This window comes from Chrysemys picta, chromosome 1 (assembly GCF_011386835.1).
Source record: "Chrysemys picta bellii isolate R12L10 chromosome 1, ASM1138683v2, whole genome shotgun sequence".
Classification (NCBI taxonomy): domain Eukaryota; kingdom Metazoa; phylum Chordata; order Testudines; family Emydidae; genus Chrysemys; species Chrysemys picta.
Window position 1 is genome coordinate 73222798 of NC_088791.1, and position 288358 is coordinate 73511155.

At 41.0% G+C, this 288358-nt stretch overlaps 3 protein-coding genes across 19 annotated transcripts; 1 reads left to right on the forward strand and 2 right to left on the reverse strand.

Annotated features, from left to right (window-relative positions):
- Positions 1-4083: 4083 nt before the first annotated feature.
- PPP1R12A (protein phosphatase 1 regulatory subunit 12A) lies at positions 4084-211921 on the reverse strand. 16 transcript variants are annotated; one of them, XM_042850742.2, is made up of 27 exons: positions 211485-211874; positions 130006-130136; positions 99434-99552; positions 86142-86301; positions 84894-85038; positions 76421-76495; positions 75924-76012; positions 75618-75775; positions 70743-70870; positions 64847-64963; positions 64252-64467; positions 63192-63286; positions 61217-61339; positions 57431-57598; positions 56816-56992; positions 46949-47039; positions 44375-44572; positions 44008-44179; positions 42642-42760; positions 39831-39896; positions 27911-27927; positions 26107-26248; positions 24769-24873; positions 23445-23492; positions 13701-13751; positions 12086-12195; positions 4084-6520 (listed from the first exon to the last, which is right to left on the reverse strand). In XM_042850742.2, the coding sequence occupies exons 1-27, from the start codon at positions 211719-211721 to the stop codon at positions 6505-6507; spliced, it is 3273 nt and encodes a 1090-aa protein (XP_042706676.2). In that variant the 5' UTR covers positions 211722-211874; the 3' UTR covers positions 4084-6504. The 16 variants fall into 16 exon arrangements, 11 of the variants coding, with proteins under 11 accessions (XP_042706676.2, XP_042706679.2, XP_005308553.2 ...); XM_042850745.2 differs by lacking the exon at positions 12086-12195 and adding an exon at positions 14478-14508; XM_065559530.1 differs by lacking the exon at positions 4084-6520 and adding an exon at positions 14478-14508 and having other exon boundaries at positions 12177-12195.
- Positions 211922-212083: 162 nt separating this feature from the next.
- Positions 212084-218874, forward strand: LOC135973990 (uncharacterized). 2 transcript variants are annotated; one of them, XM_065559690.1, is made up of 2 exons: positions 212084-217242; positions 218300-218874. In XM_065559690.1, the coding sequence occupies exons 1-2, from the start codon at positions 216702-216704 to the stop codon at positions 218845-218847; spliced, it is 1089 nt and encodes a 362-aa protein (XP_065415762.1). In that variant the 5' UTR covers positions 212084-216701; the 3' UTR covers positions 218848-218874. The 2 variants fall into 2 exon arrangements, with proteins under 2 accessions (XP_065415762.1, XP_065415763.1); XM_065559691.1 differs by having other exon boundaries at positions 218303-218874.
- A 23805-nt stretch (positions 218875-242679) lies between these two features.
- LOC135974008 (myb/SANT-like DNA-binding domain-containing protein 1) lies at positions 242680-244999 on the reverse strand. Its single transcript, XM_065559758.1, has 2 exons — positions 244251-244999; positions 242680-243256 (listed from the first exon to the last, which is right to left on the reverse strand). Exons 1-2 carry the CDS (start codon positions 244825-244827, stop codon positions 242781-242783), a joined length of 1053 nt encoding a protein of 350 aa, XP_065415830.1. The 5' UTR covers positions 244828-244999; the 3' UTR covers positions 242680-242780.
- Positions 245000-288358: the final 43359 nt, after the last annotated feature.

Consider the following 288358-nt stretch of genomic DNA (forward strand, 5'->3'; position numbering starts at 1 on the left):
CCAGCTAAGTAAGGAGGATTGAAATAATTACAAAGTTGGAATGTGAGGCTCTGGTCCCTGCTATAATTATCCATAGATAGAAACTTTAGACATCCAACAGGTGACCGCACTTAAAAACCCCTCAAATCATAGTTTTCTCTTTTTTTCTGAAGATTAGATACGGAAAGTATGTAATCCGTAATAGCAGCAAAAAGGGGAGGCGCTGACATAAGCAAGAATAGCACAGGATTTAATCAGCATGGCAGCAGTTTTGTTTGTGTGTGTAAGTGATTCATTAGGAATGTTTTTAAATCCTATCGTGTATGCACCTTTGGGGCTGCTGTACATGACTACTCTAAACTAAAACAGAAATCAGTCTAATTTTGAGCAGGATACAGCTGCAGCTATTTGCTACCAAATACCAGCTACTGCTCAAGCAAGCAAGACAAATGCGAAAGACATCTGCTTAATAAAGCTGACTGGAAATTTTCCAGCAAAACATTTTTGCATTAGAAAGTGCCCATTCATCAAAACCGAGATGTTTTGTGGAAACGGGTAGATTTCGACGAATCTTCCAACAGAACATTAGAAGATTTTGAAACCCGCCTGGTTTCCTATCAATTTGACTGCCCAGCTGAAGGACTGCCTTGGAGTGGGGACCCCAGGCCTTCCAGACTCTTATGCCAGTTGGCTCCATGGACTGCCTGACTTCCACAGCCTGGGAGCTAGCTCCCCTGAGAGTTTGGCAGTTGCTGGGGTCAGGTAGCCCTAGGGTTCCTGACTCTAAAGCAGGCAGCATGGTGGGGCTGCCCAGAAACCAACAACACTGAAAGCCCAAGAAGCTGCTGACTGAAATTGACACAATGCTGATCAGTTTCATGACTGCCCACTACTGAACTACAGCTATGAAACTGATCAAACTGGCCAGTTAGCAAAGACAAAAGAACCACAGGAGCTAGTTTTGGTGTTTTAAAATGAAATATTGCAGGATTTAAGTTCCATGAAAAATTGAGTTTTTGGCCTTGTTCAGATATGGAAAAAGTTTTTCTTCCAAAAACTCTATTATGGGACAAAAAAATCTGTTTCCTGGCCAATTCTAGTGCTTAACAATAATACTTTCCCCTGCTATCTGTGGTTTTTGACTTAAGGTGAACAGAATCTCTCAAACTAGATGTTAAAACTCAGTATATGTGAGCATCCCCCCCTCTTAAAAAAAAACCAAACTACTTAAGATAGTGCATGCATCCAAAGAAGTGGGTATTCACCCACGAAAGCTCATGCTCCAATATGTCTGTTAGTCTATAAGGTGCCACAGGACTCTTTGCTGCTTTTACAGATCCAGACTAACACAGCTACCCCTCTGATACTTAAAATAGGTGAATGTCATCCCTGTCCCCCCAAAAGTAGTCTAGGTATTCTCATATGAAAATGTCTGATAAATGTCAGATGCAACTAAGAGTTCTACAGAATTTCACTTTATTTAGTTTTTTTAAAAAACAAGGTAATTCTTATAGGATTTTTTTAAAAATAGCAGGAGTATTCTACTGAGTTATAAAAATTATAGAAAAGTTTTATGGACTTTTTCCAGTATAATTTAACTTAGAACTGAAGAATGTCTTTTTCTTAAGCCACACACAAAGGAAGTATCGCTAGATGTTCTGGAAGTAACATTCGTGTCTCTCAAGTAGTATTATGTACTGATGAGAAGAAACCCCAAAAAGGCAGTTGCAGACCTTATGTTCTTAGAGTATTGGTCCCACCCTATTTAGTGGAGTCCCAGCCTTATACAACATTCCATAATACACACATTCAGTTTTGTAGTGGCTGGGTACTTACATCTGGTCCAACAGTGAATCGCATCTTTAGTTTGGTGCAACAGAAAAGCTGCCTTTCCTACTTAACTTCAAAGAGATATAATTTGAAATTAAAATTGTTGCATAACTTCTGGTTTTGCAAGTGGATAAACAGGTAATAAAAGAACCAAGTTTACTATCTTCATGCTGCATCATGAAGTCATGTATGTAGAAGCCCCAACTGAAAGAGAGGGAAATTATTCAATCCAGTAAAAATGTAGGTACCTTTTAAAGTGGCTCTCCCCTTTTCATTCAGAAGTGAATAACCTCATCGTTCATCAGACCAAAGTGTCAGCTAAGTATGACAAAATCAACAAGATAAAATGTATGCCATTACTAGCCTTAGGCCAAGGACACACAATACGGGGCAGGGAACTCCACATTTGAACTGCTTCTAGTTCTGATAGATGGGTTTGCTGCCTCTCCCTATACAGAACAGGCATAGGGGTTTAGCATACTGGCCTAGCAGATCCTGAGGACACTGCCAGAAGCCTCTCTATCAAGATTCTCAACTTCTAAGACGGTGTGACAGCTGCTCCCTGCCATTTCATTCCTCTCACAACACTGGAGATTTCCTATGTATGATTATGCTGACCCTGTTGGAAATTAAGTAGTGTCCTCTCTATTGAATGAAAGCCTCCTGATCAAGGCTATGATAGAGACAGCAGCTCTCCCATTTGGTGGAGCCAGATTCCTGTAGTAGACATGCAGAAGACTTCTGTAGGAACAAAGTAAAAAGGAAGATCCCACGCAGTTAGCTCTCTCCTTCCTTACACCCAAAGAGAGACTGGGATGAGTGGATTTACATTTGGAATTCCTGCTTGAGGGGAGACACCCTTGCTAGCCCTGAGTGAGCTAGTGTGCTAAAAGCAGAGTAGCTGGGGCGGAGCAAGGCCTTCCCACCAAGTACATACCTGTGGGTCTCAGACAGGATCATATGCAGGGCAACTAGCCCCTCCTGCAGCTACACTTTTTAGCACACTATCTCAACCAGAGGGAGCACAGCACAGTATGTCTCAAGCTAGAATTTACATCTCCAGCTTGAAAGGTAGACATACCCGAAGCTCGGTATCCTCTGGTCACAGACATATGAATGCAGGGGTCAATTGATCCCCCTCCCCATGTTTAAAGTGGTGATTTGACCCAAATACTTCTCCAATTTATAAACTGAAAACAAATAAATGCTTACCCCTTGTCTCCAAATACGAGTACATTTGCTTTGCTTTGATCCAAACACGTTCGTGTCCCTTTTCTTTAAAAAGCAGCTGCTGCACAATGAGGTGGAATAGGGAATAAGACGACCCAGCTAGGTCTGCAATGTGGATAGAACAGATCTGGCTTTACACTCTAGAGCACAAAGCGGAGTTTTGCAGGGAAGTTTGCAGCTCAGACAATGTCAATGGAGAGAAGCCCTCAGTGAGATAGGAATGGATGATTTTTTGATTTGATGTAGGTGAAAGAAATGGAAACAGAAAAGCAGGGTGCGCAAAGACAGAAGGGAAAACGAATGGTGGTTAGCTGAAAACTTACCTCAGTCTTTTTTGGGTACGGGGAGGAAGTGGCAGAAGGCTGCATGGTGTGTGCACGGTGGGGATTGGGGAAAAGCACAAAGGGTTGTTTGGGGAGGGGAACTAGAATCCAAGAGTTCCAACTTGCAGTCCTCTAGCCAAATGCCAGAGTCAGGGATTGAATCAAGAAACTGACACCCAGTCTCTCACAAGCCCAGACCTCCCTCCTGGCCCCTCAATTCCCTCCAATTGTGTGTTATTTATCTAGTCTGTATCCTCATACATGGTCACTCCTTCTAAGACTCTGGTTCCATCCTTGCTGGGTGTTATGGCCACATGAATTGGTGCCGTGGATTGTATGTGCTGCCCTACTCCTGCGCTGCTTTAAATCTCAAGCACCAGCTGTTTCCATGCATGTTCACTATTAACTCTGGCACAGCTCTGTCCCCACCCTGGAACACGTCCATTGAAAATACAAGTTACTGTTTTGAGCCAAATGAGCAAGCAGACCTCCAAAGCAGAATTCTGTTCTAAGTTCTGTCATTTGCAAGTTGGGATGTGGTGTTCTGGTTCAAGTTCAGCTTTGGGGGTTTGTCTATCTACAGTAAAGTTTAGTTAGCAAAACATTTATGGGGAAATGAATTGGTGCTACAGAATAATCAATTCAATTCATCAGCTGCTCTAATAGATTCAGGGTTGTATTTTACTGTGGTAATAGCACAAAAAACTGGTTCTCAATTAAGTTCTGCATACAGACAGGTTTATGTAAAATATATAAACATTTGTCCAAGTTGTTACAGATTGCATAAATATGGCATTTTTACGGGTGCATTTACATATGTGCATGTACAATGATGTGCAAATAATCACAATTTGATTACAATCTTTGAAAAGCACTTGAACTTTGCATCCAAGTAAAGCAATGAATGAAAAAATGCCCACTGAATAATTTAAATACCAAACTCATAACATGGTTTAAAATATTCTCAGTAAAACTTTCACACATTTAAAATAGTTTTTATTCATTTTATTTGTATATGTCAAAATACATTTTTTCCAAAAGAGTGGGTTTTGCAACTAGTTTCATGCAGATACAAGGTCTGCTCAGTACTACCAATAAAATCAATATAGCACAGTAGCCGTTCGGTTTTTAGATAAAGAATAAATAACCTAAATATAAAACACTAAAATATTAGAAACACGTATTTACTCATTCACAGGCACCCAAACTTTACCAAATATAATCCAGAATATGCCTAAGTGTCTCATAAGAGAACTGAACATGTTGCATCCATTCAAACTGATCAATTCTCTGCCTTTTATGTTAGCGTAAGACAATGGTGGTTCCCTATATTCAGACCCATCTCTCATACAGATCAATTATAACAAGATATCTCAAAAACTATCCTTGTACCTTTAAAATCAAGAATCCTGAGCTTGGTAGTAAGAGCATAACCTTGCATCTTCAAAAAACCAAACAGAAAGAACATGTTCCCCTTACCAAAAAAACAAAACAAAACAAAAATAAAACAAAAAAAAACAAAAACACACAAAAAAACCCTCCCCACCCCAATTAAACAAAACCCCTCCCCAAGAAGTAGGCAGTAGAACACAATGACCTTTTTAAATGAAGGGGTACAAATTCACATTTAATATAGTATACAATAACCAAGAATACAATAGCTACTACAAGCTTTACAATGTACAATTTATTTTAATGGCTGAACTGTTCAGTGGTATTAGGCAATAGTCTATGTGCCAATAAGATGTCATCTTGTATAGTTTAGTGAAAATATAAAAGCTGTTTGTTTCTAACAAAAGCAATCTTCACTTAAGTACTTTTTTAAAAAAAGGCCACTGAAATGTATAAAATGGTCTGAACATGATGGTGGTATCAACTCAGATGCCTTTTCACATGGCAATAACAGTGCATATAAACATTGTGAGTGTAATGGGTTAGGTTTTTCAAATGATTTAGTAACTTTACTTTGGCTAGCACAACAGTTTTGGACAGCACTCAGATAAATACAGGTATGTGAAATGTAGTGAAGCAGTTATATTTATGCAACTTTTATTATGGTGAACACTACCAAATGAAAAAATGGGAGGAAGAAGGTAATAAAAGTATTTTATAGTTCAAACCTTTTGTCAAGATAGGGCTCCGTACAATGTGTAAATTCATTATACCATAAAAATCAATGAACTTTGTTAAACACACTATTCTGGAGTAGCCTAATTTGCATTAACAGACATTTGCAATAGGGAAGATATTCAAGCATGCCACGTGGTGGTCTGAAAATCAAAACAGTACACATTTATATATACAGCATCACTCAGTACCTGCTAAAATGAATGTGAAGATTACAGGATCTAACACGTTTCACTACAAACTTTTTTTTTTTTTTTAAAGTGACCAATAAAGGCAGAAAACAGGACTTGTAAAATAATTCTAGTTTCAACTGACTTTAAAGCATTGTGTATAGGAAATAAATGCATATTGCACAAACAGTGAAAGCAAATGTTCCACCAAACATTTCAGTTCCAGGTGGTTGGACAATACAATTCTAGTTAGCAACACAAAGATGTATTTTAAAGGGTTGTGTGGTCTCTGCAAATGATAAAGCCGTGAAAACACTGTACAAGAAAAAAACTGGTACATGAATAATTAAAAGGGAAAACACAAATCCAAATGTAGATGTAAAGGAAAAACTGAGTATAGAAAAACTATGAACTGTGGCACAACATGAGTAACTGTCTTCTGTGAGAGCTGAAAGCTTTTGTTGATGCAAAAAGTGTTTATGTACAACTAAGGCTTTACTGGTTAAATATCTGAGGCATATCTGGCCTTGAACACTTTCCTTATTTGCTGTAGCTGTAAACAAGATTTCTCAGTCATTTTATCTTCTCAGCAGCTGCACTTTAACATGAAACAATGATCCTGATAAAAAGAACACAGGTAAGAGGGCATTTGGCAGGATATCTGAAAATGACAGTCTCCAAGGAATCTTCCCAAGCTTCCAGTGACTGCCACATCATGGTCCACTGGAGTTACTAGATATGTGCAATACCATTTTGCTGCTGTAGTAAACCTTTTTATTTGGAAAGTTTGCTTATAACTCTGATCAAGGCCCCATTTTCATCTTTTAGCCTCTGGTTGTCTGCCTTCAAGTCTGGTAGCATCTATCAAAAAATGGAAGCACAATGGTTATTTTGCTGGTATAACCTAAAACAAAGGCAACAAAACTAGACAAGGCAGTCATCAGAAATAGAACCCTTATTCATAGAAGTTGTTTTAGTTCTTTCAGTAATAAACTGGTTTTAGGGTTACCATATTTAAAAAAACAAAAAACGAGGACACTCCACAGGCCCTGGCCCCGCCCCTTTCCCACCCCGGCTCCGCCCCTTCCCCAAAGTCCCCGCCCTAACTCCCCCTCCTCCCTCCCAGCCACGCGAAAAGGGCTGCCTGAGCGCTACCGGCTTCACGGTTTGCTGGGCCGCCCCCAGACCCTGCGCCCCGGGCCGGCGCTTCCCCAGTGGGGAAGCTTCCCAGAGGGGAAGCACCCAGCCGTGGGCGCAGGGTCTGGAGGCTGCCCGGCAAACCGTGAAGCCGGTAGTGCTTGGACTTCGGGCAGCCCCCATGCCTCCGGACCCTGCGCCCCCGGCCGGGCACTTCCCCTCCTGGGCTCCGGCGGCTGCTGTGCTCCCATAACTCCTGGGCTCTGTAAGTGCCAAGCTGCCCAAGCGCTACCGGCTTTGGGCAGCCCCCATGCCTAGGGACCCTGCGCCCCCGGAGCCTGGGAGGGGAAGTGCCCGGCCGGCGGCTCAGAGTCCGGAGGCAAGGGAGCTGCCCGAAGCCAGTAGGGCTCGGGCAGCTCGGCTTTAAACAGAGCCGAAGAGTCAGGGGAGGAGCACAGCAGCCGCGGGAGGGGAACTGCCCGGCCGGCGGTATTTTCCCGGACACGTTCGGCTTTTTGGCAATTCCCCCCGGACGGGGGTTTGATTACCAAAAAGCCGGACATATCCGGGAAAAAACGGACGTATGGTAACCCTACTGGTTTAGAGCACTTGGCCTTCTGGCATGAAACAATTAGGCTGTGGAATATAAGTTCTCCTTTGCTAGCACTGGATGCAGTAAAATTCAGTAGCTGCAAAAAATGGCCTCATCCTGCTCTAGGTGCTTTTGTGCAAAGTAAATGTTGATTAAATTGTTTTAAAGGTTTTAATTACTTACAAGTGCACAACCGATGTTTGTGATCAATTGATTCGTACTATTCAAGAGGCCCATCTACACTAGCAGTCTGCATTATTTCATCAAGATTTAATATTAAAGCTAAGCATTTCTAGTTCTGTTTGTTCCTGCATTGGTTCCAGCTTTCCGCAATACCCAGCCTGATCAACATAAAATGCTTCAGCATGTCTACCTATAGCATTACCTTCAACCTATGCTTTGGAGCACCCATCCCAAGTAGCAGAGTGTACATACACCCAAGAAAACTACATTAAAAGAACATTAAGGTTGCAAAGTCAAACATTCAAAAGTTAGAAAATGCCAGAATTAAAGTTACCTGGAAGGCTAGGAAATGCATAGGCACAGAGAGTTAGGAACCAACGGACGGGGGAGGGAGGGTGGAGAGGCAGAGAGAGGGAGGGGGGCAGGAGCTGGGATGATAGTTGGACAGGATCAGAGAGGGAGGATGGGCTAGGATCACAAGGATCTATAACTACTACAGAGAACACTCCCCTACAGAAATTACTCTCCACATTCACCTGCTGTCAGAAAATATCTGTGAAAACACTTGGCAAACTGTGTGTCCTCACCCGACACGAAAGATAACAGCCTATTTCTGCAAACAGTTACCTCAAGCATCAGAGCTCTGTGCTTTGGATCTAAATGTCCAAACCCTGCTGATGACCCATTCAACACAATTCCAACGTGATTTTTTTTGTTTGTTTAAAAAAAGTTAGCGAAGTGCACACACAACAACCCCATATGTTAGAAGAACATTAAGGCCGCAAAATCAAGCATTCAAAAGTTAGGCTGCCCACACAACGTAATTCTCCCCTCTCCCCCAGTGTATATGTATTATGATACAGACTGACTACATGATCACATTCCCTGCCCCCATAATACCCGTCTCTTCAGTGCACAGGACAGACCTGCCCAGGGAATGAATCACAGCTGTGTAGTGAGTTACGGTGTCTCATTTGCAGAAAAGTGAAGGTGCGTGGTGAGTGTAGCAGGACATTGCAGGAAGAGGAAAGATGGTCTCATCATGATTAAGGAACTTGAATGCCACCTGGAGAACTAGAGTCTATCCTTGCCTCTGCCACAGCGTTCCTGTCTGAAGCTAAGCACACTTAAAACCAGACTTTTCACAGATGCCCACTAATTGTGTGTGCCTCATTTTCTGGGGGTCCAAATTTTTGACCGTGGGGTCTGATGTCAGAAGCGCTCAGCACTCACAGCTTCAACTGAAGTCAATGGGAGCTGAGCTTCGATCATATAAACAGCTATAAAATGCTATGGACTTTGAAAAATCAAGCCCTGTCTCTCTCCACTTGGGCACCCAAAATTAGCAGGCACTTTACTATTCTGACCTTAATCTCTCTGAGCTTCAGTTCCCCAGCTGTAAAATGGGGAGAATACCCCTCATCTCAGGGGTGTGATTAATGTTTGTGAAGCACTCTCATGCTATGGTCAGAGAACCATAGAAACACCCACGAGGATATTAATAATTCTATCTTCAGATCAGGGTTTGAATGGTATGTGTTAAATCAGGCATGGGGCTGACCACTGAACAAAGGAGAAGATAAAACTTCATGGAATGAGGCAGGGGCTTTTGAGCACTTGACTTTGCAACGTTAACTCTTAATGTCTCTTTTTTTAATGCAATATTATCTCTAGTTTACTGTGGTGTATGTATTACGTGTATGGACATATCTCTGCACCATGTAATATGGTTTGTTCCGGTGTTTGTCCTATCTGGGGACCAGTGTACAGTGAAATATAGATGAAATGGCCAAAGACTACCATACTCCTACCTTTTCTGCTGCTCAGTTTGCTCTGGGCTTCTAGACCCAGAATCCTATGGAACCTCAGTGCCCTCTGAGTGTCTGTGCTTGCGGAGGTAAGAGACTTGGTTTTATTCTTCGTATATTTGTAAAAAGAAAATTATTTTGTTTTACATAGTATTGTTTTTGCTGGATTCTTGTTTTGAAGCTAAACAGTTTTCTCTTTAGGATCTAGAGAGCAGAAAAATGCAAGCTCAGGTGTGGAGTGAGAACGTCTCTCTGACCTATCCATGAGGCTTAGTCAATTCCGCCATGTTCCCAAATGTACTAGTCAGTCCTCAAGGCAAATTCGGGGGAGTGTGGTATGGCAGGCTGACCAGAAGGCACTAGTGCACGTGAAGGAGATAAGTACCCTAGAGAACTGAGTGTTACTGGTGTGTGTATGGGGCGGGGGGAGCTTGGTCTATTTTCACAAATGGTTATTTTTTTATTTTCTGTATAAATGTTTGGTGTGTGGGAGATGTGCCTCCAGCTCCACAGTCCTGTGTCAACTCACTCCTTAATGAGGGAGCTACAGTTATGTATGTGAGCACACACGAGCTTTAGCTTTTTCCCCCCTAGTGAATTTCCATCCAGATGAAAAGAACACTGTTCAAACATAGGGCTTTATCTAAATACAGTCTATTTGGTATGCAGTTACATAGTTGCCAAAAACTGTCCTTAGTAGCTTTTATTCTGATGAAGCTATTTGTGCATTACTACTCAAGGGAGGAAGGAGTAATGGGTAGAGAATATATCAGCCAAATACCGAACGGGGGAGTTGACAGCACCAGTATTCTCGATTACTGCAGTAGTAGATATGGGTATTATGGGATTGATCTGGGAGGACAAACTGAAATAGATTAGCTGCAACTCTGTGCTCCTTATGTATATGAATGCTAAAATGGTTCAACGTGAACCAGCAGAAGCAGAACAACTGACCAACATTTGCTTGCAGCTAGTGCAATCTTACTGGATTTAGAAGTTCTGGCGGTATGTCCACGTACCAGTTTCAATACAAAGGGGCAGATCCTCAGCTGGTATAAGTAATGAAGCTCTGACAAGTTACACCAGCGGAGGATCTGCCCCCAAACTGTTCACTAGCATTTCAGGTGCTTGAATAGGTGGTGTAAGTGCCAAAATTCTCTAGTGTAGCTGAGCCTTTAGTTAACCCTTAACTATATATGTAAAGCTTCAATTCCAGTTTACTTTTCCCTGAAAAACAAGAGCATCTTTCTGTGGTCTCTTAAATAAGCAAGACCATAACATACACTATTTATGTCTTGTTATATTATTGTGGGTAATTTTGCATAGGTCTAGTTGATGCAAAATGTCATTCAATAGTCACTAAGCACGTCTTTTAGTAGCCAAACCCAGATTTTTACAAAACCAAACCCACAAATGATTAACAGTTTTGCATAAACAAAGGTTTCAACAGACCGTGCTCATGAGCATGTGTGGCCTCCTACCCCAACCTCCCAATGGAAAATTCTGAGGCCTGAGGCATGTAGGCAGAATAAAAAAAAAAAAGCATACGTCCCTCTTCTCTCCTCTGGGGGAGAGAGAGAGAGAGAGAGAGAGAGAGAGAGAGAGAGAGAGAGAGAGAGAGAGTGTGTGTGTGTGTGTGTAAAAATGATGATGGTGTGAGAGCCATTATCCATTAAAAATATTCTGTTTTTAAAGATATTTTCATCTGGCCCAGATCCACAGGGCTCAGAGCTTCAGCCGTGCACAGTTTTTCTATCAAGGACAAAGGGCTAGTGGGCTGAAAGATTTGGCATGTGGAGAAGGGGCAGGGGAATGGGTCAAATTTTGTTTTCTCAAAGGTAGCCACCAAATGGATTTTTCACAGATGTCCCCTGTAATTGGATTTCACACAGGTATAACATGTGTAATCTTCAAATCAACACTCAGATTTCCTTTGGTTTACAGTTACAGATTTTCAAGCCTATTCTAAATCTGGTTGGATAAAAAGAATATTAGCACAACTGAGCCAGACCTGAACTAAACAAAGTATTTGAACAAATACATAATAAGGCTTGAAATTCAAATATATTCTTGAAGAAAAGAGGACTTTTTTGCATACCAAAACTCTACATACTGGAATGTAAAAACTAGAATAGCTGATGCAAACAATCAAGTCCATAATCCTGAAATCATTATTCAGATATTCACTAGTACAATTTTGATTTGGGTCAGTCTTATAAAAGTTAACTATAGTGGAGAGAGGAAATCTTGGAAATATATTGGAAATCTTGAGATCAGTCAATTTTCAAACTGCATCTTGTACAAAAGTCAAAACAAAGGAAACCTAATGCTAGTTCAAGTCCTGTGTGAATAGCCATGCCTTTTGGGGCACCACAACTTTACATAACCTATAAATAAACTACAATCAAAAATCTTGTACAAGCCAAGACAGACCTATTTCTTGAACTGTCCTCTGATTCGTCTTTGAATGCAAAATGAGAAGATATGATGCTAGTAAGGATAATATCAAATCCTACCAATGTGTCTGTAATAAGGAACAGTAGCTGGGACACTGGACATCATGCACAAGCCAAACTTCTGTAATCAAGCAATAAGTAAATCTTCGGACACACAAGCATTAATAGTCAAGTGCTGCCAAAGCACTAGCTAAAATTCAACACCTGCCAAGCTACTCAAAGGAGAAAAAATGAAGAAAGAAGAAATTACAAGTCCACAGAACGTAGTTGCCTACAGGACCCTGAGAGCTTTGTAACCACTCTGGTCAAGGCCCTATTCTCAGCCAGCAGTCGCTCATTTAAATGTCTCAAAGATTGAATCTGCAGGAATCAAAGAAACAGGAGTGAAAACAAGAGAAAACCAAGTATAGTATGTTTAAAAAAACCACAGACGAGGAGAACTGAAAGAAAACTTAAATCAAAAGAGACAGTCATGTTAAAAGCAGATAACTAGCTGTGAACGGAAAGGATCAAAAAGTGGCACATTCTTGAAATGTAATCTAAGAACAGCCAGTGATTAGTCACAGCTTTCCAGAACAATTCAGGATGCATTAACAATGAGAGTTATTCCTGGAATTCTTTACTTAAAATTCTAATTACATGGACTAAATTTCCTATTCAGCAATCTGCAAATAATCATGTGCTTAACACTACATGACACTTACGTGACACTACAGCAAACAATAGGATGAGAGTTAATCTTCTAATTAAAAACATTAATGTGTGGCTGCAAATAAAGAACTTTGTAAAACTGGTAATATATCATTAGAAGAATGATAATTTTTCCCATGCTGTAGTTTGCTTTCTGTCCCAAATATTATTTTGTCCTCCATTAAGGCACAGGTACTTGGCTCTAAATCTAATGCAGCTAAAACAACATGGTTGTCTTTTGTATACTTCTCTGCTTCTCATCATCCATTATGTCAGCAAGAACTCATGTATACATTTAAAAGAACAGTATCTGGAAGTAAGTGCTGTTGCAGAGCAGCAGAGAGAACTCAAAAATGTGTTTTAGAAGAAACCCTTTAGCAACAGAATAGTGAATACTGGCTGTCAATAGACTGGTGGTGTCTCTCTAAAACTATGGCATCCAAAGATGTTTCCTAGTTCACCACATTCGAACTGCTTCCTTGGTATAATTTAATTTTATCATCAGTTTGGTTGGCTCACTTCTGGAGTTTTGTCCATGGATATAATGAAAAATGTATATACGGTCAACTCCCTGGATTAACCTTATTTAGCTCAAATCATATCACTCAGAACCTAAACTGGGTAAACTTTGGAGGGAGAAAAACTGTGCATGCAACCATATCATGACTTAAGAAAACAAATCACAGAAATTAACTCAAACTACAAGGTTAAAGTCATATTTAAAAAAAAAATTTTTGCATAGGCCAATCCTCTGTTTCGCACTACTGTAAGAAGTTAGTGAAAACCATACAATACCATCTCAGCCTCTAAAAGTGATTCACTTTTCCTCTTGGTTTAAGTTAAAATAAAAAAAAGACTACCGTAGAAACGTTTGACTTTTCTCCCTGGTCACCACCCTAAACTTGTAAATCTCAGCCAATTTCTTTAAAAAATATATATATATATTTTTTTTAAAAAAATGACCCTTTGCTATTATATCCTTTGCAAACAGAAAAGCAATGGAATTGCAGATTACTGCACAAGAGATCCTGTTGTGTTGGAAACTCAGGGAAATGATGTATTTGCCTATTCTCCAGTGAGATTGCCAACAGCTGGAAAACTTCCACCTTACAAATAATGTTAACAACCAATGCACACTTTTACAGAATTAGTCACAAATGGCGTGACACACTTACTTTGAGTTCCTCTTCCATTTCAGATATCCGTCTTTCTAGAGCTCTTCGTTCCTAGATCAAAGGAGTGGCGTTAATGGTAAGCAATGCAAATTGCATTTTTAATACTTCTTGTAAATATGGTGAACATTGTGATACATGTCAAGTTTCAAAGACCAAACAACTAGAAGCACAGAGCGTACAGGAGACTTGTGATGCCAGTGATGTGTAGAAAATTCATTCACATTAAAATTTAAAAATTTAGATGGAAGAGAGATTAAGATATTCATTAACATTTTCATCTCTTCCTATATATTAATTTGGACAGGGTATAAGTTTATAAATATCCTTTGTTCAGATTTATTCCCTCAGGTAGACTTTTGTGATAATTTAACATACAAGAAATGCAGAAAATGATCAGAAACAAACAAGTATATTAAAAGAAACAAAAGCACAAAAAGCATAAGCTTTCATTGACAAGCAAATATAGCTGAAATGTTTGTCTCCTCTCAGAATCTTCCCAAGACATTTTTTTTAAAATTCATTCCCATAATATATTCTAGCTTAACAATGCAGGCAATAGACTTGATATCATGATTGCTTTCTTTATGTAAGACAATGCAGTGGGTCTTATTTAAAAGCAGTTGCCATAGTCAATATTTTACAGTCCAATTTTTCAAAGAGTGAAAGGCAAAAGCAACAGATTATTGCAAAGTGTACATTTATATCTGCATACAATGGTGTTATGCAAAACAGCAAGCAGCATTAACTGAGGTGTGTAAAACTTTGGTTAGATCATACCGCCCAGTAGATATTGACTCTTGCCGGTCACCTTTCAGATACAAACCATTTGAATTTAGTTTAATCATAGTGAAGTTATTTCCCAGACATATTTCCCCATTTTAGCAAATAACTTTAAAGGTTTAGCAAAGTAATCATTTACTGCAGTTGTTAGTATCCTTAGTTTATTCTACTTAATTCTTTTGAGTTGAGAATTGTGTTTTGACAAGATGAGACTGACAGATAATAATGGGCATAGTTATGAGTACCAGTGAGTTAACTGCAGTAAGCAAGTGAACAACAAAAACAAAATAACAAAGCCAAATAAAATAATTCCAAGAAAGTAGTAAACCAAAGTTACCAAGAGTTACATCAGTTACCTATTACACGTCTACCCCGATATAACGTTGTCCTTCGGAGCCAAAAAATCATACCGCGTTATAGGTGAAACCATGTTATATCGAACTTGCTTTGATCCGCCACAGCGTGCAGCCCCTCCACCCCGGAGCACTGCTTTACCGCGTTATATCCAAATTCGTGTTATATTGGGGCAGAGGTGTATTAGTTTTTAAGGGTAGCATTTATTACCAGAGCTCTTAGAAACTAGCGGTCAATTAAATACAGTCAGACTTCATTAAGTTTTTACAGTTCAAGCCAGGGTAGATTGATTCAAATCAAAGCAATTTAAACAACCAATTTCAATCATGATTTAAATCAGCAAGCAGGAAACACTGCTTTAAAATAATTTCAATTGTGTTTCGCAGTTGTACTTCATTATTTTTTTCTAAAGAAAGGTTGATTTTCATTGGTTGGTAACCAATTAAAATGTTGATTTACAACTAAATGTAGCCTTTACACTAGATTTGGTGCTTAATTTTGCTAACCAGGAGGATATGCTATATCTATACATTTATTTAAGATTTACTTAAAACAGCTTATTCACATTCTTAACATGTTTATGTTAGAAAATGGTGATTATCTAAAAGTTTATAAAAACATGTTTTGCATTTAAAACTGATTTATTAAACAAAGGAAGTGTTATGCCTAATTAATGAATTGAACTGACTGTTTCTGGTCATAATCAGAGTTTAATGTCAAAAGGGACTACCAGATCATGTAGTCTGACCTCCTGAATATCTACTGCCACTAAGCACCCGCATACTAAACCCAACCAAAATGTTGCAGCCCATAGGAAACTAGACTATTGTGTGTCACAGGCAGAGAATAGGAGGGAGTGAGGTGCACCAGTGCCCGAGTCCCGCAATTGCGGGGAAATAATTAAGTAGTGTATACCCTGATAATCCTGGCAAATGACCCACACTCACATGTAGTGGAAGGCAAACCCCCAAAGGTCACAGCCAATCTGACCTGGGGGAAAATTCCTGCCTGATCCCACATATGGTGATCAGTTAGACCCTGAGCATGTGAACAAGAACCAGCCAACCAAACACCTGCATGAAAGAATGCTTGGGGCGACCTCAGAACACTAGCCCTCCCCATCCGGTGTCCATGGTCATCATATCCTTCAAAATTTTAGAACTAGCAGATCTCATGCTTTCTCACCTAATTTGTATTCATAGTTTAGAAGAGGAAATCAAGCTTTCCTGCTTTTTTAGCTCCCTATTGGTGTTTCAACTTGGAATGAACTAGTCATTGAACTGAACAAGTTGAATAAACTGAAATGAAGAAAATATTCTCTCTGCACCTACAGAAGAGGCTACTGCTGTGAAAGCTAGTTTAGCACGTCAACAAATTCTGGTTCCAGGTGTTTTGCCAGTGACTTCCAAGAGTTCAGTGGTATGTCTTTCTTTAAAATTTGGCAAACGTACTATTTGGTATTTAAATGATTTTAATAGATTATAGTAAGTTTAGGCCTTAAAATAGATTGTCTATTTCAAATTTTAATTTGAAATAGATTTTTTAAAAACAAACCGGTTTTTAATTTGAATAAAACAATCCAATTTAAATAAAAAAAAGTTTTAAAAAAAATAGAATTGCTTTTTATCTACACTAGTCCAAGCTACACAAGAGGGACTTTTAATTGGCTGACCTAGTAAATTGTTTGGTATGCAAATAGCAGAATTCTGATTAATAAGTGTCCGGAAAATGAAAGTTGTTTCTATGATACAGAAGCGTCCCTAAAAACAAGCTTCTTACTGTAGTGGGAGCACATTTTATAAAACAAAACCACAGTTACAGCTACGTGTCACTATTTTCTCATGGAGAAAAAAAACAAACCCTGGATTCCCTGTACCACAACTTACAGAAGTAACATTTAAACAGCAATTTTAGCAGCTTTCACTAGTTAATAGAAATACTGACCAGTTATTAGTAGGGCTGTCAAGTGATTAAAAAAATTTATCACAATTAATCGCACTGTTAAATAATAGAATACCATTTATTTAAATATTTTTGGACGTTTTCTACATTTTCAAATATATTGATTTCAATTACGACACAGAATACAAAGTTTACAATGATCACTTTATATTTATTTTTGATTACAAATATTTGCACTGTAAAAAACAAAAGAAATAGTATTTTTCAATTCACCTCATACAAGTACTGTAGTGCAATCTCTTTATAATGAAAGTTGAACTTACAAATGTAGAATTATGTACAAAAAATAACTGCATTCAAAAACAAAACAATTTAAAACTTTAGAACCTACAAGTCCAATCAGTTGTACTTCAGCCAATCGCTCACACAAACAAGTTTGGTTACAATTTGCAGGAGATAATGTTGTCCATGTCTTGTTTACAATGTCACCTGAAAGTGAGAATAAACGTTTGCAATGCACTATTGTAGCCGACATTGCAAGATATTTATGTGCCAGATGCACGAAAGAGACATATATCCCTTCATGTTTCAACCACCATTCCAGAAGACATGCATCCATGACGGGTTCTACTCGATAATGATCCAAAGCAGAGTGGACCGACATGTTCATTTTCATCATGAGTCAGATGCCACCAGCAGAAGGTTAAATTTTCTATTTTGGTGGTTCAGGTTCTGTAGTTTCCGCATCGGAGTGTTGCACTTTTAAGACATCTGAAAGCACTCTCCACATCTCATCTCTCTGATTTTGGAAGGCACTTCAGATTCTTAAACCCTGGTCGAGTGCTGTATCTATCCTTAGAAATCTCACATTGGTACATTCTCTGCGTTTTGTCAAATCTGCTGTGAAAGTATTCTTAAAACGAACATGTGCTGGGTCATCATCCGAGACTGCTAGAACATGAAATATATGGCAGAATGCAGGTAAAATAGAACAGGAGACATACAATTCTCCCCCAAGGAGTTCAGTCACAAATTTAATTAACACATATTTTTAATGAGCATGATCAGCATGGAAGCATGTCCTCTGGAATGGTGGCCGAAGCATGAAAGGACATATGAATGTTTAGCACATCTGGCATGTAAATACCTTGCAACCCTGGCTAAAAAAGTGCCATGCAAATGCCTGTTCTCACTTTCAGGTAACATTGTAAATAAGAAGCAGACAGCATTATCTCCCGTAAATGTAAACAGACTTGTTTGTCTTAGCAATTGGCTGAACAAGAAGTAGGACTGAGCGGACTTGTAGGCTCTAAAGTTTTAAATGGTTTTGTTTTTGAGTGCAGTTATGTGACAAAAAAAATCTACATTAGTAAGTTACAGTTTCATGATAAAGAGATTGTACTACAGTACTTGTATGAGGTGAATTGAAAAGTACTATTTCTTTTATCATTTTTACAGTGCAAATATTTGTAATAAAAACTAATATAAAGTGAGCACTGTACACTTTGTATTCTGTGTTGTAATAGAAATCAATATATTTGATAATGTAGAAAAACTTCCAAAAATATTTAATAAATTTCAATTGGTATTCTATTATTTAACACTGATTAATCAAGATTAATTTTTTTGAGTTAATCATGTGAGTTAACTGCGATTAATCGACAGCCCTAGTTACTAGCCATATTTTTCAGGAAGTTGTTCTTTTTAAAATTTCCATGTCTGTTGGACTAATTTTAAGTTACAGGATTAAAGTCAAATCATTATTTGTGCATCCCATAAAAACAACAAAAACCTTTCCTCACTTCTCCGTGAAGATTTAGTCCAGAGATGTATTGCAGTCTCATAATGCTAAGACTTCATTCTCTGTTGTATACTTGATTTTTAACCCTGTGTTTGTTTGCTTGCCAATTGCAAAAATCTTCTGTTAATTACAGTGCATTAGTGCTATTCAACTCTATTTAATCTAATCGTTTTATTTATGAAGTGTCCTCCCCAGGTGCCACTGAAAAAGTAAGTTTCCCTCAGAAACAAAAGGTCTGATTTAAAAAAGAAGTAAATAGCAGTTATAAAAAACCAAAGCCATACTATTGTTCAAAAAAAGCCAGAACCATCATTCAAGGTCAACATTGCATGCATTTTCCCCTTCCCCAAAGTAATAGATGTGTCTTTTGACATAGTAATGTTCGGATCATGTAACACATCAGCTCTCTCACATTTCAATTAGAGTTTTGCTTTTATCTAATTCTCTAATCCTACCTAAAAAAAATCTCAGTCAGAGCACAAAAATTAGCTTTACTAATCCCTCACTATATGCTTGTTTGTCAATTATGAAGTTTCTGATTCAGCTAACTGCAGTATGCAAATCCTGTATTCTGAATAAGGGCCATGGATACTTCTCCTGGCTACTCTCTATCCACATGCTAACGAACACAGGCACCACAACTTCTGACGCTCTCCCCAACCGCTTCAAAATTAAATACCATTAAATTTAAAAAAGAATTACTTTTAGCAGGAGAGGGCCAAAGGGGTTTGCCAAAATAATGAGATGTCTGGGGTTTCGTAAGGTGACAGGCTATAGCCAAGCACTATTGAAGAATTAACAGTAATCAGAATGCAGGTGTGAGAAGAAGTACTTCAGTATAAAAATGAACAACCTGAGGATATTCTCTATTACATCAGTAGCAATCATATTCTGAGTTTATAAACACCTCAACCTTTCACCTCAAAGAGTTGGTTTATCCCAGTACACAGTTATTGCCTCCAAACAAGAAGCATCCTTGGGTTATATGGATTATGTTCAATAACTAAGGTAGAGATGTCCCCAATCCAAATACTCATATCTGAGCAGCCCCACACTTTGGGGAGACTTCAGGATGAGGTTTGAAGTCCTGATCAAGATCCATATTTTGCAGTTTTGGCTCATCTATTCTGTGATGGTAAACAACTTTCACTGTACTACATGGAATGCCCAAAAGCATGCCTAACCTACATTACCAAGTTAAGGGCTATAAATGGAACCCTTAATCCTGTTCTGCCTAAATATTGCCGGGATTTCCTAGCAGTGATGAGACATGTGCCACCCATCCCAATCTTCATAGGACTGGCCCAGTTCCTACAACATTGTAACTAATCTCAAATAACTATGTTGACAATGAATCATCAGTTTATGGCATAGAAACCTTTTTTTTTTTTAGGGCTGGCAGGAGTATTAGTCAGAATCAACTTCTAGAATAATTGTTAGGCTAGTACTATAAAACAGTTTTAATAAGTTTATTTATCATTAGTGAAGAAAGGTACATCTCATCTTGAAAATGGGTCATAACCCAAACGATTCTATTAGCTTTTCCTTATGATAACACCTACCTCCTCTCAACCCTGCATCTCTTCCAGCCCCTCCCACTATTTCATTTTTTTCCGGTTCTGTTTTTATATGTATATATCCTCAAGTTTTGATTTTATGTAAAATATGTGTCTCATACTTGGCAAAGTAGAACATGAGTTTTAGCTTACTGCTTCATTTATGTATAGGCTTGTGCTGCATGTGAAAAACTACCTTTAAAAATTCTCAAAATGATACACAAAAAAATTCTACTAAATAAAGGTGTCTAGTATATTTCTGGATAGCCAATCTTTATTTACTGCTAACAGTTAAAAAGTAATTGAAGTGGGATTTTTATTAATAAACTAAATTCTAGAGTACAACGTTATTTTGAAAGGGAAGCTAATTAGAGATAATTCTATCCTCATACCACTTTCTTATTATGAAGAATATTTGAATGAAAAAAAGTATTTAGTATTTCATTGGCTATTGCTGTCGATTCAGCTGCTGAACTCATTCCTCTGTGACATTGCTGTTGGGAAAGAATTGATGTCACACACAACTACTTCTTCAGATAAAGAATAAGTATTAAAGGTGGATTTTTTTTAAAACTACTCTCAAAATGGTATCTGAGCACCAGATGAAATAACTAATATTTAAAGTACAGACGCTCCCCGGGTTATGCAAACCCAACTTACACAAATCCGCACTTATGGAAAAAGTTCCGCAAGTTCCATAAGCTAGAAAGTTTTTTTTTTAATTTTATTTTTTTTAATGGTCGGGTATACGTTCCTGACTTACGCAAAATTTGAGTTACGCAAGGCGTTTCGCAATGGGACACTTGCGTAAGTCGGGGAGCGTCCGTAAAAGAAAGCAGGGAAATGGAAAAGGAGAAAATGTATAATCAAAGATAAATTCTTTTTAAAAAAAATGTTCCTCATATATCCGAGTTATGTTTGAGTTGGTAAAATCAAAAGAACAACTCCATTCCTTGAGCCAACTAGGTTTCAACTACTTAGTAATGCTATCACAACCTTTATTCCTCCCTTGACCCGCTATGTGTTTTATGTAATAAATTTGGTAAAAGAGTAACATTTCTACAGTGAAACTGACTGGATAAAAAGTCTCCTCCATGGAAAACAAACAGTTTCATAGGGTATGTCTACATTACCCACCGGACTGGCGGGCAGTGATCAATCCAGCAGGGGTCGATTTATCACATCTAGTCTAGACGCGATAAATTGACACCCAAGCGCTCTCCCATTAACTCCTGTACTCCACCGCCGTGAGAGGCGTAGGCAGAGTTGATGGGGGAGCGGCAGCAGTCGACTCATCGCAGTGAAAACACCGTGGTGAGTAGGTCTAAGTATGTCGACTTCAGCTACATTATTCACGTAGCTGAAGTTGCGTAACTTAGATCGATCCCCCCCACCCCCCAGTGTAGACCAGGCCATAGTGTCACTAAGTTTCTTAATACAATGGCCTATTTTAGAAACTGAGAGCAAAGCAGGAATTTTGCTACTGAAATACAAGAGTATCATGTATTACACATGTAAATAAATTGCAACGCCTATTAAAAAATGGGCACCATTACACCTATGATATACATAATTAAAAGCAATAAATTCCACTTGTGTGACCACAGTGGCAAAGGAAATGCCCGTTAAAGCAGGTGATTCTCACTACCCAGAGAAAAAGATGAGAGCTACCTTAGGGGTCAAAAGAATTGAGGGACAGAAGGTGCAGACAAACTGTTAGAGCTATCTGGAGAGGAAGCAGTAATGAATGAATGCAACAGTAAGGAAAGCCGTCTTCATCTCTGCATGCTTTCAGGAGCCTTATTTTCCTTATGCATTATTCATTCACTAAATTACCATAGTGGAATTTCAGTCAGTTAGTGCTGCTGAGCATTTCTGCACCTCCCTGGTTCCCCACCATAACTAACAAGTACATTTTTATTTTATCATTGGTAAGATTTGTAGAACTAGAAGTGGCTTCTTAATCTGCAATAATTCCTGTTAAACTTCTAGATCTAGTACTCCTGTATACTATTAAAACTATATATAGCGCAGGGTTGGCTTGGGGTTTTTTTGGTCTGGTTTTTGTTTAGGTGGCAGAGGGCAAAAGGGAAGTTTAAGGGATTCATATAATATTCCAATATAAATAATTTACTTTAACAATAACGAAACTAACACTACAAAAAATCCTCCCCTCACTACTCTTCTTTTTATACCTTAAAAACAGCTTAAAAACCATTTACATGAATTTGGCGTTTTTAAAAAAAAAAGTTGCTCGAGAAGAGCCAAACTTTTGTTCAAAGGAAATTTTTACAGCTAAGTTATTAGCTTTGAAAAAATGAGTCTATAATGGAAATGCAGACACAAAATTAAAAGTTTATGTCATACATAAAGTTCAGTATGACCATAATTTTAAACCCTGTGTCTTATTGCTTACATATACATTTGTTTACAAATATACATATTATCTCTCACAGAATGTGAGTGATCTGTATTTTCAACAACCTCATCTTCACTCTGCCTACCAATCCATCTCCTTTAGGACTACTAAAATTCCCAGCCTTTGCACAGCTTCAAACAGATCCTCTCTGCCAGTTTAAAAAAAAACAAAAAATACCCCCATCAATTTTCTTCTTCTCCCCTCCCCCAAAGTGGTATCAGCATTATTACTGATGATAAAAGGAGATTCCAATGAGACACCCCGTACTTGCTTTTCACCCTGGAAAGTTCCAAGACATCAGATCCTAAGTAAACGAGGAGAAAGTTTTAAGATTTTTTTTTTTTTTTAATGAAGCTGTTTGAAGCCGCTTAGAGATATGGAATGTTAGACATAATTCTGGGGAAAACTGTTTAACAAGCAGAGTACAGAAGTGGAAGTCAATGGTGCAACTTACTACATCACCACCACATGTGTGGTTATATTACATATAATTAACTTAGAGTATTGTATGCAGTGTTATTGCAGCCATGTTGGTTCCAGAATATGAGAGAGAAAAGGTGGGTGGGGTAATAGCTTTTAATGGACCAACTTTGGTTGGTGAAAGACAGACTTTTGAGCCACACAGAGCCCTTCTTCAGGTCTGGGAAAGATACTCTGAGCATCACAGTTAAATACAAGGTAGAACAGAGCTGTGATACACACACACACAGCTCACCCACCTTGTCTCTCTAATATAATTGACAGTTTGAGGACAACTTATTAAAAGAAGTATTACTGCCTATAATGCTACCTTACATTTATTGCCACTTTGCATCCTACAAACCGAACATCTAAATCATAAGAATCAGTTCAATAAAATACATCCACCCTGGGGTTTGGAAAACAAAACGAAACAAACTAAAGTATCCACTAGATCTTTTGCAGAAACTTACCCTTTTTTCCATTTCCAAGAGTGACCTGTCAGCAAATCTCTCTTGTCTCTGAAATACAATGTTAATAATTAAATTTGGGATTTATGGTGGAAAAACAATATAAAATATAGGAGGCAAACAATAAAAAAAATAAAAATCAATATTTTAACTCTTCATGGTCTTAACAGTCAAAGAAAAGTCAAAAGTCAAAGAATTAAATAAAAGCTTTTTTGTATTCCTGAAATCAAATCATACAATTTTACATAGTATTTAATCTCATGCCCAGGAAACTCTTTAATACCTATATTCTGAGAGACAGTGTTGTAGTTAAGGTTCTGGAATGGTATAAAAGTGAACGGAGTTTGTTCCTGGCTCAGTCACAGATGTCCTCTGTGACCTTGGAAAAGTAAGTTAATACATCCTTACCATTAAGGGTGTTACATCAATGATTTCATTGATGTTTTTGAGATGCTTAGGGCTAGTCTATGCTACTGCGCTACATTGGCGCAGCTGCTGTAGTGCTGAAGACATGCTATGCTTACGGGAGAGCACTCTCCCGTCGGCTTAATTACTCCATCGCAATCAGAGGCGGAAGCTATGTTGCCAGGAGAGCGTCTCCTGCCAACATAACAGTGGTATGGACACCGCTTTAAGTCAATGCAACTTCCATCGCTCGGGGGAAGAGGGGGAAATTTTTCACACTCCTGTGCGAGGTAAGTTACATCAACTTAAGCAGTAGTGTAGACAAGCCCTTAGATACTACAGTGATGTATACTGGGTACAGATATTTATTTATCAATTCTTTCTACAATAGTTTTTAACAAGAAACCTACTATTAATCTACAGATGTGATATCACCATATGCCACATTGTTATTTGAGAGCAGTTATCTGCACCTATTTAGAGTTGCACTATTTGCTCTTTAACCACAAGACAGGATGTCTAATCAGCCAGTGACAGCATGGCAGTCTGTAAACCTGCCATCAAGTTTATAAGTCAATCAGTTCATAAGTTAAACATTGATACTTTGAACATAAACATAATTCAACAATGTGGACTCATTTTCTCTGTTTTTACGCCTTCCTCCCTGCAGTGAAATTAGTTAGATATATGCCGGCAAGAATCATTGATTCCTTAACAATTAACACTTGCATTAGGCGACCAGACCCATCTGGCCTTCCCTCATCTCCAGCAACAAGGGCAGTTGCAGTACTTAACCCCATTCTTTTAGAAAAAGAGAAGGTAAAGCCAACACCTGAAAAAAATGTGAATTCTATTTCCAGGATTTTCTGGTTTGTTACCCATTTTACCAGCCAGAGACTTTGCTTTGTGTGTGAATACAAACCTGAGTGGCCTTTTCCAACTGTAGTTTAAGATCCGTCAGCTCCATGTTGGTATCATGTAACTGTGCTTTCAGCTTTTCATTTTCAGTTAGAATCTGTTCGTAAAGCTAAGAGAAAATTTAGACAGGTTTAAGAAATATGCATCTCTTTTGGTTGCATTACTTAATGTATAAGGGGCTACATTCTTCTAAAACTTGATTTAATTGTATGAAAAGAACGAATAAATTTATACTCAGAGGTTCTATAGAACAGAACAGTACTTTTCGGTGTGTGTTCTGAACCAACTTAATAGAGAACTATATTCCCACCACTGAATGGCTCAAACACACCTGCAGAAACAATATCATTTCAACTAGTTTTTAGGGCATTTTCTTAAGAATATTACTAGCTTATCCCTTATTGAATTATACAGTACAATTTCATAAGGGTGACAAAAGTATTGTAAGTAGTAGTATTTGAAAATTCTAGCTTCCACACGTAAAATGTTTAAATTCCCTGAAAGGAGAAACTTTTGTCTTTTATATTACAGACAAAACGAAATGTGTGATAATTTTACCTTATAGTTCCATAATACAGAAAACAATTGGAAACATTTTTCTTCTGAAAAAAAATCTCTCATTGACAATAAGTTGAACAGTTGCTCATTTCTTCACAAGTTTCTTCTAGTTTTCAACAAGACTCGATTTTACATTGTACTAGCAAGTGCACCAAATAAAAGGCTCCATTATAGATGTCAAGCAATTCTAACAACACAAGGACCAAGGTAGTGGTATGTGGTGTCATTCAAACAGCATTTGGCTCCCCTGGACCTTCCTCTTCTCTTGCAGAGGTGAATGCAAGGGCCAGAAGCTACTATATAGCCAGGGAAGTGGATACGATTCTTCCCCTTTGCCTCTGTGGAGTTCCAAGTTGAGTTACTTAGGGTACGTCTACACTTACTGGGGATCACCGCTGCGGCGATTGATGCACTGGGGGTCGATTTAGTGGGTCTAGTGAAGACCCCCTAAATCGCCTGCTGATCACTCTCCTGTCGACTCTGGTACTCCACTGGAATGAGAAGCGTAAGGAAGTCGAAGGGAGAGTTTCTCCCGTCAACCCAGTGCGGTGTAGACACCGCAGTAAATCGACCTAAGCTATGTCAACCCCAGCTATGTTATTCACGTAGCTGGAGTTGCGTAACTTAGGTCGACTTACCCCAGTAGTATAGACCAGGCCTTAGACTGAGGCAAGATTTGGGACTTAATGCAAGTAATCCGATTACTTCAGGACAGAATTTGGGGGGGGGGGGGGAGACCGCACATAATAGTTTATTTTAATATCAGAACTACTGGCCCAGATACCTTTTTAAAGTCAGTTGCATCTTCTTTTTCTAGCCTACTACAATATGGTTTTCGTTCTTCAAAGTAACTCTGTGACCCAGACCGCCCCAGCAGTGAATCATAACGATCGCCTGATGATGTGCTGATTGATCCTGTATCGTATCTTTAAAAGAAGAAAAGTTTATTATTTTCATAACATTGCTAACCTGGTGCAGTGTATCAAGCATACTTAGTTTTTTCAAACCATTATCTCCTATCCCCTCTCTAACTGGTGGAAACAGTTTTTAAAGTTTTCTTTCTTCCACTCAACACTAAGATTTATTTAAAATGAAAACAGGTTTTCTGACTGTCAAGTACGGCTTAGGGAGTGCAAACATTAGCCTTCTATGTCAACATTTCTTTTGAATTAAAATACATTCCTTCAAGACATTGTTGCATGATTCTGAAGACTACCTTGTCAAGATTTTTTAAAAGAACTTTTCTTTGCTTATGCATCTTTTATAAGCACTGAATTATTTTTTCGGTTTTATTTTTAACCTCAAAAAGATCTGCCAAGTCGAGTCTGGTCTTCCCAGTTTTACTGGAGGACTTCAGGGAATTCTCCAGGATATTATTTGTGAGCTCAGCTACCTATCCAGAAGCAGCATGGCTCCTTTAACAAAGGCTTCTTTTAGTCAATATTAGTCACTGAAGTAAAATAGATATTAACACCCACACAAAAATCCAAACGGCTTTAAACAATCTGACCAAAAATCTGTTCCCCTTCCCATTGCTCAACTTGCATGGTTCAGCTGTTGTAACGTCCTCATTTAACACAGAGGTTTCTAGCACAGACAGGACCTGACTTCTTAATGTTTTTAAAAAAAGTAGATTGTTTTTGTCTATTTATTTTTAAAGAAGTTTTTCAGGCCATTTATCAAAGCTGTTACAATGAGTACACACCCATTTTTTCCTTTGCAGGTTTCTTTTAAAAGAGTTAACTGCAAATAAAAGACTTAATAGTTCAGGATTTTTGTAATATTACTTCTTTAAGATTAAATCCTCCAAATGAATGAGTTAAGTGGCATTTTCAGCCTATTTCTAATGTTCAATGACTTTGCATTTCAGGTCTACTGAATGCAGCCTACTTTGCTTCCCCATTGAGCGTGACACCGCAGAATGCTCCATATTCAGTATCAACCCACCGATCAAGAGCAATGGCACTAGCTTGCCAAAAGCCAAGTCATATTCGCATACATTTATTGTTACTTAAGAAATGTTTTTGTACATAAGGAACATCTAGAAATGCACATTATTAGGAGTAAGGAATGCAGGATTTGTTTCTCTCTGACAGGTAAACATCTTGAGAAAACTTCAAGAAGCCTGATTTTCAGAGGAGGCAGCACTTTCTGAACGTGAAGCCCCTTATAGGGTCTCAAACTGGGTATCCAAAAATTGAGACAGTTTATGAAAATCTTAGCTTTGCATTGTAAACTGCATGGGACACAGTCTGGATCGATTATGTTCTGTGAAGTACCTAGCATATTTTAGGTGCAGTATAAATAAATACTTCAGCACATAACCAAAACAACATTTTGGACATATCTTCGGGTCACCTCTAATCTCCCACCTGCCTGAATGTGTAAAAAGTCAATCCTATGGCTTCATTACTATATTCTATATAAAACATACTAAACCTTTACAGCATTAACATTTTTTCAGAGCTTAACCTAACCAACTACTGAGAGCAAAGCAGGATTTGTAAATTAAGAACTTAAAAAATAGAATATGAGTCAAAAAGGTTTCTGTTTTATAAATAAATGATTTGTTTAAATCAAACACATACCGTGAAAGACTATCACTCTGGAAAAGAGAAGGAAAAAAACCATTAGGACAAATTGATATTTGTACATTCATTAAATATAATATTCAACATATCCGCGAATAAATGTAGCGTGGCAGAGTTGCGTTAAAACACAGGAGAAAGCTGAATGCTATTCAACCATTCGTTATCTGAACACCATGTACAGCTTCATTTTGTTATGGCTATCAACAAAGAGGAAACGTGTTAGAAAGTATTTGCCAGAAAAATGTTTTGCAAACAAGTTAGTACAAACTTATTAGAAGGCTTAGATTTTAGTATTATCTGAAACGTTAGAATAGTTTTAGAAGTATGTATTCTTCAGTTTCCTCAGTTTCTCTGCCATTTGGCAAAGTTATTAAATAAGAGACAAGGATTGTGTCCACCTCCAATCCTCTTCCTCCTACCCTTTTTTATTTTTTAATTGGAGAGCAGTATTTTAAGAGCTCAACTGTCCGAGTCACTACATACCATCCTGAACAACATTCAGTGGCAAGCTAGAAAAATATTGGCATTACTGTTAAACAGGATTAAACTGGGTGGGGAATCTGAACTGCTGCCCCAACAATATGTAGCAAAATGAAACCTTTTGTACACAGCTACTCAATTTAAGATCATATACAAAAGAGTAATTAACTCCCAAATTACAGAGGAGTTTGCAGACACAGGAAAGTCTCACATGTTGGGTCAAGAACCAAATTTAATTAAAATTAATTATAGAATTGTATGTGCGGGAATGCACTTAAACACTATAGAACTTGTAGTTCTCCATTATTTTTCCTTTGAATGATCAATATAATTGTATTGTTTTATGAATGCAGGCTCTTTCTCATGACTATAATGCTACCTGCACATTCCCAGCTATGTTTATCTACTAGGCTGCTTAAGACTTGATTTTGTTTCCTTTTTTACAGCTTTATGACGTATGAGGGAATTTCTGAAAGGGCTGGATTGTTTGTTGTCCTGTAAGGAGCAAAACAAAAAAAATCCAAATACCTCATGTTTCCTCTTCCCCTCTGGGATATTCAACAGTGCTAGCATTGACCTAACTCTACTCCCACTAAATTCAATAGTAATACTCCCATTAGTTTCAGTGGGAGTGAAGTTAGGCTAACGCTGGGCTCTTCTGAAGACTCCACTCTGTTTCTAAGTCAGAGATTTTAAACCCTTCTGCATGAGAGACACACTGGAATGGATTTTAAGCAATAGGCTGCAACTTTATTAACATTGGTTGGAGGTGGAACATGACCACCCACCTCAAAAACCAGGGTTCAGTGTAGAGTTGCAGTTCTCCCTACATAACCAATAACCCAGGGCAGACCCTGCAGCCTAATGCCAGGACTCAGGGAGCTATAAAGGGTACCAAGGGTGATGGGGGGGAAGAGGGGAGAGGAGAGAAAAGCTTGGTCTGCAAAGAATTCTGGCCTTCCCATCTCCTTACAAGCACATGGTCTGGGAGCTGGTCCTTTTAGCTTTTATCTGCATTGGCCTCATTTGCAACAAACTACCCATACCCATATTATCTCTTAATATTAGAATTCCAAATTCTATTTGTTATCCCAACTGCATCTCCACAGTGCTGCGAGGAAAGCAAATAACGCATCTGACCCGTGTCTAATTTGGCCCAATAAGAAAAAATTTCTTCCTGATCCCAAAACCCAGGTGATCAGTAAGACCCACTGCATCCTGGAAACAGTCCCCTATCTAGAACTACAGGTAGGAGTAGGGCAGCTGGAGAGACAAGGGAGTCTTGAAGCCTGGGGGAAAAGTTTCAATTGTTTGGGGAGGAAAAATCAGCTCCTACTCTTTCTCCCCAGTCTACCAACAGGATGCAAGAACCCAAGGAAAAGGAGTGGCATCTAGCATCTTTGGGAATGCACATTCTACCATCACCCCCCGGGGGAAGAGCATCCTTTTTTCTGATCCAGCTAACATCCCACCTGCTCACCCACAGTGGAGGAAGCATTTCTCAGGCATGCCCTCTTCTCCCTCCTCCTCACTGCTGGGGCAGTGCACTCCCCATGCAGTTTGACCAAACATTGCCCTCCATCCCCAACCAGGAAAGGATTGTTGTTGTTGCTACCTTTATATTAACATTCCTTATTATTTTCGCCTCTTGCTCCCTTTCAAAGTTTTTCCGCCTCAACCAAAAATATTCTGCATTTAATAAATACTTCTAGAAGATCGTATTAACCCCCTGAACACTGGCATTTTAGGACTAGAAGGGAAATGGGAGCTCAGGAAGAAACACCTGCAGCATTCAGAAGGTTTTTCAAAGAATTCTGCATAAAGCGAGTTTTGGTGAGAAGTTTCCAACACAGGTATCTGAGAACATTCACATCACACACGAGACTGCTTGAATGCCGTAGCAAATTTTCAGTTGTCAGTCTGTGTTCCTAATGCATTCACAAAACTGAACAGAGTCTGGTGCCTAATTTTATCCATAAATTTTCCATTATTGTTTGTGCATTGTTAGTTACACTGCTTCATTTTTTCCCATCTATGCAAGTAACAATAATGCTTATCTCTAAACACCATTCACACTACTGGGGCTATATAAATAAATACACACACACACACACACACACACACACACACACACACAATCCTATGAAAACATGTATTGAGTCACCATAGAAGTCTTGTTGACCCTTAGGACAACTATCAGTAAAGAAAATAAAATGGGAACATATGTGCATTAATCATATCCTGAGTCGCTGTTGTTACTGAGCAGTTTTTATAAAACTGCCACACACACGATTTGAAAGCTGAAAAGCACGACTGGAGTGCAGTATTAAATCAAAGTCACTTGTGTCAATCTTTGGTGTCTGCCCAGGTGGAATTTAAATATCCAGTGACATTTGTTATCCTAATATTGGCAACCTCAAGCTTCCAAAAGTTACGACTCAGTACTCAAAAAACAACATTCTATTCTATTTTAATTCTTATACTTTATTCATTACTGTGGTGTTGGCTTAACCATCACAAGACTTTAAAAATAAATTACATCTGCGTTTTGCCTGTCTGGAGATTTTTGAGCATACGATGGCATGTGGCCCATCAGCAACTGCCAATAGCAAAAATCCCCAACTGCTGAAGATGGGACACTAGATGGGGAGGGCTCTGAGTTAATACAGAGAATTCTTTCCCAGGTGTCTAGCTGTTGGGTCTTGCCCACATGCTCAGGGTCTAACTGATCATCATATTTGGGGTTGGGAAGGAATTTTCCCCCAAGTCAGATTGGCTGAGACCCTGGGGGAGTTTTCAGTTTCCTCTGCAGCATGGGGCACGGGTCACTTGCAGGTTTAAACTAGTGTAAATGGTGGATTCTCTGTAACTTGGAGTCTTTAAATCATGATTTGAGGACTTCAGTAACTCAGTCAGAGGTTAGGGGTCTATTTGAGGAGTTGGTAAGGTTCTGTGGCCTGCAGGAGATCAGATGATGATCATGATTGTCCCTTCTGACCTTTCAGTCTATGAATACCCTTATATCCAATTTGCATGTGAAAATACAAAAACAGAAGGGCAAGCCTCCCTCTGACTGCTAGGTGGTGATCGATCTGTCATTCCCTCATAATTAAGGCTAAGATTTTGTCACAGTTATTTTTATTAAATATCAGACAGGTCACAGGCAATAACCAAAAATTCACAGAAGTCCCTGATCTGTCACTGACTTTTATTAAAAATAACTATGACAAAATGGGAAGGGAGGAGGGTCCAGCATCCACTGCTGCTAGGGGCTCCAGGGTACCCCACACCCACAGTGGCTGAGAGCGCGGGGTCCCCACTGCTGCCAGCAGCATCTTAGAGTGTGGGGGTGTCCCCGCAGCCCAGGAGCTCCAGGCCGCCCAGGAGCTCCAGGCCACCCCCTAGCGCCCCCGCTGGCTGACAGCTCTTGCCCCACAGCCCTGAAGCTGAAGCAGGATTCCGTGACAAAATTTTAGCCTCTCTGAGGTGGGAGATCTGTCTTTCTTTCCTTCTCTGTCTGTCTTCCATATCTCCCTCTCAAAGCTTTCACCACTCTCCCATTCTCCATGCCTGCTCTTGCCATCTTCTATCCTCCACATTGAACTCTGCCCCTTACATAATCCATGCCTGCCCTCCAATATTACCTTGTTCCTGTTACCCTTTCTCACAGTCTGTCCTCCAGCATTCCCTTGATCCCTCTTAATTATTCCCATCACCACCATCCTTATATCGCCTGTTCCCTCACTGTCTCCTTCCTGTTCCATACATAATGAGAATGAGGGCTGGTCAATTGAAATAATAGTAGCCTCATTTCAATGTGCAAAAACCTAGGGAAACACTGGTCATCTGAATGATGGCAACCTGGCTTCAATTCTATTGAAAGTAATGAAAGTGTGACAACAGTTTGTGAAATGAAAACTTTTAAATAACACCTAACATCAGACTTGCAATATTATCATGAGAGTTGGCAGTTCTGTGAGGCCTTTAATCTTTGTCAAGTGTCCTGGCCAACATTCCAGTTCTATCAAATCAGGTTCTAACATTCCAATTTTTGAGCATTATTTTTGCTAAAAAGCCAAATAGCTATCCCAAAATAATAAGACGAAGACATGGTTTGCAATTTACAAGACCAAATTAAATTCTGAAGTACAATCTAATTAGTAAAAAGATAGAGAACAGACTAATTGCTGAAGATTACCTGAGCACAATGAAACAACACATCGCTAAAGTAAATGCCTCCTCTACAGCAACCAGCAACGAACCATGTCATTCAGGCATGTCTGGAGGCAACAGTGTGAGCTGTTCGGTGGTATTGCTCTGGAATGCACATTTTAAAATTAGTGCTTATGGCAACTTAACTACTGAAGTAACTTCTAGTAGTTAAATTATTTTGTCACCTTCCTCCTTGAAATTCATCCTAGTTGTGAAAAGATTTCATTGCTAGTGATATGACAAATGATCAATTTGGACAAAATTTTGCAATCTTTCCTTGGTTTTTATTCACACAAACCAGATCTGATTCACCAGTGCAGAAAATGGATGTGCGTATTTTCAGTGAGCCCTGTCTTACAAGCAGTACTGCTTCCTAACCCCTCTCTCAATCCCTACTCAGAATTCAAACCAACTTAAGATAAGGGTTTCTAGAACCTGACATTTAGAAGAATAGAAACTATTGGTAATCAACCTGTAGCATTTCTCTAGCACAATGCTACATCGATGGAATGCATTGGTCTGGAAGACAATTCATCTTGAAATTGAGACTACAAAGGGATACCAATTCAGGAAGTGAGTAGAGAGAGCAGTGAACAGTACTGGTATATTGTAATTAAATATAGGGCTTCAATGAAAGACCTTTAATTTTTCAGAATGGAGGTATTGCAGAACCATTTGCAGACAAGTTTCCCTCACTCCCCCCCAGTTTACTTAACAATTTATCTTTATTTCTTGAGTGGGTCTAAGTTTATCTTCCTTGTGAGAGCACAGATTTCCGATAAGTAGCAAGGTATTTTGAATTTGGATTGGGAAATCCTTGCTCTTGGCACAAAACAGCTGAAGTAAAATTATATTATGATGACCTTCAAGTTATAAACGGTTACTGCTGTTTGACTTCTTTTCTTTTTTAAAAAAAATAGGGATGAATGATCAGCTAACTAGTGAAAATGCAGTTCTGTACAGGGAACATCAAAGCATAGACTGAAGACTTATTATAAACAACTTTTCAAAGACCTCTGATGTTGGAAAATATTTAACTCATTTGTCAGGTTCCTTACAGATTTCATGCCAGAAACCATTCTGTCTATTTCAACTTTCTTTGTGGCATCTGCAAGACTTGTTCTTGACCTCTTCCCTTCAGTTTAAATTTTTGAGTTACCGCCAAGGCTGTCAGAACTTTTTAGCTGCTATCTTCTATCTCTGGCTTGTAACTTCACTAGGCAATGAAAGCAACAGCAGCACCACTTAAGGGAGTAACAGAGAACTTCATTATCTCAAATGATTTTTATTTTCTGACCAATATGTAAAATAAGCAGCAAAAATCAATACATTATTCCAAACTGTATTTAAATATTTTCAAAAACATGTTATGAATTTTTATTTGCCCCATAACCTGTATGAGTTATTGGGGCTGGTGGTTTGGGTATGCAGAAGTGAGCAAAAAATCAGTTTTTCCAATATTAATCATCACAGTAAATGGTGGGCAAGTAAATTTTGTGCTTGGGACAGTAGGTATTCACAACAATTGTGCACAGGTGCCTTGGAGGCAGGAGTTTTTCAGTTTCTCTCTAAGAACCACACACAACAGAGAGTTTACGATTATTTCACAGAATGTGCAGTACTTAGAACCATTTGAAAGGAAGCTGAGATTTCACTTCTTGTCATGGAATTTAGGAGTAGACTGCATATCAATCAAAAGTCAGTATTCAAAACATTTTCTAATCTCATTTCTTTAGAGATGGCCAAAAATCATCACAAAATATTTAGTTACTAGTTTAAGATTTCAGATTCAAATATGAGAAATTATTGTTAATAGAATGGTTGCTATTTAACTGGAGGAACAAGAGACTTGAAATCTGCTTAGCCTTACAATGGAACTGAATTGTAAAAGACTGTCAGAACTCTAGGCCCACATCAGCATTGGAAATCCTGGGAACGGAGGTAAGAAAGAAGCAGCAGAATTTTCACAATATTTTGAAACACAAATATAAAATGTGGAGTTAATGTTTTGAACAAGATGCAAACTAAAAGCACTTTCACAAGTTCAAAGCAATTACACCCCAAACCCAATGTATTCTCTGGTAAAATGGACCTGAATTCTACAGAACTCTGGCTGCATCAGGCACATTAGCTTCAATTATATTTGAAAATATTTGAAAATATTTGAAAATGTAGATTTTTAATAGCCCTGTATTATTTATTTTGATATTAAACCCATTTTCATGCTGTCCCCATATTTTCTGATTATGATATACCAGATGTTTGTATAAACAAAGCATAACTGTAAACTGGAGGTACAGCTGTTGGAGAAGAGAACTCACACATTTTCAGAGCTATTATTTTAAGCGGTCTGCAAACTCAGTAATATGACAGTGCAAAAATTTATAACTGGTTAATATTTTCAAGGTGTTCTCCACAACCATAAGAGATAGAAACAATTTTTAAAAAATGAAAGACTGGACACTGGAGCCCATTTCTGTGACAGGCCATGGAATATGCAGCAAATTCTGTGGCTACAGAATTACAGAATACATGAATGGAGCCCCATTTACTCCTTTGGCTTCTAGTCTATTCATACAAAAAACACGTGTTAATGGTAAGATTGAGAAATCAAGCAATCATATGCCAGGAAATGAGAGGTAAGCTTCAAAATCAACCTTAACTCTGCCTCCAACTCTCATGCATATGTCTTAAACTATTATCTTTGCCATTACATAAATTATTAATAAAAATACAGTTTGTAGTAATACCAGCTAGAATTTCTTATACAACCCTACCTACAACTCAGTACTCAACATTCAGACAAGTCATGTTTGAAGAAAATAGTTTAAATAACTTTGAAGTTATGAACATTCAAAGTTAAATGACCCAGAACTGGAGACTGAAACAGCATTTTAAGAAGCTCTAATGGCAAATGATAAGTCTCAGTGTGATAGCTTCATATGTTTAAAGCTTTACAACTACTAAAGTGATTACACCTCTGCCTCAAATATCAGTGTTATGTACAGAACAAATATGAACAAAACCACATTCATTCATTTCCCCCCCCAAAAGGTGCAAGTATAAGCTTTCTGAATAGAATGCAAAAAGCTTTTTCATTCATCCACACCAGTTGTACTCAAGTTTTCCAAAACAATGCAATTCCTAGCTAAGAAGCTGCAGGGAAATTCCCAGCCTACAAGGCATTAAAGTGGTCAAGCTATCAACAAATCTAAAAAGAGAGTAATGAAGCATGTTGGCGTTCTATACTATAGTTTATGCTATGGTGAACATTTTCCTCCCTTCAGCAAGGCGGCTCAGTTTTCAACTAGTTCTCCTGCAACTCTGATACTGGAATCTGCTTTTCTGAAGGAAGCATTTCATGCCTGCATCTGACAAGTAATATAGTTTCTAGCCTGATTAGCTTTTCCCCCCACCCCCTTCTTCTGGCTCGTTGTATCAAATATTCCTTTTGCTTTCTTAAAAATTATTATTCCCACCCCTTGTCGGGATTTGCTTTACGCAGGTATCTGTTTCTCAACTTGCGTACACTACCTGGCTACTGTATTGTGCGCAATGCTGAAGTGGTTCAGCTGGAGGCAGCATCATTTGGAAAAGCAAGAACTCAGCCCACCACTACTTCTTTAATGGACAAGGAGCATGGTATTCAGCTAGTCCAATCCCATGTAAAAATTAGGTTCTGGACAACATTTAGTAGTGGTAGAGTGTGTAGCTTTATTTGAGAAGTTCATTAATGAAATCCCTCAAGTTAGCATCCACATAGCTTTGCATGTGTCAAAGGACTTACAATAGTAAATCAAGCCCAAATTTATATATTGCTTTGGCTCTACATTCCCATAACTCCTTCAAAATTACCATAATCACATATCAGACTACAATTCCACAGAAAGAAATAAGGAAGAAGTAATGCAATGCTCAATGTAGCAACATGAAAGAATAATGACAGATCCGAGGGCAACAAAGAATCTGCACTGGAGACTGATGAAGGAGAAAGGAAATATGAACACACAATCCATTAGGCTTATAGAAAAGACACAAAAGCAGCAAGAGAGAGTAAACATGTGAACAGAGGACGATGCTGCGGCTCTACAGATGTCCTGGAGAGGTATGTTTGCCAGGAAGGCCATCGAAGATGCCTGCACCCTTGTCGAGTGGGCTCTGACAATCAGCAGCGTGGAACCCCCGCCAGGTCATAACAGGTGCTTATGCACTAGGTAATCCAATTGGAAATCCTCTGTAAGGAAACTGGGTGAGTTGAGTCGATTTTTGGAAAGGCTTGGTACATTCTAAGTAAAAAGCCAAGGCCCTCCGGACGTCCAGGGCATGAAGACGCCTCTCTTCATTGGTCTTGTGTGGTTTGGGACAGAACACTGTGAGGAAGATGTCCTGGTTCATATGGAAGGTGGAGACCACCTTTGGTAGGAAGGCTAGGTGGGGCCGCAACTGAACCTTAGACGACCGTGTATGGAGGTTCTGAGGTCAAGACTTTAATTTCAGAGACCCGTCTTGCCGACGTCACCACCACCAGGAACGCGACCTTCTATGACAGATGGGAAAGGGAACAGGAACCCAGCGGCTCAAACGGCAGGCCGGTGAGCCTAGAGAGGACCAAGTTAAGATCCCACTGTGGGACAGGAGTCCGTACCTATGGGAAGAGTCTCTCGAGCCCTCCCAAGAATCTGACCATCATGTCATGGGAAAACACCGTCTGTCCGTGGATCGGCGGGTGAAAAGCGGAGATGTCCGCTAGATGCTCTCTAATGGAAGAGTGTGCCAGGCCCTGGTTCCTCAAATGGAGCAGGTAGTCCAGGACAGCCTATATGGAAGAATGCAAGGGAAAGAAGCCACGCTCTGACACCCAGCGGGAAAACCTCGTCCACTTGGCCAGGTAAGTCAGTCTGGTTGAGGGCTTCCTACTCCCCAGGAGGACCTGTTGGACTCCTTCTGTACAGGTCTGTTCCTCCGGGTTCAAACACGCAGTATCCACGCCAAGAGGTGGAGGGACTCGAGGTTGGGGCTCTAGGAGCTGGCCATGGTCCTGTGACAGCAGGTCCGGGTGGTTGGGCAGGGGCCAGGGAGGGGCCTTCTTACAGAGCTGACGAGCACACTCCACCTTGCCTGTTGATGTAGAATGTCGAGGCTGTGTGGTCCCATCAGGACTCGTACCATCTTGCCTGACAGGTGGGGCAGGAAGACTCCTCATGCCAGCTGGACTGCTCGGAGCTCTTTGACGTTTATGTGTAACCGCGCATCCTCCAGGGACTACATCTCCCATGTCTGGAGGTCGCCGATATGTGCACCCCAGCCGAGGTCTGAGGCATCCGACACCATCTCAATGGAGTGAGGGGGCTGTCAAACGGAATCCCCTCCAGGACTGTCCTGCGGTTGGTCCACCATCGTAGCAAGGTAAGAATTGCCTGGGGAATGGTAACCATCTTTTCCAGAGGGTCTCTGGACTGGGACTAGATCATCCCCAGCCATTGTTGCAGGGAATCTGCGTCGGATACCCGGCCATCCATGCCTCATGCTAATCGACCGGGACCTACTATGAGCCGGTTGCCAGGAGGATCATCCTGAGAAGGGCGACCTTCCTTTTTGGAGACCGGCGATGATGGCCCAATGATCTGTGGTCTCTTGTGCCTGATCCATCCTGGGCCCCTGAAGATGGTCGGGGCCGATCCCGGAGTTCTTGCCAGGCGGTGTGTGCCTCAAAGGGTCTGCACCAATCTACCAGCGAGGTAAGCCTCGAGTCCCTCGATCAGTGACCCCGGTGCGGGGACTGAAGAGGCTCTGCTGAGCCTGCCTCTCCCGTCCTGAGGCATGTCAGCTGCAGGCGAGCGAATGTTGTTGGAACGCCCCTCTTATGGGGAATGGTACCGCTGAGGCAGGGAGGGGACACACACATAGGCTCCAATGCGGGTTTTCCCCAAGACCGGGGTACCACAGAAGCTGGTGAGGGCGGCACCAGGAGTGTCAGGATCTCCTGAGCTGCTTGAAGAGCTTTGTGCATCGACGGCACCTGAAGCTGGTCGGGGCCTACACCGCTATCCAGAGTCACAGGCAAGGCATGGGATGGGCTGCACAGCTCAACTTTAGACTTCCCGAGGGGGATGTAGAGATGCCCAGCATGAGTCTTGGCTTGCTCCCTGACCTCTCCTTTCCCTTGCGGGAGGTGGGAGATCTTCTCCTCACAGTCTTTTTCAGCTTCTTGACCTGAGCCATGGAGGGATACCGGTGCCAGCTCGTGGATGGCGCCAAGGGAGCACTGCACACGGAGGCCACGGTGCGGAGTCGGACCGCTGCTCCGGTGCTGGAGTGAGTGTGACTCCATTAGGAGCACTTTCAAATGGATATCATGCTCCCTCCTCATCCTAGGTTTGAAGGGCTTGCAGATATAGCACTTGTCACTTATGTGTCCCTTGCCTAAGCACCTTAGGCAGCTGGTCTGTGGGTCACTGACAGGCATAGGCCGTTTGCAGCGATCGCAGGGCTTAAAGCCTGGGTACCGGGGCATGCCCCGACCCCTGGCTGGGTCCCGTTTGGGACTAACGAAGAGTTTGAGAACTACTACTAAGGATAACTAAGAAAACTACTATGTATAACTATTTTATAGAATTTCTAAATTTGCAAGAACAGAGAAGGAATCAATGCTAGCCGAAGCAGCAGATGTTCCAGCACCATCACTGGTGGCAAGAAGGAACTGAGGGTGAGGGGAGCTGGTGGCGCACCTTATACCACGCCATGCGGGCACCACTCCAGAGGGCGCCAGAGCCAGTCCAGTCCTGATAATGCTGAGGGGAAAACTTCCGGTACCGGTGCATGTGGCGAGCACACACACCTAATATGGAATGGACATGACCAAGCACTCAAAGAAGAACTAAGAATTCCCTCAAGTACCAGCCTAAGTATCAGTTAGAAATAATATCAACATTTACAACAAATTCTACTTATCTATACTTAGAATGCAAGGAAGGGGGAGGTAATACTCAAACAACCACTATTAAAATATATTAAAAATGATCATTAAAGCCTGTAGTTCATTTATAAGCTAGAAGACATCTTTCACATACAAAACTGCAAAGGAACTGGTATTGAAACATGCCATGATTCAAAAGATACCCCATCAGATGTGTTCTTATAACCAAATCTAATTGCAATGAAAGAAAATTAAAACACAAAATCTGTCTCAAGAGATCACAACTGAATTAAAAATACCCAACATTACCTGGGTTTCTTTCTTATTTGTTCCTTCTTCTGAATCAGACTGGTGTTCCTGTTCATTTTCATCACTCTGGAGAAAATAATAGTAATAAAAATAGTAAACTTTTGAAATGCTATTGAGAGTTTTTAAACATTTTATATTTCTAAGGTCAAAATTCAAGACAGAGGGCTGATCTACATTACAGCTTAAGTTGATGTAACTTACATTCCTCAGGGGTGTGAAAAAGACACCCCTCTGAGAGGCACAAGTTACAGCAGCCTAAGCACTGTCCACACCAGTGCTATGTCGGCGGGAGATGCTCTTCCACCGACATAGCTTCTGCCTCTTGCAGAGGTGGAGTAATTATGCCGATGGGAGAGTGCTCTCCTGTCGGTGTACGTCTTCCCTAAATGTGCTACAATGGTGCAGTTGCATCGGTACAGCTGTGCCAATGTAACTCTGTAGTGTAGATTTGTCCAGAGTTTATTTGAATTAAATCTATTTTGTATAAGAGCAACAGAAGCAAACAGAAGGACAAGAATTTCTCCAAAAGTACCCCATAACATTCCTGGATGGCTTTGTTCTGTTTAACAAAACAAAATGGCAGAAACATTGAACAAGTAGATATTTTCAGTACTAGACTACTATATAATGGAAGAAAGTGGGATTATACAGTTAGCATAAGGAAACACTTTCCAACAGTGACATTTAAACACTTATTTTTAGAAGTAAAAGGAAAAGGCAACCAATCCCACCATTGGGAGTATAGGCCTTCTTGTTAATTTGCTCTGAATTCACTTATCTTAATTACTTTCAATTATAAATACACAGTAATTTGCAGAGTACAGGATAATGGATCTACTTCTCACAAATTAAGTATGTGAACTAAGAAGAGGGAGGAAATTTTGTTCTCAATTGATCATCATTGCTTATGTTTCTCAACTGTGAAACTACTCATGTTAGCATTATCTGGCACCAGAACAGCTGGCTATAAGAGATATCTATTCTTGCCCATTAGACACTTGTTCAACTGCACTTGAAGGATCATGAACTTTTTTTTTTATGGTGTAAGTATCAATCTAAAATGACAATACTTTAGGTCAGAAGAGTTTTAAACACATCACAAACAACTCTGGGACAGTGGCTAAGGTCAGGGCTCTCTTCTCTGGACTATCTTAATAGGCTGGACAGGGAAGGTATTTGTTTTATATACCAGTTCTACACGCTTCTTCAAAAGGAGTGAGGGGCCTTGTTTTAAAATCAAGGTAGGAAATCCAGGAGAGAATGGGCCTATCAGGCTCTTCTGAATTTTATCCTCAATTACTTTTCTCTCTTATTTTCAAAACCCATGCTATGTATGCAATCCAGAAGGCATATTATTATTTGTATTACAGTAACATTTGGTGCCTCAACTCATTGTGCTAGACACTGTACAAATAGAGTAAGTGAAAGTAATTATTTGTTTTTTACCTATTGATCCTACCCAGATTCCTAGGAGCACTTTATGTTAACCATTTGACATGTTGAATATCGACCATTTATTCCAACACTTCGTTTCTGAGCCAGTTTCTAAACTATGTCAATACTTTACCTCTTATACCATGACTTAGTTTTCTTAAATGCTTCTTGTGACAGACCGACTTTGTCAAAGGCTTAAAAAAAGTACAAATGTGTTGTCAGCTGGTTTTCTTTAATCTACTATTTGCTCAAAGAATTCTAGTAGATTAAAGTTAAATTATTCTGGTTAATGAAAGCTGTTCTGGTTTGTCCCTATCGTATCATAATCATCTATGTGTTTTAGAATTCTTTTTCATTATAATAATTTGATATGCGCACTGCGTGGAAATGTTACTATCCCTTCAAAATAAGGTGTTTTCTAAATGAATGATCAATACACCCCAATTTAGATGTGTTTAAATCTGAACCCAAGTTACTGCTGCTCTCATTGTTTATCTGCACTTTACAAGTAGACTCCGTTAGCTTGTAGACCTATACAGAACAACTATATCTGAGCACATCAGCAAAAGTCACTTTAAGCATGATAGGCCTACAGGTTTAACAACTGGTGTGGCCACACTCATGCAAAAGGAATGACTATCTATACATTGGTCATCTCATTCTATGTATTACTAATTTAAATGGCCTGGGAAGAAATCCCAGACAATATAGACCTCAACAATCCATGCTACTCCAACATGCTAACACATTTTATATAGAGAAAAACATGTTACAAGCAAGTTTGCAATTATTTTTGGAAGAACCCACTAGTATGGGCATAGTTGAATCCATCTCATGATGTTGCATTTCCTATGTTTTCCAGAAAATCATATTAAATCATAACTCAGTGGTTTTCAAACTTTGGCAAGCCGAGGACCCCCATTTTTATTTAAAATTTTTCATGGACCCCAAGTTCTCTGCTCAGCCCCACGGCCCTGCCCCCACTCCACTCTTCCCCACAAGGCCCCCCCCCCCCCGTCACCCCACCTCTTCCTGTTCCCGGACAACCCCTGCCCCTCCTCTTCCCCACCCCCTCCCCCAAGCATGTCCCATCCCCGCTCCTCCCCCTCCCTCCCAGCACCTACTGCACGTTGCTGAACAGCTGTTCCCCAGTGCGAAGGAGGTGCTGGGAGGAAGGGAGGAGTTGAGAGAGGGAGGGGGAGAAGTTGATCAACGGGGCCCACAGACCCCCTGGAGTACCTGGCGGTCTACGGACCCCAGTTTGAGAAACACTGATTAAAATAATAGGATATAGCTTAGAGTTTTATGTGATAATTTTACATGAATTCTAAATGCTGTGAAATAGACATGTTTTAGTTGTTTTAAGCAGTTTCTCACATCTTGAGTCCAAAAGGAAACTCCTGTAGATCTTCGTTTTTCTCTTGGTCGCCGCCTGTCTCTTATTGATTTTGACTGTGATTTATCTTCTTCCTTCTCTTCTTCTTTTTTCCGGCCTTCTGTTAATAACAACATTTTTTAAATATGACACAGAAATCATGTGATCTTCTGTAATATACAACTTACATGTTAATCTGAGAGGTGCTGGAACAAGAAGCTCAGTAGCCAGTTTTAGAAATTATGTGGTAACACACATCTGCTCAGAACACAGATGTGAAATATTGTTGTAAATACCATTAAAGTGGTCTGGCAAGTATTTTGTATTTCCCAATTGCTTTCTGTAGCATTCTACTTCAGCCGCTTAACCAAAATATTTCAATATAATACTAATACTGCTGACAACAATCTAGAAGTTGGTTCCAATATTCAAGCTTTAAAACTTCTGCCTACTTTATTATGGGGGCATCTGACTCAAGAGAAACAAGCATAAAAGAATACCAGGTCACACTTCCTCACATAAATATTTCCTTAGTTATAGCATCAAGAATTCAGTGCAATCGACGTATGTTCATTTAAGCTTTCTTTGCAAAAAATCTCTTTTCAGACAATGTACTGAAATTTCCTGGATTTCATTAAGTTTGTGCTACGGGTTTCCGTCTTCCTTAATGGAAATTTAGTTTCAGTTCAGCATTGGCGTTACTGACAAACTCTCTCACTTTTGAGTTCTGATTTTCCATCTCTCACATGCTTTCAGCAAAATAAGTATTATTCACGGTTGCACAAACAAAACATTTACTTCCTTTAATGTATTTTTAACTATTTATTTACCCTTCTATTAATACAACAAATCATACACAGCCAGCAGGCACTGTAGTAAGCACTACAGTGACTTATTTATTTCAGTACTTCCAATCTTCATGGTTTTAAAATGAACCTGTTAAAAGATGAACCAAGGATGAGATAGAAGGAAAGAAATAAAACATTCAAGGTGAAAGCATCCCTTTGCTTTGATTTTGGCTTCCTTGAACAGCATTCTTTTCCTATCACCAAACTCATAGAATAATAAACAAATACATAAATAATAAATAATTAATTATTATTATTATTAGAATTGCAACATAGTATTATGGAAATCTGACCCAAATTCAGGATCACTTCACGATAGAGGGAAATAAAGTATTATATATTGGGAGGCACCACTTGAAGACAATTGCTTCAGAAGATAATGATCCCAGGGAGGCAGCGATGCTTAAAGTGGCATTAAGAAATCCCTTACCTCATAACACATGCAGTTTAAGACCCTCTGTAGAGACAAAAGATCCTCTAATAAATAAGGAAAGAAAAAAGTCAAAACATATAGTCTTACCTCTCTCATTTTCTTTTGTTCCACTCCTGGGATAAACAGAAGTTATACCTATAAGGCTGTTTGGTCTGTTTACTTGACTTGAAGTAGAAAGAGAACTAGTGGAGGTGGAAAGCGAAGAGGATGACGACGTAGTTGGAGTTGTAGTTGAAACTGGCCTATAGCGATGATAGGGCTGTTCAGCAGAAAAAAGTAAATATTAATTTCCAAAGATTAAAAGGACACAGATAAAAATACCCATCATACAGGATATTAACATAAGACATATAAATAAGTAAAGAAAACTTAAGCCTACTATAATTTTAGTACCACCAAACAAAAATTAAGATTTATACCAATTACACCACTTAAAAGGAAGAGTCTGAGATACCTCCTCAAGAGTTCTGGAATATCTTTGTCTAAAGTCATCTTCTTTAGTTTCTGATTCCTTCTTGTCCTCCTGTTTTTCTTTGTCTTGTTTTTCCTTCTCCTCCTTCTCCTTTTCTTCATTCTCTTGTTCTCTGGTTCGTGTAGGACGACTTCTTCCTATAGTTTTTTCAGCTTCTTGAAGATCAGTCAGTGTTACACCCTGTGGAAAAAAACAGAAGCAAAAAACAACATTTCAATAGGTGTCACTTACAGTTTTTACTATTACTGATGGCCAGTCTATAAACTCCTAAAATAGATTTAAAGTTTTTAACTCTGGAGTGTTTCTTGCATTTTGCAATTAACAAAACTTACTCTTCATTCTGTACCCTCAACACGTGCCTGCTAAACTGTAGATCAACAATGGCTGCTTCTTCTGTGATATGATTTTCAATGGGATATTACACTCCTAAATCATGTAGGCACTTTTGAAAATTCCACCCTAGATCTTTTTCACTATATTATAAGCACTATTAATACTTTAGAGAGAAAGTTTATGAAAATACAACAGTATTCACGCGTTAGACGGCTAAATTTAAGAGGCGTTGAGCCTTCAGACATTCCACTGACTACAACTGGAGTTGTGGGTACTCAGCACAGATGAAAAAAAATCATGCCTGCAGCATTAATACCTTTACATTTCCTCACAGTGGTTTCTGCTTACCTGAATAGGCTGACATTTATCCTTAAGAATTTTCATGTTACTTTGAAGATAAAATTATCTGAGCCAGAGTAAGCTGTCTACTGCTATGGAAACAGAACATCTCCAGGAAATGCCAGGTCTTTTCTTCTCGGGTTTCAGCCAGTGTGACTTACTGAAATTCTGATGATGCCACCTGCGAGGTGGGACTAGGACTAGCTTATGTGAGCTGGACCTATTGTGTCCAGCATTGATGGAGACTGCCAACGTTTCCCTACAGAAGACATTGTGTCAGCTGTTCTTAAAGAAACTGTTGTGTGGCCTCTTTTCATGAAGCCAGCTCTTGAAAAAAGATCATCTTGCTGTCAACTCTCTCTTTTCCAGGGAAGGGCATGGACAGGCTTGTGGTAGGGTAGCTCCAATAGTTTCTTCAATTTACAGATTCTCTTGACTTTAGTCAATCTGATTATAGGTTTGGTTTTAGATTATAAAGTGCAATGATTATATTATTTGATTATTTCTTCCTAGCCCTGGACTAAGTTAAAGCAACCTTGCTGAATCATTTCAATCTGTCAGCAGACTAACAGGGGTGGATCGAGTCACTTTTTGGTGTTTCTGCTGCTATCTTTTTGAATGGACTCAAATGGTAATTGTGGACAATTGTTCCTCTGCCTTTAGGGCATTCATGTGGGAGTACCAAAGCTGTCTTTTTGGTCTTCCTCTGTGTTTTATGTGTATTTGAGGATACTGGAAGAGTTAGCGGAAGGATGTGGGCTGCAACATATTCAATATACTGAGGACTCCCAGATCTGTGTCTCTTTCACATTTGGTATGGGCTGGTGAATTGGAACACGTACACTAGGGACTATATGATTTTTAGGGATTAGAGGAGTTGCAACTGGCTACCAGTCAATCCAGATAAGATGATGATACGGTTTGTTGTTGGCTTGGGAGAAATAGCTGAAAGATTGTATCAGTGCCCGAAATCAGAGTGCCCAACTATTACACCTCTACCTCGATATAACACGACCCGATATAACACGGTAAAGCAGTGCTCCGGGGGGAGTGGGGCTGCGCACTGTGGTGGATCAAAGCAAGTTTGATATAACGCGGTTTCACCTATAACACAGTAAGATTTTTTGGCTCCCGAGGACAGCATTATATCGAGGTGTATTTGGAAAAGACATACACAAAACTACAGTGTTCTTAGATCTTGGGTTAGTCCTAGATGTTCAAAGAGCACTTCTCTCCCTCCCGCCTCCAATCTACATCTAGGCATACTAGCTTGAATTTTTCTCTGATGTGGAACACGCCACAGATCCAGGTTTGTCACTTCAACCAAGGGACCATTCAGAAACTGAAGCAAATATAATATGCCAGGCCTGCTTCTTAAATAGAGTTTCAAGCCTGGAGCACATTGCACTGTGTTTCAGACAATGTAATGGCTACCAGTAAGTTTCCTCGTGGAATTCAAAGTGTTGGTTTTAAAGGTCTAAATAACTTGGGATCCAATTATCCAGGCATTTCATATTGTCACAGCTGAAATCAATAAAGATGTTCAACTGGAGCCAATTTGCTATATAACAGGAAGAGGCTTTCAGGAATACACTCTGTGGGGAAACCTCTGCTTGCTTCCCTCCAGTCTGCAGTCTGGATCGGTTAACCTTAAGGGCACACTGGAAGGCCCATCTTTTCTCCCAAACATTTTGAGAGGAAGAGCTTTAAAATTTGGAGAGGTGTTGTTGTTTGCAGTGTGGATTATTTTATCTGATGGTATGTACTGAGTTTACACTGGGGAGAACGGTCACTGTATTTGAAGTTTTACTGTGAAAATTATGAGGCTATTGCAGAGTTTGGCATTTATGTGTTTATAAATGAAAAAAACAAAAAAACCAGTACCTGTGTGGATCTTCTGGACTGTCTTGCTTGCCTGGATCTAGCTTTTCTTTGGGACTCAGACTCTTCATCCCGAACAGGAGTGAGGTATGATCTAAAGAGTAAAATTAAAATAATATTTAATAACCACTAATTTTTGCACAATGCATTAAATGGTTAAAGAAATGAACATTTGCAATGTGATATGATTGAAAATCAATGCAATATAAGAAACCCCAAAACTAAATTCTACATAATGTAACTAGATACCTAAATCTGTCTTTGAAAATGCAAGACATACAGAACTGTATTTTGAATAAATCTCAGCATATTTATAGCCAGTTAATCTTTAAGTGTTATATGAGAATTATATCACCAAAATGCACCACTGATCTAGACAATATCCTAACCAGTCAATTTTCTTATTTACAATAAACTCATTTTGCCATTTTCTCCCAATACCACTTACTTAAACTATTTTGGTATTCTACCAGTCTGCTAAAACAAGGGTGGAGTATCTCCGATATACAGTGTGTAGGTATATATGAGTGACTGAAGCTTTAACGAGCATTTTATATGCCTATTGTAAAGAATATGGCTATTACAGGAAAGCCCTACTATGCCATCTATTGTCTCATAGTATTAAAAACGCAGAGTACATGATTGCTCAGTAAATAAATTTGGAAAACTTCAGAAACAAACCATATTTAGCACTGATTAGGTAGCATTGTTACCAAGCAAATCTATTTCATATATGACTTTGCTATTCCCCTAACTTTAGTCTACTCTGAATATAGCTATAGGTTAGTGAAATATTGTCTTTTTTCAGTATTACAGGTTTGTAGTCATTTTATAAAAGCAAAGATCATACGAACATCTAGAACAACGGCCTCTAAGTAATAGATTTTTAGCCATGTTGCCAAGCAAAACAAAACATTAAAACATAAACACTTGGCCTCACGACTAATCAACCTCCCCAAAAATCCATGGCAGTTAAAACTCCCAAGTAGTCTTACAAGACACAAGATCTAAAACTAGCACTCCTCTCTAACTCTGGGGGAAAGAGAACAAAGTTTTCTGAATCATTTGCATGAGAGATTCTGTTTCATATATAAATTTGAGTGCTCTGTCCTAAAGCCATTAAATGAATTTCTGCTTTTGAGGCTTCAACTTTCTCAGATTTGAATGGCATGCCCTTTCATGCCCTGCAAAGGAGGACAGGACAATTTGTATAGACGCAGATCCTCAAATCCTACCCCTTCATTTCCCTTAGCCTGTACATGTACAGCCCACTGTGCATTACCATACAGGGACCCCTGCACATAGGGGGGACCCAATTTATGGATGCTCCACGGCTCCTTTACACTAGCTCTGATTGCGTAAAAGAGTGCTGAAACCATCACAAGGGCCCCAAAAGAATATCTCCTATGTACAGGGAGACTTCTCTGCAGGTGTACACTACGCCAACCCTTGACCGCTTCTATCAGAAGCCCGTGGGGCAGGTGGCTTGCTTGGGTGCTCTCACAACCCTGCTATTCCAGCTGCTTTAATAGCCCACAGAATCTGTTGGCAGTTCACTACAAATTAGTCCAGGCAGCTCAGCACAAATTAATCCAGCCCTCAAAGATGCTCTCACTTGTGGTAGAGGCTGGCCAAAGCCTCCACAATCACAGCACAGGGGCGGTGCCAAAATATGTGAAGCCATTTCCTCCCTGAACTTTCTGGGTCCTCATGCCGAGCTACGTTCTGACACATGGATCAGCTGGGCCCAGAGTTTATGCTCCCTGCATCCCCCTCTCCCACAAGCATCTTCCTACCTCCTTTGTGCAGCAGAACAGCATCGGTTCAACTACAAGTGAGGCCTCCTCAGCTGTGGACACAGGATTTGCCCCTTACTGAATTATCTATAAAACTATAACGATCCCATTAAAAATCTTAATGGAACTGCTGATTTTCTATTACAGGATAATAAATCAGTGCTAGACCTATTAATAATCAGTTCTTTGCTGTGTAAAACTGATAGTTATTTAAAAGTATCAAGTATATTTTAGCATTTTTAGAGTAACAAAGTTGGAAAAAAAAGCTGAGATGCAACCAAAAATGAAGGCCTTGAAACAAAGTTCTATTCACAAATGATATATCCTGCATTCCAAGTTTGAGGACAACAAACTGTGCAGCCTTGAACCATTCTGGGTCCCAAAACTGGTCAGTTTATCCATCTTTCACAATAACGACTTAGCTACTATCACATTTTCTGATGTTGTATACAAAACGGTTGGTTATGTTTTATTAGCTTTTTTATAAAGAACATATTTGTTAATGTTGGAAACATTCCTTTACTTTTGGGAGACCACTCGCTACAAACATCATTAAGATCAGCTCTTTAAATTAATGAGATGACGGCCAATTTGAAAATACTAAAATTATTTAACATTTTTGAGAGGATGTTCCATCTTTAAAAAAAACAACAAATAATTGCACAAACTAATATTGGATTATCACCCATGTTCTACCTCTACTTTACCAACAGACAGATTAAAAACAAAGACAAATTTGCCCTAATATATACAAAAATAGCTATTTCTACAAGTGCCCTCTGTCCTGCTATGTAACATCTATAAAATACTATCCTTAAGAATGTTCATTTCCCATCCTTCTCTCACCATCCATGTAGTATTTTTGGTAGCTCTTCTCCTTTGCTAGATAGCGAGGCCTAGTCTAGATTAGGAAAAAAGGTGTTTTGTTTATTAAAAACTGGGCTAGCTAACGTGTTTGGAAATACCACTTACCACTGTGGAAGCAAAGACTAGACCTTGCCTTCATCAGGAAAACCACATATTTTTAGCTTATTAGGTAACAAACATGTTAAAATTCTAATGTAGAAGAGACTAACCCCTGCTGGCAGCCCTGGGGATGGGGCCACTACTTTACCACTCCCTCCCCCACCCCCATCAGCACCTAGGAGGCTGTGGCCACACTAAAAGTCCCTAGGGTTTACCTTGGTTGGCTAACACATGTTAAAACACAAACTGCCATGTCTACACTAGGATTTTAACATGGTAGTTAACATTTTTAAAAACATACACACACACACACACACCCCAAACGTGTTTTATATCACCTTAAAAATTGTCTTAGCTGGCCAGGCTCTACTCTGGGCTTCCCCCGATTAGACCAATAAGCTAACAAGATTTTAAAGGTGTTAAACTGCTTCTTCACTAGATGCTAAGTAGTGTTTCAAATTGTGGACTGGTTTACACTAGAAAATTAGACCGAGCTACGTTGCTCTGGGGTGCAAAAACTCGACAACCTTGAGCAACGTAGTTAAGCCAACCTAAGTCTCTGTGTAGACAGTGCTGGGTCGATGGAAGAATTCTTTCATTGACCTAGATACCATCTCTCTGGGAAGGTGGATTACCTATGCCAACAGAAGAACCCTTCCCATAAGCATAGGTAGTGTCTATGCTGAAGTGCCACAGTGGCACAGCTACAGTTGTGCCTCTGTAGCATATCAAGTGCAGACAAGTCCCATGTTAGCAATCTTGAATTAGCGATGCACAAGTGCTAATGTTCATCGGATTACCCACCAGGACCCTCAAAATCTTTTTCAGTCACTACTTCCCAAGACAGAGTACTCCATCCTGCAAGTATGGCCTACACTCTTTATTCTTAGATGTATGACTTTAGTGAAATGCATATTGTTTGCCTACGCCCAGCTTACCAAGCAATCCAGATACCTCTGTATCAGTGACCTGTCCTCTTCATTATTTACCACTTCCCCAATCTGTGTCATCTGCAAACTTTATCAGTTATGATATTACGTTTTCTTTATTGATGAAAATGTTAAATAGCATTGGGCTATGAATGGATCCCTGTGGAATCTCTCTAAAAACACACCATTTGTTTCCCTTTTACAAATATATTTTGAGACCTAACAGTTAGCCTATTTTTAATTCATTTAATATGGGCCATGTTGATTTTGCATCTTTCTAAGTTCTTAATCAAAACGTCATACGGTTCCAAGTAAAGTGCCCTACAGAAGGCTAAGTGTACTATATCAACCAAATTTGTATTCTCATAAAAAAAGTGATATGAAGTTTGACTTCCATAAACCCATGCGGACAGGCATTAATTACATTACCTTCCTCTAATTCTTTAAGTTCCATATCAGCCATCCATTATTTTGCCCAGAAGAGATGACAGACTGGCAGGCTTACAATTACTCAGGTTATCCTGTTTACTCTGTTATAATATTGGTACAACATTAGCTTTCTTCTGGTCCTCTGGAACTTCCCCAGTATTGCAATAGTTACTGAAAGTCAACATTAACAGTCCAGAGAGCTCGCTGGACAACTCTTTTAGAGCACTTGGAAGCAAGTCATCCCACCTGGTGATTTAAAAATATCTAACTTTGCTAGCTTCTGTTTAACATCTTCCTGAGTTACTGTTGGAATGGAAAGTATTTCATCATGATATAAATACCTCATTTGGCTTTTTTCTAAATACATATCAAAAATATCTATCGAACATTTCTGACTTTTATTACTGACAATTCTACCATTTCCATCTAGTAAAGTACTACTGTTAGGATTCTTTTTGTTCCTAATATAATTAAATAACTCCTTATTGTCCTTAACTCTGCTAGCCATAGATTTATTTGTCCTTTTTCTTTCCTTATCTATTTTCTAAAATTCCTAGGTTCCTGTTCACATTAATTGCCCTCAGCTTTTCCTTCCTTCCATTCTCACTCTCACTCTCTCACACATGAGATATCTTCTTTCAGACCTCATTTCCAAGTCAGGTTGGTGTTATGTTGTGGCTGTTTTTATTTTTAAACAAGCGTAGCCTTTTTTCACAATTGCAGATTTTTGGTCATCTAGTAAAATGTTATCAAACAATTGCCAGTTATCATTGACTTTTTTGTTTAAATTTTCTCCCAGCTATTCTGACTCAACTGTTTTTAGATTTGTGAAATTGCTCCTTTAGGCATCACTTACATATATATTACTGGTTTGGACCTGAATCTCTTTGCACATCACAAACAATCAAACCATCATCATTTTGCACCTTCGTTTAGTCCCTTTGAATATGGTTTAAACTAAACCAGAAAAAAGCCACTCTTACACCTGATCAAGAGTTCAGACAGGGAGTTACACTGGTATAATTATACTGGTGTAACTTCCCAGGTAGATAAACCTCTAGTCTAGAGAAAGCCCTAGAGCCTGCAATTACTATACTAGTATTTGTTACTGCTAATATACCTATAATAGAAAAGCTCCCATACCACTAGAATCCTTTTTATAGGCTTATAATTCTGTGTGCAAAAATGTGTGACAGATTATCAGATATGCAATTTTAGAGTATTTTTGTCCCACTCTTCCCTATTTTGTTCCCAATTTTTTTTAAAAATTAGTTACAGATGAACACTTTCACTACTTTAATTTGCCCCAAAATGCACTGTTTGTTTAGGCACTAGAATAGCTTTGAATGGGTTTACTTTTCAAGTAAGATTTTGCAGACATTTTGTGTAGTAAATTTGGACTAAGTCACTATATATTTTTTTAATTTAGCAAGCTATGCACTACACATTCAATCAACACTTTTCATTTAAAACAGTTTTACATTGCACCAAATCTTTTGGCCAGTATATAATTAAAAATCAAAGAAATTCAGTCCACTTGCAGAAATCTAACAGTGGATATTGTGATCTTATGTAATATATGTGCAATACCTAGACACACTAGTAAGAGTGAATGACAGAGTGACAGCCTTAACTCTGAATTTCCTTGTTTTTTTTCAGTCCATAACAAACTTTCAGTGGTTACAGTTTAAAATTCAAACTGTTGTGATAGAAGGTTTTCTTTACTGGGAGTGATACTTCCACTAATTTTACATTGATTGCATTTATTTATATGAATTTTATGTGACATTTTGCCTGCAGCAACCATGCTACTTTATGAAAAAATACATATGCGAAGTAGTGCTTACTACAAACTGGCTTGTGAGCCACATCATTCCCCCCCAGATGCCGCCAATGTCAAAGTGGGGAAGACAGATTAAAAATTGTCCTAAGTTTAAATCACAAAATTAGCATGTCTGCCATGTGGTATCTTCTGGTGTAGTAAACCAGAAGGCTCTAGGTTTCTCCTGCCAGTTTTCCACCTGTTGTGAATGCTAAACATCAATTACATTACATTTGCAACTAGAGAGCTTGATTTCTGAATTTCCTTAGACCTTTTATTTTCCAAAGAGAAAGTAGTATGTGATTACATATTGAAGATAAATACTTAGGGCTTGTCTACACTACAGGTTATGTCGGTATAATTTATGTTGCTCACGGGTGCGAATAAGCCATCCCCCAAGCAACGCAAGTTACACTAACCTAAGCACCAGTGTAGACAGTGCTATGTCTCCCACCAACATAGCTACTGCTTCTTGAGGAGATGGTTTTATTATGCCAATGGGAGAACTCTCTCCCGTCAGCAGACAACATCTTCACCAGATGTGCTACAGCAATGCAACTGCATCAGTGCTGCTGTAGCGCTTCTAGTGTAGACTAGCCCTCAAGGTATTTCTATGCAGCCTACAGCAGCAAGCCTCCCAGGTCAACAGACTTTGGCTCGCAAACTTGTGCTACCATGAAACCTAGAGAAGGGTGTGGACTTCAGAGCCCAAGCTGCAACTTTAAAGCACTGTCTAACGCAGCTATTTTTAGCACAGTACCGCAAGCCCAACTTTGTTGATCTGGGCTGGTAGGCTTGATTCTGCGTGAGGTATAGACATAACAAAGAATGTTTGGTTCAATGTTCTGTATCTCTATGCGATCAGACATACACACTAATAACTGAAATAAATACTACACAATGCCTTCTTATTTCAGTGTATGATTATTGAGATAATTCTAATATTGTTAATCTTTCCAGCTATACTCTTAGCCCAGCAGAAGAGTCTGTCCTATATTGGGGCCTCTCCTTTTGTCCCTCCAGACCCACGAACATGATACAGTTCTCCGGTGACCTAGAATCCTACTTTCGACGTCTCCGACTCAAAGAATATTTCCAACATACCTCTGAACAGCATACTAACCCACAGAATCCCCCCTACCAGCACTACAGAAAAAAAAGGATTCTGCGTGGACTCCTCTGGACGGTCGAAACAACAGACTGGACTTCTACATAGATTGCTTCCGTCAACGTGCAAAGGCTGAAATTGTGGAAAAGCAACATCACTTGCCCCATAACCTCAGCCATGCTGAACACAACGCCATCTACAGCCTCAGAAACAACTCTGACATCATAATCAAAAAGGCTGACAAAGGAGGTGCTGTCGTCATCATGAATAAATTGGAATATGACCAAGAGGCTGCTAGACAGCTCTCTAACACCACATTCTACAGGCCATTATCCTCTGATCCCACTGCGGATTACCTAAAGAAACTACACCATCTGCTAAAAAAATTCCCTGACAAAGCACAGGAACAAATCTATACAGACACATGCCTAGAACCCCGACCAGGGGTATTCTATTTGCTACCCAAGATCCATAAACCTGGAAATCCTGGACGTCCCATCATCTCAGGCATTGGCACCCTAACATCAGGCTTGTCTGGTTATGTGGACTCTCTCCTCAGGCCCTACGCTACCAGCACTCCCAGCTATCTTCGAGATACCACTGACTTCCTGAGGAAACTACAATCTATCGATGATCTTCCAGAAAACACCATCCTGGCCACTATGGACATAGAAGCCCTCTACACCAATATTCCACACAAAGATGGACTACAAGCTATCAGGAACAGTATCCCCGATAATGTCACAGCTAACCTGGTGGCTGAACTTTGTGACTTTGTCCTCACCCACAACTATTTCACATTTGGGGACAATATATACCTTCAAGTCAGCGGCACTGCTATGGGTATCTGCATGGCCCCACAGTATGCCAACATTTTTATGGCTGACTTAGAACAACGCTTCCTTAGCTCTCGTCCCCTAACGGCCCTACTCTACTTGCGCTACATTGATGACATCTTCATCATCTGGACCCATGGAAAAGAAGCCCTTGAGGAATTCCACCATGATTTCAATAATTTCCATCCCACCATCAACCTCAGCCTAGATCAATCCACACAAGCGGTCCATTTCCTGGACACTACTGTGCTAATAAGCGATGGTCACATAAATACCACCCTATACCGGAAACCTACTGACCGCTACACTTACCTACATGCCTCCAGCTTCCATCCAGGACACACCACATGATCCATTGTCTACAGCCAAGCTCTAAGGTATAACCGCATTTGCTCCAATCCCTCAGACAGAGACAAGTACCTACAAGATCTCTATCAAGCATTCTTAAAACTACAATACCCACCTGCTGAAGTGAAAAAACAGACTGACAGAGCCAGATGAGTACCCAGAAGTCACCTCCTACAAGACAGGCTCAACAAAGAAAACAACAGAACACCACTAGCTGTCACCTTCAGCCCCCAACTAAAACCTCTCCAGTGCATCATCAAAGATCTACAACCTATCCTGAAAGATGATCCCTCACTCTCACAAATCTTGGGAGACAGACCTGTCCTCGCTTACAGACAACCCCCCAACCTAAAGCAAATACTCACCAGCAACCACATATCACTGAACAAAAACACTGACCCAGGAACCCATCCTTGTAACAAAGCCCGATGCCAACACTGTCCACATATCTATTCAAGTGACATCATCATAGGACCTAATCACATCAGCCAGCTCGTTCACCTGCACATCTACCAATGTTATATATGCCATCATGTGCCAGCAATGCCCCTCTGCCATGTACATTGGCCAAACCGGACAGTCTCTACGCAAAAGAATTAATGGACACAAATCTGACATCAGGAATCATAATACTCAAAAACCAGTGGGAGAACACTTTAACCTGTCTGGTCATTCAATGACAGACCTGCGGGTGGCTATTTTACAACAGAAAAAATTCAAAAACAGTTTGATATGCAAACTAGATAAAGTCAATTTAGGATTGAATAAGGCCTGGGAATGGCTGAGCCATTACAAACATTGAATCTATCTCCCCTTGTAAGTATTCTCACACTTCTTATCAAACTGTCTGTACTGGGCTATCTTGATTATCACTTCAAAAGATTTTTTTCCTCTTACTTAATTGGCCTTTCAGAGTTGGTAAGACAACTCCCACCTGTTCATGCTCTCTGTATGTGTGTATATATATCTTCTCAATATATGTTCCATTCTATATGCATCCAAAGTGGGCTGTAGCCCACGAAAGCTTATGCTCTAATAAATTTGTTAGTCTCTAAGGTGCCACAAGTACTCCTGTTCTTTTTGCGTATACAGACTAACATGGCTGCTACTCTGAAACCTGAGATACTTCTATATTTATATTAGTAAGGGTAATTACTTACTACAAAGTTCATTGTGCTATTTTAATCACTTCAGTTGTCAACCAGTTTCTTCCCTCCCTACCCCCCCATACAGAAATCTTTTCAGTGTGTTACTATAGGTATTTGGGATTTTTTTTTTTAGGTGAACCGTTAAGCAAAGAACAGATATATAAACCTGAAAGTAACCTATGCCAAAAATCTACATTATTATTCAAGGGCAAAACAAAGTAGAAATAACATGAAAGAGCATAACTCACAATGTTATCTTTAGTTTAAGATATTTTGTGAGATTCTTTGGAAGTTTCTCTCAAAACAGTTTTTGGAAGGTTAATGAAATCTGTATCATGTTGATAGCTGTTTCAGTACAGTTAGTAAACAGACAAGTATTGTTTCACTTATGGTACTAGCTGATTTACAATTAACTACTGCACTTTTTTATAAATAAGAAAATGATCATTTTGTGTAATAGCACCATTACTCGCAGGACCTTTACACACCTCCGTCTCTCCCTGACCTCTGACGTGGAGGACACAGTGCCAGAAGTAGTTGTAGTCATGGTTGTGGTAGTAGCTGTAGCATTTACAACAGATGGCGCAACAGGAACGGTCACTGCTGTAGGAACATTGTCCTTTTCTTTCTCAGTACTATCCTCAGCCCACAAACGATTTGAGGTACTATCGCATCACAAGCAGCAACACAAAAAAGAGAAAAGGAAACGCTAAACAATGAAAGCACTTTACTAAACAGCAGATAACATGTAAGTTGAGGGATGGATTTTTTTAAAAGAACAAATGGAGAAATGTCTCTGCTATGAAATATGAAGCTCACCTGGAGCCATTAAATTAGATAAATTCAAAGTTAAACAGTTCACACTGCTTGAACTTTATTATTCTTTACCCTTCTAGCACTCAATTTATTCTTTTACAGACATGCATAGCTGCCACTTAATAGCGAAAGCCATCCACAATTATTTTTGAGCCAAATTGTATATGTTTAAACAAATTTAACAGGAAAATGAAAAAATCCAGAGCCCCATGACCTACTAAACAAAAAAAGCATGCACATACATAAGCACACAGTTGATCTGACACACAGCGTGTTGATGCCCTTACCTGCTTTGTACACCTGCTGAAGTAGAACCCGTTGTAATCTTTGTAGTAGTGTTTGTGCTGGAAAGCAGACTTTTCTGAAGACCAGCTGAAGAGGTAACTGTTGGTGCTGACGTAGTACTTGGAACATGAGAACTAATCAAGTCATCTTGTCTTCTACCAAAGGAGCCACTGAGGGCGAGAGGCATTTATATAGGTTGTGTTTGTATCATTTATATTTGCACATAAAGACGTCATCAAGCTACGAAGTGACTAATTAAAACACATGACCTCATCTCAGACACATTTTTTGGGCAAAAGGAACACATTTCCAAATTGGAATTCCATTCCTATTTCCCTTTACTCAGCCCCTCTTTCAGCCTGCGATGCTGTAACCTGAGAGTCATCCTTAATCCTGGACTTTTCTTCTGCTACTCAGGCAGATTTGGAGACAGAATATCACCACCCCATCGGCTTACATATATGTAGTTGTGTTTCAATTGCCTCTGCCGAAGTCCTCATCATCTTCACTGCCTCATTCTTCGACTACTGCATCACTCATCTCAATGGATTCTCCAATATCCATACACACAGATGCCAGCAAAATTCTCAGTTATTCATATCTGCTACCTCTCTTTTCAAGCTCTCTGTGGATTTGCTCCATCGTTGCTCAGAAATATTACGCCACTCTATTTCTAACTCTCTTTCTAACACTCCCCCTTTCATCTCAATATTTCAAGGGGTAGAGAGGAAAAAGAGGTCAGGAGGAAGAAAAGAACACAAAGGTTCCCACACAACTGTCCCTGAACTTCTCATTCTGCATAGCAGAGTTGAAAGCACTGTGATCAGATATGCTTTTTCTGTGCCTGAACTTAGTAGCTCCATTCCTCATGGGCTCTACAGACTGTCACACTACTGCAACACAATAGTATGAGTACTGTCAGTTTGCCATCACTACTCTGGATTTTTTATTCTTCTACAGCTGTTAAATTTGCATACAAAGAAACCTATGATAAAAGAACATAAAAGTTGTACATTAAGAACACAGGAATTACCAACTTAAAGAATCTGAACTCTACCCCTTGTGCAGATGGAATATAATACAGTCTTCAGCTGCATGATCTCATGCTATTTCTCAAGCAATAGCAATATAGGTGTCACATTCTGATTTGTTTACTGGCCCCTTTGGGCTGCCTGAATTACACGAAAGGGGCCAGAAAGCAGCTGCAGCTGCCCATTTTAGAATGCTGCTAGTGTGGGGAGCTCTCAAATGGTACCAAGCTGGCACACTAAGCCCCCACTCAGTCCTGGTGTGGGAACCCTGTGGGATCACAGCAGGAAGGCAGAAGCTGGAGCAGCAACCAGGCTACTTTAAATTATGCTGAGTCTCAAAGCAAGCAGATCCTCCCTGAGATTCAGTGAGCTGTAACCATAACCAGCTCCTTGAGAGAGCCCACTGCAGCAGAGAATCTAAGCCACAATACAGAAGCTTTTTCAACAACTTAAAATATACATGTGCAGCATCATGCTGTATTCTATGTTTGCCAAAGAACCAGCCTCTATTATTTTTATCCCCTCCCTTCAGCCCTTCTCCCACTGGAACACTCGCTCCAGCATACATTTTTTTTTAAGCCAGCAACAGTATCAAAATATGCACACAATGAATTTAAGCAAGCACATAATATTATTGCAACTTAATTCACCACACCTACCCCCCAACTGTTTGCTACTCCAACTAGTTGTACTAAGTTTAAAATTTAATTATAAGTGTTCTTGGGTGAGGAACTTCGTCTTACTTATTCTCTCAAGAATTTACTATACTTTAGGCACTGGATAGATTAATAAATACTATTACTAGTAATATATAGTTAGCCACTTTTAAACATACTACAGATAACTGTAATAGTGAACAAACTGAAAATTTGCTGGTGTAGATGTAATAGGATACCTAAGTCTGAAGTTAAATAAGATTCACAGTTAGCGGTCTTACCACTGAATTGCCCCAAAGGAAGGCTGAGCTGTTACATTAATAAAGTATGCCTAAAAGAGAGGACAACTAAACATTTAAGTATTCAATGATATACCAGACTGGGTAAAATTTTCAAGAGTGCCTAAATGACTTAGGAAGGTCAAGTTTGGTTTTCAAAAGTGAGTTAGGCTCTTTGGAGCCTAAGCCTGACTGAAAGTCAATGGCGCTTAAACCATTGTTGAAAACAGGACTTAGGATAACATTTTCAAAAGCATCTATGATAATAAAAACAGTGCAAGTAAAAAAGAAAGAATGAAAAGATATTAGAAAGTGCTACATGAATAGGTCAGATATAGAAAAAGCTGATTGCATATGAGAAATAGCATTAAAACTATACAATAATGCATATGCACAAAAGGTTGCTCCTACAACCCTAACTTTGACATTTTCCAACTGCTAAGATTATGCAGCCTTTGTCTTAAATTCCATTTAAAAAAATTAAAGGTTTTTCTTTTCTTTTAAAGAAAAACATGAAAGATATACTCTATAATATGGAACAATTCAGCTACACTATTGGAATCACTGATTTGCATCTTAGTGACAAAGAAAAAGGCTCTGAAGGAGTACACCTCACCACCTTTTGCACCATTAGCATAAAATAAATAAATTAAATAAATTTAATAAATAAATAAAATGGCGATATCCTCTCTCCTAGAACTGAAAGGGACCGTGAAAGGTCATTGAGTCCAGCCCCCTGCCTTCATTAGCAGGACCAAGTACTGATTTTGCCCCAGATCCGTAAGTGGCCCCCTCAAGGACTGAACTCACAACCCTCGGTTTAGCAGGCCAATGCTCAAACCACTGAGCTATCCCTCCCCCCAAATATATAGAGATATACCTATCTCATAGAACTGGAAGGGACCCTGAAAGGTCATTGAGTCCAACCCCCGACCTTCATTCATGTTTCAGCGTGCAGTTAGTTATCCATACATCCATGGGTAGCACAGCCTTTTCTAATCTATAAACGTTACATGCTTATGGCCCAATCATACAAACACTTACCGACGTGAGTAACTTTACTCACATGAGTAGTCCCATCAGTGGAATTACTCAACTGAGTAAAGTTATTAATGTGTATGTTTTCAGGACTTGGCCCTTTGCGAGAAAACTCTCTGCAATGTATACTGTGCATGCATGGATAGTTATTTTCAATGGAATCAAATCTCATTCATATCAAGAACCTTCTTTAAAAAAAAAAAAAAAAAAAAAAAATCACAATTTTTCTACCCCACCATCCTCAAACTTACAAGAAGAGGCTGAACCATTTTATTCAAATATTTAAAAAATAGTCATCTCGTATTAGGATAATTAGTTACCAAATCTGGAATTTTCAAACAAACAGGATGGCAGAATGGAAAAATTTATGCAACTGTAAATATAGTAGTTACTGCTATTCCTACTTCACATGCACAACTCTAAGCTGGTTTGTAAAACCATGTTTAGAAAAAATAATTGTTTGTGAAACAAGTAATTGGAGGTGTGTGTGTGTGTGTGTGTGTGTGTGTGTGTGTGTGTGTGTGTGTGTGTGTGTGTGTGTAGAATAAACTTACGCCACAAGGACTAACTTCTCTTCCTTTTGGGAGTCTCTCTTGGCATTATTTTGGAATTAATTTTTGTTTCATGATAAAAAAGGGTGACATCTTTACGGTGGCAACGTTTAATTGAAAACTGTCCTTGTAGGGTAAAAAATGCATTAATCATTTAATAGTTTTTCTTAAACACAAGCTAACAATTTGTTCACTTATTTTGCTGAAAGCAATACACATGGTCACAGCCCTTACCTTTTTTGATAACTTGTATTTAGTGACGTAGGTCCTTCATTCAAGTTGTTTTTCTTGACATCTTCCTCCCATTTTCTTCTTGTGTAAGAACCACTACTACGTATTGAGCTAGCAGATGAATCCCTGTAAAAGGATTGTATTTGTGTAAGGCTTGTATTAGTGATAGTTTTGTTTGTTTCTTTAAAGGGGATTGCAGAAGAGAGGAAAAAACTACAGGATTGGGACTTGCGAAAGTAAGCATACCTGTGCAGACAGCAATAAAATTACCTTTTAGTGAGCAAATTTCAAAGCTCCTATAGATAAATTATTATATCTAGTCATGTTAATACTGATAGACATATAAAAGAAAACACATGGATGAAAGGAGGCTATGGAAGAGAAGGCAAACCAGAAATATCAAATTAATAGTCATATTTTACATGTTGACATCATTGTTTTTTTCTTCTTATGTCAGGGGCAAGAGTCTAATGCTACTAGGACACCATAATCCAGTCAAGGGAAAACTACTTACCTGTAATTTTGCTTCTCCAAGCCAGTCTCCCAGGATTTCTCATTCTTTGGAGTATCTCCCCTAGTTCAAAAGCTGTTTTGCCCTTTGAGTCACTGGTAATGTGGGCTAGTGGGCAATATGGCCTACAATGTCCACCATCCAGTGGACTACCATGTGACATTACCTATCACCACCTAAGTCCCTAGGAATTTCCATCCAAATCTTGCAGTACATAGGAAGCACAAGCTCCCCCAAAACAAATCAATTAGAAACTTTACCATGAAAATTAATAAACAAATCAGTTTGTTTTTGTGTTTAAAAACTTTTCATAATTGAAAGTTTGAATAAAAGTCCAGGGAAAAGAAAAGCACTGACTGGTAAAAGGGCATCAGTAGGGTCTCATGTACTAGCTAGCCTTCACTTCCTCCGAGTCGAAAGCTCTTGAATTAAAGGAATTCAGCCCTGTCTTCTACTGGAAGCCTGAGATCAGAGAGTGAAAATCCTGTGCAAGAAGTTTCTTTAAATAATGTTTTTCCATTTTGATGGAAAGAAGGCAGTGATGCATGTGTAGGCTGTATCATGAACAAAGTAAAAAGAATTGGCCGGAGGGTAGGGGGTTTGAAAACTATGATTTATCACTTTGTACAGTGTAATTTCGGCATTCTCTCTCCAAAAAGAAAAGATGCCCAATCAGAGATCCTTCTAAACTGCTATATTCTCAAAACTGTTAAGACTTTTGCAGGGCAGTTTAGGAGAATCTCTGGTTAATCTACTGATCTATAAGAGACTAGATGAGCAACCAGTCTTCCCACTTCAACCCTCCACTCCAACAGGTCTACACCAGAACTTTTGCTTTTCTCACCTCATGTATGTTTTCCTAGACAAGAGCAAAGCTCAGAGAGAGGGAGAAGTGAAAAGAGTCTTCTAAGGCTTTATACAGCTATAGTGTTAGATCAATCGGCTTCCATGGGTCTAACTGCAGGCAAGGAAATCCAACAAACTTTTTTTTTTTTTTTTAAATAAGGTCAGCGTCTAGCTAGATAGAAATTCTACAACTCCTACAGCCACATATGAAATGGCTAACACAAGTACAGAACACAAGTCCCCCTTGGAAAATATATTTGCCTCTACAAAATAAAGAAAGCCTACAACACACCACAAATTTTATATTGGAAGAAAAATGTTAGCGGCAACCTAAAATGGTAACATTACATGTGATTCAAGCAAAAGAGAAAGAGGATGCACTTGTAACAGAAATGTAAATATGTAGAAAATGATTATTGTATATGAAAGGCCTTAAATAGCTACTACTACCATCTTAGTACAGGAAAACAGTTAACAACCTATTAAAATATTCTGGAGGCATGACATCATTAAAGACAACTCAACTTTTCTTTTGGAAGTCCAGAGGCTAGTTTCCAAGAGATTCTGATATCAAATAATTGTGTGTATAGTTAAAAAGCAAGTTACAGCTTCAAGAGTCACCTGTTTTCTTTCTCATCAACGTCAGATGTACTGGCCAGTCGTCTTGGTATTGTAGGTGCAACATATGCAAGTCTAGTTCCTTTATTATCCTTCTCCTTTAAGACAAAAAATTTTTTAGAAGTCAAGAATAGCTTTGTATGATAGTCATAAGTTATATTAAAAGCTATTCAAATGTCCCTAGTTGCACTCCTGTCAAAGTTACAAAATTATCTATGCCTATTCCAAGTTAATTTGCACAATTAGCATCAGGCAGAAGTTAAGAACAACAAGCATCATACTGGGAACGGCAAACTGCTCAAAGGACCCAACTGTCTTAATTTTATGTCCTTTTGTTTTTCTATTAATATGTCTCCAAAGGTTCAGTTTAAAATAACAGCCAATTGTAACTACCGTTTAAAGTGTTTTAGTGTTTTCCTAAAATCTGCAAACATATTTAATCAGGACTACGTGCACAAAGACATTAGAACTTGAAAAAAGGAATTACATTACTTTGTAACAAGCAAAACCATGAAGTATTTTTGCTCAAATATCTATGCCAAATTAGTAACAGTTTTCATTAATGCTTAATTTAGAAAGATAAAAGATTAATCTTTGTCCACACAATACGTGAATGAAGGGGTATAAGGAGCCTTTTTTGGTCCTCATCCCCAGCACTCTGCAGCAAGGGACAGAAACTATCACAATCTTTGCACTCCCTTCACTGCACAAGACTTTGCACAACTAGTGGTGCAAGTCGTCCCAAAGGTGGCAAGGCCCTGCACATACACTCTTGCACCAGCTAATGAAGCTGCTCTGTGTGGAGAGAGAGGCCTGCTACATTTTTCAAAAGATGGCACGACAGCTGCATTTCTTCTAGGGCAGCTCTACTGCCTATCAAGACCATAATGCCACAATTTAACAGCTGACTTTTAGTAAAACTTCGTAAGAGCATTATGTACTCGTATAGATAGCTACATTGTAGTGGAGTTTATATGACATTCACTTTAAATCATAACTAATATTTATACTAAGTTAACTGGCCAGAATTTAAAATGTTGTTTTATATTCTGAAAATGGTTACCTTTTCTTTGTTGTCTAATGAAGAAGAGAGTCTGGGACTTGAAGCCGAACGCATAACACCTGTAGAGTCCTTTTCTTTCTGAGCTTCTTTGGAAGCTGTAATCTCTGCAAGTGCCCCATAGCTGCCAGTTTTTCGAAGACCTAACCTCCAAGAGGCAGGAGATTCATCTTTTCTCTCTTCCTCTTTGGGAGAAACCTTGGTTGTTGAAGTTGGAAACTGTAAACAAAGACATCATTAAGTTAAAAGTCATTAACGTACACTAACTCTGGTATTTCATGCTTCTTAGGGATATTTCAAAATACTTAGCTACTTCCAGTTATCATATTGGATTTTTTTTTTTGGTGGAGGAAGGGGCAACCAATACATGTTCATTTCCTGGGTAGGTTAATGACATAAGAAACAAATGGATCAAAAAGGAAAACAACTTTTCTAAAAGTTAGCTTGAAAACCCTCTACACTTCATAATACACACGGTGATAAAGAGATGCAAACAAAAATTTACACACGATTGAAAACCATGCAACTCTGGTATCAACACTGATTAAATATGTTACTTTGCAACCTGAAACAAATCCTGTACACACCAAAGCCTCACCATAGACTTTTCACCCTTATTGGGCACAAGAACAATGCCAGTTTTGCGCAAGCCCTGCCTCCATGATGCAGGATGTACTGACTCCGCCACAGGCATGATAGGAGGAATGAAATCATACTAGAGCCAATTAAGACAAGACACAAAGATGAAGAGTGAAAGAATGGAAATAGAGAAAAAGAAGCTTTTGTTTTAAATCCACACACTCAATTCCTTATTCATGTACACTGCTCTTCTTTGAAGCACAAAATATCTAAAAGCAACAAGACATTTCTAATACTTTGGTAAAAAGTTCCTATTAAATACACTAGACCATGTTGTGAAGTGATACATTTTGATACAAAAATGCATGTAGTTTCCACATACAAAAGGCAATGAAGCTTTCATTTACAACAAAGATAATTACATCATTCTGATATTTTACATTTTGAGAAAGTTTATCTGCTGTACTTTTCACATGGTAGACCCAAACATAAAACGTACCATATATAACGGTATAGAATAAGCTAAATGACCAATGCATTCCAGTTTTTAATCATTTGTTCAATATATACTGTCAACTTGAAGTTATATTTAAAATGTTTTCCCTTTTAAGTTATAAAAATACTTTAGATACCTGAAATCCAAGAATTCTGTGGAAGATGGAGGTCATACAGCTCAGATAGTTGTGTAATCATTAGGGACAATTTTAACAGAAACTAGAAGTCAGAGAAGCTGGAATGGTTACCAGACAAAGAAAGACTGGATATGTCCAAGGAGAAGGAGGCTTGAGATGATGGAAAGCATGGAGCAGCCTGAGTGCAGAGGTGATGGGATGGGGAATGAAGGCTGGACAAAGAGCAAATCAATCAAATTGCCACATTACAAACAATACACACATCACTGTGTGGACTGAAAATCCATCTAACAGCCTATCCAATCCACTGGTTGGTGAAGTTCACATCAACTGTTTGTTCTTACCGCAGTTGAGCACAGCTATGAAACTAGCAATTACTGTTGGGCAATGGGTAGTATCCTCTTCACCTACTGAAAAGCCTATATTTCACTGTGCCAGATCCTTCCCCCTTAGTCAATACTGACCCATTTTTTGCTCTTTGCATCTCTCTACATTTCAGAGATCAAAAGTGCCATGTCTTTCCAACTCCACAGGGCACACAAATGATGTACAACTCTATTCATCAGCCAGCAGCACACACTTTGCAAATGTGTGTCATCTCATTGAATCTAGCCTTCATCAACTAAAGGAATAAGATACCAAAGGCTGTTAATGATCATGGGTCCCTGACTGCAGCACAAGAAAGAGCATTAAGCAAGAGTGACACTGCATCTGACTGTGACCTTTCATTGATACCTTTGGTCAGGACATATATATACACACATCCAAAGATGCTCTCATCTCCACACAGTATATTGGCCATTATCATTAGCGACCTACAACTATTTTTAACTCTAGTGTATTTTTTATTTCCTTTCTCCCCCTCTCATAACAGAAGAGTGTACTATACTGCACATGTTGCTATGAAGGAAGATGATACAAGCAGTTGATGGGGTCTTCAGAAATAAAACTAGACCACCACCTTTCACATAACCACTCCACTTTAGAAGCAGAACCATTCCTCTCCAAACCTTGGACGTTTAACTCTACTACAGTGCAATATATAGCACTATCAGTTTGGTCATCCACTAGTTCAAATTTACTTTTATCCAAGCACTGATGGAATCTCAAAGGCTAAGCTAATTTCTATTACCTACCATAAGATAACATTGCATGAGGAACTGTGGCAATTTATAGGATTCTCTTCTATTTGAGCAGGTCTGAGGCTAGAACATACATTGCAAGTTGAATTACTGCACAAAATGGGATGTATTATGCCTAAAGCACAGCCCTCAGGACCTCTAGGGAGCACAAACATCATGCTCCCTTCAAGAAGAGTCAGTGCCTGCCCATAAAGCCTAACCTCTTCTTCAAATGTTCTCTGGTGACCCACTTCTACCATTACACCTACAGGAAAACACCAACTGATATTGACTAGGTAGATAGCTCATAGGGATCCTTGATATCCAGTTTGTTTATTCATAGCCTCTAATTCTAACTTATTAAGAACCTTCTGGCTGTGCATATAACTTTATAGCCATGGCTTGCATGTTATACTATACTACATAATCACAGGTTTCCCACATTTTTTTAGCCTCACGATCCCTCCCCCTCTTTCTTTAGATTGTGTGATATATCCACTTGTTGCATTTTTTTTTTAAATTAGAACTAATTTAAGTTCTTTGGGTAGGAACTGCCTTTCATGATGTGTTTGTACAGCCTAAATCAAAGGCACCCCTTATTTTCTCCTCCTGGCCATACTGCAATACGAACATTATACTCATCCACTTCGAAAAGGCTACTGCAGCACTAGTTCCTCATAGTCCTTGAAAGAGGTGCTGAGCTCAAGGCTCCTTGTGCACTTCCCCCTTCCCTCCCCCCAATCCTGAGCATTCTCTTGGATATTATGTCCAGAGTATCTCAACTCTTGATATGCTTTGAGACACTAGCCTGAAGATGCATCACTACCTTAATACAATGGTTGAAGCCTCCTAGAGTTCTGGCCATTATGTTTTGAGAAACCAAACTCACAGAGGCTCCGAAAGAGAGCTAACAACCCACAGAAATTGGCTTCTCCTCCCATACGGTGGAGGGCCCTCTTGCAACTAGTATGAGCCTGATGTGCAGAAGTTGCCTACCCCACACACGCCATGGCGCTCAATGGTGTCTTCCTGAGAAGGACTGCAGAATAAGGATTTGAAAGTGGGGCAGAAATGGTGTATCCACAAGTAATTTCCCCATCAATGCGGTCAGTGTACAAGCGGTGCAAAGCCTGAGGGTAGAATTCTTCCTTCGTTTAAGTCCTGGAAAATCTCTCCGGCATATGACCCAACTACACTGGGGTCAGGATTGGGGCCACAGCAGTTTATACTTCCTGTTTCAGGCTTCTCTTTTCAACTCCCATGGATTAAAGCTAGTGGAATCCTTCCAAGCACTCCCTTGAGACTAATCCAGTCAAGACTGCTTCTATCTTTCCTTGAAGAGCACAAGACACACTGGAAAGAAGCCTGAAAATAAGAGTCTTCTTAAAAAATAAATAAATAAATAAATATTGAAACAGACACAGCTTTAGAGTTTAACACACTCAAATACCAGCAGGGATAGACTCTTTAGAAATCTATCATTACTATCTTTAGATGAACTTCTCTGGTTTTGCTAGTGAGAAAAATGGTGGCCAAAACACTAGTCCAGACATCCACACAAACTGTGAACATAGGCCAGAGGAAGTCAATTCCATATGCCACAAAAACCCTTGATACAGTCACATTGAAAATATCATCCTTCAGATAATTAAGGCAAATGATCATACTTAAATTCCTTTTCAAGGCTCTCTTCTATCATGCCTACTGTTAATCTAGCTGACCTATACTAATATGCATACACGTATATAGTTAAATTTAACCTTTTTGCTAGCTGTGACCAAGTCATGGCCACTCTACCAATAGGTATTACTCCTTCCCCTCTAACATCTATCTTGTTATATGCCTGTCTTTATACTGTGAGCTCCTTGTGGCAAGAGCAGTACATTCTTTTCTGTCTGGAAAATGTCTGGCACACTGAACATGCTCTCGAACTACTAATGCTAACGCTAGATGCCATCCTCAGCTGCACAAGAAACGTAGCATTTATGCTAAAATTACCGGTACCTAACTATTGATGTTTAAGACAATCTTGCTCTGGTAAATCTAATACAGGATTTCAGGTAAGTTACAACACTCTTACATATTACTTCCATATATGCAAAGCGAATTAAGCAAATAGCTGGCCAGGGTAGCCTGTTGATGTATAATACAGAAACATGATTGTAGACTGACAAATGAACACCTTGGAATGTTCTATTTTGTTTAAAATTCACTTAAGAATTTAAAACAGAAAATTCCCCAAGTTAGTGCTGCTGTGTATTCTCCTACCAGGACAGGGCCCCAGGGAGAGATGGGATTCTCAATCCTTGTTTCAATAGACATTTAAAAAAAATAAGAAAAACTTTTAAAATAAAATGTTGAAAGTCATATCCCTACCATTTCAATGCAGAGTTCTTACCTGTACTTGTTTTTAAAATTAATGAATAAATAACATTCACTTCTCATGTCTATCACTCCCAAAGGACCAATGAGAGGGAACCACATATACACATATGTATTGGAGGACAAAGTTCTGACCAGCTCATATTGCTGCAAATATAATTTTACACAAGTTCTGAGAGAGCAGGGAAAGGTTTGGGTCCTTTGTGGGCCATCACATTATATTTTAAAAGTTTATGAGAGGTCTCCTCTACTGCTTGAGCCATTTTCACAGAACTCCCAGAGTTCAAATGTTCAACACATCCTTTCTGCTTTATAAATCTGTTATTTTTGTAACTGGTGGGGTTTGGTGATAAACATAACCAAGACTGGCCAAGATTGAAAATGTAGTTATTTAAAAAGCTGCTTCACCATTTCAAAACATTGTGACTAGAAAAAGAAATATCCTTCATTTTATTTCAAATTCTTCTGTACTTGTCTGATATTTGCAACCTCAGATTTGCACAAAGAGGAGGCAGAAGCAGCAGAGATATTTTGAGGCTTTCACTTCAGCTGCATGACTTTAGAACTGATGAACACTGTGGAACTGGTATAGAAAACACAGGAGAAGCTGAAGAACCAAGCACAGATCAGTCGTTAAGATTAAAAAAAATACTACATGGGAGTCCTCCCTCAACTATAGAGCAGTACTGACAGGAGACTGAAAGCTGCATGACAGAGGACCTGAGCAGATTTCTTCTCTCAAGTCCCTCCTCCAACAAGTCTAAAAATGCAGCTTGTATGTCTAAAACAAAAAGTCAATTTCAAACACAATTTCCATTCTACCCATCTATCCAGGTTTATGAGTAGCTTAATTGATTCCAACACGCAACACCCTGGATCTATCAACAATGAACACATATGGTCCCAATATGTATATACATTAAACAATAAGTTACATTATTTGAAAAAGTGTTTTCAATTAGATTACATATATAGAACATCAGTTTAAAATTCCTGTCCTCTATTGGTTTGTGATCATGTGTTAGTTTTTTATTAAAATTGCTACTTGTCATTTCCTGTGTTTCAGAAGAGTCCAAGTGTTCAGGAACACAAGTACTTCCTTTTCTACACAACTATATACACCTCTACCCCAATATAATGCGACCCGATATAACACGAATTCGGATAAAACGCGGTAAAGCAGCGCTCCAGGGGGGGAGGGAGCGGAAAGGGGGAGTGGGGCAGCGCATTCTGGCAGATTGAAGCAAGTTCGATATAACGCGGTTTCACCTATAATGCGGTACGATTTTTTTGGCTCCCGAGGACAGCGTTATATCGGGGTAGAGGTGTATACAGTATGTTAAGTTACATTCTTGAGGTTCTTGTTTACAATCTGCTTTGTTTAGATTTAAATAGAACAAGTCCCCCCACTCTCCATAAAAAGTAGAGTGGGTTTATAAATAAAAGATTTTTTAACAGAGGTGCTTTTTCTTGGACAATTTTTTTTGTTAAACAACTACTATCCTTCAGGTATGTAACATACATGTAGAAGTCTTAGTAAAACATGATGAAACTCAATTTTGAAAATACTTAAAGCCGTACGTTTTATAAAAGTTGAAAGCAAATATTCTAAAGAAGAATATAGAATACTTCAATATTCTTGGTGTATAATCTAAAACTCATTCGGTCAAGCCAATTCACATTTTTACACTGGACTCAACACATAGTACTTAGTGTTCTATTGTTTTAGAATAAATTCTATCTAGAAACACATACATAAAGAAATTTTGTTTTGTTTTACCTTCTTAATGGGTGATGTAGGTGTCACTTGACCAGTGGTTATGGAAGATGCTGTCACAGCTACAGAAGCTGGTTGTGCACTGATGTTATTTGTATTATTAGTTACAGATGGCAAAGGTTTGGTTTTGTCTGCAAATAAAACATTTAAGATATGTCATTTGTAAATTTCTTGATTTCATATTTTATAGAAATCACATTTCTTCAGAATAGCTTAAAACCCTAGTTAAGCCTTCCCAAGTAATATACTGTTAGTCATGCCATTTTCTAGTCTTCAACATTTACTCCTGCCCCCACCCATTTTAATTGTCTCTTGGTCAAAAACAACAAGACCTTTCCCCATAGTCATTAGGCATACAGCATTCCCATTCACATTAGTCAGAATTACATGCTCTTAAGGGTTGCAGCTTCAGACCCTAGTCATTTGCTGATGCCCCTCAAAAAAGTTAAGTTCTCAGATGCATGAAGGAAAAAAAAAAATCAGCCTACTTAGTTTTGGACAGTGTGGATAACGTAATCCTTGTTAGGTCTGGACTGCTTGCCTTCGGAAGGATTGTAACTGTTTTTTCCTAAATTACAACATTCTTCTCTCTCTTTATTAACAAAGGCCTCAATTCAGCAACGTACTCATCTATGTGTTTAACTTTAAGCCTCTAATTAGTCCCATTGGGACACCTTGTGCTTAAAATTACACATGTGGTTAAGTATCTTGTACTGAGTAATATACTGCAATTCAGCAAATAAACACAGATTCGGATCCAAAACTGATTCGGAGTTTTCAAAGATAATACAAGACTATTTACAAAGTGCAATGAATGTACATTGCACTACAGTAAAACAGGTCCTTGCTTTGAAGAGGTCATAGTCTAAAGACAAAACAGGTATAATACAGTACAGCATAAAACACAATGGAAAGATATTAATGTGTGGTTCTGCTGTGAAAAGTAACTAATTAAATAATTGGCACCTCCTTACTCCAACAATCTGCTCCCCATACAAATTCAGTCATATATGTTATTCACTAAGTTTAAACTACTTTTAACTTATATAAGCACCGAAGAGCCAACACAGACCTGGGAGAGCAATTAATCAGTGAATAAAATTATTAGTTTGAGGTGCAATTGCAGAATCTTTATTGCTGGTGAAGCATGTGGCAAAGTACCTGGCTTGGCTTCAGGTCAAATTTGCAAGCCTGGTACTTAGTAAAAACACATTTTAACTGGTAAAGTGAGCACATCTACAGGTTGGAGGGGTCTTGGTGTATGTGATATGGTGTGTATTTCATAAAAAGCTCCTTGCACACACAGGGAAAACATAAAAAGGCAAAAACTCTGTATTCACTTGACAAAAAGATAAATTAGACTAGAAATGTGGATTGTCCATGTGAACTGACAGAAGTATGAAGACAGATATAGGTGCAGTAGTTAAAGAGATTTATAAGTGAGGAGTACAGTCTTGAATCTAATGTGGAAGAAAAGAAGTAGCAGCATAAGAATTCAAGTATGTGGGAAGAGGTGCGAGATGGGAAGGAAAAGATAGAGCAACATGACAACTTTTGAAATGATCTGAGGGAATGGCAGGCCAGCAAATAAAACTATACATTAATTATATGAGTTAGTATACATACTAAATTCAAAAATCAGGAGTCAAGCTACCCCAAAAATCATGAAACTTAAAAAATGAATAAACATTAGGTTTTTATTTACTTTCTGGTTGGTTAGCCTTCAGAGGATGAGTTCACATATTTAAGCTTTTCTACACCCCCAGCCCTTACGGATAGAAACTTATCTTAAAAAAAAAAAAAGGGGGGGGGGGAGATTCTCACATAATCCATAGCCTCCGGGAGCTGAGGTTTTATGAAAACACACCAACTATCACATTACTTGTAATAAAAGTCACAGGAGTTTGCAACACTACATTTGTGTGGAAAAGCGCTTTACATTATCCAATTGGAATCATCAAATTTCTGAGATTTTTCACGGTAAAGCTACATTAAGAGGAATAATGGGAAAAAAGGGAAAGTGCAGCTGAAATTTAGAGATGCAGCTCTTCAGGGAAAAGCCTAACTTCTCTTGCTTGCCAAATAAAGTATGATAAAAGCCTTGTTTATATTAAAGAAAGTCCAAAGTTTACATGAAAATTAATTCTTGTGTCACAGTCAAATTTTCCTGGCACAAAACCATCTACTAGTAATCAAAAGAACACAGTTAGAAAAGTCATGGAGTTCAGGAAACATTACAGCTAGCGCAGTGACTGAGGCACCACTGCATGATGTATCAAAGGTGACTTAAGTTTAACAAACCTCAACCTCTCTAGATGAGGGATGCAGGAATACCAAAGTGATGTTTGACTCTCTAAGTCTAAGAGTGATTTTGCAGTATAGCATTAAACATTTATAGGAGACGATGGTCTAATTAAAATCTAAGAACTATGAAAATCTAGTGAGAATTTAGTTCTGGAGCTTACCCCATCCCACAATTTCATTTATGGAAAATATTTATCGCATTTTTATTGGTCCAGTGCTGAAATGTAGCTCAGGTGGATGAACTATATGAAGGCAGAATATTTTAAGATGAGCAGAGATGGCTGACAAGGATATTTTAATTATTTAAAAATGTTCAAGTCACTATGTCCAAGAGAGTTTTATTGACTGTATATGAGTATCATTGCACTATAATGCTAATAGTTTTAACAAAGATTTAACAAGATTATGACAAAACAACTTAGAAACATTAAACTGATCCAAATATACTGTCTGATTTGGAAGAATTTTCTTCTTCACTGTAGGAATGTCAATCTGATAAACTGTCACAATCTTCTAACAGAATTTTCAAAGGTGAGGTAGCAAAGGCCTGATGCAAAACAGCAACTTGACAGAGAAGAGAGCTATATAAAGTGTCTTTAAAAAAGAAAGAGGATCTTTCTGAGGGTAATCAGGGGAACCCTGTATGAGAACCAGAGAGGGTAAGGGGAAGCCTAAAAAATGCAGACAGTTTCTCTCATATGGATGCTTATTATGGGCCTTTTGTAGTTCACCAGAGACCCAGTTCATGAAGTGGCAAATCAAACCAGAAAGGAGAGTAAGGAAAGCTAAAGTTCTGCTTTACTGTTTTTCAAGTTTTTTTGGTTCCAATGAAAATTTATTAAATGAATCCAATCTTTCAATTTATATAATCTACAGTATTCTTGAAAATTAGGGTTAAAATGGTAATAGTGTAAAAATAAAAAACTAAGTAGTGAAACTATATATTAAGCATTTCTCTAGATATTTTGATGCATGCCTCTAAATTAGGTACAAAATAATTTAACCCTCTGCAAATTTCTTTCCAAATACTATGTGATTTCTTTTCCATTAGGCATTTGTTCTTTAGAATATAACGTACGTACATTTCTCGGTTGTTTTACATATTAAAAACATTGCTATATTAGTAATAGCGGTCTATCACTGCCTAGCATATTTTACAATCACACAGAACACAAGTTTAAGCAATGTATTTACACATTCACCTAACACCACATGCAAGCATAAGACCCAGTCCCAGATATACGTGGAGGCCCAGGTGGTAATTTAAGTACCACTGCTTCTGTTTGGTGACAGAGAAAAGCTCCTCATTTGATCTGCCTGCAGGGGGAAAGGGGCAGTTGGGAAAGCAGCTGGTAACTCCTCTGAAATTGTTTGATCACCCACATAGACTAACCAACTTCTCCTCTCCCCAACTCAAGGGGCAGTCCCTAGAGCAGCCACATGCAGATGGGTAGGCAGTTATCCAAACAGGCAACAGCAGCATTGTTTTTCCAACTATCAACATACCTAGACAGAGACACAGGAGAGGAAAGTTGTAAGGAGATAAGACCTACTATGCAATGTGGTGGGAGCATGAGAAGAGGTGGCAAATTTTGATAGACATTTGGGATGGACTGGGTTTAGGAAGAAGATGCTAGAAAACACTGTACCTCCCAATTCCCCCCAATCCGCCCCCTGATTACCACACAAATATAGTGTGTTAGACTCTTTTAAATATTGTTACAGCCCTGTGTACATGTACACAACATACACACACATGTGCACAAAATGCTGAACATTTTCTCCAAATCTAGGAGTGCACAGAGAAGTCTGAACAATGGCATCCAACTTAGATTTTTAAACAAGACTGCTATAGTGCCAGTTTCTCTACAAATGAATCTAAGCTCTTTTGAGGTACTATTAATCTTGAGCTGAAGTTGCATGAGAAGCAGATGTTGAGCTACTACCAAAAATAATACTTTTTAAACCACATTTATTCCAGTATATAATAATTAATCGGAAACACAGGTCTCTCTAATTTGTCAATATCTGAGCCAGAATTATCCACTGCATTTGCCAGTCTGTTTCAAGATGACAGAACACATGAGGCTGTTTTCTTTTCCAATGCTCCATGATGTAAGGCATTAGGCTGGTGAGCAAAGAACTCTACCCATAGAGGTCTTATTTCTATCTTTTCCTTTGTCTCCTCCCTGTTCCAAATCCTTTTTAGGTATGTTATTTGAAGTCTCTGCTACCTTGTATTATTCTCTGATTATCTGATTAAAAATACTGATTATAAATAGCTAATCAAATTACTGAATTAAGAGTTTCAATTCCAATCACTGCCATAAATACAAGAATATAGCTCATTGCAAAAGTCTTCATATGAATTACATTTTGTGTTTATAAATGGGGATTTAAACTTGTTTAAAAACTATTAAAATATTTATTGAAACTAGAAAGTGGCCATCAGTAAATGAAATGAAAAGTGGAATCAAGAAGCTACAATGATTAATTCTCATCATATAAGCCCAGTATAATGAGTTTAACTGAAGCAACATCCTAAACCAAAGATACCTCTCCAAAATTATTTACCTGTTTCAGCTTCAGATTCTGAGTCTTCTTCCTCATCCTCTTCACTTGAACAACTGGATTCATCCTTCTTTCCCTCTTCTTCCTCATCTGCTTTCTCTTGCTCCAGAGACTCAATACTAGATGCATTCTTTTCTTGCTCAATAATCAAAGTTTCTTTACTGGAACCAAAAACATTAATTTCAAATAAAAAATATAGAATATCTAATCTTAACTTCAGTAAAACCAACCAGCCAAACAAGTACTTAGTATTTGTGTAAGTTTGTGAAGTTATTTTCCTCACCAGGAACATCTTAATGATTTACTTACTTTTTAAATGGCTTTTGTGACTGATTATTATCCATGTTGGCTGTAGATTCAATTAAGGGAGATTTCTTTTCCCGTTTTTCACTATGAAGCTTAAAGAGATATAAAATGATGCAATTAAAATGATAGTATGGTATAAATTGCACATATTTAAAAAAAATATTTTTAAAAGATACCGTCTTCTGCAGAATATTTACAACACATATAACTTAACACCCCCAAACAAGCATATGCCAAATAACTGTATATAGCATTTGCCTTGGGTAGTTAAATACAGTGAAAGCTTTGCCTAAAAAACATCACTTTTCCTTTGAAGATTTTCAGATCAACTTCACTGACCAAACAGAACAAGGAAGAGTGGCACAGAAGGACAGTTAAGCACCTCACGTCAAACCCGAAGGTTAATTCCATATACTAATCTGAATTAGTTATAGCTTGCATATAAACACACATGCACCATAATACTTAGAGAGAGAGAGAGAGATCTCTAAAAAGCCTACCAGATTTTGCTTCTTTTGTAATTCTTCTAAATATCCTAGAATATCTTCATCTGCTACATCAAACGCTGTCTGACCCTGGTGTGGAAGGGAAAAATGTAATACATCATAATTATAAAGAAGGATTTAAAAAATAGATAACTAGTCACATGAGCATGTAATAAGACACACAACCGTAAGTATGAGCTAGATGTCATCACAAAATTGGTAGCATTCCACCTGTCTAGCAGTGATTCAACAGAATTTTGCAAATCCACTTCTACCTGAAGCTGAAATGAGCAGGAAAATATACATGCTCAGAAAAGCATTTCTCCATGGGGAAAAAAAGATTTTATTGTAGTAGAATTTTAAATTCCATAATGCCATGAACCCAGCTTTAAAAAAAAAAGTGTTTGAAAGACACTTATCTTACTCTGAGCCTCAATGGGTTTTAAACAGCTAAGAGAGTCATCCTAATAGCTGCTTGTTATATGGTGCTCAGAAAAGGTTGGGGGTGAGTAGGATGATCAGCTTAGATCAGTGATATATGGGAAATGGATGCCAATTTCATTTAGCTGGAGACATCTGCAACTTTCTATTTCTCACAGGTCCATGGATCAGAACAAAGTTAAAAAAATTAACTTGCACCATGTAAACAGATAAAAGCAGTGCAGGTAACATTGCCTATAATTAAGGTTGTCTGACACTTTCCCTTATTAGAAACAGTTTTCAGTTGCCTATGAGTTTACCATCTTTAACCATTTCGACTGAAATTTACTGTGTTTATCATAAGCTGAATACTTTTGAAGAATTTCAGCATTTAACTGCTCAGCTATTTCTTCAAACAAGATTAAGGGAAAACATGTTTAGCGATGTTAACAAGTTTCTTGCAAACTGTTTAAATGAGAAACTAGTGCATAAATGCTTTGGAACAAGGATTTGACATTTGACATGGGGATCACTGGGTTTCAGGCATGTGCTGTTTGCTGTCCCCATAAAAATTCACCCAAATTTGGCCAAGCTCTGAGCCTCTGAAAAACTCAATTCACATATGCTGAGTAGACAATTTTTAGAATTTGGCAGCTAAATTCTCTGAAGATTCTGTCTAATGAGCAGGTTTTCTGTCCAGGGCCACGGGGCTGAGAATTTCCCTACAATAGCTCCTGGTATCCTTCATTCTGATGTTTCCTAACTTTTGAGTGCTTGACTTTGCAACCTTAACATTCTTTAATGTATTTTTTATGTAATACTATTAACAATGTTATTTGAATTATCAGGTTACTTTATTTTATTGTATTTGGTCAACTGTTTCCCCAATCTTCCCCAAGGCTGGCTGAAAAGATGCTGAGAGGGAAAGGATTTTTTTTTCTGTTGTTCATAATCTAAAACGCTCCTTTTACTTTAAAATGAATAATTTTTCTTAAAATAGTTACTGTAAGTCTTTAATATTAACCGATAAGGGGGATTTTGGTAAAAATAACCTTACCTAAATTTCTTAATATTAAATGTTCTCTCATATCTGATGTTGTCCTTTTGAATTAATGGTTTTCAAACTACAGTAATATACTTTAAGGGTATTATGGATTAATGATGCTCTTTTAGTTTCATGCTTCACAACCATCAAGGCATGTCATTAGATTGTAAGACACACCCTTAGTCACTGTATATAACCTTGCAGGGGCACCTTCTTTTTATTAAGGGCATAGCTCAAGGTAATATTTACATCAAGTGAATCATTTTTAAATGGTTAGGTAATAAGCAATTTTAATAAAAATACAAGATCTATGAAGCATTTTTTCTCTCCAGATAATCTGTATTTCAAACTGAGACATGTTCTGACTCATCTAGTCTAAAAAAACAGTTAAAATTAACACCTGTCGGTCAGTAGTTGTTCACTGCAGAAAAGGAATTTTTCCAGAGAGAAATTGACCAAACATAGTAATGATGCCTTGATCAGCTCTGCCAGGAGCCTCTCTGGTACAAATTTCCAGAATGCCAAAAGCTCGTTCTTTAGGAAGACATTCTCTGTAACAGTAATGTGCTGCAAGTCAATCAAAGCCAGCTCTGCTTATGCTCTACGTAGCTGCAGAGCTATAGTCTTTTAGATGTAACACAGACTATTTAATATTGTGAACAGTTCACGATCCTGCCATCCTATAGTGAAATAAACAGTTGTCCCAGTATGAATAGTAGTAGTTGAGGAAACTGGATTTAACTATTATTCTGATTTTGCAGCAGCTATTTTTTCAAATGAAAACCCATTTCCCCCCTCTAACCTAAAACCAAAACATTCATTACTATTAGAGTTTCTCCCTACCTACTGTGACTTTAGTAGTTCCTAACTACTCTGTTTCAATTTTGCCAGCTGTAAAATAGTGGTAGTAATACTTACCTACCTCATAGCAATGTTGTATGCAATTTTATGTTGAAAACTACTATATCAAATAAACAAAGCTGAACTAGCCAGTGCTAACTGCTAAGATCTAAAACAGGCCACTGCTGTCACTGATTACAGTGGATTCAAAAACTGAAGGAGGTTTCTTTTTGCCCACCCACTTGTCTACCTGGTGCAACAAAAAGGTCCTAAAATCCGATTTGCTAGGAGTGGAGTTCTGATATTTTAAATATACACAACTAACTTCCCTTCAAATCAAAAGCTTTGTTAACTTTATTTTAAAGTTTCTTCTCTATGAAGTGACTATGATAGGGTGACGAGATGTCCCAATTTTATAAGGACAGTCCTGATAGTTGGGGCTTTGTCTTATATAGGTGCCAATTACCCCCCATCCCATCCCAATTTTTCACCCTTGCTATCTGGTCACCTTAGACTATAAATAAATAACCATTTCTGACTCAACAAATCTGTTCCCTATATGTATTCAAAAATCACATAACTTTAATGACTAAAGAAAGCTTTTACTACTGCTTTTCATTCCAGTTAGCCTTGAAGAACCAACACAGCTAAGAGGGTGGAGGTGGCGGCAGGGAGAGAGAGAGATTCATTCCTCCTTGTGCCTCAACAATCTTTTTTTACAATAAGGACCAATTTATGCAAATATCTGAAAGGTAGGAGAGCTGTTCAGGTGCTGTGGAGCATATTAATTTAGCTGGCACAACACTGATCATTTATAAAGAAGAAATAATAAAGTCTGAACTTGCAGCGTACATTGCAGGAAAAAAGGATGTTTTGACTTGTAAACTGAACACAGACATGTAACAGAGAAACTGCCATACTGGATCAGACCACTGTTCCACCTAATCCAGTATCCTGCCTTTGACAGTGACCAGTACCAGCTACTTCAGAGAAAATGCGAGAACCACTGAAGTAGGGATAATCTGCCCCTAGAGAAAATTTCTATCTAAACCTCAACAGTTAGAGGCTGTCATATCCTCTGAGGCCTGGAGATTGTTCGCTCTTCCAAAATTATCCTTTTTAATATTTGTTGTTATAACTCTGGATAGTCTTATCCAGAGGCATCAAATCATTTTTTTAATATTGTTACCCCAAATATCAGGTGACAGTGTTCACAGGCTAATTGTACATTCATAACAGGAAACAGTTTCAGTTTTAAATTTGATCCTGTTCAGTTTCATTGAGTGCCTTGTTCTTGAATTATGAGAAAAAGAGAAGACTAGCAGTATCCTTATCTTCTTAATATTATCGTTATTTCAGGTACGTTTACAATGTATCTCCAGTTGTTATTCTCCTAAGATTAGAGAGTCCCAGTCTCTACACGGAAAAACCACCATCTAACCAAAAATCGAACCATTCTTATCACCCATCTTTGAACTGCTAACTCCTTTTTGAAAAGAGATAACCAGAACTGAATACAATATTCCACATGAGGGCATACCACTGATTTATATAATAGCAGTATTTTCTTTGTTCTCCATCTCATTCTGTATACATGTTAATATTTTGTTTGCTTTTCTGACACTGCTGTGCACTGGAGTACAGGTCTTTACTGAGCTGTCCATTATTAAGCATGGGGTGAAATCCTGCCCCCACTGAAGTTAATGTGAGTTTTGTCATTCAAGGTGTCCTGGATTTCATTCCAGGTCTTTCTTTCTTTGATATAGTCCATTTAGAACCCATTACTTTGCATTTGTCAATAGCAGATTTTGTTTATTATTTATTCAAAAACAGACTCCAAAGAGAGACTGCTGAACTTGAATTAATATGCAAATTAGATACAATTAACTTAGGTTTGAACAGAGACTGGGAATGGTTGGGTCATTACACTAATTGAATCTATTTCCCCACGTTAAAATATCCTCACACCTTCTATGGGTCATCTTGATTATCACTTCAAAGGTTTTTTTCCCCTCTTTCCTGCTGATGATAGCTCATCTCAATTGACTGGCCTCTTACAGTTGGTATGGCTACTCCCACCTTTTCATGTTTTCTGTATGTATAAATATCTTCTGTGTGTTCCATTCTATGCATCCAATGAAGTGGGCTGTAGCCCACGAAAGCTTATGCTCAAATAAATTTGTTAGTCTCCAAGGTGCCACAAGTACTCCTGTTCTTTTTGTGGATACAGACTAACACGGCTGGTACTCTGAAACCAGATTTTATTGTGTTGCACATTTATCGCATTTATCCATTTTGCTGGAAGAAGTTTTATAAAAAAAAACCATATGCCCTATAAATCACCTACAAAGCACACCACAGGCAACCAACACTTATTAGCTGATAGCCCTGTATTCTTTTTTCACATTAGTTTTTAAAGATCAGAAATAATAAATTGTTTGGTTGTCCGCCCCAACCAAGAGAATATTTAAATATATTCAGTTTTAAAACTCACAGTCTGATTCCTATAGAATATGCATTCATACAAACAAATTATGAATAAACAAATAGACAAATATGCAGATTTAAGCCTGTCTTCACTAAGTAAATCTGTTGGTTGGTTGGAATGCCATCATCTTGAATCCACACAAAACAGTCATTGCAACTATTGGTTGCATCAGGTAGTTGCAATGCATGAGATTCCATCTTCAGATCTGGCTAAACTGGTGGTGACTTCAACAATTCCCTTTCTCCAGCCCACAGGAACAGCTGAAAGGCACTAATACACACTGTCCTACTCTATTAGTCCCATTATACAGTGATTTATATTTGGAAGCTTTTATTTGGAACCAAAGGCCCGTTTCCAACAACAGTGCTGTGAAACTACATGAAGTCCCAGATGCACTGGTAGAAATCACAGCAAGCTGGGCAGATACAGCAAAACTATGTCAAAAACAGTATAGTTGCACATGCACTTAAGTGTGGCAAGGATAAGGACAATGACTAAGTCCTTCAAGCAAACATTGTCTGGCCAACTGTTTCCTCCTTGCTTGGCGTAAACACATCCTGTTTGTACTGGACAAATGACCCAAATTATGTTTTGGTACAAAAATCAGCAATGAAAAAAAATCAGCAGTGTTGGCATTTAAAAATGATCATAATGAGCTGTTAAATCTGAAGCTGTTAAGATAAAGGAGAGGAGTTCATACTTGTCTTTATTGTTTCAATCAGACTGATAGCCAAATAAAGACAACCATGCACCCACTTACATTGCAACGGCTATTTTAAGCAAACCCAGGACTGGAAAAGGTTCTCTCTCGTTGATTCAGCTTAGATGTGTTCTGCACAATGGTAAGCCAGGCAACATGTGGTCCCCTATGCTTCCTACAACCCAGTTATGGTCTTTCATTTTCTGTGGAATCTTTTGAGTGTGCGCCTGCAGCCTCCAAGCAGCGCCAGTTTATAGACAAAAAGCCTGAAATAGTCACTTTCAGAGGTGTAAACTGCCTCATTTATCTCAATAACTCTGAAACTGAACCATTTATATATTAGAACTGTAAACACACTTCTTGCTGATCATTTTAGCAAAAATATCCAGCATAGCTAAATATCAAACTTTAAAGATGCAGAAGACCTATTAGTTTGTGTGTACAATCCATGTCCCCCAGCTGCTCTGTAATGGCAAGAATGGATTCTGGGTGGCTCCAACGAGAAGGGAAAGGGGAGTGCATCTAAACAGATTATCTAGTATATTCAGTAGAGGCTGACTAGGGAAGTTTGTGAGAGTTCATTCTGCAGCTTACTCATTTCAGCAGCTGACAAATAATTTCAGATTCTCAAAAATGTTCAGCATACCACGTGGATTTAAAGGTGTGCGTGTGCACGCGTGTAAGAAACGTAGGGTATCGTCTCAACCTGCAGCCACAAGCCTCTATATGGAAAACTTCAAAGAAAAGACCTCCACCTTTTAAAAAGAAGTGTCCAAGGAGGGGGAAAAAAGTGACTCCCGATACTGAATGAAACGAGACAACTTCAAGAATCATCTTAAAAACAGGTCAGAGATTTTGAGGGGGGGGGGAAAACCTGTTCATACTATCTGCAAACTCTTTTTTCACAGGATCCTGATAAAGCTTAGATCAAATTCAACTACATTTGATTGACTCATCTGTTCTGTGAAGGAAATTTAAAGCTTGACAAGTGCCCATAAGTAACAAGACTACAGTATTTGTGAAAATCTCTATGGAAGTTCTTACACAAAGCTATTCCATCAGGAGTGTGTTGAGAGATAACAGGTTGATCTGGGTCACAATTTGCTTGACCACTTCAAAGATAAAAGCACTCCCTCACCTGGAACCATCATCTGTGGGCTCTACACTTATCGTACTCTACAAATAGAATATTTTAGCGATAATGGAAAACTTATGTACATTTATATGCACAGTAAGGCCAATGTTTTCAAGCCTGTCTGCCTAATGTAAAACACCTAAGTAAATGTTTTATTTTCAAGAGCTATTGATATAGGTTTATTTTCCTTAGGTAAAATGACTTTGTAATAAAAGTATTTGTTGAAATGCCTTCAATCCACACACAGCTAGGCACCTAAATAAAAGTGTCTTGGTTCTCAGGAGCTGCTCAGCACCCACAACTCAGATTAATTTCAATTGAGTTGTGGGTACTCAGCATCTCTGAAAGCCAAGCCACTGATTGGGTATTTTGCAAAGTTACAGATGGAATATCTCAGCTGCACAGGTCTCCAGCCACCACTGCTCAGCTTCTCTTGTCTGCCTCTCCTCTGTCCTTTCTTGCCTCAGTTTGACTGAAGATATCCAAGTTTTCTCTGGGGCAGTTCTCCAGAATACCACCATCACCACCACCTGCACCTCCAGGCCACAAAAAAGTCTAAGGACCCACTTGGTAAATGAACTAAGTTTCAGGGCAGATTTAAGAACAAAGATTAATAGAGCTCAGTTAAATCACTTTCTGATGCAACTGAAATATGTTGTCTGAGTACAGTGTTATCTTCTGGTTTTCAGTGGTTCTGTGTGCATTAATACAGGACCAGAAAGTTGTTTAAAAGACAAGTTCACCTTTTTTTAATGTTTTGACTCTCTAAGTCTAACCTAAACTTTTAGGCATAATGTTTGATTTTCAAGATAAATTACAATATTAACCTTAAGTGGTTTCCTCATTATATCAATGATCGATATTTACAAACTTATTTCCAGTTTAAGTTTTTACACCTAAAAACTTTTTTTTTTTTTTAAATAAACATTTAAGAAGGGCTTAGTGAATGAATCCCCATACACCTTAAAAGGTGTGCAAGAAAATTCACATGCACTACAGGCACTGAAGAGTGGAAGTGGTTCAGGGTCCAGGTGAAACAAGGGAAGCTACCAGAGCCTCAGCCCCTATTGGCCTGCAAAAACAATTTCAGTCCTTGTGAAGCTTATAAACATCATAGGAATGTTTGGATTTTGGGGTAAGCAGGTCCGCTGCAGAGTTAAGGAAGTCCACAGCTCTTAAGCTCTGCCCCAGGGAAGAGCTGAGACCCTGCAGCAAGAAAACATGAAGCTACACATTGATATATCATTTAGTAAGCCCAAAGCTGTCTGCTATGTTTTCCAAGTACACAAAAGCAGCAGACAGTGTTAACACTTTAGTGCACATAATACAAGAAGAAATTGCTTTTAATAGTTAATTTTGCCATCCTGCATTCAAAGACACCAGCATTCACCTAGGTGAAACATATTAAACCCAATCTGGGGTTCAAGCAAAGCTACCGAGTTATGATGAGCCAAAAAAGTTAAGAAAATGTCCCGGAAGTAAGAAACTGAGTAACATTAGAAATCAAAAATTGAAAGGCCTTATTTTATTTAACCCTAAACATTCAGAAAAATTCTACCACAGCATAAGTTCTCACTAGTTTTATTTCAAATTTAATTTTCAAAGAAAAATAGCAAAATATATGGGCAATTGTTGAAAACTCAGTACAAAGTGAGTCAGCCATCTACAAGTCATTTTAGAAAACAAAAAATTTAAAACAAAATCTGAACACACAAACATGCTGGTTCTCGCAAAACATGCATTACAGAAAGTGCCATGTACAGGAATGGCACATTATTACTACTGTTCTTACCCTGGCTTCTAAAGTCACTTTAGAGACCAGAACTTTGCATCTTGACAAGGATTACATAAAAATCCTACCACTTTGTTGACAGTCTCCGTATCACACAGGTTTTCCACTAAAATTCGACATGCTTCTTCTTTACCCCAGTGAGCAGCAGCATGAAGTGGTGTCCAGCCATCATAATCTTTAATATTTACATCATAGCCAGCCTGTATTAAAAGCCTAAAGGAATTAGAAGAATTAGATCTAGTATACCACTGACAGTAATAATTAAACTGCCACTAAGTGATAAATTATTTTAAACGGTTTTAATTTTTCTTGCCTTCATTTCACTTCTCACACACAGGGGTAACAGTAAATCTATGTTAAAAGGAACACTCAATTAAAAAACAACAACAAAAATATACCTTCCCAAGAAATATTTTCAATCTTAACACAATTCCCAAGATTACTACAACAAAAATTCAGAAGTTTGTTTTTCCAGTCTGTTTTGTCCACATGCACTCAACATTTTATGTACTCTCACAAAGAGTTCTCCCTCCTTGTGAGAGTCTTTTTACAGGAACAGGGGACATAGTAAATAGGCAATATTGTACATAGAAAACCCATCTAAATATACACAAAACAAGATGAACTTAAAATATAAATCCATGCAGGTGACTTTAAATCTTAAAATATGTAGAATCTGTTTGGCCAATACAAATGTGCTTAGATTTATGTGACCATCCTGTATAATAAGGCTGGGCACCACTGAATTAGAGGATAAGAGAAGTCTGAAGGTTTGCCCAGGGAAAAAATTGAGTTATCTTGATAAGGATACATCTTTTAAAGCCCTTCCCTAAGTAATCCTTCAAATTTTGGAATAAAATTACTCATTTTCTTCTCTCAAACCTGGATAACTTTAGTCTGGACTACTTTTACTGCACAAAAACAGCACAGTAAATGATGGTTGTAAACCAGGTGTTTTATCCCAAAGATAACAACTAGCATTAAAGAAAGGTATCCTTTTTCCTTAATATATTAAGTTAAAACATACTTCAGAAATATGGATATTTTTGCCATAGTGATATTGAGGATTCAAATTCAATATGTACAATACTGTCAAGTTTTGAATAACTTAAGTAAAGTCGTGACACTGTTTAAAGTTTCAACATTAATTGAAAACAGGAAACATAACTGTGAGAAATAGGTAATTCTAAAGATCACAAGTTTCCAGGATGTAATCCAAAAAGTTGCAATAATATTAACGCCAAGTTATTTTACACTAACATCTGGACAAGCTTGGAGACATGGAAAAAAATCTACCATTTAGAAATAATACTTACTTTAAAACTTCTGTATACCCTTTAGCAGCAGCGACATGAAGTGCTGTACCACCAGATTTTGCATGCCTGACATCATTTATACGGCCACTGTTAAGCCACTGTCTTGCATCTCTAAGCATTATCCGTTCTTCTTCTTTTCGAGCTGCCGCTATATCAACCCCTAATTGAAAAAAAGAGAATAGTTTCATTTCAAACATAAGCTCATCATTAACTGATAATTCCTGAACATTCCTTGCATGTGGCAATAAAAACACTGGCTAAACAATATCATTAATGTATTGGGGCAAACGTTAAACGGATCTTTTAAAATAAACTCTGAGAAAGTGTGGGCACATCCATTTTGTATGCACAAATTCATATTTTTACATGCAAATCCTCTAGGATCATTTTCAAAGACCTACTAAAAACTGGCCTTTTAATTTTAAACTTTTATGGTCAAGACAATACTACTACTACAGTGGTCACTATTAAACAAAAAAAGATGGATTAATTTTTGTCAAGCTATCATACTATTACATCTCAAATAATGTAATGTTATTTCCTAAATAATGCAGCTTGTGATAATGTTGAAAAAACAAGGTGAGGGGGTGGCAAAGGGGTTCCGATTGTGTGCAATGGCTGCTGAAAATTGTGTTTCCCACAATTAAGACATTTTTAGAGTTATTGCTGTTTTCTAAAGAACCTTTCGTAAAAAGTAGTTTCTAGCTTCTCTTTTTGAGATAATGATTTTCACCCTGGTAATCTAGCCTTGGAAAAAAGCTTGCAGCATAAATAGCAACAGTATATCATAAACTTTTACCTCAGAAATCTCAGAATACAAGTTTTAGCAAAGCATCTCTCATAGAAAACAGTTTGGGGTACTTTATAAGAAAGGGCAGAATAGAAAGATCACTAAAAGTTCAACAAAGCAATTTAAGTAGCGTGTTTAAAGTCTATAAAGTTGATAAAAGGATGCTGAACTGTTAAAGTGAGAATGTACCAATTTCTTCTACAGCATTTTTCACAAATAGATGTCAAAGCACTTTACAAAGGAGGGGAGTATCATACTCCCCTATGTGAGTAGGAAGCACACAGCACAAACATTTTAATTGACTAGCTACAGTAAGAGGAGTATAGAAAACTATAATTAACAGAAAACAGGAAAGAGATGGGGGCTGTAGCTAAGCAAGAGTCTGCTATTTATGCTGAATGGGAGAACTGGACTCAAGGATACACAGGGGAAAACAGCTCTAGGAAGTGTGGTTATCAAAAGCTCAAATCAAAATTGGTTGACCTGTAATAGAGAATTTGGGCTGTTTGAGCTAAAACAGTATACAATAATAAAAAACAGAAAAAGAATACTACTCCACGTCTAAATCCAAACTGCACAAGGATTTTAGATGGATTGAATGTAATTACCCAAATAATAATTTGCCTAGGACACCAAAGTTAAACATCTGTTTTTCGCAAAAATCACCATGTGGCTTTTAATGAGCACAAGTGAACAACATGGTAATTTGTTTTATGATAGTATATATGGCAACATGCTGTTTTCTTGTCTGTAACATCAATTTAATTTTCTATTTCTCCTTCTCTAATAATCTACAATGTGTTTCAAAAAGCATTTCAGCAATACAGTTTTCTCTTTGCCTTCATTCTGCAGTAAAGTTATTATGCTAAATTTGATATTTCTGTTAGAACGGCCGTACTGGGTCAGACCAAAGGTCCATCTAGCCCAGTATCCTGTCTACCAACAGTGGCCAATGTCAGGTGCCCCAGAGGAAATGAACCTAACAGGTAATGATCAAGTGATCTTTCTCCTGCCATCCATCGCCACCCTCTGACAAACAGAGGGTAGGGACACCATTACCCTTACCCATCCTGGCTAATAATAGCCTTTAATGGACTTAACCTCCATGAATTTATCCAGTTCTCTTTTAAACGCTGTTATAGTCCTAGCCTTCACAACTGCCTTAGGTAAGGAGTTCCACAAGTTGACTGTGCGCTGTGTAAAGAAGAACTTCCTTTTATTTGTTTTAAACCTGCTGCCTATTAAATTTCATTTGATGACCCATATTTCTTGTATTATGGGAATAAGTAAATAACTTTTCCTTATCTACTTTCTCCACATCACTCATAATTTTATATACCTCTATCATATTCCCCCTTAGTCTCCTCTTTTCCAAGCTGAAAAGTCCTAGCCTCTTTAATCTCTCCTCATATGGGACCCTCTCCAAACCCCTTGTTCCATGGCAACAAATACGGAAATCAAGTTTTAACTTAATTGCAGAATCATGTAGAAAGAGATACTGGGTTGAAAGATTTCTCATTCAAACAAGAAGCTATGATGACAATATTAAGAGTATTTTTATTAATACTTTATAAAAGGTTAATAAATTACAGATGTTGCTGACAGGAATAGTGTGTGTTATAAATTATTATAAACACATCAGTAGAAAGTATTATAGATAATTTATAAGCAGCCTACTGAACTTTTGGACATAATTAATTGATTAAAATACCAAAGATTTATGAATCCTTTATAAAAGTATGCTAAACAAAGTCTGGTCAAAACCACAATAATACATGACTCTAAAGGTTCACAGAAAACCTACTTAGCCAGGAGGCTAAAATTTACAAGCTATGTGTACATACAAGAGACGGTGCCGTTGTGAAAAGTTTAGAATGCCTCCAAAGGAAATAAAGGACATCCTGTATATACCACCAGACCCAAGGTTGACTGATTTAAAAAAAAAAAAAAAAATTTAAATCAGCCAACAAAACATTGGTTTAAATCATCAATTTTAATCATATTTTGCATTTGTACTTTTTAGTTGTCCTTAAAAAAGGCTTATTCTCACTGGTTGGAAGCCATTTACACACGTTGATTTGCAACTAAATATAGCCCTTTTATGGTATTTCCTTTTGCTAACTAAGAGGATACTCTATGGACATGTCTACACATACAGCACTGCAGCTGCATGAATTACCCCTAGGGAATTCTGCACCACTGCGTGTGTGCAGAATTTATGTCTCCCACAGATTTCTTTGCTTCTCCACAGAAAAATGACTTTCTGACAGGGATGCAATGGGAAGCTGCAAGAGCAGTAACCACTCCCTAGCAGCGCAGGTACAACGTTTCAGGGACCCAGAGCAGACAGTGGAGAGGTAAATCACCACGGGGCTGGAGACACCTCAGCCAGTGGCTACTACCTTGAGCCAGGATCAGCTGCTACTCCCGGCTGGGCTGGAGGCAGGAGAGGACGGGACCTTCCTCTTCCCCTGCAAGGAATGGCTGGGGCTGTGTCAGACCCACTGCCAGAAACCTCCCCCAGCTGCAGGAAGCTCAGCATCCTCCCCTGCTTCCTGCCCCCATCACTCCTCAGCTGTGGGGGAAAGGATCACTGTACATAGAGCTGCTCCCCCATCCACCCAACCCCTGTGCACCTGGACCTCCCATGCCAAGACACCTCTGCCAAGCTTCACCCGGTACATCCAGAACCCCCCTAGCCCTCCATATCCGAACCCCACCACACTGAACCTCAACCCCTGCATCTAGAGCCTCTTGCGCCGAGACCCCCCCCCCCACTGAGCTCCCTGCATTCAACCCCCACACCCTGATGCACCACCCCCTGCACCACCCTGAGCCCCCACATGCTACTGACCACCAACTAGCTCCACCCAGACCCCCCCACCAAGCCCCACTTCCCCAGCACCCAGACCCCTTTGCTGAGCCCCAACAACCTTCACCTGGAAGCCCCTGCAGAGTCCCATTGCCCCTGTACCTGGAACCCCGCACTGAGCCTGTGCATCCAAATCCCCCCCCACCTAGACCCCCCACTGAGCTGCCTGCACCCAGATTGTCCCACACAGAATTCCTCTCACCCAACACCTGGTTCCTTTCCACCCCCCCACTTGGATCCTGCCTGGTTGAGCCTATCTGCCCCACACCTGGTGCACCTGGCACAGAGGGGCATGGTCTGAGGGTGTTTCTGGGGCAGACCCAAGGCTTGTGTTGTGTCAGGGTCGGGTGCAGCCTCTTCGCTGAGTCCGTGTCCTGCGGGGTGAGGGGGGCTGCAGGGTGATCTTCCACCTTCATGCAGTCAGTGACCTGTGTTTCCCCACTGCCATGCTGGAGCTTCTGCATTGAGTTACTGACAAAACTCACAGAATTTTAAAATATTGTGTGCAGAATTTGTAATGCCCTCAGGAGTAATCAATGCAGCTGCACTGTTGCAGTGCACCTGGTGAAGATGCTCTACATCAACGGGAAAGAGCTCTCCTGTCATAATAAAACCACCTCCACAAGCGACACTATGTCACTAGGAGAAGCTGACCACACTGACATAAGCGCCGATGTAACTTATGTTGCTCAGGGGGTGGCTTATTCACACCTCTTAGTGAAATAAATTCTGCCAACACAGAGGCTATGTCTACACTACATTTTATCTATACACATTTATTTAAGCAATTATATAAATTTAACTTTTTACTAAATTAAATTATTATTTGTGACAAGCTCTAGTTGGATGGCAATTCAAATTCAATTTCAAATGCACAAAGAGCATTGTAATCTTGTTATTATATAAAGCTACCTTAAATGTGCCGGATACTTAAGAAAAAAGTTTATCAAAACATGTTTTACATTTAAAACTAATGGATTTATTAAACAAAGGAAATAGTATCTGCAGTTAGAGAACTGAACTGATTGTTTCTGGTCACCATGTCCTTCAAGATTTTAGAACTAGTTCATCTACCAGAAAAGACTACTGCTTTCAAAAGCTGGTCTAGTATTGCAGCCAACTCTGGTTCCAAGTGCCTAAGAAATGACTTCTAAGACCTTCTTTAAAACTCAGCAGCAAACATGTACTTCTTAACATTCTTAAAATCATTTAAATTAAATACATGAAAATAGATTATAAATAAGTTTAGGTCTTAACATAGCTTGCCAATTTCAATTTGAATGTAAAAAGAATTAAAAAAAAATACAAGTCTGTATTTAAACAAACCCAATATAAATAAAAAAATCCATATTTATTTATTTGTAAATCATTTATTTTTATCCACCTCACCCCAAACCCTGTCAAAATCTTCTGGTTCTCCTCCACCTGCAGCAGCAGCTTTATCTAGGTAGCTCTTGGTGAATACTGAGCTTCTCCTCTCACACCCCATCCCCATGAAGAGGCTCCCCATATTCACTTCTCTTCCTGCTAGGAAGGGGAGCCGAAGTTGGTCAGTTATCGTCTCTCCCAACTTAAGGGTGAGGTGTAATCCTTGCACAGCTCCTTGCTCTACCCAAAACACATAGGTGCTTTGCTCACTGCCTAACTTCTTAGTTTAAGCCATTTGTTTGCTGCCTCTGCTTTCCACATATGTATATTGTTTTCATTCAAATTTCCTTCCTTTGCCTTCACAGCATCTTTCATTGAAAAGTTATCCTAATGTTTTTTCCAGGACAGCACCTCATCTTTCTTGCCATTTTTCTTGCTTCTTCAACACTTCCAGTATGTTTCTCATTTTGTCTTGCCCCAGACTTATCTTGATCAATTTCAATATTTGGGTGGGGTAGAGCCAAGGTCTCCCAGTTAGGTGCACTAAGCAGGTAAGTTCCAGAGTACCTAGATCGTGGGTGGGGGCTTAATGGAACATTCTGAATACTGCTCTTCAATTTTTGCCAAAGTTGGGGCATGGAGGCAAAGATTCAGAAAGGAAAAGAAGAAAAGAGAAGGGACAATGACTGAGTTGGTGAATCTAGAAACAAAGGGATTATGGGGGAGAAGGGTAGGGACAATGGTAAAAAAAAAATCAGCAGAAATTTAAAATATCTGAGTTTTAAGCTGTAAAATGCATAGTGTGATGGTATCACTGGACTGTGTAGGGGTTGTGAAGGTGTGCTACTATACCCAGTTCATACTGGGCCAAATATCTATATTCCCAAGGCAGATTCCACCCTGGGAGGTCCTCCAATGCCTCTTAGAGCCTATGTGGCGGAGGAACAGGCTCAAGAACATCAGGTCTGTAGCCAGTAAAATTCTGCAAAAAGAAGAACAGGAGGACTTGTGGCACCTTAGAGACCAACAAATTTATTAGAGCATAAGCTTTCGTGGACTACAGCCCACTTCTTCGGATGCATGCATCCGAAGAAGTGGGCTGTAGTCCACGAAAGCTTATGCTCTAATAAATTTGTTGGTCTCTAAGGTGCCACAAGTCCTCCTGTTCTTCTTTTTGCGGATACAGACTAACATGGCTGCTACTCTGATACAGATTTAAAATACCTGCAAGAAAGATGCTTTCACAATTCTCCCTTCACTAAACCATTAAATATATTATCTGTTTTTATTGAGTGTTTACTATTAACTCCAAGTCTGAAAGAAAGTCAAACACAAAAAAAGGATTTGTAGTTTGTAATAGTCTATGTGTAAAGTCCTTGGTAATCTTCTGGAGGAGGGGCACAATATTATTATATTATTGATCTGAGGTTCCTGTTCTTGCCTTACAATTATTAGACTAGTAAAATTTATTCTCTGTACAGATTTATAGTCATGTGAACACTAACATGACTAGTCCTGTGGGACAGGAACCACTTCTGCAGGACCACTCCCCAAACCAACCCCTCCTCTCAACCCTCCTCTGCATCCGGCCAGGAGAAATGTATGTTTGCCTTGGCCAGGGCCCAGTGATGGGCTAATCCAGCCCTGGATGTGGCAGCCCATTTGGAACCTTCCCATGACCCAATGGAGGTCAGGATCCACTGTTTGGAAACTGACCAAAAGCAGTTAAGGCAAAAGCCTCTTTCATGACAGACACAAAGTCATGACATTTGGAAAAGTATAAATACCACCATTAGTTTAAATGTAAAGACTGAAAATAATATAGATACTTAATGCACTACATGACATTGTAATATTTATGAAGCTTGAGTTGACTTTAAAAGACAAAGATGTTTTCCCATTGGTTCTCAAAATAATTTAAAAAGTTGTACCCTCATTAAAATAGGAGGAGTGCTCACGGATGCAACACATTTTATTTATTTAAATTATTTAAACAGATTATAGTAAATTTAGGATTTAACATGTTGTCATAATTTCAAATTTAATTTTAAACAGTTTTAAAAGAAATTTATTTAATTCAAATAAAACATTTAAATAAAAACATTTTTTTTAAATTATTAATTTGTATTTACTTTGCCTTCAGCGTATGATACAATGCATACATTTTTTGTTTAACTCTTAATCTATGTGCTTGTTTTTCCACCTTTTTTTTATTTTACTCTTGACCATTTGGTTGTTAATATTCTTTTGGCAGCAACAGTTGTAATCCTTTTAGTATTACCTATGGTAGGCAGCTTATGATATTTGAGTCCTTATTTTGGCACTAGGAATTATTTTTAAAAACCTTAAAGAACAGTGCTAATATCTGGTGAGTTTTACATTGTTTTGTTTACAAAGAAAAATACACATACAAATAATTTATCCTCGTATCTGGAAAAGACTTGCCTAACTAAGCTTCTGTTTACATTACATTTTCTTTCCTGGTGATAATACTATTGCAGACATGGTACTTAAGTTTCATTATTCATTGCACACTTGCCCCTTTTACAACTACATGCCAAAGCCCTTATCCTGCAAACACTTATGCACAAGATAAACTTTTTGTACTGAGTAGTCCGTGTATAAAGTGAGTTCACCTGTGTGTAAAGTTACTCATTCGTGTTTGCTAGATAGGAGCCCAAGACCTCTTCCAATCAACGAAAACAGAAGGGTACCAATGACAGTGAGGGAGGAACTTCATAATTAAAAAGAAAAAACTCCCCATAAAGGCCTATGTTTGTACTTCTCAAGGTTAGTCTTATATACATGGAGATCAAATTTCCACTGTCAAACAAGAAAAGTGTGAGTCAGAAAAAGATGTGCCAATTTATATAAAACATCCTGTGTTACAACTGGCACCAAAATGGGAGATGAACTTTTCACATCCTAGAGCAGGAAGAAGATATACTTAGAGATACTTCAAATACATGTCCCCAGTATTTGTACAGAAAGTAAAATGTAAACATGTTTTAGATTACCTTAAATGGAATTTCCTCTTTGCTTTTGTTTTCAAAACTCAATATTGAGGGCAGAGGAGGTAAAACAAACAAAATCAAACACACTGCTTCTCAGACATGTAAAATACTTTCTCCAAGTGGCCCATAGATGGTGATGTGGTGCCTCTCAGCTCAACAATATTTGACAATTTACAAATGCTTGTAAACTTTACCTCAGGTAGGCTAACAATTCAAAAACTGTTAATACAAAGGACAGATTCATAAATTATTGGCTAAATGCTTTAAAAACTTTGTTCAGAAAAAAGTTTTATATAGTAATTTTTAAGGAGACAAAATATTATGCTGCTCAGCGAGCATTTTATAAAAACAATATTGAAATGCTGAATCACTGTTTCAGCGCACACTAGCAATATAAAGACATGTTTATGTGTATACTATGTAAAAAATCAACCCACTTTTTATTTCATGTAATAAATGTTTCTATATATAAACATAGTAGTCATATGCATTTGTATGCATATAAACAAAGTTGAGTCAAACACTGCATTTAACTGATCCACGCCTATAATTATTGTTTACATTGAAAGATAACTATACACCCTCCGTCAAATAGAGATGATGATCTCACTATTATATATTGCAGAATCATGGTGGTAATAGGGCACCTTTGACCACCTACCTCATCTGGCCTCTGTCCACCAATTCATCTCCACAGCACTTTAACATTCCAAAACTCATGAGCCGCTTCAAGCAGCATGATTATTTTTATTTTAACTGCAGATCCTTGAAGCGGCTCATGAGTTTTTGGAATGTTACAGTAAGTGCTGTGGAGATGAATTGGTGGGCAGAGACCAGATGAGGTAGGTGGTCAAAGATGCCTTATTACCACCATGATTCTGCAATATATAATAGCGAGATCATCTTTATTTGACAGAGGAGTGTATAGTTGTCTTTCAATGTAAATAATAATGATAGGTATGTATATATTCTATGTATTTCTTCTCTCCAACAAAATATGGAGGTTTTGTCTCGCACAGTTACTCCTGCCCAAGGGCCCAGGAATAGGCAAGATTTGGTCCTGGTCAGTGACAGACAGCTTTTCTGTATGCGAATGTCAGTCACAATTCAGGGCAACTGCACCTGTATTCCCCCTCCGTGGTCCAGCAGAGTACCAAAGTTTTAGGTTTCGGGCTCCTAAGTTGTCATCTCTCTTTGGCGGAGAATCATGCCTATCTCCCTCTTGAATGTGGTTTTCTAGGCTGCACAGTTCCCTAACTGCATGAAGAGATCCCTCAGCAAGTAAGACTGTCTAAAGCAGGCCTGCTTTGTAAAGAAAATTAAGGAAACAAAATTATCCCATTCTTTTTCAAATTCATGTCCAATGACGCTCACAATGGGATCTGTACATCAAGAAAATTTGGATCACTATGAAAATCTCCTTTGTGAACATATACTTGGGCTAGATGTGGATTTTTAGCTTTAAATGCTAGAAGGAATACATTTCCTTAGTCACATTTTTAGATTCTTTTTTTTGTTCTGGGCTCAAATTTTATCTTTTTATTTGGGATTGGTCTTGTTGGGTAAGTAATAGAAAAGTTCCACAGCATCTGAGAATTACTCAGATTTTTCTTGGGTGGTTCTAATTTTTTAACATAGTTGAAATCAACTCAGATTTCCACTGATACTGCAACAGTAGTGCAACCAGCCTATAATCGGTCATGTATATATGAAACATACTTCTATCCCACAATTTACCTTTGTGAACTTAGTGCCTCTCTGTCAAGTCCCTTTTTGTGTGTAAGATGTGTGCTGTGTTTTGATCAAAGTCCCCAGCACAAGTTTCAATATACTTATAGGAATTGAACACAAATGTAGACACACAAAATAGTAGTCTGGGGAAAGCTGATTAGTTACATGACGCAAACTCTTTCCTGGTCTATCACTGGTTCTGCTGTGGTTCACTGCAGATAGGAGCATGGAGTCTTGCACAAGTAGCTGGAAAAAAAGGAGGATGTGCCAACCTGTTAACTGTACTAGACAATCAAGAGTCAATTAAGGCAGGAATCAAGAATCAAGACCCTTGGCTAGGAAGAAGCCCATATATCCACCAAATCTGGATCCAAGGGAATGACTCAGAGAAAATTGAAGTCTGTAATGCAGTGCTTAAAGTGTGCCAGTCGCAGATCCAGGAAAAACACCAGTATATCAGTTCACATCCAGAAGTTTCCTTACCACCATAAGGATTAGAAACTTTGTTGTTGTTTTTTTTAAATTAAAGTTTAAATTCTCAAGAAAGTGATAAGGCAATCAGAGAGGTGCCAATCAGGAATCCCAGAAACACAGGATCTAATGTCCCTTAATTGTGTATGAAAAAAAATTACAACACTTCCGGGATAGAAATGAATAATTACACCATAACATTCAAAAGCAATGACCATAGCAGAAACTAGTAATCTTTCTTATCTTCTGTTTAATATACAAGATCTAGATGAAGAACTAATGTTCTTGGTCTCCAACAAAAAGAGATGTTTAAAAGTTATGTTAACTATGATGTTATGTCACTGTCATATGTTTTGCTATTACTAGCATGGGTCTCCAAGAGTTAACGTCATGCATTCGAACAAAGAGCCTTGTCCTACCATATAAAAGCTAGTGGAGAGGTGATTTATCAAATAGCACTGGGGGTTATGTCAATGACAAGAGAAGGCTGGTTTTATTCTACAATTTAATAAATAATATTATAACGTATACCTGCCTCAGCACAGGTTGGGGAGGGGGAGGAGACACAGAATCAGACTAGATGTCCCTAGAGGTACCTTCCAGCCCAATATTTCTATTATTTCTTTTTAATATTTTTTAAATTAGGTACGTATTATGTTTCCTTGCTCAGCTGGGGGTGAGGGACCATCAAAAGTTAAGGCATGTGGATGGGGAGATTCTCCTCCAACAGGAATGCAGGTTTACACAGAAGGGCATCCTTCATGGGTCGAGCTTATTCGAGGCACCCCATAGCTACCTATTTCTGTTATTGCTGCCAGGGGCTAGTGAATGGATCAACTACACATTTTTAATAGGAAGAGTCTGAAATTGGGCTCTCTCTATGGCAGTCAATTTCATATTTTGTGTTAAAATATAAACAAACTACCCTCACTGTTCCACCTCCGCCCCCTCCCCCCCAGCAATAGCCATTATTTGTTGGCTCCCTAAAGGATCAATAAATGTATATGCTTCCCTGTCTTGTGAAGCTGGATGCCTCAGAAAGATATGAAAGGTATTGAAAGCTAAGATAAATATAGTGTAAATGTTTTGTGTTTATGAATACAGAATGTATATTAAAATTTTCACTAATCTGTGTTATTACAAGTTATTAAACCGTAAAATTAGTATCAAACTAACTATAATGTTAATGAGAACTAATATTTACTAAGACAAAGCTGAGAACTGTAAAATATGTAGTACAAATGTGTAAGAGAGCTTGTATAAGAAACTCCAAAAGATAAAATAAGAAACCATTTTATTTTAATTTGGGTATTTTCCAAATTGAGTATGATTATTCACATTTCAGTGTAGTATCAAGGACAACTAGGATGGCATTTTAGTGAAGTCAAATGTATCAGAAAATAGCTTCACAAAACAGTTATGAAGAGGCATAAACTGAAGACAACACTTCATATCTCCTGCAAGACTTTTTCTTTAAAAAACTGTGTTCTACCAAATTAAGTGAAAGAGATAGGGGTTTTGTACAATATGCCAGCAAACTATCAATTTACTTTGGTGTCCCTTTACACGCTAACCAGAGTCCAAATCCTATAGTTAACATTTGGTTACTACAAAATGTTTGATCCAAGATTCTAGAAATATGGGTCTCCAAGAGCTAACGTCATACTAGTACCTAGATGACATCTTCCTTTCGATGTCATGTGATCCTATTGACCAATAAATGACAGTACCTGGTTTAGACAATAGGCAGATTCAACCATAACCATTTAATCCTGACAGAACTTGGGTCACTGCATAGTTTACTGTTACTTGAGATTATTTAGATAACACCTTGAAGCTAAAGGTATATAATCTCCCCTAGGTAGGCATGTATAATTCAGTGTTATGGAGAACTGTACACTAGAATGAGAGAAAGTACCCTTTAAAAACAAAAAGGAAGAAACTGCCTGTGACTGTTTGGGGCAGGGAGAGACTCTGTATGTGTCCCCAGTCTGATTTTGTGGGGAAAAATGTGTATTTCAGCCTCCATTTTGAGTGTCACCTTGATTACGTACTTCACTGTAACTGTCAGGTTAGACTGCATCATTCCTCATGTTTTATTTTTTTAGGGGGGCGGGGCTGGCACCTAGGTATCTGATCCTTAGAGGGTCATCGACTATTGAGTAGCCTTATCCTAACTTAACAACCCTCTGCCAGCAATTCCACTCCAGGGCTGACACATCGAAAATCCTAGCATAAGAAGAGAAAGAGAAGAAAGATGTCATAACCAGCTTTTAAAAGGGACAGGCTCTCTACCAAAAAGACACCTTCCAGAATGAGAAAGCTAAGCAGGAGGAGTGAGAGAGCAGAAATGGCACTGACCACCTGAAGGACACTGACCAAAATCCAGAAGACACTCAGCAGTGGTGAGACCACTGGAGGGAGAAGTCTGCATTCAGGTGTGTGTTAGTTTGTCATATATCAATAAACCTCTGACGCTTTTCTATGAATAAAATGTTTGTGTTTAAGAAGATCCTTTCCAAAAAGCCTGTGTGTTCTTTACATTAACTACAATAATGGATCCCAAAAGAGTTAAATGGTAAACTGGCATGCCCATGCTAGTGGATCTTTGGGGAGAACATGCGTAGGTATACTGGGAAAACTGGAGAGGTTGAACATTGGTCTTGGGACCTACAGCAGTTGCCTAACAGGGCCCATATGCCAAAAAATGGTATCAGAATGGAAGTCTATGCCCCAGGACTGTGCCTGAGAGGTCAGAACAAGCAACAATGTCTGGACACTGCTCAAAGCCATTTGGACACTCAGAAGCATATGGGATAAAAAGACTGGATCCAGTACAGCAGCCTGTATTGGCTCCACAAGGGGGAACTTAGACAGGGCTGTAACAATGCCTTGGAGGTAATGTTTAGTAGTATATATGGTTCGCTGTAATTCTTTTAAATATAAAAATTACTAAAGATGACTTTCAAACATTTTTTTAAAATACATTCCTATAACGTATACTTGGGTTCAAAAGATAATACTAGATTTCCACATTCAACATTACCTTGTCTATTTACTTCATTTTGAAGCAGCTCTTCCATTGCCTCTTCCTCAGCAATATCTAATGGAGTGTCTCCTTCACTATTCACAGCTCCTACATGTGCTCCTTGACTAATTAAATACCTGTAAAAGAAGGGGGGAAAAAGAGTTGGAAGCTAAATAAAACATAAGGTGAGCATCAGGTTAATAAAGTTGGGTACAGTGAAAGAGTAACAAAAGCTGTTAGAACCTGGGACCACACACTGCAACTAAATATTTTATATTACACACACATACATATACTGTAAGAATAAGACCACAGTTTACCTACAAGTGTTAGCTATTTAGGGCAGCATTTCAGATAAGATGTATCTTATTAATATATGGTGCCAATCTCTGTAGTTAGCCTCTGAAAAAATTCACAGTCATAGATCTCTTCAGGGCTTGGAGGCACAAAAAGAGACAGTCTAATGGTAAATGAAAGGTTTCCCTGAAGGACATAGGGGCCTGAGACATCAATAATTGCAGGATTTAAGTTTTCAAATTAAGAAAGTTGACATTCCTAGTACTTATGATTGCAAAGGTAACATTTGGAAGGTTGATACATTATTCTTTGCAGATTTGGGAAGAATAATAACTCCAGTGCCTTCAATTCTGCTCCTAACTTAGCCAAGAAGTAGAAAAGTTAACCAGACTGCTTAGTTTCACTCTCACTATTCATAATTCTTTAAGTAGCGATGAAACTTAATCACCTCAATTTCACAGTGCAAATGCTGATGAGGAAAAGCTATGAATAACAGAAGAAGGGAGGGAAAACAACTACTGAAGACCTCTTTTCTAGTCCCTTCACCCTTCAGCTACCAAGAGGATGCCACAGGAATAGCATACTGAAGCAGCAACCACACAGCTCTGGCAGCAGTAAAAATATTCTGTTTCCATTACAACATCTAGAGGGAGTGAGGCTTCAAATTTAGAGACATACTAGCCAAAGTTGCATATTAGAGATGGCACCGCAAGCAAAGTACAGATTCACATACTGGCAAAAATCCGAGCACCTTCCTGTGCAGCAGCACAAGTGGAAGAAGTTATTGCGCATTTCACCAGAGGGCTGATCCAGTTCTTGCTAGCAGGGCCCTTTACATCATCATTAGATATATATGCGCGTGCAAGCCCACACACCATTGTCTAGGTAGGTTGAGCATTCCAGCTGTTTGGTGTCTAATATGTTTCAATATGTAAAATGTTTTATTTTAAAACTAGGGTAGGCACTGAGACCTGGAGTCGACAATCCAGATCAGGAGGAATTTATTTCTGGTTCTGGAATATCAGATAAATAGGTTCCAACAAGGAGCCATAAGAAAGAAATTTTAACAGTTAGAACTTGATTAACTCCCTTATCTCTATTAAACTAGAAGTCTATGAAGTCTTTGGAACCTAGCAGCCAAACGTATATTCTACTGATGTCAAAGTACCCAATTGATAGTGACTGAAGCATCAGCACCACTCTAGATTGCAGTCTTACAAATTTCTGACCATGAGGTTACTACCTCTTTTATGGATTTACTTTGTTACAGTCTTATTCAGGGGTCCAAATCAGCACCCCATTGCACTAGAACACAAAGACGGTTCTTGCCTCAAAGAGCTTACAATTTAACCACTCAGTGACAGACTTGAAGGTGGCAATTTTGCATCAACAAAAAAAACTTCAAAAACAGACTCTAAAGAGAGACTGCTGAATTAATATGCAAATTAGATACAATTAACTTGGGTCTAAACAGAGACTGGGAATGATTCATTATACTAATTGAATCTATTTCCCCATGTTAAGTATCCTCGCCTTCTATAGGTCATCTCGATTATCACTTCAAAGGTTTTTTTCCTCCTGCTGATGATAGCTCATCTCAATTGATTGACCTCTTACAGTTGGTATGGCTACTTCCACCTTTTCATGTTCTCTGTATGTATAAGTATCTTCTGTGTGTTTCATTCTAAGCATCTGATGAAGTGGGCTGTAGCCCACGAAAGCTTATGCTCAAATAAATTTGTTAGTCTCTAAGGTGCCACAAGTACTGCTGTTCTTTTTGCGGATACAGACTAACACGGCTGCTACTCTGAAACCGGTCATTAATTTAAGTTGGCTTTTGAAGGTATTGTGCAAGTGTCTTTGGAGGACAAGGATTGCGAGATCCAGTGTGGAATGATTGCTTTATGAAAAATGTTCACCCACGGGTGATATGGTGTTTTGTTTTGTTTTTTAAAACAATTTTATGTGAGAATTCATTCAAAAGCATAGTGATTGATTTCACCCACATAAGTGTTGCTCGGGCATCTGATGCACACCACATGTTGTTGATAGGCAGTAAGACCCATGGATCTTGAAAGCTGTGTGTGTAGTTTGGAGGGACGGGGGAGGGGTGGTGAGAGGAAGTGATCATTGTAGCAGTGGTGCCATGTCCACAGATATTTTCACAAAGTGATCACTCCATATCTCATCTTTCAGTCCTCATCCTCAAGAGTGCCAGCACAAAACTTAAAAAGATGAGCCCAGGAACTTAAATTCATAACTCTGCTGGACACTGAAACATGGACTTAGACACACTGGTATTATGGCTTATTTCAAAAAGTTCTAACACCTTACTGCCTGCTAACACTTAATTGCCCACTTCATTTTAAGTGGTCTCCTACAGCTTGTGAAAGACCCTTATACTTAATCTGTCCCTCTTTAAATTTAGCTTAGACACTCTGGTTACCTTCTCCAGACCTGAAAAAGAGCTCCGTGAAGCTAGAAAGCTTGTCCCTTGGCCCAATAAGATTACCTCATCTACCTTGTTTCAGTACATACTGTATACAGAAATACATTTTGTAAAAATAAAATATTACTATGAGAACACCTATAAGCATTTTTGCTCTAACATCTTTGCTGAGAAGTGTGGAAATCACTATTGTTCTATAAATTATGACGTGTAGAATAGTGAGACTTTGCTTTAAGTATAATGGCACAATTTAAAGTTTGCATTTCTATGCAAATTATTTGTCACAAGTGCAATGGTATTTACTGAAAAGTACATTCCATTTGTGAAAGTTACTGGAGTAGAAGCTCTAGAAAGTACTCCACAAATCTATACCACTATATGTATGTAAAAGTTCTCACTTCCAACTTATTTTCCAAGCTTAAAAAAATGCTGTGAGGATTAGATAAATTTTAATTTTTGACACTGCAAAAACAGATAACATTTGTTACTTCAATATATCTTTCTTAAGGGATAGAAATGACATCTGGAATCATCTGGGTAGGGTCTGGCAGTTTATAAAAAAGTCAAAGATGGCACATGCCAAGTGACTTTGTTATGTTACTTCCAAAAGTTCAAAAGTTACTGGAAAGGAAGAGAGATTTAACCATAAGTAGGTATACAAATTTTAACTTTTATTCTTTTTAAATCTAGTTAATCCAACATTGTGAAAGTATTTGGGGAAAGGAAACCACCACTGTACAGTGCCAATAAAATAACAGGAACCTTTGATACCACATCCAAGCAGTTTCTTTTCAGCAAGGCAAGCTCTGAGGCAGTGGAAAAGTAAACATTCAATATACAGTGGACTCAAACTATTACAAGCAAGTCTTTTCAGATTTTTAAACTCCTTCAAAGCTTTTGGACAAAGCACTCAAAACAAGTTAATTTTTTTAATCTCCAAACTTATCATGGGATTGGACAAACTGGCTATGCACTGCACTGTATTTCATTTTTAAGTGTTATTAAGCAGAGTACCCTCTACAGATATAAAGGTTACATTCTGGGAGATCTGCACATTCCATTAGAGATTTCTCTAGAGATATATGTTTAAAAAAAGTTAAAAAAAAAAAAAAGACAGAAACAGCAGTCTGGTCACTGCCAAGGCTATCTTTGGACCAAGAGGTTTCAAGTTTGGAGACTTCAGGTTTGAAAATCATTCTTAAATGCACAACTATGTGGACTCAAAATTGTGAGTGCAAAGAATTGAAGGTGCAATACTATGGATACAGGGAAAGGCATGCCCTCCGCCCTCTCAAAAAAAAATCAGACCCTCTCTTGTCCAGATGTTTCTAAACATTACTGTAACCTGACCTTAGATTATGTATTAGTTATACTGATTACTTAAGAATCCCCAGTTATCACTTTGAGGGTTGACAGGTTCTTGCCCAAAGATCAGGCCCAGTATTATTTAAATTATTATATAGTTGGGAACCCTGATGTGCACAGTTGCAACACTTGCAATATAGGAAATCTTGTATTTACAAATATAGTTCATTAATACATTTAGCACAGTCACAAACACCCCAACTTAGTAAAATAGATATACTACAGAATGTACATCTACACACCCATATACTCACACCATCCCTTGTAGAACAACTTGAAATGTTAGCCATCATCTTCCTCATCACTATCAGCTTCCCCATCATCACCAGTGGCCATCATTCTGGTAGCTCCCAAGGGCTACATCTCTCTCTCCTACTGCCTCTTTTAGAATATGTTACACTGACACCATTATGTTTAATGCATATTCAGGAGGGGATTTTTCCCTTCTCCTTATTTGTATTTCTTCACCTCACTAATGGAGTGTCTTTTTCCTATAGGTTAGTATATCAATGAGCTCAATTTATTATATTTCTCAATTCGTTACTATGGCCCTTTTGTGGTTAGATATCACATTTGTTATTTCTGCCCTAACTGGTTATTTCAGTTATTTCCAAGTTCTAAGTTGTGGTGGACCTGTTAAGTTTAAAAGGGGATGAACTTAGGAAAGCCCCTGTGCCAACCTGCTTTAATGCATCCTCTATGTTAAAGGTCACAGCCATACCTGGACCTTATGCTTTAGCTCCATTTATTTAGCTGAAAGGTCCAAGACATATGTATGCTAACTTGCTGAAGCTAATGTCTTGCTGGATAAAGGCCTGTAGGTTTCTTGCATTACTGCTGAATGCAAAGCAGTAAAGATAATGAAGGCAAGCTAGCCCACTGAGCTACAATAGCAGTGACAATAATAAAGCAAACTAGGCCACTGGACTATACTACATGGCTTGGCCGATATTGGAGAAAGAAGTTTGCCTTGAAATCCCATTCTTCTGGGGAGGTAAAACTTTGTTTGTGGCCCGTATATTTTAGGAACCCTACTCGATATATATCCTTCAACAGCTCTTACATGCAGAATTTAGACTAAAGTTTGCAGGTCCTATCTTGAAAAATAAGAAAGCAACTCTCCCCTTACATTACTATTTAGAAACCCCTGACACACTTTCACCCATTTATGGGAAATGCATTAAAAAACCTTTCCTAATAAAAACATGGAATTTCAATAATTCAGAGTCAAAGATCAAATCTCGTATAAGATAAATGCCACATTTTGTCTACTCGAAGTCTCAGTTTCAACAGGTCTGAAGGCCAATATTTTCTCTCAGGGCTTGGCTTAAAAGCTCTGCCTCAAGATCTTCATGTGATGCAGCGAAAACTATTGCAAAATTCTATTAATATTAAGCTAATCTCTACAGTATACTGGGACATGGTTTGTGACCAGAGAGGGAGGGGGCTTCCTTTGAAACACAGATAACTGAAATAGGGAATTAAAGGGTTTAGAGAGAGACTGCTTCAGAATCTGGCACAATGCTCAAGCTCTAATCTACTTTAGGCATAAAGAATTACTTTGTTGTACAGGACTTCTAGACATCATGATTTAAGATTTAATCACTATTACTTAAAAGGATGGTAGTAGAAAGATGGGCACATATCTTCATTGTGGTTCTGCTAGAATACTTAGTTTCTGGAACCAGGTTTGCAAGGTCAGTAGGGAGATAACTGGATGGTTGATACTGCTGGATCTGATATTTATTAGTATGGAGACTGAAAGAAAGTGTCACCAAGTGGGAGAAGTGGCCAGACAAATTGTTCTTAAATTCAGAAAAGACCTCTCCTAGAAGTCTGGACCAAGATTTAACAAGTAAAAAATAAGAGGACTACCAAAAGTCAGCGTTCTGTAACTATAGTGAAGTCCAAGTGGAGGATGCCTCCTGGAAGGTGTCTTGTTATACAAACCCATGAGCATCCCTCAGGATGCAAATTTAGGATATGCATTTTTGTTTGGTTATTTAAAGTAACCAATGTGTGGGGCCAATGTGTCATTTTCAGCCAGTTATAGGCGATGTTATTTTTGAACCAAGTTTCTTTAAGAAGTTATCAAGCCTATGTAACAAGCTTAATATTGAAAACTATATTATTCCAGTGCAATAAGTCTTTTTAAATAAGGGTAACATACTTTTCTAAGCATACTCAAGAAGAGATGCACCATTTTAACACTTCCTTACATATTTCTCTTTGTGGTAGAGACTACACACAAGAAATCTGAGCTCAAAATCAATTTTGTGGAAAAAATTACTGGGAGTCTATAATAAGTTAAGACTGGAAAAATCTATCTTCATGACAGCTGTGACGTCAGTTACTGGCAGAGGAACCAAGAAGTATAGTGTGCTGCTTAGTTTTCAGGATTTAAGAGTAAATGATGGTTTCAAATCTGTGTCTATATGCCACTAACTATGTTTTTAAACAGCTTTTAGAATCATACAAGTTCTATGGTTTTGTTTAAATAAAACCTCTACAGTTCACCTTTAAAGTATACTTTGCAAATCCATTCATTTATTAACACAGGACACCAAGGGGAATTCTGCTAAAATATCTGTCTACACAATTAAGTTTCTTTTTATTACATTTAAAAAACTGAGTTTGAGAGAGTGCTTAATATATTAAGAGGTCAGAGTATTCTAAAACATTATAATAGCTTATCAAATGACCCTTTTACTGTTCACTTTTCCTGGAGTTCACACTTTTAGAAAAAGATAGGAGTCACCACAACAGGATTTTAATGAACATAAAACTAACATTCAATGGGAATTCTGCCATTGATTAAACTGGAAAAAGGATTGAGTCCAAAAAAACCTTAGTTTTAAATTAAAGGGAAAAACTATTAGGAATTCAGGAAGGCAGGCAAATCTGTAACTAAGTGAAAAGTATCAAGAAACATGGTATACACTTTTTTAATTAAAGTTAATATTTGTACTTTTATATAATACTTTTCATCCACAAATCTCAAAGCACTAAAGCATTAAATAAAAGACCTAGCATTTTCATACTTATCCACAATATTTTTAAAAATTAAACTCACATTTTTAAAAAAGTGAATATTTTATATCAACAGACAATACAGTGCCAAATTCTATCCTGGGGTGTACCTTTTTACTTTGTATAACCCCAATGAAGTTAATGGACTTTCGCAGGGTTTAAGGCAAAGAATTTAGTCCCTTGGGCAGCAAAGAACCGAAAACAACCTCACCTACCCAAAAAAATACGAAGCCAAAAAAGTTGTACCATATTAATCTAATCTCAAAGTACTCTAAGCAATTTTTTCTAAATAACTTTTATTCTAAGATTATTTCTTGGCTTTCAGTGCTATAAAATTAAATGATAAACATACACCCAGTGAAACACAGATTTTTAGGCTTCTTTTAAGAAGGCGCCTCTGAAAAAGTCAGTTTTAAAATAGCAATCCAATTACTTTTACCTATAATATCAAATCAATAAATTTGAAACTTAATTTTTAATTCATGCCAATAATGAAACAACAGGTATATTTCACAACAATGATGTCACTACACATCACAAATCTATTTCATTCTAAATATATATCTGTCAATGTCACAATATATTCTTTAGGTTTATAGAAATAAAATCAATTCTTTAAAAAACATCTGTATTCATGTGGGAGGGATTTTTTTGTTGTTTTTTGTTTTGTTTTGTTTTTTAATTATTATTCCCTTTAATTGTATTTCACCATACAGGAAAATGAATGAGGATTTTGCAGTAAGTTGCTCAAGAATACCTAGTCTTTTAAAGAAAACTTTCATACAGAGGAAAATTTCTATGAAACCTTACTTCTAGTATAGCTTGTCTGCAGTATAAATACACTGTTTCAGAGAGTAAGGCCAGGTCTACACTACCCCCCTAATTCGAACTAAGGTACGCAACTTCAGCTACGTGAATAACGTACCTGAAGTTCGAAGTACCTTAGTTCGAACTTACCTTGGTCCACACTCGGCAGGCAGGCTCCCCCGTCGACTCCGCGGTACTCCTCTCGCCGAGCTGGAGTACCGCAGTCGACGGCGAGCACTTCCGGGTTCGACTTATCGCGTCCAGACTAGATGCGATAAGTCGAACCTAGAAGTTCGATTGCCAGCCGCCGAACTAGCGGGTAAGTGTAGCCAAGGCCTTAGACAGCTTCCACCAGCCTCACCTATGTGGATCAGGAAAGTGATTAATAGATCTAATGCAGAATGGCAAAATTCCATTAGCCTAGGAAAAGTAAAATTGACAGGTCCTGAGCTGCTGCTGGGCAACATGAAGACAACTGTGAGGGAGCGCTACCTGCTCTGCTTAAGTTCTGTAGCAGAATCTGCTTATTACAGGAGTTGTAGCTAAAACTCCTTTGCTTCAGGCTTCCCTCCCTTCTGTGGGGGGAGGTAGAATAGCAGAAACCTACACCTCTTACAGCAGTTAGAGAACAGGATTAGAGAGAAAAAAAACAGAAAAAAAAATTGCAGGAAAAGATATACAGTACCATGATCCATTTACAGGAAAGAAAAAAGGAAATAAAGCTAGATAACACCACGATGGGTATGGTGTAAGAATCCAAACAGAACAGAAATAGGAAGGGAAAGAAAGTGATTTTTACACTGTATATTTGATTTTATTATAAATAATTACAGTACACAAACCGTGCACAATTGTTTTATTCCTTTACACTGCATGGATTAGGGATGTGGAACAGCTTCCAAATGAGGAGAGATTAAAAAGATTGAGACTGTTCATCTTAGCAAAGAGACAATTAAAGGGGACATGACAGAGGTCTGTCAAATCATGAATGGTATGGAGAGTGTGAATAAGATGTGTCATTTACCCTTTCACATAGCACAAGAGCCAGAGGTCACCCAATGAAGTTAAAAGGCAGCAGGTTTAAAACAAACATAAGGACGCACTGTCAACCTGTGGAATTCATTGCCAGGGGACGTTAAGACCAAAAGCATAACTGGGTTCAAAAAAGCGTTAGGTAAGTTCATGGAGGATAGCTCTATCAATGGCTATTAGCCAAGTTGGTGAGGGACAAAACCCTGTGCTCTTCCAGCTGCTAGAAGCTGGGACTGGACAACAGGACGGATCACAACACTTGACCCGTTCTGTTCCTCCTCTCTGAAGCATCTGGCACTGAACACTATCGGAAGACAAGATACTGGGCTAGACAGATCACTGATCTGACCCAGTATGGCCATTCTCATGTTCTTAGCTATGGCCCTAACACAGCATGGTGGCACAGGTACTTTTCACCATGTCTAGGTTGGTATCTTGTATGTTTTTAAATCCCTGGCATATAACAGTGTCCTGCTTCTCTCCCCAAAATGAACAACAGTTACAAGAAAAAGGGAGGTGTTAGTCCTCACTGAGGATGGATGAACAAAATAAACGTGGAGTTTCTAGACCGGACTATTTTTGAGGTAGGACATTCTTCAAAAGTGCTAGAAAACTAAGAAATGAAACTTCATTTTTTTATAAATCTCATACAACTAAACAAGTCTCACATTCAAATTCCAACTCTGACTAGAGAGCAGCAAAAGTTTCAGATAGACCACACTGCATCCACCAAATCCCAAATTCTAAACCCAAAACCCAGTGTTGACATTGTCAATATCAAACTTATATATATAGATATAGATAGATATAGGAACTTGTAACAGGTTTACAAATAATTGCCACAAACATCAGAAATAATACATTAATCATTACAACATTAAACATATCTTTTTGTTTAGAGGAACATTATGTGGTAATATAATCAACAGGTCTCTATATTTAGCAGAGTGTTTCCATATTACAGTATGAAACTTTTACACTACCCAGGACATACCAAACTCATGATCATTTAGATGAATGGGGCAGTTCACACTATGGAGCTTCTACTTCGGCATATTTCACCAATCTAATACACCCTTCAAGTTCTCCTGGAAACCCATTTCTTCCAAGAGAAACCCTAGCACTCCGCTCAACCCATTATTTATTAAGTAACAACATATGGAACCATCACATTGCCTGCCTAACAATTCCTTTTAATCTCAGATTTGTCATCCTCCTACCAACATCACATTCCCACTCAGTCTATATTTTCTAAGGGCCTATCTAAACAGCAAGCACAACCATATCACATAGAATTTATCGTGGGTCAGCTTATGGTGCCTATACACAGCACATTAACTGTATTTACATGGATTTGGGGGGAATCTGAGCAGCTTTCTTTACCACTTCAGCAAAGAACTGGAAGGCTAAACACAATAGTAAATATACTTTGGAGTGTCCTACTGAACTGGGAGCTGACAAGAAGGAAGACTGGATACACAGACTACATGGACATGGTAAGAAGGTCCAGTGTACACTGCAAAAGTGTGCCAAATCCATTACAGGAAGAAAACCACAAGACAGCTTGAGAGAGATGAAAAGTGAGACACACACAACATCCAATGCTTCCAAATGAATATTAACCATGTGGGGTTTGGACAATGACCATGTTTGTAACCAGCCATGTCACTATCTACATTAGTTACAAACTCAGTTAAAAATTGTAAACACAGACTGAAAGCGTTTCAGAGAAGGGACCAAGTACACTCTGCAGTTGCTACAATATAAGTGCTCTAAACTGTGGAATACAGTGTTTTGCTTCACATTCAGACTTCACAAGGATCAGCACTAGAACTGAAAATAACAAAAGTATGCCAGATCCCCTCAAAGGAATAGTTACCATCTCTGCCAATTTGTGCTCTTTCCCCTAATCTATCAACAGTATCTTATCTGTGTGCTTCCACTAGTTGGTTCTCATCCAAGTCTCAATCACACCTACACATAGGGAAAGTTGATCAACTGCACAGGCAGAGTCTGATGAGAGACTGAATTCAGCACCCTCAACAAACTAATCTTTCCTAGGAGATTCATGTTCATATAAGAAGTAGTTATAATGGTATCCTGCAGTACCATAAAGACCTCAGGACAGATGAACTATCAACGAATGCTAACCTCTGAATCATCTCATAAAAAGAATGGAGCCTCTCAAATACAACTCAGTTTTAGCTTTACAAGGATCTTCAAGAATGAAAAGTGAAGGTGGTCAAAAATAGTAAACAGATGCTAGATAATAAAGAATCTGCAGCATCATTTGATAATTTTTAACCAAAAGTAGACCAACCAATTAAACTACTGTAGTGTTTTCTTTACCATGCCTAAACCTAAAATATGTCTCCCATGGTCAATGAGTCTAGACATTTCAGGTTGCCTCATCGCCTTTTTTATAACTTTCCCTCAACAAAATAAAAAAGAGGGAGGTTAGGAATGGGATAATTAGTTACACTGTCCACTTTGAACATGAGTCGCCAAAGCATCCGGGGACATCTTCATGACTAAGTCCCAAGGTCAATACTCCATCCCCAATGATGACAAGAACAGTTGAAAGAACAGGAGTACTTGTGGCACCTTAGAGACTAACAAATTTATGTGAGCATAAGCTTTCGTGGACTAAAACCCACTTCATTGGATGCATGCAGTGGAAAATGGGTTTTAGCCCAACTGTTCTTGTCATCATTGAGGATGGAGTATTGACCTTGGGACTTAGTCATGAAGATGTCACTGGATGTACTCCTGTTCTTTTTGCAGATACAGACTAACACGGCTGCTACTCTGAACAGTTGAGAAGTCAGTCACCCCCTCCTTGAAATACTATCCTTCCTTGGCTCTAAAATCTCCCCTCTTCTGCTTCTCTTTCTACTTTCCGACACTCCCCTTCAACGTCTGTGTCAGGAGTTGTCCTATCCCCCATTCTCTGAGGGGATCTCACAGGGGTTCAACCATGTCAATTTCCTCTTTAAAAAACAAACACACACTGTTTCTCTGATGATCATTGCTTTCAGTGTTTCAAAAAAACATCTTAAATTCTGATTAACCTTGAAGCTTCTCTCTCCATTCAATCCCGTATCTCAGCTTCTGAGATCTCAACACTCTAACATTAATCTGAACTTGACAAAACTGAACTTCTGATCATTCTCTGATCATTCTTTACACTCCCAATTCTGTTACTAATACCACCTTTCCCCCTGTAACTCAGGCCTGTAATTGGGATCCAGACTGTGAGGGGAGCTGCTTGTAATATTTTATATATATGTTCCATCTAGCTGTTACTGTGCTGTTTGCTATATGATTATAAAGGGTTAATTCAAACAGGGTTTAATTGTACTTAAGCAGGAAAACAGTTTATAGCTTCAGACAGCCCAATTACCAATACTTAAATGACAATGCAGAAAACCAATTACTTTGAAGTCTACCCTGGACAGTATGGAGAGCAGGCTAAAACCAGTCTGACCAGACTAAAGGGGCAGAGCAGACGACAAAGGACTTGGCACGTTTTATGAAGGGATGCATTCCTGAAAGACAAAAGACAGAGAGGGGCAAAGACTGCTGCTGGGGAGCAGACTGAACCTCGGTCCCCACAGATGGCATGTCTGGGGTAAGCTAGGCCTACCTAGATTTTAGGTAAAGAAAGATGTGTGTGCAGACCTTTTATTGTATTAAAAAAATCTTCTCTCTTGCTCCTACTGATGTGATTCAACAATATTTAGCTTTGAAAGGCTGCTTGGATCACTATATTCACTACTGATCACAGCTCCTAAAGGAAGGCTCACAGGACCCAAACTCAGATGGGCCTGCTGAGTAATCACAATTAATACTCAGGGTGCTGTAGCCTTCAGACCTGGTCTAAAGGGTGGAAGAATCACAGGATCCTCCACAGCACTGGTTCTCAACCAGGAGTACGCATACCCTTGGGAGTACACAGAGGTCTTCCAACAAGTACATCAACTCATCTAGATATTTGCCTAGTTTTACATCAGGCTACACAAAAAGCATTAGCAAAATCAATACAAACTAAAATTTCATACAAACAAACAATTACTTGTTTATCCCACTCTATATACTATACACTGAAATGTAAGTACAATATTTATATTCCAATTGATTTATTTTATAATTACACCTCTACCCCGATATAACGTGACCAGATATAATACGGCAAAGCAGTGCTCGGGGGTTGGGGGGGGGGGGGGTGGCTGCGCACTCCAGCGGATCAAAGCAAGTTCAATATAATGCGATTTCACCTATAATACGGCAAGATTTTCTGGCTCCCGAGGACAGTGTTATATTGGGGTAGAGATGTATAAGGTTAAAATGAGAAAGTAAGCGCTTTTTCAATAATAGCATGCTGTGACTTTTGTATTTTTAGGTCTGATTTTGTAAGCAAGTAGTTTTTAAGAGAGGTGAAACTTGGAGGTACACAAGATAAATCAGACTCGTGAAAGGGCTACAGTAGTTTTGAAAGGTTGAGAGCTATTGCTCCACTGGACAGGTGAAAGCAAGAAGCTTAACAGAGAGATGTAGGGTTGAGCACTAGACCCATCCAAAAATAACTGGTTAACTGACTGGTCAAACATAGGTCAAAAGCAAAAATGGTCAAATATTTTAAAGCACTAATTTATTAGAACAGTAACAGCAGCAACAAAAAAAGAGTAAGACTTTATGATTGCCAAGAGGTTTAGCCTTAGATAGATGCTTATGCCTAATTCCAAAAATAAGTTACTTGAGTTATTTTAACTTGGAAAAATAGAAAACACAATTGAGAGAGAGAGAGAGAAGGGGGGAAGTTATGAAGGGATTTTTTGTTGAGAAGGAAGGAGTGGGGGGATTATTTACATGGGCATTTAATGTGGGCTATTTGCTTTGTTGAGGATGCACCATACAGATTTGTTGTTGGGCACCTTTAATAGTTGTGATACTTTTGTTTTAAGGGAGAAGCTTGATGGCTTTGCATCTTTTCTCTGTGTTGAGTGAGGAGGTTTAATAACTGTGGACCCTCCTCTCCTTCCCCCAAAGTTAATTTCTACGTTTTTGTCTAGTCAGTCTAGGTTATAAGCTCGTAGGGCAGAGACCATTCCTTAACTTGTTTAATGTGCTTTCTAAACTGCCATGTACAATTGATGGGATGGTATACAAATAAAAATATATCAGCAGATATACAATGTTTGTTCTAGAAGATCCAGCCAATCAAGATGTTCAACTTTCAATTAATTCACCTTTTTCACAACAGATGGCATCAACATATAACTAGGCTTGCTAACAGGCGGTAACATGATGTAATCGAAAAGGTAAACCAACACTACTTTTTTGCGCCACACATCTAGGCTGATGCAATCTTGACTTTCTGTCCAGATCGTTAAAATTCATCCACTGCAACCTCCTCTTCTCTGGTCTCCCCAGTATGTAGGTCACTAGACCCTCCCATTCATACAAAAGCATAGCTGTTGAGATCCTCTTCCTCCCTAGTAACTCTGACCATATCTCTGATTACCTCCACTGGCTCCTGCTATTTTAATTTACTTGTCCCCTTCAAGTACTTTTATAATTTTAACTCTCCTTCTTAAATTTTGTCTAAGTATGCCTGCCTTCACACTCCACCAAAATTGCCAGCCTTGGCTATCTATTTGTCCACTTCTCCCACAATCACTGCCCAACAGTACTTAAGAAAGCTTAAGGAATAGCTGACATTTAGTTTAAAAGCTTGACCTATATTTACAAATATATGATATTATTCCTGTCCTCCATGCTTCACCTATTGTATATCATCTTAGACTACGTTCCTCAGACCAAGCACTGTAACCTGTGTGCACTAAAAAAAACTTCACATACAATGAGAGACCAATCTTAATAGGTCCTTTGCATGTAGCTATAATACAAGTTAATTTTAGGTAGTATGTTGTAGAATCAACACTATTTTTCCTTCTCCACCTAGTCATTCTTCCTTCTTTTTCTTGTGCATCAATCCCTTTCAAATGTAACTTAAATGGAATGTTAACCTAATTAATGGTTTTATCGTGTTGTTCTTTTTGGAAATGGCTTTCAGGGCGGCATACATATCTTCTACTTTGGTGGGTACAGGAGAATGCTTAAGTATTATTAAAATTAATGTTCTAGCCTTTAAATGCTTGAAAACAAGTAGTTTAATTCAAATCAATTACACATTGACAATTATGCATGGTACCAGATCAGACCATGAGAAAGTCTATTTTTAGCAAACACTAATTTTTGCAGTTCAAGAGAAGTTACTGCCATTTCATGAAGTTTATTTTACATCAGTCTTAGTACTATATATAAAGCACAGAAAAACACACATAGTATAAACATTTTAAAATTGCTACTATTAAATGCCATCTCGTGCTATTTCTCCTATTCGCTAGACTGCAATTTAAGATGCATAAGAAAGAAGAATTTGCTAGTTGCAAAAAAGTCCCTAGATTTTTCAAGTACCGTATATACTCGTTCATAAGCCAAATATTTTTGATAAAAAAGTGACACGTCAAAGAATGGGGGGGGGGGGGTGTCAGCCTATAAACAGGTCTACACCAAAATTTGATGATTTTAAACTCTATGGAATCATTGAATTGAATATCTAATACACTGTCGTTTTGTTTACCTGGATCATCTGCAGGCATGGAGCCCCTCAGCGCGCCACTTCCCACAGCTCCCATTGGCTAGGAACGCAAACCGCGGACACTGGGAGCTGAGGGGCTCCGTGCCTGTGAACACTCCAGGTAAACAAAATGTCCAGGCCCGCTAGTGGCTTACCCTAAGGGGCCAGGAGCCAAAGTTTGCCAACCCCTGAAATATAGGGTCACCTTATGAAAGGGTCATACAGTTTTTGCTATTGTTACCTAACCATCTTGGGGGGTCAGCTTATAAACGAACGGGCTAATGAAAGAGTATATACAGTAGATCTTTTAAAGTGTTCAGCAGTTTAAAATTATCACACGCACCAGACAAAAATTTGTTGATACCTACATAATTGGTTTTGTTGGATTTGTTACTGTTGTTTTAGAAAAAGGTAAATTTAAAGTTTTATCCATTATGCACCTTTAAAATAAAGGCTACATATAGTTATGCACAAAAAGCTTCGTTAAAGTTACCACAAAATGTAACTGGACAAAATTAAGGAAATAAAAAAAGTTAAGCGACATAATTATATTCTCCCTTCCTTAACCCCACCACACCCACACACCTTACTACCATCATGAAAACTACAAACCACAGAACACGCACCTCAGACTTAACTGCAACCAGAGAGATGCCAACCTTCCAGCACCCCCTTATTTGACATATGCCATCCAAACATACCAAATATTGACATATCAGTGAAGTCAGAATAATTTGGTAATGGAGTAGTGCAAAATAGAGGGCCTTCATGTTTTTTTATCCTCTTTCCATACCTCTAATACATTTTTTCATCCATCTCTGTGAACCCATTTCTGCTAAATGTCCCCCGTTCCCCTCTGCAATATAGTTTCCTATTTTCACAGGTCTGAAACTTTTCAAAACATATGGAGGTTAAAATTTCTAATATCTGATTTTTAATTCAGTGTGAATTTGAATTTGAGTTAAAAGGATGGAAAACACACTCTCCAGTTTAAAGAACTGGAAAGCATGTGAAACAGGGGGAAATAATTCACAGATTCCAGGTCAGAAAGGACCGTTGTGATCTTGTCTGACTTGTATAACATAGGCCATAGAATTTCCCCAAAATATAGTGCATCTTTTAGAAAAATATCCAATCTTGATTTAAAACCAGTAAGTGTTGGACTATCCACCATTACCCTGGATAAATTGTTTCAATGATTAAACTTTTCCTACTGTTAAGGCATACATTTTTAATTTCAGTCTGAATTTGTCTAGCTTGAACTTTCAGCCATTGACTCAAGTTATATCTTTGCCTGCAAGACTGAAGAGACAATTATCAAATGTATTGTCAGTAGATACAGACTGATCAAGTCATACCTTAACCATCTCCTTGTTAAACTAAACAAACAGAGCTCCTTCAATCTGCCATTGTAAGGCAGGTTTTCTAATCCTTTAATCATCCTCATGGCTCTTCTCTGAACCACATCCAATTTATCAACATCATTCTTGAATCGTGGACACCACAACTAGCCACAGTATTCCAGCAATGGCTGCAGAAGGGGTAAACAAAGGGATAAAAATAACTTCTCTACTCCTACTCAAGATTCTACTGTTTCTGCATCCAAGGATCACATTAGCCTTTTTGGCCTCAGTGTAGCACTGGGAGCTCATGTTCAGTTGATTATCCACCATGAGCTCCAAATCTTTTTCAGATTCATTGCTTCCCAGGATCCTGTAAGTACAGCCTACATTCTCGGTTCCTACAGACGTATTCATTTACATTGAGCCATATTAAAACAAATATTGTTGGCTTGTGCCCAGCTTACCAGGCACAGGGATTGGAGGGTGAACACTGAAGAGAAGCCCACAAGTCCCAGCAGGAAAAGGGGAGGGAAACACACCAGGACATAACAGGGCTTCTCCAGGAGCAAACACAGATTCTGCAGACTCTTGTGGATCTAAAAGTTGAACAATCAAGGACCTGCCTCATTTTAAAGTGGCATGAAGAACTCCACTAGAGCACCTTCCAACCCCCTCAACATTCCACATGTTATCAGGGGCTACATACCCACTCCTACCATTCCACCCTGTGTGATATTCAGGACAACCACATCTTCTCATACAGCAACTGTGGTTTTCACAGCAGTGTATATGTAGGTAAAATACTCATGAATGTTCTTTCCCCTTAAGTTCTGTTCCATTACGTTTTTAGGTATTTGCTTTTAAATTGCACAGATTTTTCAGCGCACTGGTTTTGTTACTGAATAAAATTCTATTATTTGGAAAAGAATTCATCTTTTACAACATATGCAGCAGAATGCCTAATAATTCTGAATGCATCTACTTACTTGTCACTGTACAGTAACAACTCAGGATCAGTGACAAACAGAATATTCATAAATGTACAGCAAGCATCGCAAAATTAGTAGGTGCACTGACAGCATTATATTAATAAATATACACCAAACACCACACAACTCCTAGCAGGCTCCAAAACAGCACAGCCAGTTACAGCACAGCTTACTGTGGTTCACTGTTAAAATGCTCTTTCAAAGCCCCGCTGAACCATACAGCTTTGCGCTGAGCTCTTCCAATAGCCCTTGTATCTGGCTGTTCAAACTCAGCAAGCAGACAGACACGCCACCTCTGCCCTGATGGCAACTTCTCCTCCTTTGCTTTACAGACATTATGCAGGACACAACAGCTATAACTATTGTGATTTTTTTTCTCTGAGATCCAATCCTGTGAGTAAACAACGCCTATGTCCCTTCAATCTACCAAAAGCATGTTCAATCATCATTCTGCATCTGCTGAACCGTTAGCACCTTCTTGGTGCTATTGAGGTGGCTAATGTGTGGCTTCATGAGCCAAGAGAGAAAGGATTAGGCTAGGTTCCCCAGGATCACTATTGGCATTGCAACATCGCCAGCAGTAATCTGCAGTACCTTTCTGAAAAGTTTGGTGTTCTTAAAGATGCGAGTGTCATGCACCTTCCCTGACCATCCAACACTGATGTTGGTCAAGCATCTCTGGTGATCCATCAATGCTTGCATAACCATAGAAAAGTAGCCCTTTCTGTTGACGTACTCTGTGGTAAGGTGGTCTGGTGCCAAAATGGGATTTTGGCCATCTCTCTCCAATACAGCTTGGGAACTGCATTGCTGCAAATTCATCCACTAGGACCTGCACATTGCCAAAAGTCACAGTCCTGCATAGCAGAAGATGATTAATGGCCCTGCACATCTGCATGACAACAGCCCCCGCAGTGGGTTTTCCACTAACCAGCAGCAATCTGACATTGCAAGTTTCAACAGTGTGAATGACACTCACTTCTCCACTGTCAATGCAGCTCTCATTTTGTTGTGCCTGCACTGGAATGAGCTCAGCACACAGACCTAGGAATGTGCCTTTATGCTGCATTATGATGCAATTCCACTAGTCAGTGCACATTTCTTGGGCACAGAAGCAGTGTTCCATCTGCAGCTGCTCCATGAATGCCACCAACAACCTTGAACTGGTTCTTGCTATGTCCCACAGCAAATCTGTCTTCCAAGAAATCATGTTCCTGCTGATCCAGTTCTTCTCATCGCTCCGCAAATACCGAGGATTGTACATCCTGTGCTTGCAATACTTAAGAGAACAGTGAAGGGTTGTGCAGCTCCAGGGTTCTGTCAGAGATGACTGACAGAGAGACGGGCCACATGGGTTCATGGGATTTTTTTAAAATGGTGTGAAAATTATAGTATATAGATGACATTATGAGTTGGAGACAGCTACATGCTGGGAAGTTGACCTATTGCTCCCAGTTACTAGTTTCTGCCCCACTATGCATTGTCAAAACTTCCCAAAAGACGGTGCGGTGGATGGTGGCAGGCTGCATACCAGGATATCTACCCACAGCACACCACACTGTGCATCAACACAAGCACTGCTGGTGAGTATGCGACGCGCCAGAGCAAGGTGCCAAGTACGCAAAGTGCACAACAGATTTACTAATTACAGTGGCTTTATGCTGATGTAACTTGCATCGAAGTCTGCAGTGCAGATGTGGCCTTAGAATGTGACAGATGCTTGTTTGAAAAGCTAATTAAAGCTGTATAGTACTTACTAGTAATTAAATATCAGAAATACCTACCAACACTCAAGCAGCTAAACATTTGAACAAAGATTTGTGTGTACATTAGCCATAAGGAATAGTATTTACCAGCAAATCTGAAGAATTTTCATTTAAACCCCCCCCCCCCCACAAATACTATGAACATTTGAGATTAATTCAGGATGCAGCCATACATCCACCTGCAAGCAGCAATCTTAAAGCATACAGCTATGTAATGAAATGCCCTGTCATCTGAGCCAAACTAAACATGTAAAGGCTTCAAAAGCTGCAAGAACATAAGAACAGCCATACTAGGTGACACCAAAGATCCATCTAGCCCAGTATCCTGTCATCCGACAGCAGCCAATGCCAGGTGCCCCAGAGGGAATGAACAGAACAGGTGATCAAGTGATCCATCCCATCACTCATTCCCGCCTTCTAGCAAACAGAGGCTAGGGACACCATCCCTACCAAAAGCCAACGATGGGCCTATCCTCCATGAATTTATCTAGTTCTTTTTTGAACCTTGTTATAGTCTTGGCCTTCACAACATTCTCTGCCAAAGAGTTCCACAGGTTGACTATGCGCTGTGTGAAGAACTGCTTCCTTTTGTTTGTTTTAAATCTATTAATTTCATTTGGTGGCCCGTAGTTCTTGTGTTATGAGGAGGAATAAATAACACTTCCTTATTTACTTTCTCCACACCACTCATGATTTTATAGACCTCAATCATATCCCCCCCTTAATCAATTTATTAATCTCTCCTCATACGGAAGCCGTTCCATACCCCTAATCCATTTTTGTGCCATTTTCTGAACCTTTTCCAATTCCCATATATCTTTTTGGAGATGGGGTGACCACATCTGCACGCAGTATTCAAGATGTGGGCGTACCATGGATTTATATAGAGGAAATATGGTATTTTCTGCCTTATTATCTATCCCTTTCTTAAGGATTCCCAAAATTCTGTTTGCTTTTTTGACTGCTGCTGCACAATGAGTGGATGTTTTCAGAGAGCTATCCACAATGACTGGAAAACTCTTTCTTGAGTGGCAACAGCTAATTTAGACCCCATCATTTTATATGTATAGGGATTATGTTTTCCAATTTGCGTTACTTTGCGTTTATCAACATTGAATTTCACCTGCCATTTTGTTGCTCAGTCACCTAGCTTTGAGAGATCCTTTTGTAGCTCTTCGCAGTCTGCCTGGCACTTAACCATCTTGAGTAGTTTTGTATCATCTGCAAATTTTGCCACCTCACTGTTTACCCCTTTTTCCAGATCATTTATGAATACATTGAATAGGACTGGTCTCAGTACAGACCCCTGGGGAACACCACTATTTACTTCTCTCCATTCTGAAAACTGACCATTTATTCCTACCCTTTGTTTCCTATCTTTTAACCAGTTACCAATCCATGAGAGGACCTTCCCTCTTATCCCATGACAGCTTACTTTGCATCAGAGCCTTTGATGAGGGACCTTGTCAAAAGCTTTCTGAAAATCTAAGTACATTATATCCATTGGATCCCCCATCACCACGTGCTTGTTGACCCCCTGAAAGAATTCTAGTAGACTGGTGAGCCGTGATTTCCCTTTACAAAAACCATGTTGACTTTGCCCGAACAAATTATGTTAATCTATGTGTCTGACCATTTTGTTCTTTACTATAGTTTCAACCAGTTTGCCCGGTACTGAAGTCAGGCTTACCAGTCTGTAGTTGCCTGGATCACCTCTGGAGCCCTTTTTAAAAATTGGCATCACATTAGCTATCCTCCCGTCATTTGGTACAGAAGCGGATTTAAATGTTAAAAGGTTACAGACTACAGTTAGTAGTTCTGCAATTTCACATTTGAGTTCCTTCAAAACTCTTGGGTGAATACCATCTGGTCCTGGTGACTTATAACTGTTTAGTTTATCAATTTGTTCCAAAACCTCCTCTAATGACACCTCAATCTGGGACAGTTCCTCAGATTTGTCACCTAAGAAGAATGGCTCAGGTTTGGGAATCTCCCTGAAATCCTCAGCCGTGAAGACTGACACGAAGAATTCATTTAGCTTCTCCGCAATGGCCCTATCATCCTTGACTTCTCCTTTAGCATCTCGATCATCCAGTGGTTGTTTAGCAGGCTTCCTGCTTCTGATGTACTTAAATATATTTTGCTGTTGCTTTTTGAGTCTTTGGCTAGCTGTTCTTCAAATTCTTTTTTGGCCTTCCTAATTATATTTTTACACTTTGTTTGCCAGAGTTTATGCTCCTTTCTATTTTCCTCATTAGAATTTAACCTGGCATTAACACGGCAAATTACATGGATTAAAACTGGTTAACTGATAGGTCTCAAAATGTAACTGTAAATGGGGTATTATCACTGAGCAGGTGCGTTTCCAGTTGGGTCCCGCAGGTATCCGTTCTTGGCCCTACACTATTTAACATTTTTTCAATGACCTGGAAGAAAACATAAGACTACACCTCTACCCCGATATAAGGGGAGGGCAAGGCTGCGCACTCCGGCAGATCAAAGCAAGTTCGATATAACACGGTTTCACCTATAACACGGTAAGATTTTTTGGCTCCCGAGGACAGCATTATATCGAGGTAGAGGTGTACTAAGTTTGCAAATGAGACAAAAATTGGGGGAGTGTTAATGAGGAGGACAAGTCACTGATATAGAGCAATCTGGATCGCTTGGTAAACTAGGTGCAAATCAATGCGTGTTTTAATATGGCTAAATGTAAATGTATACATCATTGAGGAACAAAGAGTGTAGCCCATATTTATAGGATAAGGGACGCTAACCTGGGAAGCAGTTACTCTGAAAAAAGGTTTGGGGGTCATAATAGATAATCAGCTGAACATAAGTTCTAGTGTGACTCTGTGGCCAAAGTTCTAATGTGATCCTGGGGTGCATACTACAGAGGAATCTCAAGTAGGAGTGGAGAGGTTATTTTATCCTTGTATTTACCCCATCTGAGAACGCTGTTAGAATACTGTGCCTAGTTCTGGTGCCTAACATTCAAGAAAGATGTTGATAAACTCGAGAGGATTCAGAGAAGAGCCACATATGTTTTCTAATCCTTTCATAATTTGTCTTAGAGTGACAGACTTAATAAGCTCAATCTATTTAGCTTAATAAAGAGAAGGTTATGGGGTGACATGTTCCCAAGGATCATGTTGGAGTCTCCATCACTGAATTTTTAAATCAAGATTTGATGTTTTTCTAAAAAACATGAGCTAAGAATTATTTTGGGGAATTTCAATGGCCTGTGTTATACAGGAGGTCAGACTAGATTATCACAATGGTCTCTTCTGGCCTTGGAATCTATGAATACCTTATTTATACTTCAGTGCATTCTCATGTGGTGTTTTCTGTGGCAGGGGATTGCAAGCAGGCAAAAGAAGATGCTCCTCCTGCAGCTCTGGGGCCTTATGCCCCTCTCTGTCACTGCAAAGCCCAAAAGAGATTTAAGTGACAGAAGGAAATAAACCAGAAGGAACCAACAATAGTTTTCAGGTAGGAAGTTGCTGGCACAGTCATAGGTGAGGAGAAGAAGGGAGTGGCTGAATTATTTTTGTTCCCTCCTTCCCGCTTCTTAAAGACGTGTTGCCCAACTGTTTCTCTTTCTCCCCCTCCCACCCCCCCTGTTCAAAAACAGCTCCTGAGCAGCTTCTCTCTTTCCCTCCCAGGTCTCTCAACTGCAACATCTGGGAGTCACTGAGCAGCAGTAGCCACCACTGCCATCCTCTAAAAAGGGAAGTAGTCACCCCAATGAGGGTATAGAATAGAGAGTTCCTGCATTAATTGTGTGCGTTTAAGGGGGTGAGATTTTCCTGAAACATTGCATGGGGTGGGAGGTTGGCATTAACTTTGGCATGATGCACTGCATTCATTGAAGGTGTGGTGTCCTGAAGACTCTGTTGGAATGGCAAGCTACTTCTTTAACGGTGTGTGTGGGAGGGAGGGGCAGCAGCAGGGGTTCTGGTCCTGCTTGCAGGGCAGGGGGCTCTGTAGTGAGGCATGCGATCTGGGAGCAACCGTTAGGTTGTAGAAAGCAAGCCTAGAGTAAGGTGGGGTGAGCTGTACCTCTTGGTTTTAAGGAGAAGCCTGCTTTGTCTCTCTGTTTTGGGGTTCTTTGATGTAATCGTTCTGAATTCTAAGAACGAAAGTAGAATTAGGTTGCAACTTTCCAGCAAGAATATCTTTTTATCTAACTTCTGTGTATATGTCATGAACATAAGATTTGTTTTTTGGAAGTGGATCAGTTAAACTACAGGGGGACTGCATTAACTGAACTTTGGGGCATAAAACCATAAACCACCTTCCCTCTGAGTCCACACAAGAAGGCGGAGCAAGGACTTTTCTTCAGACACTGTCCCCACACAACAATCCCCATCCCCTTGGGCTCCCAATAAGCAAAAGGTAGAATACACATGTTTTACTGAGCATCACAGCCTAAGCAACAGATAACAGTTTATGTATAAAAGCGGTTTTTAATCTGTTACAGATTAACTTGCGGAAGAGAAGCAGCCACAGCTGGGGCCACGCCCCAGTCGGGCCTCAGCTGGCCCTATAAAAGGGCTGTGACCCAGGAGCTGGAAGAGTCTCTCTCCAGCCTTGGAGGAAGAAGGACCTGGCTGCCTGGGAGCTCAGGGTACAGGAAATGGAGCAGAGCTGAAGAAAGGCAAGAGGAGCTGGGGAGCTCTGGCCTGGCAACTCCCCAGGTTGCAGGCCTTGGGAAAAGGCCAAAACAGCTACTGGGGTTGCAGAGGCTGCAGCCCAGGCTTAGGAAGAGGCAGCTGGTCCGAACCCTTTGCCAATGATGAATGGCCTTTACAGACTGCAGTCTGCCCCAATGAGCGGGGGCTATATGATGACTAGCAGTAGCCAGAGGCAAGGTGGGTTGAGAGGGTTGGGGGTTCCTCTGGGAGGGGAGATCCAGAGTGTGGTGAGGTACTGCTGAGGCAGAACCCCGAGGTAAAGGGCACTGGGGTCCAGCGGCAGGTGAGACATTAGCTAGCAGAGGGCACTCCAGAGCTGGGAAAGAGCTAATTCCCAGGATGACCAGCAGGAGGCACCGCACCAATCTGGTTCAGATGGAATTCTGAGATGACTTTAGAAGTTAATTTAGGGTATAATCTCCAGGAAAGTTTATCCTTATGAAAGGCTATATAGAGAGGGTCAGACATAAGGACATCCAACGCACTCTTCTAGCATAGGTGACTGCAATCAGAAATGCAACCTTCATAAAGAAATGTATTAATCAACAGGAGGCTACAGGTTAGAATGGGGTATTCAGCTGTGTTGATAGGACAAGACTGAGGTCCCATATATGGGTAGATTCAGCACTGGAGGAAAGGTTTGGATCAGTCCTTTCAGACATCTCACTATAATATGAGCAAAGACAGTCCACTGGAGGGTGAAAAGTGCTAACAGCTGCCAAGTGGGCTCATAAGGAGCTGATGGATAGCACTGTCATTTTTAGAGATAACCCACAATAGTAGGGATGTCATACATTTTCAGGGGAATCTAATGATGCTGGCATCAGGTATGGAAATCTTTTCCATTTTGCTATATAGCATTTTCTCATGGAATCTTTCCTACTCTTGCTAAGGATAGATTGTATCACCTCTGAACATTACTTTTCTAGGTCTGTCAGCCATCCAACACCACTCTTTTTGATAGAGGGCTGCTGGGCTGGGGTGTCTGATCTTGCCTGTGTCCTAAGTTAGTAGGTCTGGGAAGAGGGGAATATGGATACATGGATGTGAGGAGTTCTGAAAAATACTCTGGAATCAGAAGTGCTTGGGCTACTGGGGAGCAATGAGGAGAACCAATGCTCCAGCTTGTTTAATCTTCTTCTTCAGGACTCAGCTCTGGAGTTGTGGCCCTAAACTGCTCTGGAGCAGGTGGTCAGCCACTTCTTGCATCTCAGGAGAACAAAGAGATCCCACAATAGAAATCTCCACTTCCAACAGCTGTCTGTGGCACCAAGTTGTATAGCTCCTACTCGCGGTCTTTGGAGAACTTTCTGCTAAGGCTGTCTGCCAGTGTGTATTGCATTTCTAGAAAGTCCGCAGTGGAAGGGGACGACATAGTGGTGAATGCAACACTTCCGTAGATTGACCACTTCTATGAAAAGAAGGGTGGACTTTGCTCCCCCCACTTTGTTTGTTGATATAGTAAGCCTGACACATTGTCTGACATGACCCAGATTTGAAGGGTCCAACTAAAGACTTCAGAAGGTTTATGTGCAAGTGGGATTCTTGGGGGGGGGTCCAAGTACCCCATGCCACATGTTCGTGGAGGTGGGCAAATAACCCTATGATAAGGCTCTGTACTTCCTAATCGGATTTCTCTGTGGGCAGTCATCTAAGTAGGAGAACTCTGACAACATAGGTGAGCTACCACTACAACTAACACCTTTGTAAATACTCTTGGTGTTGTTGAGAAATGAAGGGGAGCACTCTGTATCGGTAATGGCCTGGGCCCACGGTAAATCTCTGGAATATCATACGTGCAGGGGAGATGTCTATTTAGAAATAAGTCTCAAATTGAGAGCTATGAACCAGATGCTCGTATTAGGAGATTATTGAAGCCCTCGCTAAACATCTACCGTCTGAACCACAGATGAAGATGTTCAGTTGAGATCTAGTATGGGCCTCTAGCCTCCTTCCCTTTTGGGGCTGAGGAAATATCTTGGGTAAAATACTCTTCTATGCTGAAGAGGTACTAGTTCTATAGCTCCCACACAGAACAGGGACTCTACTTCTTGTCTGAGCATCCACTCATGAGAGGGGTCCCTGAAGAGGGAAGCGAAGGGGAAGAGAGAGCAACTCTATCAGATAACCCAGTGATAGACAGCATATGGCCCATCAGGGTAAGCTGATTGCGGGCTGCGAGACATTTTGCAGATGTCCCTGTGGCCCGCCGTCTCCCACAGCTCCCATTGGTGGGGAAAGGCGAATCATGGCTACTGGGAGCTGCGGAGGGCCGTGCCTGGGAACGGTCAATGTCCGCAAAATGTCTCGTGGCCTGCAATCCGTTTATTCTGATGGGCCGCATGAAGCCCGCAGGCCACAGGCTGCCCACCACTGATATAACCAGTGGTGATAGTTTCCAGAACCCATCTATCTGATGTTATATGGTACTAAGCCTGGGAAAAATTAGCTAGGCAGTCAGCAAATGGAGTATAAGAATCCTGAACATATAAGTGTGGCAGGTGGACTAAACTAAAGCTCTCTCGAAAGTCCTGTCAAAAGGTTTTTATGGTGGGAGGCTGAGGCTGGAAGTAGAATAAAGGGATGACATTGTTTACACTTTACTTCATCCTCTAGCATTTCTTAGGCAGTTCATATGCCCACTCTCTGATTGTAGAATGGTTGTCACTTGTAGGGTTTAGACTTGGGATATTTCCTGTACGACTGATACTCAGTGAGTAAAGGATTGCTCGAGTCTTTGAGGGAATGTAATGATTCCTTTTTTTGCCCGCAAAAGCCAGATCATGATGGATTGAATTTCTCTGGAAAATCTGGAGCCACACAGCCATATTCATGAAGTTCCCATCAAGTGAGAGACTGTATCCACAGAGGCCTGGAGGGCCAAGATAGCTAGCAATTTATCTTCATTGATAATTGATTGGAAATTAAGTCTATCTTCTTGAACGAGTGTTGTTGGTGTACTCATAACTCATTGCAATTAATAAAATCCTCTTTCAACATCAATGCTTGGTAGTTTCCTATGCGGAACTGCAAGCTCACTGAAGTGAAGTTCTTCCTTACAAAGAGGTCTAAATTTGTGGCCTCCTTATCAGTGGGTGCAGATCTCAGATGGTGTTGCTTATTCCTTGGGTTACAGCTTGCCTCAGAATAGGGTGCAAGAATAAGTATGCTGTCCCCTTAGATGGCACAAAGTATTTCTTCTTCTCTTTGGACTGGGAGCACAACTGGCTGGACAGGCCGGTTCCAAGATGGCCTCATTAATTGGCAGCATATCTAGCCCTTCATGCTGGAGAATGGAGAGGCCTTCTGTCCTTTGGTGGCACTAGTAGTGCTGGCTTCGAACAGGCCAGATCCTTTGGTACTAACAATTCCTCTCTCAGTATCAGTATAGTCGGTGTAGGAGGCATCTTCTGCCTTCTTTCCCTCGCCAGTACCATATTCCTTGGCAGCTCGTGATACTCCTGTACTAGGGCACAGAATCTTGCCTGACTTAGAGGGCCTCCTCTCTGACATCCTCATTTCTGATAAGAACCTGGAGGGGAGGTCCTTCTGATAAGGATCTCTCACATTTCTTGTGAGAGTGGTTGCTCTTACCCTCCTCATGTCTGTTTCAAAGAGTCGCTAGTGGAGTCTTTAGCCCTGTTCTGGTTATCCTCAGAGCTGGATACTACCATGCTTGGAGAGGCACTTCTTAGTACCTCTACCTGAGTTACAGGACGTCTGATGTGCCAGGATTGGACTCAGGCCTCATTGCATGGTCCATTAGGAATCTTCTAAGGCTGAACTCACAGGATCGACAGGTTTGGCGAGGGAAAAGCTGATAGATATTGCACTTCCAGGGAGTATGAGTTTTCCCTAGGCAACAGAGGCATGTGCAGTGGTCATCGCTGACCACCCCTTTCCCGCCTCAATTTGGAGCACGTGGAGAAGAATGTAGGTGCAAACCAATAGACAGTGCCAGGAAAATCTTCCTGTCTGAGGCACATTGAAATCATGCACACCTCAAGTGGAATACATGTAAGGACCATCACTCAAAGAAGAACAAACTTTCTGGATCAAGTTATGAATAGACGAAACTGCATCCAACCTGAGATTCTGCAAGAAAGTTTGCGTTCTCTCACAGGAGCAGATGTGAAGGCTATACCCAGTGCCCCATATATATAGTGGGAAACAGAACAAAACTCCAAATTCTGCAGTAATTCGCTTGCTCCCCCAACTACCTTCAAACCACACAATTTTAGTTCACAGTTGAAAACACCTGCTAATGTAAATTGTATCTATTTTGGAGGATGCACTCCCTCCCTCTTCTGTTGTCCATAGCTCAGCTCCACTAGTCTCAAAAGTTGTGATGTGGCCCACTGAGTCCTGCTCAGGACCTTTTCCCCTTCCACTATATGTGGAAATGCTTGTAATTAGCTTCAGCAGCTCATCTTCACAGAGCTTTGGGCCTTAACTGTGCAGTTATCCAAGCAGCCCACCTGGTGATCCTGCTGCATCGCCTGCTGTATCCTCTGCTCCCTGTCTGCAAATTGGATTCCCAAACTCCTACTCACTGGTCCCATGGAAAAAATGCAGGGAGAATGTACCGTAATCCAATAACCTCCTCTTTGTGGGAAAAGCTAGAGACCACTGAAGACAAGTCCTGGCAAGGCAGGAAGAGATGATAAAATGTCAGGTGCCTGGCTTCTGCAAAATGGTACATTTCACAGAGAACTACTCAAGAGTTGAAGGAGCATGTTTTTCCATGGGTATGGGAAACAACACTTTTCTTTGAGCTTGGAGTCTGCTTGCCCACAGCAAATTGGAATGCTCAATCAACATTTTGATTTTAGCACCCTTTTTGGGAGGAAAGCAGGGGGCTTTACTGCTTTTAATGCTCTAGAAATGGCAAGAATCCAGAAAGAACTTCCCTATTGACTTAAATAACTATCACATTGTGAAAAGGTATATATTTTCAATACATACTCAAAATACGTGAAACCATTACAAATACTTTCACAACATCTAAAGGCAGAACACAAGTTACAGAGGCTGTGCATCCATTGGCCACAATATGTCCCATCTTTTGCAAAAGGATGAAAACAGTCTCCTCTCTTTAAAAAACTTGAAATTCTTGGCTGTAAAACTGGTACACAAGACAGGCTTCAGATTTTTCACTCATCTTTTATCCATGTAGCCACTACATTGATTATAAATGCTTCCCAACCTTTCATGGCCAGGATGGCAATTTTCTTACCCCCTGAATTTACAATTTCAGTCCTTTGTCATAGGAATTATTACCAGGGTAGCTATATATTCAAAAAACAGCCTATGTTTCCTCCAGGTGTAATGCTGGATCAGACAGTACCCTCAATACAGCAGAACTAATGGAATTTGCCTTAACCCAAAGAGACAAGAGACAGACAATGGCCTTTTTATGGCAAAAACAGCATGGTGGCCAACACTTGGAAATCTACATGAAGAGGGGTCAGAATAATATATATCTATCAAAGTAAGTTTATTGAAACGGATCGTTCCTTCCACTGGAGACAATGATCTCAGAGCAACTGGAGAAATTTGGTTATTTATCATGTCATCTTCAGAAGCACTCAGCAGCCTTTTGAAGAAAAAGAGGCCTCTTCCTGGACTCTGTGGGTGTCTGACCAATTATGTCGATAACTGACCCTTAACGCTGACCCTAACAGTCTGTTCTAATTTACACCACCAAAAGAACCAGGAGAGGAAGTTACACAAATCACATGACTGAAAAATTAAAGCATCAAAATTGCAAATACAACCAAGAATGGGACCTATTATGAACTGATACTAACCTTAGACATGGCTTCAACCTGCTTATAGGATACAAATAAAAAAATTAAGTCCCAACTGTACTACAAGGAAAAGAGCTTTGAAACTGTCACTTGATTGTTGAGACTTATTTGGATGGGCCCTATGAAAACTGATTGGATAAGGAATCTAAAAAGGAAAATAAGCAACTTTAAGATGTCCAATAGGTATGTATTAAAAGAATAGACAGCTACAAAATATAATATACAAAATGTCTCAGAGAGCTCCGCAATTTAAAGTTAAAAACACTTGTTTATGAATGCCATCTGCTCCTGATAGTTTATCAGCAAAACAGTAATATATATACACACACAAATATTTTTAATATAGGAGAAAGAGTCCTTACTCTGCTATATCAAGATATCCACAGGATGAAGCCGCATGTAGAGGTATCCAACCTTCATTATCTGGTTGATTAATGTTTGCTCCATTTTCCACCAGAAATTTCACCATATCTACGTTATCATCTATGCAAGCCTAGAAAGAAAGAAACAATAAAAAATTCACATTAAAGTCTTGCTTCAAATTAATTTTTCTCTGGGAAAAAACCTTCAGAAAAGAGAACACTGAAGTTTTAGTTCTTTATCATCAAAAAGAAAATTCCCAAACAGAACAAACAGGAAAAACAGCTCAACAAATCTAAAACAAATATCTATCAAGTCCTCAAATGGATTTGTTCTAACTAAAGCCTATTTTTTTTATAAATAAGTCCCTATTTGAATCACGGGATGATGTTCAAATAATTGCAGCAAAGTTGCACACAAGACATAGAAAAATCACGGAAAAGCAATATTGTAATGGACCTTTGTTGACAGCGGTAATTTGGAAAAGCCAGACTAGACCTATTCATTTAAGAAAAATTTGCTGGAACAATATAAACCCTCTGCTATGAGGCTACCCTCTACATTATGCAGTCTATTTTTTTTTTTAAATAACCAGATATTTTGCTACAGCTATATTATATTCATTAAAAAAAAGTGACCGGTACAATAGAAAATTCAGAGGACTAAAAGTCTTAACCAACTAATGCAGAAATCAAGTCCAGTTATGTTCGTCTTTTACATTTTTACAGGCACTGAATATTCGTGCAGTACAGTACTAACTGTATACTCAAAATGCATGCAAAATTTTGGACTATGGAAAGTAAGCTAATTAAAATCAAAATTGCAGTGGAAAGCTAATATTGCAGGATCTGCAACATTACAAATTAAGTAGGGCCTTTCCTATAAAGCTTTGTTTACAACTATAACTATGCTGGGGAACCTGGTTACAACATGGTTCCATTTAATATTGCATAAGGGACCCAATCTGTTCCCCAAGCTATGCTACTTCTTAAAAGTAAGTTAACTCGTGTTGGTACTTCAGCACTGTTTAGAAAGCCAGTTAAGGTTCTATCTATATCATAAAATCATATTGTTTTAACTGGGACAGAGGACTACAGTTTTAACTGATGCCCCACTATGGTTTTGGTTTTTAGCTATAGTGCAGATTGGGCATAAAAGTACGGAATGAAAAGTAATATTGCATTTCTACAACTTCATGGAGTTTCCACTGCAAATGACATTCCATGCCACGTTTTTATTCTTTAAACTACTACAGGGGTGGGCATAGGGTGACCAGATGTCCCGATTTTATAGGGACAGTCCCGATTTTTGGGTCTTTTTCTTATATAGGCTCCTATTACCCCCCACACTCTGTCCTGATTTTTCACATTTGCTGTCTGGTCACCCTAGGTGGGCAAACTTTTTGGCCCAGGGGCCATATCTGGGTATAAAAATTGCATGGCAGGCCATAAATGCTCACGAAATTGGGGTTGGGGTGCAGGAGGGGGTGAAGGGTCTGGCTGGGGGTGCGGGTTCCAGGGTAGGGCCAGAAATGAGGAATTCAGGGTGCGGGTTGGGGGAGGGCCTCCGGGCTGGGGATAGGATGCGGGGGAAGGGTTACGGCTGGGGCTGCGGGATCTGGGGTGGGGCTGGGGATGAGGGCTTTGGGGTGTAGGAAGGTGCTCCGCTGGAACCGAGGGGTTCAGAGGGCAGGAGAGGGATCAGGGCTGGGGCATGGGGGCGTGGCTCAGGGGTGCAGGCTCCGGGCAGTGTTTACCTCAAGCTGCTCCGGAAGCAGCGGCATGTCCACCCTCTAGCTCCTACATGGAGGTGCAGCCAGGCGGCTCCGCTGCATGCTGCCCCTTCCGCAGGAGTCACCCCCTGCAGCTCCCATTGGCCGTGGTTCCCAGCCAATGTGAACTGCAGAGGCGGCGCTTGAGGCCAGGGCAGCGTATGGAGCAGAGCCCCCTGGCTGCCTCTACATGTAGGAGCCGGAGGGGGGACATGCCACTGCTGCCAGAAGCCACGCAGAGCAGCCCCTGACCCTGCTCCCTGGCTGGAGCATCAGAACAGGGCAAGCCCCAGACCCTGCTTCCAAGTGGGAGCTCAAGGGCCGGATTAAAATGGCTGGTGGGCCGAATATGGCCCACGGGGCTTAGTTTGCCCACCCCTGAGCTACTATATATCTTTTGGTTCCCTATGAATTTGTACCTTTAAAAGGCACATGTATCAATTTCAGTGTATTGAGAGAGATAATCCACATGTTTTCTAGGGACAGCCCTGTGTATTCTGCTTGTTATACAGCTGCATGAATTACCACATATTCATCTTTGTTGGTGCTGCATAAATATACAAGAACAGACGTTTTCTAGTTCCTCAACTTGACCACCTGCTGTTCTGCTTTCCTCCTCCATGTTAGAGTATTTTTCCTCACAAGGGGGTATTACAGTAGGTTTCCCTGCCAACTGTCATACTGCTGCCCTTAAAAGGGCAGAGCAGAATGCAGAGAAAAGGCCCTTTTTGATTCAGGACAGCAAGGACTCAAGCAGCCAGATGCACAGGACCTTTCCTCAGAGTTTAACCTACTAAACTATGCCACAATATGCCTGCCCCCCACCTCCCACTCCAACAAGCCACGAGATTGAAAGAAGCACCTCTACTGAAGAGGTCCTAAACCCCTCAGAAGTATTATTCTTCAGATACAATGCAAATAACGTGACCATTTATAATATACTTTCACTCTGATATAATTTTCTACCAATTTGCCATACTACTACTTAAAGTTAATGATTTAATATTACTCCAAAAAACCCTTCTACCTTCTTTGTACAGGACAGATCATATTATCATTCAAAGAAAAGAAAATTAAATGCAGTAAGTTGTTAATGCAACTATGTTAATATTTCACTGAAGAATAAAAACAAAAGTTGAGTATAAACAGTAAAGTTAACTTGGCTACAATGCACATATACAATATTTTCTAGTCGTTTTTCTGGTTAAAAATTCATAGACTAATGCCAATCATCAAGAGTATACTGCATGGCAGGGGTAGTCAACATGCGGACCAGGGGCCAAATCCGGACCACCAGGTGCTTTTGAACTGACACCGAAATCTATTTACTTTTTTTTATTATTATTTTCTCTGGAGTCTGGAACTTGACTAGACTTTCCCCAAGAAATTTGGACCTTGACAAAAAAAATTGACTACGCCAGCTCTACGATGTACAGCAGGCTTCGGCAACGTTTGGCACACAACTCGCCAGGGTAAGCACCCTGGCGGGCCGGGACAGTTTATTTACCTGCTGATGCGGCAGGTTCGGCCAATCGCGGCCCCCACTGGCCGCGGTTCGCCATCCCAGGCCAATGGGGGCAGTGGGAAGCCACAGCCAGCACATCCCTCGCCCGCGCCGCTTCTCGCCACCCCCATTGGCCCGGGACAGCGAACCGCGGCCAGTGGGGGCCACGATCGGCCCAACCTGCCGTGTCAGCAGGTAAATAAACTGGCCCGGCCCGCCAGGGTGCTTACCCTGGCGAGCCGCGTGCCAAACGTTGCCAACCCCTGGTGTACAGGATAAATAACGTGGTTAAATTAACGTTAATTTTGGAATTTAACCTTTGCATTTCCTGACTGATTTTAACTATGCAGCTTTCAATGTTGCAATAATTGGTATTGCACTTAATAGAGGTGGCAACCTCTCTTTCAAAAGCATTATCTGGAAGAAGAAAAAAAAGGGGTGGGGGGTATTTAAAGTGTATTCGTTCTGCATGGCAAAATAAACAGCCCTTTTGCTTGTGGCACTAATTGTCCACAGAACAATCCTCTTGTACATTTTTAAAGTATACATAAGAGAAAACTGCCAACACATAAAAATATTGTTGCTAAGAGAATCAAAAGCTTACACATGCAGCACATTTAAAGACATATGACTAACTGGCTTAAAATATTTGACCAAATTTGGTCAGTTTATTGTGCCATATATGGCAAGAATCAGGAAAGCTTAAATATACTTCGAAAGTCTTATCAGAGATTGTTTTTCTTAGCTTCGCAGGAATGTGTAACCAGCATGATTTTCTATAATAAGAGACTGGATGAAGACACTTGTCATTTACTTCCCAGGTGCATATGGGTTTAAGATGACTTTACTGCCTATTATAGTTCTTAACTGATTCAAGAAACTGGTTCTTCAAAACACAAACAAACAACTGGTTAAGTCTGAAGAAACTGAGCAACTGTTAAAACAAAGTTGTGCTGATTTTGTTACTTATTTTAAAGGACAAGCTGAATTGACCAAGAAACTGAAGACTGTAAGAGGGAAGATAGTTGTACGCTTGAGTACTGTACAGACTTCAGCCTTTTTTTTGGTGGGGTGGGGGTGGGAGGGGTATTTTCAAAGACAAGACATGTTTTTTATAGGAGCTCCTTTGTACAATGAATACTAAAACAGGATTAGAAGTGTGCTATAGTTACTGTAAGTAAACAGAAAAAGAAAAAGCACCTGCAGTTATCACGCAAGACAACTTGAGATTTTTTTTAAACTTATTTTAAAGGCTTTATAGAAATCCTCACTGCACACAGATGGTAACAATCTACGTGGACATGTATAAAAATGTAAATGTGTTTACATGTTCATGTCAAATCTGAACATGCTAGACTGAGTTTCATCAAAGAAAACTCTAGACAGTTTGTATAGGTTTTTCCCTAAATTAAAAAAATAAATACATATTTATTGATTTCAGCAGCACCTCAGGTGATTTGGCTGAGTATTCTCTATACTGTTTCTGCCACTTTCTCTAGAAAAGAAAACTTGGGTATTAGCAAGCGCTTACTATCAGACTATCGAGACAAATTTAGTAAAATTAATTTTTATCTTTTCCTCTTTTCTTTTTTACTTCCTCTATTGAAGTAAGGGTGATAAGAGGCCCTCTATTGTAGGGCCTCTTATCACCCTATTCACTTTTAAAAGTGATTTATTACTGAATGTCAGCATTGCCTCTATTGTTAGCCACCGAAGTTTTAGCCCAAAAAGGAAAGCTTTGTATAGTTGTAAGCTGAACTGAAAGACGCAGCTTCAGAACAGATTTTTCTTCTCAACCTTAACATGCAATAGTCTGAAAGCTTTAATAAAAGGAAAGAAAAGCATGCAACATAGAAGATTATAGGATGCAAGTACAAAATACCATGCACCATTACTACAGTGCAAAATAAATATGCCAGGCAGAAGCGAACCAGAGCAAAATCAGGTAATACAATGGCTGGTTACATTTTCTGGTAATGGACATAGGGACAGAATCCTGAAGAGCAATAAAGGGGAATGTATTTAAGACAGAAAAAAAAGTTGTGTTCCACTCCCACCATTAATCTTAACTCTAGGACTGATGAGTTCAGCACATAGCACCAGCAATCCTGTTCCCATGTAAATTCCAAGACAGACCTGTGTTTTGGAAAATAACAGTCTACACTAAATAGTGAAGACATGTTTAAAAAATTTCAAACAGAATCCTGACTATCCTTAAGTGATTGTGGTCCAGTCTGCACACAGTCCTGCTAGTCATGTTGGATTCCAGATTCTTAAAGTTATTCAAAATAACTTCAGACTCCAGTAACAACAGGAACGTGTAAGATAACTGCCTCTTGTAAAGGAGACCAGGGCATTTGGGAAGAATTGACTGAAGACTATGATGAAGAATAACTAACCTATTTCTAGGTGAAGTAGTTTCTCTCTCTCTCTCTCAGGTGTTTATAAAGGTCACTATCCCTGAAGTACTTAAGCTCTCTGGGGGGGAATTCTGTTCATAAGCACCCCTAAAAATACAAAAACTCAAAACAGTTAAGCCAGTTCTCAACCAGGGATACGTATACCCCTAGGGGGATGCAGAGGTCTTCCCAGGGGGTGCATCAACTCAGCTAGATATTTGCCTAGTTTTACAAAAGGCTACATAACGAGCACTAGCAAAGTCAGTACAAACTAAAATGTCATACAAACAATGACTTGTTTATTCCACTCTATATACACTATACACTGGAATGCAAGTGCAATATTTATATTCCAATTGATTTATTTTATAATTAAATGATAAAAATGAGAAAGTAAGCAATTTTTTGGTAATAGCATGCTGTGACACTTATTTTTAGGTCTGATTTTGTAAGCAAATAGTTTTTAAGTGAGTGAAACTTGGGGTACAAAAAACAAATCAGATTCCTGAAAGGTATTCTGGAAAGGATGAGAGCCACTGAGTTAAGCTATTTAGACAGTTTAGTTCCTCAAAAGACAATAATTTTGCTTAAAGAATTCAGTACACATTGCTCCTTTCTGTAAAAGAAGAAAAATAAATTTACATTATAATAGTATTAATTTAAAAATTCAGAATGCTGGTAAGGAAAAAGCTTGTTGCAGTTATTTAAATACTGCACCACAGAGAGCAGAGTTGTGCTGTATTACTGAATATATCCTATCTTGGTATACAATCTTTAATATTTGTTTTATTTTTACTTTTCATCAATCAAGTACACATTATAGAACCTTCTGTTCAGTTTTTATATTTTAAATAGTACTAGATTTCTCAGCCTAATATTTCACTAACACTTTCTAAAGAAAGTAGCACAAGAATACATCTTAAACTGTCATCTGATTAGTACCTCCCTATGAGCTATCAACTAATTTTAGATTATTTTCTGCCTATAAAGGAGTAAGGAAAACAAACCCTATTGTAGTAACTTGTCAAACCATCTACTATCACCAAACTTTATTTTGCCTTATTTGCCCTCAGTACAACGCTGAGATATATATTTAAAAAGTACGTAACATGCAATAATGTGGATATAAGGCAACATATTACAAGTTACAAGGCTGAAAGATTTATTGTATGCTCTGGGACAACAACATTTACTTTTATAATAAAATATCTAAGATACAGATTATCTGTCATGCTCTCTTTCTGTTTTAGTCTCCTCAAGAGTGCACCCAAAAATCTGGTTTTAGGGCTAATGGACTGGACTGGACGTTGCAAGATCTGGGTTCTATTCCAGCTGGGTCACAATCTGTATGACCTAAGGCAAGTCACTCTCTCTGCTTCAGTTTTCCCATGTGTAAAATGAGGAATAATGTTACAACCCTCATGTTATACATTAGCTTAGTTTATATTAAAATATTATATCCGTTAGAAGGCATGATAAAATATGTACGTCCTACTGTCTCATGCGGCTGCAGGCACTATGATCTTCAATTTAAAACTTTCAGCAACTAGCATATTAGAAAGCAGTAGAAATGCTAGTTGCAAGAAAAGAGCCAGCCTGTAGTGTGCATGCAGGGGTTCTGAGGGAAAAAACAGTACAACACTGTGTAATTAAAATCTGTATTAAAACGCACTCACACAAGTTTAGGTTGCAAGGACAACCTTATTTCCTAACCGCTGAGTGCCTGCATTTACAAAATTAACATTCTTTTAGTGTACTTTTTTGGACATAATTTTCTAGGTTTTTTTTAAAAAAAGCAAACTAAAGCAAACAAGTTCTATCATATGGAACCATATTGACAGCCACATGACTCATCAGCAGGGTTAGAACCTGTAGATCCATAACAAACCTCTGCTATTTGAGCTAACAGAGTAACTAACAGCAGTAGTAGGTTGCCATCTTCTCTAATCCAGCCACTAATGGGAGATGAGATAGCTGTGAAACCTGTTGGCAAAGTGTATTTGCTGACAGCAGAGGAAATGGTTAGATTCAAAATCCATAATCGAATCGATGGGAAGTGTACTCTAATGGAGATAGATAGATCAATCAATAAAATAATTAATTTTATTTATTTATTTATGACCCTCTTGCCCCACCCCCTACTCATGATCCCTCCAAGCTGTCCTGGTACCAACCCTCCTCCCTGCAGACACACATCCAAGTTCTGTTTCTTCCCCCCCCTCCCCCATACCTCCTGCCCAAGTTCCAGTCCTATACCTTCTCCCTCTTGTCCCAGTCTCCTCTCTCATCATCCCAAGGGCCCAGCTCCACAACCCCATTCCAGAGGAGGCCCCTTCCTCTTCCTCACTGCCTGAGAACCAGCAGGGTGAGCAATGAAAGCACAAGACAGTCTCTCTGCTCTGAGTTTCAATGCCCAGCGCCACAATAGCACCTAGCTGCCAGAAGTCGCAATTGTAGGGAAAAGTCCTGCTTGGTCCCTGTAGCCCTAAGCGTGAGAATACCCAATGCAGATGGAATCTCTGGAGAATGTAGCTATCAGCAGGGTGAATAAAAATCAATGATTTTTTTTTTAAATAAAAAATCTTTTTTTTATTTAAAATCGATTTTTTTGATAAAATGCTTTTTGAGGAAAAAACCTATGTAAAGATAGTTTTAATTAAGATACATTATAGCTCAAAGATTCCAATTCTATAATATGATAATATATTCAAGTAATGTTTAAGAAAAGTTTTGTAAATGAGTTCCAATCGTTCATGGATTAGGGACCCAATCTTATGGGGTCCCAGGGGCTTCTATACAGATTTAGGTTAATCTTTTTATCTACCCAATGGGATTCAGTGCTCAGTCTAGAAGATACCATCAGAGAAGCTTAGTTTTGCAGTTCTCAAACTGTGGATTTGTGTCTCCAGAGATAACATTTGTTAACAGCAAAAATGTTGGTAAATAAATAAATAATAGAGAGGTGGGAAATAACAGACCTCAAACCTATTGTCTTCTGCAAATTTGTGTACACAGTCAATCCCTTACCTCTCTCTAAAAGTGCAGAGTTTCAAAAAGTTCAATGAATAGAAAATAGTTGGGGGAAGAATAGATCTGGACAAGGAGAAGAAGTCTGGAGATAAATGTGAGAAGAGAGGGACAGGCAATAGAAATAAACGTGAAACTGTTTGACCAGAATATTCCAGAAGTCTTGAGGTCTTTCTGAGTGTAGCCTTCATTGATTTGAGATCTACCATACGATTCTCTCACTAGAAGGGAAAACCTATAATGGCAGCAAGCCGTAAAAGAGACCCAGTTAGGGAATATTTTAATGAAGTTCCTCTACCTGTGGGTAAGACAGCCATGCATGCAAAATGCAAACAGTGCAACAAAGAAATGCAAGGCCTGGATGCCCGAATGAAACATCATCATGAGAAGTGTTCCTTCTCAGGAGGAAACTGCATTGAAGATGTTCATTTCATCATGTCTGAACATGCAGGATCTTCAGGTTAGTAAAACTTTTTATTTCATACTTCTTTCTTAAGGACTGTCTGTCTTCCTTCTGGACTATTCTTGAATTCTCAAGTTTGAGCAAAAAATATAGTTGTTACTCTATGGTACAGATGCAGTTCTGATAAAAAAATAAATAGCTAAAATAGGCAGATCTTCCTTTTACAATTTCACCTTTAAAGTAGTACTGAGTGTCAGTGAATGCAATGAGTAATACTAAACGAGCAGTATGGTAGTAACTAAATAACTGAATTGACTTATTTTGTTTAGGAGAATCCATCCTCAACATACAGGATTCTGAAGACTATCCACATTCAAGATCACCATCATTTTCTCTAGTTTCAGAGTTATCTGCCAATGATAGTGTTTCAGTCACATCACGTATGTCACATAGCCACAGTATATCACCTGTAGCAAAAAGAAAACAAAACAAAACTTCATCATCCAGAAACAACCATAGATAAATTTGTGATAAGAACTGGCGATTACAAAAAGAGGCAACTGATGAAAAAATTGCCTGGTTTGTTTATGCAACCAATTCTCCTTTCCGTATGATTGAGAACCCACACTTCATTAACATGGTTTAGTCATTAAGACCAGGATATAGTCCACCCAACAGAGCAGATGTCGCAGGCAAATTGCTGGATAAAGTGTATGAAAGAGAAATTGAGCAGTGTGCAAAAGGTCTAGAGGGTGAAATTGTTAACCCGAGTCTTGATGGGTGGAGCAATATCCACAATGATCCTGCTGTATGTCCTTATGTGACAACGGAAGAAGGGAATGTCTTCCTTACAGAAAGAATTGATACATCAGGAAATGCAAACACAGCAGAATACTTAAAAGAAGTAGCAGTAAAAGCGATAAACTGTGAAAAAAAATTCAAATGTCTAGTACGCAGCTTGGTCACACAGACAATGCTGCAAATTTACCCAAGATAAGAAATTATTTAGAAGAGCCTGAAGAGAGTCCCAAGCTAACAACATATGGTTGGTTGCAGTGCTCATTTCATTAGGGTTACCATATTCTGAGTGTCCAAATAGAGGACACTCCACAGGGCCCCGCCCCCGCTCCCAGCCCCGCCCCAAACTCCACCCCTTTCCCAAAGTCCCCGCCCCAACTCCGCCCCCTCCCCTGCTTCCCACGAACATTTGATTCATGGGAAGCCTGAAGCAGGCAGCAGGTAAGCTGGGGGGAGGCGCAGCCCAGTCTGGCCCCCCAAACCGAGCGGCTCCCTCCGGCGGCCGGCCCCGGCCCCAGCGTCTCCATCCTGGCTCGGCTCCTGGGGTGCCGGCCCCGGGCCAGCCCCCGCACCGCCGGGCACAGCGCCCCCGGCCCCGCACCCCCGGGCCAGCACCGCCGGCCCCAGCCCGGCCCCGCACCCAGCAGCGCCGGCCCCTCCCTATTTTCCCGGACATGTTCGGCTTTTTGGGATTTCCCCCCGGACGGGGATTTGAGGCCCAAAAAGCCGGACATGTCCAGGAAAATCCGGACGTATGGTAACCCTAATTTCATGCACCTCTTAGCCAAAGACTTCAGTGTTCCACAAATAAAGGCTAATGTTGTTGAAATTGCAAAATATTTCCGTAACAACCACTTTGCAGCAGCTGCTCTGAAAAAAGTGGGAGGAACCAAGTTAATTCTCCCACAAGACGTGCGATGGAACTCAGTAGTGAGCTGTTTTGAGCACTATCAAGAACTGGTCTAATCTGATGGCGGTTTGTGAACAAAATCTTGAAAAAATAGATGGCACTATCACAGCCAAAGTTCTCAACATTGGCCTTAAGAGAAGTACCCTGAAGCCTATTTCTGTAGCCTTGAACAAAATGCAGGGAAATAGCTGTTTTATTGCTGATGCTGTTGACATTTGGAAGGAACTGAGCGAGATCTTATAAAGAGAAATATGCAATGACAGAGTTAAATTACAAGCATTAAAAAACACTATCTCCAGCTCATTTTCTTGATTATTCTCATTCATACTTTTCCCCAACTTCATTGTAAAAAACAAATTAACCGTTTTCCCTGAAATTTTAAATAAAATAAAATAAACCTGCAACAGCCACCCAGCATGGAAAATTTCAGCTGAAATGGTTAATTTTTTGGCAAAGTTGTAAGTAACTGAAAACGGTCTATTAATGGAAAGTGTCAGGTGACCTTAATTATAGGCATCATAACCTGTGCCTCCTATAATAAATAGTATGTGCATGCCACAGTTCCTTGGTATCTGCAGCTGAATCCCACTCTTCCCACACCATTATGCTCCAGAATTTAAGCTTTCATTAAAAAGACCCTCAAAGTATTTACCTCATATGACTGATGAAAACCTTATAAATCTGAACCATATGTATACTGATGCAGTGACGTCTGCTTGAATCTGCAAACCCTAAACAGCTGAAGTATGTCCATTCATCTTAATGCAGTAGTAACTCTGCAACCTAATGACACTTTAAATCTCAATATTAAACTACTTCACTGCTGATTGCTGTAGCAGAAACATCCAACTAAGATGCTTTTCCCAAAATCAAAGTCCTTCACTATTTTCCACATACCAAGAGTCCCAAATACCTCCTCTATTTGTCAAAGCCTTCACCGTTTTCTCAGCAACTTCCACAATACAGATATGTTTTCATTACAAACTTCTATAGCACACTAAAAGTGGTATTTACAAGCAGCATATCATTTTAGTCACTGAGACAAATACAAAGCCTCACAACGATATTCAAACAGTGTAACTTTGCAGAGATGAACTATACTTTGAGATACTGAAGGAAGTCCTGAGTGCAGATTTCAAGTTAAGTGATACTCTGTATTATTAAAAAAAAAAAAAAAAAAACAACAAAAACAACCAACCAACCACCATTTCAGGGTTGTCTCACCTTGTACCCTCATTCCTTCCAGAGTAATTGAAATCTACTCCAATCTGGAAAAATATCAAAGGTTTGATTAAACGAAACACACACACACACACACACACACACACAATTTACTTTGCATCATAAACAGCTATCCCTTAAACCAGGGGTCAGCAGCCTTTGGCACACGGCCCATCAGGGTAATCCGCTGGCGGGCCACAAGACATTTTGGTTATGTTGACTGTCCGCAGCCACGGCCCCCTACAGATCCCAGTGGCTGCAGTTTGCCATTCCCGGCCAATGGGAGCTGCGGATAGTGGCAGCCAGCACGTCACTTCGCACACCGTCCGAGGGTTGAGAATGCGTTCTGGCACCTTCACCTTCAGGCTATTGCGCCCCGGGCGGTAGGCAGACGCGAGCCATGGGTTGCAAGGGTCTGAGCCTCAGTCTGGCATGCCAGATCACACAAGTGCAGGCTGACATGTGGCCCAGGAGACTCAGGCATCCCCTTGCAGTAATGATCGGGTACCACCTGAGGTCTTGAATAATATTTGACATGACTTGGAATCAGGTTTCTGGTAAAAACACCCTTGCCTGTACCAAGTCTAGCACCGCTCCGATGAACTCTATTCTTTGGGTTGGTGATAAGGTTGACTTGTTCACGTTGCGGAGGAGGCCCAGTCTTTTGAAAGTGAATCTGACTAAACTGACCTAAGATTCTACCTGCTCCCAGGTGCGCCCCCTGATCAGCCAGTTGTCTAGGTAGGTGTATACACCTGCCTCCTCCGGAGGAAAGCTACTATGACCAACATGCACTTGGTGAACACTTGGGGAGCTGTTGATCGACCAAATGGGAGAACCGTGAACTAATGTTTGTGGCTGACCACAAACCATAGGAATCGTCTGTGCACAGACCTAATGGCTATGTGAAAAATATGCGTCTTTCATGTCGATGGTGGCGTACCAGTCTCCCAGATCCAGGGAAGGGATAATTGTGTTCAGGGAAACCAAACTTCAACTTCACCATGAATTCGTTGAGTCCTCACAAGTCTAAAAGGGGTCTGAGACCCCCCCCTTTGCCTTGGGGATTAGGAAAGAGTGGGAATAGAATCTCTTGTCCCTTAGCGCCTGAGAAACCTCCCCCACAACTCCTATGGCGAGGACCGCCCGCACCTCTGGATAAGGAGTTGCTCATGAGAAGGGTCCCTGAAGAGGGACGGGTAAGGGGGGGGAGTGAAAGGGAGGGGAGGAGCAGAATTGGAGAGAATATCCCACTTCTACCATGCGAAGAACCCAGCAGTCTAATGTTATTTGGAACCAAGCACAGTAGAAGTGGGATAGACAATTCATAAAACAAAGGGTAAGGATCCAGTGTCGTGGTGGGTGTGCCATCCTCGGGCACACCCTCAAAAGGCCTTAGAGCCTGAACGTTTGGTTGGGCCTTGGCCATGTCCAGAAGGGGAATTGGACAGTTTACACCTGCTGTTCCTATAAAAATCCTGCCTCGGCCAAGGAGGATATAGGAGTTGCTGCTGCAGTTGGGACAGGCAGCTGAGTCTAATGAAACCGGCAAAGAGGTCCACGCCACTGCCTTCCCTTCATCAATAATGGCAGAGAACTCTACTCTGGTGGAATTAGCTTCTTAAACTTCAACACGGAGTCCCATGAGTTGAGGTTAGCTATCCTCAGCTGCAGGCCACCAGTTGTGTAAACCTTCCTGCTGAAAATGTCAATCTTTTTTGAGACTGTTGATTTAGGGGCCCACCCCTGCTGCCCATCTCTTTCTCATTAACCATCAACCCTACTAGAGAGCATGGTTGTGTGTGAGGAACAGATACTCGTACCCCTTAGAGGGGACGAAGTACTTGCGCTCAACACCCCTGGCGGTAGGTGGGACTGAAGCAGGGGTCTGCAACACAGGCTTAATATTACTCTGGATTGTTTTTATTAGTGGCAGAGCTACACGGTGTGACGAACTGGGACCGTTCTTAATGTGGTCTTTGAATGCTGAAACAGGACTCCCCCTCCAATTAGGTGCATCTTGGGGTCGCAGGGCACCACAGCCCCCTTGGGAGTCAGAGCCCCGTCTGCCTCCCAGCCATTCCACCAGCCAGCTCCTGCAACTCTCTCCCCCCAGCATCTCCTCCTCCAGCCTTTGTTCAGTTTCCCGGGCAAAGGTGTCATCTGACCTCTAACCCCTTCCTGGGTTCTCATGTTACCTGCTCAGGTATTCTCCCTCGGCCAGTCTCCCATCCCCCAATGCAGACCATCTTAGCCCAACTCCCCTCTCAGCATTCAAAGACCACATTAAGAACAGTCCCAGTTCGTCACACACGGGATGGCCCTTCTGGTGCAAGGATGTTGACCATGGGGTCCACGGGTTCGACCACTTCCTCTGCCTGTAACCCCATGCTGAGGACAATCCTCCAGAGAAGGTCCTGGTGGACCCTGTGGTCAACTGGAGGAGGGTCTGAGGTTGAAGCTCCTGCCACCGCCTCTTCCGGGGACAAAGATGAGGGGGCCAGAAGCAGCATGGGGTTCTCCCTAGCCCTCCAGCTCCCTGACCTCCACTGGGGTCAGAGTCTGGGGCCTCTGTGGTGACCATAGCCATGGTGATGATAGCCTGGCCTTGCAATGGGTCTTGGAGTCAACTCAGCTGTGACCTGGGCCGGCAGTGAGGCTTGTGCCAAAGTCGCCTCGGATCCCCGGAGCGTAGGCTGGTCCTTGGCTGGCTGTAGTGGTTGGTGCTCAGAGGCCACTGAGTGGGAGCCCCTGGAGAAAGAGCCCTGGGCCTGATGGTAAGCCCCGGGGTCCAAAATGGCCATTGTGCCAGAGGCTGCCACTGGGGGTGCCATGCCGTTGGTGTCCCTCCGTCACCTGTCAGATCTGTGTCGGCTGCGATGGGAATAGAAGGAATCACCATCCGAGTCCAATGAGACACGGTGGAGCTGAAGGGTACCATGCTGGGGACTAGTGCTGAGCTGATGGTGCAGAGGGACCCGTGTCGAGGCACCCGTGTCGGGGACCAGAGGAGGGAATCCAGTGTCAGGGATCAGTGACTGTCCTCTCTCTGAGCTGGGGATCAGTGCTGCTCCATCTTCGGTGTTGGGGAAGGGGAGTGACGTCCTGCTGATGTTGGGAAACCCTGCACAGAATCCGGAGCGCAGTACCTTGGCGATAGCGATCTGGAACGGTGAGAGGAGAGGGTGACTGCTGCATCATGGTCGGCTCGTCTCTAGACAGCGCCAGTCGCTGTGATGCTGGATGATTATCTCTAACTGCTGGGGGCTGAGGAGCCATCATGGCAGTTAAATCTCTGGCGGCTTCAAAAGTGTCCGGGGTGAGTAACTCCGCCTGGCATTGCCCATCCAGGGAGTCACTGGGCACTGGACTCAATGGTCCCCTCAGGGGAACCGAAGTCAACAGCGCCGATTCTTGCTGCTTGGGTGCCAGGTACTCCTTCAAGGGATGCACCAATGCAGCCCCTGCTGGTCCCACTGCTTTCGGCACCCTGGTTGGCTTTTCTATGTCGCTTGATGATATCAGTGAATGTAAGGCCTGGTCCCCATTACCCCCCCACTTCGGACTAAGGTACGCAAATTCAACTACGTTAATAACGTAGCTGAATTCGAAGTACCTTAGTCCGAACTTACCGCGGGTCCAGACGTGGCAGGGAGGCTCCCCCGTCGATGCTGCGTACTCCTCTCGCCGAGCTGGAGTACCGGCGTCGATGGCGAGCACTTCCGGGATTGATTTATCGCGTCTAAACCAGACGCGATAAATCGATCCCAGAACATCAATTGCCTGCCGCCAGACCCGGAGGTAAGTGTAGACGTACCCTAAGCAGTGCCGGATTGTCTCCTCAGCATGCGGGGCCGAAGAGCGCGGTGCCGAGGGTCTCTCATACTAGAGTCCTTGCTCAGCACCATGTCATGTACCGGTGCCAGGGCACTCCATATGGACGTGCTTGGTGCAGGGTCCTGGTGATCCGCAGCCGACTGGGAACAGAGCGAATTCCATGAGCAGTTGCTTAAGTCAGAAACGTCTCTCCTTTTTTGTCTTGGGTTGGAAAGCTCTGCAGATCTTGCACCTTTCTGTCTGGTGCATCTCCCCCAGAAATTTCAGACACAAGTCGGGGGGGAAGGAGGTCCCTCGTTGGCATAGGCTTACTGCAGGTTCTGCAGGGTTTAAAGTCTGGGGCTCACGGCATGCCCGGAGCCCAAGGGGGTGGGGAGCTAGGGACTGGGGAAACCCTGCTCCCAAACCTTACTATATATATATATATATATACACACACACACACACACACACACACTATCTAGTAACAATAACTATAACTATAACTAAACTAACTATGTAAGAACGCTGAGGGAAGAACATGATAGGCAAGCGATCACAGTTCCGCCGACCATCACTGGCAGCAAAAAGGAACCGAGGAGGCACGGGGTCCTATATGCAGCGCCATGAAGGCGTCACTCCAGAGGGCTCCACAGCCGACCAGAAGGGAGCTGCTAAGGGAAAACTTTCCGACGACTGTGCACGCACCGTGCACGCACATCTGATTGGAATTGACATGAACAAGCACTCGAATAAGAGCAGCATTTTCCGACAGAAAAACAAGGTCAGAAAAATATGCCCACAGCTCTAGGTACAACCTCCAAGTAAATTTGTTCTGGTGACAAGTTACAAGTTGGTTTAAATAGCAATTTTTTGCCTAGTCTTTATTTCACAGCATTGATCTTGACACACCTTTAAATAGAACAGATTTATGTTTTAATTCTACAAAAATTCATAATATTAAAAATTTAGACAACTGATTGCGCAGTTCTAAAATGAAACCTAGCCAGCAGGTTGAAAAGGAAATCAAACAAACAATCCACACTAATCAACTAGTATGACTTACTAAACATTTGCAAAATATTTTCATGATCTTCTAGTGGGCCAAGAGCAATAAAAAATAGGTACACTTAAGATAAGACTGCCTCACTGTCTACAGCATTTACTTTTACAGTGGTTCCTTAAATAGTCAACATACACTTCGTTTTCACTGAAAGCTTTTTTAAATATAGTGTACAGTTGTATTTTGGGATGGGGAGTGACTGTTGTAAGTTTTCAAACTGTTACCAGACAATATTAGCAAGGCAAGTTATTTTGCTGATGTGGATTTCTATGAAATAGGGCAAATATCTCCTGCAATAATAGAATTAAATCTATTTTAAAGTAAAGCTCGCCCTTTCTAATGCTCATTTTGCCAATCCACAAATAATTTTTTTTGAAGAAATACCCAGTCCCCTGAAAAATTTAAGAACACAGTCATAGGATGCCAATGCAAAACATAATCACTTTCATAAAACAGTACATTAACTAGTATGCTATAAAGTAAAGTATATTTTATTTTAGCACATTAATTTTTGATGCAGGAGTCTTGTTTGTTTTTGCACGTGTGCTAGTTCGCAAAATGTTGCCATATACAGTGGGCCTCTCGCATTGTAAAACAACAAGGATTGAATGTAGTATAACCAATTCTAAAACAAATTTCAGGGGCTATGATCTCCAGTTCTCTGTCCAGAGGATAAACTGTTGATTTAAAATTCCAGGAGGATTGGTTTTTTAACTCAATAGTTGAAATATAACTGTCCTATTAAACAAATGTCAAATTAATAAGAATTGTCAAACGTCTCCTTGCTTCTATTACCGGCTACCTTCTACTCTTGAAATTCATGAGAAGCATTTCTTCTGGTCTAAAAGTAAGTAAAGAACCCAAGCTTTTAAAAAACTTTGGGCCAAATTTGAAATGAGAGTGCATTTAAGAAACATAACAGAAAAACTGGTGTACACACTTTCCTTTCCACAGCATTACTGAGTGGTACCTGTAGCTGATGTAATCTTTCATGTTTGTTCAAGTCTTATGGAGAAGGCCTGCAGAGCTGATCAGTACAAAGCACTTACTGGTTACACTGGTCTACAATTTTTGAGAAGTCGTCTGCTTCAGAGATAAAATGTGCTATTTATTATGTATTTTGATGTGCTGAATTCAAATATGACAATTAAAACAACGGATTGGCTACTGTTTCTAAGATATTTAAATTTTTACATTTTATGTCTATGTATATTGTGTAGATAGAGTTTTAATCATAAATTGTAAACCTAGGTCTTTTCAGGTGTTTATGGTTGCTTTACATGATAATATTTCACCTGTCCTGTTCATGTAACACTTTAAAAATCAGCAAAAGGGTTATAGAAATAAAATTTATTATGAAACAAAAAGGCAAAAAACTATTATGTACATGGTTTAGTCCTATTCAGTGTCTACTCGGCGCTCCTTGGCTTGTCTCTTGTATTCATTAAATGGAGCATCTCTTGTCACTGTCCAGCAATAGTCTGCAAGCATTGATGGGCTCCATTTGCCCTGATAGCGTTTCTCCATTGTTGCAATGTCCTGGTGAAATCGCTCGCTGTGCTCATCGCTCACTGCTCCGCAGTTCGGTGGGAAAAAATCTAGATGAGAGTGCAAAAAAAAAAAATGCATCTTTAGTGACATGTTGCAACCAAGGCTTTTGTGTGCCTTGAGGAGATTTTCCACCAACAACCTGTAGTTGTCTGCCTTGTTGTTTCCGAGAAAATTTATTGCCACTAACTGGAAGGCTTTCCATGCCGTCTTTTCCTTGCCACGCAGTGCATGGTCAAATGCATCATCTCAAAGAAGTTCACGAATCTGAGGACCAACAAAGACACCTTCCTTTATCTTAGCTTCACTTAACCTTGGAAATTTTCCACAGAGATACTTGAAAGCTGCCTGTGTTTTGTCAATGGCCTTGACAAAGTTCTTCATCAGACCCAGCTTGATGTGTAAAGGTGGTAACAAAATTTTCCTTGATTCAACAAGTGGTGGATGCTGAACACTTTTCCTCCCAGGCTCCAATGACTGTCGGAGTGGCCAATCTTTCTTGATGTAGTGGGACTCTCTTGCACGACTATCCCATTCGCAGAGAAAACAGCAGTACTTTGTGTATCCAGTCTGCAGACCAAGCAAGAGAGCAACAACCTTCAAATCGCCACAAAGCTGCCACTGATGTTGGTCATAGTTTATGCACCTCAAAAGTTGTTTCATGTTGTCATAGGTTTCCTTCATATGGACTGCATGACCAACTAGAATTGATGGCAAAACATTGCCATTATGCAGTAAAACAGCTTTAAGACTAGTCTTCGATGAATCAACGAACAGTCTCCACTCATCGGGATCGTGAACGACGTTGAGGGCTGCCATCACAGCATCGATGTTGTTGCAGGCTACAAGATCACCTTCCATGAAGAAGAATGGGACAAGATCCTTTTGACGGTCACAGAACATGGAAACCCTAAAATCACCTGCCAGGAGATTCCACTGCTATAGTCTGGAGCCCAACAGCTCTGCCTTACTCTTGGGTAGTTCCAAATCCCTGACAAGGTCATTCAATTCACCTTGTGTTATGAGGTGTGGTTCAGAGGAGAAGGATGGGAGAAAATGTGGGTCCTGTGACATTGATGGTTCAGGACCAGAAGTTTCATCCTCTTCCTCGTCTGACTCAAGTGAGAATGATTCTGGTGCATCAGGAACTGGCAGTCCTCCTCCGTACGGTACTGGGCGTATAGCTGATGAAAAGTTTGGATAATGCACAGTCCACTTTTTCTTCTTTGACACACCTTTCCCAACTGGAGGCACCATGCAGAAGTAACAATTGCTGGTATGATCTGTTGGCTCTCTCCAAATCATTGGCACTGCAAAACGCATAGATTTTCTTTTCCTGTTCTACCACTGGCGAAGATTTGTTGCACAAGTGTTGCAGCATATGTGTGGGGCCCACCTCTTGTCCTGATCTCCAATTTTGCAGCCAAAATAAAGGTGATAGGCTTTCTTAACCATAGTGCTTATACTGCGCTTTTGTGATGCAAAAGTCACTTCACCACAAACATAGCAGAAGTTATCTGCACTGTTCACACAAGTACGAGGCATCTCTGCTCACTTTGGCTAAACAGAAATGTGTCCCTTTGCAAAAATCAAACACTGACAAATAAGAGAGCACGACACTGTATGATTTCTAGAGCTGATATAGGGCAATTTGTTCAGCAGAGTGATGTAAGCTTCGTTATGATTGCATCATCCATGACTTCTAGGAATAACATGATGCAATTCATATCATGTATGATGCAATACCAGCTTCAGATTGCATCATTCATTGTTTTGCCTAAAAAGCAAGTACTGTCCAAACCCAGTCATAGATTTATTCATAGAGACAGTCAAAGATGTATTTTAGTCATTTCTGGTTTAAATGGAGATCCCTTCCCTTTATAACTCACTTATCCTCCGCCATTCCCAAGTCAAGGGTCATATATACTGACAATAGCATATCTTGAAAACTAGAGCCAATCAACAAATTTAAGCATCATTTTCATTTTACCAGAATTAGTAAAGTTTGACTACATTTATTTCAGAAGCATTTTGGCTGTAGAGCAGTGTTATCACTAGTTATACAGCAATTAGTTTAACAGTCCTATTTTAATAAATTGGTAGACAACACCCACAAACTTCTCTAAAAAGGTTTCCCTTCCTGCACCACATCTGTAGTCACAAAAAATGCATCATTATGTAAAATTTAATTCATAATCTTTTTCTAAAGCTAAGGAGAGAGACAGGCAAACTGACATTAAACATCTGAATTTCTTTTGTATGACAACTTGAAAAGCAACATTAAAGGTTGATGGCCATATTTGTCATGCACTCTATGGCTTCTGGTGGCATGGAATGAATCACGGCTGTCCCACTGGAGAAGGTCAGCTGCTCACTAGATGTGCCATGGTCTGGAAGCGTCAAGTGCTTCTGCACGATCAATGCCATCAACGTGGCAACCTATCAAAACTCTGGCAGTCTGAAAAGCAACTCAGGCTACAATCTCAATATTTGAACTAAATTGTTAAGTGCATAATGCTACAGATAGTTTACAGGAAGGAAAAATCCAAATTTAAGCTATTTGATGTCAAAAAGCTACACTAAATAGAACATGAAAGAATTTAAAAAGTCAAGATATTCCAAATAATTGTTTTTATTTATTTTTATATATATATATATACACACACACACTTGGAATATCTTGACTTTTTAAATATAAAGTTTAAACTTTATAATATAAACTTTGCCCTACTGACATGCAGCATTAGGAAATAATTTTCATGTATTATAGTTTTAGATTTGCAGTACGTAATGTTATAGTTAAGATTGCAACTTAATTTCTACATGTGCGCAATGTGGTAAGATGCTATGACAGCTGTAACTTTAATATTAGAGATATATTTAGTGTTTGGCAGGCTTTTTTATTTACTGTAATCTCATATGTAAATTAAGTATGTAGATTTACCACAATTTTAATCTGAGGGGTAGATATTTTGTCACAAGTGTGCATAATTGAAAGTCTGCATGTTTCAGTCTTGTTACAAGCTTATACAGGGTAAAATTCTTTGTTCCTTGCACACCAAAACACCCACTGAAGTCAATAAGTGGGCAAGGAAAGCAGGATCAGGTCTCTAGTATGACTCAAAATCTGGTTTCTTCTTCCCTTATTAAAAAAAAATCATTAAAAACAATGTGTATTATGTATAAGTCAATCCAAAGCTGCCCAATCAAAATATGTAAGACAAGAAAGAAGTTTGCAAGTGTTTCAAAACCTCCCACAAAGTATTTAGATTTCCCCACTTTTAACACTTTCAAGTAAGCCGCAGGTGTGTTAGAAATTTTTTACTAGATGAAATCATATTAAAAGTTTTCAGATAAGTAACGGTCATTCACTTTGGACCAAACCCCCCCCCCCAGAAGAAATCTAAAAGATGTGATGTTAAAAGGGTTAGCCCCCACAAAATGATTTAATCCACCATAGAAAGAAAGGAAATAAATCATTTAGAAAAATCAGCATTCCTAGATTGAAAGATAGATATGGGGATAACACCCAATTACAAGCAAGGTGTTTTAGACTAGGATGTACAAGACCAATTAAATTACCTATTCTCCCTTGTCTCAAGTCTGGGATCTACCCTTAAAAATTTAGGTTGACATAACTACTTTGCGCAGGGGTGTGAAAAATCCCCACCCCTGAGTAATGTATCTATGTTGACCTAAGCCCTAGTGTAGATGCAGGTAAGCCAATGGAAGAATGCTTCCACTGACCTAGCTACTGCCTCTTGGAGAGGTGATGTTCCCTTTAGCAACAAAAAAAAAAAAAAAATCCCCCTTCCATCACTGTAGGCTGCATCTACACTATGGGGTTATCCCAGCATAGCTACGGTGCTGTAACTACACTGCTATAGCCCCCATTGTGTAGACAATGCCTCAGTAACTTGAGCTAAGTATGTTGGAAACAAGGATGCTACTAAGCAGCTCTCACCAGGGCTCTCAATAGAGCGGGTCAACCTCAAACCTATGAAACTAAATCCCTTAGGAGTACTGTGTTTGTAGATTTTGCAGGAGCCTTATTATTTCATATTAAAACAAGACCTGTACATTCTGAGAGAGTAAAGTAAGCAGTTTTACCATCTAAAACAAGGCATTCAGGGATAGCTTGGTCACAATGCCAGTGTGCCTAGGAACTTGAGCTCACTGTAAGACATACCAGAGATTGTGGCCTAACCAATGTATGGTTCTGACAGCATACTAAAACAGACTAATTGAAATCCATGGATTGCTTTGTTCCCCAAAGACTTTTGTGTATATGTAGATTAGATATGACAAGTTTTGGTTCTAGTTTTACACTTTGTTGAAAATGGTTATCCTGTTTTGGCACCCATTCTACCAGTGTTAAACCACATCCCAATATTTAGGCATTGTAATCTCAGAGGTAGTTTCACTGTTATTCTGGCCTGTGTCCAAGTAGCAGCGATGATGGATCATATACTAAGCTCAGTACAGATGTACAACTGTCCACATTCTTCACCCGAAATGTGTAGGGATATGATCGACATACAGGATGGATTACTAGATTGTGACTGGTTAAACAGAGAAATTTAATTTTATTGAATAACTATAAAAGTGATTAAGCAGTGCAATCTAGTGACATAAGGAACCGTGTCTTGACTCTCACCGCTATTATATTAATGTGTCCACAAATACTGATTAGTTCTCATGATAAAATAAGGATGTCCAATCCACAACATTTTAAATTTTGAGGTGGGAAGCTTGAGTTGACATAAAAATGTGCTCAGGCCCAGGGGTCTAACCTCAGGATAGGCTAAGTAAACTACTCCATCAGAAGTTAGCCATACTTAATTCATTCAATTTTTTGGTACGCATACATACACAGTCCTACTTTTGGGAGAGCTACAGTCAACAAAACAGGTTCACAAACCAAAGATGCTCATCTGTCAAACTACAAATGTTGGTATCCTGAAGCATACACACGGCTGACTTATGAATCTTAAACCACATTAATCATTCATCTACAGAACACACTGATAGCGTCAGAAAGAAGTCACCACAGAGTACCAAGTATTAAGAAAAGTGTCTGCGTAGATCAGAGGTATAATTTTCTGACACTTGTCAAGATTCTTGTCACTTCTTCCCCATCTCAGCCCCTCTGCCTATCATCTCCAAACAGGCTGAAAGCTCTTCTGCAAAGAATCCTGCACTTCCCTTGAAGTACAGGATAGAAACAAAGTAAAATTGACTACAATTGTCAGATCATTTTGTAACATGCAGGGAGCATACTAGTAGTCCCTAGTCAACAGTAGGAGAATCTCTTATCCCAGTAGGTAGTGACATTTGCAACCCTCTCCAGCAACTCTCCCTAGCCAACTGAAGCAGCAAGTCTCTCACTGTGATGGGAGAAGTATCTCCATAAGGTAAAATCAGGAGGTAGGGGAAGTGTGTGATTCCAAAAGACACCCCACGTGCATATTGCCTAGATACAATTGAATAGCCCCCTATACCCAACATAGGAAAGCGTGCTCACCAGATACCAACACACTGCTCTTACCTACAGAAATTTATTCAAGAATAAACAAGAAAGCAGAATCAAGTGTACAAAAAACAGTAGAGATAAAGAAAATCAACAAACACTGCTTTGGGAAAATGCATATCTAGGTATGTCCACCATCACCACCACACCATCTAAGTATCCACCAAATAGATTGAGATAAATTTATCCTTAACACCCCATTGGGGTAGAGAAGTAAAGGCAGAGTTCTAGTGACTTGTCTAAAGCCTGCCATAGATTGTGGAATCAAGAAGTGAAACCATATCTCCCAATCTCAGGCCAGTGCCTTGCCATAATATCACTTTCCTCTTGAGTTGTATGTACCACAACAGTTAATTCTGGAATTTGAAGCAACATTAGAATGTTGAAGAGGCTAGAGTCAAATTGATTCTTGTTGTTTGGCATATGTCCTGGGGACAGACTAGATAGAATAGTCAGGAAAACTTTAAACTAATAACACAAGGGGAGGATAAAAAGATGACAGGAGCACTCATTTAGCACAGAATCAAGCTATTGAGAACAAAAATTAAGACGACACAGGACATGAGAAGGAGGCTGGGTAACAAACAAGAGGAATTGGAATTGCTCGTTATGATTTTAACTTTAATCTAGCTGGTATTACTGAAACCTGGTGGGATGATCCCTATGACTGGAATGTCAAAATCAACAGTTATAACCTATTTAGGAAGGACTGATTGGGCAAAATGGGTAGAAGAGTAGCACTCTGTCAAAAATGGCAGATTCCAAGTCACTGTTCCAAGTCACTGATAACTTGCAAGAAAATTATCTGGAATGCTTATGGATCAATGCCTTAACAGCTAAAGCACAAGATGGGTATTAGTGTCTGTTACAGATCACAAAAGAAAAAAAAAAAAAATCACACTAGGGAACAGCATAACCACCAGCTCCTTAAGCTGCATCATGTGAAACTTCAACTGGAGTGACATCTGCGGTAGGTCTCATGCTGTCAGTACTAAAACATCCTTGGAATTTCAAATTCTAGATGATAAACTTCCGAACTCAAAAATCTAACAATGGGAAATTCTATATTAGACTGATCTTGACACACAAAGTGGAACTGATCACCTAGCTGGTAGCTTAGGTACAAGAGATCATGACTTGATCACATTTACAATGTGCAAACAGAATAAAGTCCAAACCAGTAATATATGTGCGGTGCTTTAAAAAGGCCAATTTGACAAACCTGGAAGAATTTAATAAAGATGTGAATGATAATTAGGAATTGTTTAAGAACTATTTAGACACCCAGCAGTCCACTATTGAGGAAGACGATCATATTGGAAAAAAACAATCTAGTTTACAGGGGAAGTGAAGGCAACTATAAAAAATTAAAATATATATAACAAATGGAAAGGGGAATATTATATTAATGAATATAAATCAGAAGTTAAGAATTGCAGAAAACTGATCAGGGAAGCAAAGGGACACAAGGAAAAAATATCTAAGACCAGCAGAGATAAAGACAATAAGGAGTTAAGTATATTAGGAGCAAAAAGAATCCAGACAATGGTATTGGACCATTACTAGATGGAAGTGACCGAATTATCAATAATGCAGTATTTGGGGAAAAACAGATGTAGTTAGATGATGATGTTGATAATACTCTTTCCATTCCACTAGTGTCTCAGGAGGATCTAAGCAGATCCATATCCAAGAATTTTAAGAACTGGCTGAAGACCTTGTCAGATCATCCATGTTGATTTTCAACAAGTCTTGAAACACTGGGGAAATTCGAGAAGACTGGAAATAAGCTAATGTTGTGTCAGTATTTAAAAAGGGTAAATGGGAAGATTTGGTAATTATAGGCCTATCAGTCTGACACAAACCTTGGTGAGATAATGATGTGGCTAATATGGGACTCAAAGGATAATATGATTAATGCCACTGGACATGGGTTTATGGAAAACAGATCCTGTCAAACTAACAACACTTTTTTATTGTGATTAAAAGTTTGGTTGATAAAGGTAATAATGCTGATGTGTCACACTTGGACCACTGTAAGGTGCTGACTTTGTACTGCATGATATTCTGATTAAAAATCCAGAATGATAAAATTAATATGGCACAAATTAAATGGATTAAGAGCTGGGTAACTGATAGGTCTCAAAATGTAATTGTAAATGGGGAATCACCATCGAGAAGCTATTTTTCTAGTAGGGTCCTGCAGGGATAGGTTCTTGGCCCTACACGCTAACGTTTTTTGCGTTTTTTTTTTTAAATCATCCAGAAGAAAAGAAAATCACTGATAACATTTGTAGATGAAAAACTCGGCAAGTGATTAACAATGAAGAGGACAGGACACTAATACAGAAAGATCTGGATTGCTTGGGCATAAGCAAAGAGTGTGCATTCTAATAAAGCTAAATGTAAATATATACATCAGGAACAATTAATATAGGCCATACGTACAGGACAGGGGACTATCTTAGGAAGCAGTAACTCTGAAAAAGATTTTTGGGTCATGGTGGATAATCAGCTAAATGTGAGCTCCTGTGCAATACTGTGGCCGAAAGGGCTAATATAATCCTTGGCTGGATAAACTGGGGAATCTCAAGTAGGAATACAGAGGTTATTTTACCTCTGTATTTGGCATGCATGCAACTGCTGCTGGAATACTGTGTCCACAATTCAAGAAGGATGTTGATAAATTGGAGAGGGTTCAGCGAAGAACCACGAGAGTGATTAATGGATAAAAAACCTGCATTATAGTGATAGACACAAAGAGCTAAATCTACTTAATTTAACAAAGAGAAGGTTAAGGTGACTTGATTACAGTCTATAATTATCTATCCGGGGAAGAAATATTTAATAATGGACTCTTCAAACTAGTTGGAAAAGGCATAACATGATCCAATAGCTTAAAGTTGAAGCTGGACAAATTCATACTGGAAATAAGGCTTATATTTTTGACAGTGAAAGTAATTAAACATTCAAAAGCTCATAGTGGATTCTCCATCATTAAAAATTTTTTAATCTAGATGGTATGTTTTGCTAAAAGATGTGCTCTAGGAATTATTTTGGGGATATTCTATGGCTTGTGTTACATAGGAGATCAGACTAGATGATCACAATGGTCCTTTCTGGCCTTGGAATCTATGCATCTTCCACTTCTGCTTTTCCCATCTACCACCAATTTAGAGAATTGTTTCTCACAGCTACAAACGGATAGCTTTTTACTTATGCTGTATAACAAAGAGAAAAATTATGGAGAGGAATTACATGGCTGATCTAAATTCTAATTTAGATATAGCTCCTTGCTTAAACTAGCAGTGTAGTGCAACAGAAGGCAAGTTCCTGAAAAGCTTAAGATCAGTCATTTGAAAAGGTTTTTTTTTAAATCACTGTAATTAACTATAAGATGCCCCTTTTCAGAATAGGGCTCCAAATTCAATACATTATAAATCTTTATTAAAGACAAATCTTTATGTAAATGTTTTTAGACCAAGTTTCAGAGACTTTCAATGAAAGAAAACGTGAAAAAAATTAAGTTTATTAAACACTTAAGCAATTCTTATGTAATAGTTTGGATAAGATTGTATGGAACTTGGCTAAAAAGCAAAATGATTTTAGCCATCCTTTAATCACCCAAAAAATGTTTTAGTATGAAATAGAAAGTGAAAAAAAAAAAAAAAGTAGTTCTTCTGTTTACACTGAAGTAACCAAAGTAATCTAGCCAACGATAAAATGGTAGAGTTTATCCAGAATAATCCAGCATTATCATTGCTCAAATACATATTGTTTATTATCAAATTAAGAATCATTTGCAGTTTGTGAAACTGTCCATTCAAGTGTATTATTTTCATAGACATGATATGTGTTAAGACTGGGATAAGGAAAGGGGAAAGATATTTTAATCTTGTAGCTGTGAAATTCTGTCTGCGCCACCCCTCTCCTTAGATGTTACTTTTTCAACTATAGTCCTACCTTTATGGGAAATACAATTCAGTAGTGTCAGTAATTTACAGGATGGATTGGTTTAAATTTTAAGATTTAAAATTGCAGATTTAAATCATGATTAAAATCAGCAAGCAGGAAACATTGATTTAAATCAATTTTTAACCTTGTTTTGCATTTGTACTTTAAAGTTGTTTTCCTAAAGGTTCATTCTCATTAGTTGGCAGCCACTGAAATCTGAAACTAAATACAGCCTTTAAAAACTAAATTTGGTACTTTCTGTCAAGAAGAAGGATACCTTATTTCTATAGAAATTAACTTAAGCAATTATATAGTCCAACATACATTTATTCAGAGTCTTAATTTTGACATATTTATATTATGTTAGAAAAATAATGAATGAAGCATTTCTTACTCTTTTTTTAAACACACTCGTGATTTTGTGTCACGCTTCCTTTGGATGGAAGTTGGAATTCGATTAAAAATGTACAAAAACCATTTACAATTTGTTTTACACTAGTTAAATAAAATTACCTTAAGTGTCCTGGATATGTAAAGGGAAAAAGCACCATAATGTGTTTTATATTTAAAAACAGATTTATTAAAAAAATGTATAAGAACCTGAAGAAGAGCCCCGTGTAGCTTGAAAGCTTCTCTATTTAGCCAACAGAAATTGGTCCAATAAGAGATTGCGTCACCCATCTTGTGTCTCAAACAAAGAAAGGTGGTTTAGCTCTCTAAAATTTCAGAAGCAAACAAGTATTACTTGATTTTTTTTAATTTAAATTATTTTAATGTTATGGTAAGTTTAGGCCTTAACCCAGGTTATCACGGTTTAAATTTAATAGGTTTATTTAATCTATATCTATATAAAATTCAAATAAAAATATTTTTTTATTTTTTTTAAATCATTGATTTTTATTTACTCTGCTTATTTAGTTTAAGCATCTTATAAGAACAGGCTGCCAACTGCATGGTGATTTTCTAGTGACTCATCATAGGCTAAGCCAAGATATACTGTCTCTGAACACTAAGTACTGTTTCTCAGCATCTGGCTGTGTTATGATCAGTATTGAAATTCTCAGTAAAGGCACATCGGAGCATTTGGGGAAAGAGCACAATTTTTAATAGAAATATGATCTTCATAAATAAGACATTATTTTCTCCCAAAATGTATAACACAAGTTGATCCAAATACATCAGTGCTTTACAATATACAAGCTACATAAATCTTACATACTAGCAGTTATTAGTTACAGGATTCCAATCTCTCTCTTTCCCTTCACAACCTCCTCAGTCAAAAGACTGTGCAATATCATAATAAAAATGTAGTTTAATGACAGTTACAGATGCAGCAAGACACACCTCCAATCCAGCACAAGTCTCAATACCATGGAAATAATAATTTATGGGGAAGTTTACAGCATTCAGTTCCACTTGATAGCCTTGCATACTTTTAGTACCACTGCAAGATTGCATAAGGCATTCACTTCCATCTCAACAGATACCAAAAAGCAATATACCTTTGCCAACTTCAAAGTCACAATCCAACACAAAGCTTTAACTGGTTCACTTACATCCCCGTACCAAATAAAACAGCACATCCGACTATCATGTTGTCCATACATGGGTAGCAATATCGTATCTTAAAATCATAAATGTAACATCAGCAATATTGCATTCAGTCATGAGCCTGAGGAAGGTAGACTGTCTATTGCAGGGGTCAGCAACCTTTCAGAAGTGATGTGCCGAGTCTTCATTTATTCACTCTAATTTGTAGTTGTTGTAGGTTGCCTACCCCTGGCCTATTGCATCAGCATCTGTTGGAGGAGGAAGAGAATGCCTTATATAGCAGCACAGTGAGCTACTGCCAACACTGAAGGAGGTATAAAAAGGTAGCAACAAATGAAGACTTTTCCCCTTAAATTCTTATTTCTATGCTTTCAGGGTTTGTAGAGAGCATCTCATTCCAGACATCCTAAGAGAAGCCCCCTCTCCTGTTTAATTCAGAGGAGGAAACAATGTTAACACAAGAACCTCAACTAATTACAAGGGACATGGTACTACGTGAGGAAGTGACAGCCTAAGGTTGCCATTACTTAAATCAGAGAGACCTTTACAGGTCAAGACAAAAACTTTTGAATTGCATCCAAAACTAAAATGGAAATCAGCACAGACCACGCTGTACAGGTGTCACTCAGATGTTAAACCAAGGAAGCCTCACTGGCAATTTCAGCTAGCACACAAACTACCTTCAAGAGTAACTCCCCAGAGAATGTACTGCAGCTATCCAAGAGTGACAAAATAAATAATGGTGGAGAGGCTTAAGTCATAAAGGAGCAGTAGCTATTACTTATGCTTACACAAATACAGGGGCCTACCCATGGTTCTAGATGTCTGTCATAAGTTATAAAAAACAAAAACAAAAAAACACCTTAATTTCCCACACATTAACTCCCTTCCAGCCCATAAATATGATTACCCTCAGAAGTCCACCTGTCTGTAGCAGTCCATGTACATAGATGTGTTTTATATAACCTAGAAAAATCACTTTTGCCCACAGCTGCAACTTGGTCCTCTTTATCCCTGGCTTCATTCAACAAGATATCCAGATTGTTCAATGTATTAAGCAAATCCCAACTAGTGGGAACAGATTATCAACTCTTATATATATTTTCTTCTAGCCAGTCAAGATCATCTGTTTCCCCTTCTTCAGCCAAATTTCATTTAGATCTCAGTCTTTAGTTGACACTAGAAAATGCCAACACTGTCTCCTAGACAAGTCTGGGGAGAGAGTAGGGCCTGGTCTACACTAGGAGGTTATGTCGAATTTAGCAGCGTTAAATCGAATTAACCCTGCACCCGTCCACACAACGAAGCTATTTAGTTCGACAGAGAGGTCTCTTAAATTCGATTTCTGTACTCCTCCCCAACGAGGGGAGTAGCGCTAAATTCGACATGGCCATGTCGAATTAGGGTAGGTGTGGATGGAAATCAACGCTAATAGCTCCGGGAGCTATCCCACAGTGCACCACTCTGTTGACACTCTGGACAGCAGTCCGAGCTCGGATGCTCTGACCAGCCACACAGGAAAAGCCCTGGGAAAATTTGAATTCCTTTTCTTGTCTGGGCAGTTTGAATCTCATTTCCTGTTTGGACATCGTGGCGGGCTCAGCAGCACTGGCAACGATGCAGAGTTCTCCAGCAGAGGTGACCATGCAATCTCAGAATAGAAAGATGGCCCCAGCATGGACTGATCGGGAAGTCTTGGATCTCATCGCTGTGTGGGGCGATGAGTCCATGCTTTCGGAGCTGCAATCAAAAGACAGAATACAAAGATCTACGAGAAGATCTCAAAAGCCATGACAGAGAGAGGGTACAGCCGGGATGCAACGCAGCGCCGCGTGAAAATCAAGGAGCTGAGACAAGGGTACCAGAAGAACAAAGAGTCAAACAGATGCTCCGGATCCCAGCCCCAGACATGCCATTTTTACGAGGCACTGCATTCCATTCTAGGTGCGGCCGCCACCACTACCCCACCACTGATCGTAGACTCTGAGGATGGGATATTGTCGACGACCGCTTCCTCAGAGATGTTAGCGGACGGGGAAGATGAGGAAGGTGAGGAGGACGACGAGGCAGTCGACAGCGCTTACAACGCTGATTTCCCAGACAGCCAGGATCTCTTCATCACCCTCACAGAGATCCCCTACCAACCGTCCCCAGGCATTAACCCAGACCCTGAATCAGGGGAAGGATCAGGCGGTAAATGTTTACATGTTTAAAACACTTATTTTGAACAGAACAGGAATAACAATGGGTTTTTCATTATTTGTTTGCCCTAGGCGCTCTACTTTTTAGTCCTTGCCAGTGCAGCCACTGGAAAAGAAGGTCTATATGTCCGGGGATAGAGCTGAAATCCTCATGGGACATCTCCACGAAGCTCTCCTGGAGGTAATTGGAAAGCCTTTGCATGAGGTTCCTGGGGAGAGCGGCCTTATTGTGTCCTCTGTGGTAGGAAACTTTTCCTCGCCAGGCTATCATCAAGTACTCTGGGATCATTGCCTTGCAGAGCATGACGGCATACGGCCCTGGTTTTTGCTGGCTTTCTAGCAGCATGCGTTCTTTCTCGGTCTCAGAAATTCTCAGCAGAGTGATGTCGCTCGTGGTGACCTGCTTAGAATTAGGGGAATGTTACTATTGGGACTGCTTGCCTGTTCCTTTATAGAACTGTCACCGGCGGTTTACAGCCATGCGGTGGAGGCGGGAGAGAGGCAGCATACAGGGATCTTTCCCGGGGACAGCCGCGAGGGGGTGGGACAGGGGCAGAGTTCATGCTTGCCGGATTGCCGGCAGCAGGAACTGGCCAACGATAGGAGCATTGGTTTGAACGTGAAAGGAGGGCACTGCTATAATTTAAGTTTTAAGCAGCCAAAAGTCTACGGCTTACCATGTCAGCCTGCTACCCGAATTCCGCTGTCCTGCCCCGCTTGTCTGATCTCCACTGCAAGACCCCAGGCACTGAATGCGAAGGCCGAAAATTCGACCTTGTCCTGAGTGCGCATGTGGTAGGTGCTGTGCATGGTCTTGTTCACAGAGAAAGACTATGTTCATTATTCACAAAAAAATATCTTTGTGAGGAATTCACTCCCTTTTTCCCCATCCCACAGCTGTGACCTTCTCCCGACCTACCCTGGCATCCCCCTTGCAAAGCCTTGCGCAGATTAGGCGGAGAAAGAAAAGGACACGGGACGACATGTTCTCAGAACTTATGGGCTGCTCCCGAGCTGATGTGGCCAGCAGACCCAGTGGAGGGAGAACATGTCGCAATACCAGCGAGCACACAGCGAACGGGAGGACAGGCGGCGGCAGGAAGACCAGCAGGCGACTCAAACGCTGCTTGGACTAATGAGGGAGCAAACGGACACGCTCCGGCGCCTTGTGGATGTTCTGCAGGACCGGAGGCAGGAGGACAGAGCCCCGCTGCAGTCTCTCTCTAACCGCCCTCCCCCGCCACAAACTCCCATACCCCCCCTCACCCAAAGTCCAAGGAAGGAGGGGCGGCAGGGGCCGTGAAAACTGTCACTCCACCCCTGCAGACTGCTCAAGTAGCAGAAGGCTCTCATTCCCAAAAATTTGATAAGTCCTTTCCTTCCCGCCTCACCCAAGCCCCCGTCCCAGTTTCATCCCCTAACTGTGTAGTTGCTAATAAAAGATATGTTTCTGTTCATTATTGTTTCCATCATGTTCTTTTAGGGGACAGTGTGTTTGAAGGGGGGGAAGGGGGTTGGAAATTGGAGAGGACAGTCACTTTTACCAGGGTACAGACACGGGGGCAGGTTCAGCAGAAGGTCACACACACATTGCAGTCACTAGGCACCCTGGTCAGTCTGGGAGGTGGTTTTCATGTTCGGGGGGGGGGGGGAGGGACGTGACTTTGTGGCAGGGGAGGGCGGATAGAGATCTTATGCAGTGATCCTTATCCTGGATCACAGAGCCACGCAGCAGGGGATCTGTAACCGTCCTCCCCCGCCACAAAGTCACATAGCCCCCACACACAGAGTCCCGAAAAGGAGGGGTGGCAGGCTCCGTTGAAACAACCCGTCCACCACCGCGGACCACTCTAGGAGCAGGAGCCTGTCATTCCTCGAGTTTAGAAGCATTCTTTCCATCACTACGCACACTCCCCACCACAGTCTGCATCCCAGTTTCAACACTTTACCGCGAAATCCTTAATAAAGAAAATGGTGTTCATTAACAAAGTTCCATTTATTTTATTTTTAAACCTGTGTTGGAAGGGGGAGGGTGAACGGGGTATGTAGCTGGAGAGGATAGTGAACATTCACTAGGTAAAGAAACGGGGGCAGGTTCAGCTTCTCTTTAAACAAACTTAATAGTCACAGGTTACCCTGCTCACTGAGGAACCTAGCTTTCAAAGCCTCCCGGATGCACAGCGCATCCCGCTGGGCTCTTCTAATCGCACAGCTGTCTGGCTGGGCGTAATCAGCAGCCAGGCTATTCGCCTCAACCTCCCACCCCGCCATAAAGGTGATATTGGTTTCGCTGAGATCAGAGCGAGTCAGTAAGCTTCTCCATCTCCCCTTTAGAAGTCCAAAAGCACACTCCACCACCATTCTGCACTTGCTCAGACGGTAGTTGAAGAATTCTTTTTCAGTGTCCAGGGCGCCTGTATAGGGCTTCATGAGCCAGGGCATTAGCGGGTAAGCTGGGTCCCCGAGGATCACTATAGGCATCTCCACATCCCCAACAGTTATTTTCTGGTCCGGGAAGTAAATACCTTTCTGCAGCCGTCAAAACGGACCAGAGTTCTTGAAAACACGAGCGTCATGAACCTTGCCCGGCCATCCTACGTTGATGTTTGTAAAATGTCCCCTATACTCCACGAGTGCTTGCAGCACCATTGAAAAGTAGCCCTTTCGGTTAATGTACTGGCTGGCCTGGTGGTCCGGTCCCAGGATAGGGATGTGAGTTCCATCTATAGCCCCACCGCAGTTTGGGAATCCCATCGTGGCGAAACCATCTATGATCACCTGCACGTTTCCCAGGGTCACTACCTTTGAGAGCAGTAGCTCAACGACTGCGTTGGCTACTTGCATCACAGCAACCCCCACGGTAGATTTGCCGATGCCAAAGTGATTCGTGACTGACCGGTAGCTGTCTGGCATTGCAAGCTTCCAGAGGGCTATGGCCACTCGCTTCCGGACAGTCGGGGCTGCTCGCATCCGGGTGTCCTTGCGCTTCAGGGCAGGGGACAGCAACTCACAAAGTTCCAGGGAAGTTCCCTTCTGCATACAAAAGTTTCACAGCCACTGTGATTCATCCCAGACCTGCAGCACTATGCGGTCCCACCAGTCAGTGCTGGTTTCCCAGGCCTAGAATCGCCGTTCCACAGCATCAACATGACCCATTGCCACCATGATGTTCACGGCGCGGGGCCCCGTGCTTTGTAAGAGGTCTGTGCCACTCTCAGACTTCATGTCCTCACCGCACTGCCGTAGCCTCCTCGCCCGATTTCTCAGCATCTGCCTCTGGAAAAGGTGGATGATAAGGTGCCAGGTGTTGACAAGGGCCATAACTGCAGCGATGGTCGCAGCGGGCTCCATGCTCGCAGTGCTGTGGCGTCCGCGCTGTCACTCACCAGAAAAGTGCGCGAACTGATTGCCTGCCAGCGCTTTCAGGGAGGGAGGGCGGGCGTGACGGTTGGATGACGACAGTTACCCAAAACCACCCTCGACACATTTTTTTCCCCAGTAGGCATTGGGGGCTCGACCCTGCAGTTATGGCCGTTGTCAACACCTCGCACCTTATCATCCACCTTTTCCAATGGGCAGCGGGGACTGCGGGAACTATGGGATAGCTGCCCACAGTGCACCGCTTCCAATGTCGACACTTACCCCGTTAGTGTGGACTCACGAAGTCGAATTACTGTCCTTAGTGTGGATACACACATTCGACTTTGTAATATCGATTCCACATATTCGATTTAAGTACAATCGAACTACTCTCGTAGTGTAGACATACCCTGAGAGAACAGAACCTTCACCCCTCCTATTGGCATCCACCAGCCAACCATGCACACTGACAAGAGAACCCTGAAGCACTCTGTGCGAGACTAGCTGCCAATCCCCACTTCAAAAGCTCTGCAGAAACACTAACACTTGAATCTTTTTTTGGGTGCCAGGGGGAGGGGGAAGGATGGGGTTCTGCCCCAAGCCATGTCTAAACAGGCAAGTTTTCCTTTCTGCCATAACTATACCAATATAACTATACTGAAACAGTGTGACCATACCACTTTGTTTATGCCGGTTTAAGCTACTTTCCACATGAATCACTTCATCCACAAAGCGCTGCGCTTTTTCAAAATTAACTGCACAGCATTCCATCGTGCAATGTCCTGCTACTAGACCCTACGCATTCTGAGATTTCTTCTCACAGTACATTGTGGGATACCTATGGAATATATTGGAATTATGGGACTTGGGCTCAAAATAATAAACTCTCATGATTGCTTGCAAGGTATTCAATAGTTCATCAAGTTTGAAAATGGCGCTGGATCATTAAAACTGCTGCCAAGCAGCATGGAGGGAACACTGAGTGATGTGATTCTGAATCATTAATACAAACACGACCCTCCAAATATACTGGCAGTCACACATCCAGATGGCTTTGGATGAGCTGGGATGCCAGCTACAAGCACAGCCACTACAATGGTGCATAGATACTGCTATGAGGAGGAGGTAGTAATGGTAGTGATAGAGGAGGATGAAATTGAGCAGCTATTTCTACATAAACACAAATTCTCACGGATGAGGAAAAAAACCTGATAATTAACATTAGTGAAACCTAGTGGGATGATATTCGTGTTTGGGAACCTGTTTAGGAAGGAAAGAGTGGGCAGAAGAGGTGGCACTCTACATGAAAGACACCATTACCTGTTTGGTAGTACAGGATCTTGAATACATATGGATCCAATCTACTACCCTGATTTGATTCTTTGAAGATGCTGAAAGTTTCATACAGCCAGTAGTAAATCAGAGTTTCTAAAAATTACATATAATTTCTCCACACACAAAAAAAAAAAAAGATACTGCATCCACCACAAGGAAGGTGAAGGTGGTCCATATGAGGGCTGGATGCTTATGAGAAAGCTCTGCCTTGTGTTATAGTTGCTTGCTGTGTTTTGAACAACATCTGAGAGCAAGGGAGAGTGCCTCACTGTGTGCTGGGAGGCTGAGGTAGAGAGACTAGAGGAACTTTATGAACAGACTCTGCAAAATGCCCCAACTGATTAGGGAATTGTTGTGCTCCTACTCCGATATCAGAATATAGTGGAGAAAAATTTAGGTAAGGTAACCAAGGAAATAAATGAAGTGAATATGTTTTGTGTAATGATTTTATTAGGAATGGATTTCATTAGCGGGAGCTGTTCCTCAATAAAAATTTTTTTAATGGACTTGTAATTCATTTAAGCAGGTTATTAATTGCATGCGCACCGCTGCAGGCTGCTATAATTTGGATATGTGAGCTTGCCAAACGTAGGATTCACAAAGGGGAATATCTAGATGTGTGCCAAGGTTTAAAATGAGGAGGTGACATTCTGTCAAGATGACCCTGGAGTAGGAGGGCACAAAGAGGCCAGTCCAAGTGTAAAGCAATGCAGAGTGAGACAGCAGTGGTAGGGCTACCTGAAACAGTACAATTAATTCAAGACAGGATACATCCACACAAACCACACACTGGTATATATCACTTCCAAAGTGGATTAAAGTGCAATAAAATGCCAGATTTAAAAAAAAAAAAAAAAAAAAAAAAAAAAAAACACTTGTGGTCACAAGGGAGTTTGTGCCAGAAAAACTAAAGTTATTTTAAAAAAAACTTTCCAATTTAGAAAGGCTTCAGAGAGACAAGAAAGGAGTTTCAAGCTGTGTCAACAAAACCTAGTGGTCAATAGTAACAAAGGCAGCTGAAACAGCATGGAAAATTCCTATTTGTCCTTTTCCATCACTAAGAGATCACTTTAGATCAAATGGACCAATGCTGTATTTGTACTATAAACTTGTCTAAAGACAAACTAGATGGGGTCCAAGAAATCTGTCAAACTCAGGAATGCTAAAAGTCATTTTACCACAACACTCCCCAGAAAAAGGGTAAATAAATGGTGGTAATTGGGCAAAATCATCCATGTCAAAACACATTTAAAGCTGACCTGTTGGGTGACCTTGGGCAAGTCACTCCCTTTCCCCCTCCTCCCTAGGTTTCAATTTTCCTATCTATAAAATGGGGATAGTGATACTAATTTTCTCTTAAAGCAATTTGAGTTCTACAGATTAAATATGCTAACAGCTAGATATTCTTTTATTTTAAAGCAATGGCTATTTCAGAGAAGCTGGAAACCTGTCCTCTGTCTACTCCTGGGGGAATTCTGCGCCTCTGCGCTCATGCAGAATTCATGTCCCGTGCAATTTTTTTTTTCTCTACAGAAAATACATTCTGCCAGAGAGGCACTGCAGTTATGCCTTTTGCTCACCTGGAGCTGCTGTGGCACCAGAAAAGAGAGGAACTGGCTGCATTTCTCACAGTGCCCTGCTTGCGGGGCCAGATTAAAAGGCATGGGACATGGGGGGCAGATAGAACAGGGCACATGTGGCCACAAAGACTGAGGTTCAGAAGGATTAACAGGGAGCACACAGACTGGGGCAGGAGCTGAATGGAAATGCAGGGGCACGTGGGGACGGGGGGCTGAGTAGGGGATGTGAGCAGATGTGCCTGACTGAATGGGACAGGCCAGGGATCAGCCAGGGTCTTCATGAGGGAGGCTCCCCAACTTCCAAACAGTCCCTCCTGTACCCTCCCCCCACAAAACAATACCTGTTCCATACTTCTCCCACCCATACCCAACAACCCTCCAGGTTCACTCCCAGGTTCCTTCCCATTACTTCCCTCTCTCATCTCCTCTGTTACCTCTGACTCCTCTAAGCCTTTGCACTGCTTCAGAGGGGTGCAGGAAATATGTTTTATATTGTAGTTTAAATTAATTACTCAAAGTTCTGTATTAATATGCCTAGTAAGGAATCTATTTGTCAAAAAACATTTCATGAGTCTTTTTTGTCTGTATTGGTACAGTCATACTTTCCTGACAGGTATTTTGAAGTAAATTACCAAAATAAATAAAATAATTGAAACTGGTGTGATTATATTGTATTATTTTGATAAATAAAATATACAGAATTTTATTTTTTTGGGCACAGAATTCCACCAGGTATCTCTCTCATAGGGATGTGAGTTAAATACTTCACTGATAATTGATAAACATTTCAAAAGCGCTTATCTGCCAACTGAATCCTATGACCCAGAGGAACAGTGACAAATTGCAGGTTGGAGCCCTAAAGTACCCTAAGCAGCATACACCAGGCTTGTATTGAGTTTAATAATTCTCTTTTACTTGAAGGGTAGAAACCTTGTTTATCTGTCTCAGACAGGATTAGGGTAGATTATGATGCAAAATCCTCCAAAGAAAAACCTCAATATATTCCTGAGCAATGGCGGCAGGGGGTGGTGTCCAGGTCTTGGTCCATTCCCTTGGATCAAAGTCCCTCTCTCTAGAGAGTTCTCCTTCCTTTGAGCCACGTAAGACTTGAGCCCTGCAAAGGGACCTTCAGACAAATCCTAAAATCCTCTCCCCAGGTGGGCATGTGGAGAATGCAGAGCCAGCCAACCAGACATTTCCTTGCTGCTCCTGTCCATCAAACTCAGATGGGCAAGAGCAGCTGCAATTGCTAGGGCACCTCTCCCCCGGGACATCCACAGACCTGTACAAGGAGTCACAAAGAAATGTTAAAAAACAAAAACAAAAAACAACATACATTACTCCTTTTTCCTTGGTCTCTTAAAAGGCTGAATTTAAGAGCCAGAGTGTACAGGTCCAGCTGGGGAAAGCACAGCAACTCCTGGTCCCCCTCACCTCAGGTGATGGATCTCAACCTCCTAGCAAGTTTTACTACTGACCACGGCTCATCCCTCTTCCCCCAGAGAAGGAAAAAAGACTTCAATTGATCTCTCTGCTCTCTGAAGAGAGAAAGGCCCAGCTGGCAGGAAGGGCATGCAAGGCCTGCTATAGTTCATACCATGCCCTCTCTACTTAAGGAGTACTGCCTTATTTTCCTCCTCTGAGGAAAACCATCTTGAGCCACCAAATGGCAAATTGAAATGTCTGACCCTGCAAAGGTAGAAAAGAGACTGGTAGTGAGGAAGGATGCTAGCTGAGGAGAGCTGTCATAAACCCTTATCAGTCAACTGATTGAGCCACATGATTAAGCAAAGGAGAAGCAATTCAGTTTTTGGAATCTGAGAGCCCCTACAAGCAGCAAAATTTCTTCACTGTAACTGAAGATACTAGTGGTAAATGGGTGTAAGATCCAAATCATCTGTAAAAAGATAGTGGTGCATATCCTTCCTGCATAAGAGGACTTATGAAGTATTATGAGCCAACATGTTTTCTGCCAATGCTTAACCTTTTAGATAGTATTCTAAACAAAGCACCAAAGCTCCAGTAGTGTCCATTTACGACTGATCTCTTGAGAAGCAGGTTTGTGTGAAGGGAGGATTGGTGGGTGACAATAGGAACTGTAACAACCTCTAGCACTGCAAGGTACTCTCTTCCTGAGTAACGTTTGCAAATTCAGTAAGTGAAAACAATCCCCTGACATTAGCCCCTTTTAGAGTTTTCCTATTAAAATAACCCTCCATATAAGAGCTATTTAAACAGCTTTAATACAATAGGTCAAATGCACAGAGAAAGTACTGTCTTGTAATGGAAATTCAAAGTTGTTGACTTCTGCAGCCTAAACTTTGTTTAAAATACCTACGGGATCAGCCAGTAATTTATACCATGCATGGCTGAAGGCATACCAGCCTATATTGTAGCTTAAGTCCATTCTGCAACAAAGTTATATAATCAATGTGCTACAATGCTTTATTAAAATAACATTAAATCTCCGGTATGTAACTACTGCCACAAAAGGAATTTCTTCCACTAGGTACATAGGCTTCTGCTGCATTTTAAGTTTTAGTAATTTAGCTACTGTGCTACTGAAGAGGCCAAGAAAAAGGGCATTATAGACAAAGTTAAAGCCAGCAGGTTTTTTTTTGGTTTTTTTTTTGGATGGCTGCCTTCCTTTCACTGAAATGCTACAAAGCAAGTTGACCATATAAGGCTCTGGGATTCCCACAGAAAACGCTTAAACAAATCAGATCCATGCATTGGCTTTAGTTTACATAATACATAGTTATACAATACAGGGGTACTTGAAGCATATTTTCAGAAGCCATTTAGAAATTCAGACTTTCAAGGACAGTAATAGCTTTGCCCAGCTAACTAATTTTATAATTATATAGGTGATTTTTATTTATGCAAAGTCTTAACACTTCCAGAGCTCATACCATCTAACAAAAAGCAATCCTTTCAAATATAAACAATACTACATGTGTGGAGGGTCTACTTATAAAACAAACAAAAAATGGAAGGAAGAAGATATAGGTCTAATAGTAATTGGCAGAGCAAAGTGATAAACACTCAATGGCATTTTTTGGTCTAATGTGATAACTTCAGACCACCACAACCAATCAATTCTGAAATTTCAGAGGATGTGTGGGGCATCAATGGGGCACACCCTATCGATTTTGATGCAAACTGGAACACTAGAAAAGCCTGATTCACAGGAAAATTGGGGCCCTTAGACAGCCCAGTGTTGCAGACAGAGCAACGTCTCTGCCACCCCCAGCCGCTGCCCACCCGTACCATAGGCAGCAGCTTAACTTGCTGTGTGGGGAGACTGCCTACAACCTGGACTCTAACAAATAAGAGCCTTACAAGGTGAACCTTGTAGTGGGGAGAAATGAGAATTCAGAAAGGAAGGGGGGAAAACAGCCACGACCAGAGAGATGAAAGGGTGGTGGGCAAAGCAGGGATGTGGAGGGAACTGGGTGATGAAGGCACCCATGACGGCAGAGACCACCAAGGAGGGGAAACTGAATGGAAGGGTGGGTGGGTAGGCAGGCATGGAAACAGGGAACTGGAAGGAAGGGATCACAGAGACCCTACCATGAGTGGAGATAATGCTGGACCCTGGTATGGGAAAATGGGGGTGTGGGTGTGCCACACATCCTCTGTCACAGTGGTATGGGGGACACCCTCAACCCCTGGACTGAGGGAAGGGTTTGGGGGAGCAGAAAGGGGTCTTTCTGAAAGAGGGGAACATGGGGACCTTGGGCGGGAGGAGGGAGGAAATGGAAAAATGCAAGATGCCCCAGTTTATGCAGTGCACTCAGCCTACAAATGCGTGTGACTCTCCTTAGTTCTACAGTTCCCCAGGAAAAATTAAATGGTTCCTAAGAAATGGGGAAGGGAGGAACAGGAAGCTCATATGAACTCCATTTGGAGGAGTACACCTGTCATATGCTACCAGGATTCACTATCTGGGAATTGGGTCTAATCTGTGATTTCCCCCCCCCCCCCTCATGCCTTCTTTCCCTCACTTGACAGGGGTCACAACCATCTCTTTTAGATGCATATATCAGTGAGCCATGCCTTTATCACATCAAGACAATAACTGCAATGCATTCTACAGCCCTGACTACACTTGACTTATTTTTCTAAAAGACCTTAAAGGATCAGAGTGCTAGTGTATATAGGACTCCATATGACCACTGTTATAAATTAATGGACCACTTAAAGCATGTTTGACCAGGATTAGAAAACAGAGTTATTAAAATGACAGTAAGTTAGTCTACAGTAAAAACCTCACCACTGCTGCTGCTACTAGTGGGATTTTTAAAAAATAAATGCAACCTATACAGAGCTACTCCCTATAAAAACTTGACTGTTACTGAAAGTGGCTGTGCTCTTAAATAGTTCACACAAGGAACATCCACCATCTGCAATCTCTAGTCTGCAACAGTTTCCAGTTGGTTCCTTGGTGAAATGTAAAAAAGTTAAAGCTAATATCTGGTTCTCTCAGAGACCATTTTCCTCCTCCCCATTAAAGCAACCAATGTAATGCTCGGGCATTTGTGATCAGTTGAGAGCCTGAGATATCCTCCTACAAGAGGATGACAAAAGGCAGGGCGTTTTCAGGAAATAGTTTTCTGCTTTGAGATCTAGTCCCCCTAGTGGTGCAAAATATGTTTTAGGCCTTATCTACATGGTGCAGCAAGGCTCTTTGAGCTAAGATCAAGTGTAGGTAGTCTCTTGGTCTAGCCAAGGGTGTGCTCAAGTGTTTTGATGTTTTTCGTCTTCTGGCCTCAAGATGAAAACCTAGAACACTGCGATTTATGAAGCATTCCATCAGGATCTACAAGGGGCAGTTAGAACCCAACTCATTAGAGCACTTTACAAATCACATCCCACCAGATCCTTGTGCCACACCGTGTAAACAAGTCCTTAGATTACTCTGCAAGGCTTATTTATTCTCCCAGGTCTTCCTGGGGGCTGTGAGAGAAAAGCTGACAACTGATATGGTGCAAGGGCTTTGTGGATTTCAATTTAAATGAACTGTATTTCTGAGAAAAGGAAGTACGAGAGATAGCTGTGGTCACCTGTTAAGTGGAAGTCAGACGGCTATGAATTTGTCTCACATCTGGTCAAACATACTTTTAATTAGCACTCTCATAGGCTGAATTTTAACTATTAACCCCCCACACCCCCACCTCAACCAATTACCAATGCCTTCAGCTATTCATTCTGAACAGCTGCTGTTTCTGGGACACATGTAGGTACATCCAAGTTGCTTGCTGAAGTATTTTAAAGTTGGATAAAAATGTTTCCTTAGTCGCTGATCCATTCACCTACTTCAGGGCATCTGAAAAATTTGAGGTAGTGACTACACCAGACCATCAAGTACACAATGCATCCTTGACACCAGACTTAAGGCTGGTCTACACTTGGGGGTGGGGGGTGATCGATCCAAGATACGCAACTTCAGCTACGCGAATAGCGTAGCTGAAGTCGAAGTATCTTGGATCGAATTACCTAGGGTCCACACGGCCCGGGATCGACAGCCGTGGCTCCCCCGTCGACTACGCTACCGCTGCTCGCGCTGGTGGAGTTCCGGAGTCGACTGTGAGCGCATCTTAACGAGACGAGATATATCGATCCCGGATAAATCGATTCCTACCCGCCAATACGGCGGGTAGTGAAGACATACCCTTAGAGTACTTTCACCTCCTTCACTCATTTTCTACGAAATGCAATCAAATTTCTAACATACAAAAACATTGCAATTTTGTTAACTACTGACCTGGAGAATTCTATATTGCAATGCTTAAGATGTAGGGTGACCAGACAGCAAATGTGAAAAATCGGGACAGGGGTGGGGGGTAATAGGAGCCTATATAAGAAAAAGACCCAAAAATCGGAACTGTCCCTATAAAATCGGGACATCTGGTCACCCTATTAAGATGAGATTCCTGGACAACACGTATTGCTTTGTCATCACATCTCCATGATGTCAACATTCTGAAAGTTAGAGGAATCTCAGAGACAAACCACTGAAGTTTAATTAAGTATGGGTATTTCTCACTTTAGTGAATTAATAAAAAACTGAGGGAAGGAACTAAATGCAAGACACGAGAGGCACTTAAGTTATTCCAATGCCTAAACTGTTTCTATATCTGACAGCTTCATCAGCCACAGTTAAGGTAATGATCAAGTGGCAAAAGGTCAGGATTTGTTTAAAGAAGGGACATACCTGGAACCCTATTGAATGTCCTTCTAATAGTAACTGTCATGTTGATTTAGACCAAGAATCCTACCTTCCACAGTGACTACTGCCAGGTGCTTCAATAGAAGGTGCAGGAAATTCCATAATGAAATAATATACCTACATGAAACTTTAATAGCTGATAGTGGCTAACTTATGTCCTGAAGCATGAAAATTTAATACTCCCTTCTGTATTTTTTTTTCTTATAGAAGTGGGGATTTTTTCTTCCCTATTTGAGTATATATTTTAACTGCAATAGGTTTTATAAACCCCATACATTGCCAAGACACGTTGAGGATTTAGGAGTCTGTCTTGGGGACAGCGAACAAAATGAGCACCACTCCAACACCTGGCAAAACTGTAAATCTTGAAAGGATAGTCCTCTACATTTAATTAATTAAGAAAGAACAAGTGATACGGGAGAGAAGCAGGCTTCCAGAAAGCTGGTTGATCTTTTAGGTCTCAAAGGAGCTGTCTCCCATGAGTTTGAAACCCATAGCCAGCCAGTAAGACAAGAGACTTCCTTAGCTCCCACGGGCTTTATCAGTAACACATTAAACATCGTGTACCACCTTGTCAACACTAGACTTTTACAGTGTTCTTTTACATACCTAAGGCACAGGCTTGCCTCAAAAAAATCAATTTAGTAAACCTAAGAACCTCACAAGGGATTGCTTTAAGCTCTTCATACCAGGCTCATTACAAGGGAGCAGTAGCAATTTCTGTAGTTAAACAGAAAGCTCTCTTCCAATTTAAGAGCCAATTTTTCCAAGTGCTCGGAAATCCACATCACACCCAGATAGTCATGAAAACTGCTGTGTTAGTCGAGTGACCAAATACAACTAATGGTTCAAGTTTTGGGTCAGTTAGCTGACACCCACCCACCCTTATGATTTTTTTTTAAAAATGTGCGTCTGTTCTTACAACCTTTTTGCCCACTGTGAAGCAGTAGTCACATATAACCCACATCTATGGACAACCTCAGAGCTCATCCAGTCTCCAGCACCAAAATTCATCTTGAAAACCTAATAATTCAAAAATTAAGACTCATTCAGGATCAATAGGGAAGCTCATATGCTTATCTGAGCAAGAAAAACTAGCATGCATGCAGGAAATCCCTTAGGCCTGTGGTTTACACAATGTTGCACCAGTTTAACTCAGGTTTAATTTTAAACTGGAAGCCTGATTTACACTGGTTTACTTTGGGTAGAATAAGAAGTTTTGTAAATGAGTTCTAACAGTTCATGGATTAGGGGTCCTTATGGGGTCCCAGGGGCTTCTGTATAGATTATTTAGGTTAATCTTTCTATCTACCCAATGGGACTCAGTGCTCAGTCTAGAAGATACCATCAGAGAAGCTTAGTTTTGCAGTTCTCAAACTGTGGATTTGTGTCTCCAGAGATAACATGCTTGTTAACAGCAAAACCGTTTTTAAATAAATAAATAATATATAGAGGTGAGATATAAGACCTCAACCCTATTGTCCCTCTGCAAATTTGTGTACACAGTCAATCCCTTACCTCTCTCTAAAAGTGCAAAGTTTCAAAAAGTTCAATGAATAGAAGATTGTTGGGAGCAGAATAGATCTGGACAAGGAGAAGAAGTCTGGAGATAAATGTGAGAAGAGAGGGACAGGCAGTAGAAACAAAAGTGAAACTATTTGACCAGCGTATTCCAGAAGTCTTGAGGTCTTTCTGAGTGTAGCCTTCATTGATTTGAGATCTACCATACCATTCTCTCACTAGATGGGAAAATCTATAATGGCAGCAGGCCATAAGAGAGACCCAGTTTGGGAATATTTTAATTAAGTTCCTCTACCTGTGGGTAAGACAGGCATGCGTGCAAATGCAAACAGTGGAACAAAGAAATGCAAGGCCTGGTTGCCCGAATGAAACATCATCATGAGAAGTGTTCCTGCTCAGGAGGCAACTGCGTTGAAGATGATGAAAGGAACATGTCTGAACTTGCAGGATCCTCAGGTTGGTAAACTTTTTTATTTCATACTTCTTTCTTAAGGGCTGCTTGTCTTCCTTCTGGACTGTTCTTGAATTCTCTTGTTTGAACAAAAAATAGTTATTACTGTATGGTACTATCATTTTAGATGCAGTTGTGATAAAAATAATACCTTTAAAGTAGTACTGAGTTTCAGTGAATGCAATGAGTAATACTAAATGAGCAGTATGGTAATAACTAAATAACTGAATTGACTTATTTTGTTTAGGAGAATCCATCCTCAACATACAGGATTCTGAAGACTATCCACATTCAAGATCACCATCATTTTCTATAGTTTCAGAGTTATCTGCCAATGATAGTGTTTCAGTCACATCATGTATGTCACATAGCCACAGTATATCACCTGTAGCAAAAAGAAAACAAAACTCCATCATCCAGAAACAACCATAGATAAATTTGTGATAAGAATCAGCAGATTACAAGAAAAGTTAATTGATGAAAAAAATTGCCTGGTTTGTTTATGCAACAAACTCTCCTTTCCGTATGATGGAGAACCCACACTTCATTAACATGGTTCAGTCATTAAGACCAGGATACAGTCCACCCAACGGAGCAGATGTCTCAGGCAAGCTGCTGGATAAAATGTATGAAAAAGAAATTGAGCAGTGTGAAAAAGGTCTAAAGGGTGAAATTGTTAACTTGAGTCTTGATGGGTGGAGCAATGTTCACAATGATCCTGTTGTATGTGCTTGCGTGACAACAGAAGAAGAGAATGTCTTCCTTACAGAAATGCACACAAAGCAGAATACTTACAAGAAGTAGCAGTAAAAGCTATAACAAACTGAAAAAAAAAATTCAAATGTCTGGTACGCAGCTTGGTCACAGACAATGCTGCAAATGTATCCAAGATGAGAAGAAATTATTTAGAAGAGAGTCCCAAGCTAATAACATACAGCTGCAGTGCTCATTTGATGCACCTCCTAGCCAAAGACTTCAGTGTTCCACAAATAAAGGCTAATGTTGTTGAAATTGCAAAATACTTCCATAACATCCACTTTAGAAATCATAGAATATAGGGTTGGAAGGGACCTCAGGTCATCTAGTCCAACCCCCTGCTCAAAGCAGGACCAATCCCCAGAGATTTTTATCCCAGTTCCCTAAATGGCCCCTTCAAGGATTGAACTCACAACCCTGGGTTTAGCAGGCCAATGCGCAAACCACTGAGCTATCCCACTTTGCATCAGCTGCTCTGAAAAAAGTGGGAAGAATCAAGTTAATTCTCCCACAAGACTTGCAATGGAATTCAGTAGTGGACTATTTTGAGCACCATATCAAGAACTGGCCTAATCTGATGACAGTTTGTGAACAAAACCTTGAAAAAAAATAGATGGCACTGTCACAGCCAATCCAGAATACATAATGTTATAGTTTTAGTTAAGTAAAACAATTTAAATATCTGTCTGGTAATAGTTGAATTGGAGATAGTTCACCTCCCAATGACTTCATAAATATCTGCTTCAATTATCTTTGGTAAATGAAATAACCAAACAAACAAACAATCATTCATTTTCTGATATAGCTGTAAAACTAATCTGAAAAGTTTTCATAATAAATCACTTTAACAATGTATATTGTGTACCTTCTAAAACGAATCTCTCTCTGAGTTGTCAAGAATGTGTATTAAGGTTATAACAACTAACTAGAATGCACCTTTTATGTAGAAATCCATGATTAAATAGAGTCTTCCTGACTAGTGATTTAAATCACATCCACCCTGTGAAAGACAAACTCCTGTGAGATTGCACTAGGCACAAAGATTGACTGGGTCTGTGCCAGGAACAGGCATGTATATTGCATGCCACAGGCAAGCAGAAGTACCCTGAGGAATGAGAACAGGTATAACTGGTGCATGGCACATGCAAACAAAAACTATAGTGAGGACATGTTCAATACGTAAGTCACACAGTACAGAGAGACTGGGAGTAGAAGAGGAACACAAACTACACCAACTGAGATGAGATCAATAGGGCAGTTTGTACTGGTCAGAGCTACTGTTTCTATCTAGAGTCATCTCCATGGAGTATTCATTCAGCTGAAAACAGCCCACTGTGAAACAGGCCATTTTACATCTGAACTTCCTATGTTGTACATGGGAGTTTACGGCTTCTACCACTTACACCAGGGATGGGCAACTGGTGGCCTGGAGGATGATCTAGCAGGCCAGCTGTATTTTATTCGGCCTGTCCATCGGCAGCTGATGAAAATATTCTGGATACAGGGGCTGAACAGGAGTGTAGCCATGGGTGGACCACAGCCCACCCCAATTAGCTCTCAGGCCCAGTTACAATTTGAGCATCATGTAGTGTTTAAAGTGAGGGAAGTTATGGGGGGGTACAGACAGGAATGGAACCTGGGACTTGGAGCAGGATCACATGCATCGCAATGCCATTTATCAGTCCAACTAGGGTTGCCAACTTTCTGATTGCAGAAAGGGAATCTGCCTTAGCCCCGCTGCGCTGCTGACCAGACTTTTAAGAGCCCAGTCAGCAGTGCTGACCAGAGCCACCAGGATCCCTTTTCGACCGGGCGTTCCAGTCGAAAACCGGACGCCTGGCAACCCTAGGTCCAACCATGTGTCCATCAGTCACATAGCAGAGGAACTTTGCCCTACGCCACCTGGCTCTGCTTACTGCCTTCCCATTGGCTTCCAACACCCACAGCCAATCGGATTATAGCTAGCCCAACCTACCTTGGCCATGGGCAGGCATTAACCAGAGCTGGGTGGTGTAATGGCAAAGCTCCTTCCTTGCTGGCATGATGAAGGGGCAGGCTGGGCCAAATTTCAGTGGCACTGCAACCTGATTCATGTGTTCCTGCTGCTCCACCACAGACAGACTGATACATGGTGAGCCCATGCACCAGGCTCCCCATTGACAGAGGCTCCAACTCCAACCTACACACCCAGCTCTGGTTATCTCCTCCCCGTTGGTGAAGTTGTACCTTGCTCTCACCCCCTGCTGGGGGGCCATGGCCAGAATTAGATTAGCTCTCAGCTCCCAAAGAATAAGCCAATGGGCAGGCAGTAACTGGAGCTGGGTCACATGGCGCAGACTTGGAAGGGGAAGCAGAGCCGAACTGAGTAGAGCAGTATGAGGCAGCAGCAGCTTTACTAAAAGACCGTACGCCTCAGTGACCTGGCTCAATCTTAATTATGTATGGCTCACCAAAGGGTACTTTGGAGTTTGTGGCCTACCACCTTAAAGTTGCTCATCCTTGCTCTATACTTCTGATGGCACCTTAAGTCTGGGGCTCTCTTCCTTTTGTTGCCTCCAGCTGGTACACAAACTCCTCACAGTTCCATGGTTACCGGTTTGCCTCTTTTCCAGAGACCACAACGATAGCAGATCTGTAGCAGCATGGCAGTAAGTGACCAGGAAGTCCTTCTGTGCCAGTCACGTCACCTCATTACCATTGCAAAAGAGTGGTGGAAGGGAATTAACTGCATTTTAAGTAAAAACAAGCCTGTTCATCACTGTTTCATGCCCTTCCACAACACGGAGTGTGGCTAAACCCAAGCCTCTATAGACAAGGAACAGGTAACATCTCCCCACTCCACATTTTGAGTGCAACCTATGCTACAAAATTATAGGACTGTGCCCTTCCCAAGGGTTAGGAGAGCAACGATCAGTGTATGGGAACTTTTAAGGTCTCACCTTGATTAGTTAAAAAAAGGAGTTTAGGTATGGTCTAGCAAATACAACTGCTAAATCCAACCATTATTTTTAGTCAAGAAACTCCCTAGTTTCTCACCACTTTCATCCTGTCTTGAGGAATCCCTCTGAGATATCATCTTTGGCTACTCTTTACTACACTTTGCACCACAAAATGGTGTGACACACCACACTGCTAGTACTCACCAGTACAACATTACAGCAGAGGACAGGCGTCATGTCCATGCCATTGTGACTATGTTAATGCCAGTGCAGATGTTGAATTCTGGTGGATACCAAGAATATGCAAGGGGTTGTTCTGATGGGTGAAATGCTTGTTTTCTTTTCTTACTGACAGCCCTGGTGGAACATCAGCTTCAGAAGGCAAGAGTAAAACACACTAACCCACCTGCAAGCACTTCCCAGATAAAGATAATGTTTTCACCCCTCAGCTCACAGAGAGCCTACTAGCTGCAACATATTGAGGGATGGAGCAACTGTCTAATTAGGAGCAACATGCTGAGCACAGATCTCGTCTATGTTCAGAATGCCTACTGCCATCTCCACATGGGCAGAGTTAAGGTTGTGTGGGAGACTACATTACCTCTACATTTTCTGGCTATTAATCTTAAGTTTAGCCACTTTTTTGAAAGGAGATGACACAGTATCAAGTAACCTTATGTCTGCATTAACAAAATACAACTCAATACACCTCTACCCCAATATAACCACGACCCAATATAACACGAATTCCGATATAACACGGTAAAGCAGCGCTCCGGGGGGGCAGGGCAGGGCTGCACCCTCCGGCGGATCAAAGCAAGTTCGATATAATGAGGTTTCACCTATAACGCGGTAAGATTTTTTGGCTCCCAAGGATAGCGGGGTAGAGGTGTATAAAATTAGCTTACATCCAATTTAAAGTAAAGTAGATATAAGCCTGGTGTAAAAAGATTTAAGCATAAACAGAGGTTTGCACTGCTTTAGCCGGTTGATTTTTAGTTAAAACTGGTTCAACTTGTGTACTTAGACAAGGACTCAGTCATGGATTCAGGCTGTGTGCAAATGAAAGATAACATTTAATTAGTTTAAAACTGTTTACAATTGGAAGGGATAACCATGAGGACTAAAAGACTAAGTGAGAATTATGGTTCTGCAGACTCTAAATTTGCCATGCAGGTCACATAAAGCAGTCCAGACCCAGACCATAAGGCCTAAGTTTGACATCAGTGGCCTACATATAGTTTAATAGTTTTCCCTATCATTTTGAAATTGATCCCAGCCCATACTCAAAATGGATAATTGTGCTTTGTGTAGAGTCTTAGTTCTTAATCAGGGGTCCAGAGCCCCCTAGAGCACGTTTTTTTTTGGGGGGGGGGGGGGAGAGGAGAAGAGTCCAAGCAGGGCCAGCATTAGTCTCGCTGGGGACCAGGGCAGAAAGCCGAAGCCCCACCGCATGGGGCTGAAGCTCAGGTTCCTGAGCCCCGCCACCCAGGGCTGAAGCCTGAGCAATGTAGCTTTGTGGGGGCCCCTTTGGCATGGGGCTCCAGGCAACTGCCTGCTTTTATATGCAGAAAAACAGTTGTTGTGGCACAGGTGGGCTGTGGAGTTTTCATAGCATGTTGCGGAGCGGGGCCTCAGAGAGAAAAAGGTTGAGAACCTCTGGTGAAGAGAGCCGTCTACCACCACCACCAAGAAGCTTCCTGTTGTACGGTGGCCAGCAGGGACAATACCTATACGCAATCCAAATTCTTGGCCTCAGATATATACGATGAGCTCCCCCCCCCCCCCGACACACTCTATGTAGACGTGTATGTTATCAGTTTTTAATTTGCTTTTTATTTCTGGTAGCATGATGTCCACTTGTTCTTGTGTTAGTTTATGATCTGTGGCATCTTAAATAGAAGCTCGAAAAAGGCTTCAGTCATTTTTAATCCCCACCTAGACTAGTTCCTGGACAAATACTGATCACTCCTGGATTCCTCAAGTTTCTCTGCCTAACAGCCACACCCTGGATGAGAAGACATTAGCCAGAATGTGTGTTTATTTAAAGAGTCATATTTACGGCATAGGGGTTACCATTCTATATTAGTGTTATTTCATGGTTCTTTAACAAATATACTTAGAGAGCAACTAAGCACATGTGAGCAATGAAAGCTGAGGCACATGGGAAAGGGGGAGGGGGAAAGTGAGTTCCCATTCCTCAGTTTAAGATCATGATTAGTGTGTTCTAACAAATGCAGGGTTTCTAAAAAAATTATCCTTGACTGCTTTTAAAAATGCTCCTCACATTGCAATGGAGGTCAGTAATCCTACCTCACAAGACAATTCCTGGCATTACAATCCCCACATGGATTGGCTGCCAGAAAAAAAAGTGTTGATAATCTAAATATGGCTACGGTTTAAATTGCTAAACCATGAGAAATTTTAGTTGTTTTGTGCTAGTGTGGACAAAAGTGAACTGTAACTAAACAAGGCCAACCTAGAAAGTACAGACAAGCTGGAATTTTATAAGCAGTCAAGGAAAATGAAGAACCTCATTATTCAATTAAATAAAATATTTTAAAATGTAGAAGAGAAACCTATGGAAAAACAGAATCCTCACAAATAGTTTACTAGTCTTGGCCTCAATTCAGGGAAACATCACTATATACACTCTCCTGAAGTAATGGCCCCTGTTTGGAACACAGCACACACACACACACACCGAGACTCTTGATCAGGACACCAAAGGCAGAAAAGTCTACAAGTAGAATTGTTTTGTTTTCAACATAAGCAGAAGCAAAGTTAGTGCTTTCCATAAGCTAACCAAAAATGTTTTAAATCTGATTTTATGCAAGGTGTTATTCACATGACAAACTTGGATGCATATGTAACAGGGTACGGTGCAAAAAAAAAAACACACACCACAAGATTTTGTACGTAGTAAGATAACTTGATTTATTCTGAAGTCTTAAACTGAAGATCTGGAATTTACAGTCAAATTTTATCACAAGTTACAGTTCTACCCTGCTGTCACACACCAACACACTAGTGTATTCTTTAGTTATTCTATCCCAACTTTCGTTTACTCATTCATTTACATTAAAACATATAGCTCATCTACATATCTTAAACTACTGAAATCTGAAGACTAAGGGCTTGTCCACATGGTGATTTAGTGCACACAAGCCAGGGTGTCAATCTAGAGTGCATTAGCTGGCCACATGCATCCTGCTACCGCACACTAAAAGTTCCGTAGTGCACTTTGAAATAGGAATACTCAAAGTGCACTATGGAACTTTTATGCATCCGAAGAAGTGGGCTGTAGTCCACGAAAGCTTATGCTCTAATAAATTTGTTAGTCTCCAAGGTGCCACAAGTACTCCTGTTCTTTTTGCGGATACAGACTAACACGGCTGCTACTCTAAAACCTATGGAACTTTTAGTGTGTAGTAGCAGAGTCCACATGGTGAAACAGTGTATGGCAAGCTAATGCACTGTAAATTGACACCCTGGCTCACATGCACTAAACCGCCATGTAGACAAACTAAGATTATTAGTCACAGTCCCTTGTGTGTGTATTAATGTTGTCAGAAGCCTCTCCCCCATGCCAAAATATAGCCAGAAACCAGAGAAATAATGCTATTTAGAGAGCTTGCTAGTGTCAGATAAATTTTTTTCCGCAAGTGGCAATGTTCCACAACACAAAAGGACATCATTCTAAAAGTGACTTTGTTGCTCATTAGATAATCTTTTGGACATTAGGAAAAATTTCCCAACTGTCAGAGTGGTTAAGCACTGGAATAAATTGGCTAGGAAGATTGTGGAATCTCTACCATTGGGGATTTTTAAGAGCAGGTTGGACAAACAACTGTCAGAGATGGTCTAGATACTTAGTCCTGCCATGAATGCAGGGCACTGCTCTAGATGGCCTCTCGAGGTCCCTTCCAGTTCTATGATTCTATAATTTGATTTTCCATTTAAATTTTGAAAGGCGCTTTGAAAATAAAAACCAAGTGATAAATTCTCAAAATACTTATAAAAGCATAAAGCTCATCACTTGGCAAAATTGGCAAGAGCCAGAACTTTATACTCTTTGTTTAAAATTATGCAGTGCCAAGATAAAATGTGCTCAGGTGTTTGTGTGAGGAGGAAGCCAATAGAATGGAATGGTCTTCAGTCAACATGCAGGAGAACAAGTCATAAAACGCTTAATTTTCATATCATGTTAAGGATAAGCTTGTTTAACTGTCTTTCTACTAGCTTCTACTCTTGCCTTGTATTAAGTAATTTTTTCCATTACTAGAGACAGGTTTGTTTTTATTGGATGCCTTCACTCCAAGTATGTTTAGAACGTCTACGTTTTACAGGACCATGGTTACAATGAGATTAAAAACTGCTTTTCTTTTAATACTTTTCAATTTTTTGTTTCAGCAAAAAAAAGTTATGGCCTTCTGTTTATTCTATAATTAATCTATTTTTCCAAAACAGGATAAGGATCCCAATTTAAACGGTAGTTTTGTTTGCCATAAAACTATATGCAATGATAGTCACTTTACATTCCTATACATTTTAATTCAGAGGATAATAATCAATGCATTGTAGCCACAGTTCTTTAAACAGGGATCATTATCTACTGGATTTATAGGACAAATGAAAACTAGGGAGGCTGTATAGATTTTAAATCATTTCCTTTCTACTGTGCTCTGTTACAAATAAAATTTCATTGAACAGTAAGACTTTTCAAATTTTGTTTTTTTAATGCTTTTTGGCTGAAATCCTGAGCCACCGTCTCCCCACCCCCCTCCACCCCTGGAGTTTTCACAGCATATTGGGGGGCCTCAGAAAGAAAGAGGTGAGACCTATAAAAGCAGGGGGTTATTGTGTTAATTCACTGATGTATTAATTCATCTTCCAGAAACAATTCACTGCTTACAGTGGTTTACAGTAAAGACATGCTATTTTGTTAGCATATTTAATCCAATATTTTGCTCAAAATTTTAAATAAAAGTCTGTCAGCACAATTTTACATTTCATAGGTTCTGACAAGTTTTTTGTGCAAAGATTCAACTGATCAAACTGCTGGACAGCAGAAATGCTGGCAAACGTCACAGTGCTCCACAATTTATATATTGTAATATTTATAAGGTGCCTATCAATTCCTGGGGGTCTGTACGGAGAGGTTTAGATGATCTCATAAGCAGTCAGCCAATTACTAGGTGGAGGAAAGTTAGAAATAGTTAGGAAAATAACTGCAATTGTATGTATGATTGTATTCCTCTCCAACTGCTGCAAGGTCTTCTTTTGGAAGCTCTGCAGAGTAGGAACGACATCCTCATAAGTTTGTATAGCACCTAGCATAATGAGGGCACCATTCATATTGGGGCACCTGGTGCAATTGTAATAGATGACAGACCTTGTGTACGATAGGCTAAAGCAAAAAAGTTACTGCACACCTCACCTTTTCTTGTCTAGGGATAGAAACTCCTGCTATTCAAGTGGCTTACCTAGACAATTTTTTGCAAGGGGAGGGAGGAGGAAGAAGAAAGGGAGTAGAGAACAAGCCAAAAAGAAAAAACACTGAAGAAAAGCAAGCAATGCCTTGTGAAAGAGGCACCTGCTCTAAAGGGATCCTAAGCTCTGATGGAACATAGGCCCTCCAAGACATTAGACACCCACAGCTGCGGTTTTCTTCAAGTGCATCAAAAAAGGGTTTCCTCCTATGTAAATAAGCTCTGCCACAGGACAGCAGAGATAAAATGGCTTTAAGGAGCGGGAAGAAAAGAAAAAATAAAAAAAGATTGAATCGAGAAGCCTTCCCTTTTAAGCACCTGCACTCATGAGCACAATTCCTGGAAGAATTGTTCAGGGAATCCCTTAGAATTTCCACATCCAGGGAAATGCCTAATCTGCAGAAAGTTCCTACACTGAGCATGCACCTATTCTTGCAAACTATTCTTTACATCGTTAACAAAAAAAATCCATTTGAGTCCCCTTCTGAGGCACCTACTCACCCCCACAGACATGGCTGCATGTCCCCCAGTGTAGAACAGGATATTAAACGGACTTGTGACAACTGGAGGGAAATGTCTTTGCTGCGTAACACACTGGGCCTTAATATCAAGTGCTCATGGGGCTCAGAAGCTGCCCTTTGAACACCCTGGCATGATGGACATTCTGCAGCAATTTTAATTTATCGTTTGTTAAAAAAAAAAAAAAGCCAGAATAAAAAAAGTTGCAAACATAACACTGATTCTTTGCAAAGAAACTGAGAAACACTGCCAACCAAATTCTCTCATTGTAGGGATTCCCACACAAGGGCGGCTCTATATTTTTTACCGCCCCAAGCACAATAGGCAGGCGGCTTTCAGCAGCATGCCTGCGGGCGGTCCGCTGGTAACGTGGATTCGGCGGCATGCCTGCGGGAGGTCTGCCGGGGCCGCGCCATCAGCGTCCCCACCGCCGAATTGCCGGCGAAGCCGCGGGACCGGTGGACCTCCCACAGGCATGCCACCGAAAGCCGCCTGCCTGCGGCCCTCACAACGACCAGCAAGCTTCCCCCTGCTGCTTGCTGCGCTGGTGCCTGGCGCTCCCCCTGTTCCCAGAGTCCCATAGAGGCCCATTTTGACTGGGTTCCCTCCACCTCCATTCCTACTGCTATTCTCCCTCATTTGCCCTATCCAGGAATCAATGTCTGCCACATGCTGCTTCTTGGAAAGGAGAGAATTTGAAATGACCCTGCTGGCTTGTGGCTAGCTTTGCCCAGAAAAGGGATGAGTCTCAGACAGGCAAGCGAATTATTGAAGCTGGCTAGTCTGTTCTTCCCAAATAGATTTCTAAAGATATGCCCATTCTCATACATTTGTCAGCAACTATTAGTGAAGATTTGTCAGCGTTTAACCAACCCAACCAGCTCATGTTCAGCCTGGAAAGATGGGGCTTGTAGCAGTCAAGGAAAAACCACAAGCTTTAGAAAACCCAGGATAATACTGATGAACAAGAGATGCTGAGTGTGCTCTGGGCAAGATGAAGAAAGGTTCCTCTGCAGTTCACTTCTATCCTTTTATGGACAGATGAGGAGTATGAGATACAAATCCAATCAACTCTTTGTAACCTGGAGAACAGAGACCAGCCAGGTTCTGACAGGACAGGAAGGAAAACAGTGTCAGGCACCTCTCTGCAGCAAAAATGGTGGCTTCCATGGCCAAAAACGCAGAATTCTGTTTTAGGAATAACCAAAAGTCCATAGTATGTAAAGCATGGAGCATACAGGCCTTACATCAGCCCCAGCTACAACAGAACTTTATGCATTCCCCGCAATCACCATGACACTCAAATGTTACTCAGGCAAAGGCAAAAAAATACATAGATTTTGCTGACACAGAGCCCTGAAGGTTTGCTTCTCCTCTGGTCCAGCAGGTGTCTGAGCACAAGGCCCTTCACTGAGAATAAATTGCCTCTAGTCCCCAGCTGTTACTTTATGAAATCTAGGAACACACAGTTGACTCTAGCCCATGAAACAGACATTAGCAGAAGCATCACACCAGGTGCCCCTTCAAGACCAAAGGCATAAAGATCCTACAGTTACAGTTAAAATTATTAAATAGGTTTCTCTAGTGATTCCAGAAAAGTCAACATGTCTCTTCAAACCATCCAATTCATGGGGATGACAAAACTGTGTGGGAGCTGTTAACAGAGTTAATAAAAATTCAGAACTGATTAGGAAACATGTGCCACATGGTACTTCTCAGATAGTGCAGTCATGCAGTGCTGGTGTCAGTAACGACCTCATAAGAACACAAGAACGGCAATACTGGGTCAGACCAAAGGTCCATCTAGGCCAGTATCCTGTCTTCCAACAGTGGCCAATGACACGTGCCCCTGAGGGAATGAACTGAAAAGGTAATGATACAGAGATCCATTCCCTGTCTCCCATTCCCAGCTTCTGGCAAGCAGAGGATAGGAACACCATCCCTGCACATCCTGGCTAGTAACCATTGATGGACCTATCCTCCATGAATTTATCTAGTTCTTTTTTGAACCCTGTTATAGTCTTGGCCTTCACAACATCCTCTGGCAAAGAGTTCCACAGGTTGACTGTGCATTGTGTGAAGAAATACTTCCTTTTGTTTGTTTTACTCATTGTTTTTTCAGTACTTAGTCTTGTATAAAACTCTGACTAAACTTATTGTTTGTGCTAAAAACATGCTAATGATTAGCTGGCCAACAGTGTTCATGGGCTCCTAAAACTGACAACTAAATTTGGTTGTCCTGTATTCACGACTTTACTTACACCATTTTTCCACAACTTGATGCAATGAACTGCCACAATTTTCTTTGCAAGCTAGCAGATTTGAGATAGATATCTGCATTATCAGGTTTGTCTGCTAGAAGAGGAAGAAGGAACTCAAGACTGTACTATCAGCCATCTTTCATTTTCTTCCTGTTGTGTACTCAACCTATGACTACAATGGTGATCAACACAATAGCTTATTTATGAAAAGCAGGTGGGTGAGGAGGCTGATGCTACACAACAAAACTTTTTTTTGGGGGGGGGGGGGGAGGTAGAGAAATCTGGCTTTGATTCAAGTCCTGTGTAAAAGTGAACTAGTAGAGATAGGTTAGCTGAGCAGGCAACTGGCAGACACTTCTGAATAGCATCTCTCCGAGTTCATGTTCCACTGTGATGCAATAACTTGTTATTGATGTGGAACAACTTTTAGCAAGTAGGCAAGAGAACCCACCACTGTTTTTTCATTCATGGAAATCAATGCAAGGTGGAAGAACTTAATGGATAGGCTGTTCCACTTCTGGCCAGTAGCTCTTCTCTATGCCTTTCTCAGGATATCCAAAACACTGTGAAAAATACAAGAAGAGATCAATGGCTTCACCATTCTGGTCCAGAGGCCTTAGGCATTTGGAACGGCAAGTTCCTATCTGTCTGAGTGATTTGAAGGGAAGACACTTTTCTTCAAGTCAGCTGTCAAGCTTAACAAAGACTTTCACTAGAATATTAAAGATGCAATGTTGCTGCCCTGCAACTAAGGTATAAGCACAAACGTTGAATGTGCTTAGAGGTGTCTAGCAGGTTCTCCAGCAAAACAAGACTTTGGTATGTCTAATGCAGTGGTTTTCAACCATTTTCATTTGTGGACCCCTAAAAATATTTTACATGGAGATGCAGACCCCTTTGGAAAACACAGTCTGTGGACCCCCAAGGGTCTAATGTACACTATCAAGCAAAGGGAATATTTTTTGAAAAACTAAATTTCTAGGTCTTCATACATCACAGAGAAGCAAAAGGTGACACCACCTTTTTTAAACTTTTGTAGATCAGAATGTAGATTCTCCTAAAGCTGGAACATAACTGGGATATTTTCCCAAAAAGAGGAGCTACGCCTCCTTTGGCTGTCAGGGCTGGGCCCGCCTCTTGGAGCTGCAGAGGAGACAATAAACTTAATGGTGGGCCTGGATAAATGCAGAAATACTTGGGTAATGAGTATTTTCAAAAGCTAGACTAGCTTACTAATTCACTTGGGTGAAGGGGTGACATTTTTGAAGACCACTCAGAAGCTTTATCTGCAAAAAATAGGTCTGCTCTGCTTATTGAGTAGCAAGGAGCATATTCTACTAGGTCTCCAACTACAGTGACTTCCTCTTCCTGCACAGGCTTCCAGGTTCAGCCCAAATAGTTCTTCATAAGCAAAGATGATCTTAGAGAGATCACATTCCATCTGTCTAAGGCTACTTCCATTTGTAAAGTCAATGGTCTAGCCATAAAATTCCATGGAATAGCCATTGCTGTTTTATAAGTAATCACAGTTCATTAGGATGGAAGTGGAAAGTGCCTGCTGCTGTGTCCTTTCTCCCTCCACTCCACATCCCCTTTCTTTGAAAAGGTTCCAGCTCCTCTGATATATGGTGAAAGGAGTTAAGCACTCTTTACAGAGTTAGAAGTGAAAGATCACATATTCAGCTCTTCGACCCAGCATTTGTGGATACTGGTTAATGAGCAATATGAGAGAGCAAAAAACCTACTGATATTTTGTTGCAAGTCATTTGTACTGTATGGAGGACACTTCTCTTCTCATCCTTTGTATTGAATACTGCTCTATCCAGGAGCTCCTGGAACAGTCTACAGTCTCTCACAACGTGGCTCAGGTCATGAAAAACATGTTTGAGCTGAACAAACTGATGGTAAGTGCTACCTTGCAATAGCATTACTTGTCAAGCCAAAAAAGAAGCCTAGAGACAAAGACAGCTAAGGAAAACTTGTGAAGCATGACTTGGGGTCCTCAGTTTTAATTAGACCACCTCAGATTATCTGCTCAAAGAACAGCAAAGGAAAAGTAGTTGGAGGATTCTTAAATCTTCAATTGTGTCAATTTCAACACATTGCAATACATTTCACTCACTAACTCAGGGGCAGGAAAACTTTTTGGCTTGAGGGCCGCATCGGGTTTTGGAAATTGTATGGAGGGCTGGGTGGGGAGGGGGTTATGGCCCGATCCCCAACCCCATCTGCTCCTCCCGTCCCCCCCCGGGAGTCCTGCCCCATCCAACCCTCCCTGTTCCGACGGCTCCCCTGGGACCCCCGCCCCCTCCACCACCCCAACCAGGTCCCTGTCCCCTGACCGCTCCCGGAACCCCCGCCACCCCATCCAACCCCTCCTCTCATTCCTGATGGCCCCATCCAACCACCCCTTCTCTCTGTCCCCTGATCACCCCCAGAACCCCTGCCAGCCCATCCAACCTGCCTTCTCATTCCTGACGGCTCCCCCAGGACTCCTGCCCCATCCAACCACCCCTTCTCTCTGTTCCATGACTGCCCCCCGCCACCTCATCCAACCCCTGCTCCTTCCTGACTGCCCCCTGGGGATCCCTGCCCCATGCAACCACCCCTTCTCCCTGTCCCCTGACTGCCTCCGCAATCCCTGCCCCTGACTGCCCCCCCACCACCCCATCCAACCCCTCCTCTCATTCCTGACTGCCGCCCCAGAACCCCTGCCTCCATTCAACCCCCCTATTCCCTGCCCTCTGACCGCTCCGACCCCTATTCACACCTCCCCGTTCCCTGTCCATCCCCCGAACTCCCCTGCCCTCTATCCATCCCCTCCCCCGCTCCCTGCCCCCTTACCACGCTGCCTGGAGCACCGGTGGCTGGCTGGAGCTACAGCCAGCTATGCCGTCGCCACCACACAGCACAGAGCACCAGGTCAGGCCAGGCTCTGAAGCTGCGCTGTCCCAGGAACTCGCTGCCCAGAGCATTGCGCTGGCAATGGAGCAAGCTGAGGCTGCGGGGGAGAGGCAGGGGGCTAGCCTCCCGGGCCAGGAGCCGGGCAGGAGGGTCCCACGGGCCAGATGTGGCCCACCTCTGCACTAACTGGTGGGTAATTCAGGCAGAGCCTTGTCTTATGAATGAGTGAATTAGTTACCAAACTGGTGATTGTGACATCTATTTTAGGCAGCAAATTAAATTTTTAGCACAGGCCCTAAGAACTAAAAGCAATTCTGAAAGCCTTTTGATCTTGTTTGCCTTCCCATTTTTACTATCGCTTCTCTCCCCCCACCCCACCCCCCACACACACATTCTCACTCCAAAGACCTGGGAGATGCACTTCTTTCTCTAATCCCGTTTATTCTCAGATTACTCCTTTCCAATGGGCTAAGTGCATAATTATTACCTTACTCTGGCATATGTAAACTAGAAGAAAACAGATTACCCCTCACTCAGTATCCTCTTCTAAGCTGGCTTTGTTTATTGTGGGACTGAAATGTCATGTGAAAACTTGCTTAGACGGTTACAATTTCTTCCCTGAGACTATTGCTTTTTATGATTTAAGAAAGTTGACAGCACAGTATTCAACTCAACTACCCCTCTACCTCGATATAATGCTGTCTTCGGCAGCCAAAAAGAAATCTTACCGCATTATAGGTGAAACCGCGTTATATTGAACTTGCTTTGATCCCCCCGGAGCACTGCTTTACCGCGTTATATCCAAATTCGCGTTATATCGAGGTAGCAGTGTACTTTCAAATAATGGTTTGTAACACTGAACCCAAGTTTAAGTTCTGTCATCTGAATCAAAGGTCATTGGGACCTTTGATTGATATGTTCAAGACCTGGAACAATTTTAGGTTAAATGTCTTTAGAAACCAACTTCCAACAGTCTGTGGACCAATAAACCTGAGTGAATCCAATACCAAACCAGATGAGAACACAGTTCAACTGGGATGTCCAGAGTTCAGCAAGGATGTTGATCTGTATTCCACAATTATACTAAATTAAAAAAACAAACAAAAAAACCATTTGCTTGGCTTTACAGAAACAGATTCTTCTATTCTTCACACTCAATCACCTGTCTAAAGTAGGGAGTTGAAGTGGATGTTCTGAAGGCATAATTTATGCCTTCACATTTTAAGTTCTGTGCTAGGAACTAAAGAGCCATGAAATGCTGGCAGCTGTCAAAATTTTCTTGATACACAAGGTAGGTGATGTAATATATTTTATTTTATCAGCTTCTGTTGGTGAAAGCAGCTTTTGAGCTACACAGAGCTCTTTTTCAGGTTCAGGAAAGGTACTCAGTGTCACAGCTAAATACAAGGTGGAACAGATTGTTTAGCATAAGTAGTTAACATAGTCTAAGAAGAGACCATTCAAGGTGAAGTGGCCCATTAATACCTCTGCAGCTCCAAGAGGCAGGCCAAAAGAGGAGGTTAGTGGGTTACAGATTGTTGTAATAAGCCATGAATCCAGTCTCTTTATTAAGACCATGAATTTTAGCATCTAGCAAAGTGAGTTTAAAGTTCCAGGCTCACCGTTGGAAGGTGTTGTTCAGGTTTCCTTTGAGGACAAGGACTAAGAGGTCAGATACGGAGTGATCATTTTGTGATAAGTGTTTGCCCACAGGTAATATTGCATTTGTGTCTTATTTTTCTGTGAGAGTTCATTTGAGAACACAGTGATTGTCTACTTTCACCCACATAGTTGTTATCAGAGCATTTAGTGCACCATATGAGACACCCCCCATACTGTGATACACATCTGTCGGAGCCATGGATCTAGGAAGGTGTGTTGTTGGGGAGCACTGATCATCGTAGCACTGAAGATAGGTCTGCAAGTTTTGTGTCTGTTGTTATAGCGGAGTCTTGTGCCGTTTGGAGTTGGTGTGCCCTGGTCTGTGGAGAACTTGCATCTGATAAGCTTGGCAAGGTGGGGGGAGGGGGGGGTTGTTTGAAGGCGAGAAGAAGGGATTCAGGGAAGATCTCTTTCAGGATGTGGTTCCCATCGAGTATGGCTTGTAATTGTTTCACGGTACCCCATATGGGTTCCATTGTGGGTGGCAGATTTTCTTGAGTCATTGGCTGAATGGAGGCATAAACAAAGCAAAAAATATATATATATATACACTGAATTTCTACAGCAGTTAAAAAAAAAGAGATCTCTCTTTAGTAGTTAGAAGTATAGCATGGTTTACTGGTTATGGTGCTTTACTGGGACTCACGAGCTCTAGGTTCTACTACCAGCTTTGCCACCGATCTGGGCTGTCTCCTTGGTAAAGTCATTTCATTTCTATGTGCCTCTTTCCTTCCTCCACCCCATACTATTTATCTGTCTTGTCTATTTATAGCGTAGTTCTTCCAGGTAGGGACAGTCTCTTGCTATGTGTGTACACTGTACAATGGGGCCCTGATTTTCTACTGTAATACAAATAAGTCACAACAGTTATGCAAATACTCTGATTTAGAGCTATACTTTCTATTTAGATGTGGGGCTTTTCAAACAGGTTTACTAGGAACCAAGTGGATACACCCAAGAGCAGAATTTAGGCCTCATGTTTATTCCTAAATTTGGCTCATAAAAAAAAAGTATAAATTTTGTAAGAGTTAAGATTTTAACATCAGCTACCAATATTTACATACATTTTAAAATCGCAATACTGAACAAGTTCTTCCAGGGTCTGAGGAGTCCACACCATTAGTTCCTACAGAATTTAATCTCCCATCCCCACCCACACCCTACTTACTTGTATTGAAATTTTTAGGCTGTGCAACACATTCTGCAGTAGTGCTTTTGGTGGCTTATTCAGGAAAGTCTGAAATCCTTATCATGGCTACAACAACAAAAACTCTAGACAACTAGATAACATCATCTTGTTCTGAAGACAGTTTCTGCAGAACTGAACCTTAATCAGGATGTTCCCCAGAATCTTCCTTTTGCCTTAGCTCCCACCCACCACATTTTTTATGAGTACTAGGTATTTCATAAGATTTTCAAGCACTGAGATGACAAGTCACCTGTTCTTGAGAAACGTGTCCCCACTCTTCATAGCAGCAACTCAATTTTTAAGATACTTCAGTTATTGTACCTTATGACTCTGGTATTTTGTATTAACAGTCATTTAAATGAAAAAAGCTTTGCTGTACACTTCTGAAATTGAGACTTTACTGATGTTCCTCAGTTGCGATTCCACACACCCCTCCAAAACAGCATCCCCAACTGTGGTTTTTCTCATCCCAGAGAACCTGCTCATGGCCAGGCTCCAGCGTGCTATGGTAACTTGCTCATATGTGGGTGGCTTTCTGCTGCAAGACAGATGCCAGCTCCAGACAAAAAAATCAAAAGTGACTTTTAGTCACCCATAGGCATCTTATCCAATCAGTCCAAAGAGCCATAATACTGTTCCATTAATGGGCAGATCTTGACCCACAATCTGCCCTGCTTAAAGTTCAGTACAGCAAATGAGGATATAAAATTTTACATGTACCTGAAAACAAGCCCCTAGGTATTATCTCAGTACTGCTACCATTCCTGCCCTGCTGCGAAGCAGAAAAATTCTGAAGCTGGAGAATATAGCAGCCTGCTGTAACAAGCCATTTTACCAAATAGCTATGGCTGGATTATGTTCTCCCCTAGAAAGAAAGTCCATAATCCTAGGTAGAAAGAGGGAGGCTCTGGAAAAAAAGAAAAAAACAATCCAAAAAACAACCTTCTCCTGGGTGCAGGCTGCCACCAAGTATTGCTGTATCACTGCCAGAGTACATCCACATCTAGCAACCATGGCGAGAGATCAGCTTTTCTGCCATCTCAACTGTGTGGACACAAAATGAACCAATCAGCCAGTTAAGATAACTGGCTAATGAGTAAGGCGAAGATTTTGTCATGGTTATTTTTAGTAAAAGTCATGGACAGGTCATGGGCAATAAACAAAAATTCAGGAAGCCGTGACCTGTCTGACTTTTGCTGCTTCGGCTCCACGGTTTCCCCTGCCATCGTGATGGCTGGGAGCTGCAGGGGAGCCCCCCTCCGCCCATGGCAGCTGGGAGCTGCAGGGTGACCATATTTCCCAAAGAGAAATGGGACACCCCCAGCTGCTCGCCCAAGGAGCCCCGCCGCCCATGTGAGGCTGTCGCCCGTCGCTGGAACCCTGAGGAGGGCCCCCTAAGGAGTCTGTTACCTGTCACTGGAACCTTGCAGGGGGGACCCCTGTTGCTGGAACCCTGCCAGGGCCCCACTGGTTACCAGCTCCAGAGTCCGGCAGCCCCTGGGGCTGAAGCAGAGACTGTCACTGAGGTCTCTTGAAGTCACAGACTCCGGACTTCCATGACCTCTGTGACATAAACATAGCCTTACTAATGAGTAATAAAAATATAGATCTGGGTACAGTATGGATGGGATGGATGTAGGCTGACGTAGGATAATGAGGAGTGATCTGATGTCGCATATTTACTCAATGATGTTAATATCACTTTTGCATAAAGACTGTTTGGACTTGAAAACTAGCTGCCAAACCAAATACTCAACTTATCTTAAAAGACAAAATGCATTCTTGTTCTCTACATAGCACATCTCTTCATTAACAAATATTCAGTAATCAGAATTCTGATGGCCAATTTGTTGATGCATGGAGTAGATTACAGCTTGTCCTTCCAAACTAACCTGGCTTTTTAGTACAGGTTAGTAAAGTTGTTTGAAGTTGTAGATTTTTCTAAAAAAACAGAAACTATACATATCTTCACAAGATTCTTGTTTTTTTTATTTTTATATTTATTTATTTGGTCGTAATAGTGAAGTTTTTATAGGGCTCTTCTGCTAGAAGCTATTACTGCATGTTGTCCTGACCGAAAAGTGTGCTGTGCTGCCACAAAATTGACTGCTGCAAATAGTGCTTAAAATCAGCGTTAAGAATCTACTATCCAGTGGATATTTTAAAGATCAGCCACACTCCCATTCAGCCACTTGAGACCTTTGACAACACTCTAATGAGAAGGCAAGAGAATAGAATACATCTGACTTGCAGGCCAATAAGGCATTTTTTCCCCCATGAACCTCTGAAACACAAGGTGGAGGATTACTACACTAGCACAGTTTAAAATTTTGCCCTTTAAGTGGTCAGGGGCAAAAGCGTGCAGTAAAAGTTTAGACTCATTTAATGGGGCTTTAGAAATCAAGTCTGCTGAAAGTTAGAAGATTTATTGTTTAAGTAAGGACTTCTCGAGCTATTCAAATAAAAAGTCGAATTACAGAAATCAAGAGCAATGTTGTAGGATGTACTTCAGCCTTGCAATGTTTTACCCGCCCAGAGTAATTTGAGGGGTAAGATTTAGGGTGAAACCCTGACTCCTTTAAAGTCAGTGGACAAGACTTCACTGGAGCCAGGATTTCACTGTTAGTCCCTCCTTCCCCTCATTTTAAAAAAAGGGGGCAAACTGCATGTAGGATAGTATTGTAATGATTTTGGAGGACTTGTATTTAAGGATCCATTCCTGGGTTATCCTGCCATATTTTTGTCATTATTATAATTACAGTTTGTGACACCTCAAGCGTCTGAATTTTATTCATAAACTAGGCTAATTAAAATTTTGTTTTTTAAAAAAGGCTTTCATTTTTAACTCCAATGGATATTACAAAAACTGACTTCCACACATTTATGAACGAAGGCCAAACTTCTACTGCAAATACATTAATACTTTCATGCAAGTGTTTTCACCATTGAGAGATGGGGAACAAGCAGAGTTAACGTAACATCTACAGAAGGAGGAATAGAACCCAGATTCCCTCATTCTTAGTACTGCAGTTTAGCCACAAATCTAGACTTCCCTGTTTGTAACTCACCTTATTAGAAGATAATTTCCTGCAGTGCAATTGTCATTATGATCACAGCTTGATAACAGTTACCTCCCTTTCAGAGGAACAGCAGAGTAATTTAAAGATTCTCGTTAGTTTCACAGCTCTAAGATGCATGGGTAGAAGTTGTTGGAAGTTTCACTTTTGCTGTTCAGAGTGCTGAGAAAGAATTTTATCTGTATCTTTACAGTAGGTGTGGTCTCGCCGGGTGTGTGTGTGGTGGGGGGGGAATAATGAAACAGGTAGACCAAATTACTCATTTTCTGCAAAAGAAAAAGCTATGAGTAGCAGTAGTATAGGCCTATTAGGAAAGTTATGAGCAACAGTAGTAAAACTAGATCATGGGTGGAGGGCTGGATGATAAAAGAAAGGGATGGTGAAAAGGGGAAAAACAAAGAGGAGCTTGGTCACTTCTTATTGCCTCACATTCAATCCTCCCTCCGCCCCAATCAAGAAAGGTAAAACTATTTCTCCTCCGCAGCTGAAGAGCTGGGGAAACTGGAGAAGAAAAAGTTGTATTTGGCACCCAGGTACTACTATTCTGGGACGTGTGCAGGGAAGAAGGGGGAGAATGGGGAGTGCCTAAGAGTGTCTTCACAGCAGGTTCACATCCACGGCTGGTCCATACTAGCGGACTTGGGCTCACAGGGCTTGGGCCGCATGGATGTTTCATTGCTATATAGACAGTTCTGGGACCCTCCCACCTCACAGGGTCCTAGAGCCCAAGCTCCAACCTGAGCCCAGAAGCCTACATAGCAATGAAACAGCCCCGGAACCCGAGGATCCTGAATCAGCTGGCATGGGCCAGCCATAGGTTTTTCTTTATTACGTAGACATACCCTTTGATGCTTTTACAAATAACCTGCAATGCTTGAAATAGCTATGTGCCTAGTAAAATGTGGAAAGTGTCTGACAAATTGTGAGAGCCCGAAGCTATTGATTTCTGCAGAATTTAAGAACCTTTAGATGGGCTAGCTTTCTAGTCCCTTTACTTAATCTTCTAAATTAACTGAACACAAACCAATGCTGTGTTATCTTTCTGAGTCAGCAAGCAGCTCCAATGGCTCTGCTGCATCAAATGGTATTCCCCAACAGCAGCATCTTGAAATTAAGATTAGGAGTTGTAAAACTAGTCATTCAGAACTCCATGCAGCAGAGAAATCGTCAAAGATTGTTAGTTTCAGGATACTGTTACAGAAAGCTATAAGCAAAGACAATCAGAGACATTCAAGGAATAAGCATACTCCAAAAAAGGTTCCAAGCAGCAACGAGACAGAAAGCTCCTACTTTGCAACAGTTACGGGGGAAAATATAATTTGAAATTTAACACATACTGGCCAGAGGAAAATATAAAGAATTGAGACCCCATGCAAGAGCCATTGACCACACCAGGGGTTGGCAACCTTTCAGAAGTGGTGAGCCAAGTCTTCATTTATTCACTCTAATTTAAAGTTTCGCGTGCCAGTAATACATTTTAATGTTTTTAGAAGGTCTCTTTCTATAAGTCTATAATATATAATTAAACTATTGTTGTAAGTTTTTTTTTAAATGTTTAAGAAGCTTCATTTAAAATTAAACTAAAATGCAGAGCCCCCCGGACCGCTGGCCAGGACCCGGGCAGTGTGAGTGCCAATGAAAATCAGCTCGCGTGCCATAGGTTGCCTACCCCTGGACTACACCCTGTTACTTTATTTACAAGCAAGCTGGGGGTTGTCAAGGACTAGGCTTCTCAGAAAGGCACTGCTTCTGGATACCAACTGAAGCTCCCTCTTACCTAAATTTGCCCCCTTTCACCTCATCCCTCCACTAGCTAGTCTAGTAATTTAAGATTTATGTATTTATTGCACAGTACTATACACTAATAGAAGTTTGGGGAGTATTTGTTAGATTATTACCCTCCTCCCACTGCAGCTAAAGAAAGTGTTTCATTTCAAACACTTCCAAGACCAAAATATTTTGAAATACCACAGCAGAGTCAAAATAAACTTCCCTGGTGTGGAGTCCTGTGTTCCAATTATCCAGCAAGCAAAGGGACATACAGAGGTTAACAGCAAGATCCATCCTGGCCTATTTTTTGTACTGGCCTCCAGCTAGGAGATACCAGTAATTACAGTTGCCCAATTGTCTAATCACACAAACCCAAACACCCTTGCCCCCATCACAGCCCATGAGGCCCCGCCCCTTCTCCAAAGCCATGGTCCTGCTCACTCCATCCCCTCTCTCCCACACCCTCACTCACTTTCACCAGACTGGGGCAGGGGGTTGGGGTGTGGGAGGGGAGGTGGGCTCCGGGCTGGGGCTGAGGGGTTTGGAGTGTGGGAGGGGCCTCCAGGCTGGGCCTGGGAAGAGGTTTGGGGTGCAGGAGGAGGTGTGGGGTGGAGGTTCTGGGAGGGAGTTTGGGTGCAGGAGGGGGCTCAGGGCTGGGGTGCAGGCTCCGGCTGGGCAGCACTTACCTCGGGCGGCTCCCAGAAGCCGCCAGCATGTCCAGTTCCTAGGCTCAGAGGCAACCAAGTGGCTCTGAGGGCTGCCTCTGCCTTACGGGCACCACCCCCACAGCTCCCATTGGCATGGTTACTGGCCAATTGGAGCTGTAGAGTCAGCGCTTGGGGCAAGGGCAGCGTGCAGAGGCCACCTGGCTGCCCCTACACCTAGGAGCCAGAGGGAAGTGCCAGTCGCTTCCGGGAACCGTGCAGTGCCAGGGCAGGTAGGGAACCTGCCTTAGCCCTGCTGCACCGAAGACCAGACTTTGGCCTATTAAAATCTCCCGGATTGCCTTTAATAGTCACTGAGAGATTGAGGCTGATTCCGGGAGACTCCCGGCCAATCTGGGTGGGTTGACAACCCTAATAAAGATTCAAATGTGTTCAGTTCTAGTAGGTTTTTTTTTTTTTTTTTTAAACTGCTTTTGAACCAAGAGGTAGTTTTTAATCTTCAGTGCTACATGCAAGATCTTGTTTTTACATAAACCAGGACTTCAGAATTGTTCACATTAATTGAGAAAGGTGCTAAAGTTTGAAATAGACTGGGGGTGAGGATGACATGGCATGCCACAAATAGCAAAAGAGGTGCAAAAATTTCACTTAGTATATGAATTAAAACAGCAAATAAAGTATTGGAGGGCTAGTGGTAGAGAGAAAATAGTCACACTGCACCTCTGTTTAATTAAATGTCTCTTCCCAAACTAACAGTAGAAACTAAATAGTAATATTAGGCCTCCTACATCTTAATCAAGTTACCAAAACACCAGTAAGAATATCTTACTTTATCTTCCTACAGTCAAATAAAAATACATTTCCCTTAAAACACAAGTTAGGTCTCCAGTACATAAAGTGACATGCTGGTATCAGTATTAGATACCCCTTTTCTACACAAGCACTTTGGCTATATACAGACAAGTGCCAAGTATTTGGTTAGATAATCTAAAAAGATGATACAAACAGCACAAGCAGCAGTACATGTCTAATAAGGGGACTGCATACAGAAACTCACTGACAGCCACAGTACTGGTGAAGCACACCCTCTCTGCTATGCTATTCTTGAGAGCCAAGAAACTGACATTACACAAAGATTCTCCTTACAAAAAGGAAGTGTTAAACTGTTTTCCATGGAGTTGGAGACAAATTACATACTCTATTCAAAGTAGCTTTAATCACTTAGGGCCCTTATAATAAAGTGCACAACAAGTTTCACAGGTTAGACACAGTGAGAATGTAAATTTTCTAATAATTTGCAGTTGTATATAATTTGTGTTTTTAGTTCCATCGGATACTGACTGGGGAGGCCTCTAGGCATAATTAATACATTTACAAACTTCACTCTTTACCTGGACTAAAACCCAAGGGAGGGATGGTACAAGACAGAGTCTTCCACTTATCCTCACCTGAGCTTTTTATGAAGGTTAGGCACCATCAAGTCATAAAGCACCAGTACATAGTGATTTTTAGACCAAGGCAATTTACATTTAAAGTCAACTGTAGATTAGTAACGCTCATTTGAAAATATGTTAATGTAAACTTAAATTTTAATTAAATGCTGAGGCTTTTTAACTGATCCTTCTGGTAAGGTCTCAAATTTTACAAAAATACTAAAAGACAAGATACATAAAGTTAAGGTCTTGGTCCTGGAAACACTAACGCAGTTATGTAAAGTAGTTCACAATAATAGAAGAGTCTGATTTCAGTGGCTATTCATGTGAGTAAAACTAAGCATGTGCATGTTTACAACATTGTTAATAAATACAACTTTACGCTTTAGTGCCATAAAATCTCATTTCAAAACAAGACTGAAAGTTTAGACTTTCAATACATTAACAAAATTATCACAAACTTAGTTTTTGTAAATACATAGGCCAAAGTTTTCAAAACAAGGATCCTAAGCCTATATTTAAGCACCTATGGATAGGATTTAAAAAAAAAAACAACAACAACTACATGATTTAGAAGCTTATGGAGAAAGATAGCCTAGTCAAAGAATTTCAGCTTTCTTTCAGCTTTTCAGAAGTTCAACAGGTTCACAAATTCCAAGGTCAGAGGGAAAACTGTGATCATCTAGTCTGACCTCCTGTACAACACAGGCCATAGAATTTACGCAAAATAATTCCTAGAACCGATCTTTTAGAAAAACAGCCAATCTTGATTTAAAAATGTCTAAAGATAAAGAATCCACCACAATTAAATTAGTAAATTATTCCAATGGTAAATTACTCTTAAAAATGTATGCCTTATTTCCAGTCTGAATTTACCTAGCTTGAACTTCCAGTTATTTGATCATGTTATAGCTTTGTCTACTATACTGAAGAGCCCATTATCAAAATATTTGTTCCCCCAAGCAGCTCCTTATAGACTGATCAAATTACCCCTTTAAACTTCTCTTTGTTAAACTAAACAGCGGTAGAGCCAAGGAGCTCAAGCTATGAGGCACATTTTCCATTCTTTTAATCATTCTTGTAGTTCTTCTCTGAACCATCCCTCTCCAATTTATTGACATGCTTCTTCAATTGTAGACATCACAACTGGACACAATCTTCCAACAGCAGTGCCAAATACAGTGATAAAATACCCTCTCTATCTTACTCAAGACTCCACTGTTTATGCATCCAAAGGTCACATTAACCCTTTTGGCCACAGCCTTGTGCTGGGAGCTCATGTTTAGCATCATGATTCCTAAATATTTTTCATAGTCACCACTTCTCAGGATCGTGTCCACCATCCTGGAAATATTGCTCCTAGACATATATGCATTTAGCCGTATTCTGGATGGACATTTTTATAAAAAAACAATGTGCCAAATAAATTAGTTTGCTTGGCTGCTGCATTCCTTCCCTCTACCCTTCATGTTTGTCCCTATGGTAAGCATGTGTTTTTAGATGGTCTCCTCTTACGAATTTGGAAAGCACTACCTAGAACATTCTACATTTACAAACATAAGTATTAGTACTAAAATAATTTGTGGCCAGCCAATTTTGATTGAGAGTGACAGATTTTTGTCTGAAGACAAATAGAATTCTTATTAGCGATTAAAAGTCAAAAGCACTAACTAGCACTCTTGTGGAGAAAATCCAGAGTCAGCATAAGCAGGTGCAATGCCAAACTGGGCCTTTGTGTGATTATTTTGTCTGTAGTGCCTCAGCCTATTTATTAAAATCCCTGTATTTATCAAAGATCAATTACATTTATTTTATTATTTTAAATGCCCCCATTAGCCTTATATTCATAATACGCTCTAAGAAGGTGTATGACAGTAATGGAGAAACTATAATACCAACTGAATGCCACCACTCATATTTGAAAACATTTCTAAAACTCTGCATTGGTAAATTTAAAGTGGAAGACAAGATACACTGTTTCGTACAGTAGTTAGTGACGCCTCAAAATCCATTAACACACCACTTCCGTAGGTGGTAGTTTGACAAAACTTACTGTACCTAATTTGAAACCTATGTTTAAAACTCCAGAGACCACTCATGACTAACCGTTTTGTTTGTTGTAAATACACGATAATCTTTGCCTTACTGACATATCACAATGCACTTTTAACAGACCACTAGAAAGGTGACAGCTGAGGAATGCCTCCACTCCTATGCCAAGATTTCCATTGACTCATTTCAGGAATGCACACAGCAAGCATGACAGCTTGGAATGTCTCCACCCATCTGATAGCATCTGAACATGCACTGCTTACAGCTAGCAGTACAGACTTGCAGCTCTATTCCAATTAGCCAGATCAACAAAGAAAACTAATAAGAATAACGACTTTTACATGCAGTATGAAATTTTGCACTTCTCAATGCATGCCAAGTAGTGAATACTTAATTGTGATGTACTTAATGGCTAAAATCTTAGTTTTTAATCTCAGAAGGGAAATTTAACCGAACAAGACAGAATTAAGAGGCAAGTGCTAGCTCTTATGTAATTCATCCTTTGAAGGATTTGGTCAGAACAATAAAATATAATCAGGTAAATGTTACTGAATGTTGTGTTGCGTTCTCTTTTGTAGGCCTCAAATCACTTATATCAGTAAGCATAACCTATTAACTGGAATAGACATTATAAAGGTCACCAAAACAACAAAAAAACAACCATTCAAAAGCTTATATTATTTCCAGTTATGCCCATAAGTGTATACACAGAAGACATGGGCACAGATCTCAGCTTAAGGATGATCTTTTGAAGTCATGGCTCCAATAGCAATCATCATCTGAAGATCTGCCCTTTCTCCCCCCTCACCCCAAGAGCTCACAATACAATTATTATTATACCATTTCAGGAAATAGAAGTGAAATAGTTACAAGTTATGTTCAAAAGCTACAATGACACCTAGGCTTAGTCTACTCTACACCTAAAAATTAGGTGGACCTAGCTACACTGCTCAGGGCTATGAAAAATTTCACACCCTGTGCAATGTAGTTAGGTTGACCTAACCTTCATTGTAGACCCAGCTAGTGTGACAGAAGAATTCTTCCATCGACCTAGCTACTGCCTCAAGAGTATGGATTTACTAGAACAGGGGTTCTCAAACTGGGAGTCAGGACCCTTCAGGGGATCGCAAGATTATCCAATGGGGAATCATAAGCTGCCTGCATCCACCCCAATCTCCGCTTTGCCTGCAGCATTTATAATGGTGTTAAATATATTAAAAGGTGTTTTTCCATTTACAAGAGGGGGGGTGTCAAACTCAGAGGCTTGGTATGTGAAAGGGATCACCAGTACAAAAGTGAACCACTGTACTAGAGTGATGGGGAAAAAAACCTTGTCAGAGTAGCAAGTTTCTATACTAGTAGTTCTCAATCTATTTACCATCATTGGCTGCATGTGCAGGTCCCTAGTGTTATGTGAGCCGCATCCACAGAATATATATACTACCTGTATTGCTCTGAGGATGTCACATGAGCCGCAGCCATATGCTGATAAGTGGCCCGTGGGCCGCAGGTAGAGAACCACTGGTTTACACTATAGCAGTTTAACTGCAGCACTGCAGCGGTAGCACAAGTAGCATAGACATCTGCCTAGATCAGCAATTAACTTCCTCAACCTGAATATGTTCACATGCAGTGGTTCCCAAACGACCTATTGTTATGAGTGGTTTATGTAATATTCCTTTTACTACACAACAGTAGGTTACAAAACAAAAAAATTCAAAATCGATCAAACGTACCACATGTCAGACCATGCACAGCATTTAATCTACACGTTTCATTGTGCCAATGAAGTCTGTAAACACATCAATGTACTCAATCAAGAATACTTAATTCCAGGATAAAGTTTACAACTAGAAGACATGGTCATTGAGCAGCAACTTATTTTACAAAATACAATTATATTGGCTGTAGTTATTGCCTATATTTTGAATTTGTTATGAAACCTATATGACTATCTGATAAAGCTATTATTCAAATGCTATATTACAGATACTATAAATAAGTTTGAGATGTTTCTACTCATGTCATTGCCAGTAGTTTTTAAGACGGAAGTTTCCCAACGCTTTGTCTCAGCCTAAATGCTAGAATTCAGTTCAGTTATTATATTTGTGCATTTAAAAGAGGACACTAAGCAAGGACAATGTGATGTCTTTACACACAATTAAAAAAAGGTTGGGTTCAAACTAGGCATATACACCTCTACCCTGATATAACGCGGCCCAATATAACACGAATTCGGTAAAGCAGCGCTCTGGGGAGCGGGGCTGCGCGCTCCAGCAGATCAAAGCAAGTTCAATATAACGCAGTTTCACCTATAACACGGTAAGATTTGTTTTGGCTCCCGAGGACAGCCTTATATCGGGGTAGAGGTGTAGTTAATCCTCAGTACGCACAAGTCTGTTAAGCCAAGTTTGGAGAGGTATAATATTTACAATTTTTGCACTCTACAAAAATTTGTATGCAGTCACATGCTTAGTAGAAAATACTGTTTTTCTTATACATAGGCTAAATACTATAGATGCCCTAAGTTATCATGTAGTATGAAGGGGCACATGATGTGTCCAACACTTCATATACTTTATCTCTTCCTCCACCACAACTACTTCTTTAGAGAGAACAGAAATTAGACAGGCCTTTATTAATGCAATATTAAGGTTGCAAAATTAAAGCACAGAAGTCAGGAAATTAAGAGTTATCTTAAAAAAGTTATTAGCTTGGTCACACTGAAGTATTATGCTATTCAATTCCCATTTCCTGGAAATGAACAGGTTTTACAGAATCTATGGCCAGCAGAAGTGTTTGCACTCATTTCTTTACATTATCATTATTTTTTTAAAAACAAACATGTTTCCCAGTCTGAAATCAGACAGTGCAACATTAAGAACATAGAAGTGAAACTGATTTCTCCACTTCTGCTTTTTTCCTTTTGCGTGTGTCTCAGTCGGGCAACAGAACAATGACCAATAAAGGATTTTTTAAAAATCCTCACCTCTAAGTATACAGTGTTATCAGAAACAAGAAGGATTTCCCCCCCCCCCATGGAATGCGATGGAAGGTATCAGTTTCACAGTAAGCCAAGTACAAATTCTGATGTATGGATTTCAAGATTTTTGTGCTAATTTTTTTATATTTAATGTAAAACTAATTGTTTCTGCAAATGGGGCAAGACTCTGTCCTCCAGTAAGACCAACACCACTGAAGTCGCAGCTCAGGGAGTGGGGGTTGGGTGCTAAGGTGGCTTTGAGCCATTTTTGCATCATCCTGATCCCAAATTGCTCTGCAGCTCCTATCATTATGTAGATGGCCACAGGGGTTTAGATTACAGCAATCTAATCTGGCTACCGGGCTGCTATGCTGTATGTTGTGTCCCCTTGCCCTTGATACACTTCCTATCCCAGGGCTTGCAAAGGGGTCCTCAGAAGACAGCCTTCCAGCTGTCTTCCTCTGTTTTTAAGCCAATGGACTCCATCCACAGCTCAATCACTGGTTTTTAAGCACCCTTTTAACACCACTCCAGCCCTTTAATCAGGTGTAAAGGCACTAGAGGGGGATACGGCTATTACCCAAGATATTTAATGACAATCAGTACTAAAGCCCATGTCAGCATGAGTGATCAAGTATATACATTTGCCATAAATAAGCAATAATTGCATCCCTTTGAAAGAAAGGGGAGGCAGTTAACTTACGTCTGAGATTGGTAAATATTAAGATAACAATAACTAGCATACATGGCATGTAGTGCCATCTCCAAGCTTGCCCTTTGTCAGCCAAAAACAGATCACTGTACAGTTCTATGATGAATTATTTATGGTTATAGTGTTGTTAGCCATTGCTGAGCCAGTGCTATACAATATCAAGACAACGGCATTAAGATAGTTCCCCCACGCCCCACGTGAAAACTCTGTTTTAGCTATAAAGTGGGTGAGGTAACACTTTTATTGGACCAACTTCTGTTGGTGAGCAATACAAGCTTTCGAGCTACACAGAATTCTTCTTCAGACTAAACAGCAGATTTTGTTAGGAAGAAGCGTTTAAGAGATGGCAAAGCAATGAAATCAGTCTGCACCATAATATCAAGTGTTCAATTCAAATAGCTAGCATTATATTCCCACATCAGCCTGATCACCAGTTATGTGGCAAAATAGTGTCAATACTTCCCCATAGCTCACAGGTGTAGGAAGACAAACGACTGTTCACAAAGCACTCCAGTATCCTAGGGATGAGCCTATTACAGATTCAAAAACCTACCACTAAGATGTGACTATACATACTATGCAATTTAGATCGGCTGGTCAACAAGTTTTAAAATAATTTAGCAATGTCCTGTTACAAGCAAATAATTCCATAAAACCCATGTTTTATGTTGCTCATGTCAGTAAGTCTGTTCTCAGAGTTAGCCTGTACTAAGAATTGCTAATTTTGGGGGGGGGGGGGGGTAAGTGATAATGTGGCGGCTCTAACAGACCAGCCAGGCACAGGCAATTTCTTCCCCTCCCCAGAGATTAAATGCTAGCAAGTAGAACATGACATCACATCTCACCTCCTGATTCTATTCTTTTCTTAAGTCCCTGCTGAATTACCTGGAAGGACACATCACAAGAAAAAAGAGTTTCAAAGACCCCCCCTACAATCCCTGTGTTACATCTATGCACATGACAGTTATATAGAAAAAACGCATTATTCAGAGCCTCTGTCTTTTACAACTTTCATTGAGTTAATGGAACATTTTGGATTAGGAAGCCCCAACCCGAAAAACATGGAAACCAACTATGCACAACCCTATCAAAGGCACAAAATAAGAATCAAATTCGAAGAGGTTAAAATCAGAAGGGACCATTATGATAATCTATTCTAACCTAGATTACAAAAATAAATATTTTTCTTCACTGATTTGCAAATAGCAAGCTTAAATACTACTTGGAATATAGGTGGTAAATGTGACAAAATGTAGTTTAAGATGTTGCATCCCTTTAAAAAAGAAGTGCACTTAACATGCACCATGCCTACTTCTGCACAGCAAAATATAAAATGAAATCGGCAATTAGTGTCAAATCACTGTAGAATTAAAATGTGTAGGCAGAATGGGGGAAGAGAAGCACTTAGACTTTCCATCTCAGAAATAAATGTCTGCAGTATACATTGGCCTTTAGAATGCATACTGAATAAGAAGCACACTAAATTTGTTTGGTTATACAGGAAGAGGGACAAAAACCCCGCCTAGTTCATCCTACAAATTTTATTACTCCACCCAACTAGCTTTTGAGCCTTAATATTGGAACAGATTGGCTAATGAAAGGCCCACTGGTTTGGCTGGTTGCCACAATGGAAACTGAGGGTACTTCTACACTGAAACTGTAGGAATAATTTCCATTTTGGGTAGACACATATGCATAACGTTGATCCAGCTAGTATGCTATAAAAAGCAGGGTAGCCATGTGGCAGCACCAATCTACCTGCTCAAGTACTTACCTAGAGACTCCAACAGGATTGTTTTCAGGCAGCTAGCTTGCACTGTACAGCTACACTGTTATTTTTAGCTCACTAGTTTGATCAAAGCTAGCGTGCATACATGTACCTGAGCTGGAAATTACACCTCCAACTGCAAAAACAACAAGGAGTCTGGTGGCACCTTAAAGACTAACAGATTTATTTGGGCATAAGCTTTCGTGAGTAAAAACCTCACTTCTTCGGATGCATAGAGTGAAAGATCTGAAGCTACCCCATGTGTTCAGGGCTGAACATGTTGAGGAACTGCCACCAAACCACCAGGGCTTTGAAGGAAAGTGCTGCTTACCCCTTTTTCCTATACTGCCTTGTATCTACATGAAAATATTACAAAAATGTAGTTTATGTTCCTGCTCCAGTGCACTAAAACTTAACTCATGGTGGGCCACTCAAGACAGGAGAACGCAGCTGATGTGGAAAAAATGGATGAGAACAGGGGGAAGAGGTCCAAAAATGGGGATAAATCACTTCATTTTAGATATCATGCCAGTATTCTTGTTTCACATGAATGAGCAGGTCTAAATTGATTGATATAGTGCTTAAAAATGATGGCAACCATGGAAAATCTTGTGTATAATAAGGCTTTCAACATTACCAACACAGGTGAAGTCAAAATGGCATTAGCAAAGTGCCAAACTTTTGAGAAGTTTCCCTACAGTACATATGGCCTTACTTCATACCACAGCAACTCTCATTTAGAGTAGACCCATATATTATAAATATGGTGTCCAGCATGTTTTATTTTGTCTCAAATGCATAAATAACAGAGAAGTTTGGCTACACTAAAGACTGTGTGTCAATTAAAGGTACACTGTAACCAATACATTCCCTGAAGGGGTTGGGAGATTATACAATCATTTACTAAACTACCTTAAGAAAACGATCAATTCACAGTTAAATCTCCTAATTTGCTTTTCAACTAGATGTTTGTTGACAGAAGCCTCTCAAAGCCATTTTTAGTTATACCATATAGCAGTGACACTAGAGTAACAACTACTCCAACAGAAGTTTAAAGCAACAACAACAACAAAAATCTGCAGCTATCTTTATCTCCCACTATCTGTGGTCAGCTTGCAAATTAAGGAGGGGTGAAAGTCTGACAGTAGGGAAACAAGGATGACATTAATAAGTGCTAAAAATGTTGCACTATGGTATCATAAAGTTGTCAAGGAGACTCCTCACCTGCTTTTTAAAAAAGCTTCTCGGAATTGCCAAAAACTGGAAACTTTAGTCTTAATTTGTTGTTCTACCAAGAATAATAAAAAACAACACTTCATCCTTTTGTTCCCACTATTAAAAGTTCTATACATTCTGGATCTGAAAGAACCTGTTTACATATTAACATCTAACCAAATAAGATATGACTTCTGACTAGTAAGACATTTCTTCAGAGTACAAGTATCCAGATTGATTAAACGAAGCTAAATTTACTAGTTTGCCAAACAACATAACCTATACTGAAATTAAGGAGTTTGCCAGAATGTTACCAAAACAGAAATTTGATGATTACCCCATAAATTGTCATGTTCATTCTTTCTGTTATTTTTTTTTTGCCTGTAGGAAGCATACCAATTCTATCAAGGCTAATAATTCAATGAAAGGGCAGGTGACAACTTTTGTACAAGGAAACAGTGAAGCTATTATATACCTTACATTACAGTAAAAGTTAAAAGCATAAAATCCAGTTCTCAGCAATCCATTTATTGTTAGCTATTTCAATAAATAATGGGGCATTCCTCATACTTATTTCAATATCAAGATGTTTACTACACTCTAAAGTCACCAGTTTGTGTTTAGAAAGAGAACACTGTTACTACACTGCTCTGAATTCCCTCACTGCATTATTTTGGAAAGATTTTTACCTGATCAAATTAGAGCTCATAATTACTAAGGCTTTCTGGAACTATTGAGGTATAAAACAAAAATTATCAAAACAAAAAATTAATCTGTCAAAGAGATTATTCTTGCTTTTCTGAATTTAGTTCAGTGAATGTAATATACTGCTATGGTTTTTGGTCTGTTGCAGAAACGAAAACTATTCAGGCAAACCCACATTATCTCTGGATTGCCACTGCCTTTCCTTATTTGGCTAACATTTTCAGATTCCAATCAGATTGCTATAAAACTTTAACATGCACAAAGCATCCATTTTGAGGAAACTTCACGGCCACTTTCCTTTCCATTCCATTCCCCCCCACCCTAAATGAAAGTTAGATCTCAGTTCAAAAACCATGAACAAAGCAATCCCTTCTTACAACCTCCCACCGCAGGAAAAATATACTGTAAAAACACTGCTAACCTAAGAGCAGGGCTTTCACACTGCGGCAGAAACCATCAATAAAGAAAGACGCCTGTCTCCTATTGACACACGTTTCTATATTAAGAACAAAACACAAGTTCCCCATAGAAACCAGAGAAAAATAAAAGATTCGCCTTCACAAAAAGCGGATTTAATCTCCTAAAGTGCAGAGAAATTGGAGGGGTCGGGGCAGCAGGAAATCGGTCACGATATTAACAGCAAACATGGGAGTGACCCCGTTTCTCATCCCATCATCCCTACCTGCCAACACCACCCCCTTTCCGGGATCTGCCTTCACCTCTCCCCTCCCTCCTACTCCGGGGCGCCATCTCGCCTTCCTAGACCCACAGCGGGCAGGGCCCCGGCGGACCCCGCTTTCTCAGTGACACCCTCAATGCCAGCCACAGCCAGGGGGTCCCACCGACACCGTCCCCGGGGGAAGGAAGGCAGAGAGGACCCCGGAACACCCCAGCCAGGGGAGGAAAGGGCTTAGCCTCCACCCCAGCCAGTGGAGTAGAGCCGATCCCAGAGATTAGGGAAAACGAGGAAGAGCAGCCTCCGCAGGGCCGATCCATCTACCCGGGGCGACACTCCCGGGAGAGACCCCGCTCCGGAGAGCTGGATCCAAACTTGGCAGCACCCAGCCGGGACCCGATCACCGAGCCCGACAGAGCCCCTCCCGCCCCCATCCCCAGCCGGGCCCGACAGAGCCCCTCCCGCCCCCGCGCGGCCAGGCCCAGCCCCGGTTCCCCCCGCTCAAGCCGAGCCAGGCCCCGCACGGACCTGGTGCAGTGCGGTGAGCCCGTCCACATTGGCGTAGTTGATGTCGGCGCCCCGCTCCAGCAGCCGCAGCACCTCGTCCGTGTCCCCGCTGGAGCAGGCGGCCAGGAAGACGGCGCCGTCATCGAACTTCACCTTGGTCTTTTTGCGCTTGACCACGGGCGGCTCCAGGTCGGTCTCGGAGCCGAGCCAGCGCTTCAGCTGCTCGTTCCGCTTCTGTTTGGCGTCCGCCATCTTCATGCCCTGCTCCTGCCTGGCCCTAGCGCTCTGAACCGAGGATAGCCTCTATCCACCACTATCCCATAGAACACCGCGGCCGGGCCGGCCGCCGCCGCGCCGCACTCGCTCACCCGCCTAGTGGGAAAGAGCTGGAGAGAGGGCGCGGAGGCCGGCCGCTTTAACATAATCTCGCGAGATTCCTGAGGGGAGGGAGACATCAGAGGGCGGGGCTGCGAAAGACTGGAGCGTGAGATCAGACCTGAGCAGAGAGAGTGGGCGGGGATATGGGCGAGGCTTTGAGCGGGCCGGGAGGGGCTGGAGGAGGCTGGGCAGGGATGGAGCAGCGGCGGCAGCCGGAGGGTGGGGAGGATCGGAGGGGCACAGGGACCCTGACGGGGGAGCGCGCCTAAGCGGCAGGCTGCTGGGCGGGGGGGGGCAGCAGAGCAGGGGACCGTTGAGCCGCGCGCGCGGGGTGAGGTGAGCAGTTCAGCGGGAAGGTCACGCCGGAGCAGGGCGAGGGGGGGCAACCAGCCCGCAGACTAGAACGGGGCGCGCGCGCCAGCGAGCAGGGCCCCGCCCTTCCTCAGTCGATAACCGCCGTCTGCTCGCTGCGCCTGGCCCGGCGGCCGGGGACTCGCCTCCCGCTTCCCCCGTCCTAGGCGCTGCCTGGCCGCACGCGCGGAAACACGGGGAGTCGTGACAATGAGGAGTAGCGCCTGTCACCGGTCCGTCCCTGAGGCCGCATTTCAGCAAGTGTCTGCCCGGTCAGGGCCGTCGTGGGCTCCTGCAGAGCCCCAGGGGAGGCTTCGTTCACGTTATGCAAAATTCGCCTCAATTTCCCTCTTTGAACGAAGTGGGGATAATACACCTTTCCTATTGGGGGGGGGATAATTAATCACTCTCGGTAAAGCACGCTGGCGTGCAAAGCAATACATTTGTCTTATTTATATCAACCTCGCTTTGGTTTCTACCTACGTTGAAGGAAGATACGGGTTTAAATTTACTGGAGAAGAGCTTGAATTGTATTAATAAGAATCAAAATGTAGTCTGAGACATTCACAAAACCTCTAACACTTCAAATCCTGCTAGGTTACCCTTTCCTCATTAGAAGGGTTCCTTTTATTTACTGCAGCCATTCCAACAGGCTTCCTTTTTCTTTTCTGCGGATTGATGTGTGCCAGCAGTATTTGACAAGAGGCAGTTACATTAAGGTTACCCACCTGTAAGGATTAGTTTCTCAGTTTATTTTGGGCTAAATTTCCATATGCAGACACCTTTGTTGTATCCACCAAATTTGCTGACACAGCCACTGTGCCTACAGAACCTTTATGCAAAATTTGCAGGCACAGTGGGTGGTTGTGAACATATTCAACAGACATCATTTAGGCAACTGCATTAAGACAACTTTTCAAATGTCAGCAGTGGAGCATGAACACAATTTGCAGATATAACGAACATCCCCATTGACAATATGCATAAATGTCCATCGACACATATTAGGCACCTGCAATTAAAATTGTGACCCTATGTGGATAATTTATATAGTACCTTTAATCCCCAAAGCACTTTAGAATCAGTCTTCATAGTGGTTTTTACTAACATGAGTAACCCTATTTTCTCTGTCACCAGCCTGCTGGGTTTGGACCTGAATGCTGGATCTGTGTGCTTCTAAACTCTCTTGCATTTGGGCAGGCTTCAGCCAGTCTCTAGCCTTGGCCTCTTGGGCACTGATTCTGTGGAATAGGATCCCATGGTCCAGCTGCCCTAGGTACCAAGACCAATGCAGAATCCCCCAAATATCCCCAATAGCTTAAGAACATTCTCCCCGGGCACCATCTTAAAAGATACGGTGGTTTATAGTTTGAAGCAAGTAACAAAGTAACAAGTTTAGGAATTCCTAAACCACTTTACTCATAGACAAATCACAAGATACACAAAGTTCTAGGCAAAATAAACACCTGTTTGCAATTCCCTGGCTCAGAGTCCTCACCACTCCTGAGCATTCTTCTTTGGGTTTTGATCAGTGCTTTTGGGGGGCCCCCGGTCTCTCTCCTGGAACCCACTCCTCTAGCTCAGTTCTGTCTTCCTGATCAGGGAGTCTCCTTTGGCTCCTGCAGCAAGCTCCCATTAGCTGATTCAGGTCTGGTGCTCAAAAGTTCCTCAACTCAGAGTATGTCCCTTTGTGTTTCCTGAATCACTCAGAGTCTGTGTTTTTAAAAGCTATTCTAACACCTTGTTTCTTTGCTTCTGCTGTGGGTTTTCCATTGTGCCAACACCACACCCTGCATCCATTTCATTGTTCTAGGTTGCTTCCAACCTGAATGGAAGACCTGAATGGAAGGTTAATGTTTCCTTGTTGTTCCTGTTTACCTGTATAGACTTGGTTGGGAGCTACATGACATAAACCATGTGAGCAAATAGCTGATTCGCTATACACTGAGGCATTCAATGATTCAGCAGTTTCATAAAACCATATGTTTTACACAGACATTTTGCAAACTGTCACACGTTCTATAGTAAGTGTTTGGAAGAGTGGACTCAGTCCTGCAAGGTGCTGACTGCTCTGGCTCAATCCAGCAAAGCACTAAACCACATGCTTCATTTAAGCATGCAAGTAGTCCTATCAATAAGTCAGTCCCATCATCTCTGAGACTACTCACATATTAAGTGCTTTTCAAGATCAGGCCAGAGTGCTTAATAACTTGTAGATTCAAGCCCTAAATGCCCTGACCACTGAAATGCACTCTACTCTATGAGCTGTTAACAGGTATGTTCTCACTGCAAAGTTAGCCCAGGGTCTTAGGCAGGCATTAGGCCTCCAGCCCCTTCTAATTCACACATGCACACACCCTGCAGAATTTAGTGCAACTTTCAACGTGAGCTAGCTGACACAGCTGTGGGTGTAGGTTAGGGCCCACGTTCTGCTTTCACTTGGGCCAATAACTTTACAGTGAGGATGCATGCTAAATCACTCCAGTGCTGATAATCCTTAAATAACAAGGACCGGCAAGTTTTCCCACAGTTCATGTGGGAAAATGGTACTCAGCTTACTGTAGAACAAAGAATCAAGGAACATGCTCCCAGAAGTCTTAGCAAAATACCCTGGGGACTGGAGCAGCAGTAAGTATATGAACTTGAATGTGGTTTTGCAGTGTGGCTGTCCACACTCAGGCAAGGCAAACCTGGGTGCTCAGACCTGGCAGCCAAGCTAACTTTGCAGCAAAGACATTCTTTAAGGCTATTCTACACTATGACCTAAGAGTGTGGTACCCCTGCTCATCTACCCATGCACTAGCTTTCATCAAGCTAACATGAATATAAATAATAGTGTAGCCACAGTACTACAGGTAGCAGAGGTATGGCTGTGCTGTGCCAAGTATAAACCCACCTGAAATCAGTGAGTATACACTCAACACTCCTGCAACTACGGCTTCATTGCTATTTATACTTGTGCTAGCTTAATGAGAGCTAGCACAAGTATGTATACATGAGCAGGGGATCACACCCCTAGGTCATGGTTTAGATGTAGCCTCACAGTGTACAGCAAAACTACACAACATTTTAGAACAAGAGTTTAGTAAGAATGCTAAACTATGGTATTTTGTCTCTTCAAAGTGCTTCACAAATAATATCAATATCTAAATTTGAATTTGGCCAGGATACCAGGGGTAACATACAAAAAGATGCCATGGTCTATGTCATAGGCACTGATGCTGTGGGTGTTCCAGCAAGCACTCACAGACAAAAATTAGCAGGTGTTTAGCACCCACCAACAGCCAAGCTCCCCTCTTCCCTCCCCATGCAGTGCCTCCCGCCCACCAGCAGCCCTGATGATCAATTCCTCCCCCCTCATCACCTCCTGCCCACCGCGGATCAGCTGTTCGGTGACGTACAGGAAGCACTGGGAGGGAAGGGGAGGAGCGGGGATGGGACATGCTCAGGGGAGGAAGAGGGAGAGCAAGGGTGGGAAGGGGCAGAGACAAGGCCTTGGGGAAACAGGTGGAGTGGGCTGGGGGCAGATGACAGCAATCTGCCACACAAGCACAGCTGGTGAAATTCAACCTTGTGCAGAGGGTCAACACAAGTCCTCTGCACTACTTAAGTCCTACCTTGAGGGTTCTGTTCACCCTTTGAAAAAGAATTTTATCTTGACAACAGGTCCTATCTCTACTTAGCTTGTGTAAACCAACAAGATCACAGAATAAGATGGGGTAACTGAATAACTGCAGGGCATAAATATATATATATGTAAATCCCCAAGGTTATCAAACATGAGCAGTGATTATAAGTGCCTCAATTTTTAAGTGCCCAATTTAGCACCCACAAGCAGCCAAGCTTCCCTCCTTTCCCCCCCCCACTCTCCCCAGCACCTCCCGCCCACCAGCAGCCCTGCTGATCAGCTCCCCCGCTCCCTCCCATCACATCCCTGGAACCTGGTTAAAGGAACTTGGGTTTTGGAGGGTAGAGGAGGAGAATTTTCTGAAAACCAGGATACCTTGAGGTGCCTCAAGTTGAGCATCCAAAATCATTAGTTATTCTTGAAAATCTTTGTGTGTGTCTATATGCACAATACTATTAGAGAGAGACCAAAGACAGTTTACGTAGTTGATATTCAGGCTTGGTCTACACTATGACTTTAATTCGGATTTAGCAGCGTTAAATCGAATTAACCCTGCACCCGTCCACACAACGAAGCCATTTATTTCGAAATAAAGGGCTCTTTAAATCGATTTCTGTACTCCACCCCGACGAGCAGAGTAGCGCAAAAATCGATATTGTCATTTCGAATTAGGGTTAGTGTGGCCGCAATTCGATGGTATTGGCCTCCGGGAACTGTCCCACAGTGCACCATTGTGACCGCTCTGGACAGCAATCTGAACTCGGATGCACTGGCCAGGTAGACAGGAAAAGCCCCGTGAATATTTGAATTTCATTTCCTGTTTGCCCAGCGTGGAGAGCACAGGTGATCACAGATAGCTCAGCTCATCAGCACAGGTAACCATGCAGGCCGATAATCGAAAAAGAGCACCAGCATGGACCGTATGGGAGGTATTGGATCTGATCGCTATATGGGGAGAGGATTCAGTGCTAGCAGAACTTCGTTTGAAAAGACGAAATGCCAAAACTTTTGAAAAAATCTCCAAGGGCATGATGGAGAGAGGCCACAGTAGGGACTCAGATCAGTGCCGCGTGAAAGTCAAGGAGCTCAGACAAGCCTATCAAAAAACAAAGGAGGCAAATGGTCGCTCCGGGTCAGAGCCGCGGACATGCCGCTTCTACGCCGACCTGCATGCAGTTCTAGGGGCGGCCGCCACCACTACCCCACCTCTGACCGTGGATTCCGAGGCGGGGATAATCTCATCAGTTACACCTGAGGATTCTGTGGACGGGGAAGAGGAGGAGGAGGAGGACGAGCTTGCAGAGAGCACCCAGCACTCCGTTCTCCCCAACAGCCAGGATCTTTTTCTCAGCCTGACTGAAGTACCCTCCCAACCCTCCCAAGCCAATATCCAAGACCATGACCCCATGGAAGGGACCTCAGGTGAGTTTACCTTTTAAAATATAAAACTTGCTTTTAAAACAAGCGTTTTTTAATGATTACTTTGCCCTGAGGACTTGGGATGCATTCGCGGCCAGTACAGCTACTGGAAAAGTCTGTTAACATGTCTGGGGATGGAGCGGAAATCCTCCAGGGACATCTCCATGAAGCTCTCCTGGAGGTACTCCAAAAGCTTTGCCACAAGGTTTCTGGGCAGTGCAGCCTTATTCCGTCCTCCATGGTAGGACACTTGACCACGCCATGCTTGCAGCAAGTAATCTGGTATCATTGCATTACAAAGCCTGGCAGCATATGGTCCCGGTGTTTGCTGGCATTCAAGCAACATTCGTTCTTTATCTCACTGTGTAATCCTGAGGAGAGTGATATCGCTCATGGTAACCTTGTTGAAATATGGGAATTTAATTAAGGGGACAGAGGTGGCTGTTCCTACTGGGCTGTATGCCTGTGGCTGAAAAGAAATCCTTCCCTGCAGTTAGCCAAGCGCGGGGAAGTGTGTGTGGGGGGAATTGGCCCTGAGCTTTTCGCGTTTGGCTAGCAGGGATCTTCCCTGTTACCAGCCACGCGGTGTGGGGAGGGGTACAGCGATCATCCCAGATAATTCATGGCGGGGGAGGTTAGTTTGGTTTCTGCAGGGATCTTCCCTGATACCAGCCACGCGGTGGGGGGAGGGATAAAGCGATCATCCCAGAGAATTGGATGGGGGGAGGTTAGTTTGTTTTCTGCTGCTGAAGGTTAGCAGGAAAACCGCAGCAGTCAACAGGCTTTGCTTGGTATGTGGGAAAGGAGGGCGCAGAAGCCGAAAGACAATGGCTTACCATGGCCGCATGCAAGCTGAATTCTGTTGCCCGGACCTGCGTCTGTGATCTCTAACACCAAAGCCACAGGCACTCAATATTAAGATGGAAAATGCGACCTTGTACTGAAATCACATGTGCTATGTAATGTGAATAGTGTTGTTCACCATGAAAGAGTATAAACATTGTTCTGTAAAATGTATCATTTTAAAAACTTCTCTCCTTTTTTTCAACCCTCCCTCCAGCAGCTGCAAATTTTTCAAGCCTCCCTCCTCCGTCCCGAAGCCTATCTCAGATAAGGCGGCAGAGAAAGAGGACGCGAGACGAGATGTTCACGGAAATAATGGAATGCACCCGCAATGAAAGAGCTCATTTGAATGAGTGGAAGGACACGGTATCTAAATTTAGGAAAGATGCCAGTGAACGTGAGGTCATCAGGGACACTCGAGATGAGAGGTGGCAGGCTGCAACGCTGGGGCTGCTGCGTGATCAAACGGACATGCTACGGCGTCTGGTTGAGCTTCAGGAACGGGAGCAGGATAACAGACTGCTGCTGCAGCCGCTGTATAACCTCCCTCCCCCCTCACCATGTTCCATATCCTCCTCACCCAGACGTGTAAGAACACGGGGGGAGGCTCCGTGCACCCTCCCACTCCACCCCAGTGGACAGCCCAACCAAAAGGCTGTCATTATATTGAATTTTTTCAGTGGCCTTTTACTTCCCTCCTATCCTCCTCCCAAACCTCACCCAGATTACCTTGTCGGTTCTCTCCCTATGTTTATAATCAATTAATAAAGAATACATGATTTTTAAACAAAAGTGACTTTATTTCCTTTGAAAGCAAGCTGGGGGAAGGGGGAAGGTGGGTTCCTTACAGAGAATGAGTCAATAAAGGGGGCGGGTTTTCATGAAGGAGAAACAAACAGAAATTTCACACTGCAGCCTGGCCAGTCGTGAAACTGGTTTTCAAAGCTTCTCTGATGCACAGCGCTTCCTGGTGTGCTCTTCTAATCGCCCTGGTGTCTGGCTGCGCGTAATCAGCAGCCAGGTGATTTGCCTCAGCCTCCCACCCCGCCATAAAGGTCTCCCCCATACTTTCACAGAGATTGTGGAGCACACAGCAAGCAGAAATAACAATGGGGATATTGGTTTGGTTGAGGTCTGAGCGAGTCAGTAACGATCGCCAGCAACCTTTTAAACGGCCAAATGCACATTCTACCACCATTCTGCACTTGCTCAGCCTGTAGTTGAACAGCTCCTGACTCCTGTCCAGGCTGCCTGTGTATGGCTTCATGAGCCATGGCATTAAGGGGTAGGCTGGGTACCCAAGAATAACTATTGGCATTTCAACATCCCCAATGGTTATTTTCTGGTCCGGGAAGTAAGTCCCTTGCTGCAGCCGTTTAAACAGATTAGTGTTCCTGAAGACGCAAGCGTCATGAACCCTTCCCGGCCAGCCCACGTTGATGTTGGTGAAACGTCCCTTGTGATCCACAAGTGCTTGCAGCACCATTGAAAAGTACCCCTTGCGGTTTATGTACTGGGTACCCTGGTGCTCTGGTGCCAAGATAGGGATATGGGTTTCATCTATCGCCCCACCACAGTTAGGGAATCCCATTGCAGCAAAGCCATCCACTATGACCTGCACATTTCCCAGAGTCACTACCTTTTGTAGCAGCACCTCAGTGATTGCTTTGGCTACTTGCATCACAGCAGCCCCCACAGTAGATTTGCCCACTCCAAATTGATTCCCGACTGACCGGTAGCTGTCTGGCGTTGCAAGCTTCCACAGAGCTATCGCCACTCGCTTCTCAACTGTGAGGGCTGCTCTCATCTTGGTATTCGGGCGCTTCAGGGCAGGGGAAAGCAAGTCACAAAATTCTAAGAAAGTGCCCTTATGCATGCGAAAGTTTCGCAGCCACTGGGAATCGTCCCACACCTGCAACACTATGCAGTCCCACCAGTCTGTGCTTGTTTCCCGGGCCCAGAATCGGCGTTCCACGGCTATAACCTGCCCCTTTAACAGCATGATCTCCAAAGCACCGGGTCCTGCAGTTTGATAGAATTCCATGTCCATATCCTCATCACTCTCGCTGCCGTAGCCTACTCCTCACCGCCTGGTTTTGCAGGTTCTGGTTCAGCATAAACTGCACAATAACGCGCGAGGTGTTTACAATGTTCATGACTGCTGTCTTGAGCTGAGCAGGCTCCATGCTTGCCGTGGTATGGCGTTTGCACTATTCACCCAGGAAAAAGGCGCGAAACGGTTGTCTGCCGTTGCTTCCCTGGAGAGGGGGGAGGATATACCCAGAACCACCCGCAACAATGTTTTTGGCCCCATCAGGCATTGGGATCTCAACCCAGAATTCCAATGGGTGGAGGAGACTGCGGGAACTATGGGATAGCTACCCACAGTGCAGTGCTCCAGAAATCGACGCTAGCCCCAGTACATGGACGCATACCACCGAATTAATGTGCTTAGTGTGGCCGCATACATTCGACTTTATACAATCTGTTTCCAAAATTCGAATTATATAAATTCGGATTAATCCCATAGTGTAGACATACCCATAGATTGGATTAAGCATATAATTGTGTGTGATCACAGCAATACTACAAAGAGACCAGAAAATATAAAGTAGGTGACATCAGTAGCAGGAATATGAGATAATAGGGAATTAAGAGTTAATAAAAAAAAAATTGTTAGTGACAGTTAAACTTGTACTAAGACACATCTCACCAACCCAGAATCTTACAAATGTGAAATAAGGGGAAAGTGTCCAGTATTCATTGCCACCTTCACATCTCCCACACACTATCAATAACACACACACAATCTTCAATTGATATTGAAAAGCAATACATACCCCAATTTGCACTCTCATGCAAAGTCTTAACAGTGACCTCATAATCTGTTATATTAACAGATTGGCGCATGTGTTTGGTTTTGTTAAAAACTTTTTTTTGCAATTCTAGGGCTTTGTTAGAAGCCAATTAAATGCAGATGCCATGGCCAGGTCTTGGGCCACCAAACAACAAGAAAGGAGTTGAGAGTCAGCTGGGTCAGGCTACTAGGAGATCAAAAGCAGAAGACAAACTTGAGATCAGAACCACAAGTCAGTAACTGGAGGCAGACTGTGTCAGGATACCAGGAGGTCAGAGACTAAGTGGAGATCAGAGCCACAGAAACCAGGAGTCAAACCACAGGAGCAGCTTGCAAAAGGCACACAGTCTGGAGCAAGACAGATCCCAGTTGTTCAGACAGCTTCCTGGTCTTGTTGCTGGCTAAAGTATGCCTAATGAGCCAATTAGCTGCTCTGGGATTCCACCAATAGGACCTTGGGGTGGAGCCTCAGCCTGGACTTCATGGGTCTTGGGTAAGCAGTTGTCAGCAGGCTGCTAAGTAGAGGGTTGGAGCATGGCAGCTCCTGCAGACCTGGGTTCAAAGCCTGTGGGTTATGACAACAGGCTTCCATATTACAGATGAGGCTTTTGCACCAGCCAGAATATTCCACTTGTATGCTTTTTCGGCTGCAGAAACACTTCTTTCCCCAAGCTTCTCAGGGAAGGGATTGTCTTTGTTTACATTTTGAACAGCACTTGGCATATTGTTGGTGCTTAACAGTATAATCAGTAGCTGCCTCAGTGGGTAACTGGAAGCTTCGGTATAGTGCTCCTCTCTATGGTTCTGGTAATCTTTCTTCTCCCTGTGTCTTTTCTACCTCTTGGGTAATGGGCTCATTAGCCTGTTGGACTCTCCTCAGCCCATCCCAATCCACCCATTAGGCACAGCAGTTTCTAATAGGGCTACTTCAGAGCAACTACTTGTAGTTGCAGTGACCAGAGTGCTGCATCACTACATGTTTCCCAGTCTCTAATCCCCCAGAAAATTATATGCTCAAGTGGATATCAGTAATGTGATGCATCCATCATGTGCTGTTTTTTTGTTGTTTGTTTTACAATCGTATTGCCCTATTTTTTTAAAATGTCCCCCTCTCACATTGTTTTCGGAGAGGGGGCAAGCCATAAACCACAATGAAAATTAATAAACTTCCCATACTGGGGAAAGAGGGAAATGGTATACACAAAGTGCTGTCTAAGGTATAAGGCAAATAAACTGAAAAAAACTGAGAACTTTTTTCCTATATCTTTAAGTTGTTAAGTACTCTTAGGGGCTTCCTGGTAATAACATGGGTACAATATTTTCAGACAGAACTGTGATATCTGCGTTGACTTTGTCCCTTAGAAACACAGGATCCACAATAACCCACATTGCTTGAAGTGGGGGTTACTTTTTAATGCTATGTAATGCTGAGTCATTAAAATCAACTCATACAATAATAACAGAGGTACATATTTATAAATTATCCAGCTCTGAATCAAAGAAGCAACAGCATAGTCTCTCAATTTAATATGTGAGCTCTACACAGATTGCCATTTTGATATTCTTGGATGGGAATGCAAACTAATATTTAGAATTGACTCACATACAGGCTCTCTGGCATGTCTTTATTCATGCCCATCTGTTAAAATGGCATTTAGTCTACTCACAGTTCCAGCTAATAATAGCTGTTCTGATGAACAAAATGTGACATCACGTTTGATTTGCAGTGTTCTTGAAGCTGCGTTGGTCCCAGGAAATGTGAGGCTCTATGCTTCATTATAAAATGGACATTATGTGCCCATTTTTGTTTTCTTTGAATCCAGTGAACATTTTGCAATGACTTCAATAAGAGCAGAACAAAACCATATATCACTGACAAAGTGCCAATATTTTTATTCGATTTCGCTGCAATCCTGTAAATTCTGCATGTGGAGAAGGATAGGTGTAGGAATCTTGTTAGCCAATGTCTTATAGTGTTCAGATTGCTTGATTGCTATCTCTTTTTGGGTGGAGTGTTCTTAGGCACTCTTATGGATTATCTTTGCCATTTGATGTCTTCCAAATCTGCAGGGAGTTTAAGGATTTACAGTTGCTTTTATCCTTTTCTGGTCAGAATTTCTTCAGTGTGCTTTTGTGTTCCTTTTTTACTCCTGTATCTTGAGTCAACGAATGCACTATTGAACTAGTAAAACAACATTTAGATGCTGGGGGCAGGGAGAGGGTAAGGGGAAAGTGAAAATGTTCCCTGGTAATGTGTGCAAGATGTTCTCTGTGTGCTGCATTCATATTGCAGCTGAGACAAACACTTCCCTGGCTGCAGGAGATCACCTTGCACAAAAGAAAATGAAAGCCAGCTTCTGTTCCAGTTATTCCTTTCACAATATGAATGTAAGAATAGTAAAGGGTCACTGATAGGCTCAACATTTAAATATCTTCTACCCTTCCCCTACTACTAAGCATATTTATTTGTTTAAATATATTTCTTGGTACATAAAAAGTCATCTTTCTTTCAAATCAAAGTTAAAATCTAACTAAGTTAAAATCTCAGTGAGGCACTGACCTGAGCAACTGGTTTGGTTTGGATTCAGGGCATCCATTAGCCTGCCATGCCATCAACTCTGCCGGCAAGCTCTGGTTTCATGAGTCATCTGAACATATAACATAACCACAAACTTATAATACGTGCACACCTTACCCATGTACCAACCTAGATAACAACAACAAAATAAAAAAAATGAATAATAATGTTTCTCTTTGGCCTGAGCTGTCAGCTGCACATGAGACCCCTTTTAATCTGCCTCTAGTACATACCCTCTGGTGACCAGTTTTACTAATTTCATCCCTCTCTAGGTACCATGTAGTCCTACCACTCCTACAATGAGTGTCAGGGCCACAGCCCCCCTGTTTAGCAACTGTGATAACATGACAGGCCCAATAGTTTTTGGCACCTGTAAGTCCTTTTCTTCCAGGAGCCTGTGACCAGTGGCTGATTAAAGTGACTCAAAAACAGCTTCTGCAAAACAGTTATTATTTATTCACCCAAAGGCACATAAGCAGAGAAAAAGGATAAAACAATGAAAATCCTATATTCTTGGGTCTTACCTAACTTGCATGGGTCTTTCCTTGCAAGTTTTAGATAAGTTTCATTCAGCCCAGATATCCCTACTGCTGGCCTGGGAGAGACAGACAGCACCTGTCAGACTTAACCTCCAGCCACTGCTGTCCGCTCACCCTCTTCCTCCAGTGCAGGGACCTTTAACAGTTTAGTGTCCCTTTGATATTAGGCCTGGGCCTGGGCAAAATAGACCTGTAATCTAGCTGGATCCAGTATTTCCGAATTAATAGCTCCCCTGCTTGTCCTTTATGGTCCCTATTCTCATTGGAGTTACCTTATCTCTGATACATTTTCATTTCCTGTTTGTTTTCCCCCAGCAGCCTCCTGCAGGTAGGCAGAGTAATATCAAGCAGGTAAACTGAGGTGCAAACAATATTTATACAAAATAATACAGATAACTCCCTCATTCTCTGCAGGTGTCATCAAAACAAATGCACATACTAACACATATTCAGTGCAGGGAGTACAGTAGCAGCATGAAGAAACCCATGAGCCCACAAAAATCCTAATACTAGTGAGCCCACAAAAATCTATGAGCCCACAAAAACCCTAATACTAGTGCTACAGTGTGCTTAATTAAAATATATTATTTAAAATTATATTCGTGTTCTTTTAATTATTTAATTGGGATTGTGACTTATTGAGTAGAGCAGATGACTAGAGAGTAGGAGGCCTAGGTACTATTTCTGGCTCTTCCGGTGAATCTCTTTGTAACCTTGGACAAATCATTTTAAAACTCTTAAATCTGCACTGCTGAGCTCAACTCAGATACCAACATCACGACCTGAGTTTGGATCTTTGATCTTAGTGTTTAATATCTTTTAATTTCCACTCACCGATTTAAAGTTGGAATTTTAAAAGACTGTGGAGTTAGAACATATATAAATATCAATTTTACTTTTCATTTTAGACAGTAGCAGAAAGGAAACAATTCCACCAAATTCTGCTTCCTCTTAATCATGTTGAGTAGTAGTACCTTACTCCTTGAGTAATCTTATTGATTTCAGAGGTACTATAGGTGGAGGAAAGTACTACTCATCATAAATGTAGCAGAATCTGACTCCTGATTTGCGCCTATGGTGGCTTCATTCTTATGCTGTTTCTTTTAAAGTCCAGAAAATGTACAACAGTGTAAAACAGTTAACTTTACATGAAATAAATTTCAAGCCCATCCTGTTCCTGTTGACATTAGCAAGAATTCTGCCACTGACTTCAGTTTGAGTAGGATTGGTCTAATAAATGGACAAATACAAGATGACTATAAATTTACAATGAAATAAAATGTGTTGCCACATTTTTAAAGTGACTTCAACTGAGATTGATGGAGATTTTCTTGAAAGTGAAGATGCTTCTGTACGGAAACCATTTGTCAACATGCTGTTCAACAAGAAAGGTAATCTTATCTGAGTAAGGACATTTAAATGGCTTGATACATAAAATTCATGTGCATTTATCTCCTTTGCAATACAAGTAAATTAATCTACCAACTATAAAAAGTAGCCAAATCTTTCTTACATATTTCAACTCTTACATATTTCTTGCCAATGTATTCAAAGTTCTATATTAATTTTGTGTTTTCTTCTAATTTATGGGCAAATTATGGCTTGCCCAATATGCCTGTGAAATGGAGTAAGGGGACATAACGTGCTCTGTTATTCCCTTACGTGGGTTATGTGACAAGCGTAGAGCAGCCTCTCTGAGATTGATACTTCCCATTCCATTCAGGTGGGTGGGCAGGATTGGGAAATGACAGAGCCTTGCCTCTGCCTGGGCCAGCACACAGACCATCACAGCTAAACTAGTGCGAAAGGGGACATAATCTGATAGTGGAATAAACCATTGGCAGATTACTTTCCCCTGGAGCAAAGGGGGAACCAGAGAGAATTGTAGCTCTCAAGGATTTGTCTTCATGTGGAGTTATACAAGAGTCACAATTCCCTCCTCGGTTTACTCCTGGGGCAGTATAGCTACTCACTGCCCCTTACTCAGAGCAGACTGTAAAATTACAATCAAGCCTTAAATTATCAGAGATGAGAGGATTGCTGTATCTCTGCATGAACTAGCTAAGAAACAAAAACAGATGAAGTGGCACTTCAATCCATATCAGAATCAAATAGTTATTCAGTGGCTTTACAAACAGCATCATCTTAATGTTAATGAGATTCTGACATTCTATCTTCAACTTTCCTGTTATTCAGTGTTCTGAAAAGATTTTTCTTTCTGGCAGGCTTGCAGCTTACCTAAACACTAGAGTCACTAATCAAATAGCTTTAATTATACTGAAATATAAGACAATAATTATTTCTTGACGTGTTTATAGTTTCTTGGGCCAATAAGAACTCCTTGAAAGCCCTTTAACATTGAAAGTGAGCATTACATTACATGGAATGGCCTAAAATACCATTTTGAAGACTTTCTTCTGGAAAAAAAATAGCAAATGTCAAAAATTCATACATTAAAGGTGACCTAATGCAACTCTACCCTGTGCAGTTTTCTGTGCTCCATCCTGGAGTTTGTCCTTGCTTTCCCACAGACATCAAGCAGTCTCTCCAGACCAGAGGTTCTTAAACTGTGATCCGCTGACCACCAGTGGTTCATGAGCTCCATTCAGGTGGTCCGTGGATAGTTCCCTCTAAGGTGTGCACCTGGGCGGCTGCACATAACAGAATGAAGGGCCACCCACCTAATTAGTGGAACTGCACAGGCATGACTACACTAATTAGGTGCCTGGACCCTGGAGAAGATGCACATGCAAGGTGAGGTGATGGCCTTGGGGGAATAAGGGGTAGGTGGGAGGGGGCAGTGGGGTGAGAAGACGGGGTGGGGGGAATTTGGAATGTGCAGGGCTACGGCAGCCAGAGAAGAAGGTGATTTTCCCCCGCTCCAGGACTGCGGCTGCTGGGGAGAGATGGCCCTCCTTCCCAGCCTCAGCTCTGTGGCTGCTGTGGCAGGGGAGAGACCCCACTCCTTCCCAGCCCCAGTGGGGGAGAGGGGGCAGATCCATCTCATTAGAAAGGTAAGACAACTGATATTAAAATGAGTTGTGTGCTTTTATTTGTAGAACAAAAAAAAGTTTATTATTATTATTACGTTTGTTTTTTTATATAGCGCTTTTATCCAAGGCACTTTACAATAGTTAGCTAACGGTACAAACAACATTTGGAAAGATCATTAAGTGGTCCGCCGAGACCCTCAGCAATTTTCAAGTGGTCCATGAAAAAAAAGTTTGAGAACCACTGCTCTAGACATAAAACAACAATTCCCGGCAATCACATACTGTACATAATAATCTACTAGTCTCGTTTCTTTACAGTGGCAATAGAAGCATAGAACAAAGAGGCATTTTAGTAATATTTTGTATTCCAAACATTCACAATTATGTTTAATGATGATTACCTCTTTGTCTTAAAGCATAATAATTGGATAGCTAATGCATGTATAGATCATTTAGGTGCTCACACTTAGCTTTAGAAGCTATGAATACACTTGAATACAGTTGATCATGAGTAAGTGCTTTCCAACATGAGAAAATCTGTTCCTTAATTATATGTTAACTTATTACAGGGATTTGTAATGTAGTCAATTTACAGCCATATTATTTTTGGTTCAGATAAAATATAAGGGACCTGGTCTAGCATCCCCTACTTATCCAACATTCCCATTGATTTGCAGTTTAGCTTTAGTAAGGCCTGAAGAATCAGGCCTCAAAATAGAAATTAACACAAACAAACTTAATATATAGAGAGAATAAAGCTAAATATAACATAAAGAATGCCATTTGTCTATACCGTATTAAACAAGCCATAATCAAAACAAAGTTAAACAAAAACATCCAGTTACCTAGAAACAAAATTATAAATGTCTCTGTCTCCATGACATGACCAAAATAATTTATGGCCCGATTCTGCTATCCTTGCTCTCTCTGAGTAGTATTCACAGGTAATCAATGGGACAATAATTGATTTAAGATACCATTCTCTGTGAATAAGGGTGGCAGAATCTGGTCATTGATTAGGTAAATCAAATTATTAAGTGTGAGAATCTGTATATTTTAAAATAAATAGAATATAAGTATCTCTGACCTTAAGACTGCCATAAAATTATATATCTTATTGAACCTGTTGACATGTAGAAGGTACACATTCAGGACCAGATCATCAGCTGCTGTAAACTGTTGACCTCCATTGACTGAGGATCTGGATTGCAAAGTTTAGTGTCTTGGGCTTTGATTCTGGTCTCAGATATGGGGAGTAAATTCTGAGCAAGTTTAGAGTAACTCTTCTAAAATCAGTGGAGCTATTTTGAATTTATGCTAGTATAACTAAGACCACATTATGATCTATGTTATCAGAGATGGGAGGAGGGATGGGAGTCCCCTGATTTTGCACTTTATCTTCAGAAATATAACTGGAGGTTGGACACAGCAAAAAAATATGTAAGGGTTGGGTTGCAAGGCTATCTTTAGCTCACTAGTTTCTATTTCTCACTGAGATGTAAAAAGATAGAATTTCTTTGCCTCATTAGGTAAATCGGATGATGAACATGGATAATGCAAATAACTTTTAGATAAGTTTAGTATAGATCTCACTGGCTTGGCTCCTTTGTCTCTCTTGATAAGGCTGCTTTCTATGGACCATGAAGGGACCCATTCATGTCTTGACTGTGAAAATATATAGGATATACACATGGCCTGTCTCTGGATAGGGTTTAAGACTCTGATCCCCAGTTGGCAGATATAAGGAGCCACATTCATTGACTTAAATGAAGTTGCACCCTCAATTAATCTGGTCCAAGAAGTCTGTGAACTTTCTTTGGCACCACATAATTTTAATATATTAGTCTGAGGTGCAATCATGTGAGTGATCCCATTAGAAACAATGGGCCTACTTAAGTGCTCACCAGTGCGAGTAAGAGATCCACAATCTGGCCCTAAATTAGGGTTTGGGGGGTTGCAAGAGGGTAACTAAGGGTGGAATGTGGCTTTAGTGTTTTTTTCTGTACCTACAGGGCAGAAGATGCTATGGAAGATGCGGGGCAACCTGTTGGGCATGTGGGTCACAATCTTCATTAAAGGGTTACATCCTTCCTTAGGATGTTGTGGAGCTTAAAACAATGGCTGTGAAGAGGCTAGCATATGGCCAGTGCTATACAAATGATCACTCTAACTGGGGGAGAACAGTAATACCTCTGCAACACTCAGTGTCCTAGTGGAACAAATCAGAGTAGAATGGGATGTGTGGCTATATTTCCTGATGTATCTGCTTGCAGCTGTAGGACTGTGCAGCTTGCATAAACATGAAGGAAAGTTGTGCTCCTTCCAACATACCTTTTAGCATTATGCCTATTCCTGGCTTTAGGCAGTGCAGCTCCTCATCCACGTAGCACAGATTTGGCCCTACAAGCCATAAGTAAACTCTAACCGAGCTTCTCAAAAGCAGATGATTTTGCATAACATATTAATGTAAAATGGGGTAGGTTAAATACAGGGTATTAGCTTTAGTATTAAATTGTCTGCATTTTCTGGTTTCTATCATAACCTCAAACACTGCATTCCCAGTGTCATACATATGATTGTAAAACACATCAATAATATATATTTTTGATCTGCTCACAGTGAGCTTCATTATTATCCAAAAAAGAACAAAACCATATTTTCAGATTATTTTCATTTTTATAGCATGTTAAATAAGTAGATTTAAAAAGTCATGTCACGTCCTACGTTATGTTGTCTTAGTATCCAAAGCAAATCTCAGTTTCCAGTGCCTTGTCTCTTTCAAATGGCTTTGTCATAGCCTAGTAAACAGATTACAATCATACATTAGTCCTGCTGTTGCTGGAAGGTCTGGCAGATGTCCTGCCTTTTTCCAACAAGTGTCCCTTTTGCTTGTTTTTTCCTAAGTACTTTTACAAAGGAGACAAGCTAAAACACTTCAGGAATATTTTAGACACTTGTGGTTGTTTGTTATGGGATGGAATAAACCATGCTACTATGGGAGTCAAATGTAATCACTCCGACCCATGCAATTCCAGTGAAGACAATCAGGTTGCACAGTTGGAACGGAAGGCATGCTGTGGCTCTCTGAAGTGTACTGATTTTTGATACTACATTGTAAGAGCCCAGTCCTGCAAGATCTCTGTTGATCGAACTCCCAGTAACTTAAAATTGTCTGTTATAATAATACATTTGATTTACCTAATTCATTTTTTATTTGTAAATGTCATTCTGTTCAAAGAAAATTCCTTTTAAAAATATTAAATCACCATTGTTTTCTTTGCAATCATTAAAAATTGTTTATGTTGGGCCTGATTCACTGGTGCCTGATTCACCATGTGTTTGTGTAATCGTTTCAACATGTGCAAAGTGATAGTGTCAACTATGCAGTTTGTACTCTTTTTTTACTGGTATAAGTGGCTGCAAAAAGCTCATGGTAATAGTGAATCAGGGCCACTGAGTAGTATCTCACTCTGCAAGTAGTCCTCCTGATTTCTGTGAAACTACTTGCAGAGAAAAGAATTAACTGATATGAGTAAGGATGGCAGAATCCATACCAAATGCTTACTTGAGGCCACATTTACACTACAAAGTTTAGGCAATGTCAGTTATGTAAGCATATAGCCACCGACTTTTGTGTATTCCTCGGTCCTGTACACACTTGGCTCCTTGTGTCCACACGGCATATTCACCATAAGTGGTTGCGTCAATAGAAAATGTGATGCATCATGGGTAGGTATCGCAAGGTGCCCATGCTGCCATCTGGCATGATGCCTCCTGGGATGTTTTTGCAGTGCTTTGTGAAATACTAGCAATTTCCCCAGAGATTTCTGGGAAATAGGGTCAAGTTCCCACAATGCCACTTTCTCCATCCCATAATGCTCGATCTATTTCATAATTTTTGCACCACTTTTAAAATTCCTACAGTACCATGTGTGCCTTTTGGTTTCTGCCACCTTTCTGGCAGAAGCATGGATGCTGCACAATTCAATGCAATTCTAATGACTGTTTCTAATACAGGAAGCACGATTCTCCTATATTTCAGAACGTAAGAATGGTCATGTTGTCTCACACACCATGTTGGCTCACACCATCTAGCCCAATATCCTGTCTTCCGACAGTGGCTGGGGCCAGATGCTTCAGAGGGAATGAAGAGAACAGGCAATTATTGAGTGATCCATCCCCTGTCATCCAGTTCCAGCTTCTGGCAGTCAGAGGTTTGTATACCCAGAGCATGGGGTTGCTTCTATGATTATCTTGGCTAATAGCCATTGCTGGACCTATCCTCCATGAAATTATCTAATTCTTTTTTGAACCCACTTATACTTTTGGCCTTCACAACATCCACTGGCAAAGAGTTCCACAGGTTGACTGCATCGTGTGAAGAAGTACTTCCTTATATTTGTTTTAAGCCTTTTGCCTGTTAATTTCATTAGGTGACCCCTGGTTCTTGTGTTATGTGAAAGAGTAAATAACACTTCCTTATTCACTTTCTACAATACATTCATAATGTCATAGACCTCTGTTATATCCCCCCTTAGTCAACTTTTTTCAAAACTGAACAGTCCCACTCTTTAATCTCTCCTCATATGCAAGCTGTTCCATCCCCCAATCATTTTTGTTGCCCTTCTCTGTACTTTTTAGGGTGACCAGACAGCAAATGTGAAAAATCGGGACAGGGGGGGTGGGGTGGTAATAGGAGCCTATATAAGAAAAAGACTCAAAAATCAGGACTGTCCCTATAAAATCTGGACATCTGGTCACTCTAGTACTTTTTCCAATTCTAATATATCATTTTTGAGATGAGGTGACCAGATCTGCATGCAGTATTCAAGTTGTGGGCATACCGTGGATTTGTATAGAGGCAACATGATATTTTCTGTTTTATTATCTATCCCTTCCCTAATTGTTCCTTACGTTCTGTTAGCTCTTTTGAACGCCCCTGCACATTGAGCAGATGTTTTCAGAGAACTGTCCACAAAAACTCCAAAATCTCTTTCTTGAGTGATCATAGCTAATTTAGACCCCTAATTTTGTATGTATAGTCGGGAGTATGTTTTTCAGTGTGTATTATTTTGCACTTATCAACATGGAATTTCATTTTGTTTCCATCACCTAGGTTTGTGAGATTCCTTTGTAACTCTTTGCAGTTTGTTTTGGATTTAACTAATTTAAGGAATTTTGTATCATCTGCAAACTTTGCCACCTCACTGTGTACCCCTTTTTCCAAATCGTTTATGAATACCAGTTCCTGTACAGTTCCTTGGGGGACCCCACTATTCCCCTCTCTTCACTGTGAAAATTGACATTTATTCCTACCCTTTGCCTCCTATATTTGAACCAGTTGCTGACCCATGAGAGGTCCTTCCCTCTTATCCCATGACTGCTTACTTTGCTTAAGAGACTTTGGAAAGGGACCTTGTCAAAGGCTTTCTGAAAGGTACACTATATTCACTGCATCACACTTGTCCACATGTTTGTTCACATCTTCAAAGAATTCTACTAGATTGTTGAGGTATGATTTCCATTTACAAAAGCTTTTTGACTCTTCCCCAACATATTGTGTTTATTTGTGTGTCTGGTAATTCTGTTCTTTACTACAGTTTCAGCCAGTTTGCCTGGTACTGAAATTAGGCTTATGAGCCTGTGATTGCCAGGATTGCTTCTGGAGCCTTTTTTTAAAAATTGGCATTTCATTAGCTATCTGGTACAGAGACTGATTTAAGCGATAGGTTACATACCACAATTAGTAGTTCTGCAATTTCATATTTGAGTTTCTTCAGAATTCCTAAGTGAATATCATCTGGTCCTGGTAACTTATTACTGTTTAATTTATCCATTTGTACCAAAAACTCCTCTATTGACACCTCAGTCTGGGACAGTTCCTCAGATCTATAATCTAAATAGAATGGCTCAGGTGTGGGTATCTCCTTAACATCCTCTGCAGTGACCGATGCAAAGAATTCATTTAGCTTCTCTGCAATAGCCGTGTCTTCCTTGAGTGCTCCTTTAGCATCTTGCTCATCCAGTGTCCCCACTGATTGTTTGGCAGGCTTCCTGCCTCTGATGTACTTAAAACAATTTATTGTTTACTTTTTGTGTCTTTTGCTTGTTGCTCTTCATATTCTTTTTTGGCCTGCCTAATTATATGTTTATCCTTGAATTGCCAGAATTTATGCTCTTTTTATTTTCCTCAGTAGAATTGGACGTCCAATTTTTAAAGGATGTCTTTTTGTCTCTAATCATCTCTTGTACTATGTTGTTAAGTCATGGTGGCACTTTTTTGGTCCTCTTACTGTTTTGTTTTTTTTTTTTTAATTTGGAGTATACATTTAGTTTGAGCCTCTATTATGGTGTTTTTAAAACATTTTCATGCAGGGATTTCACTCTTGTGACTGCTACTTTTAATTTCCATTTAACTAGCCTCCTCATTTTTGTGTCGTTCTTTTTTTTTTTAAGTTAAATGCTACTGTTGTTGGTTTCTTGAGTATTCCCCCCCTCGCTCACACACACAAGGATTTGCAGAACTTTAAAGAGTACTGCTGCAACCAGATGTGTGAAGAGAAAGAAAATGGAATGTTCAATGATGGTGACAGGATGCTTTATTGACACAGTGAATAAAAATGCCAGGTTACTGCTGGCATTCATGCAGCAGCTCAACATAGTGGATTGCCACTTCTGGGCCTGAGAAATGAGCACTGATTGGTGGGATTGATTGTAATGCAGGTTTGAGATGATGAGCAGTGACTGCAGAACTTTTGGATGCAAAAGGCCACATTCCTGGATCTGTTTGCTGAGCTCAGCGAGCCTTCCAGCCCAAGGACACCAGAATGAGAGCTGCATTGACAGGGCTTTATTCCTTATAAGCATTTTTTACCTTTTCTTTGCCCGAAACCTCATTTCCTCCCACCTCTACCCCATTTTAAAATGGCATCCATCTCATTCGTGTGTTTGGAGAACAAAGGCATTGATTCTTGATTGCTCACTTTACTTGTAAAATTTTACAAAACAAAATTTAAAAATTACTATGGCACTCTGAATTACACAGTCCACATCAGATCAGTGTCCTGTGTTCAGACAGAGGTAGAAGAAAGAGGTAGATGTGGTATCCGCTCTTCCGTTCTTCGGCTTGTTGGGGGCTATCACTAAGTCCAGTTTCTCTGGGTGCAAGATAGACTGGAAAGCCAAAGAGGACTGTGTGACTGCATGGTAAGACTGTTATAGTGCTTTAGGAGTTCATACTTATTCTTGGTTGGTGAAATCTAGTTCTAGAGCATACAACCAGTTTGGGATCTCTGCCCTGCTTCTTGATAGTCTGCCTTGAGGCTGGCACTAATTGTCGTCATCTGCGCTAGCATGGCATGACTGGCTTGACTCTGGTGGAGTTTCAAACAGCTCCTGGCTCACTGCATGGTTTGCATTTCCTCACACTGCACATTGTCAGGGCCTCTGCATCAGGCTCCCATGAAGTATCCACACACATGCAGGGGTGCAGGTAGCATCTATGCCAAATATAGCATGCAGTTCATTGTAGAAACAGCTCTCCCTCTGATACAGCTGCTGAAATTTGTTTATTTTCACACAGCACAGCTGCTCATCTTTGCTGTGCCCCAGGTTCAATGTCCCCTGTGCAATCTGCACAGAGATGTCTGTGCAAGCAAAGCTCAGAAGCAGATGAAGAAATACAGTCTCTTCCCCGTAGGCTGAGGAGATCCATCACTTCTTTCCTGCTCCAGACGGGAGTGTGTCTAGTAGCTCTCTGCATGTGTGGATCTGGCATGGTTGTATGCTCACCATGGTGGGCCAATAGGTGTGCTCATCAAGGTAGGAAATCAGGAAAAGGCATTTCAAAAACATGCTAGGAGTATTAAGGTGCGGGGGCTTCTAGTGTCTATGACCACAGAACAGTGGAGTTCAAAATTGTGATTGGAGCAATCACTGTTTTAGGGACAGGGACATTATGGGACAGCTGCTAGTAAACTTGTGAGGGTCCCACGGATAATGCAGTGTCTACACTTGCACTGCATCAACAAGAGTAGGTTGACTGTGCCTCCCATTCAGGAAAGTGGTGTTACTGTGTCACTGTAACAGGGTGCATACTTTGCAAATGTTTACACCTAAATATGTTTCCTGCCAAAGTTAAGCCAAAACTAGTTAACTTAGGTTGACCTAACTTAGTAGTGTAGACCAGGCCTGAGAGAGCAGATTTGACAGAAATGCAAATAGGCTGTAAGTATTGAGTTATTGCGCATAACTATAACCACAGCTCTTGGAATTCCACAGCATTCACTGTACTTTGCAAATTCTTGGGATTTATTTTTAGGAATCTGATTCTCTTTGATATACTCAGGACTCAATAGCACCCAAAACATATTTCTAACACTATAAGCATGCATTATTCACTTTTTGAGACAGGTCTGTCTCCCCCAGAAATCAATGGCAAAATGCTCCATTAGTACCTCTGAGCACAGGATTAGGTCCACTGCTTTTAATTCAAGTACACATCAAAAATATTACTGAATTTCTGTATAATAAATTCTAGCATACTGAAATTTCAGGGCTGCCAAGACATTTCTTACAAAGGAAAGCAAACACCGTCACAAAGATTTGTCACTGTATTTTATTGTCTGACCCTCACCTATGTTTTGTGGGCACAACGTGATCTTTAGTAGCTTAGGCCTGGTCCACACTAAGCCCCAGTTCGAACTAAGATACGCAACTTCGGCTACGTTATTCACGTAGCTGAAGTCGAAGTATCTTAGTTCGAACTTAAAGGTACTTACCACGGGTCCACACACGGCAGGCAGGCTCCCCCGTCGACTCCGCCTACTCCTCTCGCGGAGCAGGATTACCGGCATCAATGGCGAGCACTTCCAGGATCGATTTATCGCGTCTAGACAAGACGCGATAAATTGATCCCAGAAGATCAACTGCTGGCTGCCAAACCAGCGGGTAAGTATAGACATACCCTTACATTATATAGTTAAGTAAGAAGAGTTCACTTTTTTATTTCAAGAACTAAAGACTGGTTCTTGTGTTTTTAAAGCTAAGAAGACATTAAAGAAGTCGTTACAAATACGTTGATCATATTGATCCAAGGAATTTTGTTTAATTCAGTAAATTCCAAATAAGTCACCCTTCATCCTCTTATATTTTTGGTGTGTGGAAACAATTTGCTACTAACCCAAATGCACAGTCTTTTAGCTCTGACAATGAGAGCTTTTAAATTCCCCAACTCACTTTAAACAGATTCTTCTGGCTCAGTACAGAGAGATCTGGCAGCAAAAGTAGGTGTTAAGTGCAACAGTGAAAGAATAACTTAAAGGGACGATTTAAACTGGTTACTAATAAAAGTGATTTTTCTTACAACTACTTGACCTACACATTTGTAAATTAATTTAATTCAGATAATAGCAACAATAACAAGATATAGCACATGTGGAGTCTTCATATCATTTTACAAATATGAACTAACAAGTCCCTTAGCATGTGTCTATACTGAAGCTGGGAGTATGCTTCCCAGCCCTGTAGACAGACATGTGCTAGCTCTGCTTTAGCTGGTCTGCTAAAAATAGGAGTGTGGATGTTGCAGCACCGGAGGCGGCTCTGACTAGTAACAAGCTCAGATGGGTAGGCTTGTACTTCGGTGGCTAGCCTGCCACCCATACCACAATATCTAGATTGCTTTGTTTAGTGTCCTAGCTTGAGTAGAGCTAGCGCATGTCAGTACACGGGCTGGGAGGCATGGTCTCATACCCTTATTCCAAGGGAAGGGCCCAGCAAATTCAGATTAGAAAGTATACAGTATTCACTTAATTTGTTGTACCCACTTAGACAGACTCCTACCAAAGAAAAATCAAGACAAAACAAAAGCTATAATAAAATAAGAGCTAATCTTGAAATCATTTTAAATAGCAGTATGGGGCACATAAAATCCAAGAGGCCAAGTAAACCAGCTGGGAACCAAGACGACCTATCCTGGCAAAGCTCAGCCTAGTGCATAAGGAAGAGGGAGGAACTGCATTTGCTTGATGGGTGAAAGAATGGGGAAATCCTGTAAATTAACTCTTTCCCCCCCACACCTACCTTAAATGACCCAATATATAGCCCTGACCTCCTCTCTACAGGTGGGGCTGCAGCATCTGTGTCAGGACTTACAAACTTAAGGCTAAAGTGACTCTGGCAGGAGAGAAAGACCTTTTGGGCAAGTGGTTCCTGGTGTTTTGTTTTACAACTGAAGTCCAAATTGCATATGTGTGAGGTAGAGATGCTTGATCACTGGAGAGATTGATGTGTTTTTTTCTCCCCAGGCAATTGGCAGGGTGGTATCTCTAGTGCAATAGGGTCTTTTCACCTCTCCAATGATGAGCTTAATTTCTGAGCTGTCAGTCAAGGAGAGGCCATTGTGTCATGCAGACCCTGTCAGACAGTTTGCCAAGGGAAGAGACCACCACTGTAGGAAGGCTGGGGAGGCAATGAACATGATACTGCTGTTATCTCCATGGACTCAACTGTCATATGGCAGCACTAGGTGCAGTCTGAGGGCGAAAGCTTAACTCCATTTAAGTCAAAGGCAAAACCTCACTGGCCTCAGGGGGTTAGGCCTTGGGTCACCCTGTAAATTGTATGTGTTGGTCTCTCGTGAGACAGGACGGATTCATCAACCTGTTAGATTAACAACCAGCTTCAGAGCTCAGAGACACCTGTAGGCACTGAATCGAGGATAGAGTTGCGCTCAGGAGGGCCATAGTGGATTCTTCAATACTGCAAAGGAAGACAAGTTCTGCAATAACCAAATCATGGCAAAGTGGGGATTATGTCGGCAATGTCAGTTGCAGGATTAATAGTGATATGAGGAATCAGTTTTGTTCTCAAGTGGGTCACTTTTACATGTTACAATACAGAACTGGAACTCTTGTTAAGAGCCCAATCTTACTCCCTTTGAAATAAATTAAATGCCCAAAAACTTCATTAACACAGAGCAAACGTAGCCAAATAGTCCCTCATGCTCTTCCAGAATATTGAGTTCATCTACACTCAAACCAAGGGAAACCAGGAAATGAAGAGTTAAGGCATCAGAAACTTACATTTCTGAGAGCCAGGAAATAGAGAGTTAAGGTACATGCAACCTTCACTCTAGCCCAGTGGTTCCCAAACTTTAACAACCTGTGAACCCCTTTCACTAAAATGTCAAGTCTCGCAAACCCCCTAGTAAAAATGAATATTTCCAGGGATTTTCTCTTTTACCTGAATATAAATTATAAAAGCAGTGATCCTGGAAATATAAAATTTGTTTTTATGATATGCTTATTACACACTATTTATTATTATTATTTATCATTACAGTATTTTTATTACATTATGAAAATGGCAACACTCTTCCAAAATCTTACTCTCATAGCTTGTATCACTTTGAATAAACCTGTTATAAGACAAGGCTCCTATGTTTCATCAAGGAGCATCATCAGATGTGAAACAGCATGAAGGTATTTAAGAAGCCAACTCAAAGAGTTCTTCCTACACAAGCATTCAGGTCTTGAGCAGTCCAGGCAAACAACGCACGCTAAAACAAAGCTTAAACTTGTTCTTCTTAATAATTTTAAAAACAATACTAGCTGCCTATTTAATTTTAAAAACAGCAAAAAATATCCACCTCCCTTTCCATTTCTTACAAGGAGTCTTGAAGTTTAAATCTCTTCAATGTAATAGATATGCTTGCTTTGATCTTCTTAACTCTTGGAAGTCCAGGGGCTCCGGGCTGCTGGCCCCGTGCTGCCCGCGGTTCCTAGGGACAGCTCTGTCCGCCATTAGGGAATCTTTCCCGAGAACCCCCTGTAACATTTAGCGAACCCCCAGGGGTTCACAAACCCCAGTTTGGGAACCACTGCTCTAGCCTCTGGGGCAGGCAATGGCCACTGGGGATGGTTCAGTAAGGGCAGTGCCATAAGTACACAGAGAATGACTAAGAAAATAGGCCATTGTTTGTGTTGTGTTTCACCAATTTGAATTGAAACATTTATCTGCATGCACTCCAGCTGTGTTCATTGTATTAGGTGGAGCTGTATTGAATAATAGAGGGACTAGTTGGAGCAGGTTGTCACATTGCAACTGTGATGTGAAGAGAGGTGCATGTACCCGGAAGGATCAAGTGTACCTCATTTCAGCATTGAGTTCAGTATGTTGTGTCAGTAGCAGTGCCTAGGGAACTTCTTGTCATGGGGTGGCGTACGACTATGGTCTACAGGGCTCAGTGAGGAGCAAATGAAGGAAATGGCTCAGAGGGACTCCTCAGGACAAAGGATGGTAACATTTTGCATGTCTGGGATGGTTGGTGTGGCGTAGCCTCAGTATTTGAGTGTAGGTAACTGCTGTGAGCTATGCATTCCCCAAAACTGAGTTTTCCATTAGCAAAGAGAAGGTTTTAGATTGTGATGTTTTGGGGCTCAACCAGACCAGTAAGGGGTTCTGTCATCCCTTGCCCTGTAACCGTGGGTGCCTTTATGCTGTGCAGCTTTGGTTCAGAGCCAGTAGCCTCTCCACAAGCACAAGGTCTCACCTTGGCTTTCATCAGTCTAGTTACTGCAACTGTTCCAGTCCTGAGTCTCTCTAAATCTGTCCTCCCCACATTCTTAAGTACCAGACACTCAGACTGTTCCCTTCTGGTTTGTCACCCCAAAAGGCATGAACCAGCCCCCCCAGACACAAACTTACTCTGTCACACATACTACACAGTTTGCAAACCAGAGAATTACTTGGGGTAAAAATAAACAAAAGGTTTATTTAATAGAGAAATCCAATTCTGAGATGAAATCATAAGGGAGAGCAAACACCTACAAGTTACAAAGAAAATAAACAAAGATGCAACCTCAGACTTTACAATTTCAAATGAGGGACACTCCCTTCTCTAATACAAGTTACCTATTGCCTCTAAACAGTTTCTCAGTGTAGGCGTGGCCCGGCCCCCACCCTCATCCGACCCCTCCTGCTTCTCGCACCTGACAGCCCCCCAGGACTCCTGCCCCATCCACCCGCCCTGTTCCCTGTCCCCTGACCGCCCCCAGACCTCCTACCCCTAGCTGCCCCCCACAGCCCCATCCAACCCCCCCTCTCCTTCCTGACTCTTTAATTAATGATAATTTCCTTGACAGTACTCTTACAGTTAAATCAGAGTCTGCATGTGGATTTTAGAGCACTTTAAAATATTGCTCCTAAACCAGAAATTGTAATCTCAGGGCAACACTCCCAAACAGAGCCTGAAGGAAGAGACCAAGCGACATTCACAATACACATTCTCTGAAAACTGGTAAGCTCAAGCTCCCAGCGCATGCTTATAAGGCCTTGTCTACACTACGAGAGTAGTTCGATTTTACTTGCATCGAATTTTTGGAATCGATATTGCAAAGTCGAACGTGTGTGTCCACACTAAGGACAGTAATTGGACTTTGTGAGTCCACACTAACGGTGAAAGCGTCGACATTCGAAGCGGTGCACGGTGGTCAGCTATCCCACAGTTCCCGCAGTCCCCTCTGCCCATTGGAATTCTGGGTGTAGCCGCAAAAGCCTTCTGGGTAACAAAATGTGTCCAGGGTGCTTTTGGGTAACTGTCGTCATCCGTCCATCACTCCCGCCCTCCCTCCCTGAAAGCGCCGGCGGGAAATCAGTTCGCGCACTTTTCCAGTCATTGACAGCGCGGACGCCACAGCACTGCGAGCATGGAGCACGCTGCGACCATCGCTGCAGTTGTTGCCGCTCTCAACGCCTCGCAGCTTATCATACAGCTTTCCCTGAGGCAGATGCAGAAAAGTCAGGCGAGGAGGCTACGGCACCGCGGTGATGGCCTGAAGTCTGAGAGTAGCACAGACCTCTCAGAAAGCACGGGACCCAGCGCCGAGGACATCACGGTGGCAATGGGTCATGTTGATGCCGTGGAACGGCGATTCTGGGCACGGGAAACAAGCACTGAGTGGTGGGACCGCATAGTGCTGCAGGTCTGGGATGAATCCCAGTGGCTGCGAAACTTTCGCATGCGGAAGGGAACTTTCCTGGAACTTTGTGAGTTGCTGTCCCCTGCCCTGAAGCGCAAAGACACCCGGTTGCGAGCTGCACTGACTGTCCAGAAGCGAGTGGCCATAGCCCTCTGGAAGCTTGCAACGCCAGACAGCTACCGGTCAGTCTCGAACCAGTTTGGGGTGGGCAAATCTACCGTGGGGGTTGTTGTGATGCAAGTAGCGAAGGCAATCGTTGATGTACTGCTGCCAAAGGTAGTGACCGTGGGAAACGTGGAGGCGATCATAGATGGCTTCGCAGCGATGGGATTCCCAAACTGCGGTGGCGCCATAGATGGAACTCACATCCCTATCCTGGCACCGGACCACCAGGCCACCCAGTACATTAACCGAAAGGGCTACTTTTCCATGGTGCTGCAAGCACTGGTGGACCACACGGGACGTTTTACCAACATCTACGTGGGATGGCCGGGCAAGGTTCATGACGCTCATGTTTTCAGGAACTCTGGTCTGTTTAGACGGCTGCAGCAAGGTATTTACTTCCCGGACCACAAAATAACTGTTGGGGATGTGGAGATGCCTATAGTCATCCTCGGGGACCCAGCCTACCCGCTAATGCCCTGGCTCATGAAGCCCTATACTGGCGCCCTGGACACTGAAAAAGAACTCTTCAACTACCGGCTGAGCAAGTGCAGAATGGTGGTGGAGTGTGCTTTTGGCCGTCTCAAGGGGAGATGGAGAAGCTTACTGACTCGCTGTGATCTCAGCGAAACCAATATCCCCATTGTTATAGCAGCTTGCTGTGTGCTCCACAATCTCTGTGAGAGCAAGGGGGAGACCTTTATGGCGGGGTGGGAGGTTGAGGAAAATAGCCTGGCTGCTGATTACGCACAGCCAGACAGCCGGGCGATTAGAAGAGACCAGCGGGAAGCGCTGTGCATCCGGGAGGCTTTGAAAGCTAAGTTCCTGATTGAGCAGGGTAACCTGTGACTTTAAAGTTTGTGTACAGAGAAGCTGAACCTGCCCCCGTTTCTTTACCCAGTTAATGTTGACTATCCTATCCAGTTACATACCCCCTTCACCCCCCTTTCAACACACGTTTCGAAATAAAAATAGTTCTACTTTGTTAATGCACACCGTTTTCTTTAATACTGTTTTCGCGGGAATTTTTTAAAACTGGGACGCAGACTGTGGTGCGGAGCGGGTGTAGTGTAGTGACGCGAATGAAGCTTCTAAACTCAAGGATTGACAGGCTTCGCTGCGGTAGGATGGTTGTTTCAACAGAGCCTGTCACCCCTCCTGATCGGGACTGTGTGTATGTGACTTTGTGGCAGGGGGAGGACGGTTACAGATCCCCTGCTGCGTGGCTCTGTGATCCTGCATAAGGACCGCCGCTTAAGATCTGTAACTGCCGTCCCCCGCCACAAAGTCACAGAGCAACCCACCCCCCACCACATAACATGAAAACCACCTCCCAGACTAACCAGGGTAACTAGTCACTGCATCACTGCACTGTGTATGTGCCCTGCTGCTGTACCTGCCCCCGCCTATGTACCCTGCCAAAGGTGACTGTCCTGTCCAATTACCAACCCCCTTTCCCCTCCTCCTTCAAAAGAACATGATTGAAACAGTAGTTAACAGAAACGTATTTTTTATTATCAACTACACATGGAACTGGGAGGTGAAACTTGGACGGGGGCTTGTGTCAGGCGGGAAGGAAAGAACTTTTCAAATTTTGGGGAATGAGAGCCTTCTGCTACTAGAGCTCTCTGCAGGGGTGGAGTGAGAGTTAGCACGGACTCTGCCGCCTCTCCTTCTTTGCACTTTGGGTGAGGTGGGTATGGGACTTGGTGGCGGGGGAGGGCGGTTAGAGATAGACTGCAGCGGGGCTCTGTCCTCCTGCCTCCGTTCCTGCAGAACATCCACAAGGCGCCGGAGCGTGTCTGTTTGCTCCCTCAGTAGTCCAAGCAGCGTTTGAGTCGCCTGCTGGTCTTCCTGCCGCCACCTCTCCTCCCGATCCATGTTTGCTTGGTGCATTTGGGTCAAGTTCTCCCGCCACTGGGTCTGCTGTGCTGCCTGGGCTCGGGAACAGGCCATAAGCTCCGAGAACATGTCCTCCCGTGTCCTCTTCTTCCTACGCCTAATCTGCGCTAGCCTCTGGGAGTGTGATGCCAGGCTAGGTTGTGAGACAGTCGCAGATGGGGCTGTGGAAATGGGAAAAAGGGAGTGAATTCCTCAGAAAGATAAATGTAGTTGTGAACAAAGAACATAGTCTTTCTCTGTGAACAAGACCATGCACAGCACCTATCACATGCGCACTCAGCACAAGGTCGAATTCTCGGCCTTCGCATTCAGTGCCTGGGGTCTTGCACAGCACATTTGAGAAGCGGGGCAGCACAACGGAATTTCTGTTGCAGGCAGACATGGTAAGCCGTAGACTTGTGGCAGTTTAAAACTTTTATATTACCACTGGCCTCATTTCACATTTAAAGCAATGTCAGTCCCTGCTGCCAGCAATCCGGCAAGCGGGAACTCTGCTCCTGTCCCACCCCCTCGCGGCTGTCCCCGGGAACGATCCCTTTCGGCTGCCCCTCTCCCGCCTCCACCGCGTGGCTGCAAACCAGCGGTTACAGTTCTGTAAAGGAACGGGCAAGCAGTCCCAACACTAACATTCCCCTACCTAATTCAAAGCAGGTCACCATGAGCGACATCACCCTGATGAGGATCTCTGAGAGCGAGAGAGAGAGAATGCTCCGGGAAAGCCTCCAAAGACCAGGGCCGTATGCCGCCCTGCTGTGCAGAGCAATGATTCCCGAGTACTTGATAGTCTCGTGGCGCGGCAACGTGTCGTACTTCGGAGGACCCAATAAGGCCGCTCTCCCCAGGAACCTCATGCAACGGCTTTCCAATTACCTCCAGGAGAGCTTCATCGAGATGTCCCAGGAGGATTACTGCTCTATCCCCAGACATATAGACCGCATTTTACTGTAGCTGCAGTAGCAGGGACTAAACAGTAGAGCAGCTTGGGCAGGACAATCACGGAAAACCGGACATTGCTAGATTTTTTTTCAAAACTTGCACTGCCCATGACTGAACCGTTAAGCGCCTAGGGCAAAGTAATCATGAACAACCCATTCTTTTAATTGTTAATATTCCTGTTCTGTTAAAAATAAATGTTTAGATGTTTACAACACTTACTGGCTGATCCTTCCCCAGATTCTGTGTCCGGGGTAACGGCTGGGGACGCTTGGTAGGGGATCTCTGTAAGGGTGATGAAGAGATCCTGGCTGTCGGGGAAATCAGCGTTGTGAGCGCTGCCGACTGCCTCGCCCTCCTCATCTCCTTCCTCATCTTCCCCGTCCCCTAACATGTCCGAGGAACCGGCCGTGGACACTATCCCATCCTCAGAGTCCACGGTCACTGGTGGGGTAGTGGTGGCGGCCGCACCGAGGATGGAATGCAGTGCCTCGTAGAAACGGGATGTCTGGGGATGGGATCCGGAGCGTCCGTTTGCCTCTTTGGTCTTCTGGTAGCCTTGTCTCAGCTCCTTGATTTTCACGCGGCACTGCGTTGCATCCCGGCTGTATCCTCTCTCTGACATGTCTTTAGAGATCTTCTCATAGATCTTTGCATTCCGTTTCTTGGAGCGCAGCTCAGAAAGCACGGACTCATCGCCCCACACAGCGATGAGATCCAAGACTTCCCAATCAGTCCATGCTGGGGCCCTCTTTCTATTCACAGACTGCACGGCCATCACTGCTGGAGAGCTCTGCATCGTTGCCAGTGCTGCTGAGCTTGCCACGATGTCCAGACAGGAAATGAGATTCAAACTGGCCAGACAGGAAAAGGAATTCAAATTCAAATTTTCCCGGGGCTTTTCCTGTGTGGCTGGTCAGAGCATCCGAGCTCGTACTGCTGTCCAGAGCGTCAACAGAGTGGTGCACTGTGGGATAGCTCCCAGAGCTATTATCGTTGATTTCCATCCACACCTAGCCTAATTCGACATGGCCATGTCGAATTTAGCGCTACTCCCCTCGTCGGGGAGGAGTACAGAAGTCGAATTAAAGAGACCTCTATGTCGAACTAAATAGCATCGCAGTGTGGACGGGTGCAGGGTTAATTCGATGTAACGGCGCTAACTTCGACATAAACGCCTAGTGTAGACCAGGCCTAAGTCAGGTTCACTTGAGCCACCCAGCTTCTGTGACAGCAGACTGCCTGCAAACTTTCTGGCTTCAGTAAAGCCCTAGTCTTGTTGCAAATGCACATTTCACTCTCTTTGGACCAGCAGTTTGGATTGACCCATGCTGGACTAGTAAACTTTACCTTTAATAACCTTTTCAGTATTGCTTCCCTAAAGGAGTAATGGGTGCTATGTACTAACTGAGATAAACCCTGAGTGACTGAGATACGTTTGGGAACGATTACAATTTTAGTTTGAGCCCCAGCTGTGTGCAAAAAAATGTTAGAATTGGGTGATTTTGTAAATGCATAATTTTTAAGTGTGTGGGTGTATCTTTGAAAACCTTTGCTCAAATGAATTCACATTTGGACCACTAACTCTAACCCACACCCCCATGAGGCTCAGAAAATTTCAAGACAATCTGAGACAGCCTTTTAAACAGTGACTCAACCTTAGCTATAGCAGAATGACATCTCTGCTGTAACATTAACTCTCCATTGACTTCAAAGGGAGCAAGATCAGGCCACAAATAGTTGTCTTGAAGAAAACAGAAACTGTTGAAAAGTACCTAAATGTATCATTTACAAGTAGCAGTGAAAATATATTAGTAATTCACTATAACCTTTGGAAAACATTAAAATACCAAAGTATTTTATAATATTTGTTCTGAAACTAAGCAAAGTTTATTACTTTTAACTAACACCAAAAATGCCTATTTTCTGGAGAGCTGTTGACCGTAGAAGCAAATATGGCAGCCATTATGTACTCAGCATTGGTCACACATTGCTTTAATACTTGTTTTGCTGAGAAAGCAAATGCTGCCCAAGCCACCAGGGTTATTCCCCTATTCTTTTCAAAATATACCGTGGAATCTTTAACTTCCAGAGACCTTGGGTCAACAGCTCGTTTAAGAGATGAAACCACTAATTGTGTAGCCTCCTCTCTTCTCTGCAGCATCAGGGAATATAAAATCAAGTTCTGCTAAGAAATTTAAACTCATGACCTTTCAGCCCAGAACCAACTGAATCACACTGATACTTCTCATTATGTATCATGGTTGTTGGTTGTTTTTTTTACCAGCTAACATTCTTTCATTCTTTAGAGTGCAGTAGTGTGATCTTCAAAACACTGTGATGCACTAATTAGTTCAATCCTCTATGAGCTAGATTCCACCCCCCCCTTTTTTGTGTATCAGGATATTAACTGGTTTGAAGAACCACTGAAACTAATTAATTAATAACCATCTATAATCAATGCCAAGAAATCTTTATTGTAACAAGTATAGTAGCAAAATAAATTATTGCTATTACACACAACCTGCACCATAAACTAGAAATAGTTTTTCTTCTTTTGCTGCCTTCTCCACCCACAACCCGTTCAAATGAAGCTTTATTAAAGTAATGACAAACTTCCAGAAATGCAGGTGTACTGCTTAATCATGCTGGCTGGGTGACTAAAGGCACTTGTCTTCCACCTTACATCAAGGGCACCAGAGATTTTTGGCATAACATACATATTTATATCAGTCACTTTGGTAATTACTGCTATAGTTAAGGTTGTGAACAGTTTTCATCCTAACCCTGTGTTTTAATCATGTACTCATATTTTTCCAGAACATTTACCTGTTTGGGCTGAAATCTTCCACACTTGGTTTTGGGAAATTTTGAGAAAAATCCCTGGAACTATCTTGGTATAAGAAGAGTGTGAAAAAATACATTTTTCCCTTAAACAAATTATAATCAGCTCTTTTTTTGCCCCAGGTGGGAAACGCAAAAATGAAAGAAACTGCAAATTTGGAATGAAAATAGACCTTAGCAAGCAGCATGTGTTTTGATAGGCTTGAAAAAAAAATTAGTGTATAAAAACAAAGTTAGGAATGTTTGAAAATGTGAGACTGAACATCCACAGCAGAAAACCCTGTTAAGCTATTAGCTTTGAATTTAGGGGCAAATGCTCGCTGCAGAGCAGTCTGCGTAAACTAGAGGTCTGCAGGTATCACCATGGAGATGCAATAATCCCTCAAAGACGTAGTGTAGCTGTTCAATAGACTTTGTTACATTCTCAGGACTAAGGGATGTAGAAAAAAATTCTGTCAAAATAGTTTTTTTTTGTTGTTGTTGTTGACAAACTGGAAACCTTTGTGAAAAAAATTTTGTTGAAATTTTCAAATTTCTGTAAAAAAAATATACTGAAAGGTTTAGCGTTTTGGCAAAATCTCAACAAGTTGAAAGCTATCCAAGATAAATATTGTTTTAATCAAAAATCATTTCCTGACCAGCTCCCTTTGATCCTTAGTCACCCTCACATTTACTGCATGCTGCCTACACAGGGGAGAATGATTTGTAGCTCAACCATAGTCCTGAAACTAGTTACCTCACACCGACCCTGTTCCCAACACCCAACGCCACAGCACTATCAGTGGAGCTATGTTTCATGGTTGATCAGGCTGTGGTTCCCAATCGGAAGTCTTTTTGTCCACTTTCTGGTTGTCAGTGAGGAGCTGTTTGGTCACATGGTGCTGGTTCCCCCTCTTTGTTCCACCTGCAAAATTGCATTAAAAGTCAGTTAAAAATACATTAAATCTTCTCCTCATATTAATTCCCTTTGTATGCAAATAACAGGATTGCTACAGAGCACTGTGGTAATAGGAAGGGGTCTGGCCCACACTATAGGGTCCTTGGCCCTCTCCTATGCATCTGACTTAGAGAGTCAGTGTGCAGCCTTCCTCTCTGGGCTACAAGTGGTGCAGAGATCCCTCCTGCACATCCACTCCACCTGTGACCCACTTTCCCCAAGGGTACTTGCATGGGACCTTCACCACCGGGTAAAGCCAATGAGGAGGAGAGAAGTACATTGGGGAAGCTATGTTCTTATATAAAGAGGTAGCTTGTCACAAGTTAAAATGTTATGAAAAGGTTTTTGTGGCAGTTGCTATGCCAGACTCTGGTCTCCTTGGGATGAGTGTAAATCAAGAGTAGCCCTGTTAAAGTCCAGGGAATTTCTCTGGATTTATGCTGGTGGAATGGACAGCAGTATCTGCCCCACTTTTTAAAAATTACATTTCTAACAAATATGTATGCACCAAGATATTGCACCCCAAAAATGAAATGCAAGTCAAATAATAAAGTACTCCTATAGCCCTTCCTTCATGAGCGTGCACAGAAACTTGTTACATATGCAACAAAATGTACTCTTTAGGTTTTGCCATTATGTTCACTATATTGTAGACCATCCCTGAGCAAGGTCTGGACTACAGTTACTCATTAGTATGATTTGTTTAGAAAAGTGGCATTTAAATATTTAAATGTACCAGGTCCTGTATGTTTAATTTCATTGTTTAACCGTCACATAGTTTCCCAACTATGTAGGCGCTGGCACAAAGTGGTGGGCTGCACAGTATTTATGTGCTGCTGCTTTCCAGAGCATTTCAGCGCTCGCCAGGCACTTCAATTATGTGTTATTCTTTTGTTGCTGTTGAAGACGTACGTCAAAATACATAGGATACCAGCAAACCCTCCTTTTATGGAACATAGTAACAAAGAAGAACCCCCCTCTGCAAAATACATGCAGTACTTGGTTTCTAGGAATCACAGCTCTTACAGACACTAATTAGGAATATGGTTTCAATGCACTATGTAGGGAATCAGGCATATAGTATATGTATCCTACAGATAACAAGAGTTGTGTACCCACAGTTTCTCTGCACCTTGCTTCAAATGTTCTCTGAGGAATCTAAGTAATGTTCATCAATCAGTTCACTGCTACCGTATAAGATATGGAGTAGGCTACAGCAAAAATTCAAAGTTGGTGCCCCAGCTGTCTCTCCATCAGACACACTAATAAATGTTTATAGCAGTGGCTCCCAAACTTTATTGGTTCATGTACCACCTTCTTAAAAAATTGCAGTGACGTGAATGGATGGAACGTTAAGCTCATGTACCCCAGTTTGGGAACCCCAGCTTTACAGCACTACATTCCTTTTTACAAAATGGGCACTCTCAGAAAAGGAATGTCATGGTCTGATAAAGTTTCTGACCATATTGATGTCCAGTATAAATGCACAGACTATTAACCAACTGTTATAAAAATGGAGAAAAATAGATCTGTGTACTTATTGCTAAGCACTGAGATCATAATAAAGTGATGTCACATGTGCTTATGATATTTAAAGAGAATGAAAATAATTCTTTATAAAGAAATCATTAAGCTGGAGGATAGTGAGGGGAGGGCCAAAGATATGGGAGTTAAGGGGCAAAACAACACATGATAGGAGACACAGAAAGGGATGGAGAGATGGACAAAAATCATAGGGGAAAATGCTAAAAGGCATTGAGGATAGGCGCCCACTTGAAAACTCTCACCCAGCAGTAGAGGTTTGGGATGGTTTCCTCTATTTTGGTTGTCCCAAAATAAAACTCCGTGAGAGACTGGTCTGCTTGCCTTCTCCCACAGAAACTGTAGTAAAAGGGTGTGGGATAAGGATGTGGGGTGTATATGTGATGTGCATAATTATGTTTGAGTCTCACCTGACCTGGTATGGCCTCTAGGCACAGCTCACCTTTCTTCAATACAGATGGCTCTTGCTTCTCAGAAAATAAACTCATAGACTTTAAGGCCAGAAGGGACCATCGTGATCATCTAGTCTGACCTCCTGCACATTGCAGAACCTCACTCACCTACTCCAGGAATAGACCCATAACCTCTGGCTCAGTTACTGAAGTCAGAGGGACTGTGCTTTGGACGGCTGCTGGTCAGAATACAGATGCACACTGACTCGGCTTTTGCAGTGTTTCGGTGTGCTTATTTTTCAGATTTTTGGCTAATAAAGAGGGAGAATATTTTGGAAACCACTCAGTTAAAAATGTGTTCTTAAAAGGTACCTACAATGACGCTGTAATTCCATCTCTGAGGTTCTCATGGTTTATGTCAGTGCCAGAGCCCCTAGATGGAATTGAAACCTTCTTATGTACAGTTCACATAAGGACAAGTCCTGCTTTCCCTTCCTTCCCAGAGAAGCCCTGATTGCAGTAGAACTGATGCAGTTTGCTGCACAGCTTTGCGAAACCTCCCTGGACACAAGCACAGAGTTGGGTAGGGTCAGGGCTTGCCTACACGCAACTTGTGATTTAGCTAAATTGATATAAGCCATATTTCAATTGCTTTAACGGTGCCCATGGAGGATGCAGCATAGGTTTATTGATTAAAAAACCCATTATAGTGAAACTGGTGCAAGTTTGTGTGTAGACAGGCCCTCCTCAGTCTCAAAACCCAGCACTGTGCAGGGAGAATCTTATCAAAGCTTTGCAGACAGACATCTCCCCATTCATCATTTTCAACAGTGTGGACATTCTTACACTGATTTAAACCTGGCTTATAGTTATTACACTGATTAATATTTGGTGTCACATTTATGCAGTGATGTGATTATGACATAATATGTCTTTCATACATGTAATTATCAACAACCTTCTACAGATTCCATTTGTAACTAATACACCTTGTGATCCATGATTAAGCCTCTTTTCTCTCAAAGGGGAAAAAATCAGAGGAAAAACAAAAGTTAAAAGACAAATAAGCATAAGATAACAGAAAAAATGCACTCCTCTCTCCTGAGGTTAGTAATGATTGTTGCATTAATATAAATGTCTTTTTTCTTGAAAAATTAATAAAAAAATACTTTAAGAAACCCAAACTCTGTGGCAGTTCATGGCATAGTAGCTCCCTGGATCTTTTAAAGAATTCTCCTTTGAAACATTTTTTCAAATGCTGGCAATTCTGATTTAGGTTATATTGCCCAGACCTGCAGTCAGTACAAAATACAAGCTGTATTGAAAACAATTAATAAAATTTGTTTTTATTAGTAACTATGATTTCATTTAGACAACTGGCCCTCAAATACCTTTATATTCACTTGAAAGAAGGAATATATTTTGCTTTCCTTAATATTATGTACTATCCTAGTGCTTTAAAAATGATTGGAAGCCAAATGAAAAGCAATAAGTTGTCTAGCAACAAAGAAACAAACATTTCACTGCAGCAGTTAGAGGCAGAAAACACTGAACGCAAGAAGTGGAGGGAAAGCGAAAAGCAGGAAAAAGAGAAGAGAAGAGAAGGATTCTTACAACAGGGATGCCACAGAGAGGCTGATTAAAGTTCTGGCGCATCAAACCGACACACTCCAGACTCTCGTAACACTGCAGACTGAGCAGATGCCAGCCCGCCCTCCCCTTCAGCACATTCAGAACTCTTTCCCATGCACTCCCCAAACTCCCTCTGCACATTCCTTTCCACCTTCTGGCACTTCGTGCTTTCCTCTATACTCCACCCCCACAGACAGCTTTTCAAACGAAAGCTGGACCTATACTTAGCTATGAAAATCAGCCCCCACCTGGTACCTTCTTCCCCACCAACAGTGTGTGTGTGTGTGCGTGTGTGTGTGTGTGTGTGTACGTACATGTCCCCATGGCCTATTTGTCAATAAAAGCAAACATTTTTGAATCATAAGCACTCTTTGTTTGTTTAGTTGCAAGGTATGATACTTCATGGCATCTGCAAATCAACAAGCACTTTATTTAGTTCCTTTCATTGAATCCTAGGCCTTAACAACCACAACTGTGTCCTAGCCTACCAAATGTAATTAATCATTGCAGTCCCAATCATAGCAACAAACATTACTGTTTTTCCTCTTCAAAGTGTTGTCTCAAAGCATCCCTAATTCTTACAGCCCACATTGCTCCCCTCTAATAGCCCTGGGTGTCCAGCTGCTCAAAATCAGCAGCCAGGTGTTGTGCCTTGGCAGTCCACCCCTGAGTAATCCGTTTGCCCTTCCCTTTACAAATATTATGCAGCATACAACACGCGGCTATAACCATGGGTATATTTTCCTCATTCGGGTCTAACCTGCCACATAGACATCGCCAGCACGCCTTTAATCGGCCAAACGCACATTCAGCTGTCATTCTACACCTACTCAGCCTGTTATTGAACCGCTCCCTACTGCTGTCTAGGTTTCCCGTGTACGGCTTCATGAGCCATGGCATTAAGGGGTACGCTGGTTCTCCCAGGATCACAATGGGCATTTTGACTTCCCCTATGGTGATCTTCTGGTCTGGAAAGAAAGCCCCTGCTTACAGCTTTCAGTACAGGCCAGTGTTCCTAAAGATATATGTGTCATGCACCTTTCCAGACCACCCTGCGTTAATGCCAGTGAAATGCCCATGGTGATCCACAAGCATCTGCAAAACCATGGAGAAGTACCCCTTCAAATTGATGTATTCGGTTACAAGGTAGTCCGGCACGGGTGCCATGTAGGTAGGGCAGAGGGGGTCTGAACTCCGCCGAGTTTCATATGGTGATGCTGCTTGCTCCTCTGCCTCCTCCCCCATCACCAGCTGGGAGTGAGAGAGTGACACAGGCTGCTTACATAGCTTACTCCTACAATGTGGCTCGCTGTTCTCCTACCCCTCCCCTCCCTGGGCTGGCTATTCTTTGCTCAGCCAATAGGAATGCAGAGGTGTATCTGACAGAGTCAATAGCAGGGATGGGAGCTTCTGCAGCACTTTTTTCAAATTCATTTTCCTGAAACAAACAGCCTGTCTGAAACATGCTTAGGGAAAGGAAGCTCTGGGCTTAAGTCAGAAGATGCTTGCTGCAGATTTCATCATGATCTGCCATTCACCTTCACATGTTGACATGTTACAAAGACACAAGCAAGCCCCTTGTGAAATTATTCCCACAGACAGCCCAGCTTTGGAAGTTTCAGGCTGCAAGAGCAGTGCCGAAGTATGACTACCTGGGCTCTTTCCCTGCTATCAAGAAACAAATGTACTGTTGTAACCTTTGAGTGGGCTAGAGTTCACTTCATTTCCTGTCTCCAGTGCCTTAAAAAAATACCCAACTGCCATAGAAAGTAGCTGGAGACCCAGTGTTCAGTCTCTAAGGATTTTCAGCAAGGATTGCACAGGGTCAACCTCCCCACATTCAAGTCCCAAAAGGAACTAAAGAAATTAATTTAATTAAATAACTTTATAAAATCTTATGATAAAGAAACAAATAATAATCTAATTTTTATATCATGACATGGCTTTTGTATAATCCACAGACATTACCTTCACAGTTATACATGAACATAAATAAAGGAAACAAATTAAAATCTGAACAGTTCAGTCCCCACAGAAATACAGTGAGAAGAAACGGAAAGTTCCCAAAAGCTTAGGTTTTGTTCACCTAAGTCTCAGTTAGAGTCTTTGATCACCAAATCTATACAGTCTGCTGACTCTAAAACAACATCTTCCTTCCACTTGCTTGTAGGAATCTTCAGTTGGAATCCATGCAGACTCTTCCTCGGCTGAAATCACTGCTAGCCAGTCAGCTAACTGATTAACCAACCACTCTGTTAAGTGTATAGATTTAAAGAAAACCCTGTTACAAGAAAATACAAAACTGAGAATAACAAAATAGAAATGACTCTTTCCTCATAAAAAAAGTTGGTGAATCAGACTAGTTGAGATAATTTAACTAGAACAGTTTGGCTAAAATCAAAACATTCAAAGCATACAATTAAAATAGAAGTTATTTTTCCCACCCAATTTTCCCTAGCTATAATTAGCATTTCCCATGCTTCCCTGTTAGAGGGTTAACAATATCACTAACCTGCTGCAAAATGCTTCAGAGTTGGGGACAACAGCCTGCTTCCTACTCCTGGGCTCAGCTTCTCCCAACTCACACAGGTCACATCGCCTTCTGCAAAGCAGCTACCCTGACTGCTTGCCCTCATGGAATCTGACCCTAGCAACAATATGGAGCAGACCCAAACCTACCATGCCCAATTCCAGAAGCTTCTGGAGGTGGAGTGCTTAATCTGCCTAGCAACAATGACCCAGACACAACTCACTCCTACCTCCCCCCAATGGGTCTCTTAAAGAGCAGGGCCGGCTCCAAGTTTTTTGCTGTCCCAAGCAAAAAAAATTTCCCGTGCCCCCCCTGGCCCCGCCCCAACTCCGCCCCTTCCCCACCCCATTCCAACCCCTTTCCCCAAATCCCCGGCCCGGCCTCCTCCCCCAGGCGCGCTGCATTTCCCCTTTTACCCCTCCCTCCCAGGCTTGCCTGGGAGGGAAGGAGGGGGGAGAAGCGGAGCAGCGGCACGCTCGGGGGAGGAGGCGGAGGTGGAGCAGAGGTGAGCTTGGGGGGGGGAGCAGTTCCTCTGCCTCCTCCAGGGTTACTTCCTGCAGCCCTCCCCATGCCCCCCACTGCCGCAGCTCACCTCCGCTCCACCTGCTCCCCTGAGCACACCGCAGCCGCTCCACTTCTCCCCCACCACCACCGCAGCTCACCTCCGCTCCACCTGCTTCCCTGAGCACACTGCAGCCGCTCCGCTTCTCCCCCCTCCACTTCTCCCTCCCAGGCTTGCTGCAAAACAGCTGATTCACGCGGCAAGCCTGGGAGGGAGGGAGGAGAAGCGGAGCGGTGGCGCATTCGGGGGAGCAGTCAGCAGTGAAGCGGAGGTGAGCTGGGGGGGGAGCGGTTCCTCTGCCCCCCACAGGGTTACTTCCTGCTGCCTTCCCCATGCCCCCCACTGCCGCAGCTCACCTCCGCTCAGGGCCGCTCCCCACTTTTTGTGCCCCAAGCAAAAAAAAAAAAAGGAGCTGGAGTGCCGCCCCTTGGAAAGTGCGTCCTCAAGCACATGCTTGGAGCGCTGGTGCCTAGAGCCGGCCCTGTTAAAGAGATATCTTCCTATTAGGCACCTTGGTTACACTGTCACATCACAATTATTGTTTAAATTACACTTAAAACTTTCCATTAATGGCAATACCCCAGTGTGGCCATTTATTCTACGATTTAGTGTCACTGGTCTGTGAGAGTCTTTCCTTTGCCTACAATGGGTTTTGGGTCAGGTTACCAGGTAGGTCCATATAGGCTATTACACACAAATGCTGAGTCCTCTGTGAATGCCTTGATCATACCAAATCTCCCCAGGGTTGCATTTTTCTAGGACCGTTTCCCCAGAACACCTTTTGAGGAGCTGCTGCTCCTTCACATGTGTAGATACAAGCAACTGCTGCCCTTAAGCAGCCATTTTATAGCTGAGTGTCTGCTGTGTTTTATCTCCTTCTCTTCCAACTGGTAAGTAATCTTAGCTCCTGTTTACTTACTCTTTAATATTTCTGAGGGTGGCAGAGTCTCACAAAATTGAGTACCATATGTGAATTTCATTGAAGTGATGTTTAGTGTCTCAAATCCTTCCAACTTAATCCTTTGTATTTATCATAACTATTTGTATAAACTCTTCAGTGCACATAAACCCAAACCAATCTGAACAATTAGTAATCCAAAATTTATTATAGATTCAAGCTGCTAACATCCTTCATTTAATTACACTCTATATATTGACTTTTGAAGAGATTTTTTTTTAAAGTTTGGTACCTCAGCTACTTCTGAGCCATCATTAATTTAATCCCCCCCTTCATTTGTTGATTAATGCACATACTCTCTAACACTACTTTTCCCCTTTACAAACTTTTAAATGTTCATCTTAACCCCTGTAGTTTAGCATCAGCTCATTTATGCTAATGGTGAAAGATCAAGTTACAACACAATCAGAAAATTTCTTTCATGATGAATTAGAAACACCTCCAAAAATATCGTGCCCAAGAATAACCTAGAGATCGTGCAGCCACCGTGATGGCCCTGTGTATGATGGAAACCACTTTAAGCCAGGGGGTGCTGCACCCCCTGCACCCGTAGTTCCAGCATCTACTTATTAAAAAAAACAACTATTATAAAACCGTAAACTACAAAAAGGTTTCAAAACCTTTTTTTAAAAGACTACATATCTGACTGAAAATAGTTCTTAGACCATGATTACTGGGCAGTGTTAGAAACCCAAACATTGGAGCACTGGGTCATTGAATGTGAAATGAATTAAAAGTTGTAGACCTGTTTTTTTCATTGTCTACACTTAGAGAAATGGAGATAGTAAAGCACAGCCAGGCTGCAAGAGCTGTGCTGCAGAATAGAAAAACCTGTAATCTTTCCCTGCTGTGAAGAAACAAATATGAGCTGCCACCACCACCACAAATATTGTTTAAATTACACTTAAAACTTCCTATTTTTTCCAACTCTCTAATTTTGTAGTGAATGGCAGTACCCCAATGTGGCCATTTATTCTGCCATTTAATCCCACTTCTCTGTGGGAGTCTTTCCTTTGCCAATAATGGGCTTTGGGTCAGGCCCATAGGCTGTGACACAGAAACATCGATTCCTCTGTGAATGCCTGGATTTTACCAAATCTGCCCAGAGTGGGGTTGCACTTTTCTAGGACCTTTTTCTCAAATACCTTTTGAGGAACTACTGCCCCTTGACTGCTACCCTCAGGCAGCCATTTTGCAGCTTTCTGCTGTATCTCCTCTTCCAGCTGGAAAATATTCTTATCTCCTGTTGTACTTACTCTTTAACATTGCTGAGAGTGGCAGAGTCTCACAGACTTGAGTACGATCAGTGAATTTCATGGATGTGATGTTTACTGTATCAAATCCTTACAGTAACACACCAGAAACCTCCTTCCAACTTAATCCTTTGTATTTATCATAACTATTTGTATAAACTCTTCAGTGAACATAAACCTAAGCCAATCTGAACAATTTGTAAGATTCAGCTGCCAAAATTTGTTTGTTATAGATCTACGCTGCTAACATCCATAATTTAATTGTACTCTACATAGTGATTCTTTTTAAAGGTATAGACCCTAGTGTTAAAAGAAATGTTTAAATAAATAGATAGGGCTATTTTGGGGCTAGTTTTGAAGTGACTGTGGACTATTCATTCAGTAGAAAATAGCCCCGGGAATCATGGTTAAAGTTGCTTCCCCCTATCAAAATCTGAAATGGTGCCCCTGTGGTCCGGTGCCAGAATTGGAATGTGTGCGCCATCTATCGCCCCTCCATTCTGCAAAGCCATCCACAATTTCACACACTTTGCCAAGAGTCACAGTCTTTTGCAGCAGGATGCGATTAATGGCCTTGCACACTTGTGTTAACTCAGCCCCAACAGTCAAGTTCCCCACCCAAACTGTTTGGCGATCGACCGGTAGCAGTCTGGAGTTGCCAGCTTCCACACTGCAATTGCCATGCGCTTCTCCACTGAGATAGCAGCTCTCATTTGGCTGTCCTTGCGCTGCAGGGCTGGGGTGAGATTAGCACATAGTTCCAGGAAGGTTGTTTTCTTCATCCAAAAGTTCTGCAACCACTGCTTGTCATCCCAGACTTGCATAATGATGCGATCCCACCACTCTGTGCTACTTTCCAGAGCCCAAAAAATGATGTTTCACTATGTTCAGCCCCTCCATGAATACCAAAAGCAATCTAATGTTACTGCTTTCCATGTTGGACATCACGTCAGGCAACTGTGCCTGCCATTGCCTTTGTAACTTCAAGAATAACTCCACTGCCACTCGTGATGTGCTACTGAGAGCTAGCAGAGGAGTGGAGAGCAGTGCAGGATCCATTCCTGCATATAGATATGGCACGGAAAGCAGAAAACAAGGGACCTGGAAAAATGCCATGAACTGAAGATGGACGCATATGGAATGCTGGGATAGAAAACAGTGCATCATGGGGCACTGAGCCCGGACCCATGATGTGCTGCGATCCCCTCCACCTTCCAACAAGTCCTAGTGGCAGAAGGGGGAGAACTGCACTGTGGGATAGCTACCCACAGTGTACTGCTCTCATTGGCTATGCAAGTGCCACAAGTGTGAACACGCTATGCCGCCAATGGAAGAAAATGTGAACACACAACAGTGGTTTTCTTTAAGTGCTTTTTTATCAGTGACAAAGCTCTTGGTGAAAAAACTGCCAGTGTAGACATACCCTTAAAATGCTATGTTTTGCTCTATATATCAAGAAGTTAGTTGATCTGCGAGCTGGCAAGGTGTAACTAAGCGGCCTTTGGCGGGACACCACTGAGAGAATCAATTCAGGACAAATTACTTAGAGCAGGGCAGTCACAACCCAAGGCTGGGGTTCCTCCATTATTAAGGCACACCAAACCAGCCAAACAGAGAGGACTTCAGTTTCACCCCACTGGCTAACCAGAAGTCATACAAGCAATTTCCTCAGACACTCCAGTTTCCCAGTATCATCACCAGTGCTACTCCTTATGGGAATGAATGGTTATGAAAACCAATACCCCAGTAAAAGAAAAGAGGTTCTCCCGATTCCAAAGGACCGAGCCCCAGACCCAGGTCAATATACCGGTTAGATCTTGCCCACAAATCACGCTGTTGCCAATCCTTTAGAATCTAAAATCTAAAGGTTTATTTATAAAAAGAAAAATATAGATGAGAGTTAAAATTGGTTAAATGGGATTAATTACATACAGTAATGGCAAAGTTGTTGGTTCAGGCTTGTAGCAGTGATGGAATAAACTGCTGGCTTAAGTAAGTCTCTGGAGTACATCCACTGCTTGGATGGGTCATTCAGTCCATTGTTCAGAGCTTCAGTTTGTAGCAAGGTTCCGCCAGAGGTCAGAAGCAGGATTGAAGACAAGATGGAGAAGATGCAGCTGCCTTTTATAGTCTCTTGCCATGCAGCCTGAGCTTCCTTTGTTTCAAACACAAGCTGCCCAGCACATGGCTTGAAAGCCTTAGCATTCTCTCCATAGGCATGTCCCTGCATGCCTTGCTGATTCATAAGGTGTATCTGCTTTCTCTTAATGGGTCAATTGTACAGCTGACGGTCCTTAATGGGCCATCAAGCAGGCTAGGCAGTGTCTGGGGTGTCACAAGTTTGAAATACAGACAGTATAGTGCCAATACTTATAACTTTAAATACAAAAATGATACACAAATACTGACAGCATAATCATAACCAGCAAATTACAACCTTTTCATAGACACCTTACTTGACCTCCTTTGTACAAAATTTGCTGCAACTATAGGACCTTGGTTGAAACAATGATCTAGTCACACTTCATGTCAATAACGTCACATAAGGTTCCATGCCCAGATGGCGCATGGGAAATTTCTATAAGCATTTGCTTCTTGCTTCTGTGAACTGATGCTTAGTATATGCAATGTTGCTAGAACAATGAATTCAGCAATGTCAAATGACAGTGACAATGAACCAGTGAATTCTTCCTTCCAATAATTAACATGTAAAGGTACTGTTTACGCTGATGGCCAATCATCTTTATTTAGGTCACAAAACTAAACTGCAGGCCATCCTTGCAAGGTAGGCAACTTAGCTATGTTTCAGTTCTGTACCCCAATTGTATTAAGGCCTCAGATGTCCTATATGAATTTAGCAATAGTTGGGGCCAGCTAAAAGTATGCATCTGTTACCTGCATTGTGATTTTGGGCCTCGGACAGGGGCAGGCAAACTTTTTGGCCTGAGGGCCGCATTGGATTTCGTAAATTGTATGGAGTGCCGGTTAGGGGAGGGGGTCGTGGCCCGGCCCCCACCTCCTATCTGCCCCCCCCCCGGGACTCCTGCCCCATCCAACTGCCCCGTTCCCTGATGGCCCCCCTGGGACCCCTGTCCCATCTAACCTCCCCTTCTCCCTGTCCCCTGACTGCCCCCAAAATCCCTGCCCCTGACTGACCCCTGCCGCCCTATGCAACCCCCCTCTTTCCTGACTGCCCCCCGGAACTCTTGCCCCCATTCAACTCCCTGTTCCTCCCCCCAACCCCTATCCACACCCCCATCCCCTGACCACCACCTCAAACTCCCCTGCTCTCTATCCAACCCTGCCTGCTCCCTGCCCCCTTACCACGCTGTCTGGAGCACTGGTGGCTGGCAGAACTGTTTATAGTAAGGCCTTGAATATATAGCCAAATCATCGCCAGCAGAACATGGCCAATGCTCAAATAGGGTCTGAGTTAACTACTGTAAAATTCAGCAAGGAAGAAGAAAAGGAAATGAGATCTTCAACCCTGTCACACTTTTTAAAAAATTGTAAAGTAAAAATAGATCTGAAAAGGCAAGCTTATGTCTCTGAGCTTAAAAAGGAGGTGATTTCATTAGATGAACGAGTGACTGATCAGGATGTGGGCCAGAATGACACTGCCATGAAGAGGGATGAGAGAAATGGAAACTTGACAGACTCAAAAACTGGGAGAAATGTCAAGGAGACTGGAATGCTGAATGGAGCATATACATTCAAGAAAATCCCTGGAAAATGAGCTGTGACAATCGTTTGTCTTCCTAGAAAATAGATTGGCCTAGTGTATATGTTCCAGTGAACATGGACTTCTTCAAAGAGATTTTACAAAATTGAAATTGAAACTAAGCAGACTACGGCCCCCAGATCTGGCACCAACTGAGGTCAGGCTGAGAAACTGCAGGTGCATTTATTTGCAGGAAAAAGCAGGATCTGTAGTCTTCATAGGCTGTTTCTGCACATTAAATAGGAGGGTGATTATTTTAGAATTGCTTTTGGCCCACAAGTCACATTCTGTGCACTTCTATACTTCAGAATAGTTCCAGAGGAAGATGCACTTGTTTGTTTAATGAAGGTCATTCTGTGATTGGACAGTGGTTAGGGGAGAAGTTATAAATTGTTTTTAATGCATTGAATTTTCTTTGTATAAATAGACCGGAAAGCGTATGCAGCCAAATCTTTGCTTTGCCATTGCATATTTCTTACATGAGATGATAACCCATCATTATGTCACATTTATCATCATTGCATTAAATAAGGAAATTAAAGTTTTATTTTCTCTCTCTGGTCATGAAAATAATACAAGTCCTTACAAGCACGTCTTATTCTCCTCCTCCCCTTTTCTCTTTCTAAATAGGTTCCATAATGGCACCTGATGGTAATTACTAGATTTCAACATTGCTTCAAACTTCACAATAGAATCAGCCCACTCGGAGTAAGATCTCATTGTTGTAAACTGATTCCGTAGTGCAATGATCATGTCAAGCTGTGTCCTTTTATTTTTAATCCCCCCCTCCCGGGGGGGCAATTTGTTCCAATTAGTGCCTCAGATAGCAATTATTGCTGTACAGTACTCTCATTGTTATTCAAGTCTGGACTAGCTGATTCAAAATCACAGAATCCCATGTGTAATGGAACATACATGCTAGTCCAGTGCATTTTCTGTAAAGAAGATCTATTGTTAGGGCTCATTTTCCTCTGTTTTTTGAATAAAGTCTTTCTTTGCTCTCAGATTCCTCTTATCTGCAGTGTAGAGGAAGTTATTTTAAAAGCTCGCCTTTCCCTGTGAAATTGTGTAGGTACCTAGTGTATAGGAGCAAAAATACTCCAAATAATCTATTTGGATGATTTATCGTTCCTTGTTCTCTCTGGGCCAGATTCTGATCCCTTACTAACATTGACGAGCACCTTATTCCACAAGTGAGCCCTTTGACTTCAGTTGGACTACTCATGGAGTACTGTACTCTTTAAACAGTTTTTGTCCCCATTTTCTTGAGTAAAGAACACACCAGCACCGGAACCGTCCATATGTCAAATTTTCTCTAGCAATGTAAAAAATGAGGGAAGAATTATGAACTTAGCTGATTCTGTGTCACAGCTTTAAAAATCAAGATGTAACATTGAAGAGAGGTTAGCTACTCTGCAAAAAACAGCTTCTGAGTGGAAAACCTTAACGATGTTGTTGAGAACAAAAATAATCTCTCTGGAACTTTATTTTTGACATTTAACTTTGCTTACAATTAACAACTTTCAAGACAGAGGCTGTATAATTGAATGCAGAGCTAATGATGGTTAGGAGACTCATGCCTGTTTTCCATACAAATGATCATGAAAAATACGAAAGCAGCTGTATTTCTGCAGTATCTATTATCTGAAACTGTGTAATACTGCAGATTTTAATTTCCTGAAGTTGCATTTGCCCATAATTTCTTTGGCTGATAACAATGTTTAAAGTTATTTTGTACATATCAAGTAATGAGAATTCCACTAACTGAATTACAGTTTATTCATATTGGACCGTTTCCCATAAATACTTACCAGGAAAGATTACTAAAGAAACCACAAATGATGGCATCGCAAAGCAGTCATTTATGAAAAGGTAAACAACATGCATCTAATGTTCTGTGCATTTTATACCAGTCTGGAAGACCTGGTGTCTTTTTGTCAGCAGCTGGGACGGGACAGTATTCCCTTTCATTTTCTCTTTCCATTGAAACTGGAATCTCTCTCTAGAATATTTTCCTTAAATGCAGATTTTAAGTGAGTCATTGGGTTACCAAAAATGCTGCTTCCTGCAGCTTTATTAGTGAAAGGGGTTCCAAACACAGAATGTCATCCAAAGTTCATTGAGATCAATGGAAAGATTCCCATTGACTTCAAAGGACTTTTGATCAGGCCAATAGTGAGTTAGTAGAAAGGACAATTACACTATACAAGGAATGTGGGATTCTGAACAGAGCCAGATTTTGTATATTGACTCCAAAGGAAGAGATTTGGATTCATCAGAGATGTTTCACCTGAGTCACGGATCAAAAATTAATAGGTTCCAAATGTCACAAATGGCACCTGGCAACCCAAAAGTTAACCTCAACAAGGGATTTGGTGACTTCTTATTAGGGGACTAATGTGCCATTATAAGAACATAAGAATGGCCATATTGTGTCAGACCAGTGGTCCATCTAGTCCAGTATCCTGTCTTCCGACAGTGGCCAATGTCAAGTGCTTCAGAGGGAATGAACAAAACAGGTAATCATCAAGTGATCCATCCCCTGTCGCCCATTCCCAGCTTCTGGCAAACAGACACTAGGGACACTTTAGGGCATGGTTTTGCATCCCTACCCATTCTGGCTAATAGCCATTGATGGACCTATCCTCCATGAACTTATCTAATTCTTTTTCAAACCCTGTTATAGTCTTGGCCGTCAAAACTTCCTCTGGCAAAGAGTTCCACAGGTTGACTGTGCATTGTGTGAAGAAATACTTCCTTTTGTTTGTTTTAATTCTGCTGCCTATTAATTTCATTTGGCAACCCCTAGTTCTTGTGTTATGTCTTATTTACTTTCTCCACACCAGTCATGATTTTATAGACCTCTATCATATCCCCCCTTAGTCATCTCTTTTCCAAGCTGAAAAGTCCCAGTCGCATTAATCTCTCCTCAGATGGCAGCCATTCCATACCCCTAATAATTTTTGTTGCCCTTTTCTGAACCTTTTCCAATTCCATTATACCTTTTTTGAGATGGGGAGACCATATCTGCAGGCAGCATTCAAGATGTGGCCATACCATGGATTTATATAGAGGCAATATGATATTTTCTGTTTTATTATCTATCTCTTTCCTAGTGATTCCCAACATTATTAGCTTTTCTGACTGCCACTGCACACTGAGTGGATGTTTTCACAGAACTATCCACAATGATTCCAAGCATAGGTGCCGACTCCGTGGGTGCTCTGGGGCTGGAGCAGCTCCCAGCCCCACCCCGCCCCAGCTCACCTCCGCCTTCTCCCCTGAGCGCACCACGGCTCCGCTTCTCCCCCTAGTTCCCAGTGCTTGCCGCCGCGAAACAGCTGTTTCATGGTGGAAAGCGCTGGGAGGGAGGGGCGAGGAGGGGGAACGCAGCACTCTCGGGGAAGAGGCAGGGCTGGGGCGGGGATTTGGGGAAGGGGTCCAATAGGGGCAGGGAGGGGGCGGAGTTGGGGTGGGGACTTTGGGGAAGGGGTTGAAATGGGGGCGGAAGGGGGCAGGGCAGGGGTGGAGTCTGGGCAGGCCCGGGGGGGGGGGGGGGGGTTTGAGCACCCGCCGGTGCTGGGAAAAGTTGGCGCCTATGATTCCAAGATCTCTTCCTTGAGTGGTAACGGCTAATTTAGACCCCATCATTTCATATGTATAGTTGGGATTATGTTTTCCAATATGCATTACTTTGCATTTATCAACATTGAATTTCATCTGCCATTTTGTTGTCCAGTCACCCAGTTTGTGTGAGAACTCTTCCAAATCTGCTTTGGACTTAACTAGCTTGAGTAGTTTTGTATCATCTGCAAATTTTGCTACCTCACTGTTTAACCCTTTTTCCAGATAATTAATGAATATGTTGAACAGTACTGGTTCCAGTACAGACCCCTGGGGGACACCACTATTTACATCTCTCCATTCTGAAAATATTCTTATCCTTTGTTTCCTATCTTTTAACCAATTACTGATCCATGAGAGGACCTTCCCTCTTATCCCATGACAGCTGAAGCTTACTTTGCTTAAGAGTCTTTGGCAAGGGACCTTGTCAAAGGCTTTCTGAAAATTTAAGTACACTATATCCACTGGAACACCCTTGTCCACATGCTCGTTGACTCTCTCAAGGATTACTAGTAGATTGGTGAGGCATGATTTCCCTTTACAAAAATCATGTTGACTCTTCTCCAACAAATAATGTTAATATATGTGTCTGATAATTCTGTTCTTTACTATAGTTTCAACCAATTTACCTGGTACTAAAGTTAGGCTTACTGGCCTGTAACTGCTGGGATTGCCTCTGGAGGGTTTTTTTTAAATTGGCATCACCATTGCTGGCGGATGTCATAGGCAGGGACGTCTAAGCCTCCCCAAACAGCCTGGGGTGGCCCCTCCCACGCTCCACAGCCAGACCCCCTCCTGCCTGCTGCTGTTTTCTTTGTGGCTCAGAGGCTGAGGCAGGCAGGCTGGGTGCCACGGTGCGCACAAGACCCCCGGGCTGGGGCCACGCCGTACTGCACTGCCTGTCCTCCTGGCACTGAGACCACGCTGGCCACCTAGTGCTCCGGGGCTGGGGTGCTCCGGCCGTGCCGCCTGCCTGTCCAGCGCTGGGGTTGGGGTCGATCCAGCCACACTGTCTGTCTGCACACCCAGTGCTGGGGCTGGGGGCCCATGGGAGGGAGTGTGGGGGGGGGGCAGAAGGGGCAGGGCCGGGGGCTAGCCTCTCCCAAGGGCGCATACACCTGCTGCCCATGGGCGTCACATTAGCTATCACCATCCTGGTCAGGTGGTCGGTAATATATCCCTACTGCTATATTCTTATTATTCGAGCATGGAATTACTATCCCCAGAGATTCTATGGTACAGTTTGGTTCATTTAAGATTTTTACTTCATTTGACACTATGCTTTCTTTCCTATATAGTGCAACTCCCCCACCAGTAAGACCTATTCTGTCCTTCTGATATATTTTGTACCCCGATATTACTGCGAACTATCTAACTGTGCAATATATCAATTATGGTAATGTATACCTTCTGTGGGTGTCAGGCTCTGGGTTCTAGGTGGTCAGTCCTGGTAGTTGGAGCGGTGGCTGAAGCCAGACATAGAATCAGGACCGGGCCAAGGGCAGTGCTGAAATCAGGGTCTGGGGACAGGCTGTGAGTCAGAATCATGGTCAGAGCCCATAGACAAGCCAGATCAGGATTATAGTCAGAGTCTGGATGCAGGCCAAAAGTTGAAACCATGTTGGAGTTGGTCCAAGGGTCTGGAGGATCAAGAAAGAGGTGCAGGACTGGAACTGGTCACAACTAGGACTGGCGCAGGGTCAGAATAGGGCACAGATGAGGCTGAAGCAGGGTGGAACAAGACTCAACCAAGGCTGGGGTAGGAACAGGGACAGGATCGAGGGCAGACTGGAAGTCTAGGGAGTCTGTAACACTGGGCAGAATGTGGCAGCTGTCTAACAGTGTGTAGTAAGAATACACAACAGATCAGATCAAGAAATGAATACTGTATCCATTTGAAAAGACAGCATCTCGAATAGTGCAGTGCTTCCTAGCAACCTGCTGGAGGATTTGTTTGATGACTCATAGGGAAAAGTGCAACCTATTGAGTCACCAACACCACTCTCTGCAGCCCTCTGCGTTTTCCTTGGAGGGTTCCCAACCAAGTACTGACTAGGCTCAACCCTGCTTATTTTAGGAGATCTGATAAGTTCATAGGCCAATGCTGTATGGATTTAGGATACATTTCTGAAAATATGCAGTCTTTGTGTCATATTTAGCCTTCAGTCAAATAACTGCAATCACTGACGTTATTTATTATTGCCTAGACTAGAGCCAGGAATTAACAGACAGAAAATATTCTCAGCATTTTAAACTGGTACTGTGGGTTATGGGAGATGGTTAAAGGGCAGTAAAATAATTTAAACCAAATAACAGTTTGGAAACAAAGATTTCTAGAACTTGATCGCTGAAAGCTGCCCAAATTTTGCTTCTGCAAATTAAAAATTTGAAAGAAAGGAATGTTTTCAGGGAGGTATTCAGGATTGGTTATATTCTCCAACTTGGTTCACTCATCTTCACTTTAAAAACCCTAAGCCAAATTGTGCCCTCGGTTACTCTTGTGCAATGTCACTAAAGTCACTGGGGTTCTATGGAGATATACCTATCTCACAGAACTATCTTAATGGGACTATTGATGGAGTAACACACTTTTCATGGTGAAGAGAGGTGGCAGAGTCTGCTTTCTATTAACCATAAACAAACCAACAAGCCAAAAGAAAAGGAACCTAATAAAACAACCCTCCCATCTTTTTTTCCTTCCCCACAGAAATGATAGTTACCATAGTATCAGATGCCATAAGAGGCACCAACTAAACCACTGTCTCATAAGAAGTTAAATGGTTATCAGATAGCCAGTTTGTTGCAGCAAGCAAGGAGACATGTTCCCCTAGAAGAGTAATAAGGCTCTGTAATTATCAGGTATAAAATGCGCTTGACTTACGTAATTCTGGGAAGGTGGGATGTCATAGATTCAGTTGGAGAAAAGCTGGCAAGATAGGAGCCGAGTTTAATGGTCTGAAGATGTAATACATTAATTGGGCCCTATGGCCTTACAATTAATTATACTAGTATAATGTGTGCTTGGAATGATTAAAAACAATATACAGGGATGTTACAGACTGTGTGGAACAACACAATGTTTGAATATTTCAATGCCTAATGGATAATACTGTCTTCGATGCTGAAAATATTTACCAGTAAATACATTAAAAAATGTTACGCTTTCCTGACCAACACATCACTGCGGACCATGGACAACTCTGCCAGCTTACACCCTAGCTGCCTTGCTTTTCTGGAATGTTTCAGCTGCATTTCTTTGAAAAGATAACAATTTTTGCTTGGAAATGGTATTTTCCTAACTTGGTCAGTCTGCGTACACTGGCTACATCACAAGAGGAAACTTCTCTGGCTTGAATCCTGACTTCCCCTTTATAGTCACTGCCATGGAGCAAAATATTTAAGCAACAGAAGGTAAAAGATGCATATGAAAGAAAATATAGTGCCTAGAAAGAATAAATAAAAGGAAAAGGACCAGACTTGTCAGATCCATTGGAAGATACCCCCATCTGGATACCAGGGAGATGCAAACTAATAGAAGGTGACACTACTCACTAGTAAACAACATGCTTCATCAACCTACCTACTAGATGGTTTAACTTCTTGCTAAAGTCAGGCAAGTCTTAGGACAAGTAGCTATTGAAATAAATGGGTGTTAGGCACCTAATACCTGAACTCAGAAGGCTAAAGAGGGGAAGCAATGCTTGGACAAGAATTCTTTGACTTTTGTGGTCCTCTTGGCCAAGAGAAAGTTGTGTTTGGCCTGGAAATACTCTCTGATATTGAGACTCCAAGTCAGCGTCTCGAGTCTAATTGCTGGAACAAATCTGGGGTTTTGCCACAGCCAGCTGCCCTTTCAGAGGCTGAGCTAGTGGTTCAAGGGAGGAATTGCTGCCACTCCTCATTCCTCAAGTGGGCAGCCACCACCAACATTAATTTTGTGAAGATCTTGGTGGGGTCAAAGTTAATCAAAGAGATGGGCATGTTATAGTAGGTGTAGATTCCTGAGGCAAAACTTGAGGAATTTTTGGTGCTGATACATTATTAAAATAGTCAGGTTTGCTAAGGCTAGATAAAGCTCCCAGGCTGACACAGGTGCTAATCCTATCTTGGAATGCATGGAGACAATTTACTAGTTTAACCATTTCAGGACCAGAAGGGTGGAGTATCATCCTACCCTCTCAGAATCAATGGAATAAAGGTCTGAGAATCTCTAATCTGAGGGGACATCAGTTATAACATATTAGTGTTTCTTAGGTGATTGGCAGTCTCTGAGTTTTTTTTCTAGAACATCTTGAGAATGGAGAGAGGTCAAACTGAGGCAGAAAATATTCACAGGACTTGATTAAGTCTCTGGGAAATTGCTGGTTGCCTGCAGCGATCTCCTGTGCTTTGGACTGAGCAGATCCACCTCAATAGCTCTGCCCATAGCCAAATCTTGTGCCTAATTAGCAAAAGGATGAGCTAAAGCAAAAATGAGTCCTGTTTTGTACATGTTGGAAGTAAAATGTTTAGGGAATTTTTTTTGGAAAGCTGGTATCATTGTGTTCTCAGCTAAGTCTCTGAGCTCATGTTCTACCATTTCTCCTAGCAGTAATGGATTCTGGACAGGCCAGTATGTATGGACTAGTCTGAATCAGCCCATGGAAAAGGGTTAATATAGAAAGGGACAGGAACAAAAGGTATTTAAAGACAGTGTTTGGCACTAAACCCAAGAAGGACTTTATCATTATAACAATGTGTTTTAAAATGGTTCCTTTTGGGCATTCACTAACTCTTTTAAAGCTGAAATACTGCATAAAAGCTTTTAAAATTAAACTAAATGATATATACTCAGTTTTATGAGCAAGTACTGCACTGTTAAAAACCAGAATGCATGGCACTGTTCTTAAAATATTCAGCAAGGATCACAGGACCATTTTAGCTGCCTGTATGAAGTATGAGATCAATCACTCAACTCCTTGGTCTTACTTAATTGGGTTGTGCCGCTTATGGCAGTACAGCAAAAGCACTAAATAAAGAGGCCTTAAGTAGTCAATTATATGCAACATTAATATCAAATGTATACAAAACACACAAACTTTAAACAACTATAATAATCTCTCTCAAATGCAACAAACAATAGCTAGGACAGAAGGCTCAGGCTACAATTATTTGGCTCAATTAGTTTATATAGTGTAGCAGTTTTATATATCTTAAAATTAATTACAAAGGCAACAATATTATGTGCTGGCTTTGCTGCTATCTCTCGATTTATTTTTGTAGGCTTACTTTTATTTTGCTTTATCCACACGAATTAAGCCGAAACAAGTAATTTCTGCATACAAATACAGTGTGTAGAAGAAAAAGTGATCAAAATTCAAAGATCATGGTAAAGTTGTATTCATTATTAATATTCACCAACATTTATGTTTGTTTTCCTGGTGTCAAATTGTATGCAACAAATAAAAGATAAGTGTTATTATGCGAAGTTAGAAACATTTTGTCATTTAATCCTAAACTAGATCTTAAATCATTTTGGCAGGAGAGGTAACCTCCTGTTCAATGGAAAGGATACTACCTGTGATTATTTTCTTCTATAATACAATGACTATTATAAAATAATTGAGATTTTTGGTTTGTCAATGTGAATAGAGGACAAAAATACTTGCAGAGAAAAGCGCAGACTCACCAGCAAATATAAGTTACTGTTAAAACCTGACTGCTTCATAGATACCAGTCCTTACAACACTAGCCAACCCTTTCCAGCTTCACACTGGGTGGTACAACATGTGCAGGTAAATGCCAAAGGGTACACGTACACTGGAGCTGCAGGTGTGATTCTCAGCTCAGGTAGACATACCTGGGGTAGCGCTGATTGAGCTTGTGTGCTAAAAATACAAGTGTCGCCATGCCGGTGCAGTGGGGCTAGTTGCTCTGAGTACTAATGTCTATGTACTAATCTAAACAGAAAAAAAAAACTGCAAAAGCCTTGGATTGTCTGGAAACTAAGATTGTCAGTTAGAAAAGCTGCACTGGTTTAACTAATTTTTTTTTAAATCAATCTTGTTAAACTGGTACAAACCCCTAATGTAGATGCACTTTACTTTGCTTAAATTTGTTTAGATTGCAATGGTAAATTACCATGTTAAATTAAACTGATTTAAGTGCAGATTAAACTGGTTTAAGTGCATCTACATTTTTTTATTGTGCTAGTGCCTAAGAGTCCCAGTCATAGAACAAGCCCCTATTGTGCAAGGTGCTGGACAATCACAGACTAAAAGACCCTTATACATTAGGAATTTGCACTGGTTTAGATCTGTTTAAATCGGTTTAGTTAAACAGTCAACTTTTCTCATGTAGAGAAGGCCTAAATGGCAAAAAACTATACGTCCTAAAAAATAATGCTAACCAGTCACGTCCCTTTCAGGAATTAAAATGTAAACAGTGTATTTCATTTGATAAGCCATAGGACCAAGCCGCAAAGGTCAGATCCAGATCCACCTTCAAGTTTCTCAACTTCAGCTGTGTTTGGATCCAGAGTTTGCTTTGGCTCTTTATAAACATAAAGGCTGGCTGCAAAGTTCAGGTCTGGATGTGAGCTTTCCAAAATTTGTGGGCGTCTTTATCTGCAATTTGGTTCAGGCCCACACTTCTATTTGAGGTCACACAAGGAATACTCTATTAAATAGAAAATGAAACACTCTTCCTAATTGGGCAAGATACTGACAGTTAGGAAGCAATCCAGATGCATACACTTGGGGTAAACTTCTGTAAACATGTTCTGCACTCCAGCAAAGAAGTAAATGTCAAGGTAAGCTTGGCAAGCAACAAGGAAGGATGAGTCATATTCCTCCAATTTAATTCCAAAGATGCTATCTTTTACCCTCCTCAGTACTGTGGTCACAAGACTGACACTGCTTCTGCTCCTTTATGGGAAACAGGATTCAAACACTCTGGAGAAATAGTTTACAGGAGCCCCAAAGTCATTTTTCACCTATACTTAGTTTTCACTACCAAAATCTGGAAGGAGTAAATTTCCATATGAAGCAATCGATGTAAAATTGTCTAGCCAAAATGTTAAACGTGGATATGTGAAAAACAAACAACTTTCCTCCCCCCATTCTCAGCCAATATACAGTATTTAAATTAAAATATATAAAGTTAAACAGTTTTGTAAGAAACCTCTTGTTCAGCACTTATGGGCATCTACAATAACCTAAGGGCCAAATTCAGTGCTGTTGATTTTGAGGTAGGGAAACATTATCTCCATTTTGTAATGGGGAAACTGAGGCAGGGACTCTAAGGCCAAGGTTTTCATAAATGGCCATTGATTTTAGGTGACTTAATTTTTGGGTAGGCAAAATGAGACATCTTGAAAACTGACTTTCAGAAATGCTGGGTACCCACAGCTCTGATTGAAATTCCTGGGAGCTGTGGGTGCCCAGCACCCCTGAAAATCAGGCTGTGCACCCACTCTCAGGCAGTCATCCAGAAATTGTGGCCACTTGTGAAAAGACATGCACAAATTCACACATGATGTCTCTAACAAAGCCAAGAATAAAATCCAGGTCTTCTGGCTTCCACTCCTGTTCCTTTACTATGTAATTATCATTCCTCTCTGATGCTAGCAATTAATGAGTATTTTCCTGCCACCTACAGGTAAAAGGTGTGTAACATATTTTTGTTGTCCAGCTCCTCCCTACTTCCTTCTTGATTGTTAATTTGACTGTAACCTTATTTTATATTTTTCAGGCATGACTAGTTGTTCTATACTGATATGAAGTCCATATATGATGTGCTCAAGAGGGCAGAACAATAATTCTAATAGTTTACAAATGTTTCAGATGAGTCCATCAATGGTTTATGTAACTTGAATCACCATAATTGAGAGGTAGCGTGATGGTTTCCTTTTGTCTAATTAACAGACGCTGCAATTTCTGTTTCTGAATGAAATATTAGAAAGGACCAAAGATGCAGTGCATTTAAAAGTACAGAAAGCAATTCAGTTGCACGTTTACACTCCTAACTTATCAGGCTCATAGAACTTTTCTACTTTTCATTTAGGATTTTTATAGAGATGGGTTTCAGAATGATAGATACTAAATTAATTTTATGCTCTTGGCCTGATTGTGCAACCCTTACTCATGCAACTGCTAACATTTGTGAACTCAGTGCAACCGCTTCCATGACTAAGTGCTGTTCTGAATGAGTAAGCACTGCAGAATCTGGCTCTGTGTATATATGTGTGTGTGTGTGTGTGTGTGTGTATTTTGTTTTTTGTTTGTTTTCCTTTGAGGTGGAAAGTTTCTACCTATTCCACATGGTATAATCTATATTATAAGACCATTTGCTGTCTGTAGGACTCATTATTAACCTGAAGATTTTTAAAGCATCCCAACTACAGACAAATAGAAGTATGAATAAAATTGATAACTTATATAAAGGGACATATTCCAGCTAGCTCTTGATTATTTATGTATATATTACCATTGATGTGCATGGTAGTACAGATAGGTCACTTATTTCAATGATATTGTCCATGAAACACCGAGCCTGTTTTGAACAGGAAAATCACTGCCTTTTCATTCTGTTCTATAGCCTGCCATACTTAAATACAAGAAAGATTTACACAGAACACACCCATTTTGAAACCTTATGACAACAACCTTTAAACTAGTGATGGAAACTTTCCAAGTGGTTTGGTTCAGATATGTATTCCAGTGTCTGCTACCTTACTGTTTTGGGAATCTCTCAAGGTCAGGTATGTTTGTTTGTTTTGTTTGTTTAGAGAGATTTATGGTGCCTCCTGGTTTTGAAGGAACCAGAAATAATCTTAGAACGTTGATTCTTGGAGGATTTCAGTTCTCCCACTTGCAGGCAAAACCAGGAGGTGCAAAGGCCTGAAAATAATATTCAAAGCAAGAGAGATTCAGGTTTGGTTATATTCTCCAACTTGGTTCACTCATCTTCACTTTAAAAACCCTAAGCCAAATTGCGCCCTCAGTTACTCTTGTGCAATGTCATTAAAGTCACTGCGGTTCTATGGAGATATACCTATCTCACAGAACTGGAAGGGACCCCAAAAGGTCATTGAGTCCAGCCCCCTGCCTTCACTAGCAAAACTGATCTTGCCCCAGATCCCTAAGTGGCCCCCTCAAGGATTGAGCTCACAACCTTGGTTTTAGCAGGCCAATGCTCAAATCACTGAGCTATCCCTCCCTCCTAAACCCAGTAGAATATGGCCCATGGTGTGAAGAGCAGCATGAGTAGATATCTTTGGTAGTAGTGGGAAAGGCTGAATAGCAGAAGATGATCTTCAAAAAAGCACAGCTGCTTTGCCAATGTTCACTTTCCACAGACTTGTTGCCTGCACTGACTTTTCTCAGATTTTTTTAAAACATAATTGTACTTTTAAAATGTCCTTCAGCAGTCATGGCCACATTCAGTTGTGAGACAACAGATTTGGTCTCTTTCAGCTATGCGTCTACCAGTAAACATCTTTTCTATGATTTTCACAGATGTATGGCTGCTGTATATCCTTCCAACTCTTCTTGCTCCAGCACTTCCCACCAAGTCTTACTCTGAAAAGCAAGTCTCCAAGGGGCATTGGCACTTTCACCCTCCTACCAACTATTTTCGATACTATTGACTACCAATGGAATAGCTTGAATAGGAGAGATTTGGAGAACCCCACATCAGAATATCTCATAGCTCAGAACACTCTCCTGAGAGGGGAGAGAAACTTGTTCAAATCTTTTCTTCCCATCAAGCAGAGGAGGGAGCTGAACCTGGCTCACCCACCTGCCAGGAGAGTATTCTAATCACTGGACTAGAAGTTAAAAGGTCACCACTACCAATGGCTATTTTGTGTGAAGTGAGGCAGGTGCCTCAGTCGCCTCGCTCCAGGAAAAGGATTCCTGGTTCTTGATTGCCAGTAGAACTAGATGCCAATCTCTGTGGGAGATGTGGGATTTAGGACACACCCCTCACATTGTCCTCTCCCATTGGATAGCTTACCCAGCTCTTAGCATGCTGGCTTTTGTGGATTGCATTCTTAGGCACCTATTTCTCCCCATTCATTGTATTGGGAGTCTAAATGCCCAACACAGGCTTTCTGGATTGCAGTGTTGTTCCAGTGATTTGTCTATGCCCCTAAAAGTTAGGTGCTGTGAAGCAGAGCACTGCAATGCCTAAATCCCATTGTGGAGCTAGGCCTCAGTGCCTGAGGAAACTAATTATGGGAAGGTGGGGTTTTCTTGATTCTTTGGCTATCTGGGTTTAGCTGGTTATAGCTGGGATACAATGGAGTTGGCCGCTGGATTTGTCTCTCATGTTATAATTTGTCTTTTAAAGAAATGTCAAAGTTGTTGAGAGCCAGGACCCCACTACAGCCCCCATGGACCAAACATGAGCATGTATGTGAGTGGGGAACCCTCTACAAGCAACTTACCCCCTCAGCCTGATGTACAAGGCAGAGACAGTGCCCAGGAACAGCAGGGACTTCCCCAGTAACAAAGAGTGGAGGCAACAGCAGGAGGGCAGGGATGAGGCCCTTCAATGTAACAGAGAAAGGTATAACATGATCCACTGGCTGGGAGCAGAAACTAGACAAATTCAGACTGGTAATAAGGTGTAAATTTTTAACAGTGAGAGTAATTAACCATTGGACCAATTTATCAAAGATCATGGCGGATTCTCCATCACTGACATCTTTTAATTCAAGATTGGATGTTTTTCTAAAAGATATGAATTATTTTTGGGAATTTCAGTGGCCTGTGTTATACAGGAGGTCAGACTAGATGATCACAATTGTCCCTTCTGGCCTTGGACTCCATGAACCTCTGAGGTACCTTCAGAACCCAAGGCCATCCTGTCGTCAGAAGACTACATTCTAAAAACTGTACTGTGGACATATGTTTTCCTCTCTGCTGCTTGAACTTTATTTAACTTTCTTCTGCCCTTTTTCCTCACGGCTCTTCCTTTGCTGGTCTAAGCCCCCTGCCCTCCCTGTTCCTCTTAATCTGCAAGATAAAATCATTTACCTTCAGAATTGACTGATATAGCTATTTTGGAATATTTATCCAAAGTGGACTAAGCTAACTCATAAAAAGGTACTTTATTCATCTTCTTCTCCTCACTCTCAATGCCCCTCTTCTGTTTCTTTTTTGTGCTCTCATGCTATTAGCTCATTGCCTCCTTCCATTCCCCCTCTTGCCATCTCTACTCTCATTTTTAAATGTAACAGGAGAAAAGGTAAATGATTCAGAAACACCAAGTTATGTGCATAACTACCTTCTAACCATGTGATCAGATTACTATTAATCATGTGCTCTCTCTCCACCTTGTCTCCTACTGTTTATTACTCCCATTTGTCATGTCTTGTCTTTAATTAAACTTGTCTTTAATTAAAGCAATCTGGGTGGGGGCTGTTGTTTACTCTGTGTTTGCACAGCACCTGACAAAATGGGACTCCAATCCTTAGGGAACTAATGCAATATAATTAATGCTCCTTATAAAGCCAATGCAATACTTGCATAATAATCACAAATGAATAATTTACACTTTGATTTCCTGGTGTTATAAGGATGTTTTTCCTCCCTCCTCTAATCTCTTTGTACTCTTCCTTGCCTTATTTTTGAAGTTATGTTAGTTTCCCCATCCTCCCAAATGCACTAGTTCTTAGTGAGACCAGGTGGGTGAGGTAATATCTTTTATTGGACCAACTTCTGTTGGTGAAAGAGACAAGCTTTTGAGCTAACACAGAGCTCTTCTTCTAGTCTGAGAGAGGTAGGCAGAGTGTCACAGCTAAATACAAGGTGGAACAAGTTAAGCATAAAGAGTTACCACATGTTGCAAGAGACCATTCAAGGTGAAGAGGGCAATTAATATCTCTGCAGCCATAGGACAGAGGAGGGTTAGTGGGTTACATATTGTTGTAATGAGCTATAGATCTAGTGTCTTTATTGAGTCCATGATTTTTAGTGTCTAGCAAAGTGATGAATTTAAGCACCCAGGCTCATCTTTTGAAGGTGTTATACAGGTTTCCTTTGAAAATGAGGACTAGGAGGTCAGATATGGAGTGATCATTTTGTGGAAAGTGTTCACCCAGGGGTGATATACTGTTTTTTGTCTTTTATCATTTTTCTGTGTGAGTTCATTTGAGAGTATAGTGATTGATTTGTTTCACCCACATAGTTGCTATTGGAGCATTTAGTGCACTGGATGAAGTATACCACATATTATAATAGACATATGTAGAACCCCTGGATCTTGAAAGGTGTGTTGGGGTGGGGAGTATTGATCATTGTAGCAGAGGAGATATGTCTGCAAGTTTTGCATTCATTGTAATGGTAGAGTCTTGTTCTGCTTTGAGTTGATATGTCTTGGTCTGTGTGGACCTTGCTTTGATGATGAGCTTGGCAAGATTGGGTGTTATTTGAAGGCCAGAAGAGAGGGTTGGGGAAAGATTTCTTTCAGGTGGTGGTCCCCATTGAGTATGGGCTGTAATTTTTTGATGATACCATGTATGGATTCCAGTGTGGGATGGCAGGTGACAAGTAGGGGTGTGTGGTTGGTAGGGTTTTTTTCCCCTGTATTGAAGCAGGTTCTCTCAGGGTATTTGGATGTCCTGTTCCATGATGCGAGCTACTTCTCTGGTGGAGTGTCCTTGTTTGGTAAAAGTGGTTTTAAGAGCATATTCTGAGGTATCTGAGGGCATGGCTGTGGGTAACAGATTTCTTGGTGTGTTTGGGATGGTTACTGCATCTGTGAATATAAGTGTGGTGTTTTATTTCTTGTAAATAGTTGTTTGTAGGGTTCCATTGTTCTGAATATCATGTATCTTGTCTCATTCATTCCACAGTTCTTCATCAAGCCTGGTCTCAAACCAGCTCTAGTTAATTCTAGTTATTCCTGTTGTCCTAGCCAAAAAGAACTGATCTCTCTCTATATAAAGATGCATCACAGTACAGTTGGGCTGCAGCTATTTCTTTCTGCACTCCTCTCTTTTTCTGTGGCTCTGTGCTTTTCCTTGGTTATGACAGGCATGTAGCTTTTACACGTATATTAGGCCCTAAGCTGCACTGTATGGCTTTGCAGATAGAAAGAGTCATAGAAGTTAAATAATACAAGACAGAATATAAGGTCATCTAGGCCAGTCAGCTGTTTAAACAGGTTATTTCCTACAGTATATACCGAAAGGGGGGCTATTTGGCACTGGAATCCATATAAATTTCAGCTTTCTCCATCCTCCTGCTCCTAGAGGTGCTTTCCAATGACTTTTTCCTATACATCATTTACTTCAGATGCGTGATTTTAACAGTAACCCTATGAGCTAATAGACTGGTTCATCCACAAACTACTCTACTATTGCTCTCTTCTCACAAAGACTTTAGACGAACACTTGTAAAAGTTATTTGCACTTCTGATGCCTCAGGGCATTGCTGACAGGCTACAGAGCCCTTCCCCTGTAGGTCATAAGTTTGAATACAGCCCACCTCAGCAATTAAAAGTTGTTCCCCTTCTATGGGATGTTTGGTAATTTCTCTTTGAGAAAACCTGAGGAGGAGGGAGTTCCATTTCCAGCTTCCACAAACTCACGACTCTGCTTTGCTGTAAGCTGTTCAGTGCAGGGACTCCTGCTTACTCTGTGTTTGTACAATGGGGCCCTGATCCTGGCTGAGTCCTCGAAAAAGAGCTCCTGCAGCAGGGGCCAAAATCATGTTATGAACCATTTGAGAGAGCCACCACCATTTGAATTGTCACACGCACAGTAGGGATAGGCAGGTGGATTCAAAATCAGACGAGACCACAAACATGAAATCATCATCTTTTTAAAATACATTTTATGATTTGTCAGCCAGGCTCTTTATTTTTGAACTTTTGGGGTTGGCAGTATTGAATAAGTATGTAAATACTGGAAGAATTGCTGTCTGGGCAGCTGGCTTCTGTAAGTCAGAGCTACACGTGCTCTATATAGAACTAAGCTTTTTTTTTTTAATCAAGTACAGACATTCCCCAAATTAATCAGACATATGACAAACTGTTTTTACTTGAGATGTGGCTTGAAGGCTTAGCTATTACAGCTGTTCAGTTTTCATCAGGTCTCTAAACACTGTAAAGATTTAGGGCATGGTCCTGCAAGCAGCAGGTGAGTAACCTCCTTTGTGTGTGGAATCCCACTGAGATAATGTGTAGTAGTGTGTATAGGATCAAGCCCTAAATCATAATTTTCTCCATCGTGCCATTCAAGCACAATAGATTGGCATCCAGATAATAGAAGGTGTTTTTCTATTGAAACAAAAATGTATGCGTAAATCTCTGACCAAAAAACCCACAGGTTACCTTTAAATTAATAAATGGCTCAGGTCATTTTCTTAAGCTTAATAATACTTTCCATCATCCCTCGGTCTTTAATACCTACCTTCCATTGTTTAATCATTCACATAGTTTGTTTTTCGGCATGCAGATGAGTCATGAAGTGCACATTACCATGATAAATATTTCATCTCTGTTTCCTTTTACTGTTAACTCAGCTGTGTGATTCATGCCATAACACTATTTTACTTGTTCCATTCTATGTTTATGTCAAACCTTGACTTTATGAACATTAATAATACTGCTGCAATCACCTGTTCTTACTTAAAAGTCAGCATGAAGTTATCTGCTTTACATAATCTTATAAATTCACATGGTGTAATTCTTCATGCCATTAAGTCAGTTACTTGTAACCAAGAATAATGTATTATGAGCTGCAGAAACAAAAGGGTTTTTCTGCATGATTCTGTCATTTGACTATTTTAAAAGGATTTTTACCAGTCCTTTATTTATTTATTTATTTATTTATTTTAGGTAATGCTGTTGCAGGGCACGATTTCAGGCTCTGCAGTGGCCCCTATAATGGGGCCTGTTATGGCCACACTCACCATTAGACGTGCCCCCTCATGCCTGGAGGTAGCATTGCAGGAATCTGTCTCTTGCATGTTTCTTTGGCTGCTTCATCCACTTTGTGATGGCCTGTCTCTGTCTCTCTGGGTACACCTACGCTGCCATAAAAGACAGGTAGCACGGCCATGGCTGGCCTGGGTCAGCTGATTTGGGTTCATGGGGCTCAGGCTGCGGGGTTATAAAATTGCACTGTAGATGTTCAGGCCCAGGTTGGAGCTCAGGCTCAGAGACCCTCTCTTCCCTCACAGGGTCTTTGAGCCCATACTCCAGCCTGGGACTGAACATCTACACTGCAATTAGCCCTCCAGCCTGAGCCCCGAGAGCCCAAATCAACTGAGCCAGGCTCTGAGACTCAGTCCCATGGGGTTTTTTAATCGCAGTGTAGACATACTCTTTGAGTGTTCTGTGGCCTGTTCCTCCAGCCCCATCTCATAAAAGTTCAACCCCCGCTTTCTGCAGAAACAAAAAGGGCCAACTAAGTCTAAACTAAATGTCCCTCTTGGGGCACCTGCAGTTCTCTGCTTCTTTGCCCTTATACGAGGACCCTGCAGAACTGCTCTTATGCTACCTTCTTCTAGCAGGATTCTCCCACTACCTCCCCTCTCCTAGGACTTTGGCAGCAACCCTTCAAGAGCTCCCTGCAGGCCCTAGCTTAGGGCATCCCCCATAGGAGCCTGCCCTGCTCTCTCTAAGTCCCTTTTAGCCTGATTTCCCTGGCCTTTCCCAGAGAGAGAACTGCCCTTGCATCTCTCTTCTGTATTGTTATGCTGAGTTCTCAACTCTGCCTATATAGGCCTTCCTCCTTTCCCTGGCAGCTGGCGTCAGTCACTATAATTAAGTCTCCCAAACAGGTTCAAGTACTGTCACTAATTATCCCTGGGGTTGCTACGTCACAGCAGGCAAGATTAAACTCAGCTTGCCTAAAAGGCCAGCCATGACAGGGCCACAAAGCCAGCTTAACCCTAGTGCAGGGGCAGCATAGGCGCATACTAGGGGCTGCATAATTCACACCAGTGGTTATCAACCTGAGGTCCGCAGACCCCTGGGGTCCACAGACTATGTGTAAGGGGTCTGTGAAACCTGATTATGAAAATAACATTTCAGATCCCAGAAAAAGCATTCCATTTTTCTGATCAATCAAAAGTATGTGAATAGTCTCACACTACAGGTCAAAACCCAGAAGTGTTGTCATTACTATAAAAGTTCAGTTTAGTGCCCTTTCTCATGCTGCATCAAATGCTGTACCAAGCAACATTTACATGCAACATTTTATAGTTGAATTCTGTTCAGTCAGTTTTCAGTTAAAGACTTCTATGGTAGGCGTCCACAGAACACAGGTTGAATTTCCAAAGGGGTCCACACCTCCATTCAAAATTTTTTAGGAGTCTGCAATGAAAAAAAATGTTGAAAACCACTGACTTACATGGATGACTGCAGTCATCAACCCAGAATCATATGGTATGTACTTTGATCCTCTGGTTTTATGTTAATAGAACATCTGCTGTCATAGTTTTATGACAGCCTAATATTTGATGGTCCTGACTGAATGCATTCACACTTTTCCATATAGGGCTGGGGTGGATGTGGAGCTGCTATGTAATAATCTAAGCATAGCAATATGTAATAATTTTATGAATACTGTTTGAGCTGGTCAGTGAAGTGAAATTACTATATACAGGGCATTAGACTTCGTTGTATGAATAAGTCAGTCTTGCTTAATGTAGGGCTACTGGAAAAACAAGCAGGAAAACAACACAATGGCTATAGGTTAGCAGCCTCCCAACAAATATTTGTGGGGCAATTACAAGACCATGGCCTACTGTCAAGGCTGGGAGTCTAGGCATCAAAGGGATAGTAAACACTTAAAAGTACTGTCTGGAGAGGGGGTGGAATTGTTACTGGAGAATACAGGCCCACATGGAACCCATACACACGTCTTGTAGGAGTGTCTGAAAATACTTAGGGCCTTTCCCAGCTTCCAGGGAATGGTGAGCCTTAGTGAAAGACAGGCACGCATATAGACTATTTATTGTTTCATAGATCTGTTTTCTCTGAAATCTTTTGGTTCTAAATAAAATAAATCCTTTGCTTTAAGAAGGTTGTCTGGGTTCTGGATTCCACTGTCGTAGCTCACAGAGGGCACAAAGCCTAAGGCAGGCCTGCTGAGGGAATCCCAGTCAGCACCTGGGGATTGTAGGCCAAACCCTGGTCTGAGAGTGGGTGAATCAATGATTCCACTCTGAGATAGGTAATGGCCCAAGGCCTGAAAGCTGAGGGGGTGTGGTCCCCGATTATCAGAGGTGCTGAACGTACACCGCTCCCACTGAAATCTATGGGAGCTGCAGGTGCTCAGCCCCTCTGAAAGGATCAAAGTCTATAGTGTAGAGTATGGATGAAATCCTAGCCCCATTGAAATCAACTGGAATTTTGCCCTTGACTTCAGCTGGGGTCAGGATTTCATCCTATGCATATTATGTAAGGCAGCCTATATGAAATACCATTTATATTAATTTCATGTAGCCATATCTCTGAATAGCTTAGAGACCAGACCACTAAATAGGATAAAACCTCAGGTTTCTACTTTCACTCAAGGATGCCGCTTTACCTTTCTGAGTAATAACTAACACAACCAATTCATGGCATAATTCAGATTTTTCTATGTGTAATTGTGATTAATTTTAAAAACATAAGCAAATTTCATAAAAATTGAAAAGCTCCCTCTTAAAAGTATAGTAGTATTTTTAAAAGGTGAATGGATTATCTGATAGCATGCTATATTTTACTATTGTCAATCAGCTGGGAACTAGTATAAGAATATTACTATGTGATTAATTGTTCTGGGGTAGCTTTAATGCTGGACCTTTGTTCCATCTTTAACCATGACCACTTAATAACCAATCTACTCACTTTTCCCTCAGCATGGTATTGAATGTAGCATTAGTATGTGCCATGGTTACAGAGAAAATGCACATTTGACCCCTCTTCAGTCTCTTCTTAGTGCACCCTTTCCAGTGCCAGGCCCTGAGCCTTCACTCCTTTCTAGAGCAAATCCCATGCTTCTCCCACTCATAGACCACATCCCTGGGCTGCAGCACCTCTGATTACCGGGCATGTTTCTTCAACAGATCCAGCTGGGTTTGACCTCTGCAAGAGACTTCCTTTCAGGAGCTGTGACCAGTAGGTTATGCGGTGATTCAGAACAACTTCTTCAAAACAAAAGTATTTATTTATCCATGGAATATAACAATCAGAGAAAAGGGGTAAAAACACAGAAACCTGCACACATCTTGTCTTACCTAAAGCTTAGCTCAAACCCAGATGACACGATGTCTGGGGACTGGGAGTCAGTGATTCCTGGCCGACACTATCTCTGTGTCTTTTGTCTTCCTTGAACTTCAGGGGATGTCTTTTTAAAACCAGAGAGGCCGGTTTGCTCACTGTGTCCATAAACTGGACTTTACCAAATTTGGCTAGTGTTTCATGCACCACATGTTGGGTTATAACGCAAGAGGATTCCAAGTTTCAAAACTAAACTGGATCTCTAGTAAGAGAATAACTTAAAGAGGTGACGCAGTAGCAGCTAGCATTCTAGCCGTGTACACACAGACTAACTTCCTGGTGCTTTCTCTAAACTCTTCTCTCCTACATATATGGGCTACTAGGTTTACCCCAAGGACAGAAAGATGTTTACTTTAAAAGCTAGGAGGCCAAAGGACTGCTGACTATTGAAGACTTTGTTCCTAAGGCATAACACTATTGAAATTTGAACACCTCAGAATTAAATTTAATCTACCTTCTTCTTGGGATTTCTATATAAACCTACAGTTTAGGAACTACCTAGATCTGGTTACTAAGGGAGAAATTCTACAATTGGGAAACAATAGATTAGAACTAGAAGAAATACTCAAATTAAACAACCCAAATAAGCTCCTCCTTTTACTGTATAACATATTCATTGAGAAAACACATCTACATAAATTTAAATATATATGCACACAAATTTCTATGCGGTCATACACACCCACATTCACACACCCATCTGTGATTATTTTTAAATAAGAAAGGCCTCAACACTTCAGGTATTGCATCTGAGAAGACAAAGTTTTAGGCCTAAAATTAAAACTCCTGCAATAGCTCAAAGCAAAACAGGAATTAAGAAGAAACAGGAAGCATAGCATGTTAATCAAACAACTCTAATTTAACAGTGAATGACAAAAAAGGTTGCAGGAACACACTGAACTATTACACTCTTATTTATTCAAATTGTTATGAGATTGTGTAGGGAAAGTCAGCTGATCTGGTACAGCTACACTGCCTGGATGGCCCATGCACAGCACAGAAACTATTCATTGGAACCTGGATCATTCCAGTCTGGTTATAAGACTTGCGCTTAACTCATGCAATCACTTAATAGTCAAAAATATTATCATCACTTTTGTGTGTGAACATGAAGTGTTTTGAAAATGTTTCCAGTGCTTGAAATGGTTCTATAAATGCCAAAGATCTCTACAGCAGATGAGTTTTTCAGGATTCGGGCCTGAATTCTCAGTCACGCTAAGGGTACGTCTATACTTACCGCCGGGTCCGGCGGTAAGCAATCGATCTTATGGGATTGATCCCGGAAGTGCTCGCCGTCGACGCCGGTACTGCTGTTCCGCGAGAGGAGTACATGGAGTCGACGGGGGAGCCTGCCTGCTGCGTGTGGACCCGCGGTAAGTTCGAACTAAGATACTTCGACTTCAGCTACATTATTCACGTAGCTGAAGTTGCGTATCTTAGTTCGAAGTGGGGGGTTAGTGTGGACCAGCCCTAATTGCCCTTTACACCACTCTAGCAATGTAAAGGAGTTTTAGTATAACTGAGAATTCAGGTCAATGTCTTTGCCTCTCCCTGCTGCAGAGAACACAGAAGGATCAAGTCCAGAGGAGTGGTTCTCCTCTTGCCTCAGAAGACCACAAGAGGAGTTAGCAGGGAGTTCTCCCCACTTCTTTATTGCTACTGTGCATTTCCTTTCTTCTTGAAGTCTATTTTCCCTATCTCATTTCCAGTGCACATAATTTATAGATTCATAGATTCTAGGACTGGAAGGGACCTCGAGAGGTCATCGAATCCAGTCCCCTGCCCGCATGGCAGGACCAAATACTGTCTAGACCATCCCTGATAGACATTTATCTAACCTACTCTTAAATATCTCCAGAGATGGAGATTCTACAACCTCCCTAGGCAATTTATTCCAGTGTTTAACCACAGTTAGGAACTTTTTCCTAATGCCCAACCTAGATCTCCCTTGCTGCAGTTTAAGCCCGTTGCTTCTTGTTCTACCCTTAGAGGCTAAGATAAACAAGTTTTCTCCCTCCTCCTTATGACATCCTTTTAGATACCTGAAAACTGCTATCATGTCCCCTCTGTCTTCTCTTTTCCAAACTAAACAAACCCAATTCTTTCAGCCTTCCTTCATAGGTCATGTTCTCAAGACCTTTCATCATTCTTGTTGTTCTTCTCTGGACCCTCTCCAATTTCTCCACATCTTTCTTGAAATGCGGTGACCAGAACTGGACACAATACTCCAGCTAAGGCCTAACCAGAGCAGAGTAGAGCGGAAGAATGACTTCTCGTGTCTTGCTCACAACACACCTGTTAATGCATCCCAGAATCATGTTTGCTTTTTTTGCAACAGAATCACACTATTGACTCATATTTAGCTTGTGGTCCACTATAACCCCTAGATCCCTTTCTGCCGTACTCCTTCCTACATCGTCTCTTCCCATTCTGTATGTATGAAACTGATTTTTCCTTCCTAAGTGGAGCACTTTGCATTTGTCTTTGTTAAACTTCATCCTCTTTACCTCAGACCATTTTTCCAATTTGTCCAGATCATTTTGAATTATGACCCTGTCCTCCAAAACAGTTGCAATCCGTCCCAGTTTGGTATCATCTGCAAACTTAATAAGCGTACTTTCTATGCCAATATCTAAGTCGTTAATGAAGATATTGAAGAGAGCCGGTCCCAAAACAGACCCCTGCGGAACCCCACTTGTTATGCCTTTCCAGCAGGATTGGGAACCATTAACAACAACTCTCTGAGTACGGTTATCCAGCCAGTTATGCACCCACCTTATAGTAGCCCCATCTAAATTGTATTTGCCTAGTTTATCGATAAGAATATCATGCGAGACCGTATCAAATGCCTTACTAAAGTCTAGGTATACCACATCCACCACTTCTCCCTTATCCACAAGACTCGTTTATCCTATCAAAGAAAGCTATCAGATTGGTTTGAAACGATTTGTTCTTTACAAATCCATGCTGGCTATTCCCTATCACCTTACCACCTTCCAAGTGTTTGCAGATGATTTCCTTAATTACTTGCTCCATTATTTTCCCTGGCATGGAAATTAAACTGACTGGTCTGTAGTTTCCTGGGTTGTTTTTATTTCCCTTTTTGTAGATGGGGACTATGTTTGCCCTTTTCCAGTCTTCTGGAATCTCTCCCGTCTCCCATGATTTTCCAAAGATAATAGCTAGAGGCTCAGATACCTCCTCTTTTAGCTCCTTGAGTATTCTAGGATGCATTTCATCAGGCCCTGGTGACTTGCAGGCATCTAACTTTTCTAAGTGATTTTTAACTTGTTCTTTTTTTATTTTATCTGCTAAATCTACCCCCTTCCCATTAGCATTCACTATTTTAGGCATTCCTTCAGACTTCTCGCTGAAGACCGAAACAAAGAAGTCATTAAGCATCTCTGCCATTTCCAAGTTTCCTGTTTCTCCCTCTTCACTGAGCAGTGGGCCTACCCTGTCTTTGGTCTTCCTCTTGCTTCTAATGTATTGATAAAAAGTCTTCTTGTTTCCCTTTATTCCCGTAGCTAGTTTGAGCTCATTTTGTGCCTTTGCCTTTCTAATCTTGCCCCTGCATTCCCGTGTTGTTTGCCTATATTCATCCTTTGTAATCTGTCCTAGTTTCCATTTTTTATATGACTCCTTTTTATTTTTTAGATCATGCAAGATCTCATGGTTAAGCCATGGTGGTCTTTTGCCACATTTTCTATCTTTCCTAACCAGCAGAATAGCTTGCTTTTGGGCCCTTAATAGTGTCCCTTTGAAAAACTGCCAACTCTCCTCAGTTGTTTTTCCCCTCAGTCTTGATTCCTGTGGGACCTTACCTATCAGCTCTCTGAGCTTACCAAAATCTGCCTTCCTGAAATCCATTGTCTCTATTTTGCTGTTCTCCCTTCTACCCTTCCTTAGAATTGCAAACTCTATGATTTCATGATCACTTTCACCCAAGCTGCCTTCTACTTTCAAATTCTCAACGAGTTCCTCCCTATTTGTTAAAATCAAGTCTAGAACAGCTTCCCCCCAGTAGCTTTTTCAGCCTTCTGAAATAAAAAGTTGTCTGCAATGCAGTCCAAGAATTTGTTGGATAGTCTGTGCCCCGCTGTGTTATTTTCCCAACATATATTTGGATAGTTGAAGTCCCCCATCACCACCAAATCTTGGGCTTTGGATGATTTTGTTAGTTGTTTAAAAAAAGCCTCATCCACCTCTTCAGGTGGCCTGTAGTAGACTCCTAGCAGGACATCAAATTAATGGAGATATCCTATCTCCTAGAACTGGAAGGGGCCTTGAAAGGTCATCAAGTCCAGCCCCCTGCCTTCACTAGCAGGACCAACTACTGATTTTGCCCCAGATCCCTAAATGGCCCCCTCAAGGATTGAACTCACAACGCTGGGTTTAACAGGCCAATGCTTAAACCACTGAACTATCCCTCCCTATAGCAAGCTAGAATGATCTATAGAAAAAAACAATTATTTATGCATTTATTCATTCTATATGTAAGCAGAGTCTGAATGAACTCTCCCCTAACATCTAGTGATGAGCTGTGGAAGAGGACTTCAGGAGCTCATTTTGTTTGCATGGGCACACCACCCTGCCTAGGTGCTCAGCATGATGGGATTGCTCACCCAAATGGTCACTTTTGGCTGGTCTGGGATCCCCAGTCTCCTTGTTATTGGGGCAGAAGTAATAGAGTTGTTATCCTTGTTGTGTAAATCAAGGGCAGCAGAACTGTACTTGGCTTTTCCCGATTGAGGGACTCACCCTCAACTAAATGGCACTCGCTAGGCAGGGGACATGGGTTCCCCAGCCCAGTGAGTTGAGAGAGGGTGGGGGTTATGTGTAAGGGTCCCAGACACCATTTGACTCTTTCTCCCTTCACTGTGTAATAACAGAGCTAATGTGGACTCAACTGAGAGTCTTGTTACACACTGTAGAGCTAAAATTACTGATAACTAGATCTAAATATTAGACCTGCTTTGGGACAGTGTCTCTGATGCAAGAGATTTTCCAGTATGCACCAGCAGTGGGGCTTCCCAATTAACAGCTCAAATCACAGAGCTGTGCTAAGTGGTGGGCTCTGGGGACAGGTTGGTGAGTGGCCAGTAGGGTGGTTGGTGGAGAGGTGTGGCCAGCATGGCAGCTGGTGGAGAGCAGGGCCCCATAGAGAGGGGTGGCAAGTGAGTGCCTGAGCAGTGGAGTGAGTAAAGTGCCTCCTTACCTCCACCCAGTGTGGGAGGTGAACTCTGCAGATGCATCTCTGAATTCTGGGTCTGCACTGTCCCAAGGACAGCAACTATGAATGGGGTGCAGAGAAGAGACAGGCACATTAAAAGGACCTTTGGTTTGCTGGCCTTAAGAACTTGAGAGGAAAAGTACATTGCTCAACTTACTTGGGAGTGGGTCTTTTGCTCATGGTTTATGTTTATGAGCCCTGTTTGCAGTGTTTCCCTAAATTAATGCTGAGTTACTTCCCTCCTTTTATTAATTTTTTTTTGCTACACTCAGACTCTGTGCTTGCAAGAAGGGAAGTATTGCCTCTTAGAGGCACCCAGGGAGTGGTGTGTAATTGTCCGAGGTCACTGGGTGGGGGCTCAAGCCAGTTTTGTGTTGTATTGTTGAAAAGGAACCCCTAGATACTGAACTTGGCCCTTGTTGCTGCCAACTCTGACTGGCAGAAGGGTTACATATATATAAATGGATATATTGATCAGACTGTAGACTTGGTTTTTAGTATCCTCAGAAACTGAAGAATGCTAAAAATGACATCACATTTCCTTCCCTTTTGCTGATCTTAAGAAGTAGCTGTAATGCTACTTGATATTTAATGAATGACCTTTTTAATATACCTTTTATTCAAACTAGTGAATTTTCTTTTTTTTTTAAATTAGCTAATATTTAATTTTGCATGAGAATTTGGGTGCTGGTTACCTCTAGGACTATAGCTTTTATTTCATAAAAAATGGATAAAAGCTAATCTTCTCTTGGTCATTCTGTTCATCCCATGACTGGGATGCTTTCACATACTGTGCTCTAACTTTCTAGCCTTCCTGTTTCTTCACAGCTTACCACAG

What these genes read in the sequence shown, in the direction of transcription:
- PPP1R12A (XM_042850742.2), bottom strand. Translation starts at nt 211,721, where the DNA reads ATGAAGATGGCGGACGCCAAACAGAAGCGGAACGAGCAGCTGAAGCGC. An exon ending in GTTGATGAGAAAGAAAACAG is followed by an intron (nt 61,340 to 63,191) that starts GTGACTCTTGAA and finishes ATCCTTTTACAG; the next exon opens with GGATTCATCTGCTAGCTCAA. An exon ending in ATTCCAGAACTCTTGAGGAG is followed by an intron (nt 44,180 to 44,374) that starts GTATCTCAGACT and finishes TCTGCTGAACAG; the next exon opens with CCCTATCATCGCTATAGGCC.
- LOC135973990 (XM_065559690.1), top strand. Translation starts at nt 216,702, where the DNA reads ATGCAGGCCGATAATCGAAAAAGAGCACCAGCATGGACCGTATGGGAG. An exon ending in CCCCATGGAAGGGACCTCAG is followed by an intron (nt 217,243 to 218,299) that starts GTGAGTTTACCT and finishes CCCTCCCTCCAG; the next exon opens with CAGCTGCAAATTTTTCAAGC.
- LOC135974008 (XM_065559758.1), bottom strand. Translation starts at nt 244,827, where the DNA reads ATGCAGAGCTCTCCAGCAGTGATGGCCGTGCAGTCTGTGAATAGAAAG. An exon ending in ATCTGGGGAAGGATCAGCCA is followed by an intron (nt 243,257 to 244,250) that starts GTAAGTGTTGTA and finishes CCATTTCCACAG; the next exon opens with CCCCATCTGCGACTGTCTCA.